The sequence below is a fragment of the Cyprinus carpio genome, chromosome A23 (assembly GCF_018340385.1).
Source record: "Cyprinus carpio isolate SPL01 chromosome A23, ASM1834038v1, whole genome shotgun sequence".
In the NCBI taxonomy this organism is placed as follows: domain Eukaryota; kingdom Metazoa; phylum Chordata; class Actinopteri; order Cypriniformes; family Cyprinidae; genus Cyprinus; species Cyprinus carpio.
The window spans coordinates 15072040-15339724 of NC_056594.1; the positions used below are offsets into that span (position 1 = coordinate 15072040).

General features: G+C 36.4%; 16 protein-coding genes across 49 annotated transcripts; 4 read left to right on the forward strand and 12 right to left on the reverse strand.

Moving 5' to 3' along the window:
- Positions 1 to 3674: 3674 nt before the first annotated feature.
- On the reverse strand, positions 3675 to 9574 carry LOC122135097 (uncharacterized protein C1orf127-like). 3 transcript variants are annotated; one of them, XR_006153328.1, is made up of 6 exons: positions 9441 to 9574; positions 7391 to 7528; positions 6919 to 7003; positions 6630 to 6819; positions 5907 to 6030; positions 3675 to 5830 (listed from the first exon to the last, which is right to left on the reverse strand). XR_006153328.1 is itself a non-coding variant. In XM_042713332.1 (6 exons), exons 1-5 carry the CDS (start codon positions 7602 to 7604, stop codon positions 5979 to 5981), a joined length of 477 nt encoding a protein of 158 aa, XP_042569266.1. In that variant the 5' UTR covers positions 7605 to 7921; the 3' UTR covers positions 3675 to 5830; positions 5907 to 5978. The 3 variants fall into 3 exon arrangements, 1 of the variants encoding a protein (XP_042569266.1); XR_006153327.1 differs by lacking the exon at positions 9441 to 9574 and adding an exon at positions 9193 to 9330; XM_042713332.1 differs by lacking the exon at positions 9441 to 9574 and adding an exon at positions 7593 to 7921.
- tardbpa (TAR DNA binding protein a) lies at positions 9509 to 13950 on the forward strand. 5 transcript variants are annotated; one of them, XR_002012829.2, is made up of 7 exons: positions 9511 to 10168; positions 10370 to 10533; positions 11052 to 11192; positions 11382 to 11567; positions 11652 to 11736; positions 12539 to 12685; positions 13400 to 13950. XR_002012829.2 is itself a non-coding variant. In XM_042713331.1 (6 exons), exons 1-5 carry the CDS (start codon positions 9928 to 9930, stop codon positions 12120 to 12122), a joined length of 1188 nt encoding a protein of 395 aa, XP_042569265.1. In that variant the 5' UTR covers positions 9509 to 9927; the 3' UTR covers positions 12123 to 12169; positions 12539 to 12681. The 5 variants fall into 5 exon arrangements, 3 of the variants coding, with proteins under 3 accessions (XP_042569265.1, XP_042569264.1, XP_018933660.2); XR_006153326.1 differs by having other exon boundaries at positions 11397 to 11567; XM_042713331.1 differs by lacking the exon at positions 13400 to 13950 and having other exon boundaries at positions 9509 to 10168; positions 11397 to 11567; positions 11652 to 12169; positions 12539 to 12681.
- Positions 13951 to 17557: 3607 nt separating this feature from the next.
- LOC109060966 (6-phosphogluconate dehydrogenase, decarboxylating) lies at positions 17558 to 23506 on the reverse strand. Its single transcript, XM_042713329.1, has 13 exons — positions 23353 to 23506; positions 22952 to 23027; positions 22673 to 22852; positions 22519 to 22584; positions 22318 to 22436; positions 22138 to 22207; positions 21920 to 22054; positions 21508 to 21697; positions 19327 to 19457; positions 19037 to 19170; positions 18649 to 18748; positions 18253 to 18375; positions 17558 to 18052 (listed from the first exon to the last, which is right to left on the reverse strand). The coding sequence occupies exons 1-13, from the start codon at positions 23442 to 23444 to the stop codon at positions 17933 to 17935; spliced, it is 1536 nt and encodes a 511-aa protein (XP_042569263.1). The 5' UTR covers positions 23445 to 23506; the 3' UTR covers positions 17558 to 17932.
- Positions 23507 to 25347: 1841 nt separating this feature from the next.
- LOC109074537 (kinesin-like protein KIF1B) lies at positions 25348 to 94732 on the reverse strand. Of its 19 annotated transcripts, none has more exons than XM_042713339.1 (50): positions 94450 to 94729; positions 91615 to 91759; positions 67718 to 67794; positions 67367 to 67546; positions 67077 to 67142; positions 66480 to 66658; positions 65377 to 65488; positions 64647 to 64724; positions 64314 to 64379; positions 64182 to 64199; positions 63909 to 63984; positions 63456 to 63534; positions 63173 to 63315; positions 62725 to 62766; positions 59777 to 59910; positions 58033 to 58112; positions 57666 to 57741; positions 56358 to 56437; positions 55841 to 55947; positions 55560 to 55643; positions 55053 to 55233; positions 54451 to 54523; positions 46311 to 46413; positions 45769 to 45917; positions 44894 to 45072; positions 44465 to 44605; positions 43527 to 43778; positions 41783 to 41901; positions 41593 to 41678; positions 41058 to 41187; positions 40250 to 40394; positions 40017 to 40107; positions 39719 to 39837; positions 38910 to 38965; positions 36981 to 37089; positions 36767 to 36833; positions 36219 to 36303; positions 35949 to 36054; positions 35421 to 35447; positions 33534 to 33648; positions 33313 to 33446; positions 32788 to 32849; positions 31306 to 31451; positions 30940 to 31182; positions 30549 to 30620; positions 30363 to 30463; positions 30122 to 30274; positions 29748 to 29940; positions 29538 to 29656; positions 25348 to 28228 (listed from the first exon to the last, which is right to left on the reverse strand). In XM_042713339.1, the coding sequence occupies exons 2-50, from the start codon at positions 91718 to 91720 to the stop codon at positions 28186 to 28188; spliced, it is 5382 nt and encodes a 1793-aa protein (XP_042569273.1). In that variant the 5' UTR covers positions 91721 to 91759; positions 94450 to 94729; the 3' UTR covers positions 25348 to 28185. The 19 variants fall into 19 exon arrangements, with proteins under 19 accessions (XP_042569273.1, XP_042569267.1, XP_042569268.1 ...); XM_042713333.1 differs by having other exon boundaries at positions 59777 to 59988; XM_042713334.1 differs by lacking the exon at positions 64182 to 64199 and having other exon boundaries at positions 59777 to 59988.
- Positions 94733 to 95656: 924 nt separating this feature from the next.
- On the reverse strand, positions 95657 to 114820 carry LOC109060938 (ubiquitination factor E4B, UFD2 homolog (S. cerevisiae)). Its single transcript, XM_042713353.1, is given in 32 exon segments — positions 95657 to 96703; positions 96834 to 97001; positions 97163 to 97337; positions 97436 to 97627; positions 98199 to 98333; positions 99738 to 99882; positions 100311 to 100437; positions 100521 to 100756; positions 100870 to 100968; positions 101066 to 101135; positions 101138 to 101171; positions 101173 to 101193; positions 101839 to 101938; positions 102533 to 102671; positions 102766 to 102964; positions 103115 to 103228; positions 103632 to 103730; positions 103819 to 103935; positions 104020 to 104076; positions 104433 to 104516; positions 105398 to 105512; positions 106030 to 106130; positions 106794 to 106935; positions 107930 to 108040; positions 108144 to 108533; positions 109338 to 109563; positions 109646 to 109737; positions 109739 to 109752; positions 110013 to 110100; positions 110480 to 110615; positions 112844 to 113063; positions 114490 to 114820. Coding segments are annotated over 32 exon segments (4032 nt in total). The 5' UTR covers positions 114514 to 114820; the 3' UTR covers positions 95657 to 96641.
- A 1327-nt stretch (positions 114821 to 116147) lies between these two features.
- LOC109060954 (retinoid-binding protein 7-like) lies at positions 116148 to 117132 on the reverse strand. The gene is made up of 4 exons (XM_019078099.2): positions 117001 to 117132; positions 116642 to 116820; positions 116397 to 116498; positions 116148 to 116289 (listed from the first exon to the last, which is right to left on the reverse strand). The coding sequence occupies exons 1-4, from the start codon at positions 117071 to 117073 to the stop codon at positions 116236 to 116238; spliced, it is 408 nt and encodes a 135-aa protein (XP_018933644.1). The 5' UTR covers positions 117074 to 117132; the 3' UTR covers positions 116148 to 116235.
- A 2006-nt stretch (positions 117133 to 119138) lies between these two features.
- LOC122135220 (nicotinamide/nicotinic acid mononucleotide adenylyltransferase 1-like) lies at positions 119139 to 122747 on the reverse strand. Its single transcript, XM_042713977.1, has 5 exons — positions 122718 to 122747; positions 121680 to 121951; positions 121331 to 121437; positions 119938 to 120117; positions 119139 to 119152 (listed from the first exon to the last, which is right to left on the reverse strand). The coding sequence occupies exons 1-5, from the start codon at positions 122745 to 122747 to the stop codon at positions 119139 to 119141; spliced, it is 603 nt and encodes a 200-aa protein (XP_042569911.1).
- Positions 122748 to 122751: 4 nt separating this feature from the next.
- On the forward strand, positions 122752 to 123641 carry LOC109060953 (protein LZIC-like). The gene is made up of 3 exons (XM_019078097.2): positions 122752 to 123126; positions 123209 to 123344; positions 123528 to 123641. The coding sequence occupies exons 1-3, from the start codon at positions 122978 to 122980 to the stop codon at positions 123639 to 123641; spliced, it is 399 nt and encodes a 132-aa protein (XP_018933642.2). The 5' UTR covers positions 122752 to 122977.
- Positions 123642 to 126300: 2659 nt separating this feature from the next.
- On the reverse strand, positions 126301 to 162331 carry LOC109113851 (calsyntenin-1-like). Of its 4 annotated transcripts, XM_042713354.1 has the most exons (19): positions 161988 to 162330; positions 148517 to 148639; positions 144576 to 144605; positions 142994 to 143189; positions 141859 to 142067; positions 141448 to 141597; positions 140564 to 140749; positions 140107 to 140355; positions 138218 to 138339; positions 137672 to 137834; positions 136549 to 136599; positions 134600 to 134757; positions 133234 to 133382; positions 132832 to 133070; positions 132111 to 132281; positions 131811 to 131956; positions 131192 to 131327; positions 130572 to 130756; positions 126301 to 129192 (listed from the first exon to the last, which is right to left on the reverse strand). In XM_042713354.1, exons 1-19 carry the CDS (start codon positions 162067 to 162069, stop codon positions 129004 to 129006), a joined length of 2934 nt encoding a protein of 977 aa, XP_042569288.1. In that variant the 5' UTR covers positions 162070 to 162330; the 3' UTR covers positions 126301 to 129003. The 4 variants fall into 4 exon arrangements, with proteins under 4 accessions (XP_042569288.1, XP_042569291.1, XP_042569290.1 ...); XM_042713357.1 differs by lacking the exon at positions 136549 to 136599 and having other exon boundaries at positions 161988 to 162331; XM_042713356.1 differs by lacking the exon at positions 144576 to 144605 and having other exon boundaries at positions 161988 to 162329.
- A 16648-nt stretch (positions 162332 to 178979) lies between these two features.
- Positions 178980 to 197408, reverse strand: LOC109065667 (beta-catenin-interacting protein 1). Of its 5 annotated transcripts, none has more exons than XM_042713362.1 (5): positions 197228 to 197408; positions 194793 to 194856; positions 191068 to 191182; positions 189376 to 189466; positions 178980 to 180885 (listed from the first exon to the last, which is right to left on the reverse strand). In XM_042713362.1, exons 3-5 carry the CDS (start codon positions 191161 to 191163, stop codon positions 180827 to 180829), a joined length of 246 nt encoding a protein of 81 aa, XP_042569296.1. In that variant the 5' UTR covers positions 191164 to 191182; positions 194793 to 194856; positions 197228 to 197408; the 3' UTR covers positions 178980 to 180826. The 5 variants fall into 5 exon arrangements, with proteins under 5 accessions (XP_042569296.1, XP_042569295.1, XP_042569294.1 ...); XM_042713361.1 differs by having other exon boundaries at positions 191068 to 191185; positions 194793 to 194853; positions 197228 to 197406; XM_042713360.1 differs by having other exon boundaries at positions 191068 to 191185; positions 197228 to 197406.
- Positions 197409 to 199649: 2241 nt separating this feature from the next.
- Positions 199650 to 220677, reverse strand: LOC109065668 (phosphatidylinositol 4,5-bisphosphate 3-kinase catalytic subunit delta isoform-like). 2 transcript variants are annotated; one of them, XM_042713366.1, is made up of 24 exons: positions 220625 to 220677; positions 219604 to 219735; positions 218119 to 218293; positions 216828 to 217056; positions 215973 to 216199; positions 214560 to 214739; positions 213711 to 213866; positions 212766 to 212855; positions 211438 to 211656; positions 209573 to 209669; positions 209112 to 209242; positions 208981 to 209025; positions 208595 to 208762; positions 207653 to 207774; positions 207202 to 207345; positions 207013 to 207112; positions 206265 to 206443; positions 205726 to 205826; positions 205532 to 205610; positions 204881 to 205048; positions 203390 to 203513; positions 202995 to 203140; positions 202565 to 202697; positions 199650 to 201327 (listed from the first exon to the last, which is right to left on the reverse strand). In XM_042713366.1, exons 3-24 carry the CDS (start codon positions 218257 to 218259, stop codon positions 201193 to 201195), a joined length of 3114 nt encoding a protein of 1037 aa, XP_042569300.1. In that variant the 5' UTR covers positions 218260 to 218293; positions 219604 to 219735; positions 220625 to 220677; the 3' UTR covers positions 199650 to 201192. The 2 variants fall into 2 exon arrangements, with proteins under 2 accessions (XP_042569300.1, XP_042569298.1); XM_042713364.1 differs by lacking the exon at positions 220625 to 220677 and having other exon boundaries at positions 218119 to 218290; positions 219604 to 219894.
- A 2004-nt stretch (positions 220678 to 222681) lies between these two features.
- LOC109065675 (forkhead box protein L2-like) lies at positions 222682 to 224124 on the reverse strand. The gene has a single exon (XM_019082675.2). It carries the CDS (start codon positions 224033 to 224035, stop codon positions 223247 to 223249), a length of 789 nt encoding a protein of 262 aa, XP_018938220.1. The 5' UTR covers positions 224036 to 224124; the 3' UTR covers positions 222682 to 223246.
- A 4734-nt stretch (positions 224125 to 228858) lies between these two features.
- On the reverse strand, positions 228859 to 241307 carry LOC109066768 (transmembrane protein 201). Its single transcript, XM_042713367.1, has 11 exons — positions 241175 to 241307; positions 239886 to 240006; positions 239334 to 239522; positions 238862 to 239041; positions 237977 to 238329; positions 237686 to 237889; positions 234179 to 234405; positions 230699 to 230761; positions 230275 to 230556; positions 229785 to 229913; positions 228859 to 229686 (listed from the first exon to the last, which is right to left on the reverse strand). Exons 1-11 carry the CDS (start codon positions 241282 to 241284, stop codon positions 229580 to 229582), a joined length of 1965 nt encoding a protein of 654 aa, XP_042569301.1. The 5' UTR covers positions 241285 to 241307; the 3' UTR covers positions 228859 to 229579.
- LOC109066748 (solute carrier family 25 member 33) lies at positions 241174 to 250141 on the reverse strand. The gene is made up of 7 exons (XM_042713368.1): positions 249963 to 250141; positions 247047 to 247220; positions 246132 to 246209; positions 245035 to 245135; positions 244823 to 244889; positions 243960 to 244240; positions 241174 to 243078 (listed from the first exon to the last, which is right to left on the reverse strand). Exons 1-7 carry the CDS (start codon positions 250001 to 250003, stop codon positions 242876 to 242878), a joined length of 945 nt encoding a protein of 314 aa, XP_042569302.1. The 5' UTR covers positions 250004 to 250141; the 3' UTR covers positions 241174 to 242875.
- A 2769-nt stretch (positions 250142 to 252910) lies between these two features.
- Positions 252911 to 256162, forward strand: LOC109082699 (aurora kinase A-interacting protein-like). 2 transcript variants are annotated; one of them, XM_019097540.2, is made up of 4 exons: positions 252911 to 253053; positions 253926 to 254021; positions 254108 to 254574; positions 255716 to 256162. In XM_019097540.2, the coding sequence occupies exons 2-4, from the start codon at positions 253970 to 253972 to the stop codon at positions 255830 to 255832; spliced, it is 636 nt and encodes a 211-aa protein (XP_018953085.1). In that variant the 5' UTR covers positions 252911 to 253053; positions 253926 to 253969; the 3' UTR covers positions 255833 to 256162. The 2 variants fall into 2 exon arrangements, with proteins under 2 accessions (XP_018953085.1, XP_042569303.1); XM_042713369.1 differs by having other exon boundaries at positions 253001 to 253048.
- Positions 256163 to 258236: 2074 nt separating this feature from the next.
- LOC109082695 (matrix remodeling-associated protein 8-like) lies at positions 258237 to 265986 on the forward strand. Its single transcript, XM_042713370.1, has 10 exons — positions 258237 to 258414; positions 260045 to 260071; positions 260182 to 260484; positions 260585 to 260686; positions 261303 to 261794; positions 263998 to 264156; positions 264341 to 264371; positions 264524 to 264594; positions 264956 to 265033; positions 265132 to 265986. Exons 1-10 carry the CDS (start codon positions 258252 to 258254, stop codon positions 265155 to 265157), a joined length of 1452 nt encoding a protein of 483 aa, XP_042569304.1. The 5' UTR covers positions 258237 to 258251; the 3' UTR covers positions 265158 to 265986.
- Positions 265987 to 267685: the final 1699 nt, after the last annotated feature.

Genomic DNA, 267685 nt, shown 5'->3' on the forward strand with positions numbered 1-267685 from the left:
ATCTTAGCAGTTTGCAGGGCTTTGTTTGCCGTTCTTTCAAGCAGGGGATAAAAGAGCAGCCTTGGCGTGCTGGCTCTGATTATGATCTAATTGTTAACATTCAGTGTGCCTTATTATCAATCTGGTGCCTTACAATGAGCAGTTAGAGCTTTGTTAGTGTTAGCAGAAGGCTCTGAGAGAGCGATTCTGCTACCGGTGGTGCATTACAGAAGTACTAGTTAGCGCTAAGGTGGCATGAGAGGAGCCCCTGCCGCCAACGACAACAACAAACAAACAGGAATTCATGGCAAGCGTTTATTATTTGGTTTAATTGCTCATCATCTGGAGGATCTGACAGTTGTGGTTAATGAGAGAGAGAGGAGAGGCGCAGGCTGTTGGCAGAGGGCTTCACGACAAAGAGGATGCTAGGAGAAGGGGAGGGAGAGTGGGGGAGTTTGACACCGAGATCTGGAGCAACTCATTCCAGTCGAACAGAAGCAGTGGATGTAAGCGAAATCATTTTCTAATCAAAATATCAGTCAGAAAAAGCCTTCGCTTTAGTTCAGCTGAGTTCTTTGTAAGTCTGATTAACCTGGATGTCATTAACGCACAATCACAAAGTGGAATCGGGCCTTGTGTGTAATCAGATGGCTAACACACACAGGATATCACAAAAACTGAACTCCTTCTTAAAGATCTCATCTGGGCTACAGGCCTGGACACAGTTCAAAAATGGGACCTCCCAGACACTTCAACTTCACGCACGTGCAAAACAAGTTCAAACTGAGAATCGCTAGAACAAGGCCTCGTCAGCTATAATGCTTCACATACTGCAAACATGGACTGCTTAATAGACTTCAATATGCAATATTTGTCAAAACTAAATCTAAATCTCCAAACTAAACCTGTCAGCTGCGTAAGTCTGTCTATCTTGCTTACTGCAGCATACCTGTCACAGTCAGCAAAGACGATGAAAAACTGTTAATAGATGAAGGATTCGCTATACAGGACTTTCAGAGCCCAACTGATCATGTGTGATTCTTTATCATTACAAAATTACACCAAAGGCTGTATTGTGTGGATATAACTTCTGACCTTTGAGAAATTACCATAGCTGACTTTGAAAAACAATTTCTTGTTCTAGTTCTTGTGGACAGAAATGTTTAAAAAGTAGGTTATTATAATAATGAAAAAAATTGTTTGTTTTATTTGATATAATTGTGGATTTGCTATAAAAAGTTTTTATTTTTTTTGGTTTTGATTATAAATGCTTTAAAAAATGTTAATGTTTTTGTTTTATTAAAAAAAAAAACATATTAAATTACCGAAATAAATCAAAAACCTATTTGAAATAAATGCATTAAATTGATCAAAAGTGACAATAAAGACATGTATATTTATAATGTTTTTTAAATGCTGTTCTTTTTAACTTTCTATTCAAAAAATCTTGAAAACAAATGTATAAATGTATAAAATTAAATAATACATTCTTGTTGAGCATAAGAGCATAAGAGACGTACCAACCCCAAACCTTTGAAAGGTAGTGTAAGTGGGGTTGAGCAGTGGAAATTTAACTAGTGAAAATGTTTGTATTTGTAATTTTTCTATTATAAATTACATAATTAGCAATTATTAACAATCTGACTGAAAATTTTAATTAAGTTCTTACATTTTTCTTATTTATTTGACATCGAAAATGTTCTTTGCTTTTAATTTTTCAAAACCCTAAAAAAAAAATTTATTTCCAGGTTTAAAATTTGATTTTCAATGTGGTCTCAGACTTTTGGAGCCCACAATTATGTTATAAAATAACAAAGTCCATTATATGTCTTGGGCTATTTTTGGAACTGCTTTGTATGATACACAAATGGGAAGCTGCAGATTAGGCCTAATGCACAAGCACAAATAGACGTTACATTAATCTTCATTTTAAAATGGTATATTTAAAATTGTTGCGAAGCAAACTAAAAACATGAAGAAAACAGCCAAAACACCACCAAACATTCATTTCAAAACATTATAATCCATGGCAAACTGAAGACATGAAGAAAACTGCCTCATCAGCATTAACTTACTAGGAGCAGCATGATGCCAATAGGGAACACCCTCCCAAAAATCACTGCTGCTAAACTCATTCATAAATATCCCATTGAAAAAACTCTGGCACTGCTGAAACACAGCTTATGCCTGCATTCTGCCCACTACTGCAGATCTGCATTCGCACACATGGGAATCATTAGGGCACACAAGTTGGCGAGTGTCCCTAGCAACCAGCTGCATCTGTTTATGTTTACCTTCACGCTCCTACCAGCTAATGCCATGAGTACATCTGCTACTGTGCAACCAAGCTGTGGTTACATGCATGGTTGACCCATGATTCTGTAATTGCCCAGCAAGTAAGATAAAGAGTCAGAGTGTAACCACCAAAGCCTTCCTTTCCCTTCCAAGAGACTCTTTTCTCTGCCAACTCTTGTCCTGTTGTGGAAAGCTCATTGCTGAATTGGTTCAACAAATTGAGCTGCAATAGTAACACTGCTTTCACAAACCAGAGCAAGAAATACACTGTATATTAAAAAAAAAAAAAAAAAAAAAAAAAAAAAAAAAAAAAGGCTCAGTTGCTGTCTTAAATGTATAATCAACTTGGTTGTACAAGTCAATTTAAATTACATTTTTTTAAAAAGTCAAGTTAAATTTCATATAACTCGAAATTGCTCAACTCATTTTGATGAGTAAATGTAAAAAACATAGGTTGCCATGATTTATTAATCTTCTCATTTTTTACAGTGTACCCTCACACACTAATGTGTATAATATATATATATATATATATATATATATATATATATATATATATATATATATATATATATATATATATATACTCATACCAAAAGTCATTTGAAACACATTTAAAGCTAACTTGTAGGTTTATATATTTAGCTGTAGAATTTTTTTATGATATATTATAAAAAATATATTTGTACAGTTAGAATTATATTTCTAAATTTGTTACACAGACACACACACACACACACACACACACACATTTCTATTTTAATCGCAGAATATTTTCTTTATTTATCTAAAGTCAAAGGGAACATTATTAATGTTTGTTACTGTTAATATTTATAAATATTTTATTGTTACAGTTATAATCAAATTAAATATTATATATATATATATATATATATATATATATATATATATATATATATATATATATATATATATATATATATATATATATATAAACACTAACACTGACTAAAGTTTCTTTGTGAATTTTGTTAGTATTATTATTATTCCAAAGGAGGGCTGTAATAATTCTATATTAAAAAAAAACACACACACTGCAAGAACAAAGTTGTGCTAATGTGTGAATGTTTAGCTCATATCGTTATCAATTATGACACTTAAAGACATCTCACAGATGTCTATGAAAAAGAAAAGGAGGGGGACATGAAAAGAATTTTTAAGCCTACACAAATAATATAATGGCTCAGAACAGCCACATGAAAGACTTGAGATGTTGGTGCACTTTGTGCTGTTATTGTGTTTCCTGTTCACAACTTCATGCAACAGATGCCAAAGAAAACTCTAGCAGCGTGGCCCCCCTCTGACCCCCTGGGTGAGAATTACACTGTGCCAGAGTGCAAAGCTCTAGAGGACACAATATCCAATGCATACAAATGTGCTCTTGTTTTGTCATTTAATATAGAACACATACTGTTAGACATTAACAAGATGAGGATGACAAAGGGTGTTCTTTAGTTTGCTCAAATATCGAGGCTGTAATCACAATAAATTTTATGAGTGTCAGTGGTCTTTCTTCCACATGTTTAGAATTTAGAAGAATATCTTGACTATGTTACATTAAAATGACCTGCCCTTTCAAAAGTCTAATTGAATTCATTCAAGCATGGGAAATTGCATAGTAAAGGCAAATTAACTAACCTCACATCTGAGGTTGTTTTCCCACTAAATCTAAGAATGTACATCAATGTCGAGTTATTTATGTCTTAACAATATATAAAAAAAAAAAAAATTAAGCACATAAAGTGTCAGTCATGCATATGCATAAAACACACATACACACACATATATATGCGTTTTGAACAAATGATACTGACCTCAAAATGCTAAGTTTTAGACACGTTTCTCACTGCCTTGGAGTGACCTGGAATCTTCTGCAAAAGCCAAACATTGAACAACACTGACCTCTTCTGGCTATTCCTCATACTGCCACTGAGAGCTAGTCCGCATCTACTGTACCTATAACTAAAGGGAACAAGATGTACACGTAATAATTACAGCTACAATTACTGTTCACATCCCTGAATAAAAAAAAATAAATAAATTAAAAAAATTCCCTCGTGTTGTAGAGTGATGCCACATGGAAGGATTTAGCAAGAAAGCATCTCTGGTTCACATTATGGCCATCCAGAACACAAACACAGCATGGGTTTTTAGTAAATAAACACTTTGTGTATTAATCCAGATCACATATCAGTCATAAGATTATCTGTCATTTGTTTTATTTTCTCACAAAGAAACCTGCACTATTTAAAATACCTATATATCTACAAACTGAACACTGCAACAATATTACAGAAATATTACTGTCATTCATCAGTCATTTTTACTAGTATCAATAATTTAGACAGAAGATAGAGCCAGTTGCATTTGTAAGAAACAAGTGAGTGAGTCCGCTGTGTGATACAAGAGACATGAAAAAATGCCAGTATGTAATTGTTAAATGTCTAAATATTTAACTAATTAAAAGAATGATTTAATTATGTTCAATCTTTTATTTTTTATTATTATTATTTATTAAAAGTATATCAAGCAAATTACAAAATGTCCAATTTGTTTTATGTACGGCAGCATACAGTAATCAATACTGTACTTTTTTTTGTATTTAGAATTATTATTAACCAACCGAACGGATATGCAGTGATATGAATGTTGTGATTGACCAATTAGAATAGAGTATCTCTGTTAGGAGAGAGCTGTGTAGTAAATAAACAATCTTTACCGCTCTGAATAAATCGAAATAATCAGACACTACAAATTATTAAAGAAATTGTACTAAAAGGCACTATAATATTACAATATGCGTAAGGAAATAAAGTAGAGAGCTAAGAATTTTGCCCCAGTTGCTAAACTGCCAGGCCCTTTCTGTCATTCAGGGAAGTGACAGGGATGAATTAACTCCAATTTTTTTAATTCTAGACACCACATTTATTCCTGGGACGTGACAGACACAGCTGAGGGAGTTCTGAGACAGTAGCTTGTATTTAAATGGCACGACCAACGCAGTCTTAGATGTAATCATTCCCCACATGTGATTCCAACGCCACTTTGCTTGTCAGCAGAGAAGATGCATGGGTCCACTTGACTGTTGTGTTGTAAATCCCAGTCTGAGTGAAAATGGTGCTTAAATGTGTAGCTGTATTTCAAACTGTGATTACAACTGTTGTGATTAATGGACTTCCAATAGTAATAGTGTTGTTTGGAAAATCACTGACACGTGTGCAGTTGGTACCTGCACCGTTCTGCATTGCAGCCCCTCACAGTCAATAATGCACAGATGAATATATTGTCACTATCTCCGTTGATGATGTACTAAGAGCATCAGATGTTTGGAGTTGCTGGATTTGTACTGAGGTTATACTGGTTTCTTCATCTGCTGTCTGTGATGCTGTAGACATCTCTGGTTGCACAGGAGAAAACTCTTTGTTGGAATCACCAGGAACTTCTGGCTTGTCTGTAATCCCCTCGGATGAAAGTGTTGCCACATTAGCTTCTTGTGGGTCATCATGCGTTAAATAGAGGTGTGATTGTAACATCTCTGAAAAACAGCAATTGTAGCAATTTGTAGTTTTAAATACCTGATTGAGGACTCAGAGAGTCGAAAAGTAAATAACCTGAACAAGGTGAGGTGTTTTCCATGGTCCAGTGCATCGTCTGAGTTGTCTCTTTAAAGGTGAGAATAGCATCTATCTTGTAGAAATTTTGTTGAAGTTTTTCACCTGCCTGATCAATGCACTCCTAAAAAATAGAATAAATATATTTTTTTAAATCACATAGTTTTAGCCAATTACAATATTTTATCAAATTATAAACTATAAAAATGTATTTCTAAATAAAATGAAATCAAAATGCAAAAATCATTATTTGAAAGCTCTAAGATGCAATATAAAATAAAATAAATTTATATATACACACACACAGTATATATGTAAAAAAAAATTATATATATATAAATAGATAACACACAAAAAAAATTATTTTATAATATAAAAATCACAGTTTTTCAATTTTAATATATGTAATTTATTCCTGTGATGGCAAAGATTAATTTTCAGCAGCCATTATTCCACTCTTCAGTGTCATGATCCTTCAGAAACTCTTATAATTTGCTGATTTGGTACTTAAGAAAACTTCTTATCAATTTTAACATTTTCTTTGATGAATATAAAGATTAAAAAGACTGCACTTGTTTGAAATAAAAAATAAAATTACATTTTAAATATCTTTACTGTCATTTTTTATCAATTTAGCCTTCATTGCTGAATAAAAGTATTGATTTTTTTCAAACAGTCCTTTGAACAGTAATGTGTATATATTTAAAGTTATAAACAGCTAACATTTTTCTGTTGAATGTGGGAATGATAAGATGCACAAAGTCAGTTGTCTCTGACCAGTTGAATGTGTCAGTCTGTTCCACAATCACAGAGCTTACTGACAGGGTCTCATTTTGATATCCACCTCTTCTGGTCAAGCCCATACGCCGTTTATAGACATGCAGCACCATGTCTTCAGACGACAAATTGTTCACTGAAAGAAACATGCAGAATGGCTATTCAAATATGTAAGATATAAAAAAAAATTAAAAATAAAGATGATAAGTGCTAAGATATGACCATAATAACTAACCGTTTGGACAGGTCGCCTCCATGCTGTAGGCGTAATGCCCACTGACCAGTTTGAGAGGTAAGAAATGTCCTTCAGATTTGAAAACCTAAAAAAAAAAAAAAAAAAGTTGACTTTTAATGAAAATAAACCTCTGTACAAACGACTGTTTAAAGCGCACAATCGATTAAATGAGGTTAACAGAAAATTCTTCAGCCAGTTTGTATATTTTTAACTCTAGCACAAATCCAAAAATATGCTATTCAATTACATACCATTAGGTGGCACAATTTAGTAAATTCTAGTTCAAACAGGGGTCAGAAAAATTATTAACAAGGGCTTTCAGCTGCAAACATGCAAGAGAAAGGGACAAAAATATTCCTCAAATAGAAAATAATGAACGCCTCCTTTCCCTTTCTGTATATAAAAGATGTATATGTGTTCTGTTGATAAATTATTTAAAATTTTCACAGCCACAAACTGACAGCAGTCTTACCTGCACAGGACTCAAGATGATGTTTCTTCTCCCCTGAACTGTTGTGTTTGGTTTGTGCATTTCAACATTTACTTGAATAAGACTGGAATCCTCCAAAGCCACCACCAGACTCCCTCTCAAGGCCAGAGACCAGACAAGCTGATTGGACAAATAATTTAAGGAACATTCCACATTACATACATTCAAATGTTCATAGCCTCACATATTGGCACATTATTCCTGTTATCCACCGGGATCTCTCTGGTAACCTTGAACACCATCACACTGGATGTATTCTCTGTTAGGAGGCGCTGACACTGCTGGACACTTCATCATTAACTTCTGAGTCCTGCCCCCAAAACGACTTACTCTCTTCAGCAGGCTTAGCACAATCACATAATTACCATGCTGAAAAATCACTACAAAATGTTAATGTTATTCTGAGATACAGTGAAAAAAAGGCTCAATGTTTATATTAGCAACACACTGCAGAAGCAAATATGTTTCAGTGACAAACAAGGACATTTTCTGACCTCTAACTAAACAAATCGTTTAGATTCTCCTTAGACACCAAACCCACTGAAAAGAGCAAGAGATTTATAAAACTTATTTTATACATCGTTTAGAGGTTATCATTTCTGTTATAAAAAAAATTTTTATCATTACTTCAACAAAAAATACATTAAATAATATTGTGTTATCATTTCTGTTATAAAAACTATTTTTATTTGTTTGTCAACATCAAAGTCATTATATAAGATGTTCAATATGCAATTTTAATCAAAATTGATGGTGCACTGTCTTTATTAAAAACTATTTCTAGAATTCCAGCAGAATAACAGTATTTCCTGAAAGGAATAACAGCACTACAATCCAATAAAATGTGTTTTACAGACAGAAAATTCTGTTATAAAGTACATAAATTGGATCTTAACCAAATAATAAAGAATAATCTGTCAGTCTTATCCTACAATTAGTATAAATGACATATCAATTATATCAAAGTGCAAAATATGAAAAATAGTGTATAATATAGTGTAACGTGGATTCTTGTAATTATGTGATACAACTGCTTTTATAATGCTAACAAGTCAGCTGTGTTTGGCCTTTTAGGTTACAAGTGAGTGTGAGAGCAAGGCTGACCCACTTCATCATTAAATTATACAACACGTATGTAACTGTGAAAAAAGCAGTGGAAGGAGGGAAACCTGCACCTGCGTGGGAATAAAAATCTCTTTCTTTCATTCACTCATTGTAACTCACATGAGGCTTTACCTTTTCCAATAAAAATGCCCTGGCCACTTCACGAGTTAACAGTTGTACTCAAGAACTATGCAAGATTACAGCATAGTAAACCTTCATTCATTTATGATTGGGATATAAAATTGCATGTTTATAGGTAGAATGATATATTGATTAGCCTACATTATGTTTGGCTGTGTCATTCTTGGCCATTACAAAACTATAAAAAACAAACAAACTGTAGGTCCTAACAACACCCATGAGATGGCCAGTCAAACCATTTCGGATTCCAAAAGTGAAACCAGACATTGTATGATAAAGCCTTTCAACTAAAATAAAATTTTACAGTATTAAAAAACAGACAAAATGATCACAATTTTTTAAGTTTTAAGCTATTAAAGTACACAATATTTTTAGGTGATTCAAGTTATTACAATTTTTATTTTATTTATTTATTGAATAGTTTTGTCATAAATAGATCGATTATTTCACTGAATCAACTCAGGTGCAGACTGGTAATATTACAGGCCTTTGTATTGTTTTCCAGTGCTTTTGTCTGTTCTAAATCTGATGTAACGTACCTGCAAGATGCGATACGAGGAGAAGCTTTCAACACTACAGTGGATTCTTGTATATTTGACATCATTTCAACCTCCTTAAATAGAAATAACCACCCCACCAGTCCAACAAGATCATGAACAGGCACGACAAAATCACACCACCTGATACAGTACACCACAAACTACGTTATGCGTTTAAAAAGTAAACATATTACGTGTACAAACCACTGATCTATATATGTTCTATATTATAGATCAGTGGTACAAACCCCTCTATGTGCTGTGATGCGACGCTCCAAACTGATGATGTCATTCCTTCAGTGACGCATCTGGTGGCCATTTTATCAGTTTAGGGGGTCGAAACGGCAACTGGATGCATTAGTCCACACGTTTTTGTTATTTTATTACTTTACGTTGCTTGTTGTAATCACAATAGGTAGATAAACAAGTACAGTCGATGACTAGGTGTTTGTACACCGTGAAAATTGGCGGGAACAGGGTGCGACGCGACGCGTCATTCATTTCTAACGTGCGAGCGGTTAGCAAGTAGCTTAGCTTAGCTAATGGCGCCCCGCATTATTTGACAAAAGTCGCACGTAAACATTAGACATCAGACTTGTTGCCAGCCAATTTGTGGTTGTGTTTACTTCTGAGGTCTTTCCGGTGTCCTAGTTTCTGTTTCAGCCCTGTTTGTTGTCTCATAGCTGAATTATTGATCTTGAAGCTGTCAGCACAGCTCGCGCTCTTGGTGTAAACATGACTGAGTGTTATATTCGCGTCGCGGAGGACGAGAACGAGGAGCCGATGGAGATCCCGTCCGAGGAAGACGGCACCGTGCTGCTCTCCACCGTCTCCGCGCAGTTTCCCGGTGCCTGCGGCCTTAGATACCGTAGCCCCGTGTCTCAGTGCATGAGAGGGGTCCGACTAGTGGAGGGGGTTCTTCATGCACCCGAATCAGACTGGGGCAATCTGGTGTACGTGGTCAACTATCCAAAAGGTAAAATCAGATCTGGTAGTATTGGGTTTATTTGATTGTAGTGACCAAATAATATGGGGCTTGTTGATGCACAAAAAATATGGTCTTATATCATTCATTCACCCAGTTTTCCCACTACTAATGCATATTGCGCTTGTAAATGAAATCTAATTAATTGTCTTAAAATAAATCAAGTAACTATAATAATAAAATACCATACAGATAACAAGAGGAAGATGGATGAAATGGATGCTGCATCGGCTGTGAAGATCAAGAGAGGTGTGCAGAAGACATCAGATTTGATTGTGCTTGGGTTGCCATGGAAAACAACAGAGCAAGACCTTAAAGATTACTTCAGCACTTTTGGAGAGGTGATCATGGTGCAGGTTAGTGTGGACACTAAATAGTTTACCCCAAACAAATACTCACCCTCTTATATGATGACCCTCTTATATAACTCACCTTTATATGATGGGTTTTCATCTGTGAAGCATAAAGGATTTGCTTTGAACAATGTTTATGTTGCTCCCTTTCATTCAATTTAAGTGAATGGGGACTGCCAAGGGCTTTTTAGTCTGTCAAGCTCCAAAAATGACAAAAAAAGCATCATGGCAGTAGGCAATAATCATTTTCTGCAATATTATAAAAGTCTTTTAGAACTGTACAATAGCTTTGTGTCGGAAAACAGACTGAAATTGTAAATTATTCCAATCTTACCTAGACCTTAGACGTTTTCAAAGTACTCTTGTGTTTGGTTTTATTTTTTATTGAAATGCTAAATACACAGAAAATTTTGGACATTGGGGGGGGGTGACAAAGAAAGGAAAGTCATACAGATTTTGAAAAGTATGAGTATTTTTGGGTGAACCATCCCTTAAATATCATGCATGTCCTGCTCCCGCAGGTGAAAAGAGATGCAAAAACTGGAAATTCCAAAGGATTTGGCTTTGTAAGATTTACAGACTACGAAACACAAATAAAAGTCATGTCCCAGCGGCATATGATTGATGGAAGATGGTGCGACTGCAAACTTCCAAACTCAAAGGTATTTCAGCAACACTAATGCCACGTAATACCACACATAGTTCACATTTTGATAATTTATACTTGCACTTATAAGTATTAAATGGTTTAAATTTGAACATATACACATTTCATGTTTCAAATGTTTTGTGATGCCCTTGCTGTTGTGAACATTGCATGAGTAGACCCTGTTTTCTATTAAATGATATAGTATTTCCTGGAACAGGCTGGCCCGGATGAGCCTATGAGAAGCAGGAAAGTATTTGTGGGCCGCTGCACCGAGGACATGACAGTCGATGAGCTTAGACAGTTTTTTATGCAGTACGGCGAAGTCACAGATGTGTTCATTCCCAAACCTTTCCGAGCCTTTGCCTTTGTCACCTTTGCTGATGATCAGGTTGGTCTTCTGGTCTTTTTCATTCTCGTTATTTGGCTTGCCCTTATTCTCTTCTCAAATCAACACATGGTTGTTTTCCTCCAGGTTGCCCAGTCCCTGTGCGGTGAGGACCTGATCATTAAAGGAACCAGTGTGCACATCTCCAACGCTGAGCCTAAGCACAATAATAGTAGGCAAATGATGGATCGTGGGCGGTTTGGGGGGTTTGGGGGGCAGGGCTTTGGTAGTAGTCGCAGTCCCAACAGCAATGTTAATTTTGGGGCCCTTAGCTTGAATCCAGCCATGATGGCAGCTGCTCAGGCAGCACTTCAGAGTAGCTGGGGCATGATGGGAATGCTGGCCAATCAGCAGAATCAGACAGCCGCTTCTGGCACCACCCCTAGCGGACAGAACAGCGGTAGTAGAGATCATAACCCGAGTTACAACCCAGGCAGCAATAACTATAACAGCTCAGCTAGTCTTGGGTGGGGGGCGGGAACCAATTCAGGCACAGGAAGTGGGTTCAACTCCGGTTTTGGATCTAGCATGGAGACAAAGTCCAGTTGGGGAATGTAGAGGGATTTCAATTGGGTCTCGAAGTATCCTTATATCTAGATTATATGGTAAGTATTTTGAAAGAAGAAAGTTTAGTCAGATATTGTGTCCCTTAAATATTTGCCTTTGATTTCGTAAAACTGAATGTTCTTTGAATACATATAATGATTCCTCTTTAAGATTAATTTAGAGTGGTTGAATTTGTTAGAAATGAAATGAACACTATAAGTTTGTTTTTTTTCCTTATAAATATAATTTATTTTGTGTCAGGCATTCATTTTGCCCACATATCTGAGCATCTCTTACCATTTCAGTGCCCTCTCAAAGTACAGTACATTTAAATGTGCTCCATGTGGAAAGCCATTTGAGTTGTGTTCTCTGCAGTTTTTTTCCCTCAACGTTTTTTATGGTCAAGCCTTCATAAATCTCTTCTACAGTTCATCACCTCTTTTCCAATTTCCCGGGAAGAAGCCCCTCGTTGGCCGCAATGTTCGAGCGATCTCAGTATCAGTTCCCTTCTTCCCATGTGTAAATGCTTTGCCATCAAAGAGCACAGCTTCACTCTGCATATACTGTGTTAGACGGTGGGTGTTGTCTTTTTTTCCCTTTTTCATGGATGAAATCTGTCCGCTTTTTTGAGAGCTGAGAGTGATATGGTGATGGATTGTTGGTGCGCCACGAGTGAGAGACTGAATGAGCGAACGCGCTGAGAGAGAGAGAGAGAACTTGAACGCAAGTGTGCGATGGCGAAAAGCGACTTGACTGTGAGAAGAACGAGTGTGAACGAAAGCAGCGAGAGTTTTTTCTGTAAGACCATCAGAAGGACATTCATTTACATTCTTCTGTCCCTCTTGTTCTGTCTACCTTCCTCCCTTTCTTATATTGCAATCATATTTAAAGAGCTGCATTTAAAAAAAAAAATAGTGAAATGTTTAAGTGACCTACTAAGTATGTGTTCTTGCTTAATAATTTGATGTGAATGCTGTGTATGGTGTGATCTCACTGTTACTGAACTCATGTGTGAACGTGATGTGATGCTGTCTGTGGGGGGGTTCTGGGAGTGTGCGGTGAATGAGGGCGAGCGTGAGCTCTGAGTGGCTTAACTGGGGTGATGTATTGATGAAAGCGAAGAATGCTTCAAGAAGAGGTTGATTTTGTTGTGTTTTGAATGCTTTTTATGTTTTGTGAATCTAAGGGAACTCAAATAAAAAAATAATTTAACTAGTTATTTTGATAGTGGCTTATTTGCTTCAAGACATTAATTGAATTGCAAACACTTATTTAATTCGCATGTATAGGGACGTTGGACTCGGCTGGCCCAGGTTTACCTCAGAGCCATGAGTGAAGTCACTAACGGGAGAGCTGAAGACTGAAGTTCACACAGTTCTTCTGTGGGAGACTGCTGCTGTATGCCTTTAACCTGAAAAGGGACTACATCACTTCACTGTAACCAGATTTCCCTGGATTTCCTTTTATTGAAATTTCAATGGACGGTTCCCAATTGGCCGGAGTGCATGACTAAAGACAGTCCATGGCAATCTAAAAGCAAAGTTAAACCAGTGTGTTTATGGATCAGTCCTATTGCAAATGACTTCATGTTCATGCTTGTGTATTTCCAGCTCTGTTTTACGCAAGAAGTCAATGCAGTCGTTAAAGTCCTTCTTTTGTTTGATTGCTTTTACATGATCTGTCACACTGTAAATATAGTGTAGTGGAAGTTGAAAAGGCCTATTTTTCATACAGTGTTCTGTTGTGGGTGAACAGATAGGATTTACATTGCTATCAATGACTTGAATCACTGGCAGGATTTCCTTTTTCCAAAACACTTAATAAACATACACAGAGGAAATGTATCTCTTTTTATTTTTACCAGAAATGTTGTGTAATTGTAAACATTTAATGTTGGTGATTTGAAGTGTGAAAAAACATGCATTGAATTTAACCTACTGATTTAGTACAATGCAGAGTACTAGTTTTTAGTATAACGCAAACATACTATTTAGTAGTTTTGCTGTTTGTCTTGTTTGTGGAATATCAGTTTAACAAGCAGAGCTGCAGATAGTTTAACCTTGAAATAAATAACTGCTGAATATGATAATAAACAATGAATTTTATTAACTTTAACGATTTAAGAATAAACTTTAAAGTCCTTGTTTTTTGGATTTAACCTGCAATGTAGACATCTTTTTTAATATCTTAAATCTTTACGTTAACATGTATTATTTGAGTTATAAAGTTTAATTGAATGAAAGCCATTTTTTGGGTGGGACTACTTTCCTGAGCGGATGAAGATTTTGTCACAGGTAAGTACTACGATTGTTACCAGTAGACTCATCTGATGTCAGGTGAAGACGTATCAAACTCAAAGGCTTTCGGACAATTAGAAATCCAGACAGATGCAAGAAGAACATTTTGTTTCCCTTCGGATTAAAATTAACGGTATGTCAAACCCTCCGTTCCAAGTATAAGAAGTCAGATCACCTCTGCGGACGTGCTTAAGTTACCCGGACTACTTGCATTAACTGCGTCTTCATGACAACGAAGTTGGCTAAAAGCGATTCTTTTTCTTTAGTCTGATGTCAACATAACATTTGTCAGCAAAACTAAACTTTCTACTGGGTCCTGTTTACTTCTATCGTAAGTGACCTTCTTTGAAAAAGTATTTAATGGGGCTAAGTTATGTTTGAATAATCAAATATGGTACAAAGTAACGCGGTCGTCTTTGATTTAACCCAGAAAATCTCTTTAAGACCGTATACCCTGTCTCAAGTTACCAAGTGCTTTTGACATATGTATCAAAATACCACAAACCAACAACAACAACACTTCACATTCAAGCCACATACACGAGGAAGAAGTTTCTTTGTTTTTCCGTTAGGTGGTGCCAAACCTTCAATTAATAACGACGACACGTCACAGTGACGGTTGTTTGATTTTCTTAAGCAAAGCTATAATGACGTAGCATAGCGGTTTTATTTATAATTTTGAAGGTAGGACTGATATGAAGGGATTTGTAGAACTTTTATTACAGTATTTTAGTCTTGGATGTCACAGTATAAAGTGTACTTGCAAACGGCCATTTTATTTTTTGGAGAATAAGTAGTTTCAAAGTCGTTAGACATAAAATACAATACTGGAACAGCAGAAGCCAAGGCATACACATTGATCTTAATACAATTTATTCAACTGCAAAGGCAGGACTGTAGATTTCAGCAGACTCATTTGTTGTCTGTTCTGTTTTCCAGTTTAACATGAGGAGAAGGTCTTCCAAAAGAAGAGCTTGCAAGGAGATTTATCTCGAGGGGTTGGTTCAAAAACAGACTTCTCTTCCAGAAAATCAGGGTCAGCTAGTTCTTTACTAGTGAGGTTCAGCTCAGCCTTATCCGTCATCATCTTCTTCAAGTCCTTCTGGTCTTTGGTCAGTATCTAGAAGACGAGACACGTCTGTGAGCTTGAGTATTAGATCACTGCTATAGATTTTTAAAGCATTAACAGTATCACAACACTGCAGTCCACTTATTCTTAGCCACTGACAAAGATCTTAGGAAATACTATAATACAAATATGAGCCCATGCACCTTTTTTCCACCTTAAAACACTTTAAATAAGAGATTCACCTCATTGGTGTGTGATTGTTTGTCTTGTACAGGTGACGCCTCACCATACCAGACCACAAGAACCAGAGGAAACTGAACATGAAGATGAACATGCTTCTCTTAACCGCTGCTCGAGGAATCCCATCTAACTCCCATCGTCATGTTTTAGAGAGGTACCTTCACAAAAGTTACGCAGTACAGCCATTAGAAAATTACCTTATTTAGTAATATTTTTTCTAGGTTATTGTTCACATTTTTGGAACTATTTAATCTTATTGTGAGGACATCCTTTCATGCACAATTTTTATAAGGGTGCTTGTAAACTTAAAAACATTCATAATAAATGTACAGTAATTAATTTCATAATTCTTGTATGGAACTGGTATTATTTCAACAAAAACAATCGCCCACATGCTCTAAAAGGCACCTAGGTCACCTTAACACTACCCTAGCCATGCATTAAGACGAAACATGCTTTATTATATACATATTTTGGCTTTTAAAGAAAGTGTTGTTCTTTGGTATTTGTTTGTTCAAACTGCAGCATCTCGTGTTTGTGTTAGACTTCATCCAGACTCCAACCCAGCCGATGCATAATTAATCAGCAGACGGGTTAAAAATAGGTTCTCCACTTCCTGTCCTGCTCTCCATGCACTGAATTGTCTTGTTCACCATGATGATTCAGCATAGTTCACTTACGACTCCTTCACTATACTATTCTAAACTGCCTAGTTCTAGTGTGTCCTCTGTTTGAAGTGGCTTTTAATCACTGAGATGTTTTTTTTTTCCTGAGTAATCAGGCCATGGGCGTACTTAAACCCACCATTTCAAACAGTTGCTTCATAGTAAATAGCATAAAAAACATATTCTACCTAAAACGTATTTAGTAAAACAATAAGGTACAGATTAACACTCCTCTCTGGAGTTCTTGTAGCATTTTAAGGCTACTCTGTAGGGTAGAGCTTTATCACAAGCTCTCTCTATGTGGCTGGACCTTTTGTAAAACTTCACAAGGGAGAGACATCGTTGGTCACACATATATCAGAGGCACCTGCTGCTCTCTTCAGCTCTTAGATCTTTAAACAGGTTGGAGGTGAATTAAGGATATTGGTGCAGTGTGTCTTAACCAAGAGGAAATCCTATTTCAACACTAAATGTACTTTACATATCAGAAAGCATCATAGTAAAAATTAATTTTCTATATTTGTGCTACGTAACTGTCAAGATTTCATGTGAACCAGTAATGTAAACCTGAACAGTGTTGTTGTTGTTAAGGAAAATGAAATGAAAACATTTTTTAAATAAAATTTAACATAACTGGGAACTACTGAAACTAAACTATATTTTATTTTCATGACTCCAAAACTAACTAAAATACAGTAAAATGTAGATGCATGATTAATATCTTTTCAAACTCATGAGAAGCAATAACACTAGACTGTGCTGAGAAACTGGTAAATGTTTTTAAATGCAACTTTGGCAGCCTTTAAACTAAAATAAAAAATAAAATAGAAATAAAATAGAAGTGGTAAAATAGAAATAAAAACTAAATTTAATTTTAAAACTATAATAACTTTGGTTACTTTACCGGGATGTTTATTTGAGCATATTACTCAAGTGTCTTGGCTTAAATGTTAAAAATGGGTTATCGTTTCACCCTGAAAGAATAATCACTCAACTGAACCCATTATTACAGTAAACAAGCTCATTGCTCCAAAAAGTCATTTCTGCCCTCTCCTGGTGACAAAGTGGAAGTACATACAGATAAACAAGTTACATATCTAGCATTACTGTTAAAAATAAGCAGGAGTAAATCCTGTTTGCAGTAGACAGCATGTGAGTGAAGAAGACAAAAGCTAATTAAAAAGGGATTGAACTCTTTATTTAGCCTAATGCAGTGCAAGAGTTACCCATAATCCAGGGTTAACGCCGTGAACTCTGGGGGCAAAGCATGACCAGTCTACATCAAGAAGAATCTCAGAAACAGCACTCAGACTCAGAAATGAGGTGTTTGCAACAGTGGACCTTAAAACTACAGGACAGAGCTTACAAATAGTGTATTCACTATGATTTAGTATAAATAGAAATATGCATTTGAACACTCTTCAGTAAGAGCTCTACTGAGGGCTGAAGTTCAGCTCTCAGCTCTTCAGGAGGAATGTGCTCAGCTGCTCTGGTCCTTCATCAAGAGGAGATGATGTTCTTTGCAGTTTAACCTAATAACACTCTTGATTTTTAGGCATTATAGGATGATGACGACACTTTTCCTCCATGGCCTGTCCAGTTAGTGTGGATGAACTTTCCAGGGTTTGATAGCAGCTCATATGTGTGGGCACCAAAGTAGTCCCTCTGTGCCTGAAGAGTGACACAGTGTTAGAGGTGATAGCCAATGATAAATACAAAGAGAGAACAACTGCTTGAGTATTCAAATAAAAAGGAGCGACTCAAAAAGAGTCTGAAGCAAGAGTACTCTTATTCTAACCAAAAAGACAAAGTAATTATTTATTCTAATTTATCTTAGAGAGAGAGGGTTTGTGTGTTGTAGAGAGTTTTACCTGCAGCAGGTTTGCTGGGAGCATCTCGTGCCTGTAACCATCATAGAAAGACAGGGCGGTGGTGAAGCACGGCATGGGGATCCCCTGCTGCACACCTGTACTTACTACCCGACGCCATGAGTCCTGCAAAACACAACCAACGTACTGCTAAATAAAACATTCTACATATATTTTCAGGTGGCAGGTGGTGTCATATCAGTTTGGACTGTGTCCATGGTGTATATATTTGGAAGGCACTAAATAAACATTACTTTATAGAGGCACCTTACATATACATTTACATAAATGCATGTAAACAGGCTGCCATTAGTGCTGCTGATTTCTCTCTGGCGTATTTAGTGGGACTATTACAGGAAACAGAGCAATTTGTGGCCACTCTTGGCTCACTTCCTGTACCTGACAATCCTGTACAGCTTTGCTGAAGAAGTTATCCAGCAGCAAACTCTGCAGCTCAGAGTTCCGGTCAAACGCTTCCTTGATCTTTCCCAAGAAAACACTGCAAATGAAAGATTCATGACATTTATTCATAGCTAAGCTACAGTTATGATATTGTAAAATCAAACAGTTTCCTTAATTCTGTGCATGTGGGATTTTTACATGAAACATTATCACCACTTCCTAGTGTTTACAGAATTGCAACATTCACTGGGAGGAGAAAAGATGAAGTTTCATATGATTTCATTCTTGAGTATTTCAGCAGACACTGCCTTAAACGATAAGCAATCTAAATATAGCATAATAATATTTTAGATTTTTTAAATCACTGTGAGCAAAGTCTGCTTACCTGCGAATAATGCAGCCTCCTCTCCACATCAGGGCAATAGCACCATAGTTAAGAGACCAACCGAACTCTACTGCAGCCTGTCGGAGCAGCATGAAGCCTTGAGCATATGAAATGATCTTTGAGGCGTACAAAGCCTGAAAAAGAAATAACAATAAATATCCATCCAGTCAAAAACAACCCATTGTTAATAAACTCCATTAAATGCTTAACATTAACTGATGCACCTTTGAACATGAATGCAGAAAACCTATGCATGGATATAATTAATCCATATTTTAAGTTCATCCCACCTTTCTGATATCTTCAAGAAACTGTTCTTTGTTTCCAGTAAACTTGACACCCTGGGGACCGGTGAGGCTCTTACTGGACTGAACCCTCTCATCCTTCAGAGAGGAGAGACATCTGGCGAAGACAGCTTCCCCTGTGAGTGAAACAGTCATCTCCAGTTACAGTCTGCATCTCTGCTCGCATAATAAGATTATAATCATAAGTCAGAGAGACCACATGAGGAAACATTAAAACATTAGATAGTCGAAGCATACACACAACGACCTGATCATATTAACAAACTAGAAAGATTGTACAATAAGCGAAAATTACTTTGGATGTCTGCTAAATGAATCTCTATGCTCTCTTTATTACTGTGTTTATGTATCAAAATAAAAAAATAAAAATACATTCTCATATTTAAAAATAAATACATTATTATTATTGTTAATGCAATCCGGTGACTTAAAACGTGTTTTATGTTATTATTATTACTAAAATACAGTTACATCTAAAATTTAAAAAAGCATGTCTGAGTTACCAAATTGCAGTTTTTAATCAAAAGAAAATTATTTAGTTTTTAACTCACATTTTTTAGAAATTGTTGTGCATTGTGACATTATTTTCATGAAATTAAGCACATTTTCCCCCAAATTCCGAATAATGTAGTGCAAATATTTTTTTAGACTGATACTCATTTTTTTTAAATCCATGAAGATTTAATTTCTCCATTAATGTTTCACAGTAATGTGAATGTTGAAAATTGTATTGGTCCTTAAAAAGTATACATTTTTATTATGCAAACTTTTTATTTTTACTTTTTGATTTTGAGGTGAAATATGACATTTCTTTGTCAGATTCATCTATGACCTCTATAGAGCAGTTGTAATATTATAGTCTTCAAGACTCCAGTCACAATGTATAATTCAGTTCATATCTGGTAGCAGACCCTGGCTCTGTTGACACTGGTAATGTAGCTCTCTTCAGTGTACAGAGTAATCAGCCAGACTATTGTGAGAGCAGATCTTACTACATCTACAAACATGAGCGGCTGGAAGCAAAACCCTGAACTCAGCATGACTTTGTAATATAAACAAGTGTGGGAAGAGGCAAGTGGAGGAAGGAAGAAAAAAAAAAAAAAGTGGAAAACAGCGAGTCATGGTGAACTCAGCACTGGAATACAACCTATTGAGAAAAGAAAACCCTCCTCTACAACCATACAATTCATAGCTGCTCTCTCACGCTTCAGTGCTGCCCTTTTGTCCATTTAACTGACACTAAATATACAAGCCCATGTCCTGATCTTACAATTGCACATCAAGTCAGGTCAAATTTATTTACATAGCACTTTTCATAATACAAATAGTTTCAAAACAGCTTTATAAAAACATATGCATCAATGTGTACAATTATTGTGTTATTAACTGATTTTTGTGATTAGAGTGATCCTAAAGTAACATCTGAAGTCACAACTACAAGTTCAAACCCTCAGTCGACCACAGATCTCAATTTCCTGCTGGACCAGGCCAATATTTCTCATTTAAAATCTTATTTATATAAAAGTTTATTTTTTTTTTTCATTAAATTTTACATTTCCTTTACCATTTTTTGTTCTTTTTTTATTTCCAAATTTAGAAATACACTTTGAAAAATTACAAAACAATACAAAACAGTGCTGATTTGTCGTTTTCAACATTTTAATGGCGATCTAAACTTGCTCACCTTTATATAAAGCGGTTTTGAAACTCTGAAAAGTGCAAATAAGTAAGAAATAAATCTGACTTGACTTTCATAAATTGTTCATGATTATTCAACAATGCCTCATCTACATTAGCCTGCTAGATAACATTATTCTGATGAGAATTTGCAAAATTACAATTACAAATATTAAAGTTAGAAAAGGCATAAAAATAAATGTGGACGATTAAGTTATGGTAAATTTTTAAATGGCAAATAATCACTGGCCCAAAACTTTCACAATAAGCCCGGGACAGCGAGCCATCCTTATTGTTGAGCCCTGCACCAAGAGCCAGAACAGAAAATCCCACTTATGTCACATCAGCTGAAGAGGTGAACAGCAAAGCTGCTTATGGAGACGCTTCATTCAACATGTTCTTCTGAGGCCAAGTGACTTTTCCCCTCTATATCTACAATAACAGAGAAACACACCCGTACCTGGCAAATTACGCAAGATTGTATCTTACCTATCAATGTAACAGGTGTACCGTATTCCAAAGCGGAGATGGCCGTCCATTTCCCTGTGCCTTTCTGCCCGGCACTGTCTCTGATTTTGGGCAGCAGGTGAGTGCCGTCTGCGTCCTTGAATTTCAGGATATTGGCAGTGATCTCAATGAGGAAAGAGTCAAGCTCTGTCTTATTCCACTGATCGAAGGCCTAAAATAAAAGGCAAACAAAGAAATTTAGTCTTAAGAGGAAGCAGACCCAGACAGTCCTTGAGAAGGAACAGGGTGAGGTGTATTTCAAAATACAAACGAAACAAGGAAGAAGGAAACAGAAAAGATTCAATACATAGGGGATTTGAAGAATTACAACATCATGGACCGTTCATCTACATTACAAAACAACAGTAATTACAGAAGTGAGTTAATGTCGAACCTGAGCCATTTCACCATGGTCCATACACAGCACATCCTTCATCAGATGATAGGCCTCACAGATCAGCTGCATGTCACCGTATTCAATACCGTTATGGACCATCTTAACAAAATGTCCTGCTCCTTCATCTCCAACCTAGACAAATATACAAAGAATTTGGAGAAGTGCATTCACAGACTATATAAATGCATACACATCTATTAATAACTAATACTCACCCAGTCGCAGCACGGCTCTCCTGTGCCCACCTTGGCGGCAATGCTCTGAAAAATATCTTTTATGTGTGGCCTGAAGGAATAAAATAAAAATTAGATTCCATAAATGTCAACCAATGCACATACATATACATATGTATGTGTACATATGATTTTTTTTTAGGTGGACTTCTAAGTCCTCACCAGGCATCCTTATGTCCTCCAGGCATCAGTGAGGGTCCATAACGAGCCCCGTCTTCTCCTCCACTCACTCCACTACCCACAAACAGAAGGTTCTTCTCCTTCAGGCTCTTACAACGTCTCTGTTTGTGATGAGCATGCACATTCAGATCAAATACTGTTATCACTTCGCATATGACCAAAAGTTTGGATTGTCAAACTCACTGTTGTATCTGTGTACTCTGAATTTCCACCATCAATGATAATGTCACCAGGTTCAAGAAGAGGAACCTACAATACACGGAAAAAAGTGGGTTATTTGATCACTTTGGCATTGTGACAAGGCAAACTAGGGCCGTCGATTCATGGTGATGTTTACCAGTTTATCAATGAAGTCATCGACAGCTTGTCCTGCTTTGACGAGGAGGATGATGCGACGGGGTTTTTTGAGTTTAGACACCATGTCTTCAAGGGACTCTGCCCCGATCACCTTAGTGCCTTTGGCTTCATTGTTTAAAAAGTCATGGACCTTGGACACTGTCCTGTTGAACGCACACACCTGAGGAATGACAACAGTTGGAACATCTTACACCTGATGTGAGCCAACAGAACTGGTTATGCAAGGAAAAGTAGAAACACAACTGCATGAGTGACTTGCCACAAATCCATGGTCATTCATGTTCAGGATCAGATTCTGACCCATTACAGCCAGACCAATGAGAGCAATATCTGCTCTGTGAAAACAAGAATAGGCAGATTATGAGAAGCAACATTCATAATATTTGATTATACAGTGCAAATTTATGGAAATCAGTGATTATGACAAATGTCAATCTGACTGGCTGACAAAGAAGGGATTTCGACACTGTTAATAAACTGTGTTTGAACAGAAAAAGTGCTTGGATAATAAGTAGATAGATCAGTATAGATAAAATAAATGCTGATAATGTGCAAGAACTCTAACTAGATTATATTTAATTTTAATTAAAACAGACAAAAAGCGTTGTAGAAATTCAATATCATATCACCAAGCATTTTAAACGCGAAATGTGTACTTACTGAGCCATGGTTGAAAGTTGGTTCCGTCCTAAAATTACACTTTGGATCAGGGTTCTCACTACAGCAGCACCGTCTTTACTGAACTTCCTCATTCACGCAGCAGCGCTACAGCAACTCCCAATGAACACCCCCGACAGATTTCACTGCTCGGGGCGTCATTCTTTTTGCCGTCTGTGATTGGCGGAGACACTCTGAGCTGAGATTGGAGGCTGTTCATTGGCTGACTGGTTTTGTCCGCCCACGTTGTCAGAAAAGACTGTACGTGCATGAAAGTAAATTAGGGAAAAAAAGTAGATTTACCACGATGAACTCTCAGGGGGCAAGGAAGTCGACCGGAAGTTGAAGTCGGCCGCGTGCCGCCAGTTGACGATTGATTTTGTAGCAGCACCGTTGCTTTGCGTTAGCATCCCATTGACTCCCATTCATTTTTGATCACATTGATTAACTTAAACAGATTAAAGACTGCATTTGTCCATTAATTTCTAAAGATTCTCCGACCAATGTATAAAAAATCACGTTCTAGTTACATTATGGGCCACGTAGAAACAGTTTTTGTTGAGAATAGGCTAACGATTTTGCAATAACCACTCGACTCTCTGTCGCACAGTAGAGAAATTACCGTACAAGACAGGAGGAGAAGCTCGCAGGCAATCGGGGTAGACGTCAAGAGATATGGCGTACTGGCGTTACATTTTTAAAATACTATACAAAATAATTAATCAGAATACTTACTCCTGCTCACTACGCCACAAAGAACTCCCCGCTCAAACTCGCCGCCTCTGCAAGTTAACGTGGCAGTTGCACGCACAGTACTAGAAGATTTACATCTGTCAGACAGGTTGCTGATCATCAAGCTTGTCTGAGTCTGCGCGTCACGGAAGTTCTAAAATCGCTAAAAAAACGGGCTTCACTTGTCTCAATTGAGTTCCAATGGGGTCGCTGTGTCCATTTCTTTTACTGTCTATGTGAACTCTGAGACTGACGATTGATTTTGTAGAGCACCGTTGCGTGTAACATGTATGACATTTCATCACATTGATTAATTAAACAGATTACTGCATTTACTCATAACCACTATTCTCCGAAATGTAAAAAAACTTCATAAGCGAGCTTTTTTTTTTAATACGGCATAAGTTTGTAATACTATCAGATAAAAATACAAAGAGTAATAAGTATTGACGTAATTATTTCCAAGAATATAATTATAATAATAACGTAATTATTTCCAAGATGATCTTTCTTCATATAGCTCAGTACTTTATTTCATTTAGTAAATTAGTTCATTAGTAAATGTTCTGGTTATTAAGAGATATTACAGGTGAGTAAAACCATTTTTTCCTTTAATAATATTAATAATAATAATAATCATAATGTGTTACTTAATCAGTTCAAAGAAATAAAATATAAAGGCATAATCGGAAACACTTTATGTTAAGGTGTCCTTGTTACACATGGTACATGTACTTACTATTATAACAATTAATTATGCATAATTACATGCAAGTAACCCTTAACCAAACCCTAATCCTATAATTACACTGTAACAAGGACATCTTAAAATAAAATGTAACCACATAATATTATACAAATGTTTGCATATTATTTTACAGCGTTTTATTTTTATAACAAATGTGATATTTTATAATCAACTCAGTGGTTAGTATTTGTTAGATGCTTTTGTCAAAAGGTTAAATCACTTAATAAAATCAACTATTACCTTTTTATATATTTCTTTAAAAAACAAATAAATAAAAAATCAACAAACAAGCTAGCTTTGTTGTGCTTTAAGACAAAGTAGCAAAAGACCAAGAAAAAAACATTATAAAGATAAAAATAAAAACACTTCTTTCACAATTACCAACCATATCAATTCAAAAAGTCAAATAATGTAATATATGAGATATAACAAACACAAAGCTCTAAAGTAGGTATAAGTAAATGTTATATGTATAATGCAAAGTGTTGTGTAAAATGAAAGAAAGAGACAAAATCAGATCTGTTCTTCGTCTAATGCACTGGCTGTAATTTTATTTTTACCTCATTCACTAAACAGGTCAATGGTGCAAGATTACCATACACAGAATTAAGATATATGCATTACACATCTAGGCTATACAGCGAATGGATTATAATTATTACAAATACAGGAGACATATTTACATTTTAATCCAAGTTCCATACAACATGAAATATTTACAAAAGTATGAAAATGAAGCCGATCTGACAAAAAAATGTACAGTGTTAATGCCATGGCTGAACCGTTTTCTGTTGTTTCATCACAATGAGAGGGAATGATGTTCATCTGATGGGGTGATACAGTAATGCCAGGGTTGCTTCAAAGGCAGCGTGGGAAAAAATGCATGAGTGAGCACAAAAAACAAAGAGGTAACTGTGTCAGGAAAAGCAAAACATGTTATATTTCTAGAAAATGTATTCCCTGATGTTAGAAATAAAAATGAACAAGCCTCATCATAACTCTGCCCTCCATAGACTAAATGTGAAAAAGTGCTCATTGTTATTAAGATATTCTTCTTCTATCATCAGATAATTCATGCATTTTTAGTGAAACGCAAGGTACATTCAAAGTCCACTTCAATGAGAAAAACACCACAACCTAAAACCATTTGAGAAACAAAACAACAAAAACATTGTTCAAGCTTTATTTGTTCTGTGGTTAGTTGTATAAACACATGTGCAAAGAGCTGCAAACTAATATATACATTGCAAAACAATAAATACAGTTAATGAAATCATTATGAATATCACAGTCAACCAAGCCACTCAACAAAGATGGTAAAAAAAAGGGCAAAAACCTTTGCTCTGGCAAAAATTTGTAACATTAACTCACACTTAAACCTTCACTAAGCTTCAGTGCTCATTACACACTCTGTGTGCCGGATCTGAATATTCAATTTGAACATTTTTTTACAGATGCCATAACAATCAAACGGCTCAGATGAAGCCTAAAGGCTGGTAGACCAAAGGACTTGACTTTCCGAGCCATTTTCATGTGTTTGTTGTGTAAATGCACTAAAGCTCTTTGATAAGAGAAAATGCAGTCTATGATGAGCAGCAAGAGTATTGACTTCATTAGGATTGACAGTGTGACAATAATTCCTGCTGGTTGTCTGGCCAGAGGACTGTTAAATGCTCAACCAAATGGCTGGAACTTCACCATCACACTGAATCACTGGTAACTTCAGCACTTGTGTCTAGACTGCATGTCTTCAAATGCACAGAGCAAAGATTTTCAAAACAAAACCATAAAAAAGCAGAACTATACCATCCCTTTTTCCTCACTGCAACTGCAGTGAACTGCATAAATGGCCCAATTTCTACTGACAGTGATCAAATTGTTTTAGTGGCCGAACTTGGTCTGTTCAAATAAGTGAGGAACAGCTGAATAAAAATGAGAAAAGTGCCCTTCTTGCCTTCCGTTGTACAATTAATGTAAAACACTGATAACATGTTAATAAAAATAAGTTAAGATAATCAGTAGAGATACATGATAAATGTTCAATAATATTAAAAAGTGATCCTGCTCATTCTAAAGGGGAATAAAGGCTGGTTTAATGATCCTGCTGACTTGAGATCTTTCCCCAAACAGCAAAAATAAACCACACCAATAATTCAATCCTTCATTTCGTAACGGTAACTAATCGCATCAGTATCTCACTCAACCGTCTGGTCTTCAGAAGAGGCAACACAATCAGATCTTTCTTGCTAAAACAGCCCCGAAAATGCTGTTTCAGGAATACGGTAACAAGGACAGAAACCCATAATGCATCATGTCTCGTCATGAGCAGCGTTAAGCACAGTAATCCTGAACGTTATGTACAAATGGATTCATTCGGTCAGTTGTTCTGTGTTAAGGTAAATCTTTTGCACCATTTTTTTTTTTACCTAATCTACGGAGGAAATTGTTTAAACTGAGCAGAATACTCCTGTAGGCTACCGAAAGAGCGATATGTGAGGGATCATCACCATCATTTTCTTTCCCTGGTATTATATGTCTTATGATTACATACTGTACTTTGCTAATGGTATGTTTTATGTCCTTGATATGTGGAATTAATTGCGACAGGCTGGGCGAGTTAACGGCTGTATGTACAGGATCAACACCTTCACTATCATGGCTTGATTTGATTCAGCAAATCCTCTAAGCCAATACTGCAATAACATTCGGTTTAAGAGTCAATTTCTGTCTTGTTTAGAAAATTAAGCATATTCAAGCTATTTGTTTTTGTTTTATATATTTTCTTTTAGAGAAAGTTGATTTTGTGTAATATTTTATTATATATATATATATATATATATATATATATGTGTGTGTGTGTGTGTGTGTGTGTGTGTGTGTGTGTGTGTGTGTGTGTATTTTTATTATTATTAATATATTTATTCATTTACTGAATGCCTTAGAGGTTTTATAGTAAACCAACTTTCTCCTGAGGGTAAGATGTTCCTGGCAGACAACACTGTAACGATGATGTTTCCAGACGAGAGTAACTCAATAAAGCAGAACCCGCTCTGAAGATTCGTGCACACACAAACAGACTATTACAACATGCTACTTAAAGGAGGTTCAGGTATGACAAAGAACAAAACTGAAGACAGAATAAATCCAATCAATAACACAATAGAGAGGGGAGGGAGGGAGGGAGAGGGTGTTTAGGAACTGAAAGTTCATTTGCTGGAGAGGAGAAGAGAGCCACAGGTCTACATACAAGCAAAACCGTCAAGAACCACAAAGATTTAGAAGTGTTAACACACTTTGTACGTTGTAAAGGTAGACGAAGAGAAATGAGCACTATCTCTGTGCGTGTGTACACTCGTTCAGTTCTTCATCAGACTGGACCGTCTCCTCGCCAGCTTTGACCTGTAGGAAAACACAGAAAGAGACAGGTGAGCAGTGAAAATTTTGAGGGGAAAAAAAAGACAGACAGACAGACAGACAGACACACACAGCAGCCCTAAAATGAATTTGGATACTTGATACAGAAAGTCTGACTGTGACTGTTAGAAACAAAACATGAAACCAAGTGGCATCTGTTAACAACAATAGACCTTTTCTAAAATCAGTTTTCTCTGTCTATCTATCTATCTATCTATCTATCTATCTATCTATCTATATATATAGATAGATATATAGATATATATATATATATATATATATATATATATATATATATAGGGCTGTCAAATGATTAATCACGATAATCACATCCAAATAAAAGTTTTGTTTACATAATATATGTGTGTATACTGTGTATATTTATATGTATATATAAATATATATATGCATGTATATTTAACATATGTTACATTTATATATAAATATATTTATATATATATAAAAATATAAGATATATATATATATATATAAAAAAATTTTCAATTATAATTTATGTGTGTATTTACATACATAATAATATACCCTGTACACATAAAATTATATGAATGAAAACTTTTATTTTATTTGATAATTGATTAATCATATACAGCCCTAATATATTTGTAATTGTGACATTTCTGTTATTAAACAGTAATATACACAAGAATTTTCATAAATATTTTAATTTGTGTTATTTTATAGTTTGTATTTTCATGTGTGTATTTGTTTAATTAAATTATAAAAGTTGATATAAACAAAAATTTTCATAATATAATATAATTTATGTTATTCAATATTTTTTATTAACATTTATTAGTTGTTTTAATTTTAATTTGTGTTTTTTATAGATTAACTATTTGAACTCGTCTATTTTTAAAAATATTTTTTAATATTATATATATTTTTTTTTAAGTACACCAAGTTAAACTTAATGAAAATGAGAACTGCTGCTTTGGCAACTAGCTAAAAAAATAAGCTTTTTAAAAATATTTTCAGTTTGTTTCATTTCAAGAAACATTTGCATGTTTTTAGTTTTAGTTAACTGTAATAACTCTAGTGTGTTTATAAATTATATAGTTAAGCATTTGTTTGTGCCAAGTTCCTTTAAAGTAAATGCCACTTAGTTTGATATTTTGTTACACAATGCAATGGCATTTCTTTTAGGGACATTGAATGTTTGCCATTTTTTTCTGGAGAGGAATAAAAAAAAATACTTCAAAGAGGTGGTCAGTTTGGTCCAGACTAGATTAGGTTAATTCTAGGTAGTCATACAAAAAAAAGTTGGGCTGTGCACCTTATTGTTCCTGCTAGCAGTGGGTTGAAAGCGTACAGCCAGTCGTTCATGTCTTTGTCATTGTTGGCCTGGAGGAGGATCCCTCTGTGCTTGGTGCACACGGCGAATGTATTAGGTGTCTGCAAGCCATCAAACAGCAAAAATCAGGCATTTGGGTGACATAAATTACAGAGAAAACAGTTGATTTCCACATAGTGGGTGAGGCTTTACCTTGAGCATGGCCTGCTGGTCTTCACTGTATTCCACCTGGGCAGTGGATAAATTCAGCACTCCCCTCTCTACTGGGTCTTTGTCATTGTTGTAGATGAACACGTATGGCCGTCGAACCACCACAAAGTGCTTCACCCAGGAGTTGGAACGCGGCTCCATGAAACTGAGGAATCCCTTCTTTGATACCACAGATCTGAGTGAACACAAGAGGCCATGTCAGACCAGCATGTTACTGTACAATAACAACATCTCTGCTGCCCCATTCGAGGAAACTGCAACACAAAACCTGAATGATTTCAGTGTTCACATTCATCTTGATTTTTGTGAGAACTGACTAAACAAACTAGATGTGTCAGCTATATCAAAACTCTCACCCAGGTCTCATTTCCTCAATATCAGGCACAAGGTTGAGGAACTCGTGTTTGCCGGCGCGGGCCAGGTAGGACGTTTCCAGAATGGGCACCATGGGGAAGTTCTCATAGTCTGAGCATGAGGGGCTGGTGGCACGAGAGTTAGCTTCAGGGGTCCTGGACAAGACAGATGGTTACAGGATACTTAACTTTTAGAAGACTGTATTTTGAGCTTATCATGTGTGCTTTTACATCCGAACCGTACCGAGAGTCTGACAAAGAGGGGCAGGTGGAGGAGGGTGTGAGAGTAGCACTGCTGAAACTGGTCACGGATGGGTCACGACCCATAGGAGAGATATCCGACAACTAAAGGAGACAGAAAATGGTTTTATTATTATTTTTTTTTATTAATTCAAGCAGATATGTTTTTCATTGTTCAAGTCCAGGTTACCTTGCAGTCACTGATGCTGTTGCACATCTGGTTGTATTCACTGTTGAAAGTGTGTGTCAGGAGCCGGAGGCACTGAAAAGGAATTAACATTGAGTCAGACTTTCAACTTAGAAATTTGACTTTCAAGAGATGCAGCTAAATAATTTCACAAACAGGGCAGCATCCGGGCAGATGTACACAGATAATGAGAAAGATTTACTTGTAAGGAAATAAAATGCGTCGATGGATTCCAAGGACTCATGTATGCCGATGAAATGCACCTTAATGGCACTGATTTCAACTAAAATGGTTATATACTATATGTTTGAAAACAAGACAAATCATATATAAATATCTCATCTGCCTATAAATGGAATGCAGTACAATTTCAAGTACTTGTACAGTCTCTTACCTTAGTGGCCAGCTCCTTCTCGCGGTCTACCAAGCTCTCGATGTCTGTGGAGTCGTATCCGCTGCTCTCACTCGGTGTGATGGCGCTCTCAAAGGTGGTGGAGGAGATCTGGGAGGAGATGCTGGTGGAGGTGCTGAGGGTGCCGCTGCTCAGACTTGGAGACAGATAGTCGCTCAGGGTTTTAGGAGGAGCCGTCTCACCCAGTTTCTCACGGAGCAGCAGCAGGTGACGTGTCTTCTCCACCTGACAAGGATAGAAATGGACATCAAGGTCTGGAGATCACCACGGCCTGTCAGATATTCTTATGCAGGTCAACACAAAGAGTGTGGCACTATTCAGTCAAGATCTTTTGTGTACTGTCCTCACCTCATGCAACTGCTCGAGTTTCTCCAGCTCCCACTGGTGCTCCAGGATCAGACTGTCTCCTCTGGGTCTCCAACCGGCCAGGTTCTCCTCTCCACGCACATACGCCACAGATGTATCCAGAACCTTCCGTCTCCGTCGCTGCATACCTGAAAATGAACAATGAAATTGATTCAATATAGCAGGCCCAATATATCAATATGCAAAATCACTAACATGACACAAAAACTGGAAAAAAAAAAATTGTTGCAAAAATAGAAGTTGAAATCAATGCTTCGAAACGTTTTATTTAATTTAAATTCCTACTGTCTATATAGACAGTAGGAAATTAAATTAAATAAAACATTTCGAAGCATTGATTTCAACTTCTATTTTTGCAATATATATATATATATATATATTTGCACTTTGAGAATTCTGCGTAATGAAAATGTGTGCCTTGAATTCATTCAGTCGCGTTCAAATGATCACTAAACGTTTGTCATGACGTCTCTGCTTATATGATTAATTTATTTTTTACAAATTAATATTTATTTTAACACAGCATATTTGTTCAGCGGTAACTATGGAAAAAAAGATAGTCATAACGGTCTTATCAAGTAACTGTACGACACCTGGTTTTATTCGAAAACAGATACTAATAATTTTGTTACTGTTACAGATACAAATACTGGCTGTTACATGAAAATTAAAATATGTGATGTCATAATTATAAAGTTTTGACAGTTAACGTATGTTATGTAATTGTTGCATTAGGCTATTAATCAATAAACATTTATTAATAAAAAACTAGTTCATGTCTATTCATTTACAGTAGCATGAACCACGAGTATTTGAGTAACTCGAGTATTTTTAAAATAAGTAATCGACTAGCAGAAATCAGTAGTCATGCAACCCCTAATATATATATATATATATATATATATATATATATATATATATATATATATATATATATATATATACTAATATATATATATATATATATATATATATAATTTGTAAAATATTTTATAAATAATTTACACTATCATTCAAAAGTTTGTGGTTGGTCATTTTTTAAAATGTTTTCAAAAGGAGTTTATTTGATCAAAATACAGTAAAACTGTAATATTACTATTTTAAATCAGTTTTCTTTTCACATTTTAAAATATAATTAATAATGTCAAATTACTCCAGTCTTCAGAAATCATTCTAATATGCTGATTTGCTGCTCAAAAAACATTTCTTATTATCATCAATGTTGAAAACAGCTGCTTAATATTTTTGTGAAAACTGTACACTGATACATTTTTAACCAAGTCTTTGATTCATATAAAGTTCAAAAGAACAGCACTTATTTGAAACAGAAATATTTTGTAACACTTAAATATCTTTACTGACACTTTTGATCAATTTAATGCATCCTTCTTAAATAAAATAACAACACATTCTAAAAAAATCTCAAATTGAACAAATCATTAGTATTTTTTAGGAAAATCTTACCTGGGCTTCCTGTGTCAGCTATTTTGCACAAGCTAAGCTCATAGATTCCAGTCACTTTATTACTGTAACAGAAACATCAGAAAACAATTTCTTACATTTTTAAACAAAAAATAAAAAATAAAATAAAAAAATTCTGGAGAAGACACACATTTTAAGACATTTAGATGCATAAGATGTCCATTACATTTTCTTTAATAAATATCACAATTTTAGCTTAAAATGTATATGAATCTGTAATGGAGTGTGTCCTGCAACTAGTCACAATATAATTTTCACAGTTTTTAATGTTGCCTTCACTAATTCATTTTAAATGGTCCTACAATATAAGAAATTAATTTAACAGTATAAATATTCCATGTAGTCTTTGGACTTACATGAGGCCAAATTTGACTTCCTAAAATGCTATTTAAAACAGTTTTTGATGGAGTATAGCATGCCACAACGCAGGATTTATGTATATTAATCTTCAGACACATTTGACCTTTTTGGTGGTAAAAGAGATACTTTTTTGTTTGTTTGTTTTACCAGTCAGGGGTTTTGGAGTAACCACTGCCGAACAGGTTCCTCAGGGAGCGTGGAGGAGAGATCTTAGCATCTCTGGAGTAGAAGACCATGCAGATGTCCTTGGTAATGATGGCAGGCTGGATGCAGTGATCAAGCTGCAGGGTAGTGGTTCACACGCATGTCAATACTATATACTCTTTAACCTCTTTCTAAAGAACTAGTCAAAACTAAAAGAGTCTGACCTCCAGATAGGCTGACAGGGTCATATAAATCTTCTCTCCGTAGGGAGTGACACGGTTCAGTAGGAGAGAGTTGTGCAGGGAGCTGTCCCAGACAGCCTCGAACCGGTAGAACGTCCTGAACAGCAAGAAATACATTAGAAACAATATGAACCCATGGAAGGATATTTGATATATTAACTGGTGCTGTAGTGATAAATTGTGCTGTATACTACTGTTTGAGCACGAGTTTGAGTGTGGATGTGCGTAAAGACAACATGAAATGACATTCACAACCTATTTTACTTCTGAAACAAGGCATTTCTGAGTATCCAACGAGAAGAAAAAATATAGGGCAGGATTTACCCACTGGGAATTGACTGAAAAGTTACACAACCGTTTAAAAAGTTTGGGGTCAATAACTTTTCTCTTTTTTTTTGGTAAAACAAACTGATACTTTTATTCAGCAAGGATGCATTAAAATAATCACGTGTGACAGGCCTTTGTTTCAAAAATATATCTTCAATAAATTGTGTTCTTTTGAACTTTCTATTAATCAAAGAATCTTAAAAAAAAAATCTAATCTTAATATTTTTCCTCAAAAATATTAAGCAGCACAACTGTTTTCAACATTGGTAATAATAAGAAATCTTTCTTAAGCAGTAAATCAGCATATCAGAATGATTTCTGAAGGATCATGTGACACTGAAGACTTGATGCTGAAAATTCAGCTTTACCATCACAGAAATAAATTACATTTTAAAATATATTACAGTAGAAAACATGATTTTAAATTGTAATAGTATTTCAAAATATTACTGTTTTTATTGCATTTCTGATCAAATCAATGCAGCCCCGGTGAGCATAAGAGACAAAAAAAAAAAAAAAATCTTACAGACCCCAAAATTTTTAAACAGTAGCATACCTGAAAGATTAGAAAAAATAGAGATTTTATTTTTACTTTATTTAGCATTTATTTAACATCCGTTATTTATCATTCACCAATTAAGTATTCACAGCAATACCAAAAATATTAATTAAGAAAGTAAATAGGTTCAATTTGGATTTCATGCTGACTTTAAACTGCAGATGGCAGTGAATATCTAGAAGCATCAGGCTACCACATTAGTTATGCTGCCTATAAACTTTCAGCTAACAGATGGTGCTACTGGACAGGCAATCTCCTCGAACACTGTGAAAAACATGAGGTGTAATGCCAGCTGCATCACGCGCTGTTGGGAGATCTCTGTGCCTAAATAGTTTGTTGACGTGCTCGAGTCACATAGCGATGAACACAACACAAGAGTGTTGTCAGGTGCTACATTATTAGTGATCTGGTGTGAGCTTGAAGCAGTGTGTGTGCGTGTGTGTGACTCAGGACTACAGCACAGTGATGGCTATAAGCAAAGGCACACGATTTACATGAACAGACACGGAGACAGACAGAAACAGAGAGAGATTGGTGCAGGTGACTCATCCTCAAATATCCGTGTATCTCTTTCTCCACTCACTCACCTCCCTCTCTTGTTCTCATTTCACTGTTTAAATGGCACATAGATGCACAAAGGCTTGCCTGCGTCTGTATCTAGACTCATCAATTCAGATTTCAGCTGCTTATAATAAGCCAAATTTAGTAATACAGTGAATGCAAAGTATAATGTACTATCAAATGTAAATGTCAGACCTACATTCATCCACTGACGTTGTTGTTTTTTTTTGTTAAAGAAATGTCATTTGCAAATTTACCAGTAATACTTCACCTTAACTCTTACTATCTTGTTGAATGAGTTCAGAGAGAAGCAGAAAAACAATGACACAGATACATCATTTTGCTACTGTTACACCTACAGATCACAAATGTCTCATAAAGCACTTTAATGGTAAAATTGCTTTATGAGGTGGTTCTGATACCTAGCAATATCGCTATCAATACAAAGGCTGAGCAAAACCAAGAGTCCAACCGCAGCAGGAAAAGGACGAGAACAAAAAGGGAGACAAAACAAGCAGAAACGGTCAGGCAACAGAAATATTTACAAATCAAAAGACAAAAAGCAGCATTCAGATTAACCAGGCAAAGGAAATAAATGAAAATAAAGCATACTGGCATCATTAAAAGAACACAACAAGCACATTTTCATAATAAGTAGAGCTGTATGGGGCACTGTGCACAGTGATGAAATTGCTGTTTCTCGTTTGGTCCACTAGATGGCTCTCTTGCTCCCTGCAGGATTTTTCTCTCTCACTGAAGGCAACAGTGACTCATATTCAACATGCTCTGCTGAATTCTAAGCACTTAGGTAGATGCATTTGTATTAGGTGAGTAGAGCATTTGCAGACCTTTTATGTCGTTTAGAAACAGACAACCTTCCAATGAATGCAGACAGATGAATCGAACTTGATTTAATAGGTTGTCCAATGTGGCGAGCGACCACAACATACCTGCTGGAGTTGTGAGAAGATTTCAAGTTTTTAGCCGAGATGATGTTGAGAGACAGGACTGCGTCTGCAGCCGAATCATCCACTTCTGGCTTATTCCTGATTCGACCTACAACAGACAACAATCGATGTCAGATGGCTGTAGCTATTGTAATACACTTTATAAAATTGATATTTCAGGCCCTAGCTTCAGATTGGACAATAGAGCAATCCAGCTGTGCTAACAGCAATTATTTCTTCTATTTAGGATTTTAGGAAAAAATTTGTACTGACCAACCACCAGCTCTCTGACATCTTTCCAATGCAGCTCACTGCCCTTCTCGTGGATCAGAGTGACTGTTATTCTGCGCTGAATGCCCTGAAAACACACGTCAACACAGGTTACTAAAAGCAATCTCAATTTGAATCATTTATATGTCCTTGACTAAGGACAGTGAACATGATCTTTAAGCTAAACTACAGCTTTACAGACTGCAACTGCAGAGAGAATTCAATATTAATAGAACAGCGAGAGAGAACAACATGATGTGCAAGACCAAAGTGCATTGCAATGCACAAATCTATGAAAATTTAATGCAATGACAACAGAATTTAATATTCAATTATAAACACTATAATGCTATTCAATATATCATGCTTTCACTGTGTTTTTATAAATTCCTAACAATTTCTGGTCAATTTTTAAATATATATATATATATATATATATATATATATATATATATATAATAAGGTAATGTTAATAATATCGATGCCATATCATTTTAAGAGCAAATATTTATACTCCTTTTAGTTAAAGCATAAATAGAAAGATTAAATACCTGGTGCAAAAGGTATGTGCCATGACAGGGAAGACCTCCCGAGTGATCTACTACGGCTGGGATATAACTACAATAAACAACACACAATTCATATAATCACAAACACATTTTATAGCAACATATGTACAATTTCTCTTCAAATGTTGATTATTGACTAAAACCCTTTTTAACCAAAATGGGCCTGTGTAGATATGTATAAATATGGTTCACTTACTCTCCAGTGGGCTCTAGTTCACTGATCTCGAACCAGGCCAGCAGGTCATACTTGCTCACACACTGACCCAGGTTAGACTTGGTAATGGTGTTCAGTTTGGTGGCTGGCACTGCAAGGAAAGTAGAATATTAACAGGGCGGGAATATGATGCACCATATGACTGATGTATTTAAAATAAGCCTAATTTCTTTACTAAAAAGCACAGGTTGTATCAATCCATAAAAAAATGCTGAACAGGACAGATAAGCAATATGAGCATGAGTCAGGTAATGTGAGGAAACACAAAGCTTAAAGGACGGTCATTATGTAGGCTTTGGAAAACTGGCCACAAGAAATTCTACACTACATTGGGAAAATCAATAAAGCCTGATTTGCTCCTAAAACTGCAGCTGAGGGTCGGCACTCCATTTCCTGCAGCCGTCTGCTGTATTTCTACAGTATGATGAGGTGGGAGACAGTGGCACTGGGGGAAAGCTGCAAGAAACCTTTTGCTCAGAGACAGAAGAAAAACGCCTGTGTAACTCGTGTCATTTGTGAAAAAAAAAAGCTTCTTGAGGGAAGCTAAAAAGAACATATGGAAAACACCTAACGTGATTTAATTAGCAGTACACTTTCAAAGTATCACATAAGGAGACACCAAGCAGCTGTCGTAGCAGTCTAGATCAACCAGCGAGGGGGACACTTAAAAACAGCAACTCAAGGAAAAGCCTTTATATCTTCAGGATCAGGAATATCTACATTTCAAAGAACGTCCACTGGGATTCTGTCATCAGGTGGGGATGAAGGGCAACACTAGTCACAGCACAGAGCCAATCACTATCCATCTTAACTACTCCGTGCCTTAGAGGCTCTGTACCAACCGTCATGTCTGGGCACTCTGAGAACGGGGCTGTTGGGTACAGGGAGAAAGGGGAAGTGGGACAGCTCATCTGCCCCTTCCTCCAGGCTGGCGACGGCCGTGGAGGCCAGTGCATTGGCGTGCTCTGAGAGCGTGTCCAACACCTGGCCGTGCATGTACCCGGTCATCAGGTATCTGATCAACTCAATCTTACGTGTATGGTCTGGGTGGGTGACACCAGGTGAGAGTGGTGAGGACGAGGATTGAAATGAAAAAGACAAAGATGGAGGTAAATGTATGCGAGCAATGGAAAAGATTAAGTATGCAGTTGCCCCAAAAACGTTTTGTGAGCTTAATGTATTAATGTCTTTGCATTATAACAAATAAAGTGGCCAAAACGGTCCAAGTATTTTTTGGCCCACTGTGTGAGAAAGGTTTTTTTAAATTATTATTTAAATTCCAGAGTGGCACTTGGAGACTCAAACCACTTTTGACACCGCTCTATGAATGAGATTTTTTTTGACAGGTGTGAAGAGTTTTTTGTTTTACACTCTGCATCTACAATCTATAAATCACAAATAGCTCTACAGCTTTTCCAATTATCTCCAACTGAGCTGTAGCACCTCTAGATTCATATTGCGATATAAAAGAGTGTCAGCTCGGGGTGAAGATCAATTCACCGTCAGGACTGATGACACTTCAAGGCTACAGCCTCGGTTTTATTTTTGTTCCCTATCAAAAAACAACAGTCTGGAGAGGAACGGCTGACAGCTGCGTCTTTCAAACTGACTTGCTGCATAAATGAAATCCAGAGCCCTTTTGAGAAGAGATAACCGTATCGAACGAAAGAGTTACAGATCACAGCATTGTGAACTGGGAGGTAGTTCCTTGTTTAATGAAAGATGTAATGAATTACATGAATAATTAGAAGGGAGATAGAGGAGCACACAAGCTCCAGGCGAGGATTATTCAAGGAATCTGCTTTATTATTACTTATGCAAATTTAAGACCCTTTAAGCTGACTTAATGAACATGTGATGTTCTTTATGAAGATTAATGAAGATGTCATTTTTGAGTAGTTGCCATCATACCTGGTTTAGACAAAGGCATAGGTGGGGGGTAGTACTTTCTGGAAGGCTGAGAAGGGCTACAAGAGAAGCAGAAAATGAATCAGAAATGTAAAAAAAAAAAATTATACTAATATTAATCAGTCTGTATGCTGATTTAATCAATCCACCAAGGGCATAACCACATAGTCAGGATTATGAGAACATTTATTTCCTGTTTTATTTATACTATATTTTTCACAACTATCAAGATATGCTGTAGAGCAACTATACAATATATAGGTTTCAGTTACTTATTTAAATGCAAAACAAGCTCCATCAACATATGAAATAATATCAACTTCATTTGCTAAAATAAAAAATAAAAAAGTAAATGAGTTGATAGAACTTGCATTGGACATTTTACATTTTAAAAGGTTTCCTGTCATCCCTTTAAATGTTGTCTTTTCATGCCATATCATCATCTAAGGCTATTTTCCTGTCAAAACTAAATAATTTAAAGTACAATGTATTGTTGTTACTGTTAACTTAAAATCTATTAACCGATTTTGATAACTGAAATAAAGCTAAATATTATATAAATATCTAAATATTAAACTTTAAAGACTTAAATGAAAATTGGAAATTTGGCAACTAACTGAATAAATGAGTACTAAAATCATTAAATCCAAGACTGAAACAAAAATAAACATTACAGCACTATACAAAACTATAAAAGATAAAATGTTTAATTTACATATTTGACAACTATAAAATTTGATAACATCAGTCACTGACAAATACCATTGACAAATCTGAATACTAGAAAAAAAAAGTAGACAGCAGGTTGTTACCTGACCACTTCCTGTCCATGGATGCGCAGTGGGTGCTGTTGGTAATGGCCAAACACTTCGAACACAACTGGCTTTGTCTTTATGTACTCAATAAAGGACTCTGTCACCTCCACTGAGATCTGTTGATAAATAAGTTGACAACACATGCGTATTTGCCTCACAATGTGTAATAATGAGGCATAATTCTGCATACGCAGCTAGCCTGATGAAATACTTTAATGAGAACAACTCTGGATCGGTTATGCCACCATAATGTTCAATTTCCTCCTTAAAAGCTCTCACTGCTTTCAACACTTACATTCTGTACGTGGTAAAAGCCCAGCGGGGCACCTCTGCCTGTGTTCTTCAGGGGCTCTGTGCTGAACGCCTCATCGTGACGATGGAGGAAACTGTTGGCAGCATGAGACAGGATTACTGAGAGAAGCGTGACTGTGCGACTGCGTGATTTATGTGGAGGTGTGTGTGTGCTCTGTCTGAATAAAGACCAATGAGACAGGAAAGAAGGGTTGCCATAGAGACAGACTGACTCACTTGAATTGGCAGAAGATGTCTGCGTACTCGGGCGGGATGCTGCTCGCCTGCAGAACGGTGACGCGGAAAGTGAAAATACTGCCCACTTCCAGATGCTCTGCCAAACTGTCACCCGGTTTTGTGTCCACGTTCCCAAGCTTCAAGTCTTTTAGACACAAAACACATTCATTAATATTAGATTTTGTTAATGGATCTCTAAACAGTTAATGTGAAATTGTTGATTTTATTGCATTCCTTCCATTTTTTGCATTTCCACTCTGCAGAACCATCTAATGCTATAAAAATTCTATATTATACAAAAACTACACTCAATCTATATGAAATGCAGAAATGTTAATCTTGTTTTTCTTGGTCAACAATTCAATTTTTTTCTATTGTGTAGAATCATCTAATTCTATTAAAAAAAACCTATATAAATCATCTAAATCAAGCACTTTATTTTATATGACAATTTTATATAGAACCTAATGCAGTTACATTTATTTTTATATTATGCTATTTATCACCACTATTAGAGGGTGTTTCTGAAAAAAGTAAACTGGAACAGGTTGATAATATTTGATGTTTTAATAACAGAGACACCATAAATCTGTTTCCATGGTCTTCTTTTATTGACCTGTTAAAACCTGCTAGAAGAATCAGTTTGGTCTCAAAGCTTTCGGGTCAGTGAGGCAGTGTATATCAAATGCAACATAGCAAAACACAACAGCATCGTCTGGATGTGTAAGCATTTCTTTTCACTCGGACTGAGTGGTTTTGTTCAGAGCTCAGGGGCTGCCAGCTGGCCTGTGTGTGCATCTACACTCACCCATGTCATTTATTCTGTTCATCTCCTCTGAAGGGGTGATGACCTCCGAACTCTGACCTTGACCTTCCACAATACGCAGCTCTTCCAAAGAGAGGCCAGAGCGGGTCATGACCACAGAGGAGAAATCACTCTGGATGGTGTAAGAGAGAGGAAGAAATAAAAAAAGGAAATAAAAAGATAAAGGCAGCGGTCACAACACAACACAAACCTTGTAGAAACTAGTACCAATGTCAAACCCGAGGAAAGATTTCTAAACTTCAAACGTTAACAATTTAGCTGTGTCTGTGCTTGTAATTAAAACTCTTTTATCAGACTAGACTTGAATAGGATTTTTGTGAAAAATGATAAATGTTTGCAAATATTTTTGCTGTAAAGTCTCATTCAACTATGCATGAACAAGCCTTAAAATGTGGCAGATAGATAGATAGATAGATAGATAGATAGATAGATAGATAGATAGATAGATAGATAGATAGATAGATAGATAGATAGATAGATAGATAGATAGATCTGGGGGGGATCGGGGGGGTCATACCTTTTTAAAATACTCATTGTCAAAAGAAATTTTAGCAGTGCCCGACTGACGCACACCAGATCCATAATCAGGAGCCTCTTCATCGGCTACAAAACCACAAATACCAAAGAATAAGGACACAAGTATCAACTCTGCTTAATTAAATCTGAGCCAAGCCTTAATTAATTCATTAATATAGAGCAGCGCTCACCAGCGATGGCTTGGACCCCCACTCGCAGGAATCCTCGCACTTCTCCCTTCTCTGTTACTATAGCGACACGGTGCACCAGAGGCACAGGATACAGAAGGTTACTCAGATACACGAAGGCTCTGGAAGAAAAAGAACGGCAATTATAGTACTGCCCTGAGAGCCATCGCCGCCTGACAGTCTCATGCACACACACACACACGTTCACAACATGTACCATATGTAATAGTATGGAGAATACAAGAGATGTTTAAAAACAGCCTAGAGCAGTGTTACACAGTGCCTTCCTTTCACTGCACGAGTTCATCTCCATAACCCTGATTAACACCATCAGAGAATAATGGATATGATGTGTCAGACACGTTCACTGAGCTGACGCAAACAAAACACAGCACTAAATAACAAAACACAGAAACAAATGTGTCAACCTTGAAACTGAACGCCAAAGAAAAAGAAGTGCAACCAAATAACTCATACATTATGATGTAGGGGCAAATAAAAAAAATGTATTAATTTATTTGCGTGAGAGATTGTATTAGAGTATTTTATATTTTCAGAGGCTAGGGGGCACACACAGTCTGGATTTCAAGAGCTGTTTGCAGTCAAAGAGCTCCTCCTCTCCCCGTAGGCAGCCTCAAGGCCAAGATGGAGGAGAGCTATCACTGTAGCGCATCAGTGAAGTCACAATGACGCAGGTCCATCTACGCCTCTGCATCGATCCAGACTATGTTGCCTCTCTCCTCATCTATCCTCCCCTCTTGTATAGCTGACTGACAAATAACAGCTCTTAAGTACACTGAATGAAAATTCATATTAAAGAAAATAAAGAACAGACAAAATTAAATTATAGACATCAAATGAACACAATTTAATATTTAAATATACAAGCACAATAAATTAATAAGTTAATAAAAATAAAGAAACTAGGGCTGTAAATCGAAGTTAATGTGTTAACAGATGGGATTAACACAACATATTGCAACAATCATATTCTAAAAACTGTCTTACATTCACAATAGTCCCTTAGCAGAGAATTTGATTCTCAGTCAATGGGGAAAGTCATTTTGTATGGGAGATTTATTTCTAAACCCAGATGGGATGTTTAGCAAAAGTCATTTGCATTCTTGTATGGTGAAATATAATTACCATTGAGGCCAAGTGCAATATCACCCATAACTGAAACACTGTCATTCATAAAAATGTTAATGTGAACTCCAGCAGAGAACAAAAGTGGCAGGCCGGTGGCTAAAACTCTGCCTATGTAACATTAAGTCCATTAAGTGCTGAGAACATGGTTTTATTATTGAATTTTATTATTACTACATTTGCATTTCTTTCCTTGTGTTAGATTTATTGTCTAAAAAGGAACTGAATGCTAACCATAACACATCTGAATCGACTGACAGCCCGATTAAAATAAATACAATGAATGAAAACAAACACAAATGCGTACTAATGTTTAGAGTACTAATGTTAAACCAAACCAGACAGATGGATGTTAAATGTAGGTTGTGGAGAACTGGAGGAGGAATCTGTTATACCCGTGTGAGCCATTTCCTAGATCAGATCTGATCTCACATTACTAGAAAATCTATTCAGTTTATTTCATTTTCAATGTATCTATCTTTACATCATTAACAGCTGCACACTGAGCCACACAACTGTCTCCATTTCTCTTTGTCACTCATTCTCTCTCTTTCCAGCCCTCATTTTTCAGGTTTCCCCCTGAGCAGTGGCTGCCACCAACCTGCCCACCAGGATGAACCATGGGGAACGGTCATAGAAGGGGTCCTGCCCATCGCTGAAGATGTCAGAGCCTTCCTCGGTCCCAGCATCTGAGCTGGTGTCGTCCACGAAAGCCTCGTCATCCATGAAGTCCTCCATCTCGCTCTGCCTTTCGTCGGCCAGCTCAGTAATCTCAGAATCGCTGGTGGAGAAGGTGGGCGAGGGAGTGCGGTCGACCAGATGCTCGTTCACACAGCCGTGAAAAATAGGTGAGCTAAAAAAAAGGTGCGTGGGTAGGATGCAGGCACAAGCAAGAGTTTACAAGATTATTTAAATTAGCCACATTTAAGGGCCATGACTTCAGACATAAAATAGAAAACAATAAACATAGCAGGTACATAATACAGTAATTAATTGCTGTTTTTTTAACCCTATTAATGCAGTAAGTTTTTACATTTAAAAAGACATCATAGAAACTGTTCTCATCTTGTTTATGGAAATAAAACATGGAGAAAAAAAAATAAAAATCACAAGAAAATTGAATAATGTGTATAATGTGCACAGAGGAACAAAAAAAAAAAAAAAACAATCTACATATGAAATGAATGTTTAAAATGACAAATGGATAAAAACATTGCATTAAAAAAAATCTACATCAGCATACAGCAAAACACAAGCACATAAACATTTAGGAAAACAATGCAAAACAAATAAACAAAAAATAAAAAAGGTGATTTGAATATGAAGAGAAAAATAAACAGTGTAAATGATTAAACAAAGATGTCATGAATGATTTATGGGCTCCCTCTGAGAGCAGCTCTTTACAAACAAATATAACACAAATTCTCACAGAATTAAACCTAATTTCACAGCATGTAAAAGCACAGGACATAATGATTTCTGTTGAACATGCTCAATCATTTCTCAAGTCATAGGAACATGTTTAAGTGATTAGCATACCTCCCAACCAGCTTGAACCAATGGAAGCGGTCATAGAACGGATCACTGCCAGTCAAAGCACCCTCCCCATCCTCACTCGGATTGGACGAGGCCATCTCGCCTGCACGGTCGTACATCTCTCGCATCTGGTCCAGCCTCTGCCTGTGAAAACATGACAAGTCAAGTCACATTTCTGATTACACATCATCGAAATCAATGTTGAAACAAGTTTTGTGTGAAGCCATGCACATTTTCTGTCATAAATGTCACCCTTAGAAACAATTACAGCTGACAAAAAACACTTTAAACACCATTTAAAGTACAAATAAAAAATCAAACATTTTAAATAGAGCTTTGGGATCTCTAAATGGATTGTTCCAAATAATAATTGCACAAAAAATAAGAGCAAAACTCTGTATATCACAGTGTGGTTGGCAGCCTGAGGCTTACTTGAGCTTCTCCAGGGACCAATAGTGAGTGGCTCCGTTCTTCAAGTCCTGAACCTCCACAGCCACCACCGTTCGAGGGAAAGACCTAGTGTCACGCTCTTTCTCTGGTTCTGGAGGCAGCAGCTCCGGAGGCAGCGGAGAGTAGAGGGTGTCCGTGAGTAAGACAAACTGGAACTGGACCTACACACAGATCATGTAAACGAGACATAAGGGCATAAACAAGGATGAATGATGTGAGCTGATGACTAAAAGATTGCAGGTTCAGACATTTTTTGGAAAACTGAAGTAATGTATCAAAGTTGAATACAGCAAAAGATTTCCACGCTAATGAAAAACGAATTCAAAATCGACTCTGGCGCCACTGAAGCTATAAATACAAAGTAAGAGCGCATGATAAATCAGAATAGAAATGTTTCTATCTCAAGGCTCCACAGGAAGGGTCTTCATGAGATTATACGCATATTAACTGAAAAAAAGAGGCATGAACAAGTAAAAGTGAAGCAAGTGACAGAAAAAGAACAGCTGAAACTGTTCGTGTGTGCTTTTTTTGACTTTAATGAGACAACCGTTGAAAGCTGACAGATGGGTAATGAGTAAAGCGACAGGGATCTGTCTGAGAATATGTAAATACAGCAGAACTTACTGGTAAACTGCCATCACAATGAAAAACTCAGTCATACACAGTTTTATATCATGTTGTGGCAGTAAAAAAAAAAACTGTCCCGTCTGTTTTAGAAGCCATTCACACAGGAAGCATTCTTTTTTTATATATATAAACATGCACAAGACTGTCATTTTTGGCCTTTTTTCAGGTTTCACACTGAGTGAAGTTAAAAACGGTTCAATGTTTTGATGACTGACAAATGTTTGCTGTACCTTTTTCTTGAGCTCCACACTGATGGCATTGGCTTCTTTGAGGTATACAGCATTGCCCCACAGCTGGTCTCTGAGGGAGGTGAACTGGTGGTACCTCCACTTCCTGAAAGCCCACTGGGCCAGATCATACTCATGCTGAGTCCAGGGCACTGCAACAATACAGGAACAAACATGGCAAGGGAGTGATGTACTGTAGATGGTTGTGATTTTTCCAAGCAGGATGACCTTATTGTTCCTAGAACATTATTCAATCGCTCAGACTATAGGGAAGGTGTAGAGGCTTATCGGCCTATTATCGGTGTTCCTCTGATTGTTGGGGTAGTTTTGGTTGGGTTAAGGTTATGGATAGGGTTAGGACAGGAATGTGATTCAAACAATGTTGATTTAGGAACATACCCCACATGTCCCAGTACACTGCACACATATTAAATTATATGAAATATGGTTCATTTAATGCCAAAGGGTAGCTTAACACTCACAAATATGAAAGAAGCCAAAATCCTGATCCTGACTATTTTGATTTTAGCGTTCAAATACACTACCTTCATCCTCCTCCTCTTCTTCTTCCTCTTCATCTGGGGTCTCTGCAGCCAGTGAGCGAGTCTCCACCTGTTTCTGCAGCTCTTGCAGTTTACTCTCATATACCTTTGAGAAGGTTTGATGAAGAGAGACGACACAATCATAGCACGATAAACACTCAGTGAACCTTGGAGATAAAACTTCAAAAGGATGGTTACACTGTAGCTTTAGCAATGGTGTGCCATTTGGCTAGTTCAAGGCAACAGAATAATAATTATACTTCATTTTTTTTAATGACTTAGACTGAAGTTAAACTAAACAGCACTAATTTTGCACATAGAAATAGACAATAAAGATAATTTTGCTATGCAGCTTCTAGGGTTGCTAGGGCATTGTGAGGTGGCTCAAGCAGAAAAAGCTCACGTCCAAGTCTCTTGTCCCTATATATGTTGCAAATCCATCCTTACATAAGTCTGTAATTGTATAGGACAAAAGATGCAGGATAAGTTACATACTGAAGTTCAATAATTTGGATTTTCGATTTAACCAAACCATAACTTTTATGTGATTAATAGTGAACACTTAAAGTACTTTTAATTTCAGTGTTCTGCCGAGACATAAAACCCTCCCTGCACCCCTACAGCATTTTTGAAAAATTAAAAACAAATCAAGGTATGTTCTCTACTGCCGCATCTACTGAAGCTGTAGAAACAATTTTCAAGGTACCAAGACATCTAGACATTTCACTACATTACATTTATAATACATTTAAATAGTAATGAAAAGTTTCAGGTAGAAAAGAGAGGTGTTTTGTGTGCGGTTTCACTAAAAATGTGGACATTTAAACACAATTCAGTTGTCCCACATAGTTGAATAACAAATGAGAATGTTCTGTCTGTAAATGCAATGTCAAAACAACTGTAAATCCACTTATACAAGATGGATAATATAATTGCTCTGGATTTGAAGTCAACTACACTGATTAATGGCTGACTGCTGTCATACCTCCTAAGAGCTGTAATATGATGAAATGATCATTCTAATCTACTAATACACATTTTTAAAATTCTTTAAATGTGATTGCTATTAAGTATTTGTTTGTATAGATAAAGACATTTGTATGAACAGTCAGTACATTTCAGGCAGGTATATTTTAGGGCAGTCGTGGGCTAATGGTTAGAGTGTTTAAGTCTCGGTTCCGACAGGGATTGTTGATGGGGGGAGTGAATAACCAGCGCTCTCTTCCACCTCAAATAAAAAAACTAAATTAAAACACTACATCAAGACACCAAACCCCCAACTGCTGTGTGTTTGTGTGTTCATTACTCACTGCTGTGTGTGTGCACTTGGATGGGTTAAACGTAGAGCACAAATTCAGAGTATGGGATACCATACTTGGCTACACGGCACTTTCACATTTTTTCACTTTCAAACTTGTCCACTTTATTTCAGTCATTGTTTGAAATTTTGATATATTCAGCATAGTTCAATGTAATAGCAATATTAGTAAACCATCAACACATCTTTGAGCATTGAAGATCATATGTTGCACAAAAACGTCTCCCTAAACAACACATTAAAATACAGGGCCTTTTGGAGGCACTTGATATCACCATTGCATATAGATAAACACTGAACAGACAAGTGACATACCTTTAAAAAGGGTAAAAATACATTGTTTGCTTGACTTTATACATTTCCTTAGCTCCTCTTGTGGTAGTTAAGAGTAGCTGGCAGCACCATGCATTAATGTTAGCATAACATTCTTTATTGGAGCCGGGAAATGGCATGTCTAGATAACAGTTCAAAATAAAGATTATCGAGGAGTGACTTATACTTTAATATCTGTGCAGCACTGAAACATGAAGTGTGTAATTTCTACTGCACTAAACAGATGTTCAAAAATAATGACAGACAGCCTTGCCCCCAAACTGACATCACTGGTTGAGCCAACAAAGTCTAAACTTATAAAAATTAAAATTATGCATTTCACCTTTAAACTTGAATCCTGCTTCTTTATTTATCCAGTTTCTTGATTTTACCTTTTGAAGGGAAAGTAATTGTGTTTTATGCACGTATGCATTACTTGCCAAAACTCAGGGGTTTCAATAGAAATAAAGCAGTATTCCTGGCAACAAAAGCATTTAAGTTCTTCATTCATATGAAGCAATGCTGAAGCATGGACTTTTGACCTATTTGGCTAACACTTAGCCAGAGGAGATGACATGAAGAGGATTTCAGAACATGTGCTTTGGTAATTCGCAACTGGTAATGGGTCACACTTGGGCGCTGAGGCACACCAGTGCATAATAATATCAAAGCTTAAGCAGGGAAATCACAGTGGCTTAAGTGTAAAGACGTACAACTACATTAACCCTATGTGAACATAATTACGGTGTCAAAAGAAAAAAAAAACAGTGGTTAATTTAATCAAGTGCTCAGTGGCATTACTTATACAGGCTGTGAATTTATGTGAGACTAAAGGAGAAAATAAAATGCAGTGCAGCATATACCTGTCCAGCAAACCTGATTTGGCTTTTAAGGGTTTTTCTTCCTTAAAAACATGCTACAGCTTTCAAAATGAGCCTTGGAAACCATGGAAACAGCCCTGTTAGAGGTCCTTTCCATGAGACGTCTCTGGTGTTTTCTTTGGGCTCACTTGCCACACAGCGGACACAAGAAAATAAATGCAATTCTAATCATGTTAAGATTTAGGAAAACAGCACAGTGTTCTAGAACGCTGACTCCATCCCGTGGGAACAGGCTGTCCCCCCTATTGAGGATCAGAGTGCAGCAGACAGTTTAGAGGAACAAAAGATGCAAAGCACGCTCTGAAGCAGTTCTTTTACTGCGCTTCACAAAAAACACTGCCTCTTTGGATATGGATGTTTAGTGCAGAGTGGTTTGTACTCAAAGTAAGGCAGAATCCAACTTAATAAAAACAAAGAGGCAGTTATTTTGATGTAAAATAAACTTCTTACCTAATTTAGGGGTGGTGTCTTTATCTTTCACATTAAAAGACTGATGCAAATTCTGTAAAAATCATTCTGTTTTCTATTACTTATTTTTAGGCGCCAAGTACAAGGAGATAAATTCAATGTTAATGACACATTAGTGAGTCAATAAGGCACTTAAAAACTTTAAAAGCACTCCTTCACAATCTTTTACTCATCTACACAAGGCAGCTAGAGAAAGGCCTTTGCTGCCACCTTTCATATTCAAATTATTTAATGGGGAATACCAACCTAAGGACCCAAAACTTCATGAAATAAAACAATTTGCATAAAATGTAACAGTAATAATGTCATTTGCATCTCTGACATGCGTTTTTAAACATTCAAAAGGATAAAGGTTTGGCTATTAACCTTCCAGCATTTACTGAACATATCAACCATGCATCTTGAATGCACAAATATGACTCAATTGTAAATTCAGAAACTCAAAATTCAAGTAATGGTTCAAGGTTCTCTCACTGGACAGTATGAAATGTTGAAGTGTAGTGGTTATGTGTTCAATTCTAAGCTCAATTCAGACCATCAAGACCAGCAGCAAAACAAAGGTAAACTGAGGCAAATCAGTGTAAAGTACTTCTCAATTACATTCTCAATTCTCATATCCCATGAATTAAAAAAGTTAATACTACAGACAAAAACAAAAGGGTGTCTTTCTTAAAACTCATAGCTCCTGGTACTTTTTTTTGCAAAAAAATGCTTATTTTATGAATCAAGGCTCAAGAACACCGTTCTGAGATCTTGTTGTGCTTTGGACACCTTTGCCCAACACATTTACTGCTAGCCTTTTTACCAATATGCATAACTAACATGGATGAAGATCAAATTGTTGATGCATGGATCTAATGTGGTATTTTTCAGGAAGATCATTGCAATTTGAATCTACAAATGACAACAAGAACATTCAATTGCTTAAAACAAGTGCCACATAACAGTTTGACTTGATAGGGACAAGCTGTCCAATGCTGTGATGAGTCTGTGATGTGTGATTTGTAGCATCAACTAGTTCTGTACATGAACCTATGCCCTGCTTACAAAGTCACACTGTGGTTTCTCGACTGCCCTTCAAATTAGGGGCAGACAATTGTCTACGCATACGGGGTGGCGTGTAAAAATTGTTGTGGTGGCTCGGCTGCTGATTGGGTGGGTACTGCTGGTAGTTGTTGATGGCATCAGTATTGTAATGGTAGAAATGCTGAATGGGAAGCAGTTGTTGTGGATAATGATGCTGATTTTGGTTGTAGCGTGGCTGGTAAAAGACCTGTTGGGGATGAGGGGGCTTCCTGTTCCCAGAATTGAGGGACTCTGTAGAGTCAGAGGCTCGCTGGCTGCTGTTGAAGGAGTTACTACGGCCTCGTTCATGAAGTTTGTTGCTTTGATTGTGTCTATGGCCCTGCTCTAAGTCTTTGCTTCTATGCTGACCCATGGGACTAGGAAGAGTAGGGTATTTGTGGACGATGGGCACCACTTGTTCTCTGGGCTCTACAGCCTCCCCTTTGCCTTCTTCCTCTTCCTGGACTGCTTCTTTGGGAACTTTCAACTCAATCACCTGTTCATCGGTGATAATGATATGAGTGCCAGGGGTCCAGGAGTTGCGATGTTTGGGGTTACTCTTAAAGGGGAAGCGTAGCTTGCGGTCTTCAGGTGGGATGAAGCGGTGAGGTCCGTTTTGCCTCCGGAGCTGCTTGGAAATCTCCTGTTGCTGGAGGTTCTTGAGGCGTACCTGCTCTTGTCGCATCCACTGCATATGTCCACGTCGGAACGATGAATCATCATCATCCATCATCTTAGACGCTTGCTCATCCGACTGTTCGCTGTTGGGTTTCTCCTCAGGAGCTTTACCCTCACTGGAACTGCGGGCCCTCGTAGGTGCACTATGAGCGTTTTTCTCCTGGGACTCGTTGGAAATTAGTGGAATCACTTGCTCCATCTTCACCATCTTATTCCGGAGAGCTCTAATCTCTTCGTCCTTCATGTTGTTCTGCTTTTTCACCTCTTGCAGGATGTCTTCCAGTTTGTCAATGTGCACTTTTAGGTCATCCATGTCAGTTACACCTCGCCCGTTGGTTATGACATCTTCAATTCGTTCATCGCCAACCCCTACAGTGTCCCAGACGTCTCGAGCCACCGCTCTCCAAGAATCTCGTTCATTCGGGTCTTTCTTGTTGTAGGTGGCACAAAGCTCTTTCATTTTTACTATGGCCAGAGCCTCAATCTCTTGACGGGTGTGACGGAAATCGTTCAGAGCCACCTCGTAGCAAATTTCTTTGACTGCCTGGATCTTCAGATCAGAGATAGTCACCCATTTGGAGTCCTTTGTAAGGCGACGACGCTGCGGGATCTGGTACATTTTGACAGGCTCCCGTCTTTTACCGCTGCTGGGTAAGCCACACTTTTTGACTATGGTTTGGAGCTTGCTGGGAGGAAGTTTCTCCCGAAGTGAAGTGATGAGTCTCCAGCTCTCCTCGCATGACCTCTTATCAGAGTCGTCACCACTATCAGAGTCTCCATCCTTGAGAGAACAAAACAGGAAACAAACCAAAGAGTGCGAAAAACAAAATGGGAAAATTAAAATGGGATATCGAAATCAAAAGGAATGTTTCTGTAAAGAATGGACAGTGTTGTGATATGCAAAATGGGAACAGCTAAATGAGATGATGCTTTGCTAAAGATATGAGATTATAATGAAAGCAGAAGCACTGGCTACTGGTTTGTTTACGATGAAAGTTAACCTTCAATTTATACATGTACATTTCTGAAGTATTTGTGTTATGACTATAAACATCAGATACACAGGATTTCCTAATTACATATGTGAAACTTTCTAGAGATTTTCTAAAACTTTGGGGAACCAATACAACATTAAACGCAGAAAAATGTACAAATTAATACATTAAGCTGAGAAAAAATGTCAACCTGCTTGACCATTTCTAACTACCTTCAGGAAAAGCAATTTTTTGTCAATTACAGACATTAACATTTTAGAGAGGATTATTTAATTTCAGATGCATTTGACAATACTCAAGCTTTCTAAGCTCTAAGCTTTCTGACTGTTTTTTAGATTTACAGTGTGTAGATATAAATTTAAATCACTGTTATTCCCAAGTTGCATATCACTATAAAAAGTAAATGCCAAGCATGACTTTCATGAATATGAGAAAAATATCAACAAAAAAGGGGACAGATGTTGCTCGATCTGCTGTTTTTGTTGTTGAGCTGGTTTCTTTTTTGTCAAGTTTAAATTCATGACATCCTCTTCAATTAGAGCTCTTGAAAGTTGCACCCCAAACATGCTTCAGTGGCATGCAACAAAGCCTGATGAGTTTTGCTTCATTCCCCCATTTGAAGTCCTTGATAGAGAAGATTTGCTTTTAGAGTTTTTCTAGCTCTAGCAGTGGGTTAGACTCTTGCGTGTTTATTACAGGTCAGTACAGAGAAGAAAAAAAGAGACAGGACAGGCTCGGAGGAGGTTAAAAGCATGATCGATTACATCCACTACAGTTAAAAGGTTAGTTGAGAGAAAATGCAGTTTCTCATTTTCCAGGTCAAGTAAAACAAGGACAATGCAAAAATCACAGTCAAATAACAAAGGAGACAGCTGGTGACCATGTAATCGTGGCTGTGTAATCAGTGCAGTGTGCAATATCTGTGTCGTTCTGTGTATGAGATTATATGAATGAGACCATCAGAGCATTGGAGAGCTTGTCATCATTAAGACCCACCAGCATGGATAGCTGTGTTATAGCATGCCCTCTGTGCCTAGCCAGACACAGATGTGTAGAACTCAAGGCTACAGATGTCAATGAGAAACCACATTGTCACTAGCCTTCATCAACTACAGCAGAAATCTTGGGTTATGGCAACAATGCATTGGAAATATCAGCAATTGCATTGAGAAAACCAACAAACTCAGATGAAACGAAATCTATTTGGGTAAATCAAATGCTGACTCAAGCTTGACTAGCTTATCAACATTGCTCAGCAACAAATACTAAATGAGGTACTAAGTATCCTGTAAATTAATATGTTAAACAAGCTACAAAAACAAACCATGCAAAAGCAGCATACAGAATAAACCAAAGAGAAGATTAAAGTCCCCATGAAAAATGGTGACGGGCATAGTTTGATGTCAACTCTACAATGTAAAAGACCTCCAAATATGATGATTTTTGCAAAAGTAAGTACATCTAAATAAATATTTGCAATGAACCATTTATACTGTGCGAAAAAAATATTAAAATTAAGTGTCATATTATGAAGACAGAATGTTGTTTGTGGCTCGTATATGGTAACTACTAAAGCAAAAAACTTTTATATCATATAAAATATTATATAAATTTTTTACTTTATATCAAATTAAGTTGATGGTGGATCTTTTTTGTTTAAATATTACCAAAATATTACATAAAAACATCTAAACCTAAAAAATTATATTTAATTTAATTGATTTCAAAAACTTTTTTTTTTTTTTTTTTTAATTATCAAATTAAAACATTAAATAAATATTTTAAGTTAAATGACAGCCCTGAAACATACAATTGTCAAATCATTTATTTTCTCTCAAAAAAGCTCCCATTTTGATTTCATGGAGTCTTTAACTGGTACATGGCAAACCAATGCCTTACACAACAATGGATTTTATAAAAACACAGATTACTAATTATAAGCCAAATTGGTATTTTTCTGCTGATGCTGTTTTGCAGTTACATCTCAAATCTATGAGAGAAAAGTGAAGATTTAAATAAGAAATTCTCGTTAAATCTTGGTGTATCAAACTGAATATGTATATCAGTCCATATCAGCGATGGGCCATCTGCTATCTCAATCCAGACAGAGTGGATTCAGTTACCATGCAAAGAGGTTCAGCCATGCACTGGGAGAAGTGTTTCTCTCTCACACACATACAGACACACAAAAGTCTCAAGTTGTCAGAGCTAAGAGTGCAGAATTAGTGCTGGTTGGACTTCAGCAGAGCAAGTAGAAAACTGGGTGCCCGTTTTACTCAGTTCATCAAATGGCACATCTCTCCCCTCACTCTAACGAAAGTTGCTAACAAAATTTGGAAGGACAATTAAGGTCTAATTGAAACGAAAAAACAGGTCCTCTGATAAACAACAGAAAAATAAGAATTATCAAAGAGATTCAGCCTTACCAGTCTCTGTTGCTCAAGCAGCTGGTCCGCTTCTTCCTTCTCTTTTTTGTACAGGATCTCCATTTCTGTAAGCCTGATATAATACAGTGCGAGACCACGGCATCAAAATGCTGCTCTTTCTTACAACTCACTGCATTTGCTTTCCGCTACATAATCCTAAAAATCCTTCTTACAATAATCCAATTCATATGTGCTCACATTCCATACCAAGAGCTTAAATTTACAAAGAGTAGATTTTGTCTTCGGCAGCTGCTGGGTGGCCCCAGCTTTGGCTGGCTATCCATCCCTAAACTATGTATTAAATGGAATCCACATTTTCTTTGAAAGAGTTTTGCAAGCTCTATTGACAGCATATATAGTATTATGTCAATTACCACAGAAAATAATTGACTCATCCTTCATTTAAAAAGAAATTACATTACCTTACACTAAGGTACCTACAAAGACAATAACTGTTCAAATGCATATACATGTTAACCCGAAACAAGTGTAAACATTTACTATAACTTACTTGCCTGAGGGATGAGTCAAAACCATATAATTCTTGTAGTGAACCTGGAGTTGTTGTTTAACAAAATCTGATGATTATTAGGGCTTCGTACCTCTTCTCCATCTCTTGCTTCATGTCGATACCCTGTTTCTCCAGAAGTTCTCTTTGGGCGAAGGTCCAGTCCACTGGTTCTACGGGGGTCTCTGCTGTTGGTGTCTTCTCACGCTCAGCGCGAGCCTGCTCAGGGTGGTTAAACCGGAACACGTGGTTCTTTCCCATGATAATGCGGTTACCTGAGGAATCAACAGGTTTGTACACACTGGAACAATATAATGGCTTATAAATGTATTGTCCAACTTGAATATGCAAGGCTTGTGATGTCAGCCACTTTCGGTTCTTTTAGCTGTACACAGTCCATTATGCTGCCTGATTCTGGCATTTGTTATCACATTAATGCATAATCGTAAATCTAAAACACACTGGTCTGTAGCACAAATAGTTATTTACCTACAGAGGCTAATGAGGCACATTCACAGGAAATATCTTACTTTCCCATTGAAAACTAAAGTGAATAGTTCCCAGAATAAAATGTTTAATGTTTAAGATGTCAGAGAGTCACCTGAGCGCAGCTGGACTGCAGAAGTCACACGTTTTCCGTTCACATATGTTTCAGATCCCTCACATGGCTCCAACATGACAATCACTGTAGAGACAAAAGACAATTCACTACCTCCAGCTGAAAGGCCTAATATCCAATGTTCATTGAGTAAAAGCTTAAAGAACAAAGAAATAATCTTTGACAGAAAAGTTGGTTCATTTGCACTGATTTATAAGTGTTTAACAGCTGACACGTGAACTGAACACAGTTAAATGGATCTAAAGATGTAAGTGAGTGCTAACCATTTCCATTGGCATTCCTTTCACTGCGGAAGATACAGTGCTCCTCTTTGATGTGCGCTCCACTTAGAACGATATCTTGTCTTCTTTCTGCATCTGCCTGGCCCACCCTGTCAAAACAAAGACATTTATTTTAATTAACACAGAGATATTCTGACATCCACATTACAGAAACGTAACCAAGCATAATGCAACAAGTTTTCAGTGACAAGCCAATTTTCTCACAGCAAGCGTAAAACTGCTATATGATGTGACACAATTACAGCCAATCAAAACATATTTTGTGTTTAATGAACATTATGAGGAGCAGGATTTTGGAACAATAAAAATTAGTCTGTAAGTTGAATATTGCACATGATAATAAGTCTATTTTATTTGAAGAAGTAGACAAATACAGGACAGAAAAATCCTTACATCAAAGCAGTAAACAACATCATGTCTTTTGTAGGACCCTTGACTGGTTGGATATGTAGCAATCATAAGATGCCTTAGTGCAACATACAGACAAATGATTTCATACCTTGTTATTCCATCTTTGATATAATAAAGCAGACATTCTGACATCAAAGGATCCTCATTCAGGTTCACCAGGTGAGGGGTCTGCAGGGAAACAGGGTCAATGATAATGTTACACAAGTCAGACAAAAGTGACTAATGTCGCTACAGTGACAGTTACATTCATAGGCCAATTAAAAATTAAATAATGAGGTTAAATGCCACTTCACTGATTTACAATGACTCACAGAAACCCATTAAATGTGGCTTCTCCAATGGCTGATAATACACTACATTAGCCTTTATCAGCTAAATAACTAGAAACTACTGCACGTCATAATCTACTACTATACCACCAACCTTTTTAGGTGAAAACACCCCATTAAAGTCAGTATAGAGTTCACAGGGCCTTTCAACGTAAAGCTATTGACAGTCAAAATGACAGAGAGATGTCATAGAGAAAAAAGGAGAGAAATTGAATGAAACCATGAATAAGTAAGCAAATAAAAACAATTAAATGAAAGGGAGGAGATGCCTTGTTTTAGAGGCAGGCTAACTGTGTTGATGTGTTTCAGTGCGGAACACTAAAAAGACAATGAAATTATGGTAAAAGTACTTTCTGGCACACAATGGACCGTGTTTTGCAAGCAAAAACAGTCCCTGATGTTTCCAGCTACTCTGTAGTTATAAATATATGTATAAATATATAAACAAAACATCATTATTTTTATTTTATTATACATTTTTTATTAAAATACAACATTACAATACAAATCTGCTGTAAAAGGTGTCTTTACATGTTGACATATAAACATCCAGTCAGATGTTAAATCAGTATCTGATGTGTTTAACTAATAATTCCACAAGGCGAACACTTTTTGTCCTATTTATTAAAAGAACTGATTGATTAAGACTAATGAGAGTCATTCGTTTTTGAATCTGTCAAAATCGGTCACGCTGCATGTCGATGCAGGAAACACTGCAGCACACTGATGGTGATGTACATTAATCTGTTTGTAAAATTAAATTAAAAGTGCTGTGTAAAAATATTAACTATTCAGTATTACACAACAATTGCTTGCTAGAGGGGAAAAACTTGAATTCTACAAACCTGATTAGAAGAATAAACACTAAAGTCCTCAATAGACAGTGACGTTGGTCTATCAGGACCAAACTAATAGGATTCCATTGCAAGAGGCAAGCAAAACAAACGATAAAAGAAAAAAAGGAATGGAAGAATAATGATGGATGATGAAATACAAAGGCATGAGAAGGAGGTGACTGATGCAGACAGAAATGGTGATTAATGAAGAGGAGTTTACATGTGTTATACCTTTTTAGGAGAGAAGACACCCAGGGTTCCCCCATCCTCCCGTATGGCCACACCCATCTCTGCCAGCAGTGCCTCTCTGAGGGGAGAGAAGGGAAACATCAGGCTCATGCTGAATGACAGTACATTCAACAACAAGTTTATGAACAGTTAGCACTAAAGACATCTGGAAAATCTTTCTTGAATATTTGAACATGCATGTTAGTGTTGAGGTCAGTGTGTTATGTGCGATTTGACAGCTGCTTAAATCTGGTACTGACTGGCACCAGCTGAGCATACAGGCACATAGCAGACACTCCTCGTGGGCATTATGGGTATGGGCACAGAAACAATAGGAAGGGAGCCAGATGGCACCTAAACCCTCACTGACCTCTCCATACGGATGGACTCAGTCTTCCTCAGCTTCTCCTCCCAGGTCTCATTCAGCTCGGCTATGATCTTCTCTGATTCCTGCAGGATGGGAGACAAAGAGGGTCAGCATATTTCAAAGGATAATTTGGAAATATATGCTTTAAGGTATAAAACAAGGACTGAAATGGATAAATATTGCTGGCACGATAATATATATATGTATATATATATATATATATATATATATATAGATATAGACTATATACATTATCTACACTAGCTTTCAAAATTTTAGAATGTAGAAGATTTTTTAATGTTTTTGAATGAAGTCTCTTATTCTCACCAAGGTTAATTTATTTGATCAAAAATACAGTGGGAAAAAAACAATATTGTGAAATATTGTTACAATTTGAAAGAACTGGTTTTGGTTTCGGTTTCCAGTCTGTGTGCAGTGGGACAACTGCCTGACGTAGGGTCAAGAGCAGTAAACTCAGTTAAATATGGGAAGCCCAACACTCATTATCCCTTATTGTATCTGGCCCTTATTGTCCCTGGCCAGGAGGAAGACCAGAACCATCTGGCCTAAGGGACAGGAAGCTCCCCCTAGATCCTTCCTAAAGGGTTAACACCCCTGCCATCTGTTGATGCAGAAAGTAACACTGTGGCTTCTTTAAACCTGTGAGCTGATCCTTCTGACAAACCCAGATAACTACAGAGGACTAGGAAAACTGGATTATCATTATATCAAATCTGTATATACATATACACTATCAATTTTGGGAATACAGGGTAATATTATTATTTTATTTAAAGTAATTTAATTTGTTTTAATATAAAAATATAATTTATTCCTTTGAAGGTAAAGCAAACCTTCAGTATAATATTTCACAATATTACTGTATTTACTTCTTTCAAAAATCCTAATTATTCCAAACTATTGATCAGTAAGAAATGGATTGTATGCAGGGCAATCACAGATGCACAGATGTATAGACTGAGTAGCATGTGAATCACACAGGACAAACTGACATCGATCTGATTATATTATTGACTGAGGTTAATGCTCTCACATTTTATTATACATCCATATTTTTGGCTGATAAAAAAGAACAGGTCTATTTCTGTCTGATTTTCTGCCGAACAGCGTCAGAGGTTGACGTCACTGGTGTGAGCCACTTGCTGTAACCATGGAAACTAATGCCTGGAAGCTCTAGCCATGTATACTTTTCCTCCTTTCCTATCTCACACATTCATAGAGAATCTCAGTGAACTGGTGGGAGGGAAAGTAGGACTTTTTTTTAAATAATGTACATATACTTAACTTAAACATTTGAAAATGTATTGTTTATATAAACATTAAACCTTTTAAATAAAACTTGGTATTAACAACCCATGTATCAACTAATGAAATTTTGTCATGACAATGTCATAATGGTCATAGGTGTTCACAGACAGCTGGTATATCAGATATCATTCATTTAGACACAATCTGTCAGAACGAGAGCATAACAGCACAGATGAAGTCCTTGAAATACTCTCAGGTTGCCATGGTGATCCAGAGTAGAGTATACATATGTATGAGAACATGCAAATCAGTATGAGTACAACATTTTGAATGTAAAAGGTCAGCAGGTGCCTGAAGCACCTCCATTATCTTCTTTGTTAGCTAATTAGTTTGGATTAATTCAAGAGGAAACCTCTGTGACGCCCGGAAATGGCTTTTCATTTAAGCCCTTGACTTTGGAAAATGCTTGTCTGTGTACCTTCAGCCTCTCGATGGCCTCTTCTCCACCCGGCGTAGACATGATGCGCTCCTGGATGCTTGAGACGGACTGGAGCCCTGCCTGGCTGCACAGAGAGCCTGAGGACGGAGAGGCTGTCAGGCAGCTCATAGGTGCTGTGGAGAAATGGCCAGGCTGTTGGTTCTCTGAGGCAAGCAAGTGTCTATGCTTATTGTTGTGTATATCTTTCAGGTCTGAGCCACAGAGGAGAGACAGGCGATGCAAGGGAGGAAGAAGCGAAAGTGGTGGAGACAGAAATGTGAGAGAGTACAGGAGACAGAAAGAAAGAAAAAGGACAAAGAGGAGGAAAGACCAATGTAAGACACACAGTTCTCATCAAAGGACTACAACAAACAGCCAGTCAGACACAGTTTTCACCTCGGGTCATTCTATAGAAAACGCATTTCTATCCATTATACTTTAAAAATCCTATTCATAATCACCTTTGTTGTCCAGCAATAACATCCTTAAAATAATGCGTCTTAAATTTAACTGTATTTTGTCTTGTTCCATTGGCAATTCTTTAACTGTAAATCTTACTAAATATAGTAAATATACTAAATAAGACAAATAAACAATTCAACATTAATTTTTGTCTTGTTGAATATTATAATTTTATTTGGAAATGCATGAGATTATGGAAATAAACTGTGATGCAGTTTCATGTTGATTGTTAATTCAAGACACAATCTCAGAAACTAAGTCTTAACATTTACAATTTTGCTTCTTATGTAAATTTGTTATGTTTTAAGAATATTAATTTCAACTACAGTATATAGTATTTAGAAATTTTGTCATTTTTAAAACACTATATACAATATTTTAATAAGTGGATAATATTTTGTACAATTTTGCTTCTTAGGTTAATTTGCCTTGTTTTAAGCAAATTGATGTAACAACAATATATCATATTTTTGAAACTGTCATTTTTAAAATAATATCTGGATGTTAATATTTTATAAAAATGCACCTTCTTAGGTTAATTTAAATTACATTTTAAGAATAAAAAATATTTGCATAATTTTTAAGAATAATATTTTTACTCAAAATGTACTAATTAAGAATAGGATTTTTGAAGCAAGCACTTATTATAAGCATTATTATGACAATAAATGGCATGCTATAAATATGCATCATATTAAATAAATTACGTAATATTCAACAACATGTGACTTACAAACAGTGCAGTGGATCTTACAAGCACTTTTAAATGTGATAAATGACTTCTTACGATGTGACAATTCAATTCGACTTGATTCTGACCTGGGTGAAAACTGACATCACTTCTCAGATGTGAAAGAAGAGATGTGGGAAGGAGGGATTGCATAAAGGTCACAAACCAGGAGAGGGAGGCTTGGGGGACTGGAAGAGCAGTATGATAACATGCTGCAGATACAAGCTATAAAAGGACTTGTCCACGCGGCACATCGCTCTTAAATCATGATGCTGTCAATGTTTGGCTGCCACAAATCGCTTCAAAACATCTTTTTGGTACAGCTACGGTGACTAGGACTAGACTGTGCTTACGAAACCTCTCCCAGGGGGCTTTATCGCAGTTCAGTCGAGCTTTCTGCTGCATATTCACTATTGAATTTTTCCCCCACTTCATTTATCTGAAGCAACTAGGCCAACATGGCGGCATAGCAGCACTGCATTACATTACTGTTCATGCGTTCAGATGATGCGATTGAGCACACAGACCATGGCAAGCAATTCGGTCAAATTAAAATGTTTGCTTTCCCAGCGCCATATGGCTGTAGCGGTAGAAAGCACAGTGTGCATTCATCTCTCAGCGCATATCAAGAATGATTCGGTTCTGCAGCTTTTAAAAAGGTACACCGACCTTGCATATTAAAAAGGATACGAAGAACAGGGAAGGAAAAGGATTCAGATGCACTTGGACTAAAGCAGCTACCTATTCTTACACTACCACTGCAACTGCTATTCTGCAAATGTAAGAAAACATGAAAACATGCACCTTTTGCCTGATAGATCATTGTTTTAACATCGTTAATAGTGTGACCTGCAATAAACAGTTAAATGGCACAATAAAACCTCGCTAGGCAGAAGAAAAAAAGAGGTAGATTCCATTAAAGGACGATAACAGCTAAATGAACAAAATATAATCAGATTAAAAAGATTGATATTAAAGGGATAGTACACCTAAAGATTATGATCATTTATCGTTGTCATTCCAAACAGTATAACTTTCATATAAGCCATACAACTATATTTTAAGTCAGTAGCTTTGTGTAATGAACAAACCAAATGGAGAACCAAATGGATCAAGACAAAATCCATGTGTATATTAATATTATATAAAAATCTGCTTCTTAACCAAACAGACATTAAGCAGAATTTTTTGAAAAAGCCCAAAACTGATTTTCTTTTTTTAATTGTAAATAACATTTTGTCCATTTGGTTTGTTCATTACACAAAGCGACTTACTGAAAATAAAATCGTATGGCTCATATGGACAACTTTTATGATACATATTATACTGTATTTAGGAAATTACCTTTCCTTGTATGGAATTGAAGCTAGGACATTCTTGTGAAATATTTAATGATAACAAAATGTTTATTTCGGGGTGAACTATCCCTTTAAGTGCTTCCAGATGCAGTCTATCAGATGTATCGTGCTGTGGGGTGGGGTTGGGCTTAGGCTTATTTGGAGAAAAGCCTGCCATTAAGACTGCACCATGCCAGACGGTCAATCAAAGGGTAAGAGCAAGCATAAAGTCTGCCAGTGGCAATCTAACCCATCCAATCCATCTCATATTAATCTGTTGTATGCCTGGGATTCCTTGCAGTAAAAAAAATAACGGAGACATGCAAAGCTGACACGTTTGAATTCCAGAAGCGATGAAAAGGCTACTGGTAACAAAAGGGGAGAGCGAGAAGATGCGGCCCCGTCAAGCGTATACACACATTTGCTTCCACTTCCAAGGTAATCATCCCCCATTGGCTTGACTGAAGGGAAGCAGGAAGAACAGGAGAAGGTTGAAAGGTCAGAGTCGAGAGGACTAGTAGAGGAATGACTGACTGAGGCAGTTAGATTTGACTAGACAAAACACTGTGAGGACAAACATGAGATGGAAACACTTGACTTGTGAAACTGGACATGAAGTAACAAGATTGGCATTTTGGAAAACAATATTGTAATTTCTAACCATCATATCCCTAATCTCCATCGCATGTTGATGAAATGGTTCAATGAAGATTTAAAAGGAACAACATGAAGACAATGTAGGCTGGGCAAGACTGCAGCATCAGAGCTGAAGAATTTGCAACTTGTGATCACAGTAAGTGACCTCCTAAATGCCTGGCAATTGGCATGTATAGAAGAAGCAACTGGGGGCACTGTGCCTCGACTTACTGTCCAGAATGTCCCCAAGGCCCTGGGCACGGAGCAGCTCCTTTAGACGCGTCACCTCGTCCTTCAGCTCCCGCACCAGTCTGTTGTTGGGGTCCTCGTTGATGACAGCATTGCACTTGATTTGCTTGGCTCTGTCTGCATATCTGTGAATGAGCAAACAATGACAATGATCCAAATAGCCACTGACATCACAAGAGTACCCTTATCACACTCAAGACCATCTAAGAATTAAAGTCTGAAACTGCTGCTTAATGGGAAGTGCGAGTTAGATGTGAATTCTTACCTGAGTGTGCTAAGAGTTTCATCGTAGTTAATGTCAGCAGGACTCAGGGCGGCCACCATAGCTGTCCTTGAGTTCCCTCCTGGTGAACAAGCACAATTATGCAAACAATTAGAAACACTAAGTAATGGAATATTGATCTAAGAAAGGCCAGTGAGTTTAAAGGATGCACCTTCCACTGACCATTAAAAAAAAAAACACAAATTAGCTTTAGTAAATTACATTGATTATTCAAATTAGTTTTGGTAAATCTCAGCAATATTTTAATGTAATATTTATTAATATTATTTCGGTAAAAATATTTTTGTTTTAAATAATGAAGTGGGTGAAATCATATTACATAGATAATTGTTTTTGTTATTTTGAAATCCATTCTATTTTTAAATGCTGGTTTATAATATCCATGTATCATAGTAGATAAAATAATTTATAATCATTATGGATCATCGTCCATACCTAAATTCTCTCTGAGCAGCCATGTCAACACGGAGTCTCGGTAAGGAATGAAGTCTGTCTTCTTTTTCTTCTTGCTCTGTTTCAAAACAGCCGGTAAACATGTTGGAATGTAGCATGTAAATACAGCCTCTGCTGTAATAATGAAGGGGGTTCAGGAAATGACTTGACGTATGAGACATCAAGACTGGAATAAGACAGGTTACATGGATAAAGGTTGATAGGTTTAGATAGAGACCGTTCAGTGGTTAGTGACCATACACCGGGAAAGATTACCTTGCTGGTACAGTTATCCTGGGTAGGGAAGCATTGCCAGGAGAGAGACAGACAGCACACAGAGTTATAGTACTGAAGACATGCAAGCAAACAGACAGAGAGAGAGACACAGGTTTTATTAATAATACTCACCACCTCAGCCAGCGCTGAAATAACCTTTCCTAGTGTAGTTAGAGATTTATTGATGTTTGCTCCCTCCTAAGAAGCACAAACAGGTGGGGGAAAAATGAATAGTCAGATTTTTGATCACATCAAATTTCATACATCTCAGCTTAATATATGTTTATAGTCAAAACAAAAAGACCTTAAAATAGCGGTGATGCATATTTTTGTTTTGAGTGTTTTATGTTCAGTCATGCATGTCACATTTTCAGAATATTTGTAGTGTGTGGAGGAGAGTGCAGTCAGTTTTACACATGGCAGGCGGTTGTGGAGTTCTAGAGAGGCTGTAAAATTACTCTGTACCTTCAGCCTGGTTCCTTTGGCCCCTGTTGAGTCAGCACGCTCACTTCCTGCCAGATCCACCAGGCTGATTTTGCTGACCTGAAACCAGACAGCAGAGATACTTTCAGGCTGATCAACACATGCTAAAATAAGACACAAAAGAAATCTCTTCAGTAAGGCATACTACGAACGTGGGAGTGTTTTCTTCTCACATGTCTATTAGGAATACAATCATATACATATTTTTGATATAGTGACACCCAAATGAATAGTTCTGATGATTCAATTGAACTGATTCAGAAAGCACTTGTAAATCCTGTTGCATTAATCATTTAACTAAATAGTTCAATCATCCAATCATTTTAGGGCACTTGTAAAATCAGTGGTGCATGCATGCAATACTAATTGTGCTAAAGGATGCTTGGGTAATCTTTTCATTTTATCGTACTAGAGCGGTGCCGCTGACAAACTGGATAAGTAATATTAGAGCGAGGGCTGAGGCGAGACCTGTGTAGTGAATCTAATGTAATAGCTCTGTACAATACCCGTTGTGTCCTTGGACCTCATAGAGAGGTCTTTGTGTCAGCAGCAATTACACAATGAGCCCCACAAACACAGGATGAGTGGGACGGGTCTCTTTCTCTCGGTTTTCCTTTCTACTTGGTACAGGATTTGCTGACTTTGGGTTGCAGGACGAATCTGAGCTTTGTGAAATGTCATAATGGCTGTGGATGGGTGTTAAATATCTAACCTTCTCTGTGGACAGGTCTGTCTCGCTGTCATACTTCTTCTGAGTGAAAACAATAGTGAAGACTGCGTGAGAGCGGCTGCTTGTCTCATTCATGTTGGTGGCTGCAACAGTTCTGAGGATACAGAGAGCAAAATGCGTGTCACAGGTGTCACATACATATAATTATTTGAGTAAAGCAAATTTATAATTTAGTACAATGTAAATCAATGGATATTACATAATGTAATAGTATCGTATTACATTTCTTGACATTATATTTAACATCTGTGTATAGCTGAATACTATAAAACCTTGAACTCACAGTAATTTTGTGAAGAATAAATAAAATATAAAATAAATAAAAATATGCATAACAAAAAAAAATAAAAATAAAGATTGAATCCGGATGTCAAAGTAAATTTATGAGGAAAAACAATAAATAAATAAAAATTAAGAAATTATGCATTAACAGTTAACAGTTGAAATTCAGTTAAATCTTCCATTGTCCCTCTCACATTAAAGTACAATTAAAACATCAAGAATGATTATTTAAATGGCTTTGCAATGTTAGAATCATAACAATATATATATATATATATATATATATATATATATATAAAAATACTTTAATATGGTATTGTATGCTATTTTACTGCAGTTCTTTTCTGTTTATCCACCAATAATCTCTTTATTTGCGTGAAAAAGTTTGACAGGCTGCTCTGGAAGTTCATAGACAGTTCTAGATGCTTATCAACAGAGTGTGAGAGAATAATCCTGGAAAGCGCTAGTAAGTGCAGTACTAAGACATCAACACAGCTCATGTGCTGGATATGCTCTCGAGAGAAACAGGCTTTACACGTCACATTCTCCACAAATAAACCCCGGGAATCAGCATGGGAGGATTAGAAGCGTGTTACTCCTTCCCAAGAGTCGCATTTATACATGACTATCAGTCAGAGTATCACTGGACGAAACACAACAACACTTCTCCATTTCCCCCTTGACAAAAAGTCAAACCAAAATCCTTCAACACCATCATCCAAAGTGAAAAAAAAACTTAATGTTCTACATTGCCCACATAAAATAGCAACTTATAAGTCATAACAATTTTTTCTCTCTCTCACCTGGCTTTGTTACCGGCATCCATGAGGTCAGCTATGTCTGTGTAAGACGTGACGGCCAGTTTCGAGAGGTCTTCAACATACGGCCCAAGTAGAGGATGTTCCCTGACACGCAGGTTCCCTTTATTCTTAGGGTTTAGCAGGTCTCTCACCCGCTCACAGTATATCTCCATATAAGCCACCTACAATGAGCATATAAAAATCAGATTTAACTTGAGATACATATAGCCTTAGAATATATAACCTGAGATTAAAGTATATATTTTATAAAAATCTATGCCACATGTTGCCAAAAATATTTACAGCATATTTAATACCATAGTCAATTTGTAACCGAACATGTTTAGCCCTCAATTACTGAACACTTTAGTGGGCTCTGAACAAACGCATCACCCACCACTGCTGAGTTTAACGCTTTGAGGTAACACAACAAAAACAGCATTTCAATAGATGGAAAGCTGTTAAGTGCATTTCAATAGATGCAAAGCTGTTAAGTGCATTTCAATAGATGCAAAGCTGTTAAGTGCATTTCAATAGATGCAAAGCTGTTAAGCGAGTCACAGGAATGGACTGAGGAGTCAAGATATGTCTGCTGCTCACCTCCACCGAGTACGAGATCTCCTCATTGCTATTGTCATTGATTTTCTCAAAGAGATCTTCACAGAGCTGGGAGGGGACAAAAAGAGCACATTAGGGAGGAGAGAGAGAGAGCGATCGATACAGAGGGCAAATAACTCTACCCCTGCTGGATGTGGTAGACGGAGCGCTAATGTCTTCTGGCAATGTCTGTTTAGAGATCAGAAACATCTCAGCCACTGCTGAGCTCTTAAGAATGTCTATTACTTTGGATACATTAAGGTGATACTTAAGCTGTGATATTACATACATACCAGAGGAATAATGCCTTCCTGTCCTTCCTCTTGCTTTCCCATCATGGTGTAGGACTTGCCAGCTCCAGTCTGGCCGTAGGCGAAAATACAGACATTATATCCCTCAAAAGCATGCTGCAACATTTCCTTCCCAATGTCATTGAACACAAGGCTCTGTGACGCAAAGCAAGGGTCGTCCGGCTAGCAGAGAAATGAAGAAAAGAGAACAAAACACGTTAATACAGATTTTGATGATTAATTACAGCTGTAAATCTGACCACATGCACATTTTATCATCCACTGAGCCAGGAGAAAAAGCAAAAAGAGCAGAAAATAGGACAGAAGGAGAAAGAGAGAGAAAATGAGACTTACTGAGGTGTGAGACCAGTATGAGTAGTCAAAGCTGAAAGATTTGGGTGGTTCCTTTGGGTTCTTGGGGTTCAAAATAGCTGCAAAAGACAGCGATAATCAGTATGTTTTTCCCCGCTAGTGACTGACCAATAAAAGTGCAAGGTGGCAAGATGGCTTTTATGCTTCTCATTTATTTAGATTATGCTTATAAATTTATCATTTAAAAAAATAAGTAATGTATACAGTATATATACAGCACCCTGTTCTCTTTGCTGTGGAGTCAAGAAATCTGTAAATATGATTAAAAGATGAATATGAGACAAAACTACAGAATGTCACATTTTATTATTGGGTGATTCAACGCAAAGATGTTTTACCAGCTAAGAAGATCAGCATTCCCTATCTGATGTGAGCATAAGTATTGGAACAGTTGCCTCACAGGTCTTTCTAAGTGTTCAGCTGTGTCCTGTTGCATTAATTCGTCAGATATTAAAAGCAGGGAATGTGTCTTATCAGTTATAGCCATTGTTTCTGCATTCTAAGTCTTGCATTCAATGATGACACACAAACCAGGATGAAGACAAGGAAGCTGACTCTGAAAGAAAAGCAAGCAATTTGGATGCTAAAAGAAAAGAGGAAGTCAATAAGAACTATAGGAAAAACAAAGGGCATGGAGAAATCAAGAGCTTGGAAACTACCGGCAACATCTGCAACCAACGACGACCTGATCGGCTGAGAAAAACAACAGTGGTTGATGTCAGACAAATCATAAAAGCTGTGAAAATGAACCCTAAAATACATGTCTGTAAAATCACCAAAAACCTCCAGAAAGCTGGGGTGATGCTCTGTCCATCTACAGTCCGCAGGAGAATTTGACACAGAATTACAGAAGCTACACAGCAAGATGCAAACCTCTGATCAGCACCAAAAATAGAAAGGCACGATTCTTCACAAATGGGAGCCAGTAGAGTTTTGGAACTGAGTTGATGGACTGATGAGACAACGATTAACCTTTATCTAAGTGATTGGAAAGCAAAAGTGTGGATGAAAAAAGGGAACTGCAAATGATCCTAAGCATTTCAACCCTCATCTGTAGAAGCTTGGTGGAGGTGGTGTCATGGCATGGGCATGCATGGCTGTCTCTAGAACATTTTAATGATGACTTAATGTATGATGGCAGTAGCAGAATGATACAAAATCATCTTGGCTACCAATATTCAAGAAAATGCCACCAAAAAATCATCTCATTAGAAAAGCACTTCATCATATGGATCAGGACAATGACCCAAAACACCCTGCCAGTTCAGTCAAGGGCTTTATCAGGGCAAAGAAATGTCTTAGATTGCCCAAATCAATCTCCAGATTTTCACTTGTTTTTTTCATTAATGTTTTTTTACAACAATACAAAGAGCAATGTGTAATATTTGACCAGATTTAGACATTCACTTTTATTTGTAAATAAAAATATTTCACTAGATTTATAAAATTATTGTGCACTCGTGATTTTTCTAGAGTATCTTTTGCTGCTGAATTATCCACTAACGTAGTTTATAATAGTTTTTTTGTCATAAATTATGATTATATATTCTTTCATTTGTTATTTTTCATTAAAATGAAGTTGTCTTTATGTAGTAGATTGTGTTTAACACAAAAGAGTGACAATCAGATCAACACAGAGAAGTATAGAAATTCTACACTGATTTACAAAAAAAACTGCGGTGGTATCGGATTGGATCGGTATCGGCAGATACTCAGAATTTTGAAAATCGGATCAGTTCTGAAAAAACACCATAAATCACCACTATAGCTAAACCAACATGTAAAATTTCCAACATTTCCATTCCTCTGATTGAATGAAATGAAAGAGTCACATGTGCATAACTGCTCCACAACCACTGTAAAGCACTTGTTTGGGGGGTATTTTTGATTTCAAAAATTGAGAGAGGACACGTTCATGACAAGGCCAGTGTAAAAAAAATTAAAATAATAAAAAACTGACTCAAAAATGTTTTTGTGTGGGATCAGCAGGTTCATCTATTGCATGTGACCTACCATAATTCTTCCCATTTTTCCAAATTTAACTCTTCCTGTTTTCACTGACAGATCTCACACATACTGTCCACCCTGCTCTCGGCAGGTCGCTACATATCCCTGCAGTCTTAATAAATAGGAATCTACAGGCTTGTCTGGTATTTGGCGTGTCCCAAACATTCAGCCCGACCCTCGTCTCACCACCATCACACCATCAGAATGATAAGCCAGGGAGTGAGCGGCCCAAAAGGCTGTGGGACCGCAGGAATCTACTGTAGGATATTTATAGGTATCAGAAAGCCAGCTGCTGCTGCAGTCCCCTCAACTGACTCGGAGTTGACTGGCAGGGCTCCTGAGTGCATTCAGGCCTTGATTCGATCCAGACGAACGCATTCCACCAGCAGAGCGCAGGGTGGTGAGGTCAGTTGGCTGGGTGGGCGGAAAAAAACAGAAAGAGACTGACGAATGGGATGCACCCGCTGCTGTCTTAGCAACAAACCAAACAACAACATAACAACTTTTCTTGTTCCCACTGCAATAAAAATGAACCATCAGCCCAGAAATAGAGAACTGTGGTGTTTTTTTCCTCTCCAAAGCATGGGTGGATGGAAGAATGAAATGAAAGAGGTGTGGATTATACATAAAAAGTCATCGGTCTAATTAAGCATGAGGCTCTCTGCAGTTGAGGACGTTTGAGCCCCCTGCAATGACTAAATCCCCCAGCAGCACCTCTGGGACACTGGCAAATCTCAAAGTATTCATCTATTATTCAGTGCAAATGAGAGGGGATGGCTGGGTACTGAGCCACTTCTTTCTGAAAGATACAAGTCGAATATGAGACTAGAAAGTATATAAGGAATATTCAATATACAGGACTATTTGAACGCTGGTGAGATAATATCATAATGATTTCATGTGTTACTCCTTAGCTGCGTCATATCACGTACTGCCAGAGTAGGTAGTACATTTGACAAAGAATTGCTAAAAGACTATTTAAAAAGTATGTTCTATACAGAATGTATGTTTGCAGTATGAATGCAATTAATTTGCATTGTCACGTGACCTATGATGTCAGCTGCACCACTTCTCCGCCACTCATGACTCACTCTCTTGTGGCCTCATGGGATAGTTAAGTGTCCATCAGATGCACACTAGGAGTATCCTCCTTTCCACGTACTGTTTTCTAAATACTGGGTGTTTAAACTTAAAAGCCTTTTTTTGTTTTTGCACAGGCATATCAATAGCCATATTTAGGCATATTAACAGACATATTTGGACATTAGGCTCGTCTCATGAGTATAACAGATATAAGACTGATTTAAACATATATAGCAAAAATTGCAATAGAGTTGGCAAGTTCAATTATTTATGTGAATCAGTTTAAACTATTTACAAAAATAGTTGTAAATAGGTTAAAAATTCTGATTAAAAGTTTCATTTGATTAAAAATCATTCTTTCTTAAGTTCAATTATGGAACAATTGTGTGAACTTGATTATTTTGAACTTGACTTCAGACAAATTTTCTTGCATTAAACTTTGAATTTAACCTTTTTTTGTTTTAGTTTTTATGAGGATTCTAGCAGTTAACATCAAAGCTAGCATAAGCCATTTCAAAGGAAATACATAAATATTGAGATATTAAATATCAAAAGGCCAACAAAAAAAATAAGATCTTATCAAGATCAAGATTTTAACTTTACTTTATACTACACAATCTAGCTTTACTAGTTTTCATGGAGAAGGCCTCTTTCTCAGAAAGCCGATTAGTTGTGTGTCTGTTTGGAAACACAACCAATACGTTCCCAGGTTTGTGAAAGCAGATCCTTTCCTCAAGTCCTGCATCCTCACATGGTCAATGTGACGGAGGACAGGCCTGTGTCATTCAGGAGAAACAGAGGCTAAATAAAGAGTGATTACACCTCTGACCTAAGGCCAAATGGAAACTGGAGCAGTGGGTAAAACACACAGGGATTTACATTACTGCAGTCATTATACCCATTTTTCCTGGAACAAAATGCATAGAGGGACTATAAAGGCCTCTCCCATCATGCACTGTGTTCACCAGTCATATCAGAACACTGATGAGATGGGAAGATCAACACGGGGGCCGAAAGACAGGTGGACAAACGGCAAGCCTTGCACATGTGTGTCACTCAGGTCTGTTTATGTATCGTTCTAGAGCTTGTACTATGCCTTATGATGCAGACAGGTTTCATTCTGCTATTTACAATTGAAAGAGTAAATGCAAAAGGATTTTGTATTCAAAGCTCATATAAGCACTTGCAGTTATGTATTAATTAAAATCCCTTAAAAAAAACTGATAAAGGAAACACACACGCATTAAAAGAAAACACAAAGAGTTCTAATTATCTTATGTTGCTGTTCTATCAATAGCCCCTTCCACACAGTAATACCAGTAAATTGCAGTAAAATTACCAGAGCAACTTTACTGTTAAATACAAAAATGCACTGTTCACACAGGACACAATTTTGCGTCTTTTTACCGGTAATGTACCGTTCACACGTCGATTTCAAATTACCGGTAAATTCTGTGAAATCATTAACCAGAAATGACCTCTAAACTGCTGCGTGTCCCGGTGTTGTGTTTGTAAACATGGATGGTCATACGCAGTCAGTATTTTTGTTGATGTTTTCATTGTGTCAAACATTCACATTCATGCAGCTGCTTTTGGCCGAGAGACATCGGCGACTTCAAACCAAAATACACAGCGCAGCGTAAATGTGTCATCTGCGTCAAAATGTTATTCACTGAATGTGAATATTGAATTTCAATGGCTCTGGATTGGCCCAGAGTAGATGTCTTAAGTCAGAGCGTTCTGAACTTGTACATGCTCGTACCAGTAAATATCTGCATTCACACAGAGCAGATCATAGTCAGACATCATCAGACATAGTCACCACTGACAAGCTACTATTAAATATATTGTAGAAACTTAATTTTCTGTAAAGCTGCTTTGCAACTATTTGTATTGTGAATAGCAGTATACAAATAAACTTGAATTTAAAACTTGTATTAAAAAAGCAGACTGTCTGTAATTTACTGGTAATATTACAACTTCTCATACCGGTAAATTGCTGTAACAAATTTACCGTTATTTTTGAAAAGGTCCTGTTCACACATGATCTCTTAACGGTAATTTACCAGTAAAGTCTGTATGTGTGAAAGGGGCTAATGTCTCCTACATCAGCACTGCTCGTGCAAGCCATAGCAAAAGTTATGTCTGTTACCATGACGACCAGAAATAAGAACCATCATCTGTGTTGTTCGATTTAATTTTGTACTGCTTCCTTAAACACATGTGCCTTGTTTTCATTTTCAGGCTTGAAATACAAAACAAAATTATGTGACAACTGTAATGCCATTAGACTGTTAAAAATTCACATATTCATGGTTTAAAATCCCTTAAATCTGGCTCAACATGTAGAAGACTCCAAATGAAAGCATAAGGATTTGTAAATTAGACATTAAACCAGACGTTAGGCCTGAGAAGATTCAATATACATCAACAGTGAGCCAAGCATAGAGGTAAGTGACACATACAGTATACAGCACATTCCCTGCATAGTGTGCAAATATCCTTTATGTATGCAATACCTAATAAGAGCTGAAACAAACAGTGTCATAAGGGAGTGTAAAATGGACTAAAAATAAATTAATATTAAATGACATATATTCAGTAAAGTCAAAGTCCACAGGAAATACGGTGTACTTAATAAGCCTAAAAATAGCCTAAACAACCCATTTTATGTTCATATCTGAAAATAAACAACATCAGCTGGCTAAGGATAGTCTAGTCATGCCAACATCCTCAAAGCTGTGAATGACAGTTAGAAGCTAACATGAGGCTAATTGGTACAGAGGTGGTTGAAATGAGTGAATAAACTCAAAACAACCTCTCAATCCATCCAATTATGTTTGGACAAAACACTTCAGCAGACCACAACCCATCAGCCAATGGAGAGCCGCTCATTATGCAAACACAAAACTAAACATGCTATTCACTCCTCCCAAACAAAGTCCTGACCCCAATCCCCGAACCTCTCCAGCTGATGCCAGCTTAAACCATGTGATTGTCAAAAACAAAGTCTGATTGGATGTTTAACTCACTTGCACGCACAAACAAAACACTGGTTCGGCAGGATATTCCAGACAGAAACAATTATGCAAATTCTTACTTTCAATTGACAAACCAGCTCAAGGGTGGATAAAGCTGGCACAGCAAAAACACAAAAACGCACATGGTGGTTTTCCTGCTAGAATGCCAGGGTACTGATGCACAAAGACTAATGGCTTTCATCACTGTAGGAAACTCAAGCAGGAGGGATTTTAAATGAGTTAGCAGACTGCGCCACCTGGCCTGCATGTGCACAGGAAAAGCTTAGATGAAAGAATGAAAAACCCATCAGGCTGCTCAAAGCATATCAACTTTCAGATGTGAGGATAAACCTGGGCTTATTTCAGATAGTGTGAGATGACCTGAGAATAGCCTGGCCTAATGCGGTGGAATATGTGTCTCTAGCTTCAGACCCCATGAGACTTTGCTCTTTAAACCACAGGCAAATCAATATCCACTGTTAACAGCCTGCAGTGGATTTAAAAAGTCAGAATTATTACCCAAACAAACAAAAACAGGCATTCAAGTATTGAAATATATCCTCCGGAGTACCATATGAGAACAAGCTGCATCACAGCAGGGAAAGGAAATTTTAGCAGCCTGCAGAAACGTTTCGGTTCAGCCCTGTTTCAGAACAGTTTCTGTACTATTGACTAACTGTTGGATTTGAAATGCAATGCAGGTTTTTACAATTAGCCAATTTATGTTGGACAAAAACGAAAATAAATTTACATTTGTAAAATTAAAAATAAAATGAATATAAAACTTACAACAAAACAATAAAAATAATTTAAAAATTTAAAAATAACAATACAAATTATTTTAAAATGTAAAAATAAACAACAAAACAATAGACTAAAAATAGAATAATTTAAAATAAAATACTTCTCCCTGCAAGTGTGTATAGAGCAGTTACTGTACAATTTATATTTTTCTAATAAATTAATACCAACACTGAGATAGCAAAATTTATTTCCACCTGCTAAGAATTACATCCAGAATGGCATCTGCAGACACTGATCTGCCCTGCTGTATCATAAAGAGGCAAGCTTAAAGAGGACAGTGTGTTCCCATCTGGAATGATCTATGAACTGCACACCCATCTGCCTGTAGAGGCAGCAGAGAGCAAAACACAGGCTTCACATTCTTCTCACAGGTGCTGAAGATCAAAAGCAACCACAATCAATCATCATCATGAATCTAGCAACTGCTAAGAGTGTACAGCAGATTCAACCACACTGGCTGTGCCCACAAACCCTTGAGTAGATTGATAATCTTCTTTAGACATTTCAAATGTGAGGAACACAATAATACATTGACCTCCGTGCCAACAAAGTGATCTGTGGCTTAAAGATTGGGATAAAGTATTTGCATATCAGTGCAATATTTCACTGAGCAATGAAAAAAAACTTGGACACAGATGTTGTGGTTCAAAAAAAAAAAAAAAGTGTGACTTCCTCATAGCACTGCAAGTTCCTCATAAACAGCATCCAACTGTATGATATCACAACAATAATATCTGCCATCCATCAGACTGTGCAATCTGAGAACGGTTTTGAGCAAGGGCATTGGAGGATACAAACAGAGCCTGTAATGTGCATTAAGCTCATCTCCTCATTTCTGAGCAGTACTGGGCTCAGTTACTGCATTTAAGAAGTCTCAGCATGCCGTACACACAGTTTTCATGACGCTTGGTGAAAGAGAATGAAAACAGGAAGGCTGAAGAACAATACTGAGCTCAAGCACCACAGCCAGAGAAAGCCAGGCCCTCTACAAAACATGAGGTCATGAGTTATCATATGAGAGAGAACCACAACATGAGAAAATACACGTAGGTAGGGTAGGAATGCTTAGGGACTATTTAATTAAAAACAATAACAACGCTTTTGCACAAATGCCAAGTTTAATCATTTGTTATGGATAATCTAATCTAATAACAAAAACCTTTTGCACAAATGCCAAGTTTAATCATTTGTTATGGATAATCTAATCTAATAACAAAAACTAAAACAAAAAATATTATTTCATGATATATATGATTACTTATTTTCAGCAATGATGCATTAATTTGATCAAAAGTGACAGTAAAGACTTAAATTGCTAGCCAAAAATTTGTTTGAAAAAAAGTTGTTGTTTTTTTAGAACTTTGTTCTTCAAATAGTCCTGAAAAAATGTATCATAGTTTCCACAAAAATATTAAGCAGCACAACTGTTTTTGATATTGATGATAAATGCAAGAGAAATGCATCTTGAGCACCAAATCAGCATGTTATGATTTCTGAAGGATCATGTGACACTGAAGACTGAAAATTCAGCTTTGCCATTGCAGGAATAAATCACTATAGAATTAAAATTTATTAAAATAGATGGTAGCAATTTTAAATGATAGTATTATTTCATAATATTCAATGTGATCAATGCGGGAAAATGTGCTCAGATGAGGACTGAATGATTATCATCATCCAGCACTGGAGAAATCACTAGAAAAGCTAAACTGTCCAACTGCCAAGAAGATGTCCGGAGTGCCCGGTCTATTTCTGTAGCACCAGATGGCAGGTGCTGCCTCATATACTGACAGCTCCTCAACGAAAGGAAGGAATGGGCAGATTTCTGATCTTAGACCTTAGAGCGTCACACTACACTCTGCAAAACAGCATGGGACACGTGCTATGTACACACACAAACACACTCCTATATATGTGGACTGTGAACTATTTATGTGATTTTCAAACTGATCTTATTCTGAATTCTTGAAGCACAGCCAAGTTCATGTCAGCACTGTACATAAAGTGTGACAATAATGTGCTTGCAAGCATACACAAACATACTTCTACACAAGAGAAAAAACCATCAGGTTCAGAGCAGCATATTATGTCAGTGTGTAAGAATGTAAGTGAGTGTACGACACCTCTTCAGTTTCAATCAGGACCAGCAGACATGTTAGAATAAATCATCATTCATGCCAGTGGAAACGGGAAAGTCCAGGAAGCTGAACTAATTTTACAGATCACCAGTTAAACATAGGCCAATGAATAAAGACTGCAGACTTTGAGAGTTTAGAAGAGTGGCGCTCGTTCTAAATGAAGTCTATGAAGCTTAGTGGAGAATCGCAAAACAGAGGGCTTATAAATTTCTGACAGCAAAATGGAAATATTTCCATGACATTCTAACATTTGCAAATGGAGAGTATACCAGTGAAATATAAAAAACACAAAAAAAAAAAACACAACATCACATAAAAAACACAAAAACAGCGAGAATAACATCCACATCCCACATCCAAAAATATGTAACGAAACAAAAAACAAAACATAATCTATCTTGAGTTTTTAAAGCCCTTAATATAAAGCTAGTCACATGTTTAGAACAAACTGGATGTAGCACTTTCTCCGCAGCAGCTCAGTCTGTGTCCTCCGCTTTATTTTTTAGATATGCTCGTATCAAACTACTGTATATCAATATATACGGTATTGCCTTGTTTTCCAGCAAATACACATTTATATCATTTAAACAAATCTTTGAATGACTAATGGATATTTAATTTCACAAACCTTGCAGACTTAGTCGAATCAAAAATAAATTACTAATATTATAAATGGCATGACCTCACAAACACAAATTCAACTCGTAGCAAAATAATGATCAATATTTAGCTCAAGATATAAAATAAAATTTGTATCAAAAATAAATATATTTATCATATAATACAATGTTATTATTACTATTAATTAGAAAAATTGTCAGTATATTTAAGAAAATCAACGCAATAACCACTATGAATTGTTTTAACCACTCACGTTGACTGCTGAATTTCAGAACACAAAACCAACTAATTTCAGAACACAAATTCAACTCGTAGCAAAATAATGATCAATATTTAGCTCAAGATAACACAACGAGGGAAGACAGAGAAACAATAACTCTTGAGTACACAAAGCTTTTGTTTATTAGGCTTTGGATATGCTTGTTTCTTTGTGTCTCCTCTACACCAACACCATAATGACTTTGGCCTATAGGCTTACAGTGTAGTTACACTGAGAAATCATTAAACTCCTCCCACCGCAGGCTCAAGACCTACAGAATAATAAAGAGAACTTTTAAAGCATTGTTCACCATTAGTGTTGCTTTCGTCAACGAAAATTATGACTAAATATCGTCGTCAACAAACCTTTATCACGTGACAGAAACGAGACGAACCGCAATTTAAATGCTGGTCATGTGACGATGACTATAATTAAATGTATAATGCAATATTGTTGACGAATAAAAATGAGACTAAATGTGGTTTACAAAATAAAAACTACGTTAAAATGTCTCTTCATTTTCGTTGACCAAAACGAAATGTTAGAACGTTATTTCGTCTCATTTAGTCGCATTATTATTATTATTTTGCAGTATTTCTGTTTCCTGTGTCTCCTTTCAGGGGCTGTATCAGGTCGCACTGTGCAGACGCAGATGACGTCACTTCCTCAAGCCCCACTTGCAGCATTATTTAGAAGATGACAACAAACAAAGTTAAGCGGGATTTATTCTTTCGTCTGGCTCCGCTGACTGCAAACGCACCTTCTCAAACGGACGAGACTTTTATATTTGTCGTGTTCACCATTGTACTATTCTTTGAAATGACAGGGGAGCGATGAGGAGTAATTGTCCTCTAAAACCGTCGGGAATCACCAGTGAGAAGCCGTCATTTGCCAGTAAAAGTCTTGTGATGAATGAGTTGATGAAATAATTTCTTTATGTACAAACTTAAAACAATCTTAAACTATTGGCTGTATTTCGCATCAAACACAAGACAACTTTAAGCAAATAGTGTATAATTAATATCTAAATGAATTCTTATTCTATTTCATACAATAAAAATAAAACATACTTCAAATAAGAAGCCTTGGACAAACCTTGGACAAAAGCGAACTTGCGGACGTGTCGAGTATAAATCACCCTTGACACAGAGAAAGGGATGGATGGCCGGCCAGGGTTAGTCTTTGGGAGAAAAATTTGTTGATTTATTTATTTTTTTTATTTTTTTATTGTTTTGTATTTAAATTTATGTGTGTGTATTTCTAACATGTTTGGTTGGTAAAATAAATGTTGTAAATTCAAATCAGAGCATCTTCCATGTCTGGAATGGATGTATTCTTGAGTCTATAAGGTAACAATAATATAATAAGATAACCTTGTTTGAAATGGGTTTGGCTAAATGAAAATTTTGGTTTCATTTATATTACTAGGTACTTGTACTATATTGACTGGGTTAAATAGAATTGCATTACTAAAAAGAGACTAAAATAATATTTTCATTGACTAAAACTAGACTAAATGTCATCGGATTTTCGTTGACTAAAACTAGACTAAAATAGTCATGGATAATTCTGACTAAAATAAGACTAAAATGCTCAGAATTTTAGTTGACTGAAACTTAACTGGACTATGAGTATGAATGTGACTAAAACTAATAAAAACTAAAATGACCACTTCACACAAAGACTAGACTAAAATTAAAACAGGCCGCCAAAAACAACACTATTCACCATCCTGCCCACTATAAACAGCCTCAGTGTTTGGACTACAAAACTGATGTAAATGCAGTTGTTTTTGATCTGTGGGATTCAATGGACTGAAATGGGCAACAAGTTTGAGTCAGCATTCTACACAGCATGAGTTACTGCTACCAAAAGACAGTTCTGACAAACACCTAATCCTAGATGACTAATAACACCATTTTAACTTCTAAGGGACTGCGGAAGTGATTAATTGAGCCCATATCTTTATCTACATGCTCATGCGTTTGTGTATACTCGAGGTTAGCTGAAGGGCATTAGCACGGCATGTGATACCGCAGTTTTCAATATAAGTGCGGACCAGGCCTCCAACTCCAGACAGAGTCCAGACCACAGGTACACCATGCCAAATGAATGGCGGCCAGGACAGACTCAATGTTTTTCTTCTAAATTCTGCTTTTCATTGCCATGAATAATACAGAATGAATAAAAGTAGTGGCCACAACTAGCCGTGCCTGGACTACAAAGCTCTGTGCTGCCACTCTCACATTCAGTTCCCAGTTCACTCGGGTTCTAAGACAGAAACCAGCACTCTGTGCAAATTAATAACACATTTGCATTAGGGCTGTGCGATATGGACAAAAAAAAACTATCACGATTTTTTGATCAATTTTGCGATTTCGATTTTAATCACGATTTTGACACACACAGACATGCTTTACAGTCATAAATGCATTCAGTATGAATTTGAAACATATTTCCAAAAGAAAACCAATGAGAGCTTTATCAAAAAGCTTAGTTAATATAGCATAAAGCTTTGTTATACATTATACAGGTTCACACGTACTCCGTCTGCAGTGCGTATACAGTATGTGTATGCGGTAGGGATCGACCGATATGCGTTTTTCAGGGCCGATGCCGATACCGATTATTACAGATCAAGGAGACCGATAACCGATATTTTGAACCGATATGTGTCTTGTGTAAAAATGAAAATTAATGTCAAAATTAAGAATAAAAAGGCCTCTGACAAAGACTCTCTTTAAATTATTTTAACACATCTTTAATTCTGAGAACTGTTCATAATAACAACATTAATATTAATAATAACAACAAACATAAAAAGTGCTGGGAGCATCCATCAGCAGCATTCTGTAAACTAAGTAAAACTTGCATCCATTAGCAGCATCCTATAAACAAAGTAAAACTTAAAGCAAATTTAAACAGCAACAAATGAACAAATAATGGAAAATAAATGTTATCTCTCTCTCTCTCTATATATATATATATATATATGTGTGTGTGTGTGTGTGTTATATTTAGCATTTTATTTGCAACCCAGAATTGCATTAAAATCACACACAACCCATATTGTAATAGTGTTTTTTTTTTTTTTTTTTGATGTGTAAAATGTTTGTTTGACTGTTTATCACGGCGATACAAACTAGGAAGTATACAGGACAGCGTCATCCAGAAACGTGCAATGTGACATTATTGACAATTTACGTTATTAGCATAGGGTTATAAGCAGGGTGCGATTTGTGAAATAAACAAAGGGGGGGATGCTTTTGAAAAATTTTATGAAATGTTTTTAATACGACGGAAATTGTATTTAGTGTGATCTCAGTTTGATAAAAAACATTGTAAGCCTACGTTAAGCCTATAATTGTAATGATTTTAATGTCCACGGTTATTCAAACAACAAATTTCATCGAGAAAGCGAGCAAAGAACACAACCGAGCTTTTTGAAACTCCGAATCAGTTAAACCATTGCGTCGCAAAATGATTCACTGTTTCGATGCGCTTCAATCGGATCGCGTATCGCGAATCATTTGATTCAGATCTGGACGTCAGAGCGGGTTTGCAAGATGTTTTTATCCCCACCGGGGATAAAAGTTTATTTAGCAGAGGCAGGGATGCATAGACCAGAAGGGGGGAAATCCCCCCATCCCCCCCGGCAAATCGCACCCTGGTTATAGTCAAATGAGAGAGCGCGGCCGCGGAGATAACTAAAATCAGGAATAAGGAGCTCGCGTCGCGTCAGGGCGTCAGAGCTCGCGCTTGATGCCCTTCCAGCTCTTCAAAATTGCATAATGGTAATATTGAAACTGTATGATAAATTATTTTGCAATCATGTTAGAATAAAGCAACATTTCTCCAAATATGCGCAATTTATTTGACTAAGAGCCCTAACGGAACGGACGCTGTTCAGTGAAGCTATGTGAACAACACAAAAAAAAAAAACCGCAGCAGACGTGAGTGAATTCATTCGTGTTGATAATCTATTCACAATATAACGTTAAGTTGGCCGAATGGTGAGAGAAGTAGGTTTTAGTTTCACTATCTCAGCACTGATGTGATGATCCGTTAAAGCATATCACTGCAATGACGGGACATTGACCGGGAATTCACGGTATAATAACTGAACGGGGCTGTCATCATAAATCGATTATATTTAGGTGTTTTGCAACTTCAGTGTAGTGATTTATTGCAACTTCAGGAACGTTTACTGCATTCTTACCTTCGAGAGATAACTTATTGATGTGTGATGATGATCACTGAAGCAGCTCCTGTGCTTTCGGTGTGAGAGCGGAACATTTTCCAGCCGCGCCAGCCGTATTGATTGGCCAGGCTCGTGACTCCCAACAAATCAGACGGACGATGTGGGCGGGGCTTAGTCTAGGCCACAGAGCGGTGCGCTCTGACTGAGGTGGCTGGATCAGTACCAGATCGCGCATTTCAAAATAAAATGGTTTTATCGGCAAATCGGTTTTGAAAATGGCCGATGCCGATAACAATAAAAATGCTTAATATCGGCGCCGATAATCGGCCACGCCGATAATCGGTCGACCCCTAGTATGCGGTGCAGCAGCGAGAGCACATTAAAATAATGCGCGAGCGCGAATCTATCCTCTCGCACGCATATTTCCTTTTCTTTGTCACAAAACCAGACAAGCGTGCTCAGATACACGCTGCTCTCGTCCGGAGAGAGTGCGCACACTTAAAACATGTCTCCTCTCACTCACAACCTTTTCTGTTCACATCTTTTACCGTGTGCAGTGTGAACGTTCTGATCCATTAACATGGGCTCGGAAAAAATACGCATCACAGACAGAGTGTGTGAACCTGGAGTTTAGGCATATGCCCAGTGTGTTCTGTTCTCGCGCTCACTTAGGTGCGCTGCATTCTGATTGGATCGGATAGCATACTGCGGGGACCGCGGAAAATTGTGCTATAAAGCGATTTAGAAATCGCGCACGCTCAAATCATGATTTTATTACGATTTCGATTAATCGCACAGCCCTAATTTGCATGTTCATGGTAAATGGTCACATGGCATGCAAATAAACAAATAAAATATTTTATCTTTTTTAGTAAGCATTTTATTTTAATTGTTTTTTTAAATAGTTTATTTAACATTTTTGATTAAATATTGAGATGTAAACTCTCAGTCATGTGATGTGGATGGAGAACTGTTTTTGTGTCCTGATTTCTTCCTCTTTGCAGTTGTCTATGCATCCATATCTTTATAGCATAAGAAAAATCCCACTATTCCAAGCACAAGGCTGTAATGCTCTCTCACGCTCTGATGCATGTGACTGAGGCTGTTCCCAGCCTCACCGCAGGATCTCTCACCCACCCCCCGGCTCATCTCATCCCTGCTCAACTCCAGCAGGAGATCAACCCAGACCTACTATACGGGTAATTACAGATCAGACTGGCACAGAAAACAGCTGGCTTCCCTGTACAAGGAAATGTCCTCAGTATAAACAGATTATCTCTGGATGACAAGAAAACTGCATTTACGTAGAAATTCATCTATAAGACTTGTGAAATCAAATTTAAAAAAAAAAACATTTTTTGCTAAAATAACATAGAAACTAATGCAGCTCTGTTTAAAAATCAGCATTTTAGGGCCTCATAGCTCCCAACACTTTTCCAAAATCAGGAGCATCACATGTATCCTTCATGGTAAAGACAATCCCAGAATTCACAGGGAAGGGAAATGGTTATAAATTAACAAAAGCTTCATTTACTGAAACAACTGATATTGTATAACAGTTAGGTATAAAACAGTTTGTGCTGCATATTTTTTTCGTTATAAAAGTACTGTAGCAGTAGAATAGTAAATTGCTAATGCTAATTGCTAATTAGAAATCACTTGCAAGACAACAGGGCTGAAATGATTTAAAAAAAAAAAAGACAAATATTTTTATGGTTGAATAGGCGTTTGATCGCGTATGACCTAGTATTAGGGCCTGCAATAATGTGATTTGACCAGTGCGGTGCTGTAGTGCAAGATGGTAATGTATCCCTACTTGACGGTGGTGACAGCAGCAGCAATCCAGCTGTCACTCAAGTGGCCACACCCTTAATTATTCAGAACTTTAAAGCTTAATATAATTTAAACAAATGGGTTATAAAAAAAATTCTTCTCACAATTGTCATGAAGGGCAAAATTAGCTATATAGACTAAAACCAGGCTGTAAACATATTTTTTTCTGCTGTAAAGTTGGGCATTTTAACAGGGGAGGGGGGGGGGTCTATGGTTATTGCATCACTATACACTATATTTGTGACCTCTATTTTGGGTTGACAGACAAGCAGGAATCATATAGAGTCTCGCCTGGTAAGGACACTATGTTACCGCATGACAGTTAATTGAATGGTGAATGAGAATGTCTCACTGTTTTTTATCTTATTTATTTGTATTTTAAAACATAACTATAACTGTAATTCTATAATAGTAATATTATTGTTTGACATTTTCAAAAGCTGAAGTGATTACCATGTTTTATTTGTTAGAATATGCATAACTCTGTATATTAACTTATTGCAAAAGCTAAGTAATCAGTCAGTCTACGGATTAATCGGTGAAATAATTGTCGATTAATCATTCAATTTTGATTATCAAAATGTGTTATTTGTTCTCAAAGTTTGTTGCAGCCCTATAAGAAAATGTACTTTAGAAATACAAGAGTACAGGAGAACCAACAAATCTGTGATGACGGTTATGAATGTGAGGTCACTTCAGTCTCTCGTCATTCACATTCCATATTTCCACATGCTGCTGTGGTCATGAAGTGTTTATGAGCCTGTTAGTTTCTACAGCTGCTCAGAGACCCAACTTATGCTATCAGTGAGGTTTTACTTTTGGCCTGCAGTAAATCACATACATTTGCTTCTCAGAACCCCTAATGAAGATGTGGTGGGACATATATTACTAAATCAGGTCACAGTACATCAGTAGAAAACATTTGGGATAATTCTATCATTAGCTTAGCTACATGCTAACATTAGAAGCAACTTATGAGGATTAGCTGTCTTGTCTTTCATGTCAAAAGCAATTTGATTTAATTGCATTTTTAATTCTTTGTATACAGACAGCAGCCTCTGATAAGAAGCAGACAGCAAGACACCTCACTATGTTTTGAGATACAGCCAGTGTTTAAGAGTTACAGACAGTGAGTGATAAAGGAGGCAAATGTAACAAGACATCAGCCAGCTACTTGACGGCTGGTAAAAGACTGAGGTGTCCTGGTGATGGTTTGCAACAGCTGTTCTACATCTAACCCTTTCTCTCTTGCAAGCATCACACAGTGAGAGCAGTACCAAAAACAGAAGCTAAATGGGAAACAGCTGACAAAAACGGCAGAAATGAGACAATACAGAAAAAGCAGAACTGGCAAGTACAAAAAGAAGGAAGCCTGAGAAGGATTCCTTGATGAAACTACTTAATCATTACAAAAAAAAAAAAACCCAAATCAAAAACCTTAAATTAGAGCAGTCACGATCATGACATGACAGCTGACTAAAAGGATTAGCATGAATAAAATATTTTAAATATTAATAAAATATTTACAACTACACCCCAGCAAATCTATATAATAATAATAATATAGAATTATAGAGACCAAATAATAATATTATTATTATTGTTATTAGTAGTAGTAAGCAGTAGTAGTGTGAATATTAGAATATCCTGCAAAAAATACATTTCCATCTTTACTTTCATTTTAAAAAGATCTGACTTGTAATGGCTAACAATATTTTACATTATGCCAATATAAAAATAGAAACTCAAATGCTATGCATTCACAATGCATGTTGAAGCCTTTTTATACTTTTTAATGTGGCTACGACACTTTGTACATTCTTCACATTTCAAAGTACATTTGGAGAGTTCACATAACACACTCTTACACCAGACTGGAAATACCAATGGCGACAGGCCTAGCTTACATAATTCCACAATCAGTAGCTGCACTATACTTAGATGATATAAATCCAAATAGTACATCCAAACATAAATCAAGTTCACTAACCAAGGTTTCTTCTGATACATGCAAAGACAACAGTAAAAAAGAAAATGCCAGAGGAAATCTGAAATGTCTGGAAAGACTATCAATGAATCTTCAAATAAAATGAAAGTAGATTTTCAAGTAAATTGAAAATTTCATTAGAATCATTACATTTCTTCATACTGAAAAATCCATCTACCGAATTGAGTGACAGGTGTAGCTATAATCTGCATGGCGAGAAGTGACATTTTGAGTGGAAGCCCATGCACCTGCAAGGGTCACTGGGATTAAGAGAGGAGTGTGGTGACCTCAGGCACGCCCACAGGATTACATCTGTAATCAGGTCAATCGTTTCTGCCTGCACTTAAAGCCCAATAGCAAGCTGACCTTCCCAGTGTCAGAAGAACCATGCAGCAATCTAAGAATTCCTATCACCTCTCTGTCTCTCAATCAATCAATAAAAGCTCTTCTGTCTCTCAATTTCAGTGTGCAAAGCTCTTCTGACTCTTCTCCTTCTGTGTGTGCGCAGGCGGTCCCCAAGGGTCTGTTTTCAGGATGACTCCATCTACATGCACAGCAGAGCTGAAACAGTCTAAAATAACAGGTCAGACTAGCATTAGCGACAGGGAGACCATTTTACATACTAACTGCAATTCCATATGCAGTTAGAACTGTTGCTATGCTGTTACTAAGGTCTTCTATGTGGTTGCTAGAGCATTATGGTCAGTTACTTATCGGTCAAATGACCCCATCCTCCAGCCTCTATGATATTCCAGTGTCTAGATTTAGCTTAGGCCCCATTTCAGTACTGGTCTATCGGATTTATTTGCTAATTTTATCATCAGCTGGGGAAATCCCAAGCTTTAAAAAGCATCAGCTCACCTCTCCTCAACAAGATGATTGAGCTGCTCTGTCAAATGATGTGAGATAAAATCTAATTCTGATGATAAGGAGTGTGTTGTATGAACTAATCATATATACAAGTCGTTTTATATCACATTTACAATATCACAATAGAGTTAATTTTGGTGCAAATTCAACCCCAAGATGTTTTATATTACATGATTTTGTAATGTCTATTTTTCAAAACTGTACAGACTTCTAACTCAAAACAGTAAAACACTATAGGCCTATATATGACTAGACTAGAAGAGCCACACTTAAAACCATTGGTAAGCTGCGGTCACATTTCGGTGCAGTTTTGCATGTAAAAAGGTGTAGTGACACGTGAAGCACAGCTCACAAAGTCACTTTCAAACCTAGGAGTTTTCTGTTGGTCAACAGGGTGAATCAGTTCCAAATTCTGCATCGGGAGATCTTTCACACTCAAATTCCCAATTGTGTTAATTCCTATTGAAATGACATGATGTTGTTGATTTTGCCAATAAAAAACAGAAATTTCTTCAAATACCTTCAGTGTTCGACAGAAGAAAGAACAGATTTGGAACGACATGAGGGTGAGTAGGGTGAGTAGGGTTGGGAACCGAGAACCGGTTCTTATTCAGAACCGGTTCTGTTTTTTGAAAAGAACCGGAACCGTGAGCAATTTCTAAGTTTCGGTTCCAAAAACGGTTTTGGTACAACACGTGACCAAGCGCTGTGAGCAGCCTTGCGCTGGTGTTCTGACGATTCGGCGTTTCCCGTAAAGGATGTCACAAACCAAATAACAGAAACGTCACCCTGCCTCTTTAATTACTGAGCACATTGTTTCTAATGACGCACACTCCACATTATTTGTAAAATAGGGTTTAAAAAATACTTATACATGGTTATAAGTATAACAGTTTATATTTCATTAATTTAGAGAAATGAACAAGTGTCTTAGCCCTCAAGGGACTATTTGGCCAACCTTATTCCTGCTTGAAAAACAAAATGTTATTGACGGTGTAAAAAACATCAACTTTGAAGCACATGCTGATTGATGGACTTGCATTACTCAACATTACTTACTACCTTCCAGCAACACTACATTCAATGAAGGTAAAATAGTAAAAAACATAATAATAGTTTATTTAAATGTAATCGGAACCAGAAAATTTGTATACTGTAATATATATGTTGAATTTTGACAACCTTTAAATTAAGTTGACAGTAAGTAATAAACAGTATTGAGCACTGATTAGTTGAGTATTGTGCATTTTTCCTTACCACTATTTTTTAATGGTTGTTTAATGATTTTAATGGAACCGGAATCGGAACCGGAACCGTTAGGCGGAACCGGAACCGGAAAATTTCTAACGATTCCCAACCCTAAGGGTGAGTAAATGACAGAATTTTCATTTCTGGGTATCTTATCCCTTTAATGAATCTGTCTACCATCAGAGAGGTTTCAAATTCTCCCCACTCAATAACCCTCGCTGATATTTGCTCATGACATCCACTGCTGAAGACGGAAAGAGAGATGAGTTTCCATTCCCTCAACAGTTTTCCTTCATAAAAGGAAAGGTCACAATAGCAATAGATTCAGTGCATTGTGGATGAGGCAAGAGGCAAAGACTCACTCTGTGAAATCTCTCAAGAGAGATCTGAGAGGTACAGTGGGCAAGGGGAACCATTTGAATGGAACTAAGCCAAATCTAGGTTTGTTAAAACCATGCCAATTAGTGATTACTGAGTAGTGATTAATATTATCTTACAATCAATAGTGACCTCAGCAACTTCAAAGTTAATGTAAAAAAAGCGCATTCACAACCCATTCTATATGCAACAAGAAAATATTCAATATTCAACCAGAAAATTCAAATAATTTGTTTCAATTCAGGGCAAAACAATTTATGACTGCAAAGAAGAATACTATGAAAACTACAAAGAAGAATACTAATTAATTGTTTCAGAAGGCGGGGCATAGAGGAGAAACAATAATGTACAGTATGTTGAAAATAATGTGTTTTTTAACCTTAAACCGCATAAACACATTTAATTACACCAAATACACAAAATAATGTTCTTTTTAGCAACATCATATGACCCCTTTAATAACTGGCTAAAGTAATACAGTTCTTTATTTACACAAACTAATCTTTCCTGTGAAATTCAGTAATTAAGTAATTTCTGTAAAAGTAGTAATACCATTGTAATATTTCCCTGCTGAAAAAAAAAAAAAAAAAAAACAATAGACCCCCCCCCCCCCCCCCCCCCAAAAAAAACACAATGGAAAATTTCATATATTTAAGGGTTATAATGGGAATTATATTGGCTTTCATGTAAATTATAATGGTGTCTACTGGTATTTGATGGATTCTATTGGTGAGATGTAATCTGGCAGATGGGAAACAATAGAACAACAGTAATTCCTATTGAAATAATGCCCAAAACACACTACAAAATTCCTTTTTGTAATTGTTTTAATGGAAACTATAATAATTTCTGTGATGGTTTCTATTGTTTTTTTGTTTTTGTTTTTTTTCAGCAGGGTAATGATACCCATACTGTGCTGCACACTATTGACAATATTAAGCTGAAGCTTGACTTTGCAAAATTAAAATCGCAAATCAAATCGCAATAGCAATTTAAAAAAAAAAAAAAAAAAAAAATCCCAATTAGATATTTTCCCCAAATCGCACAGCCCTAGCCATCACCTTGGTTACCACGTCCCAGAGCAAACGAAACCCTTCTGAGAGCAAACATTAAGGTCATTCTGATTTTTGCTGTGTGTATTTGTCACGAGCATCCTTGACGGCTCAGCACTGTAATAAGACAACATTCCCAGCATACCATCTGCAGCAGTGTCCTCTCAGGTGACCTTGTACGCCCTACGCCCCCTTTTGTTTACAATGGGGTTTGGACCAGCTATTGGTAAATGATGTGTAAGTAAATGAAGAAAATGTGTTTGGTATGACAAAAGCATCTCTCACATCCTAACCATTCATGAGATAACACCACTATTAAAAAGATGAATGTGTTATTGCTCTGGAACCTAGCAGCATTTGTGAATGGGTTTCTGACTGTCCTGAAATCGTACTAAAACATGCCAACACACCAGACTATTAAACCTTTCGGCAAAATAAGATTTGAAAGGAATGTGCAATGCATCATCCTTCACAGAGATTTGTAGAGTCAGAAAGTTACTAGGTAAAATATTGATTTTCCAATTAATCACAATCTTCATTTTATTATGATTTTAATTAATTCTTTGAAATGCCAGTGTTTACTGTACAGCAGCAACCAAATGACTCTTATGAACCAGTTCATTTAAATGAATAAAAATAAACACACCAGGCAAATAGTGCAGTCTAATTGAACAGCAGAGTATGCTCCAAATCAGAAAAGAAATAAAAGCTTGTGAAATGTAAGAATTGGGAAATATGCACTGATACCTTGCTCTAGTTAAAACCAATACAGGTCTAAAGTGACATTAAAAACCAAATGTACTGCTACATTTTAACATTTAAAAATTTTTTTTACATCTTTCCTTAGATTTAAACCCCCTAGATGTGAAGTTTATCACTGACATGCTCTCAGTCCAACTTAAAAGGTTAGGTCCACATTCTTTCCTAATGCATCTTAAGATTTAGCACACATTTCTGTGCTCAACCGACTAATGTTACCTTGTTCAGAATGGCTCGGTGAATCCCATCTCAATGAGCACAGTGACTCACCGCCAATGTTTCCTCTAAGCTGCATGCGTGCGCAGCTGTGCACTTCTTATGTCGTGACCGCGCAGAAGAAATTATGTCGCACACAGGACACACAAAGAAATGAGTTGAGAAAGCCATTTGATTTGATTTATAGTAAATGCGAAATAAGTGCAATGTTCAGGAAAACCGCTAGAGAGTTGGTGGCGCTATAGAGTCAGAACCGGTGAATGCGGTTCACAGGTTTCATAGAAAGAATGATGTGTCCCAAATAGACATGTGCCGGTATTCTGTAATGCGATATATCCCGGTAATGAATATGCACGATATTGTTATCGTGGGCACTTCTAAATACCGTGAATAATTATATATTACAAATTATTCAGAATTTGGAATGCATTTTAACAATAATTTTCCCATCAACTGGTCAAAATGCACAACACCGCTGTATGCTGCTTAAAAGACGTAAAAGACCGCCACAAGGATGCGCTGTTTTCTTTCAAATCAAAGCTAAATACACGTAGAAACAGCGCATCCTTGTGGTGCGGGTGATAAAGAGAGTGATATGGAGAGACACAGAGGAGAATGTTGACAAAGGAATTGTTGAATAAAGTCATTATTTTTGTTTTCTTCTCTTACAAAAATTGTTCCCATCGCTTCATATAACCCAGATTGCACGTCTGATGGCAGATGGAGTATTCTGATGACAACTTTCATACCTTTTATGGACCTTGACACTGTTATTTACTTGGCAGTCTATGGGACAGTCACAAGCCTCCCGGTTTTCATCCAAAATATCTTAAATTGTGTTTCGAAGATGAACAGAGCTTTTACGGGTTTGGAACGACAGTGATTAATGACAAAATTTTCATTTTACGATGGAGTATCCCTTTAAGCCTCAAATGTCAACTATATATCAAATTGGTTTCTTCTTTAAATTAGGCCTATAAAAAATTTAAATATGAATGGTATTATAATGTTATACTAAAAGTAAAATTAAAATAATAGGAAAAACCCTTACAATAACATGTAGAAAGAAAAAATGCATCTTAAGCACGCAGAATAACATAAGTGGACTTTGAACAATTACGTAATTGTGGTATCCATAATTGTAAACACGATTAGAAATTCGATTAATTGTGCAGCCCTAATGTGTGGTCACATTCCACTTCTATACTTCCTTTTTGGTCACTCCTGTCCTGTTGCAGATTTCCAATAAATCATCAATGCTATCTCACTCTGAACATCTCACACCCTAAAGCCAAAAGCATAAAATAAACCAGAGCCACCTTGTCTGGAGATCCGTGACCAAATATGAGAAGCTTACAAAACAAAGAAAGTATGAGAGCCATAGAGACAAAGTATATACTTACTGGTGGAGTTCCCTTGCATCTGTATAATGCATTTTGATTCTTTGCTGGTCTCTCTAGAGTTGAAGGGCCGCACTCTGACAGCCACTTTCACGGAGGCGCCAGACATGGTTGAAGCTGTTGTGATTCAATCCCACAGAATGTTCTCCTACAAAAAGAAACAGAATGTTTTTCTATTCCAGTGCCCCAAATATTAGGCTAAAGGTACAAGATTCCATTGAGTAAACAAGACCTCCAAAGAGATCTGAATGCAGATCTGAAACATAATTTATGCAATGACGCTAGAGGTTATGCGACATTTGAAAAGATTTTCTTAAATTACAGCACGACACTAATAAACAAAAGAAAAATCTTTTCATCAACGATATTCCATGGCTACTACATCATAATCAATATATGAAATGTCTAGGGCCTCTAAATTATCAACATGGTCAAAACCTTGCTAAGAAACAAGTTGACAATTTTCTACATGCCTTCTGCCCTCTGATTGATAGTTCATACTTTTTTTGAATTCTAATAATAAAACTCTACAAAAATGACCACCTTTAGGTTGTGGAACACATCTTTCTCCTGCAAAATCTTTTTATGAAGTAGACTTAAGGATAACTTTTAAATACTCATTTTTCAAGATTACCAGGCTTTTGAGAAACATTTATGTGTACATCTCTCAGTTATCATCGTATTGCATTGCATTATATGTTTTGCCCCAACAATAAAAACTACAGAGGTTTAAACATAAAACTAAACATTTAAATATAGAATGACTGACAATATTTATATGCATTGTTTTTGTAAGTGGTCTGTTATTACAGTCATAGAACTCTCCTTTATTTACACTGCAAACTATCAGAATTTCATCTTCCTTTTGGGCTTTATAAATACCATCTGAAACAAACTGCATATTTTTTTGCATATATTTTGCTCAAACACAAATTATGTGGGGGGGTTTTTCCTCCATGACTAGAGCTCCATGTTCTCACTATATAATACTATACGGGATACATAAGCCTGATGTATCAAATATGTTACAAAACAGAAATCACACATATGCAAACTTTTTTTTTTAGATATTCTCTTATATTTTGTGTAAAGGTTCAGTTACCAGGCTAAACAAATTCCTATTTTTTTTTAGTTTTCCATGACTGTAGGTATGTTGATTATATAATAAAAATTATTTGTCAGTAACATCAGTACAGTTTATATATTTGGGCAGGTGACGTGACATTTCAAGCAGTTTCGGCAAAATGTTTTTTTAGCAAAATTATGTACAATATAGAATATCCATACTATAAAAAAATATTTCCATCAAAGGACCATTTAAACAGAATGTTTAACTAGCAAAAGTTAAAAAAAAAGTGATTAAAATGTCAAAGAAAGAAAGAAAGATCACAAGATATACACTTTCCCTATATGTAAATGTTTAACCAATCTTAATATTTAATATAAAAATGTCCATGAACTTGTCTGTTATATGTCAACAGCCAGTTCACCTTATCAAATATCCGGTGGTCAAGATCAATAGCATAATATGTAGATAAATATCCATCACACAGTTACAGATCATCAGGGATATTAGATGGTTCTTTCACGGACTCATAAACATGGCTGCCGTGCGCCTGCAGCAGCAGGGCTGGGCCTGTTCACACGCTCACTACACTAGTAAACACATCTGATCTGACAAATGACACCCCACCGTTATTACATATCAAAACACATGCATTTGACACATTACGCCTGTCTGTTCCTGTAGAAATGCGTGTGTCACTTATGGGCGTGACATCTGTTATTATGCATTAGTTTAATCGACCGGCTTTGGATTATAACGAATCTGCCAATGCAGCAATTATTTTTGAAGTTCAAGTCTCTTGAGTGTGACAGAACAAAGAACAGTCCGCTATTCAATAACATGACACCAAAAAAAGATGATGTTTTAATCCTTGCCCTTGTGACGTTAGTCATTCATTGAATTAAAGGCATACGCCCATGAAATTCAATCTGTCGGAGAAAACATAAGTATGTCTGCTTCAGGGAGGAAAAAGAACACAATCTCTTCTATTTTTATAGAAGCTAATGATACTAAAACAATAAAACAACATAACAAAACGTTTATCTGTTTCGGTGTTTAATAACGGAGACGATATTGACAACATATCCGGCGTTGCCATAGCTGCACTGTCATCATGGTCCGCTACAGAGATAAAACTAATAAAACGTTTAATCAAGCTAAAAAACAAAACACCACCTCAAGTGTTACAGTGTAATCTTATGATGTCGCCTCCTTTATTGATCTGATGTAACGATGTCCGATTTGAGAACAAATCGTTCTTTTGAATCTCTGCTGGGAACCGGTTCTCCAACCAGTATGAACGACTCTGTCACGAGTACAATCGGTCCGGGCGGTTCTGGAGTCAAAAATCACATCACGTTACTGACTGAAACAACCCAGAATCGTTTTTTCACCTGATCCGTAGTTAGCCGAGAACGACAATCGGGTTTACGAACCACTGAATCGGCCTGAGCCGGTGCTGTTCATAAGAACCGATTCGTGGAAATGTGCCGAACTTCCCATCACTAATTCGGACGTCTTTCTATGAACTCGGTGACTTTCTTTGCATAACCCTCGTATGGTTTTGTCATTTTGAGCATTTATTTTCAATTATCAATGAAAATAATAACATTAAGCGTATAATACCACAATTAAGTTTAAGGTCAGCTGCAAAAACAATCAAAACATTTCGGTAAACATTCATTCGCATTCCCAAACACGACTCGGGCGATGTATGGTCAAACTCAAATTTTCAAATATTACAATCGTATTTCAGAAAAGACGGCACTTACTGCTATATATCCACAAGTAGAGACGACTAGAACAGCATAGAAATCCTGCACGATGCCAAAATCTTCCAATGACGTCTACAACCAGCAGCAAAAATCAAAAAAGATTGACGGTTAAGTTTCTAACAGTTCCTTTTTTGTTATATACACCCATTATAGCTGAATTTCATTCTCCAGCGCCGCGCAAGATGCTTGCGTTTCTGATATATTTAGTTAGGCTGATGCTGGTGTCGTCGGACCGTTCTTCTCGCAGGCTTGGGATATGGATGAATGCCTTGATTTACTGAAATGATTACGTCAACTGCCCTGTCAGCATCGTGAATGACAGGCCGTCTGGCCAATAAGAATGTAGTATTGTGTGAGCGATGCTTCGTGTAGCCAATGAGAATGCTGGAAAAACTAAGGTGGGCAAGGCAGCTGTGACGCAATACTGCAGGGTCGCTTACGATCCGCTGTGGCGTGGCATCGGACAACAAAAAAGTGAAGAGCGCCGCCTAGCAGAAACACGGAGAAAACAGGGCTAGCCGTCTATTTTTCAAGCGCTATGTGATCGTGAAAAATTGTGATCGTGCCAATGTTTTTAAAATGTAAATATACTAATAAACTTGTGTTCTAAAATCAAGTCGCGAGACTTGAATCCTCTCAAAATACACAACACAATATAAAATGATAATTTACTGAGAGAAGTTAATTAAAATAGAAGCTGCTTCGTCATGTACCACATTTAAAATGTTTTCTATCACTGACACATAATACATAATTGTATATTATTTTATTTTATAATGTGGCTAGATTAAATTGTGCCCAGGACTATTATAGTTTACTACTAAAAGCATATTTTTACTTGAAATAAACATTAACTGAAAAAAATAAACTGTTTTATTTTAAGTAACAATTGTTTTCAGCATTTCTCATTTGATGTACTAAATTAACTAAAGCTGAAATAAATATAAAACTAGAAACATTTAAAAAAATTAAATAAAAATGTCAAAAAATACTTTAAAATTGAAAATATTTGTTAAAAAAAACATTTAAAAACAAAATATATTGTACAATTATACAAAAACACACTCTGTCATCTATGAAATCATATAACTGTATTATTAAAAAAACTTAAATCAATCTAGACCTAATTGCTAATGTTTTGCAAAACATGTGGCTGTTGAATTTAACAAGTCAGGAAGAGCAAAAAGAAATGCAACAGCTGTCATTGTGTGTGCATTACCATTTATTACAGTTCAAAGAGCTGGGTCCAAAAGAGGTTTGTAGCAAAGATAAACCCTTTAAGTCACTGGAAAGACTCTTACGTCCAACAACTGGGGTTAATAGTAACAACAAGAGATGATGAACCTTTAGGATCCAAAAAATGTTGGAGAACAGAACAAAAAAAACAACATGATGCACTCGCATTTTTATGACAATCATGTTACAACACAGCTTCACATTCTTTGATTTGATCCTGGGATTGAGCTCCGATTCAGATTTTAGTGAAATTTTAGTCACACCGTGTACATATGAGATTTCTACGCAAACCAACAAAATTCTAATACAGTCAATCACCATCTGATGCTCCACTGGCATGTGTCCATCGATTTACACCAACATCTACTGTATTTTCTACAAGACAGTCTAGAGCTTGTTAATTTGATTATTTAAAATGTGTTGTATTCCTCCGTCTGTATAAAATAAACAGCAGGTTTTTGACTGAACAGTAAACTGCATGACTACATCCAATGTTTTGTCATTCTACTGAGTGTAAATGAAAAAAAAAAAATGGAAATACTGGTGTTACATAACAACATTCTTCACAAACATGAAATGGATCCCCTTCCTCGGTGTTTCCCTTACCATGAGAATGACTAAAATGCAAATAAAACACAATGGTAAGCAATTTCTTTATATATCCAAACGTGTTAACTTCGGGGTGTGAAACTGTGCTCTTTCATCTTGGTATGTATGTGCAGACATACAAATTCAAAATCAAAATGTTTCAAAACTCTAAACTTTATTATGCTTCAATTTCGAACCATGAGACAGTCTTTCAGACAGTGGCTCGATAAAGAGGATAAAAGGGGGGGGGGGGCAATTTGGGAACTGTCATCTTTTATTTCTCTTTCTCTCTCTCTTTCTTCAGTTCACTTCCAGCGTGGTGAAAACATTTGAACTGCAGGGCAAGCTTGGCTCACTGAGGAAACTCAAACACGGCCACTTTGCTTCCCTCTCATCCAGGCCTGGATACGCTCCTTCAGCTCTGGGACTGTGGGGGGGGGGGGGGGGGGGGGGGGGAGTATGGAGTCAGCGTTTAACACACAGTGTAACAATTAGAAAAAATAAAAAGAAGACAAGTCACAGAGTGCATTTGGCAGCAGCGCTGTTTTGGTGGGTACCTGGTTCCAGCATGCTCTCGGTGAGAGGCTGTCTGTTGAAGGGGTCAGTGGGAGAGTTCAGGAGGTGTCGCAGAATGATGGCTCGATCCATGATGTTGCCAGAGGGAAGTTGCACGGGATAAATAATAAGACAATCCAAAATCTTCCAATTAAAAATACAATTTCAATCTAAACTTCAAAAATTATATATAAGAGACTTTCAAAAACAACAAAAAAAAAAATGTATCAAATGACTGATGTAAAAACAACTGAAGACTTGTCAAACCCCAAGCTTGAGCAGTAGTGTTAATGACTGATGTAAAAACAACTGAAGACTTGATGACGCTCACCTTTAAACTCATCTGGGGCATCGTTGTAATCCATCTCAGACTGAGAATTGCGGGCTACTATCTCCTCCACCTTTTCCAACAGAAGTTTGAATTTCTCAATAGCAATGGTGGATTTTATGCCCGCTTTTCTCATTTTTGAAATGACCTCCTCAAACAGCTCCCTGCTGTATGACCGCTAAAAGTGAGAGAGGAAAAAAAAAAAGTTATCCCATATTTTTCTTGCAACAACATTTGCTGCCTAGCCACTGAAGATCTCGGTGAGCAGATACAGACCTGGTCATCTGCAATGGCTTTAGCAAACCGTGCACAGTCCAGCTGCAGATAAATGTCAGTGAGCTGATCCAGGAGCTTCTTTGGCTCAAAACCATATTTTTCTGGGTTTTCCACCTACAAGTCTCGACATTTAGGCCCACATAGCTGCTGCAGGTTATAATTCAACATGGCAGCCAGACGAGGACCCAGTTCCTGTTCAATACAACAGAATATACATGAGTCATGTTATAATTTTTGTGCATTTTCAACAGAACCTACAAATATAGTATTTGCTCTATTAATGTCATTACAAGTGCCCTTTCTCACACCTCCTCTGAATAAACTCAATGTTCTAACCCTGGCAGCAGCTCAGTTTTCCCTGAAGACTATAAATACCTGCAGAGAGCAGAGCGCAGGGGATTCATTTACTGCAAGCAGCAGATTACAGAGCTCATGCTTTTTTCCTTTTAACCAAACCTGAATTCATTAGACTTTGTTAAGCTCTATCTCTTTTGTAGGGGCTTCCTAAAGTGGATCTGTTTGTTGTCTGTTGAAATGTTCCTTAAGTTATATTTCTATGACTGTCTGCTTATATAGCTTTATTAAACAGCTTCTGCTAATATAACAACCTGTAAAGCTGTTCATACACTACTGTTCAAAAGTTTGGGGTCAGAATTATTATTATAATTTTTTTAATATTACTGTCCCCAAAATTTTGAATGTCATAATAATGTCATGGTGTGTTTTTACAGCATGCAGGAGTGTGACATGTTTCCGTACTTACAGGCCTGAGGAAGGGCTTCTGGACCTGTTTGGTGAGGATATGGAACATATCCACTGTCTCTGTGGCTAAAGCCAGGTACGATCGTGATACTCTCTCATCCTGAGTCAGCTGGGACTGTCGGCTCTGCTGCTGATCCTGAGGATCAAACCGTTTCACGTGAAATTAGATGTGATTGGAACAGGAAAACAAAAAATGTTAATGCAAGCAGAAACACTGCTTCACAAGCATTCCGTTTAAACCTTTTAAAGTCTGTGTAAATATTATATATGTGTTCAGAGAAAAATGTGTCATTAACCACCCAGCCAAATTTGAATGATAAAAAAAGTCAAGTAAATAAAATAGGTTATCAAAATCTTGAAAAAATAAGCAGTACTCGCTGCTCTCAAACACTGGGGGCATGTCCGCTGTCTGAAACCACGGTAATATGCATTTACGTAATGAAGGCATAGCTACATAGCCAACTGTAGGCTGTAGTAACTAACGGTAAAGACAGTTATGACGGTGTTGAACCACTGATGCTAATGTGCTGTAGTTATTAGGTGTGTTCGACTTGAAGCGGCACTGCACAGAACGATCAGTAGCTATATGTTTCCATCACTCTGTTTTTATGCGCATTTTGAAGTATCGCATCAGAAAAGAGTGATGGAAATGCCCAATTTCGAAAAACAATCCCTTAATTGGCAAATAAAGTTTTTACGCTCACTTGAGGTGGTTGTTGACTTGTGCCAAAAATTCCTCCATGCACAACAAAAAAGTCATGTTACTTTGTGCTATGGGACGGCATAACCTGACTAAAACCAGAGGACTGATCTCGCTGCACAGCATCTGAAATGTTGCTATGATCATTCTTGAATGCTATGTCAAAGTGTTTCAGTATAATCGCATCCCAAAACTTCCTAAACTGAAGGCACTCATCTCCGAAAAGCAATGACCACATTTATTGTGTTTTGTCTGCTCGCTCGAGATGCAAGTAATTTATTATATATGAAAATTATTATATTCAGTGGCTTCTCCTACTTTTCTTAATGATATTTAGTGGCAGTTTATCAGGAAGCAGTGACGAGTTAGTTCTCTTTGACTTGTTGGATGGAATCGGTGATTATTTGCACATTTTATGCGATATTTCAAGTTAAATTCACAACTTTGGATGGAATCCCGGCTAGTGTATTACATCAAAGACCAGCGAATGCACAAGGAGCATCTGCTCTCTTATCGCTCTTGTTGTACTTTGATGCCATACACTGACTGGTCTGCGTGGCGCCGCGTCAAGCCGAACACACCGATTATATAGTGTTAGGGGAGGGGCCATGCTCAGTGGCTCCAGTGCATCATCAAGACATGATTTCAAGCCTGCACAAAAAAAATCCTTAACACAAAAATGGTGAAAAACAATTCTCTGAATTGCCTTTACACAGACGTTAAAAGTCACTCCCCTTGCTTTTTTCCTTTTTACCCCTGGCACATTAGTGCATTATATCCATTACATTGCAGTTAAAAGGGTAGGTAATTTAATTATTGGTAAAGTTGTGATGTGCTGACCCTGGGCAGCTGGTCCCATTGCTCTTTATTCTTCATCTCCTCCTGGACCTCATGGATGCGTTTCAGAGACTCCAAACTCTCGTCCAGCAGAAAAGTTGTATCGTTAATTAGCATGTTGATGTAGCGCACAAACTGTTTACCAGAGCTGCAGAATGAATGTGAGATAGAGGAAAAAGGCATGATTAATATACATGTGTAAAATAAATATATAAACATTTAACAAAAATATTACACAAACCGTACAATAAATGTAAAAAATCAGACGATTATAAAAAAATGTATTGCTACACATTTATTTTAGGTATTTATATACATTTTGTATTTTTCAAATGAGTGTTCAATCATTATTGAGTTTTTCATTAGCTGTTATATTATGCTGATATACAACATGAGTATTTAATTTAAATGTACACAAAATTGCTGAAATAACACATTAACTTTTTTTTTTTTTTTTTTAAATTGCAAACAAAAATAGTTTTTCATTCATTATCAAATTTCTGTCACTTAATCAACCTGGGTGATACATCATCAGTCTATGACTATTTCCAATATCACTCCAAATGGTGAACTCACTTGAACTCCTCCAGGAAGGTGCCTTGGTGGTTAATGTTTTGCCACAGGCTTTTGAATATGGTGCTGATGTGGTAACGGATGGTGAACTTGTCATAGAACTCGCTTGTGGCTCCAGTGTGCTCCACATCTAACAAAACACACCCATTCAGCATAAACAAACCAAAATGGATAGAACAGACTTTAAAAACTATATTTTAGACCCCTTTTCACCGGTGTAAAACTTCATGAGAGCTGGCACAAGCTGATTGATAGACAGTGGGTGATTCTCCATCATCTCAAAGAATCGCTGAGTGCGCGGCTGCACTGCAGGATTGGTGACAAACAGCACCTCCACCAGCTTGGCGATCAAGTATGGGTTCTTTATGTAATTCTGACTGCTAATGAAGACCACCAGGAAGGTCACAATGTCTTCAGTGCACGTCTCATAGAGAACCTGTGGAAAGTACCTGAGAAACAAAGGGCAAAAGTGTCAAATTTGACTAAAACCTAAAAGTAAATGTAACTAAATTTGGATTCTAACAATATAAATGTGCAGATTTCAGCGATCTCATACACTTACTGCACAATAAATAGCAAGAACTCGGCCACATCTTCAATGTAAAACTCTGGCAGTGCTGCAAAGCATTTGGGGATTTCTGGGTTCAGAGGCAGGGTTACGCTGTAAGGTGATAAAAGACAGGAAATCAACGTCTTGACTACAATTTGGCTGAAAGAATGGAAGGGGTATCTGAAGAGGAGATGTTAAGTGAACTGACCCTGGGTAGGCAGGCTCCACCATACGCAAGATGAGCTGGATGACCATACTGAAGAACTGCAGACATCTGCGCAGCAGGTTCTCGTCCAGCAGCCCTGCGTCTGCGCAGGCTTTAGAGCGCACCAGTTTCTGACAACACAGATGTTATTTATTAAATAAATATATTCTCATATATATTCTATATATCCAATGTATGTATTTATAACAGTAAACACAACAGTAAGAATACCAAGAATAAAACAGTAAATGTACATTACCATTCAAACACTCGAGGCCATTAAGATTTTTTTTAAATGTTTTTGAAAGAAGTCTCATGCTGACCAAGGCTGAATTTATTGGATCAAAAAATATAGTAAAAAAAAAAAAAAATTCTTTACCATCACTTTTGATTAATTTACTGTGACCCTGCTGAAAAAAATATTACTTTCTTTCAAAAACAAATCTGACTGAGCGCAAACTTTTGAACGAGGGCAAGTAAATGCATTGTTCATTACTTTAAAACAGCTAATAGAGTCTCTCTGTGCACAGGGTAAAGATCTGACCAATAATCAATTATGGAATATTCATTTTTATTTATCATCTATAATTATCGGTTTAATCAATTAGGTGCTGCTAATCTTATCAATAAACAACTACAGAAATTGCTTTCTCAAGCATAGTAATAGTTAGTTGCTATTTTAAGAAATAAGAGCTGGCACACATTTTCCAGCATTTAAAAAAAATAACTTTTATAAACCAGTGATTTTTTTGTTATTAAAGGATGACAGCATTCACCTTCAGCTGTGTTTTACATCTCTTCAGCATCTCCCGATGACGACTTGCCAACGGGGAATCCTTCCACTGGTTCTCACTGTTTTTCAGCTCTTCCACAGTTCTGTAACACACACACATATTCAGCCTTGTGCAAATTACCTCTTCTGACATCTTAAATAAAAAAAAAAAAAAAAAAAAAAAAACATCCACAGAGAGTATAATTGGCCCATCTAAGTGTTATACCTGCTGTCGACAGCAGGAGTCACTGTGGTTCTGATCTGCCAGGCATCATTAGGCCAATAAACAATATGAGCTGCCTTCTATCTGAATGTGAAGGACTTGATGCAGCACTAACACATGAGCTGATAATACAGGACTAAGCTGACTTTAGAGCTCCTCTACACTGCAAGTAAATACCTTGCACAAGAGGCACTGGGACAGGACAGGATTAGCCCGTCTCATCAGAAAGAGATTAAGGGCTTTTTCACAAAGCATGACAAAAGAACATCACATCTATGATAGCCTCTGACATAAGTGATGAGGAATCCAAGATGTTCCACTTTGAGAATCACTTTAACTAGCTAATCATCAAACTTCATTACTTCTGCTGCACTATGTATCTCTTTGCACTAGTGCAGACTTCACAGTGGACTGTTACTCAACATGGTTTTGCTAACAAACTGCTTGCTTTTACGACTGAATCCGTGCAAAGCACCTGTTCAGATCCCTGATGGCCCTCAGCCTCCGTATGTAGCGCCGACAGCACGGAAGGATGGACAGATGATGTGCGTGTAGCGTTAAGAAAAAGCACTCTGTAGGGAACTTGGGCTCGGAGAACTTGGATGGGTCTTCATCTGTGGAGAAATGGGAGGAAGGGAAAATGGGTTTTCTGAGTCAAACTGAGCATCTAAAGTGATTTGTCTGTCCCAGAACAGAGCCCACACTCACGCAGCTCAGAGAGCCAGCTCTTTAGGTCCTCCATCGTGGCATTGAGCCGGGTCTCTTCCGTGCTGACATTCAGCCGACACTTGGGGTGGAAGATGTAGAGAGCATCCACTGTATCCAGCTTGATCTTCATACTGAGCTGCTGCAGCACCCACAGGAAGTTCATCATGAAGCCGTCGGTGGACACCAGCTTATCATCGGTCTAAAGAAGCAACGGAGGAGAAAATAGTCATAATACATTTTTTTAATATGCCATTTTTCTCCTGCCTGTTTTCATTCACTAAGAAATTGTCCACATTGCTACCTCGAAAAGATGGCATTGTAAAAGCAGCACATACTTGAGCAGACATACCTGCATTTGAGCCTTCTTCACATTACGATTCACCAGAGCTGCCATGTAGCTCAGAGCTGCTTCCCTTGTCTCTCCGTTCAACAAGATGTTGTGCAGGATTTTAAACAGATCTCCCTGGAGAACCCACATCAGCACATGCTCAGAATTACAAAATTCACTAAATCTCATTTCAGCATTCTATTTATTTTGGATGTTCATTTATGTCAATTTATTATATATATGTATACAATTAACATCAGACACACAGAATATGCACAAAGCACATAAGCCCAAGTTTATCTGCATGTTGCCCCATGCTACATTCTTCTCTAAATGTTGCAACTTAACAATAAATGCACATTCTTAATCCTTCCCCAATCACATGATATTATACTCTTATATAATAATATAAGAAAGACCAAAAACTGAAGCAGACAAAAAGCCTCCACTTGCACCCCTGCTCTATAAAAAGAATATTCCTTCAATATTGGAGCAGCTCATTAAAAATCTATGAGTATGTGATATGACGGCCACTCACCCTCGCGGACTCCAGATAATGCTGCAGTGACTGGCTGACCACACGGGTGTTCTCCACAGTGATGGCAGGGCCGGAGAAGAACTTGTCTCCCACTTTAGTCTACAGAATAGCAAAATAGACATAAAAATAAACCACTTTCCTCCCGTGATCACTTATCACTATTAGCATTATTTTTTAAATGACTTACGTCATCCTCTGCAAACACAGAAAGACTGAAGAATGCGCCGAGAAAGGAGAGTCTTTGAATTTCTCTTCCTGTCCCGGGACTGAGAGGGTCAGGACACCACAATGGCAGAGAGGTGATCTAAAAATACACGCAGACAGACAATATTAACATTGAACCGCATAACCTGACAGACTTGAATTCAGAAACTCCTACAAAACCTACCAAATTGCATACAGGGTGAGTCTTCCCAAACTTGATTTCACAGAGCTCAACCAAAGCCTGTAAAACAATCAAATTTCAGTCACAGACTAAACAAAAGCCTACAAAAGTCTTCCACTTATTCAGAGGAGCAATCTGTGTGAAACATGTCTGGAAGATCAGTGATACTTAACCGTGTTTATATAGAAATCAAGGGAGCTTGTTTGGTCCTAACATGCAAATTCAGATTTATTGTGCTTTTAAATGTTCCTGTGGCTCAGTGGTAGAGCATTGCATTAGCAGCGCAAAAGGTTGTGGGTTCGATTCCCAGGGAACACGTTAGGTAAAAAATGTTAGCCTGAATGCACTCTAAGTCACTTTAGATAAAAGCGTCCTCTAAATGCATAAATGATAATGTTAAATAAACAGTCCCTTACCATTAGAGGGAACTTGAAGTTGTCACTGTCAAAAGAACATTCTTTTACAGCTAAAGTGAGCCCTTGAAGAATGGGAACGAAGATCTGAAAGAAAAACAATACTGATCAAGCCAAGACAAAAGTTGCACACCTTTTCTATTAACTAACTTGACTTTCAAACACCTGACCCCAAGGTCATTTTTAGCATTACAATTTAACAATTTGAATAAAATAACTTGAATTTATTTACAAAAGTATTTCATTCCTGTGATAGCAAACCTGATTTTTCTTTAGTGTCAATTCATTCCAATAATATGGTGCTTATGCAACATTTCTTTTTATTACTAATTATGACCACTTGATATTTTGTGTGATTTTGTTTTTCAAGACACTGATGAATAGAGAATTAAAAAGAACATAATTTATTTGAAATAGAAGTCTTGTCAAATAATACTTTTTTGTATTAAAAAATGTATTCACTGTCACTTTTGATCAATTTCATGTAATCTTGCTGAATAAAAGTATTAACTGCACAGCATCTTATTGTCTTTGGAGTATCTTAATAGTTTGGTTTCATGTAGTCCTGCGTTTTCCTTCTCTTATTATTTACACTACATGCGCAAATCAGTGGGCGGAGCTAAACAGGCAGTGATGTAGAAGTAGGTGTTGATATTCTTCTGCGGAGGCAGGGTTCACCCGCTCTATTACATAATAAAGTGGCACATTCCACAAGCTGTCGTTTTGGCAGATTGGCTTCAATAAGCTGTTTTTAGACTAACGAGAAAGTTTTGAGTTCTGAAAATTACAGGATGCTTTTATACTACAATGACCTTTTATTTGTCAAAAGATCAAGGGAATTTTATTTTCTCAGTTCATGATGCTTTAATACCTCTAGGAGTTTGGTATCAATAATAAAGAACTCTTGAGCTTCAAAAGTAAACTGACGCAGCATGCAGCCTGTCTCTGTAATCTGCTGCAACTCCCACCTGTTTAAACACATCCTCCTCCTGATGAGTCATGCGCACCAACTCCTGGATGAAGCCGTACGGAAGGTTCCGGCACAGCATGTAGGGAACCAGCAGCGAGGGCTGTAGAGGGGCCCTATTTAAGGCCAAAAAAAGAGAAAGGGTGCGGCAATCTCATTCAAAACGTGGTACGCTCATGTGCATTCTAACTGATAGACCACATCATGCAACAAACTCAAACTAGCTCGGTTTTCACACTATGGGTATGAACTGGAGCTCGATTCTGCTCTCCTACCCCACAGGTCTCTTTTCACACTAGCGAGTACTAGCAGCAGTTGATGTATAATGCTGTAGCCAAGCATCGAATGTGAAGGAGAAAGCTTAACATACAGAATGAAGCTGCTTCCTGAAGCCAATTTCTGCATAGACAGGCAGCTATTAGAAATGCTTTACACTTTAAGAGACATTAATGCGGTTCACTTGCACAAACTGTGTAGGATTGCAAAATGTAATGAAGACTATGACACATTTTTTTAAAAAAGGTAAGCACTTGTTTGAACAGCAACATACTGAATTCCAAAGGTCAGAGCTCTAATGTGAAAACACTTTCAAAAAACCTTAAGAATGCGTTGAGAAAGGTTGCTGTGACTGACCTGGGCTGTGTGAGGGTACCTTGAAGCACTAGTGCAGCATGGGAAATGCACTGGGAACGAATGTTGCTAAGCAGCTGACTGACTGCTGGCTGGCTGCACATCTGAAAATAAAATAAAAAAGTATATTTAATAACACTGTGTCTGAACATTAACCAAGGTCAACAACTAAAAGTAAAACGGCTGAATAATAAGAATTTGTATTTTTTTCCTCTGTATAATAAGAATTTGTATAAATTAAAAAAAAGAACAATAAATAAAAAGAATAAAAAATAAATTAATTAAAAGTTAGTTTACCTCAAAATAAATAAAAAGAATAAAAAATAAATTAATTAAAAGTTAGTTTACTTCATTTTTACTTGAATATTTTAAGTAACTTATCTATTTCGGACAGACGGATAATAGTGTTGAAACAGAGTGAAACTGAAACAGGTTCTTCGTGAGGCAACATGCTGCAACAAATGCTTAATTATAATAGGAACAAATTACTTTTGACGCAAGTCTAGTGTAAACGTGGTGATAAATGAAAGAACAACATGAAAAACTCATGCCAAAGATGGAATTACCCTTGGCTTGACAAGACATGTTTTGTCTTTCACTTTCACCTGCTCAACACCTCCACCTCTGTTCTGACCTACTGACAAACGTCTTCTGATGAAGTAAGGAGTTATTTTCTTGCATGGCTTGTCGTACTGGAACATAATTATATTGCCTGTGTTCAGAATTAATACTGTGGAAACGTGTCTATAATGGTTATCAGCAGCTACCTTTAGGGCCTTCCTCTCTTCCATTCCCACACTGTCAAAACGCTCGATGAGGTAGTTGAGCATCTCCGTCTCTTTACAGGACTCTATGGTAAAGCGGTCGTTACCTGAGTCACCAGCCATCCCCCCTCCGGATGCACCCAGGCTAGAGAGAGAAAGAGAGAATTATGAGAGATAAAAACTCCCTCAATAAAAGAGGTTGTAGAGTGTAGATGAACTTTCTGGGGGAAAACCTAAACGGAGTAAATAAATAACCAAAACCACATAGCTTTAGCCACCGATGAATGTCTTTCATAATTAAATGTTTCCCTTTTTCTCTAACCACCAAGCTATCAAAATAATCATCTTTGGAACAGCTATGGGCATCAGATATAAATGAAGATTTATCTCCATTTCAAGCAATGGTTAGAACAAACTTTGCCCCACAACGCAAAAAGAAAAAAGATATTTCCAGGTTTTCACATGAATGTAGATATGTACAATTGTGATGTGGTAACATGCATTTCTAACTGTCTACGAGTATGATTTGAGTGATTGGAATTTAACATGTTGGAATCAGTTTACACTTGTATTTAGCACCAGCCATTTGTTACTCGATCCCGAGACAGATGTTAATACCACGTGTAAATGATGGCAAAACGCATGACGAGAGGACAACAAAAGCAGGCTCTAATACTTGCGCTCGCCCCTGTAGGTCTTTGGTCATGAGACAGCATGCGTTAGTGAACTCTAGGGTGAGAAAACACTCCACAGCAGGCTTCTGGCTCTCATTAGTTCTGTTACACAGTCTGCTAGCATTATCCGAACACCACCCGACAATCAGTCCTCCACCAGCACTGTTGTCCAGCACACACGTCCTGTGTGGGAGTTTTCAAGGTCTGCTGGCTCACATTTCTGCAAACAGCTCAAACAAACCAACAAACAATTAACAAAATAACACCATACAACAAAACACCAAAGCTCTGTCCACAGAAGAAACACTGAATTTGTCAACCTGATGAGTTCTGCAATCACATGATCAAACTCCACTATTTGGTGTCATTCTTTTTGCCCACTGAGGTGCCAACATTGGGCACAACGGGCTGTTGTTAGTGGCCAGGCAGCACGCTGAAGCATGCAACACACGTTGGCACTGATACCTGGACCCAAACTGAACCCCTGAAAAATCCTCATCTTCCTCTTCCTCCAGCTCTTCATCACTGCTGTCCTGAGGCAAGTCGGACATGCCGAAGAAGAGGAGGGAGAAAGGGCTGGTGTGGCCGCGGTGTGTGAATGGAAGCAGACAGATAGACTGAATGAAAATTTTAAGACTACAAAGATGCAACTTCACATCTAACAGGGTGAGAAAGGTACCTAGACGGCATCCGGGCAGCTAGCGCAGTCCTTCTGGCCATAGTGCTGGGGGAGCCGGGGAGGATGGGGAAAGGCACGGAGGAGTTGGTGCTACGGTGTCTGGGGGAAGGGCTGGAGGGTATACCTGAAGTTGTAGGGGGCGTAAGCATACCAGATTGAGTAGATCTGTGGCTTGGGCTTATGGGGATGGACGAGCTAAGGGAGTAGGGCCTGTATCTCTGGGAGATGGGCAGAGGGGTGGATGGAGAGGGAGGTGGAAGGCTGGCGGGAGGGCGAGAGACAGGAGGACTGGGGGGACCCGGGAGGGCGGCTGCAGGAGCCAGTGGGACTGAAGGAGCACTCATTCTGGCAGAGCTCAGAGCGAGTGGGTTTGGGCTACAACCGTAGAGACTGAAAACAACAAAGACATTGAAGAAAATGAAGGCGGAAACACAGAAGACGGAGGAAATTTAAAGAGAATTCAAGAATGTGAGACAAAGGGGTGGAGGTGGATATGCTCACTGGCAGTCAATAGTTTGGAATTATTAAGATTTTTTTATGTTTTTGAAAGAAGTCTCTTCTGCCCACCAAGGCTGAATGTTTTGTTAAAAATACAGTAAAAACCATAATATTGTGAAATATTACAACTATTTAAAATAACCGTTTTTAATATATTTTAAAATGTAATTACTTTCAGTGACGGCAAAGCTCATTTTAAGCAGCCATTACTCCTGTATTCAGTGTCATATGATCCTTCAAGAATCATTTTAATATGCAGAATATGGTGCTCAAGAAACATTTCTCATTTTCATCAAAGCTGAAAACAGTTTTTGCGGTTTAAAATTGCTATTGAAATTGTGACATTACAATTCATAAGAAAAACATAACCAATAATAACTGAGCACTAAATCTGCATATCAGAATTATTTCTGAAGGATCAACAGAAGACTGGAGTGAAGCTTGCTGGAAATTCAGCTTTCCCATCACTAGAATAAATTACATTATATTAAAAAAAAAAATTTAAACTGTAATATTATATTTTCTTCAGTTTTTACTGTCTATTTTAAAATACATTCAAATAATGCCTTGGTGAGCGTAAGAGACTACTTCTTTCAAAAACATTTAAAAATCTTAATTACTCCAAACTTTTGGCCGGCAGTGTAGGTGGCTACATAATTCCTTTTAAAAGGAGAGGTTGTCAGCTATCACACTTGCCTGGAAAGAGAGCTGGCACCGAATGAACCAGCGCAGGGCATCATGGGACTGCCGCTCTGGCTGGAGGGTGGGACTAGAGTCAGATGACAGTCCGGGGATCTGGCAGCAGTAATTGGCTGAGATGTGGCGGTCAAGCTGGCGAATGGGTTACAGTCACGCGAACGGGTGGACATCATGAGAGCCTCCATTAAAATCTGTCCAATCAGGTCTCTGAAGTCAGAGTAAACTAGAAGAAGAAAGCACAATGCAATTCAATTACAGAGAAATCAGAATACTCTTTTACACCCTCTGTTGCTTTCTGTCCATACCATCTCCAGGGTTCTTCTGGAATTCAGCAGCAAGTGAGGGGAGGAAGATGACATCACGGTCCTGCTCCTTCCAGGAAACACGCAAGATCTTAACTGGATGAGGAATCCTGCAGGTATTAGTCCAGAACATTATTGGTATCTGCCCATATTGGATATTGTAAAAATAGAAAAAAAAATTATCATGCACATATTGGATATTGTAAAAATAGAAAAAAAAATTATCATGCACTTGTAGATTACCTTTGCAATCAACTAAGACTGAAGTGCATTATTAAAAACACCAATACCAATAACATGGCACTTATAAGTTATCGGCCATAAAATGAAAATAATGATCTTTTCATTGGTGCATCTGCCATCTGGTTACCTTTTCAGCCAGGTTCCTTTTCTCGCTGCGATCACTTTCTTCCACCTCCATATTCTCAATTCCTGAGTCCACATCTACTTGGGACATGCTGAAGACCACAAAGATGAGATCTAGCTCAAGTAGCAGTTCAACTCTTTAATTATCAGACAATATAACTTTAGTACTGCATGTTATAAAAGTACATTGGAAGATACAAAAACTATGTACCTAAAGAGAGAGAGGGGTGTCATAATGTATAAACTTCCAGCTTTATGTATTTATCGTTAAATGCACTTTAGAAATTATGTGGCTGGATTACAAAAGCATTTGCGGTCCAACAGTAGAGAGATTCTGCAGTGAGATCTCTGGCCTTCAGCAAGTGAGATACAATACTTCACCTCCAGCACAATCTCAGTTTGAGCTCTTACATCATGCTCTATCTTTAATTAGGAGTTCAGAGAGGACAAAGGTTCACAGCTGTCTCTCACCTCTTCTCGCAGGAGGCTGTGTCGATGTCCATGCTCTGGGAGCGGGACAGGGATTGGGACTGTGTCTCCAGACTGTTAGATGGAGAGCTGGAGAGAGAGCTGACCCCCTCGCTGCTCTGGCTGCGGTAAGCAACCCCTACGGTAATGGAAAGCACAAAAGGAAGTACTGTGTTGGAGTACAAACCTGCTGATTGTGTCATGGAAAAAATTGGCTAAGCCTCAATGAAGCTCAAGAAAACCTTTCTAAAACTTTCATGGCTGGAAAACAAACCACATAGTTAAAGTTCAACTAAAGAACATTCATCTTGAACAATTAAACATTCCATTTCCTTCTGTTTCAGCGGTGATACATATATTGCTACTCTATTAACAATGACCTTTTTTTGGTCTGCAAATTTTTCCAAATCTGACCGCACCTTAAATGTGCCTTCCGTTCAATTAAATTTCAATACAAGAACATGCCCTGTGTAAATGGACTGACACCGATTTGTGGCGTTAATGTAAGAAAAACAAATGGTTAAAGAAATGCAAAAAGGCACAAACATAATTACATTATTAATTAGAACTGATTATCTTTTTAACAAATATTTGCATATTGAATTACTACACTACACTGACAACATTATTAATGTTTAAAATTTTGTAATTCAGCATTTATAATGCTGGAAATTATATCAAAGGGAGATTTTCAAAATTGCATTTGAGATTTCTTTAATATATGTTTACAAAACAAATCAGCCAAGACTAAAGTAACTACTTTAAGTTAGAGGTTAAAAACAAACCTAACCAGAATGTTTAAAAGATATTAATAGAGGAGTGAATACACTGGACCTGGTTTCTGCCTTATGATTGATTACATCTCAACACAGTATGTTCCAGAAAGAAGCTACAACAAAGAGCAGACTTGTGCTAGAACAGCTTTTTTATATAACTGTGGATATTATGTGTTTAAAGACCTGGAATAATGTGTCAGTGGACACAGGACATTGTTGTTTCCAATGACAACACACACCAGCTCAAAACACTTATTCAATAAATGCAGTTTTCGATTTCGCAAGACTCCAAGGTAATTAAGCATGCAGTCATAAAGACTTTAATTAAAATGAACCAAAACAGAAAAACAAGCGAAACTTGCTTTGATCTAATGTGTGATAAAAACAAAAATGAATGCACTGGAGAATAAGAAACAAATTAGCATCATCCAAAATCAACCAATAAAGCTTAATTTGAATGTGATGTTTTCTCTCTATACATAATACAGCCTGAAATTACAGATGTTTTACAGCTCATCTATGAGACAATAAAGACCAAAGGTTCTTACACTGTAAAAATGAAACTAAAGAGGAACTTTACCACAATGCACACTGACATTGAACAAAAAAGGAATACAGCACCACAAGAACAAAACAGAGTCAGCCTTGCCTGCGCATGTGGCCTTATTTAAACCAAGGCTGTGCCACCTCCATGACTGTGCAATTTCTCCACAGGAAGATGCTGCGAGCCAAAAGTCACTTACCTTGATATCAACACTGATCAAAAAATCTTTAAAACAGGCCATTGATTAAATCATTAGTGTAGTACAAACTACTAAAGCTATATAACTTGAGCATTAAAGCTTCATCCACACAGGATTACAAACAGGCCACTTAGATCCTCAATACTATTACATTGGTCATTTTATCCTCAACATTTTATACTAAGACAAGATTACAGTCATAGTCAAATGTAAGTACAATGAATCTACAATGGGCTTCAGATACAGCTCACATCTGTCAGCTCAAATGCAAAATGTGTCCATAAAATACCCAACATTTACAATTAATAATTTTATTTTAATTAATTGAAATGAATGGTGTAATGGATAACTCTGCATAAAACTGCATTTATTGATTCAGTCATGAGAAATATAAAAATCATGTTTTATGCTTTGAAAATTCCCCTGAACCGAAAGGATGTATCTGAAAGCAAACAATCTGCTTTGCATTTCTAAAAATGACAATAAGGGAAATCTGCATGTTCTGAAAGCAAGTCTATAACATTTTATTCTCTCAAATATATATTATCTTTCAAAAGTTTGGGGTCAATAATATTAATGTTTTCATGTCAGCAATAAAGCATTTTTTTTTTCATCTAAAACACATTGAAAACAGTAAAATTGTGATGCATTATTACATGGTAAATAATTGTTTTATTAAAGCTGAATTTTCACTCCAGTCATCAGTCACAAGATCCTTCAGAAATCATTCTAATATGCTGATCTGCTGCTGACATTCTGCACCAATAAATGTCTTTGCAATCACATTTAATCAATTCAATGCATCCTTGCTGAATCTTTTTGAATGATAAAGTCAGCACAGCACTTACCCGAGGCCCCCACAGGAGAGGTGGCAGGGGTGACATTTTGGGCATTTAAGCCCAGAGTGTGAGATGGAGCTGGTGGGACAGGCTGTGAAGAGGCCCCGGAGGGCCCTGGCAAGGGTCCTGGGGGAGTCTCTCTCTGTGGAGATGTCAAAGGGGTGCTGAGGGGGGTGCTGGGCTGTGACGTCTGCCCTCCAGCTAACCGGGCCAGTCGCCTTCTACGGATCTAAACAAGGCAGATTCATTACAATTTAATCTAACTGCTAATCAATAATGAGCAACAGTTTACAGTCTGATGACCTCAACTGCTCTTATTTGGCAAATACAAGGGCAGACAAAGAGGGAATTTCGATATATTATTTCACACATGCTTTTGAGGCAAACAAACAGTAGTATGTTTTTAAAGTCCTAAAGCCATCATTATCTTCAACAGCAGTGACAAATAATCTCTATACAGTGGATGGAGTCATTTGAGATGGAGCAGGCCTCAGCTTCCACAGCAAATACTGTCAGGGAAAGGCAAAACGCATGACTGACTGAATCAAATGTGCAAAAAATGGTCAAACCCAGTCTGAATTAATAAATAATAAATAATAATTATTTCAAATTAATATAAGGCAGCTGATGAAAAAAGAAGCTTGACCCAGCTTAAGATGGCTTGCTGGTCTCCCAGCCTGACCAGCTCAGAAATGACCAGACTGTGAGACCAGCAAACCTGCATAGGCTGGTTTAGGCTGTTTTTCCAGGTCAGAGCTGGGCTGAGTTTGGTCTTATTTTACAGCAGAAAAACTAAACACAAAGCCCTGCCTGTAAATGCACACCAGTGTCATACAGCAACAACCAGTGCCAAATAACGTTATCCAAAACCTGAAACCAAGAGCTTTATGGGATCAAATGCACTTGCAATAAATATTACCATAAAATACTTAATTTTGTCGCGCTGGACCAAAGGTTTTAAGCTTCAACAGCTGACCCCATGATCAATATACTGACCTGACGCCTGACAAAAGCTTGTTGCGCATGATTTCAGTTTCTAAACCAGATGCTATTTAATCAAATGCATACCCTTGGCAAAGCTAACCTTGATAATTGCACATTTTATCACGACTGTAAGTTAACTTGAGCAAACATCTGGTCCAAAATGATTTTATTTCTTCACACGACAGTCTTTCAGCCATTTTGGATCCCTAGTGAAGAAAAGCTTCACAAAAGAAATTTTAACTTGTCAACTGGTTACACGCTCCCCAGCGACTGGACACGATAAGGATGTTATTTTAATTTAAAAATAAAAAAGGCAGATGATCGAGGCTTGAGGCAGATCCAGTTTGTCTAACGTATCACTTGCTAACGAGCTGACTGGAAATAACCTCCATATTCTCATCTAATTTCGCTTCTATATCGGCATTTAAGTGGCTCAAAATGAGATTCAGAACCTAGCCTCTTATTTCTATGCGAAATCAATTTAATCTGGATGTACTGAGCTGTTGGTTAGCCGGTGTCCTGTTAGCTTATCCCAACATTACTGCGATTGAAAAAGAAGGCGACAATGACAAGCCAATAAGCATTTAACAACCCCCAAAAACATAACAGTCATGCGATCAGAGAAGCCGTTTCGACTGGAAATACATTACACTGTGTGGAAATCGCCTTACCTCTTCAGGACTGAGCTGCTCCATCGCCTTTCTTTTAATTTTCAGCTTAATTATGTTGCTAGCCAGTCAGCTAGCTTCCTTATAAACACCAAAAGTGCATAGTCTGAACCATAAAACAAATATCAATGAGCTGTGATTGTCTAATTTAAATCTTTATATTAAAACATCAAACGCGCGTGGCTGATTCTTTTTTCCCCCGATATGGTAGGGTTATAATCGGTTTCTATTAAGAATGAAACAAACACAAAAGTATTATTCGTCAAAACACCGACGCGGCCATTTTGGATCTGGAGTCACGTGACGCGAGATCGACACATTCCAGGCTGCGGCAGTTCAGGAAACTGATTTCACTGCTGAGGCGACCATAAGAGACTTGTTTTCTTCAGAACCAAGGGGCCAGTTGCATAAACATACTCACTATGTCAAGAGACTGTGCTTTAATAACTAGTTTGACTATAATCACTGTTACTTTTCTGATTCAAATTAGGCCAGTCTACCTTTTTGTAACTGAATTAAAAAAAAAGTTTTGACCAGTCTTGAAGAAAATAAATTAGATTACAAACTTTTTAAGACTAGTCTAAGCAGCCTATGCAACCATCCCCAAGTCTTATTAGGTTAAATGCATGGCTACTCATATATTCTATATAGTTATTAGATAGCTTAAAAGAGATTAATCATGACAGCAATTCTATTCACACGTAAATAAATAAATACTATATTGCATAATTTGGACTTAAGTGATATATAGCAATTGTTATTCAATCCATATCTTTATCTGTTAAATGTATTTTTTAAATAAAATGTATTATCTTTCTGATTAATTTGCTGATTGATCATCCCCAGGATAAAGAAGCCACAAACCAAGGGGTTGACAATAAGAACACAAAGTATTTATAAGATCTTTTGACTGGCTCTTTTATCATTACTCTTTACATACTCTTTTTTTTTTTTCAAAGTATATTAGTAATTTGTTTTGTATATTGGCTAAATGATTGTTTGTATTTCTTGTCGTTGTAATAAAAAGATAGATGATGATAATGCTTTGTTGATATTGATTCCTTATAAGAGACATTGCAACGCAATATTGGCAAATAAACACACAAAGTATATTATAACTTGTTTCAAATTTTATTGCACAATAAGGGACATTCAAGTAATTGAACACAGTGTTGAATTCAAGTAATTCAGTGAACACAGTGTGTATATTTAGGCGTCACATACATTAAAAAAATGTAAATCTGAACCAGATTATAAAAAACCAACAAAAAATAAAACTTAATCAACCAGTTACAAAATGTTATTTTTTTTAACATTCAAAAAGAGGCATGGTCTTTAATTAGTCATATTCTGGTGAAATAATGATTCTGGCGTGCAGAAATACAGAAGCATATTAGTAAATGTCTGTGAATGTGGTTCTTGTATTACATGTAAACATGATTGGGCAATATTGGCACAACTACGGACAACATACAGTGTTACCAGCGGATAAACTGCTGCTGACCTGAGTTCTGTTTATTCGTGGTCTCATGGCGCCCTCTAGTGGCACTATAAATCACGCTCCTAGACAGACTCCGTCCGCAAGCCTCTCACTGAATGGAGTTGATTAGTCAGGTTTTGAGGCACAAGTGGCCGCTCCTGGTTCTTCTTCTTGCCTAATATTCCACTGACTCTGAGGTGAGTTTAAAGTGTAAACAGCTTTGTTTACATCAGTACACCTTTTCTTGTAGTAAACGTCACAGAAGGGCCTCAAACAACCCGTTTGAAAACTTGTTTGCAGACTTGATCTTCACAATGCAACTCCTATAAAGGGTTGAGATGAATGATTATTAGTCAGGTGATTAATGAAATCAGTTCATTGACGCGTATCGCCGATTTTTACAGTGTAAGATGCTTAATTTCACACTTACCAAATGGAGTTTGTCGTCCTCTATCCAGTGTGCCCAACCTCTGTTCTTCTTCTCACCTTTCTGAATGCACACCAACTTGTTCCCCTCCCATGCCACCAGAGACTAGAGAAATAGATTCATGTTTAATTTTCTGTCTTTTCAGAAAATGTTTGCATTCCATTTCATTTTACCATGTCCTTGTCACATGCTACATGTACTTTACAGTAAATTATGTGTTGCAATATAATGAAATAACTTTGTAATACCTTGCAGTTTCTGTCATCCAGTCCCTTGGTGAACTCTTGAAACTCCTCACTGACTCTGAAGGAGAAAGTGTAGTTTCTGAAGGTGCTGAGAGTCTTGACGACATATCGATCCCCCACCTGCTCGATCACTTTACGATGTTTTATCTTCAGGGCGATCTTGCGGGTGTACAGACTTATCCCTGTGAGAAGACAAAGTTAAGGACCTATTACTCCTGACATACGTTAAAAACTAATTGAATGGTTTACACATAATATAATACACATACAATAAGAAAAAAATAACTATAAGCTATGTCAATTTTAGTAACAGAATTAAGAACAATTATCCATTTCAACAGGAAAAAAGAATGCACTCTTACCTAAAGCAATCATGTATCCCTCAAAGTTGACATTGCTCACCATGTCCCATGAACCACAGAGGCTTACAGGCATTTTGTTAACTGTCTCCTAATTATTCCAGTAGAAAACAAGGTGCAAGGTGTGACAGACAGAAGGATTCCCAGCACTTATATGTGTTGAGAGCTGAGTAGGCGGTCCCTCGAGTTCTACGTAGTCTAATTTGCATAATTAGGTCATTCCTTACGGAAAAAAAAAACGTGTCTGGCAGGTGTTTGTGTGCAAAAACTTTGCCAAACACACCCTTTAACATAATACTAACTGTTCAAACGATAAGTTAGTCATAAAATGCAATGTTTGATATATGATTAAAATACACGATATTACAAAGTCCTTAATGTAGTCCCATAAGATGGTCACACTCAACTTTTCTCTCATTAACTTCGTTTGCATGCCTTCCATTTTTCTGGTCTTCCTTGTAATTTGAACAAAGGTTACTTTGCAGCAGCAGCAAGAAAAAAATTCCATTGTTATCAAATGATCATCATCGACATCATCATCATCACATGAGTGCCACAAAACAAAACAATTGACCACAAAATTACTATTTCTGAGCATGCGAGGATAAATATGTGTGTGAATTAAACAAAAAAACTGAATTAAAGGGATACTCCACCCCAAAATGAAAATGGATATTAAACAAAAATGAAAATGAAACACACACCCAAATACATTACAAAACCAATAACCACAAAAAAAAATTTAATAAAACAATTAAAAAAACATTGAATCAAAACACTGACCCATTTAACTCCAACAACAACTACAAAGTACATTACACTGTCAAGGTCCAGAAAAATATGAAAGACATCGTCAGAATAGTCCATCTGCCATCAGTGGTTCAACTTTTACGTTATGATGCAACGAGAATACATTCCACAATCTAACTCCTCCGCTGGATGCAAACAGCGTATGCTCTTCTGCCTCTGTGTCTCTCCGCATCACCGTAGCGAATAAAGTCATTATTTTTGTTTTCTTCGCATACAAAAAGTATTCTCGTCACTTCATAACGTTACAGTTGAACCACTGATGACAGATGGACTATTCTGACGATGTCTTTCATACTTTTCTGGACCTTAACAGTGTAATTTACTTGGCAGTCAACGGCAGGCAACTCACAATCCTTCCAGTTTTCATCCAAAATGTCTTAAGTTGTGAAGACTAACGAAGCTTTTACGGGTTTGAAATGACATGGGGGTGACAAAATTCTCATTTTGGGGTGGACTAGCCTATCCCTTTAAGTGATACTGTCTGGATAAAATAAATCTACTTAAAGGCTATTATAGTGAATAATCTCTTTAAGCTCAAGAGCTCTTTTATAAATCACATGACTGATTAAACAAATTTGATCACAATAAAGAAAACTACAAGGTGTCAAATGTGACTTGGAAGTGAATATTACACTTGTTAAGATTTTTTTATTATATGCAAATGTTATCAATCAAGGTGAGAGACACAATCTGTGAAAGACCCATTCATTTCAATGAATGATTTAAAAAAAAAAAAAAAAAAATCAGTCATATGAGTCAGGGAAACTCACGTAAAGTTTTTTTCTTGTTACTATTTATAAATCTTTCCAGGTCACGAGAACAAGTGTCTGAGGGAGAAAGATGACGACGGATAAGACTTCCGCAGAAAACAAACTACTCCTGGGAATTCCCACTTTTATTTATTGTAGGCCTATGTGTGGTAAAACAAAGAGCTTTAGAAATTAGCACTGATCTAACAGGTCTTCAGATTATGATCATGTTGTAACGATGAAAAAGCTTGCTATGAGCAAAAATGTCAGCACTGAAAACTCAAATAAAAATCTGATGTTTAAATGCTCAGAGCAAATATTTTCACTTGTCAAATAAATGTCACCGAATTAGAACATTATCCTCTAACATTAATAAAGATTTAAGCGGGAAACTTTCCATTCAACATTGGATGTGGACTGAAATGTTTCTCAGATGTCAAATTTTGGTTGAAAGTAAAAACCCAACCTTTGTTTGATGAAGCTCCAACTTCAAAAACAGCATTACCAGCTTCACTTATTATAAACCAGATCGACTATTTCTGTCAGACATTTACAAAAGGTCTTATTGAGATTAACAGTGGTTTAGATGTTGATGTCTGTTTGAAAGTAATAGTTTTTGTCACCATTATGGTGATAAGTGTTTGCTTTAGTTGGGCAATTTGACTTGACTTTTTGATGTTTTTATCTAGCTGTTGTAGCCATGTTTGTTATGGCGAAAACAACAAGAGAACATGTGATTAAACGATGCTGGCTGATTAAGATATCATCACATAGCAGTCTGATTATCTGATTTCATTTAGTCTAATCTATGGTATTAGTTGCACATTATTTATTATGGCAACTCAATGGTTCTACAGACCGAGAAACATCATAACATTAACTGATATGAAATTAAATAATAATGGATAGAAATACAGATTATCTGATGAGAACATTGCTGCTCCTTATGCTGTTGAAACATTATTACAGTCTCTGATATGAAATTAAATGCATGGATTAGACTCTAGATGAGATCAGTAATCAGATCACTGCATGATGATAATATCTTAGTGGCTTCTTTGCTGCCCTTCTTGACACCAGACCGTTGTCCAAAAGTCTTGGCCTCACTGTGCATGCAGATGCTCTCACACCAACCTGCTGCTATTCCTGAGCAAGCTCTGCACTGCTGGCCACTTGCTGGACACTCTGGGACATCCTGAAGACTTCTTCACTGCAGTCGAAATTCTTGATGATCCGGTAAATGGTTGGTGCAATATTCTTTGTAGCAATTTCCTTGCATGTGAGGCCATTTTGATGCAAAGCAATGATGGCTGCACGTTTCTTTGGAGGTAATTTCTAACAAGAACACAATGATTGGAAATGCTTCTTCCCTCGCTTTTACGGTGTTTGTACAGAATATCAGACTGATTGATAAACTTCTCAGGATCACCGCCACATCTGGTGATGCACGTCTCACCGTAGCGACCCACTATCTCCTCAATGCCCTCTGGCTTCCAAAGGTTGGGAACACCAAATGACTCAAGCAAATCAGCCCCACACAGAAGGTTCAAATGAGGGGTGTCTAAAATATAGATTTATGACAGTAATACACACAAGTTTTGTGATTTTGAATGCTTTAATCGTGGATGTTGTTATGAAAGTCATCATTCGTTTGAAAAACATGCTCCTTTACAAAGCCAACACTATATGTTAATTACAGTATGGTTAGCAACTAAATATTATTAAAACACAAAGACAGAGTATGTAGTGTGTGTGTAAATTACATTTTAGCTTATTTAAAAAAAAGTTACACTACTGTTCAAATGTTTTGGGTCATTAAGATTTTAAGATGATACTTATTCAGCATGAATACACTATAAAAGTTTTTTTTTTTTTTTTTTTTTTTAAATAAATGCTGTTCTTTTGAACTTTATATTCATCAAAGAATCCTGAAAATGTTTTCCACAAAATATTAAGCAGTACAACTGTTTTCCACACCGATAATAAGAAATGTTTTTTGCACATCAAACATCAGCAATTAGAATGATTTCTAAAGGATCATGCAACACTGAAGCCTGGGTACATTACATTTTAAATGATATACAATTAGAAAAAAATATTTTAAATTGTAATGCAATTTTACAGTATTACTGTTTTTACTGTAGTTTTTTATCAAATACATGCAGCATTGGTGAGCATAAGAGACAAAAACATAAAAAAAATATCTTACAGACCCCAAACTTCTGACAGGTAGGGTTTTCATAATACATTTACATTTTTATATTTTTACAGTTTTCAAATTATATTTTATGTAATATTTGTATTTAACATTTTATATATTCTTTTTTAAATAAAAAATCTTTTAAAAGTTGTTAGAAAATGTATTGATGATAAATAAAAATGAAATTGTTTCAATTTAGTATATTGCTGTAAAAATTGGTGGCCACTGCAAAACCAAAATCCAGTAGAAAAACACTGGTCTGTTCTCAAAAAGCATTTCACCTGTTTCTCTTCATTAGTAGTTTCAATTTTCACTTCTTACACCTTTACATTGGCTTCAAAGTGTTCCACTAGCAAAGGAATGCTGTCAGACAGTGCTGAGAGATGTAGACTGTGCTGAACACTCATAAATATAACTCACTGTACTTTGTTTCTCTACTGTCTGGAGGGCACATCAGCCTTTCATTTTGTTGCCTGCTTTCAAGTATTGTGACAGAGTGGCATTCTAAGGTAAACACCCTTTTAAGTATTAGAATTTATCCTATGAAGGACTGCTGTGGATTATTTTACCATACCTGCTTTTGTCTTAATATAAGAAGAGCTCTGACAAATGTTTTTATTTTGTTGCAGCTTTCTCCTCTTCCCAAACCTCACTGTGTCCACATCATCATTGTTGTTCTCGCTGGAAATAGTAATATCAGAATGGTCTGATTTAATGTCAATTTTGCATAAAACTTTGATCATTTTGACATAGTAGCACATCAAATATGACGTCTGACCATGCACACAGTCAGATGTGACATGGAACTCATGCAAAAAAAAAAAAAAAAAAAAAAGGGAAAACACTACAATAGGTGCAAAACCGAATACGTGTATCAGATTTATCTTTCACTTCACCCAAAATGAAATGTTCTCTATAATCACATGATCTTAAGATGTTGCCACCGAACTACGTTGGCTGTCTCCACCCACTCCGGATGCTGACTCTCCCAGTCATCCACTGAGATCCAATCAGAGTTCTCCGTGGCTAGTCTAGCCATCTCTAACCGATGACAGGCTTCAATTAGACCTTTCTTTTTATAGTTATCTCCAGCTGGAGAGATTATGCCTTTCACCACTATGTATCTTCCTAAGTCAACAAAAAAAGTTATGCATGTTAAATATGCATGTTTGATTAGTAATATCAAAACAGAGTACTTTTATAATAATATAGATTCACATTAAAGGGATAGTTCACCCAAAAAAAGAAAAAAATTCTTACTTTTATGAGTTTATTTCTTCTGTTGTACACAAAAGAAGATTTTTTGAAGAATGTTAGCATGTAGACAACATTTTATATATAACATACATATACACAGTAATAATAATAATAATAAAGGTTTGTTATTGGATATACTATTATTATTGTTGTTGTTGTAATTCAATATAAATTTTACCTAAAATCAAAATCACAACTAAATCTCATTTCCTGCCTCCCAAGTGTAGGTATAATATTTAGCATTACTACTGTAGTTCATAAGCAAACAGTGTATGTTATCTAATAATTAACAATTCTTAATGACACAAATGGGTTTAGGAATGATATTCTATATTCAATAAAACGCCATTCAACAAAAATGCACAATAATATGTCATCAAAGCAGGACTAAACATTTACTTCTTATCGACTCATTAAACTAGTCTCGTGCTTCCTATTTATCTGACTGCAGTGGTTGAGCTTCAGTAAAACTTTACCGACTTTTTAGTCAACAGATGCAGCAAAAATATTACACTATAGTAAACAACCAGCAGGACCAACAAAATGCTAAGTTCTTAAAAATATTCGTATTTTACCCTTGTTGTATTAGCTGTAACAGTACTGTGGAACAAATGATCAATGCGCGTGTGATCATGCAATACCTAAGTCTTCTTATACGATATGACCACAATAAAACGTCTTCGCAGTGTGTTCATGATAATCACCTCTGCGCAGAGTTTACGCAGAAAAGCCATTGGAGTTCTATTGAAGATAAATATTGCTAGCAAACCATACCTTAGCAAGTGGACTTGGGAACTTTATTTCATGTATTTCATGGATGTTATACCAGACCTGTAACAATATTTCCATTGATACAGCCAACACTGTATACTAATTCTGACCAGTTCAGAAATAACTTGTATATCAGATAGATTATAACAGCTGTGACATTCCCATATGTACTAATAATGTTCTGTATGAATAGATGGTGCTAAAATGTGATTATGCTTGTTATTTATTTAAAAAGTCAACAATGGCTTCTCGAGGGGCATCAGAAACAAGCAAACTCAGACAAAACATGGACGAACAGCTGGACCGGTTAATGCAGCAGCTTCAGGATTTAGAGGAGTGCAGGTAATGACATCTCATTGCCTCTACAGCACATTAAGTTACATGCACAGAAAAATACAAAACTTTCATTATTATTCTGTTGCAGAGAAGAGCTTGAAGAGGAGGAATATGAAGAAACCAAAAAAGAGACACTAGAACAGTTGAGCGAGTTCAACGAGACTTTGAAGAAGTTGATATCTGGGAATATGACACTAGTTGATGAACTCGGGGGAATGCAACTGGTAAGAATTTACATTTTATTGTATTGAAGTTCATATATACATACACACACACACACACACACACACATATATATATATTTCTAGATTTTTTTTTTTTAAATTACTGTACAAAGACATCTAGACTTGTCTGCTAGTATAATTATGTATGCTGAGAGATCATTTATGACTGCACATATTTATCAGGCGATCCAAGCTGCCATCAGTCAGGCATTCAAGACACCTGAAGTCATTCGGCTGTTTGCAAAAAAGCAGCCAGGGCAATTGAGGACAAGACTAGCTGAGGTGATTTTTTTTTAAAATATTAACATATACATTTTCAGATATACATGCAAAGATTTAAATACGTTCATATGATACTGTGTGAATTCAGTTGGACCGCGATGTGATGGTTGGAAAGCTCCCTAGAGATGTGTACACTCAGCAAAAAGTGGAGATCCTCACAGCTCTGAGAAAACTTGGCGAGAAGGTGAGTAGGATATTATTGATGCAAATACTCTCACTTCTATTTCCAGACTCACATGTTAAAGTGTTTCTGATATCTGTAAATTGTTTGAATGCACAGCTGACAACAGAGGATGAAGCGTTTCTTGCTGCAAATGCTAGTGCCACTCTGAGCCACTTTGAGAAGGTGACTGCAAGCCTGGGTAAGATGAGAAGCAGCTACTTATTATTAATGAAGCATACTTTGCTTACTAAATATCTATTTAATAATCAAATGTATCCTCCCTTTCCAGGATCTGAATATAAGATACTGGGATTGGCCAGTTCTGGAGTTGGGAAGACCCCGACATAAAGGCTTGAGTGTGGTTTAAATGCTGTCTTTTTGTGTATTTTACAGTATTTACAGTAATTTTTTTAAATAATGGTTTAAACATTTACACACATAAGAAAAAAATTGATAAAACATCATACACACATCATTTTTTATTTTATAAAACCTATATACATTGGGATACATCAGATACATTGGGATACATCAGGATACATACAGCTGTTTGTATTGTATACATCCTATACATTTTATGTTTGATTTGGGTACAGTGGGGGGGGGGGGAGTGTTTACATGTCTCAAACATTAACACATCTTTTTAGAATAGTTCTTAACAATTTTACGGAATACAGTGAGGTAAGATTGTCTTTATTCAAAAAGGTCTCAATTCATTTTTAACCCTTTGGTTATAAAGTTATTTATTAACCTTGTCATCAAGCTGTTCGCAATAAATCTTTTGGTACTAGTAGAATAGACTGTAATTACTGTGCATTTTAATTTTGTTTGTCATTACTTTTTTTTTATAACCAGTGTGATATTACCAAATTGAAATTTGTAAATAAATATAATTTGAAAACAATATATAATCAATAAAAATTTACCAATGTTTTCCATTGTTCTCTCATTCGTCTTTCAATAGTTACAATAACTATTTTTTTGCATTGCACTGCACATTGTATTTGGTTGAAAAACAGGTCAAAAGCATGTTTAATCTCTGCAAATTCCATTGTGATTTTTGGAAAATCATTATCAATATGTAAATGTTTTTTATAAACCTAAGAAATTCCACACTACCAGGTTAACATAAAAATAACAAACAGAGTGTCAGTCTAATCATTTCATTATGACATCTGTATCTTCTCTGAACCAATGAGACGTTATGAATTAGAAAATGAATATTTTTCAGTTTTCAAGCACTAGGTGGCACTGTAGTCCTAGCAACATTACTGTGGTCTGTACTGTAATTCACATTAATCATAGACCCCAAAACAATTAGAAATCTACATATTTGTGACAGGGTTGAGCGTGATGGGGTTGTGTGTGTGTGTGTGTGTGTGTTTTTTTGTTTGTTTGTTTGTTGGCTCAAAATGAAATAAGAAAGCAGTCCATGTATGGCACATTGTATATATTTATGGATTAAAATAAAACGTTAAAAAATCATTTTCCACCTTAATTTTATATAACAGGGTTAAGTTGAGTGACATGACTTTAAAGTCTGTTTTTTAATAAAATATCGTATATCTCACAAGAAAGGAACACAAATAAATGCTAACATTATTGCCAAAAAATATAGACACTGTGCACATTTTGTTAATCATTTTCGAAGTACAAACTCAGTGAAGTGCCTCAGGGACATGAAAAAATGCTTGGTGCAAGATAGAAATTAGATGTTATTTTAGGATAAAAATTATTTAAATGAAATAAATCATTTTTATTCATTCTAATGAGCATACCAAAGTATTGTGAAAAGCTTTTAACACTTTGAAATTACCTGTGTATATAAATATGTATATAATATATAAAAATGAAATTTTTTGAAATTACATTTGTACATATTTATATCATAGTAGATATAATATTCAAATATATTCATTCCTAAAAACATGTTTGTGCTAATGTCAGGGTCACATAGACAGAAACTGTGTATCATATATAATTATCAAGTGAAATAATCAGAATGCCAACACTCCAACTTTATTCCCATCTCATCCTTTATTTTGTTCATGAGCAAGCATCGACTTCACTATAATTATTCCTCTGAATAATAGAAAAGTGAATGAGCTGGAAGGCAGCATCCAACAGTTCTACAACATCCCCGGTTTTCATTTCTAGAGCAAAAAATACAAATAATTCAAAATGTGAACAATGACCAGTGAAGGCTGCAAATCGGAGACAGATAATCTTTGATTCAGTAGTATCACCAGTCTCCTGTCCCATCTACACCGCTCCAAACCCACAGTACCATGTGCCAGTTACAGGAAATATTTATATCTTGTGTTATACATGCAAAGACAATGCCCCGTTAGACAACCACCATCTGCAGCCGTTCACATTCCGCACAGACTGCTTATTTATTAAGGAAAGTTTCTGCGCCAGTGTCTTAAAATCGTCAAAACCACATGACAAAATAAAAAATCACACCATTTATAACCTTCAGAACAATAATATCAACATTTGAATAAGAGGAAAATAGGGAAGATACAAACAATTGTGCGATTTTCAGTACAAACATTAATTATGCTAAATTTGGTCTCATTAAATGTTCTACATTGATCAAACAGTTTTTAAAAGGATTGCAAGTTGTGAGAGACTATTACATTTGTGTGAGAAATCATTATGTATCTGCTTCTTGTGAATTTCATGCTGCCCTCTATACAGCGTTATCAGGAGATACACCTTTCACTATACACATATTGTTAACTCATACCCACATATGCTGCTTATAATAATGTACATTTTTTCAAAGTGGATTTCCTCAAACATGATTTAGTACAATATTCATTGATGATACAGTATGGACCTATTTTCTCTACACATCAACATGAACACAAGACATCTAAAACATCCACTCTTGATAAAACTAGCTGTTGATCCCTAACAGAAAATTTAATAAAACAAAATTAAAATCACTTCCCCATACCTGTAAGAAAACTAATATGAAATAATTATAAAAAGAGAAAATTGCAACAACTAAAATGGCATGGATGAATGTTTGGTTAGTTGTGTTATTAATGCGCTGTGACAGGCAAAAGGCACTCCCAACTCCACCAGCTGAATTCTGGACCTCTTTTTAAAAGTCCTGTCAATTTTGAAGGGGGACCTGATGACCAAAACATAAAATGAAAACTAAAACCTACAAGAAACAGCTGATGTTTCTAAAAAAAAAAAATCTCCTGTTGCCCTTCCATGGGTCACAAAAACAGACCTTCTCGACAACTTCCCGCATTGTACCTTTTCTGACATAAAATTATATTCATACCACCAATCATAACAAAGCCTCGTAGCCTAGGCCTTAAACTGAGAAGATTCATGCATTTAACCAAAAAAAAAATCTGTACCCTAAAGCTTCACGTCCGTCTTTACTAAACAATCAAACAATGTACATAATGTACCTAAATAATTAACATTCTTTTTTTCATGCCCAAAGGCAACAGAGTATTATGTTCTCCAATAAATGACCATTTTGGAGGGGGTGCATCCCAAAATGTCCAATCACGGTAAGAAAATTAAACTATGGCATAATTCTGAAAGCGTCTACGAGGAGAAATGACCTGCAAATCTGGAGTAGATTGATAGCATCACTAAAAAGGAATAAGAGTTTACCAAATGTAAACAAATATCTTTACACAACTCTACAGTACAGTTCCATGTACAATGAAATCCAATGGCCATACTGCAAAAATACGTTATGCTTTAAAAGTTGAAATTCATTTCTTTTAATGGGCAAATTAGCCCTTTTAATGCTTTTAGGGGCCTTGACATGACAAGAATAACTTGGGTTAACCCTGAATTTGAAAATAAAATAAAAATCACTAAAAATACTACATATATATATAATAAAATCAACCCCCCACCAATAAATTTGTTTAGTACAGTTCATGTAACTGACCATATCAAGCCAGTATTTTAGTACAGTACACAAGTACACAACAGACCTTTCAATGCACACATTGTCGATAAATCACTAGCGCACCTATTTTCCACGTCATTTCAGTCATAATGTTATTCGGACTGGGTTATTAGAATGCATACTGTGATTCCAATTGGTCTCTATTTATTACAGAAAATACAAGCACTATCACTTAAGAATGGCTTAAATCACTGCAGTGTGCCTTAACTGTACAACATACAGTACCACGCGAAAAAAACAACAACAGTATATTCATCACCTGAATGTGATTATTAGTCCCCAAAACGTCACTGAAATAAAAACACTGAAGCCTTGGTGTAGCTTTTGTGCTATTGCAAGCCCAGCTAGAATTAGCATACGTAAAGCAAAAGCACTGAACCAACACTACGAAACGAAATGGAACGAAACAAAAAGATGCACACCCGCCTCCAAGAGAAAAGACAAAATGAGTGACACTTTGCCACAGAAACCTCAGCCTCTGTCATGGGTTTCTCTCTGTGAAGCGGACGTCTTTTGTACGAGCATGAGATTTACTGGAAGTTTCTGAAACATGCTAATATTCTACAGCAGGTACTGTGTCTTTTTAGATTCCGGAAACCATTGGTTAGGCTTTCACTAACACATTTGACTAATTACATGATTTTGTCTTATTTACAAAATATCAAAAAGCAGTTGTTTTCTTCCATACCCATGATTCCAAATCTTGCCATGCAATATAAAGAGGAAAAAGAAAGTGATCGGAAAGAGTTTTTCCTAAAAAATTCCTGTAGCAAATCAACTGTAAACGTCATGTGCAAGGAATATACATTAAATCATTCTCAAAGCTCAATTTGAAAAGTAAAAGTGCAGGGATGTGTCCATACAGAGCTTAAAGAAAATGCAAATGCAGGCCAGGATTCCCTCGGATAGGACAGAAAAAGATTCAATAAATTAGGAACTTGTATTGAGATAGCTGTGATACTATACTACACTGAATACCACCACAATATGTCGGTAGGGAAGCCTTGGTAGGTGGAAATGAAGCGGACTGCAACACCTGTCATGACAGACACCGGATATATTCGTATCTATATTATACATTTATTGTATAGTCGTTTAGTTTTCAGTGTTTTCCGCATTTTTACGCTTGGCTCCTTAGGTAGGGGGAACATGGGCGTCCCTATTGGCAGAGGGATGTGACTGTGCATGGGTGGATTTGTCATTGTGTGAGTTTGTGCGTGAGTGTGTGTGCGTGTGTGTGTACTGTGTGCTCAGGAGGATCAGTAGGTGGAGTCGTCCCACTCCAGCTGCTGCTGTCTGCTTGAACCCTGCTGGTCTTCCTGTTCGCCACCCTCATCCTCACTACTGTCTGACTCTGCGCTAGTGATGTCGTCTTCCTCCTCTCCATCCTCGCTCTCTTCCTCTTCCTCATCTCCTTCCTCTTCGCTGCTGTGTTGATCCTCGTAAGTCTAAGGAAGAGAGAACTGGACGTTCTTCAAACTGCATAATAGATGTCTGCAGATTTATTCAAAAGATTTGATTTATGAGCAAACAAATTCTTATTATTTTTTTTTTTAAAACAGGGCCAAAACCTTTTTGTCAACTGAACCCCTGATGTAAAATATTTACTTGAAGCACCGCATGAGATTTTACATTAATAATTCATTAATTAATTGGTTTTATTTTGATTGTTTTTATTTTAGAATAAATGTTATTTATATAGAGATTTGGCTAAAAAAATCTTTTGTGATTTTGACATTGCAATTTTGTGCAATTGCGATCTGAACTCTGGTAAATTTATAAAGTTTATATATATATATTAGTGCCGTCAAATGATTAATCATGATTAATCACATCCAAAATAAAAGTTTTTGTTTACATAATATATGTGTGTGTGTACTGTGTACATTTATTATGTAGATATATAAATAGATATATATATATATATATATATATATATATAGATATATATATATATATATATATATATATATATATATATATATATATAATATATATATGTATATATGTATATATGTATATATATGTATATATATATATATGTATATATATGTATATATATATATATATATACACACACACACATATGCATGTATATATTTAAGAAAAATATTGTTTATATACTAAATATTTATATATATTATAAATTATATGAATATAAATATATACATGCAAATACATTTAATTTTTTTCTAAATATATACTGTATGTGTGTGTATTTACATATACATAATAATATACGGTACACACATATATATTATGTAAACAAAAACTTATTTTGAATGCGTAGTGATTATATTATATCGTTATACTATATTATATAATGATTATTATATTTATATATATAATATATATATATATATATAAAAAAACTTAATATATATATATATTAGTGATTATATTATATCGTTATACTATATTATATAATGATTATTATATTTTTAAAAAAATATTAAAAAATATTTTAAAAAAAACTTACAGTTAAAATTTAAAATCAAACTAATAATTTCAAAAGTGAACCAATAATTTTATTCCAAGCCTCTATAATGGAAGTCTGTGCTTTATGAATCACATCAATTGATCTCTCTGTAAGGGCAATGTCCCTGAAATTACTTAATTTAGTACTTCTTACAGCAACCAGAATGCAAACAAAATAGCTGTTTAGTTGACTGAAAATCCATATTAGTGGACACATGAACAGGAGGAGGAGGGATGGTAATAGAGGGGCGTTTTGAGTTTTTGATGGGTTTAGGCCTCTGCTGCCTTAACTGTGCAAGAGTGCTCTAAGAGCGCCGAGCGAGCCAGCTCGGTTTCTTTTAGAACGCACCTCCATTGGGTTGACGGTGATGGTGAGGGCAGAGTCATCCCAGTCCATCTCGTTCTCTTTGCCGTTTTCCTGGTCCCTCAAGGTGCCCTGGTGGGCAGCACGGATACGGAAGACGCCAAGGATGATCATAAACACCAGGAAGCTCACGCACACAACAATAACGATGGTGGCTGCGCTAGGGACAACTGTAAGAGTGGATGGACACAGATTAACATTTGGTATTTAGGGTGATAAAAACCTAAAAGAGGTTGTCTGAGGTGCCCCTCACAGGCTGTCCAGATGTTGTAAACAGCACTTGTATATAATCCCTAAAAGTGCGCCATTAAAAACAGGCTAAGTACACGCCACTCCATAACTGCCCTACTTTTTAAACTGACTTTAAGCTCCATAAAAACTCATGGAAAGAAACTGAATTCCGTTTTGAGCTTGACATTAAACAGCTTATTCACTTGATTACAAAGTCTGGATTATCTTTAATGAGAGATTAGTGCAATAATCTAGGAGAGATACTGTGAGAGATGAAGCAGCCAATGAAACGCCTTTATCTCCAAAAGAAGCTGAACAGATGGATCAGAGGGCGGGGTGGAGAAGAAGGAAATAGAGGGATAAAGAAGAAATACCTGAGGACTGATGCATGTTGGCCAGGTTGTGTCCAGACAGGTCCACTGAAGCGTGCTGTACTTGGTTGATGAACTGAGGCTGTACCATAGCATTGTTAGCATGATCCATGGGGTTGGCTGTATGGATCACGTTGACCTAATTACATAAACAATAAAGACAGTCACACAACTGGCATCTGCATAGTACAAAAATGCATTACAGTTTGCTACAGAATCAGTCTCTTTATATCCTTATTTGGCTTATTTTGAGATAGCCTTGCATACAGCATTTTTATATTAACAGAACCCTTAAAAAACATTGATATTTAGCATTTATATATATGTAAATACATATTCATCTTTGATTGAAGAGTATTTATTTCAAAATAAATCTTCTGTAAAATTATAAATGTCTTTACTGTCACTTTTCATCTATTTAATACATTGTTGTCGTATAAAAGTATTAATTTCTTACAAAAAATCTTATTGACCCCAATCTTTTGAAAGGAGGTGTGTATATATACAGTTAACTGTTGTAAATATAACTGCAGGTATATAGCAGAAACTGCTTTTAGTGGGACATTTTAGTGAAAGCAATAAATGATTGTTTACATTGGGGACAGTGTGCGGTCAGCTATACCTCGACTTTGAATTCATTGCTGATGTAGCGGCCATTGAGTTCAGAGCAGACGAGTTTAAACTTCCTGTCAAACAGAGCCTCTGTGTGCCAGTTCCTGTAGCGGATCAGATGCAGGACCTGTTCATAGTTCGCCATGGTGTTAACCCCTGTGGACAGAGACAAACTTTAACTATTTGTCAAGATTACAGATCAGCAATTCATCAAGATGCTGGATATAAGCTGAAATGAACAAAACACAAATATAATCCAAAAAATGTGTGCAAATATATTGCAGTTTTGTTGATGTAGAAGGATGAGTACCTGTGATGACCATGCCCACGTTGGAAGAGCTCATCTCCAGAGCTCTCTGCTGGATTTGGGCCAGATCCACCTCCAAACTCTCATGATCTCCATTCAGTTCATCTCCCACCACAGTCACCTCACACGTGTCCAAGTTATGCATGATCTCCTCAGATACCACCGTCTCTTGTACTGCCAAAAAAAAAAAAAAAAAAAAAAACATCCGTCAGAACCTATACATTTGATTACATTTAATCTTGGAAAGACTTGAGTGTTCAAAAACAGTCCACCATGCAATTTTATTGAAAATAGCAATTGCAAGGAGCAAAGTAGGAGCACTAAATGCACTAAAATAAAAAACATTAGCCAAGAGAAAATATCTTAGACTTTCTTTTCCTACAGCTGTCATCCCAGAATCCATTACATAGACAACATGAGTATTTCTACCACTTATTTGAATATAAACATCCAAAATATTGCTCAAAGCCACTGTTTAACAATTTTCATTTTCATTTAATAAGCTGTTCCAAATCAATATATCATCCTCTCTTGTAAACAACACGAATGTCATGTGATGACAGAATTTCATTTCTTGGCTAACTTGTCCCTGTAAAATTCCTTGTGGCCAATGTGGAAACTACTCCTGGTCAATCTGCTTAAAACTTCCTTTCTCTTTCATGATCCATTTCCCCTCTCTCCAGCTTTCTCAGCAAAACACATGAATGTCACATTCCCTGCGTACCTGTTGGGTCATCCTCGCCTTCGGCCTCGGTCTCAGCTTCCACCTCCACCTCACGGGTGATGGTGCTGACGATGCGCAGCTCAGGGAAGAGCGTAACGCCCTCCGTACTCTCAAATTCAGCTGCTCCACGGGCAAAATGGTCAATTCCACTGAGGCTGATCTTTGGCTCCTCTGGCTGGAGAACCATCACGTAGCCTTCAGAGTCAGGCACAGAGATGCACGTCTCCTCATTGAAGCATCTAAAGAATTACAAGGGAGATAAAGCATAATACATTCATCATTATAAGTGTACTAAAAGTATGAAAAATTACTTTTGTTTCATCATTAGCTTTTCTGTGTTATTTTTAAAGTGGGTGGGACTTGCTTGCGTGATGCAGCTGAACTGAAATGATGGAAACTAACTTGACAGTGGTGGTGACACGCAGATGGCGGATTCCTGGGGTGGGGAACTGCCGGGAATTTAGGTAGGAGATGTGCTGCATGACCTTTTCAAAACTCTCAATGTCATCTCCCTCCAGAGTCAGAGAGGACTGGTTGGGGTTAAACTCCACCTAGAGAGAGACAGAGAAACATATGTCCATTTGATTACACTTGGGAACACAAATTAAGACATTTTTATTAAATCTGCTCTATGTAAATATGTCGACCTAAAGTAATTCTGCTCATCATATAAAGTGATCATATCTCTTCTCAAGACTTGGGTTAAACCATTAATTTTTATGATGCCTTTGGGAACTTTTTGGATCTTCTAAGTTTTGGTTACCTGGATTTGCAACAAATGGACAAAAACCTTCTGGGTTTCGTTGCCTTAATTTGTGTTTTAAATAGTAACCAAAGTCTTAAGGGTTTAGAACAACATGAGGTGTATAAATGATCACAGAATTTTCATTTCTGGGTGAACTATCCTTCTAAAAAATTATAAATAAAATATTTCTATCATGACAACTCTCAGAAGATTTTATCATGGTAATGGAAATGACAATGTTAATGTATTTGGTCTTGGCGGAACAGATCGGCTACACTGCTGAATTGCAGCTGCTGTTGGTTATTGCTGTATTTGTAGATTGCTGCTGCTGCAAAGCAAGTACAGGAACTTGCTACTCCCAATACATACCCTGATACAGTGTTGTGAGTATATAAGACATACTGCTGCTGCACAAATAGCATAGATAATAACCTGTAGCAGATCTATACAGGTGGAGCTGGGGAAGGTGGAGGGTTTCAGAGGAATTCTAAAAGCACGCTGCGAAATGCTAGTGAATGCTAACCAGCCATTTAAATGTTAAGCAGTAAGCTCACTGGCTGCGTATGCATCATGAATAAGCTTGTGCCAAGTTGTTTAATGCTGTGAATCAATGTGTTAACGGTCCATCAGTCTGCACCATCTAGAGTTTGGCATTTTCCCAAAATAATTTTTGGGGATTAAAATGAAAATATTAAAAATATTATATGGAAAAATTACCTAAACTAAATCTGACATAAAAATAAAGCTATTAAGCAACATTAATATAAAAACAAAAAAATGACAAAAGCACATTATCACAATTACTAAAAAATTGAACTTAAATAAAAATGAAAACTGAAAATATAAAAATAAAATCTAATTCAAAATATTGATACACACTTTAATGGTATATAAATAATAATAAAATAACACTGTAGAATACCAATGAGTCATTTCTTAGAGATCATATGTTTTGACGCTTTCGCATGGAATTATGATCATTAGTCTCTTTAAAACTTCATTTCCATAGACCACATTACTCACCTTCACAGCAGAGGCTACTTCCTCTGGAAGCTGCACATCAAGACCTTCCTTGCAGGTGTAGAGGCAGTCGATAACTTTCTTGTTCTCCAGTTTTCCAGAGCGGATCATGAGTCCAGCCAGGTTGCCTCGGAAGTACTGAGTCATGAGGGCGCTGCCACCTACACAAACCCGGGGGGAGACCGAACCTGTTAGATACCAAATATACGCTCTGCTGAGCTCAAGCATGCTCAGTGTGCACAGGCTGTGTGACTGATGTCATGCATGTTAAGTGTTCAGTGCTGGTGCCGGCCGGAGCATCACACAAGATGATGGATGACCTGATTCAGGCCTGTGGCCTCATGCAAATTTTGGTGGGACAAAAAAAGGCAAATGAATGGGAATGAACAGAAAGTGGCACATAAAACATGATTGATTGAATCTACACATAATTGCATATTTCCAAATGGTTAAGTGGGGTAATGCTATGTGTTTTTGAACTGTCTTGTTATCAACATTTAAGGAATAGGTGACCCAAAAAGGAAAATCTGGTCATTGTTTATGCCGTTCCAAATGCCGTATGGGGTTAGAATTTTTTTTTTTTTTAAATCTAATGCTGCTCCTTCTATAGCATGACTGTTAATATTGACCACATCTTCATCTTCAAGCTCCAAAAAGACATAAAACCCTGCAAAAAGCATCATAAATTCAGTCTGAAAAATGAAAAAATAAAAAAAAAAACAATCTAAAGTTCAGAGTCAGTAAAACTTTTAAATGTTTTTGAAAAAAATATCTTATGCTCATCAAGGCTTCATTTATTTGATCAAAAATACAGTAAAAAAAAAAAATAATAATATGAAATATTACTAAAATTTAAAATATCCATTTTCTATTTTAATATATTTTAAAATGTAATTTATTCCTGTGATGGCAAAGCTGATTTTTTATAAAAAAAAAATTATAAATCACACTAATTGTGCTGCTTAATATTTCTGTGGAAACATGATACATTTTTTTAGGATTCCTTGATGAATGGAAAGTTCAAAATTAAACCATTTATTTGGAATATAATTTTTTGTAATATTATAAATGTCTTTGCTGCCATTGTTGATCAGTTTCATTTGTCTTTGCTGAATAAATGTTTTAATTCAATAATAATAATAAAAAAAATCTTACTGGCCCCAATGTTTTGAACTGTAGAGGATATTAATTATTTAATTTTTTTTTATAATTTATTAGTCAAATGGACTATTTAACAATGATTTTTACTTTTTTGGAACTTGGCAGATGTTGTTTTATGGAAAAGCCCTGTGTACAAATTTTTTATACATTTCAAACAATTTTCATTTCTGGGTGAACAGTCCCTTAAAGATGAAAATGAAAGCATAGTATGTTTCTAGCTGTGTGTAATGTCCTCTCTAGAGTATGACTGTGTCTGAAGGACACAGAGAGATGCAGGAGCAGTCAGAATGACCTCATCAGTAATGTGACACTAAGTGATGCTGTAAAGTGGCTCTCAGAGGCAGCAAGGTCACACAGTGAGAAATGAGACACTGTCTGCTGCACTGATACCACTGGCATAAATAATCCTGTAAAGCACAGCAAGGAATGCAGCCATACCCACTGATTTACAATAAAAACATGCAGATCCCTAAGGTCAGTTGGACTTGTTTTGCTTCTAATATACTGTGTGCTGTATACTTCTCCAGATCTGGAAGCAAACTGAAATTAGATGAAGCTAGACTGATGAATTAAGAAAACAGAATGAAGAACAAGTCAGGCAGGGTATATGACATGGCGTCTCTCAACTCTGTCGCATCATGCTACAAATGTTATGCCATTGCAGACTGAAGCTGTGCATAAACAGTCCCCCTGCAGCCGTATGTCACGCTGCAGAAGAACTGCACATGCACAGGGCATTAATAGACGTGCTCTTTTGACATATTGGGGTGATAAGGAAAGACAAGGGCAACCTGTCAAAGTCTCTGAGAGAGTCTCAGTATCATTGTCATGTCCTGAGAGGTCTGTGGAGGCAAGACAGAAGAGCAGGGAAAGACGAGGGCTCAATATAGTCAAGGGAAATAAAGTCACTTGATACATGGTGTCATGCATTAAAGACTCCAAGAAATAATTCCAATTCTCTAGCATTTTATTGAACAAATACATATGTAAAGCACTATATAAATATTTTATACAAGTATTTAATTCAACTGATTAAATGTAATTTATTTTAAAAAATATTGAACACAACTACCAATTCTTATTAACAGTGTTGGGAAAAGTTACTTTTAAAAGTACTGTATTGCATTACAATACTGTGTTACTCTGTAAAAAAGTAACTAATCGCATTACTTAGTTACTTTTTATGGAAAGTAATGCATTACATTATTTACTTTTACTTTTTGTCACCTGAGCTGGGCTTGCTTCTTAATTTTTAATAACAAAAAAAACTAAAAAGTTCGATTTTTGGAAACTGTAAAGGCCTTTCCCCACGAAAAGTAAAATCATTAAGCCTCCCAATTTCTTTCAACATGGCGAAGGGAGACGTGTTAGTGAATAAATGAAAATAAAATAAATTAAAATAAAAATGATATTTTCTTGCAAAGTAATGTGTTACTTGACTAGTTACTTGAAAAAAGTAATCTGATTACGTAATACGCATTACTTGTAATGTGTTACCCCCAACACTGGTTATTAATAATAAAACTGTCATTTAATAATAATAACAATAAGAGTAAAAATCCCTACATAAACGATAGGGTTTCTGTTCTTTGTGCTTGTACCTTAAACAAAAATAATAAAAGTAAAATTGCATTTATTTTTTATAAAATTTTAAGAAGTACACTAGTATAAAAAATGACATGGAATAAAAGCCACAAAACATTTTTAGATTAAATGAGGTCTTTAAAAATTTGATATTACATCTATGACTGGGGTTATGAAATAAGCAACTCTACAAATTGTGAAGACAAACTTCTTACTAATACAGAGAATGCTTAAATTTCAACTGCAGCTGGCGACAAAGAGCTTTCAAGTCTAAACCTGAAGTTGCATCATTGTATGTGAAGAGAATCAATAGCTCATTAGCGAGAGTACCTTGCCAGCAGGCGCCGATGGTGAGCTGGGTTTCGATCTTAGAGGCATGCAGAGGGTAATCCTCCGTGACCAGGAAGGGCTCAAAGGTGGCACCATCCACAAACAAAGTCACTGCTGGGAACTCAATGTTCAACACATAGTGATGCCATTCTTTATCACACACCTGGGAGGAGAGATACTAGATCAGGGCCTCGGTTTAACTACAGATTGCATCAGCTAAAGCATTCAGAAAAACTCATACCTTTCTAAATGTACAATTAGGTTTGCTTAAAGCAGGTATATTAATGTTTTTAAAGCTAAGGACCCTCAGTTATGAAGATGCTCTAGCAAACAACCCCCTTGTCTAAAAATTAATTTGGCAGGCACATATGTATAAAAATGCACTTTTACTGGTAAAGAGTGTAATATGGACCATTTAGAGAATGTTTACACCATAATTCAACACATGAGGTGACCTATTCAGTGCTAGTTGCTAAAAATAGCATTTAATAACACAAATGCGTCTTTCAAAACCGAGTGCTTCTGAAGAGGCTTAAGTTGACTCACTTGATCAAGTTTCCAGTGGAATTCAGCTGGTTTGTAGTTCTCTGATTCGGTGGGTTCCTGACGCAGTAGCAGCACAAGACGACAGTTGTGTACGTACAGGGAATAGTGGTGCCTGTTCATCTCTGCAGAAGACACATATACAAGAATAAAAATCACACTTCTGTCAATGATAATTCATGTTAATACACTTGTTTATCACATGACAGATTGCATGTTACAAATTTGTGAGTTTTTCACACTCAAATGCGGATAAACAGATTTAATGTGCACTGTACACATATCCAAGTATGCATGGATTGCTGCAGCCGCACTCTCCTAGAAAACATTGAGCAGTTTCCAATAAATGGGGACATAACTGTGATGTAATCAGCCTTACATAAGGGCCAGCTGATGAGCTTTTTCTAGCACTGGGAATTTAGTTTCAATGACCAGAGAGTGAGATTCCCATTTCACAGAACTACTATAAGCAAACCTTGCATAACCTTCAAAAATATAATGAAACGCTACTCCAGTGAAATTTTTACAGCATCACTAAATATATTTTTTTATATTTTTATAAACAGTCTATGTTTTTTTTTTTTTGTAGTTAAAGGGTTACTCCACCCCAAAATGAAAATTTTGTCATTAATCACTTACCCCCATGTCGTTCCAAACACATAAAAGCTTTGTTCGTCTTTGGAACACAATTTAAGATATTTTGGATGAAAACCTGGAGGCCTGTGACTGTCCCATAGACTGCCAAGTAAATAGCAGTGTCAAGGTCCAGAAAATGTATTAAAGTCGTCGTCAGAATACTCTCTCTCCATATCACAGTATGCTCTTCTGTATCATCCGCGTCACAAGGATGCGCGGTTTTCTTTCAAATCAAAGCTAAATACATGTAGAAACAACGCATCCTTGTGAAACAGATGATACAGAAGAGCATCCGGTGATATGGAGAGACATAGAGGAGACCATTGACAAAGGAATTGTTGAATAGTCATTATTTTTGTTTCTTCGCTTACAAAAAGTGTTCCCGTCGCTTTATATAACCCAGATTGCACGTCTGATGGCAGATGTGTATTCTGACGACAACTTCCATACCTTTTATGGACCTTGACACTGCTATTTACTTGGCAGTCTATGGGACAGTCTCAAGCCTCCCGGTTTTCATCCAAAATATCTTAAATTGTGTTCGAAGACGAACAAATGGGGGAAAGTTATTAAACAAAACATTTTCAATTTATTAATGACAAAATTTTCATTTTGGGGTGGAGTATCCCTTTAATGCATTCAATTCATTTTAAAGGAAAAAAACAAAACAATACAGCAATTTGTGTAATGACACGTATTTCAGAATGTGTGTGTGTTTGAATGTAAATAACACTGGAACACTGTATATTTGGAAAAAGAGTATAAGTGATTATTTTTTGGAATATCACATCAAATTCCTGACAGACAAATTTTAAAAATAAAAATAATAAGAAATGTCTTTACTGTCACATTTGAACAATTTAATACATCCTTGCTAAAAAATGTATTAATTTCTTACAAAATTATTGACCCCACACTTCTAAACAGTTGTGTATATTAATGTATATATACATTTAGATAGAACCAACAAAAGGAATTATTAAAGTGATTATTTTTGATTGATATCATGAGATGAAACTAAAATACAACAATAATAACAGAAATAAAATAACAGATTAAAAAAATTAAAATCTGCAAGTACATCACTTTATCCATTATAGTGTTAAATTAAATATGTGTTATCAGTGTTAATAACATATTAAATTAATCACATGAAATAACATGATGATTTTGACAGCCCTACAGAAGTAAAAAGATGAAGAGGACACACAAATAACACAACCCTCTCAGTCCTGTCAGTGTGAGAATGTCATTACCAGTCTTGTCAGAGTTGCAGAGTATGGTCTCCTTCTCCCTGCTTCCAGGTCCGTGTCTCATCCACACTGAGATGGTGAAGGGCTCTTTCAGGGTGGTGCTCACCACACCCTCAGGGACCTTGATGGCCTGGGTGCCATTAAACTCAAACACCTGGTCGCTGTCGTGCCCGTTGTCAGTGGGCAAGCCAACAGTCCAGTTGGCAGAGTTGCTGGGAGCAGGCAACAGCTCCACAGTGCCAGTGCTGGCACCTGGATGGGCACACAAACAGTTATTCATTACAGTATCCCAAAACATTGTTTGCATCATGGTTCAGCATGTGCCTGTGTGATAAGGGAGGTAATACGATTATGTAAATTAGTCTAAAATAGTTTATACTTGAGTTGCTTAATGTAATAAGCACATTTAATGATCTTGATGTTAATGTAACTCGATTACAATAAGGATGTCTGGACTCACCGCACAGCTTGTGCAGGGATTTTTCGGAGTATGTGTCGCGATCACAACCCTTGCCGATGTGATTAGTCTCCAGCATGATGCTGGCCTGAATGGAGGTGATTGGCTCCTCGCAGGTCTCCAGGTGCATGCTGGGGAACAGGGCTAGACTTCCTGTACCGGGCTCATATTCAATCCTTTTATTAAATCCTATCAACATCAAAGAGAAAATGTGTCTTTCACAAAACAGACTCACAACGAGTATTTAGTAACGCTTTACAATAAGGTTGCACATGCTAATTCCAGTTAACAATGAACAATATTTAATATATGATTTACACATACTAACATTCAAAAGTTTGGCATTGGTATGATTTTGAAAAACAAAAAACTGCTTTTATTTGATCAAAAACAAAGCAAAGTATTGTTGTAAAACATTATTAATTAAATGTACTGATTTCTTGAAAAAAAAAAAATATATATAAATAAATAAATAAATATATATATATATATATATATATAATATATATATCTTATATATATATAACTGACCCCAAACATCTGAACAGTAGTGTATTATTAAATATTTTAACATTAAATGCTGTATACATTATGTATACATAACATTAGTTAACATAAAACCAACAGCAAACAACCTTGTTTTTTTGTTTTTTTCTTACTTTAACATTTCATTTTATGGATGGGCAGCCCTTACAGATAGTGTTGAACTATTAGTGCTAATGGTGGATTTGGCTTTCAAACTGTTACACAACATGTTTGAACACAAAGTTGTGCACTTGCAACCTAACTGACCTTGATGGCTGAGCTTTCCAGCTTTAAACAACAAAATAATACACCTGCGTTTGCATAAGTATATGAGGGACAAAAGATCCAGAGTTCTTGGATACCTTGCCAGCTTGGTTTGCAGGTGGGCTTGATGTTGATTTTCACAAGAACGTCCTCAGATGCACGGTTTTTACCGCAGTCATATGCGGTCACGGTGAGTTTGTACATGCGTTCCTTGCTGTAGTTCAGCTTCTCTGTGTTCTTGATGTTGCCTGTTTATAAGGAGAAATAACAAGCAATGACCTCACCAGCTAGGCAAGCCAAATGGAAATTATCATGCTTAAATTCAGGCCGCAACTAAAGGTGACAGATTGCTAATGTCAACATTAGGTATGCTACTGATCCTAAAATGGCTGTTTGTTTCCACAAATCAATTTTTATAGGCACATAAATAACAAAGACCTAGAAGTCAATATCACTGTAAGGGATATAACTTGGAGTTTTGGCAGGAGATCGGAATTGGCAGCACTTACCATCCTTGTCAACGGTAAAGGGCACATCTGGAGTGACAATCTCATAGCTGCAGATCTGACTGAACTGGAAAGAGCAGTCAGCGTCCACAGCCTCCACCTTCAGGATGCTGTCATACTTTTTGCCCTCGATCACTGTGGCTTTGTAGGACTTCTCTTTGAACACCGGTGAATACTCGTTCATGTCATTCACTTGGATGTGGACGGTAGCCCTAGGGGACATCAAAGCTTGATTAACAAACTAAAATTGGACAAGCGGGAACAAGCACGCCAGTGACGCAAGTCTTGATTGTTAACAGATGGATGATCAATTTTTATGGAAATTCATTAATTATTTGTTACACTGAAAATAAAGGCGTAGAAACTTTCCACTCAGAAATTGGGTTTATGCTGAAATCCACAAATTATTTGTTAAGACAACTGAAAATAAAAAGCATGTAGTCAAACTTTCCTACTCAGAAATTGCTAGTAAATTTCACAATTACAAATTTAAACATGTGAAATTTTGAAGCAGGAAAACTGGAGTTCGAAATTTTGAAGCAGGAAAACTGGAATAGCATTTTCTTGTAAATCGCGCTTCAATCATTTTTGTTTTATTTGCATACACATCATATAATATACCAACGTTCAAAAGTTTGGGGTCAATAAGAATTTTTTAAAAAACAAAGTTAATAATTTTAATCAGCAAAGATGCATTAAACTTATCAAAAGTGACAGTAAAGATGTTTATAATGTAACAAAAAGAGAATTTATTAAGCAGCACAACTGTTTTCAACATTGATAATAATTAAAAGAAAAATGTTTACTGAGCGCCAAATCACAAAACCCGCAAGAATTATTTCTGAAGGATGATTTGACACTGAAGACTGGAGTAATGGCTGCTGAAAATTACATTTCAAAATAAATTAAAATAGAAAACAGTTATTTTAAATGATTCTCATATTTCACAATATTTGTTGCATTTTCGATTAAATATATGCAAAAATCTTACCAACTCCGCACTTTTAATCATATTTTGACACAGTGAAGCACCTAGGATGCCTATGCTAAACATTTTGGCTCCATTCTAGTGCCATTCCCACCATTATTTCCAGTACTCTCTATTTTATCAATAAAAGCTGCCAAACCAGATACGCACTTGTGAGATTTCTTCATGTTGCCACCATCAGGTCCCTCTCCACAGTCATAGGCCTGGATGGTGAAGGTATGTTCCTTTTGCAGCTCACAATCCAGTTTATCCTTGGCCCGGATCACGCCCTCGCCAGTGGACTTATCCAACACCACCGCCTCGAACGGCACGTTCTGCCCGTGGATCCTGAAGCCGCAGATCTCCCCTGCAAACGGCACACGCGTGTTTAGTCAAGCCCCCCCATGAGTTGAAGCGCCAACTGCTGTTCATGAGATAAAAGAAACCCACAACGAAACTAATAACACGCCACACTCAAATAAGAACAGCCAAAGTTGGTTTGGCAGCCAAAAGGATTGAAACACTGAGGGGAGGTGGGAGGCGGGAGGTGAAGGTGTCTGTGGAGGAAGCCAGAAGCACTGTGGGATGGGGGTGAGTATTTGGGGAAGTGGAAGGGAGAGTTAATAAGAGGGAGACTGAGTGTCTGGTCCAAGCCATTTGATCACATTGCATCCAGTCATGCAGTAAGAAACCCAGAATGTGGACAGGCATTTCACAGGAATACTTAATATACAAGGACAGGAAGGAAATGATATGAACCAATGAACAGATATCTGTTGTATTTAATAGCATAACATATATAAAGAAGTACTTAAGGTGTTTAATGCAGATTTTTGGTTAAAAATAACACATTTAAAGAAGAAAGCAAGGTTAAAATGTTAAGTTAATCATGGGGCGATGAGAAGGATTTATGACAGAGATCCAGCATCCTATCAGAAGTTCACAAATTAAAGCAAATATACAAACAAACAAGCAAAAAACCCTCATTTGGAGTTTAATTCCCCCTTAAAACTAGATTTTGGTATGAAGGAAGTCTTCCTGTGCAATGTTGTCTCTCTCAAACCTTAAAAAACTGAAAGAATGAAACAATAAAACAACATAAAGGAGCAGAGGCAGTAAACTTAAAGGCTGGATGAGAGCTGGGGTTAGAAATATCCATTTGCTAGACATCCACATCAACCAGCAGTAGTTGCCATGCCGTGTATTTCAAATTAGTGGAGGAGAGGGTGAAGAGGCTCGAACTAGAGAGCAAACCAACACCACAGACCGGTCAGCAGAGAGTTTGCATCATTTAACAATCTCAGCAATCTGGTTTTTGAGCAGGAACTGAACTCTGAAGCGTCAGAGTCTCACAGATTTAAGATCTGTAGTGCTAAAAGTGAACCCCTTTACAAAGAGGAGGTCTCTGAAAACTAAACTTTCAGAAGACAGAATCTGGTGTACATGCATTTTTTTCCCTTTATTTTTTTCTGTTTTGGGGCTGAAGTACTGTTAGGATCTGCAAACTTCAATGGATGTCTCATGCATAGATATTTCTAGATTCTGTTATCCCCGTATCACACTTGTCATCCAGTTGATAAATTTTCGTTTCCAACAAATTCAAAAGGTGAGAGAAAACAGAAAACAAAACCAAAAAGAAGAAGAACTGGGAAGAGAATAAAAAGAGCATGACAGGAGTTTCCGTGTGAAGTGGCGATTTCTTTTGTATTTGCGTTAGTGGGTTAATAAAATGGTTACAAGGCAGTATCATCACCTTCTTTGGTGAAGGTCACCTCAAAACTCTCTACAAGAAGGGAGAAAAGATAAACCCAGGTCAGTCAGAGAAAGAACGAAATGCACAGAAACACAGAGACAAGAGAGAGAAGACAGATGACACAGAAGCAGCCGAGGACTCAAAATACTTCATTTGACTTTTTCACACTGGTAGAGCTTAGGGTTGGGCAATATATATTGAATATTTATGATCACTTTGCTGCAATATAAAATTAAACAACACTCTAAATATATAAACTGCTTTTAACTTGACCATTAAGACTCTTGAAGAGTGTGTCACAACCTCTTTATGAGAGCATAGGGACAGCTATGATTTAATAGTGCCTCTAACTTTAAAAAATGGCATTAAAGTTGGGACTCATGTCCATGAATCGGTTCGATCTGTCCATTTCAGTGAATTGATTCAAAACTCAGATTCATCAGTACATTTGCATCATCACTTTTAGCCTCTTTGCACTGCAAATGTGAGACGATATCTCACAGACAATAACATTTGTAGCATCATGCTAATTCTGAGGGTATTCTGAGCCCTATTATGACTGTATACAACATAAAACAATACAGTTTGATGAGTCCAGATTAACAGTCACAGAAACACCAAAAACAGCCTTGACCACTGGAGGAAATTGCCAAAGAGTCCCTTTTAAGGTTAAAACAATGAATGGCACAACCATGTGAAAGAATAAGAGTTAGCCAAAAATGTTTTTATAATAATATCAGCACTAAAATTAGCTGACGTTATATATATCAAAAAAAAAAAACTTCTGCTTGGCTGACTGCTAAAGGGTCCAGTTTGGCCTCTGCTGGTGGACCTGTCCACCCTGTTTTTACCATCACAATTAGAGATGGATTTTCCATTAGGATCTGCTGTTCAGAGCAAGTCATGCGGTGGAAGCTTTGTGCCTCATCAGTGCATTCTTGAGCTTTAATGACTGTACATCCCCACACTTCCCCTAAAACCCAGACTGGCGCTTCAGCCTGCATGGCAAGTGCCAACTCCAATAACCCTCCATTTCCCATCAGGCAAAACACAATGAATATTGATTCGTTCCCTCAGACTGCTATATTGCACAGAGGAATCGATGAAGATGTAACAATAGCAGAGAAGTGAGAGAAAAAAAAAGACTAGCGGAGGGACTTAATTGTTTATTTGATTTGCTGCTTCATTACTGCCTATGCATTTAAGTTTTAGAGGTCTGAAAAACTTAAGGACTTGCTCACAATGAGTCAGAGGAAATACTGAAATTGACAACGAGCTGGCACTGAATAGTCCGATAGGAACTGATAGGAATGTAAGAGCTCTCTATAGAGTACATCATGTCTGCAGTGGAAATCGATGCTTGGAGCTGGTTTATAAAAGGCCAGTAGAACATCGATCATGATGCTGCTGCATGTCTGCCTGCAACTTCTCATATACACTAAAATAAATCTAAAGGTTCAAATAAGTAAATCCATAGAGATTTCAAATTTTGGGAACAAAAATGCCTTTTCTATGAATTATATATATGTATATATATAATATACAATAAATATATACAAAACACATTTAAATAAACAAAAATACTTTTTTACCCCAAAAAACAACACACACATTTAAATAATTAAAATGATTTTTTTTCCCCAAAAAACAATACAATAAGTACATTTCTGACATTAATGAAAAGCTACTTGGATGCTTGTGTACCTCAACAATTCTCGGGTTAGCTTTAGCAACATGGTCTGGTTTAAATGAATGTAAATGGCACACCAGTTCCCTGATCAGAGTAAAGTGAGTTAGTCTGCATGGCACCAGAGATGCTAAGAATGCGGCAGTCACCCACACAGCCATGTGACACTTCAAAGTGAATTTAAGAAAGCTTGTTAATATAATCAGTGTGCCAAATGTCTGCACTCTCACTGCTGGCTCACACAAAGAAAGCTTACTGAAATGATTGCTTATGAACTATTGGAGGAATTATATATTTATGAGGGGCTGCGGCTTGAGGGGAAGATTATCAGTGAAAAATTACCTAAGTGCTTTGATACTTATACAAATAACTCAAGGTAAACCACATTAGTGCGTGTGGACCCATCTTTCTCCCAAATGTTTGCAACTATAATTCATAGCAGTGTCCCATATTCAGGGTGCACCAGGAGAATAACAAGGACTGGAACTAAAATCATGAGAACGGAGGGAGTGCGTTGACAATGGACCACTGCATAAAGAGATTTGAAACAAGGTCAAAGTAAATCTCTAAGTGATTAACAATGGCCAGAGCCAATGCTAGGGCTGCACATTCCCTCTCACAGGAAACGAGCAGAGTAAGAAGAAATGTCATTGATCTTGATATCAGAAGAGCTCCAGAAGTTCGTCGACTATCTTACTGGCGAATGAAGGGGCAAATTTATAAAATGAAAGGTTTATAGACTGCCTATCTTCATCTGTACTAATTAAATATGAGCTTAATACTCCAACATGCTTAAAAATGCCTCAATTGGATTTTCAAACGTATTATATCCAATATGTGGATAAGGGAAAAGCACACCACCAACATCCATCATAGCTCGCAGCAGGATTTTGTAGGGATCAGTGGAACCCAGCGTTTTAGAAATTCAGTTTAGTGCTACATTTACTGCTAAATGTCTAGGGACACAAGGTATAAACTCAAGAAGCTTAAAGCAGTACATGGAGAAACAAACAGCCCCATTAACCTAGAGTATTAGAGACTGCAAAAATATCTACAAACCTAATTATCAACAAGAGCTGACTTCACCAATCAGATCAGTACATTATAACAAGTTCAACAGCAAGCTGAAGATATTAGGTATTTTATTCAAAATGAAATTATGGTTTGTTATAGAGCTATGTTAAGGTTTAATACAGTTTACCAAGGATAATTGACAAAATGGAAGTAGGAAAGCTTAGTCATGTCATCAGTACATTATCAAACTAAAGAACCATGAGTCCAGAGCAAGAGAAAAATGATTCAAAACAAACTCACAAAAGACTTTAAATATGGTTCCTAGTGGACTAATTATTCAAAATAAGTTACCTTTAGAAAACTTCTGCTGACTTTTCTATGAAAACATGAATAACATCATTTCATGAATAACATCAATACACCCTCATTTGACAGCTTTAATAACTGGACACAAATCGGGTGCATATACTGCACGGTCCTCACTGCAACACACTTCTTATGATAAAAATTTAAATTCTGTCATTAGTCTCCCTCATTTTGTTTCAAAGTTGTATGAAGACTTCTGTGTAAGCAGTGGATTTTTAAAGATTCTCCTGCTTACTTGTTTTCGTGTATTGTAAGTGAATGGGCACTGAGGCTGTCAAAGTCCAATATGACAAAAAAATAAATAAATAAAAGAAAGAAACAGTTAAAAGCATCATATTGATGCATCATGTTTGCTCACATGACAAACAAGAACCATTGGAGTTTTTTAAATGAATAATGTCAAAAAAAATCTACTTTTAATTTTAGTAATTATGTTGTGTTTTTGTAATTTTTAGTATTTTTTTATTTGTCTATTGTTTTTATTAGGCTTATAAAATGAGGAAAGTTGCATTGGCAACATGCTGAAATAAAATAGCAAAGGGGAAATTTTCAACAAATAATGTCTGAAATTTTTCTGATTGTCCCACAAAGCTATTGTTTGGCTTATAAAGTCTTTGAATATAATGCTCAAACCATATGAACTGCTTTTATGACACTTTTATGGTGCTTTATTGCTATTTGGGAGCTTGACAGCCCCAGTTCCCATACATTTTCATTACACAGAAAAGCACACCTAGAAAAGAAAATCCTTTTTATGGAAGAAATGATGACAGAACTTTCATTATTAGGTGTACTATCTCTTTATGGTTTGGAAAGCATGAGGAAGCAAAATGGCTGACAGCCTCATCTGAGACCAGAAGATGGAAGATCTTACCTGCATAGCGTAACGGGGCATCTTTATCCAAGGCTATCAGCGGAGGGTCCAGGAGAACTTTGTCGTCATTTTCCGTTACAATACCATGATACGTGGTCTCAATCCATGGCTTGTGCTTATTAACTGTTGGCAGGGGAAAAAACAAAAAACAGGAAAATAGAAATTTATTTTATTGCTGAATAAAACCAAGCCCAGACAACAACCAATTATTTTGGTTTCTGTGAGGATGCACTATGTTTCAGCACAACTGTACGCCAGCTTAAAGCCAGAGCACAAAATCACACACTGACATAACGCAGAAGTAGTGCGCAGTGGCATTTTCCACCGCAGTTTGTTTGGTGCTGAGAGCAGGCAGAAGCTCAGCAGCTCATTAGTGTTGACTGGAGGCTCAGAGCTCTGAAAGCAGAGAGGACAGATACAATGTGCTTTAGCTTCAGACTGCAGAAACACTGCAGTAACTGCACTGTCCGGACGCAGGGGTTGATGTGAAGGGCAGATTGCTCTCTTCAATGGCTAATCAGTGCCTATACCAGAAATGTGAGTACATCAGCAGTTGTTGGGTGAAAGGGGATACTCCTGCAAGTGCTGATCTCATTGTGTGCGGACCTGACAGCGAGACAGTGGCAGGAAGCAGTAGGCCACAGGGAAACAAAATGAGCTCAGCAGACTGATGTCATCAACAGCAGGGTCCATCCACATGGCTGTCTGACTGAATCAGCTGTTAACAAACAAGCTAAAAGACATAGCTCTTCAGCGAGCACTTAGCTGTGCCTTAACCATAATTATAAACCGATAGTTATTGGATACTATCTGAACAATACAGAATTCCAATACAACATTTAGTATGAGCTATAATGCAGCTATAATGCAATACATGTTCACTAGTGTATATTCACTATAATTCTATTTACTTTGTATATTGCTTATTTTTCATGGTCTTAGCAGTCCCAAAGTACAGAATTAGAGTATATTTATACATTTATTACATTAAGAGATTAAGAAAATGATGAGAAACATTATTATCTAAAGGATCTAACATTATTAGCAGTACCGAAGTACAGAATTAGAGTAAATGTATACATTACATAATAAAAATGTTAAAGAGGGTGTCTAATGCTGTTTCATGCATTCTGACTTCTTTACACTGTTAAAGAGTTGGATTCTCAAGCAAAACATGGCCAAAGTTTAAAAAAACTAGTTGGACGTATGAGGGTATTTCTGTGCCAAATATAAGCTTCGGAAAGTTTTTTTTCAATTATGGCCCTGTATGATGTCATAAAGGGCGAAATTCCTTGTATGGGACTTCTCCAGGAAGAGCACGCGCACACATCAACCCGAGCGAGAGCAAGAGAACACCTTCAGTGTGCTTCATTCGGGTTACGGAAGTCATCGGCAGAGGACAGGACTTGCTCGAGAAGGATTTGTCATTATGTTTTTAGACCACGAAACCAACAAATCACCAAAGAAGTGTGCTTTTGGATGTGAGGGAACGATAACCTTGTTCAGCTTCCTAAAGAGCCCAAAGTCAAGGGATCAGTGGATGCAGTTTGTTTCCCTGGGGCAGCAACATAGTTGTGCAAGTGTATTTGTTTTTTCCCGGCATTTCGGTGATGAATGTTTTATAAACAAATTAAATAAAATTTAATTCAATGAAGTTTTTGTTACTGTTTTATTTATGTCGATGCCACAGCTTGCAGATAATTGCTACGCAAAAGCTTGATGGCCATCTGCCAAAACATTGAAAACAATGAAATCATTAAAAACATAAATTTTCCACTAGATATCTCATCAGTGAGGGAATCACGATGCCGGCTCAACATGATGGCATCGTCTATCAGCCCAACCCTACTGCAAAATGAATAAATCAGAAAATACACATTGACTGAAAAAATATCTTCACTCAAGCTAAACATATAAAAACTAAATTATGACTCTTGTGCATGACAATTCTTCAACATCCGCTGTGCTAACAGCTCCCATGCCTTTTACTGTTCAGAAAATTGCTGTCTGAAAATATCTGCGCCGTGTGCAGCAGCTGGAGCATATGCAGATGATTTATTGGCTTCAGCGTGGTTCCTATGCATTGATGTCTTACGACTCAACCTGCAGGCAGAAGCCTGATCACTGACACTAATTGACGGATATAACCGCCACAGCAATAACACCATAATGCTCACCTCCATTCATATTACACGCCAGATCCAATTTCACACCTTCTGAAAAACTGTATGCTTGACAGAACTGTCACTTCATTTTCATGTTTCTCTACCCTGTTGATTTTCAGCTGCAATACATTTGTGATTTAAAACTGTGCATGGTTCAGGAACTGACATTTGTACATGTCTATCAATGCTACACAAAGCATGATTCTAATGCTGTATCCATACAACGAGAGACTTGGTATTGTCTGTGAAATTTGTGATCTGGCTCATAAATCGTCTTAGTGAAGTGGGTTCATGTGACCTAAGGGTGCTGCTGCTGCTGTTTTTCTGTGGACAGATTGTCAGACCAGACTACCCTGATAATCTGCTTTAAAATCCAAGGTTTATAAAACCTTAAGAGCTGAGGTAAGTCACATGCTGAAAGGGCAAGTTGGGGCATAATGCTACTAATAATGAGAACAAGACCAGAACATAGCCTAGATTGTATACCCCCAAAATGTGAATTAAATGTGATTTCCTAAAGATGAACACTTTAGGGAAAAATTAAAAGCTATTTTTAAAAGCTATTTTAAACCAAGGATAAGTATCAATTTAACTAATTAGAAATGGAAGAAACTGAGTATGGTTGTTGCCCATGCAAAACTAAACGCCAAGATGCTAAAGTGTTCTAGAATGTTACTAGAGTGCTGCCATGGAGATAAGGATGGTTACTAGGATACTAGGATGTTGAAGTCTCAACAGCTAATTTTCCATAAACCAGCATTCAAAATGATGTTCTTTGGAACATTATATTTATCAAAGAATACTGAAGAATCACAAAAATATTATAAGCTGTTTTCAACCTTGATAATAATAAGAAATATTTCTTGAGCACCAAATCAGCATATTAAAATGATTTCTGAAGGATCATGCGACACTAATACTAAATTCAGTAATAAGTGAATAAATATATTACATTTCAAAATGCATCACAATGGAAAACAGTTATTTTAATTTGCAATAAAATTTCAATCACTGTTTTAGTGCATTTTTGAACAAGTAAATTCTGGTTTGGTGACCATAAGAGACTTCATTCAAAAACATCTTACTGACCCCAAACCTTTTGAACAGTAGAGTAATTTTGAAATGCAACTTTATTCACAACCATTTTTTTTGATAATTTAATTCGCAAATTGAATAGAAACACACCTTATTTTATTGTGGTGCCTAGACAATGGCTTGGGCTCCTCAGTACGGCCACTTATAAAAGCTACACTATTTGAGAATGCCTTAGAAAATAAATCAAAGCAACAACGAGGGACATTTGTAGCCAAGTGGTTAAACACTTGAGGTTAAGCTGGATTTACATCGACAAAAATCTGTTTGTACTCCCAAACCCTTCTGCTGTAGAACAATGATACTAATAACACGTTTATCGTCGCATATTAACATGAAAAGAAATACTAATCACTAAGAACCTGTTCACAAACAAGGTGTGAATTATAAAGATGCTCTATGGACAACAATTTAATGAATGAGTCTTTATTTGGAAATGTTTTGGTACATCTCAATAAGGGTCCTTGAGACCTCTTGGAGAGCTTTCAGCCATGGCAGTGATCCCAGCTAGAGAAAACCACTAAACACTGCAGCCAAACACCTGCTGAACACTGGCCACACTCCCACACACACTCATATAACATATGGAACACATATCACTCACCAAAACACATTTACCAATCAAACAGCAATTATTTTCTTCTTTAAACTTCCTTCAAGCCCTTAATGAACCATTAAAAACAGCTTATGTTTGAAAAGCCCACACTGATGTCTGGTGTGCATCATTATAAACTAAACGAGCGGGTATCAAAGCGGAAGGTTACCAGGCTGGCGGAGAATGAATCTGATTACTGAAGGAGCTCTGATGTGGTTGATATAATTTCTGACCGCCCTGCAGCTTTGGCACAAGGCAAGCGTTTGGGACGGCAGGCGGCCAGTTGGCTGTTTTTACATGCATTTTGCATAGAAACACTTTAGATCCTTGCACGGCAGCAACACAATGCAACTGTTGCGACAAAAGTAACAGATAGAATTGTTTGATAAATAGACTAAAATTGAGATCAACACACTAAAAATATGATTTCATAATGACAGCAGTCAAATAGAGTGTCGTGACAAGTGCTTAAAGGCTACAGGTCACTATATATAGATTGAAAAGCACTCAGTTTTGTTAATGTCTGAAGAGGTTGATATAGCAGAGTGTTTTATACATGAAAGCTATGCAAATCAATGTTATGTAACTTACTACAATACTAACACTTGAGCACAGTGGAGTAAATAAGTTGTTTTCATTCAAAATGATTCAACAACAGCATACTTAAAGGATAGTAATATGTTTATTTGCAGTCTGAAGGCCATTTATTTGAAGGTTTTTGAAGGCTGAAGCAGTCTGGAACAGAAAAGTAGTATAATATAATGTAATGTAATGTAATGTAATGTAATGTAATGTAATATAATATAATATAATATAATATAATATAATAGTGGTTAAAATTCATTTTTGGATGTTAAAGTTAATATTAAATCACACATTATTATTATTACATATCAATTGTTTTATAATTCCGTTGGGTGACAACACAATCCTAGCTCATAAATTACCCCCTTCACCAATCTACAGAACATGGTCAATAGAGCGAGAGGAGCTACTTTTAACAATTCCAGGCAATAATATTTGTATTTGACAAGCACAAACTGTTTGCCACCATCCATTCTCCAGATTACAGTAATTTGGATAATATCCGCAAATTAAGCCATTTAGCCGTAATCAAATCTTTTGAATGCTAGCAGGCACAAATTAGTGGCTAATGATGCAGCCGAGTGAAGAAACACAGTTGGCCTGAAACTGCCTCACCATCCCAGCAGCACCCAAGATTAGGAGATCTGAGACAAATACTAAAGAACATCAGACTAACCGGGTCCTGTGTGTGTGTGTGTGTGTGTGTGTGTGTGTGTGTGTGTGTGTGTGTGTGTGTGTGTGTGTGTGTGTGTGTGTGTGTGTGTGTGTGTGTGTGTGTGTGTTTGTGTGTGTGTGTGTGTGTGTTTTTTGCATGTCTAAAGGGATAAATAAACCCTGTCTGTCATACTAAAGCAGAGGCATCCGGAACAAGCCAGCGGCTTTTTATCCAAACACATTACATATTGGAGTTGGCAAGCAGAGCATCGCCTAGTCACAGTCTTTTACATGCTTTATCCAGCACAGCCATCCAGTCAGATTGCATCACCGTGACTGGATAGGAAGCTATTGCTACGTCATCTGATCGATGACAAATATTACTGCAGGGGCTCTGGTCAGACAGCATGCGCCGAGCACAGATGGGGGGGTCTGGGTCAGGCACTATTGTGCTATGCCTGGCAAGAAATCCTGTTAGCCAGCATGTAAACCCACTGACACCTAATCCCATAATGAGATGCTCCTGTTTCATTCACTTACAAGGTCACAGACTTGTACAACTTTACAAAGTGCTGTGGTGTATCACATATGCTCGAGTCAAAAGTTTACAATAAGGCGGTTGTAAGTACACACCGCTAAATTATGGTCACAGTAGATCATTCTCATTTCTCACTTTTCTGGAAAAAGAAAGGGAAGCCTGAATTATTGTACACACATTTTTTTTTCACATTTTTAAAGGAAGTGTACATTTAAAAAAAATACTGCAGGTAAATGTATTTAAGTATAAAAATATGTTATTTGAATTAAAAATATATCAAATTACAACTGGCAAACACATTAATTCTCATAAATTGCTTTTATCAATATTTGTCAAGAAATCTCTTCAAATGTACATAATTCAAAGACATTATTTTAAATGATGAACGCATATAATAAACATTACAAACAGTGGCTTTAAAAAAATATTGCTTACAATGATATCATTGATTGAAGACAGGCCTATAAATCTTCCATTGCAGTTGCTAAAATTTTATTCTACAGATTTTGTGGAAGATTGAGAATATCACTCGTTGGGTGGTGGCACTCCAAAGGATACCATCAAGACTTTTTCCTGCAGTTCTTCACTCGTACTCTACAGGGCTAACAACAGTCTTCATTAATGGCAAACAGAAGCAATGAATTAGCTGTTGGCTCAGTAAACCAAGAGAAATTGTTTCTACTGCAGTCGAGCATAAAGCAATTAAGCAACATACTTTGTTCAGCCTAATTTTGACCATTATTTGGGGGGGGTTGGGGACGCGCTGGTGAATGGGCATCTTAAAATGGTGAGCGAGACTGAGTGATATTTTTGGAGATCTGCATTAAACTGGCAGACCTCCAAAACAATAGCAGAGTGTGAATGCGTGTTTGTTGCATTATGATTTGATTGATGAGGGGAGGCCAAAGGTTATAGTGTCAGCCATGCTTGTTCATCCATCTGCTAGAATCCCTCTAGATCTGTAAAGACAGAACAGCCTGAACACTTATATATATGGGAACTGGGAAACAAAATCACATAAATACCTAAAATAACATCTAAAATGCTTTTTTTCTTTATCTGAAAGATCTTCACAGGGCTTCCTTTAGGTCTGGGTGATTTGGGCAAAAAAATAATATCTCCGTATATTTTGGCTGAATTGCGATATCCTGCCCAATGTTGTCCAACAAAACAATACATATTAAATGCTATGAAAAAAATATGAATGTAACCATGTAGGCTATATACATATATATGTACAAAAAAGGGTTAAAATCACATTACATTCTAACATTATAATCTAAAAACAAAAATAATGTGTCTAATGCATAAGTTAAATTCACTAAACTTAATATGAAAATAAATAAAAACAAAAGCACAGACTAATTGTGTTTGGCTATGTTGATTACCCCATAATAGTCACTTTACAGTTACTGTTATAAAAATACACTTACTTGTAGGTTTAAAATTATTTTCCAACTACAAATATTTCAGCAAACTGTATATTTTAGTAAGAATTCTTGCACTCCTATTTCATTGCGCTCTGTCTGTTTGGTGCACACATGTGGCGACGCTCGTTCAATGAAGTCTGAGAAGTTTAGCAGAGACTTGCAATGCATGCAGAAGGCTCAACCACTCCTAACAGCAGACTTTCTAACATTTACAGATGGAGAATATACCTGTGAAATGTAAGTTATGCACCGAGGAAAACAGCACGTCTCAGACATTAAACAGCGCAAGCAGTGTCTCTGTCAGCAGCACATGTATCCGTCAGAGCATCTGACAGGGCAAGCAGCTTTAAACTATGTGTGTTGAGTGTATCTTATCAAATTTTTTAAAGCTCTTAATATAAGCTTGTCTCATGTTTAGGACAAATTGGATTATGTAGTTTCCCTGCAGCAGCTCCCATTGTCTTCCACTTTATTATTCAGATGTGCTCATATACCGATAAAACGGTAGGCTATTGCCTTGCACCATATCATTTATAAAAATAAAAATCGATATATCATCAATACATCGCCCAGCCCTAGATTCCTCCAGTGTCCTGTACGCACACGGCATGTTTAAATGGTTTAACGAAGGGTGGCTATTTCCGGTCAGTATGGCCTAGAAACCTTTTCATGACAGTGATCACACCCAGAGTGCGATCTACCGCAGCCTTTGTCAATTATCACCAGAGACGCCTCCGTTCTCACCTCGAGAGCGAGCGAGCTGCGAGTTCTCACAGAGCACACAGCTGCTTCACAATTCAAGATCTATCGGTGGTAGTAAAAGATAACTACTGATCGACACCTCAGCAGACTTGAAAATGGATTGGATTTCACACCTGATGGATTTGCAGTTACTTCTGAAGGAGACTTTAAAACAGCGTCCTTTTGAAGCATCATCTGAAATTCGTTGGCTTGATTTGACGTCTTTGCTGAGCAGACCCCATTCTTGTGTGAATAATGCAGGACAATGGGCCATCATAAGATGTCAGTACAATGGCCTGCTAGGATACAAATCACTCAATGACTGAAACAACATCTATCATAATGATTCACCCAAAAATATTCATAAGCATCAACATTGTGATTTTCTGAAGGGAGAATGAAGCACCTAATAACTTTTACTACATGAATTTCATTGGTACCTGGACTTAAACAAATTTTAAGTTGGTCTAAAATTACAGCCACACTTAAATGTTTGCACACAAATTAAAAAAATGGCACTACCTGTTAACACAGGCCTCATCAGTCAGGGAATTGATTGTTCATTGAGGTTTAAGGCTCATAAGGGAAATCTCCGGGCTCTACTGCCCAATATATCTCCCAGTTGGAAGTGTTCATAGCCAAACCAAAACAGGGGGTCAGTGTGTACTCAAGGAAGTATCTGTTTGTCCACCGGAGCAGTCGTAACAGCACAACAAGGCCCAGGCGTTTTCGGGGAGGGTGGGGGCAGGGCGTGTGAATGGTGCTCAATCACAGCTCAGTATGGAGTGCACAAAGGCCCAGTGAGAGTGAAAGTGAGCCGTCGCTATAGAACACAGAGCTACTTTTCATGTCTCTAGAGGCTGGGCTGCACAGACCTCTATCCACAGGTAACACCTACTCTCTGGTTACCTGTTCCCATGGAGCTGTGGTGCTGACGCCATGAAGCAGAGGGCCACATTTATCAGGCTAAACAAAGAGCACAAACCATGACAGACACTGAATGGATGAGCTCTCTTCAGAGCACTCAGCATGTGGACTGCGTTGACCTGAAATGTAAGCATGTAATGATATTATGGGTAGGGTTACTGTCCAAATAGGCTTCAATAGGGTCTACATTAAGGTATCGGTTTTAGGGCACTGAAGAATGCTCTTTATTCTTTTGTTCGGTTTCTTCCTGAGTCATCAAGAAAAAGATTTATCTTTAAACCTTCAAAGGAAAAAAAAACACGATCAACCTGAACAACGATACCCCCCTCCCCACCCCAAAAAACACTTTCTCATCAGATCTACATGAATCTCGTAGGTGACCTATTTTGATCTCAAAATGGTGAGTTTTCACCAAAAGGTGAGGGGTTTGCATCTATGTTGATTGAATAGTATCCATAAACAGCTGAGGATATAATCCGCTGGTCATACTGAGCATCAGTAGTAAGCTTTTCATCCAGTTACAATGGTTAAATAGTTGTCAAAAGAACTTGTTTTTAAATAAATAAATCACGGTCTCCATAAAAAAAAAAAAGTTTACTTACAGACATAAATTGCATTTTTAAATATTAAAATAACAATGCACAATGCTGCATTTTAATCAAATAAAATGCAGCACTGTTGAGCATGAGAGATCCCAGACCTTTGAATGGTAGCGTATTATTAAAATTCAACAAATTATTATTATTTTTTTTTTAAATGATGTATACTTTGCACTTTAAGTTAACATCTCCTCTAAGAAACAAATCTAATTGAGGACAGATGATTTTGAAATGTACAGACTTTCAATCCAATTTACAGGCCGATAAGTTCAAAGAACTATTCATTCAAACAACTAACCTTCTAACTGATTTTGTAATACGCTGTTTAGCACATCCTTACCCAGTACTTACCATAGCACAGAAAAAGATCTTCCAATACAATATAAAAACACGCAATTTGGCTTGTATACTTCAAACACACAATGTTGTTTTACAAAGATCAGCAATAGCAGTCAAGCGGCTACCATACGAGTCAAAGAAACAGAGCTAATATTCAGTACATAATGAACTATTCTTGACAGATCACTGACTCAATTCAGCTCGCAAAGGGGCCAATGAAATTATCACTGACTGCCCAGCCACCACTATGACTAAGGGCTGATTGTCTGAAGATATTTCTGCCACACTGGCTGCACTAAAAGTGAAAATGAAAATGCAGCAATTTAAAAAAAACAGATGAGCAATGCATTGTTATCTGTTATGCTTACAAAGTCCTTGGAATTCAAGATACATTATTGCGTCTAACAGTGGGCACATTGTGACGTGCTTATTGCGGCACGCGGCTCTGAGCGCTCGGCCAAGAGACCCTTTGTTTCCCAGAGTACAAATTCCATGAATAAACAGCACAACATATGACACATATTAAACAATTGCAATTCACAGGGCAACAGACACGGAAGAGAAACTAAAATGCCCAAAAAACAACAATGTTTCCATTAGAAAACATAATAAATTCATAAATGAATGAGCCAAATGCTTTCAAAACACTTCAAATAAACACTAAAAGCTTAAAAGTAATTAAGTTCGAGCAGTGTGCATCAACAACAGTCCCTGCTTCACCATGAGGAATAATGAGTCCAATACCTCCTCCTGAGAGAAAGTCTGCTCAGCTTATTTTATCCATCCTCTATGCTTTATATATTCTCTTCCCACTGTTCCCAGAATTAATGGGCCCTACATTGAAGCAGAGAGATCCTAATAGACGTCTAGCTATCTGCAAAACCAACACATCAAAAGTGTTTTAGCTCCTATGGGAAGAATCCCGAGAGATTATCCATCAAGCCATCTGTAAGTTAAGACATTCTGCTACAGGATTCAGTTTGCTGAAACAGGCAAAACATTTGACCGGGGGCCACAGGAGTCGAACAGAGCAGCTGTTTATACAAAACCTTCTCCAATCTGAAATGCTGTGAACTGTTAAGGGATTTACAAGAAGCTATGAAATGAATATTCATCTCATTTTTTCTTAACATGAGAAATTTTGAGCAAGTCTAACCAGATAAATGTATCAAAGTTTGTATCAAACGAACATCCATCTGTCACTAGAAGCCAAATTATAGACTGTTACAGCTGCAGGGGAAAGTTAGCTTCTCTGATATACTCTGGTAACTGCTTCTCTGATATAATCTGATAACTAAGTAACTCCTTTGTGAGTAACTCCACAACTTGAATTAATGCATTAATTAACCTCACACCATTCTTCAGAAACAGAAAATATGGCAGCCTTTATAACTAAACCGTAAAATATCCACTAAACAAATGCAATATTACTTTAGAGATCCCTATGCGTGTCGTGATCGTTTGGGGTGATCACATTCAGGGTTTTCACTCAACTGATAACAGCAGGGAAGGGAGCAGGTGTGTTTAAACAAAGCTAGTCGAACTCAAAAGAGACCCTGTCAAATGCATCAAGGATAATAAAGTTATCCAAGGCTAATAAACAATGAGTGAGACATGGTTATAATTTGTGGATGTGGACATTTCAATTTGTGAATACACAGACTCTGTAAAAGAGAGAAAATGGAGGACTTTGCTCGTCTGTGAATTTTAGACAAATCTCAAGTGCTACTCTAAATAGTGACACATTTTTTGGCTGTAAAGCAATCTCAATTTTCCAGTGATGAAAAACTAGCAAAATCCACAGATCCAAAGAGTACTTTAGTATGGTAATCACAATCCTAACAAGGCATAAAATGGTTAGGGACTGCACAAAATGATTGCAATTTGGCTCCAAACTTACAAAACACACCAGACTGAAGACATTTTTGGTAAAGCAAGGAAACCTATACCAATGGTTCTTAACTGGTGGCGTGCAACCCAAAAATGGATTGGAGGTCTATTCTTTTCAGAGTTGTGTATGAATATGCTTATTCATTTAAAGAGAGAGAGAGAGCGAGAGAGAGAGAGAAGAAAATGTCTTATATGATTTGTTGTTTACATCAATGCCTCTACATCGAATCAAACTCAATGGTATTTAAATGCAGAGTAATTAGTCCCTGGTATGGATAATACAAATGCAATATTTGTTCCAGTGTGTGGTAAACCACACTTTTGTTGTTGTTTATGAATTTGCATAATTTTTCTATTCAGCTAATCTCATGTTAATCATTTTTCCTATTGCTCTGCCTATGAAGGTCAAGGTAATACTAATGCATTCAATGTTTGATTTCAAGAACAACAAGTGATGTTGGTTCATTACTTGATGTAACTGTAAAATATCTGAAAACCACAGATTAAACTATTAAAAAGGTTACATGAGTCAAGATGGTCACATACATACAAAGTTATAAATTAAGTCTCAACCCATGAATTGTGGCCTCAGGCCATGCATTCCCAGTTGCCTCACAGTCACATGGCAACAACATAATGACTGACAATTATTAGCACCCCTATTAACGAATGATGATATCCAAAATTTGATTTGTATGTGGGTCAAATACAAACAAGGATGTGGTGTCCAAAAAAAGGAGCAATATTTTAAAAATCCTGCTTTTAAATGTGACAAGACCTTAGAAATCATGTTTCATTTTTTGGTTCTATTTTCTACAAACAAATTCACCTAATGACTCCAAAAATGTCAAGTGGTGTAACCATCTAGTTTTTGTTTTTTTTACTTGCACCTTAAACTCTCAACCTACATAACTTTTGAATTTCTGACCTCTCAAAAAATTTCAAAATGACTTTTAAAAAAAATATATATATTTTTGTCTATGATAGGCTATAGAATAATTAGACAACAAAAAGACGTCACTGACCCATGTAAACAAACAAACAATGTAAATGTTTGTTAACTGCTCAATTTCTTTAATAGCATCCACATACTAAGGTTTAACGTCAGAGTAATTCACACTTGTACCTTTAAGAATAATGAACAAGGTAACTGCACGGCAGGATATTTCTGGAAAGGCAGCGTTTCACAAGCAAATGTTTGGCACATCTAGCCGTGTATGTGTGTGTGCTGTCTGCGCGTGCACCTGCAGCGATGTCCTTCAGTCATATTTAGCTGCGCGTGAGCCATTTCTAAGATGAATTTTTAAACCCAGACATAGTATTCCACAGAAGAGGATCTGCAATGCGGATCATTTTATCGCTATTTATACCAATACAAACAACTTAGTTATCGTATAAAACGTCCCACGCTGCCTTTGAGAATGGAGTAGAAATCAAGCGCACAGGTTTGATTTCCAAGCACTGTACGTTACTGATGTACAGAGAGCTGCAGGCTGAAGTCTCGGCCGCTGGGTGTTGGCACAGAAGACTCTCGTGTTAAAGAATTGACACTCAAACATAGCTGTCAAGTGAGGCGGAACCGTAAAGGAGCGTGGACATTTCCCAGCTGACAGGCCACGGCAATTATTTCATGATATCTTTTCAGTATGAGACGGGAAATTAATAGCAGAGGTTGGTTTTTAATAAACTGCGATGTGCGGCGCGCGCGAGACTGCTGGACGCAACATCCACACACTGAGATTAAGCGATTATTTCAGATCACTGTCTAGAAACCTGAACCGAGGATACTTACGGGAATATTAATAATATATATATATTTGTAAAATTGTATTAATATCTTCGCATACCGGACAAAATAAACATTTACATATAATGATATATTTTCATTATAAATAAAACTAGGTCTTGAATCTTACCTTTGGCTGCCTCCACCGCGCATAATAGTCCGAAAAGCAAACCGACTGCAGAAGCGAAAGGTTTCACCCCGCGGACCCGCATCCTGTCTTCGTAGTAAAAACAGCAAAAGATTGAAACACTCTTATTCTGTCTCCTCTCGCCCGGTAAAATCTGATTAAGCTCAGTGTTGCAAAAATATCCAGAAGATGTATATCTCAGATTAGTGCGGTAGTTTTAAGATGGCTGCCGCCACCGCCGTTCAGCTCTCTTCTCTCTCAATCACCGTTCAGTCTCTCTCTCGCCGCTCCGCGGATGCATCCAACGGGAGCGGTGACGGGCTGACGTCACGACTGGTATAGTGGGAGTGCGGGCCGCCCGCTTTGTCCTTTGCATAGTCAACCTCAGAAAGAGGGTGTGGGTTGAAAAGATGCGGTGTATAAAACAGTGTGATCTCCGTGATTATTAGAGTTAGCTTGTATGAGGGTGTCAGCTTTGGTATTTTCTAACCACATTTTGACATTTTAATATTATCATAGTGAAGCCAAACAAACTAATACCACAAAACAGCACAAAATGAATCAAATCCATAATACTTGCTCGTGTTTGTGGTGGTTTTTACCCAGAGAAATGATGTAACCTCCTGTTGGTTACTGATGCAGCCATATCAGGATTATCATAAATAGGTCCAATGGCTGCACTTGAGATCATAAGGTAGTTTCCTTTAGTCTTGTACCCAAAAATCTACAATTACAACTAGTATTTTCAGACAATCACATAAAGGCAGCATAAGGACCTGGCTTTTGTTGGTTGAAGGGATAATACACAAGGCTTTGGATAGAAAATGAAGTTGAAGTGCAGAAAAGCCTATAAAATATTATCAAATTTGCAGGGAAACATGTTTTGTTTGAAACGTTTTGTATAAGGGAATCAGCATGCTAACAACTGGAGATAAAAAAAAAAAAAAAATGACAACATCTACTCGACCCAAAGTAGTCAAATTATTTATTCAGCCCCATGCTGATTTCTTGTGATGTTGATAAAAGAAAGCTAACTAATATGATGTTCATCTTTAAAATTGTGAGTAGGCCTACTGTGAATGATCCAGCTAGCCTACTTGGCTGAATAGATTTTGATGAATGTGCCATTCAGAAGACATTACAAGATTTAGAAGACAAGAGAGTGATGTAAAATATGATTTTTAAAGCTCAAAGCAGCTGACAAAAGCTGAATTTCATCCAGTTTGTTTAATTTTTTTTCTGCAAGTCAAGTGAATGTTTTTCCTCTCCAAGACTGAGATACAGCATGTTTTTTTTTTAATTATTATTCAGATCATTTCTGTATAAAAAATTGAAATGTGTTCAATTTGGTTGCATTTCAAAGATGTTTTTAGCAACAGCATATGATTAGATGTTTTGAGTTGCTTTTTGGTTTATTTTGAAGGACATTTTAAAAGAACATTAAATCTCAGCACACAGACAAAATCATGGGGTGGAAAAGTAAAGGCAGAAGGTGGGGGACGGATGAAGTACAGGTCTGGATATGCATTTTCTCAAATGAGAGGTGAGAGGTCAGACATCTTTGAGGAAGTTCTGGTTATTGACATTTCCTTTCAGAAGCTGTTGGCTGTGTCATTACGTCTTTATTTTATATTATAACTACCAACCTTCTTATTATAGTTGTTATTTTTTATGATATTATGTTTACTGTTGTTGTCTTAATGGCAGTGGCCCACCGTCTTCTATTGATATTTTTGATTTATGAGCATTTCAGGATACACACAGCATCCGCCATTTCATACTGACTGCAATGCTATAATCTTCACTTATTTAATTTCTAATTTAAACTAAAAATGTTCTTAATTTTGCCCCATACTCTGTGGGAACATTAATACTAAAGTTTTAGTTGGTCTCTTATGGTAAATTAATTCATCCACCCCCAATAGTATATATACACATACACACGTATTTATTGAATTTATTCACCATGCGAGAGAGAGAGAGAGAGAGAGAGAGAGAGAGAGAGAGAGAGAGAGAGAGAGAGAGAGAGATGCAAATGATATAAGCTTTTCTGCATTCTTTAGAATCAAGTAAGGTAATTTCATGTTCATCAATGCAAAATAAAACAGGGAACAAAGGGCACAAGGTCTGATAGTTTATACTTCCTGAAACATATTCTGATGAAGCACTGAAATTGATGTCATAAAAAGAACACTAAAGACATTGATTATAGCATGAGTCATCATCAGGCCCACAAAGAATCTGTTCAGTGTTTGATTACTATATATTTTAGCTAACTTGATTATATTTACCCCCAAAATTAGCAATGAAAACTAATTCTGCAGACTGAGATTCCCTCAAAAGAGACATACACACAAAACAACAGGTTTGCAAAATTAAAAGCAGAGAAATCTCTTTCAGCTATACAAATTTAACACAAATGTCTGATGTTGTAGTGATATAATGGGAATTTTTCCTCAATATCTAGAGCTGTGTTTGCCTGCTGAGCCCACCCGTGGCTGTGATTACGTGCTGATCCATTGTGGTTTTTTTCTTTAGTTTTTCATCTTTCTCCGCCATTTCACCAGTGAGTCATCACACATGAGAGTACAAGGAATCACAATACTTCTCAAAAAACATCTCAAGACATCAAAAAACATCAAAGACACCATACTCAGACTGAAATCATTCAAACTTGATTCAGCATCCCTGCCTCAAAGCTCCTCATGTCAAGCCTTACCTTCAGAGACAATGGGATTTAGGACTAGAGTTTATCACTTCAGAAAAGTGATGATACGCCACTGTTCTTCTTTTATACCAAGCTTCAGGTTTTTTCCTGTTTCCAATAGTAACAGACTGCATAGGCAGTCATAGTGATCTGAGTTCTTTTGTGATGGAGGATGTTTGTAAAAAAAACAACAACAACAACATAAAGACCTGTGGAGAAAACCTCAAGTCCTCTTACTGTACATCTCAAATGTAAGGCTACTTGTCATTTCCTTGGTTTGACAACGACAATATTTCAGTCCTTGAATGTCTTTACTCTCTCTGTCTCTTTCAGTCTTTATGAAAGATCACAGTTTCTGCCTACCAGTGCATGAAAAGCCTGGTGAATGTCCTACAACACAAACTAACCTCCAATTGTAGTTTATGGTGAGGCCGTTTTTACCTACAGAATAAGCATTACGAAACATTACGAAAATCTTACTAACCCAAACATTTGAATGGTAATGTATATGGAATCATTTCTAAATAATATGAATCAGGTAGATCAACTGACCATCTTGCTTCTTCATGAAAGTTGAATAAATTTTTCCACAAACCTGTCACATAAGTAGATGTTATTATGAAAGTTCCATTGGTCTAATTGGAAATAGCTCTGAATGCATTATTAGCTTTGTCAGTGCTATATTGTGCACTCTCATCCTTTGTGCCATTTCTAATTCTCCTTTGTGCAGTGATTCTCTTTGGATTATAATAAAGGTCCAATTTTCCTCCCTAACTCTTTGTAAGCCATAGACTTTCTTTGTTTTTGAAATCCAGTGTGAGAATTTGTTAGTTCTTGAATCTGCCCTGATTTTGAATCCACAAAAGATGAGAAACACTCAGTTGTGGGTGTCTTTAAAACTAGCTTTGAGACATGAAAACAGATAACAGTACCCCGCAGAAAGTGTTCGTAGATAATAGGCTTTCAGCTCTCTGGCTCTTGTGTGTGGTCCTGTGAGAGGCGCGAACAAAAGAGAGAGGAAGAACTGGAGTGAGACATCTCAAATGACACGTTAAAAAAGATCGATGCACTTATTCAGTCATATAAGGGGGCCAGACGACTGTTCACACCGCTAAAGTCTGACAATAACCTCCTGATTCCATCTTAATATAATTTAACTGTAGTGTGACATTCTGTTCTTTTCTATTCTATAGAGTATGATTCTTTAATCCAGAGTAAATCTGTGATAATTTGTGATAAAATGTTGGTTCTTAAAATGAGTCCATAAATTGTGGAGGATCATCCTATTAGCTTTGCCTCAAGTCTATTTCATACATATTGAACGGAGTGTATTCAAAGCATCAGTATTATGATTCATTCATTCCAATCTTCACACCAAATGCAAATCAGCTTGGTTCGAGATGAAGATGACATGGTTAGTTTCTCCCATAAAGCTATCAAAATACTTATTCATAAAGTATATAATCATGTGGACCAATTGATTGTATGGAAAATAGTGACTAGCGCAGTCTTTAAAACATCTCCGTATGTGTTCCATGGAAGAAAAATGTCATATGGTTTTGAGACAGCATGAAGGTGAATAAATTATGACAGAATTTTTTTTTTTTTTGGGTGAACTATCGCTTTAAGAGAGAGCATGAACTTTAGGATATCTTCTTTTTCAGGAAGCTTTCCTGGCATTGAGAAAAGAGACTACAGAGATCAAAACTGTATATATAGCCTAGCTACAATTGATTGCTGATTTATATTCTCATGCTCAAATGATAGGCCAATATCATATTTTAGATTAGCATTTCAAAGTATTTTAAGCAGCTGAAGAGATCTTCTTGCACAAACATGTCACACACTCACAAACTGTGTGAGACAGAGCTGTCAGAGGCCTGTCATTTATTGAGATTTTCTCTTCTGAGGTGTTGCTGCTCTGCTGTGGAGAACATTTTCATCTGTTGCCTGGCAAAGGTGTCCTTAAAAACGAAACAGAGTGCGTCAGAGTCAAAAGGAACTGAAGACAGGAGCTGTATTCTTTAAAACCACAAGGACTTATTAGGACGAAGCTCAGTGTCTGGTGCTTAAATCTGGAAGGAAAAAAAGAGTGCTTCCCCTGGAGAAAAGACTAACTGGAATATGACCTACATTAGGCCTGCCCTAATATCTTGTAATTAAACATAACTATATTTTTCATTCTTTTAAAATAGAATTTCTTTGAAAATTATGTTATCATCATGAGATTTTGAATAAGAACTTCACATGAATTTCTTCAGTACATTCAAAATAAGGTAGCTAGCAGTTTTGTTTTGAAATCTGTATTCTTCATGTGACTCTAATTTAGGGTTGGGAACCCTGAAAACTACACACTTACAGACTTAAATTCAAAGTGGATTTTAATGCTGGTTCCAAAAACAAATGTAAATATTGATAATTGAGTTCAAGCACAACTGTTTTAAGTTAAAATAGTGTTGGTTTGAAATGCTGTGGTAAAAATCATCCATTCACAAATTTAAAGGGGTCATATGACATTGCTAAAAAAGAACACTATTTTGTGTATTTGGTGTAATGAAATGTGTTTATGTGGTTTAATGTTCAAAAAACACATTATTTTCCCATCATCATACTGTACATTATTGTTGCTCCTCTATGCCCCGCCTTTCTGAAATGCATCGATTTTTACAAGGCTTATCTTTCTGAAAAGCGAGGTGTATGCTGATTGGCCAGCTATCCAGTGCGTTGTGATTGGCCGAATGCCTCAAGTGTGTGATGGAAATGTTACGCCCCTTACCATACTGTGATGCTGTGTCCCGGTGCGACAAGACAAACCAATATAACACATTACAAACGAGGGATTTTTTGCATCCAGTGGGGACATAATTACTGATTATAATGACTCATACTGTCTTTTTACACTTTGTTTTGCGTTGTGTTGCATATTTCGCCGCGTAAACATAAAACCATGTCTGCATTTGTGATTGGAGAAACAACAAAAAACAAGTGCTATTCTACACTGCTCAAAACTCACGTTTGATTCATCAGTGAAAAATTCTTTAAATATGAAAATGTACTTACAGTCTGTGAGTCAAAACAGCCGGCACTGTACTGTCCCAGGTTCTGGAAACAGTCCTCCGTAAAATGTGTTACACACATCTGAATATTTTGGTTGAACTGTTCTGGAACAGTGTTGTAAATACAACTTAACCACTGATTTCTAGTTGTGTCCTCTTTTGGAAGGCCAAACAAAGTATTTTTGTTTTCACAATCGTCTCCACGACAAGGCGGTACTACAATACTACAGCGGGAATCAAAGTTATGACTTCTTTCTTTGCGTGAACATTTGGGCGGTGTTATGCAAATATTCCCACACAGTGATGTAGACATGTGGGGGCATGTTAGAAAGAGCTGTTTTAGGAGGGCATGGACGAGTCTTAACTTTTAAATAGAATATATCTTTGGGTTTGAGACTTTAGTCTTTGCAACTTTACAGATCTTCTTTATGCACCAAGAACTTGTAACACTCCAAAGAGAAAGGAAAACTCGCATCATATGACTCCTTTAAATTTGGTCATTTGAAAATTCTGTCACCCATGCAAAAATAACATTTTTAAATATCAAAGCTTCTCTTTTCCATTCAATGAAAATGAAAAAGCTCAGATGCAATTAAAAAAAAAAAAAATTAGGATTTGAACCAAAGTCCTTTGCAAGCTGAATAAAAACTGTACAAATGACCAAGATTTCCTCTGTTATAAAAATTTATAAGAAATATATGAGAAAACCTGCTGCACAGACACAGGAAGCTGTGGATATATACCTCTGTCATATTGCAGCCTTACTTGGGGGTGGATGGATCTGTTACAGTTTCCTGTGGAAGCAATATGGGACTTCTCCCCTGATGGCGAGGAGATCATAATGTGACTGAAGTAAGATTTATCCAGAGTTTTATCAGTAAAGATGGTCACAGTATAATCAGGTGAGACGCTCAGCCTCTAGATATATCAGCTGCAGGTCTGAACACTCACTGAAAGATCTGACTCTGTTAAAAAGCTTTAGTGATGCAAAGGCTGGTTTCTTCTTCAAAGTCTTTCATGTAGGCGCTGATGAAAACGTTGCTTTGAAGAGGCACAATCCAATGAATAACACTATAACTTGGGTGGAGAGCTGAAAATAGTGAGACTAGTTTGAGAAAGTGATCGCACTGAGGAGATGCTAACCAAACAGAAAGTGTTAGAAAATAAACAAAATGAAAATGTACAAAAATATCCAAATACTGTTTGGGGTTGGTTAAGATGTTTTAATATTTTTTGAAAGAAGTGACTTATGATTGCTCACCAACAATAAAAACAGTAATATTGTAAAATATTACTACAATTTAGGATAACAGATTTCTATTTTAATACATTTTAAGATTTATTTATTTCTGTCACAGATATACTGAATTTTCAACATCATTACCCAAGTCTTCAGTGTCACATGATCAAATTTTATCTGTGTCACCATGCTGCATGCAGAAACCACACACACACACACACACACACACACACACACACACACACACACACACAAACACACACACACACACACACACACACACACACAATGAGCTCCTCCTATAGCTCACATACAGCAGTTCAGCCACTGTGTGACCTTTCAGTTATTGATCCTCTCCAGCACCCGTAGTTCTTCTCTCCCACAGCTGCATATTAAATTCCTGGCTCTCCTATAGCTGCAGCATCAGCAGAATAAACAAGGGCAATTCATCTGAGGCTGCCAGCACAGTGCAAGCTGAGAGGATATTTCCCTACCTGAAAAACAGAAACATTAGCACACACTGAAGAGCAGCAGAGATGTGCACATATGTAATAATCATTCTTGCTTAATCATATCCAGACAGCTGAAACTACTGCCTACTGCCTGCGCTTCAACTTGTATGTTGCAGGAATTGACATTTTTTTAAAACTAACAGATTTCAGTATATATATAAATGGAGACAACATTAAAACTTGAAAACATTTTATAGTTTCTTCATCATTTTTTATCACTTTAAAACTGCTTTCTACAGTATATGTGTAGATTTGATCGTTTTAACCCAGCCCTAGACCCAGACATACCATTTTAAATATATGATAATCCCTTATTAATATATTAATTTCTGCATTTTTAAACTGATGTTATAAGAAGAGTGACATAAACATGAACCATTTAAATATGTATTGTGTGAAAATTATTTAAATGTACACACATTATTATCGCTAACTAATATTAAAACCATAAAAAAAAAACATTTTTATCAAAAGAAACAGTACTGAAGTCTGAAAATATTTTTCTAATTTGTGTATTTAGATGTTTAAATATGAAATGAGCCTTTTCGAGATAAATGTGTCCAAAATGTCTAAAATGTGAACATGGAATATGTAATAAAAATGGCATTGTGATGGAAAGGTGAATGATCTTTCAGAAAAATGACAAAATTAATTTCATTAGTTAACCCACAGTCTTAATTATTATAAAATTACACAAAAGCCAGAGGCATAAAATGGCCTCATCTGCAGATTCATATAGCCTTCTGCCTTCTGTTGACATTACTGAGTTCTGATGTCACTCCCACACCCACAGGAAACTATTACTGCGCTTCCTATTTGGATCTTCCAGTAATCACCATAAATAGTCCACTCCCTCAAAAATGTCATCATTTCAGATTCCCTTAGAGTCACAGTCACACCATGTGAAGAGGACATTCATGTCCAGAATAGCCCAGTCTCAAAAAGTCTGTAGTTACACTCTTGAACCAAGCACAGAAGTATTTTAGGAATCTGTATCTGTAGGATAAGATAGCCTGAGAACAGCTGCTGGTTAATTTTAAGTTTAGTGTCTGTGGATCTGGGTGCTATGAAAACGATCCACAATCCAATGGTGGTACACAGTGTTGAAATAGCGTAGAATAGAACAACATAACATACCAGGTTCAAAATTAACCCCGGAGTTATTTGCTAGCAGGTATCAGACTACAGGAAGTGGAAAACATCATTTGAGACTGAGATTTCATTGAAAGGGCAGTTCATCCAAAAATGAAAATTTTGTCATCATTTGCTCACCCTCAAGTTATTCCAAACCTGTATGAATTTCTTTCTTCTGCTGAACACAAAAGAAAATATTTTGATGAATGTGGGTGAGAAAACTAATCCGTAAAATATACGGTAAATAACTGGCAGCTGTGGTTGCCAGAATTATACCGAAAAAAATACGGTAACACCATTTTAGCCATCCACAGTATTTTTTTTCTCCATACAATTGAATGAAACCTTTTCAGTATAACAGTTAAATGTGTTTTTAGCTCAACTTTGCATTGTGCTAACAATGCGAAGGTCATTTGTTTGATTCTCAGGAGATGCACATTTTGATCTTTAACTAGGTCACTTTGGATAAAAGCACCTGCATAAATATAAATGTTAACATCAGTGTGAACTGCAATTCTCAACCCATTTTACTTCATGATGTGATGTATTTCCGAGTGAATAGGAAAATGACCAACAACCTGTGCAGCGTATTGTACTGATGTATGTATAAACATCAGCATATTTTGTTTAAAGATTACAAAAATGAATTTTTCTTTCTTTGGAATAACATGCAATAAATTAATCGTTCACAAAGAAATGTGCAAACAAGTAGGTGAATAGAGTGCATTTTTATTTTATGTCAACTTTATTGTCTAAAACACCACTATTCGAAAGTGTGTGGGTCAGTAAGATTATTTTGAAATAAAGAAAATAATACTTTTACTCAGTAAGGATGCATTGAACAAAAATGACAGTATAACATTACAAAATGTTTCTAATAAAAAGTTTTTTTTTTTTTTTAAAAATGCTGGTCTTCATCATACAACCCTGGATTAAAAATGTATTAAAAATGCTGGGACATATTAAAACCCCCCGAAGGTGATACAGTAAAAAAATCCGGCTCTTTCACTTCCTTCAACACAGACTCTTTAGACTTTGATTCATAATGCTAGGTCATGGTCGACAGGCAGAGCCGCACCTTTATTTACTCAGGAGAAGGCACACGTGGCTGGATGAATTATTTACTCATCTTTTTCAGCTCCTGATTCTAAACCCACGCTACAAGGATTCAAAGAGGCTGCGTTCCTCCTAGGCCAAAAACATCTGGAATGCAACAAGAAAGCGTTTTGAAGGAAGCTGTCAGATTGAGTTCAGCAGCACTGTGGCTGTGCCCAGCAGGAGATCATCAGCCAAGAGTCAAAAGAACAGCAGGTTCCTCAGCGCTGGCTGCCTGTGGAGTGATAGATGCTTTGCCAGGCTATGCTGAGTCTGCTGAGTCACTGCATGCCCACCCAGCCCTCACCAGAATCGCTCTAGAGACCTAATTATCTGTCTCGCACAAAAGCATCAGCTGAGTTAGGGCCAGGTCTACCTCTTAGACAAATGTGATGTATAACAGATTGAGAACGGAGTTGCTGATTCCAGTTCAGTCGACTCAAGTCCATGTCACAATCAATCTTTCAGAGGTAGAGGCGTTCTTGTATTCATCGTTTTTATTTTATTGGTCTGTGTACAAATGCATGAGCCCTGCATTTTTAAGATGCTGTGTCAAATTAAAAGTAGTTAGAGCTAGAAATACATGTTTTGTGTGTTTTAAGCATTAAATCAATTAGAAACTCCAGCACTGTCGGCAGATTCCGGAACACTTGCAAGTCACTGTCTGTGCCTCAGCACAACTGTCTGGAGAAACTTTGTGAAAATGTGGTGTAGAAACAATTTCACTAAAGTAATTTTTTTTCTGGTAAATTTGACAAATAATTACAAACAAAAAGGCAGGTAACACATTGAATTAAACTACATTTTTAAGTAGAAAGCTTTAAAGGCTTAAGTTTCTCTTAAAAACAGTTTCCAGACTCATCCCTCAAGGAGCCACAAAGTAGAGATGAGATCCAAAAGGGATCAAGATCTCACCTCTCAAATCAAGACAAAAAAATGTTCCACGGATTAAGAAAGGTTTCTAAATGCTGGTATGGTCATCATGACTGAATATTATAATCCTTAAAAAAGCACCTTTAGTCATCTTGACAGACACTGATGGCATCACACGATCTTCTTAGGTGCCTGAAGCTCCAAATGTTCAAGGCTATATAAAGATTGCCTAGTAACGCACACACTGGATCTTATAATAGCAGTAAATATGTGTGAGCTAACATATACTGCTATCAGCTCTAATTAATGAGCATATCTCATGTTATCTTTACACAACTGATTGAGCAAAAGCGTGTCTCTGTGGAGTTCCTGGAACAAAAATTCAGGTTAATAAAAGACTCAGACCTTCGGCTCCAGCCTGACCGCTGCATAATTAGCATGCAATGTGCTGTATCTATGGCAACCACAGGACAAGCTAAATGAGATGTTGCTGGCCCTGACATTATCAACACATTCTTTTCTATTAGTGCTCACATAAGCCATAGAACTGATACTGGTGAAAAGCTTTTAAAGGAAACTTTGTTTTATATGGCCATATGGGCAATAGCCTCAGCTATATATCTTCTATCCACTGTTTTTCTATTTTTTAATGATATGCTTATTTTCCCATGCTCGTTTCAAACATCCGGTGGAGGTGGGAGGACATCCTGATGGCAAAAGCAGGAGACAGATGGGTGTATGAGAAGGCCATAGGTGGACAAGACTCATAATGAAAACACCAGGAATGATGGACACCATGAATGCTTCATATAATTGCTTATAATATAGTCTGTAGTGCTAAAATAAACCTGAAACAGCATCAGTTCATGTGTGCATTGCTTCTGTGACAATTTCTAAAATGGTCACTGTCAAAAAAAAACATTGGAAAGCTGGAAAATGTCTTTATATCATGTGCACAGTTCCTGCTGAATGATGATCAATGAACTGAGTAAAATAATTTAAATAACATAAAATATATTAACATAAAAGATACCATATAAACTGTAAAAAAAAAAAAAAAAAGGACATATTCCTGAAATATTCCTGTAATTACCCCTTGAATTTCAGGATATTTTACTGTTTAAGGCAAGACACCACGTTACTACGTAAAAAAAAAAAAAAAAAAAAAAACTCTTTATCAAAGATATTATATCACCGTACATCCCCAGCTGATTAATCACCGTTCATTAAGACAATTGTTTTTTTTCTTAAATGTTATGCAAATACAGTATTGTCAAAAAGGCACTGTCTAAATAAATATGCACTTATTTGCATACATTTCCAGAACAGTAAAATGTTATGATATAAATAATTTCAATGATAGGCTATATGAACAAACCCCTCTGTAAAACAAACAAAAAAAAACCTTTATGTAAGTGCTGAAGAGGAAAAAATTTTTTTAAGGTTTTTTTTTTTTTTTTGAGAAAATGGCTATTAAAGAATGCAACTGACATTTACAGACACAAATAATAAAACATATGTGTATTTTGGATGTTTTCTTTCCACTAGTCTGAAATAAGACAAGTTATGGAAGCAAAATAACCCCAAAATATCAAAATAAGCCAATGCATGAAAAAAACAAAGCCTGCAGGGTCTTGGCTTAAAACATTTTACCATTTAAAAAAAGGAAAGTAAGTGGCACAAATATATATATTGTGAAAGTATCCTTTCTCATTTCATTGGTTGAAATATGCTTGTTGACCAACAAATTGTCTATTGTGATGTCACGATTTCCACCTGTGGCTATTATTGATCCAATTTATGCCTGTTGTCCATTTGATGAAAGTGTACAAATGTCAGCAGATAAATAATTCTAATTCTATAACTGTAAGTGGATTCTAACTAGACTAGAACGACAAAAAGAAAACTGGTAACTTAAATTTAATAGAATCAAAATTAAATGCAGCATAGTGATTATGTAAAATCTATTAAGTTATCCTTTTAATTATTGAAGAAAAGAACTTATGCAGCAGATGGTCAGACTAATGTGCTCTTTGTGATCAGGCACAAGTGAATGCAGACATCTCTGGTTGAGTGCGATGAGACACACCCAGGATTAATTAGTATGGGTTGAATTCTGGCTACTCATTTAAACAGAGAGCAGTTTGAGGACAGGAGACTCAGAGTGAATAAAAACAGTGGCTCTCCTCCCACATATGACTCATTAATATCAGCCAAATCCATAAAGTATATGGCTGAAAACAATGAAGAGGCGTGCAGGAAGAGGATGGAGTGAAAGCAGCAATGTTTAACTCATCACAGAAAGCTTCAGATGTGATTTACCTTGAGAATTTACAACTGTGAGCGTGATATTGCTTGAATATCATCGCTGGATATGAGTGGAAACATAAGAGCTGAGGTGTGGAGTAGTCTGAGCATGTCAGCGTTTTCAGCTCGTTTGAAAGTGTCTTTGAATTAAGCGGTGAAATTATTGCCAGAAGGAGACAGTTCAGCTAACATGTTGAGTCCTGCTTTCCACGCAAGCTTATGAAATGAGCTCAACCCGCGGGCAAATATTCACCTGGCTCTAATAATATGAGATTTTGCAGTGACTTAGCTACCTTTATTTTGCAATGTGCAAGTAGCCTAAATGTTTTTCTTTGAATGTGCGTGACTTCCGATTCATTAGCCGCTATAGTTAAATAACTAGAACAACAATACAATAATAAATAATGAGCGGTAAATGGTATTTGCACTACAAACAATTCCTCTGTTTATAATTATGATGATTAATTAAAATAATATAATAATAAAAAATACCAGTTCAAGCAGCATAACAAACTTTTCATACAGGTAAAATAACTAGGCAAATGTCACCGGAAATGGGCACGCCTGTACTTACATCACAAATAAGGTGGAAATTTTCATTATAATGCTTTTCAGAAGATGAACACTTTTTCTTTAGGCTTCTGGTTAGTTTATAATTTGGAATTAACTATTAACTAGTTAACTAATTAACTATTTTCAAGCAAGATGTCTCAGCACAAGAAAGGTTCTAGCGCCTGTTGCATGTGGCATTTACTGTTTGAAAAGGATACTCACGAGCACTGTCTGGTGTGTTTTGGTATTGTCCGTGCTAAGTTGGGTCTCTCCAACCACTGAGCGTGTGTGCATTGCTGGCTGTTCTGTCATTCCATGCTTGAACGGCATTTGGCGTTTGTGGAGCGTTTGCTCGGTGGGGCAGTGGCCAGACACAGTCTGCTTTTGTCCTCAGAGGCTGATCCAGATGCGGCTCTAGCCGTTTTGGAGGAAGCCGAGGAGGACAGGGGTCTTCCTCTGATTGCTTCTGAGTTTCATCAGGATTTTGGGTGTCGTTTGATGCGGGCGAAGAGTTCTCTGACAACATTTTTCAACCAGGGTAAATCCCAGCTTCTCCCTCGCCCTCCAAGGCGATGGGTGGAAGTGAGACAGTACAGGATCTCTTCATTGATCTATAATGGAGAATGGCAGGTACAGAAAAGCTTGCAGTTCGGTGAGTTCTTTTTGTCTCTGGTGTCTTTGAGGACACGCTTGCCGCTTAATATAGATTCTGTGTCGGAGCTCACATCTTCGTGGCTGAAGCCCATGTCACCCCCTCCTCTGGTGCCGGGTCCAAAAAGTTTATGGAGTTCGAAGGAGTGGGGGAAGCAGGGATGGTCTCGAATCCCCAGTAGAACATTCTCTTGCTGCATTCCCTGGCACCCACGCAAAATAGTGGTATCCCAGGTACCCACTCTCCCAATGGGACCTTGCCGGTTCTCGTACAAACAGCTCGGCAGGATTTATACTGATCAAGCCTGCACAGCTAGAGCGTTGAGCTCTATGTCCTTGCTGCAGACTTACCAAGACATTACCCAGATTCTGCATCCTCGACTGGAGCTGTGGACTGAGAGGGAGAATCTGATGGCAGCAGGGCTCGCTATCAATGTAGTGGCTGCAATTCAGAGCACTAGGGCTACATCAACAAGGGGGCTTTACGAGTTCAAATGGCGCATATTTGAAGATTGGTGCGGACGAAAATCTTTACCATCGTATCAATGCCAGATTACGCATTTTTTTAGTTTTGTTGAACATATTGAAGATAGCGAGATAATGGTCATTAGGGCATATATGGTGCTGTGCCAAGTGTGCACCCGCTTGCCATTCAGTTTCTTAAAGAGACGGGGTTTCTGAGGCCCATTACAAAACAGTGCAGGTGGTGTTGCACCCAAATGCGGCGTATATGCCTAAAGTCTTATTAGGGGCATATAGTGCACTCCCATTTGATCTGCCCACCCTGTCAAACCTCTCTATTGACTCTGAGGAAAACAGGAAGCTTCATGCATTGTGTCCTGTATGAGTTCCACACCGATATATAGCGCAGACGCAGACTGTACATTCAGCTGTTTGTATGTTTTGCCAACCCAGTTCCAGGGAAGCCACTGTCTAAGCACTTCTTTCAAATTGGATTGTTGAAGCAATTTCAATTGCATATAAGAGTAAAGGGTTGACTGACTACAGGGGTGTGTGCGCACTCAACAAGGGGCATGGCGACGTCATGGGCATTGTTTAGAGGAGTGTCTGTGGAGGACATCTGTGCAGTAGTTATATGCACAACTTAATGTTAACCTTTCACTGAGTTCGTATTGTCCAACTCAAAATGAGCCAAGAACCAGAAATAATATTATCCTCAAGATGAATTATAGTAATTCCTAATAATACCGAGTGTTAACCTATTACAACCATTTAAAAAAGAATAAAAGTTAGTTATTGATATCTAAACACACTCAAAAATAAATAGTTTTGTACTTTTATAACAGTATAGAAATCTAAAATAAGTATTTATAGAAATTTTTCATCAGGGTATCTGTAGTTTAATTCAGGAATTGTGTACTTCATCCAGCTCTGCTTATGTGTCTCATTTTGTTTGTTTCTCAGTGAACTACACTTTGTAAAGATCCTTAAAAGGTTCAAAGATGGTTATAGTCTCTGTTGTGCTGCTATAACACATCATGGCCTTCATTTTGCACTCATATCTCCCCAGACAGTATCAGAACAGCTTTTTAAGTCAGCCAAAAGGCTGGGCTCCATTCCGAGCTTACAGTATGCCTTCAAACAATTAGCCAACTTTCTCTAAACAGACATCATGAATATTCAAGCTATGTTTTAGGGCAAGTGCCTCCATATTGCACAGATCTGAGATGAACGTATGGTTTCAGGCAGAAGGAAAGGGACGGAGGGCTAAACACTTTGTATCTAATGGATCTGGGATGGGTGCACATTCATCTAGTCAGGTGACAGAGCTGTGTGTCAGTGTCATGCTCTGAAAATGGTGATCCAGTTGAGGATGATGCATACCCATTTAAATTCCACAGCAGCTGCTGCTTCGTTCCCATAGCCAGCCTCCTCTAAATCACAAGAGTTGACCATCTGTGGAAGAAGGCAGGAGAAGCACTGAACAGATGTTGATTATTATATGGGGAATTCATATAATCAGAATGGGCAAACAGATCACAGTCTGCGGTTAGCACAAGCCTGTATACTGTACCCTCACTTTTGGCTTCAAAATACTATACAGTTATATAAACTCAAGGACAAAGTCACTGCTGGTATTATTGTGAATGATAGTGATTAAGAGCACCAAATCACAAATGGTTATTTTCACTTTGAAACGAGAGTCCCAATCTCATTTCCCCCAAATTATGGATTTTGATTGAATAAATGTTTACTGAAAAAATAAATAAAAATAAATACATTTTAATTTTAGCAGCTACAATGTATTGTTCCTGTCAAAATTAAAAATTCAATTAATGCATATTTCAATACTGGCAATATTAAAATGAAAGGGAAAATGTTAAAATAAAATTGAACATTTTTAGATTTCAATTTTTCATAATTTAATTTTATTTGGCATAAACCACTTTTCAATAATTGCTGGTCTGTAAATATGGTTTGGATTTAACATCGACCTCTAAATAGTTAAAAAAGGCCTATTCGAGTGGATATCATGCAGCATAAGGTTAATTTAGTAAATTAGCTTCGAGTTTTATTGAACGTTTCATTTGTTTGCTTTAAAACTCTAACAGGAAACATACAACATGACTTACCAAACTGTATGATGATCTGCATGTGTATTTATGTTTAAAACATTTGATAACCTATTGTGTCCTTGCTTATGGTTTTCTTATGCTGGGATCTTATCAGAACTTGAGCAGATTCCAGACACTCCCATAAAGAGATAAGAATATGCTCTTATTATCTTCCTCCAGCTTACAGTAGTTCTTATCTCACACGCAGAAGATTCAAAACACACCGCAGTCCTTCATACTTCATGAATTCAGAATAAATGCCAATGGAAACAAAAACGTTCAATACAACAGGCAGTTTTCAACTCCTTTTATTGTTCAGTTTGTATAGATTTCAGACGCGTTTAAGTCCAGGGACGAGTTCGACAGCCATACGGCATAAAACAACCATTCAACTGAATTTAAAACAATAAAAAAGCAATTCACATTAAATAGTTTAACAGCTCAAGCGAGTACGGACAACATGCAGTGAAGTCAATGAATTAAACAAGAATCCAGAGTGACATTCAATGGAGGCAAAGCTCAAAGGCCGCAAACCCAACCTGAAATGAGTGTGTGTAAGACACGATTGTGTGGTTCTGATGTAAAAAACAAAAAAACAATGCATAGACAAAATAAAGATTTAGTTAAAAAGAAATCAGATTCATGTTCCTGTCATAATGCAGCTGTCACATGGACAAGTAATCTTGATGACTGAAGACATTCAATCAAATACTTATTGCTGATATTAGCGAGAAATATAAAAGCCATTTTCATAAAAGGACTTACATCCACAGATTGAAAAGAGGTGTACACTGATGTTTAATGCAGCAAGGCTCTTGTGACCATTACAGAGCTACTTGAACATACACCAGAGACCACAATGCAGGCATGCGTCATTTCAAAACACTACGATACAATAATTATGTTTAGCAAGTTAACAAAACATGAATACGCATTAAATACTGAACATGAAATAATGTTACCAAAAAGGTCAGAGGCCAAAACACAAAATCGATTTAGTTGAACTCCTAACAGAAAAAAGGTTTGGTTTTCATTAAGTTATCGCAAGACGTTTAGCGTCCTCTGAATTCACACAAGATTATATTCATCTTTGACTTCAATTAGAATAACTAAAAACATATTTCGCTAGCACCACTCAATCAGACAGTCAAATATATGCTGACACATACTCACATCCGAGTATGGCACGTCCTGTTACACCGCTTCTGCCCGAGGCTTTCCATTTGACATGTAAATTGGTTGTTATTAAAGTTTCTAAAGTCATTTGTATTAAAACTTGGTTACAAATCAGAATTGTAGTTTAAAAGGGGTCTATGTATGTCTACATTTTAAGACATTAAAAAAATAAATAAGGACCTAAGACATTCATTAGATACCTTTAGAAATATTTTACATAAAAACACAGTTGGCACGACTCGGTCACTTTTCTACTTTTTTCTCACGTTGTGTACAAAAAAGGCTAGGAAATTTCACATTAATCCAAACATCGAAAAAAGAGATCATGAAACATCAGGTCATTTGTGTACTTCGTTCTGTGAGTGTGTACGGGCCTCGTCCATTTTGACAATTCAGTATCCTCCACAACAACATTAATGTTTTTTTGATGAAATTATGATGCGAACGATTACTAAACAATCAAAAACCCTGAAAATAATAAGGTAAAAAAAAAAAAAAAAAATAATAATTTACCTGCAGGATCATGTGGACAATAAAAACAAGAAACTACATACACTGGAAAAGAAAAAGAAAATCGTCTGTAATAACATAACCCATAAGGTGATTTATATACTTTTTGACCAGACAAATGAAGCTCTTGGTCCATTAAGTCTCTCATGGGAACAATTATAAAACACCATTTACAGAAGGAGGATGCAAAAATTTTACTTAATACCCAAATCTAATATTAACCCGCCAGGACTCTTTCTGACTTGTTTGCTGTAAGTCATCAGGTAGTGCGGCCGCGGGGCCCGATAGTGTAACAGTTAATGTGAGGAAGAAGAGGAGAATGGGGAAGAGAAGGGAAGTGGGGCAACTGGCATGCAGCAGAGCCCCGCCCCTCTCTCATCTCAGGCTCCGCCCTCTCCATCAGTCAACAGTGTTGTGTTGGGTTCAGCTGTAGTGACTCGGCATGGCGAGAGGTCACTGTCTCCTGTCCTCGGTCTCTGATCTCGAGAAGGCCATCACCACATCCTCAGCTCCTGCGGGAAAAAACCCCAATAAATCTAGTGATTATATATAGGAATATGTTATGAATTTTTTACATATTTGTAAAAATATTAACATAATATTACAGATAATAATAACAATTTATATATATATATATATATATATAATATATATATATATATATATATATATATATTATATATATATATATATATAAACTACAAAAATAAATTTTCAGTCAAAAATGAAATCCTGCTCTGAGAAGATTAAAATAAATACAGCCACTCTCCAGGCTAGTATCCTAACAGCTTTATTAGGCAAGGTAAATGTAATCTTCACAACAGAGCAAATTACATGAGCTCGTCCAATGGCAGCACACATTGTTATAATGGCTGAAGAGCAAGCAGGCTGTGTGGTGTGTAATTAAACTCAGACAGTGCCTTACAATTATCTGCCTTACAAACACTCCAGTCAGAAAAATTACAGTAACACTGGGATAAATAAAAAAACTATAATAATATAGGGCTATTTTCTGAATGGAGGCATACTGCACAGTATACAGTGAATACTTCATTTTTTTTTTTTTTTTTAAATAGTATGTAAAACATGCACACAATATGAAATGGTAAACATTTAGAAAAGTACGATGTAGCACATCTGTTGTTCACTTAATTCTAAAATCACTGCATCGGATTTATTTAGTATTTTTTACTCAAAGTAAAAATATCTTAATTACTGACATTCTGATTAAATAATAAAGCTAAGGGCATTAAAGCAAGTCACTAGCAACTCATGAGTTCAAGTCATACTGAATGCATGAACAGCTGAAATGCATAAATTTAAAAGTATGTAAAAGTATTATGGAAAATTGTTGCTCAGTGTAGGTATTCAGTACATACAGTACATAAGCAGTATGCTATTTCGAACATTGCCAAGGTATCTAAAGTCTGTTGTAAAGATGAGCCTTCTTTAAACAGCACTGACCCCGCAGACTCCTCAAATTATTATTTCACACATTCATACTCCCGCTGCCCTGATCTCTGATCTGGAGAACTGTGGGGATGGGTGTTCACAGTCTATCATAATGAGTCCATACATAAGAGTCAAACTAGATCATATTAATAATGAATACAGAGCAGATACCTATAGCCCTCAGTTTGTTCACATAAACATGTCAGGGTCAAATCAGCATGAGACTCAACACCCCCAGTACCAACAACTGCTTGAGGTTTTCTGTGCCACACTGATAAGAAATGCATCTAAAAGCCTCTATAAACCAAATATACTAGTGTCCGTATCTGCAAGAGACGTCCTCTAAAGACATGAAAATGTCACCGGCGGATTGCAGGAAGTCTGCGGGATGTTTAAAGAAGGAACGAGAGTGTTTGTGATTTCAGTCAGGTTCGGGACAGATTCTCAGCGAGGGAAGGTGCTAATCAATTCCAATCCTGAATTAACGATGCCACTAGGGGAAGGAAAACAAACCCCTGCAAACCAGGTAAACAGGATTTGTAGATCAAGCTGTCCTAAGATGACGAAGGATTAATAACAATCCCACAAATGTGCAAACACAACACACACACCAAAACCTTGAGCTCTGGGTGGATTATTTTGAAAGTCATGTAGGAATTGCTGCACAGGAAGTGCTAGTGTGGAGTCGCCAATGACAATTAAAATTATATTATAACCAAAACATTTCGACTGAAAAATAGAATTGAAAATATCTCAGTACATGAACATCTTAGTATTTATTATGCTGCCATTTGACCTTAATGCAATTTTATTTTTATTTTAAAATATTCAATATTCTAGAAATTTTCCCAGACTTTTGGATTACAAAAATATTTAATCGTAAGTAAATAAATAAAATACACTTATGCATAAATAATTTTTTTAACTAGGCATTATAAGACAACAACATCTCTTATGTTTATTTGCTTATAATATTAACACACAAAAGAACAGTGTTTATTATAATCTTTATTACTCCTTTCTGTGGAAGACACCTTTCTGATTAAAAGTAAACAGAAACATTAGCATACAGAGATAGTGAAGTTCACTGAAGTTCAGCTTCAGATGAGCATGTTAGCACCTCACTGAAAACACTTAAGGCGCAAACCCTGTTCACAAGCTTATTGTACTGAAAATGGGTCTAACTTCAGTCTTTCTGATGATTTAGCTTACAGCAGAATAAAATAAAAGCGTCATTGCATTACATTTTGTAACTTTTTAGGAAATATCTCTGAATAATAACCTGAAAAAAAAAAAAAAAAAAAAAAAATCAAAATTAAACTTCACTGTATAGACAGTAAACATGACGCCAGTGTGTGAAGTGGGTATACTCTTAATTCATGCCCCCATTTTTTTTAAGCAGCCCAGCAAAGGATGAACGCCCTGTGTTATAAAGAGTGACATTTAAAACTAGTTCACCCCAAAATGGGCCAGTAGTATTTACACACTTAACATCTGCTGCTTGACTTCACTTCACTTCAGGATCATTATGAAATTAATATTAGCCACAGAAGAGGTGCAGATTTAGCAATAAATAATTCAAATAAAAATAAATAAATAAATAGACTGCAGCAATTAACATTTAGTCAGAACCTCTAGTAAATTACATACTATTTTTTACGTTTAGCTGTCTGTTCAGAATCATGGGAGAATCATGAGGAAAACCCCCCCAAAAAACAAACTGTGATGATGAAAATGAAACTGCAGCTACTAAACCATCAACAGCATGTCTTTGATCCTGCATCATCTTAGGGTTGCATAATGCTTGCGTAACAGCCCAATCATGGTAAGGAGGGGACAAAGACAAGGACAAGGCTTTATATCCACAGACAGGCTGCTCTCAAAATCCTGTGTGAAAGAGAGGATGGAGAGACTGTGGACGAAAATGTCCCTCTCCATCTTCCGGCTGCCTTCGTTATGGTGGAGCCACTCCCTGCGATGCATGCTGTGTCACAGGAGCACAAGCCAATGCGCCGCAGACGTCAGAGCCCTCATGAGCCGTCGCCTAGCAACAGCTCAGAATCAGAGTGCATCACAATCCGGCAGGCAGCAAACACCTATGAACAAACAGCAGCTGTCTGCCTCTCCGTATCACTGCCCTGTTCAACCTCTAACAACAATACACTCATCGCAATACATAATCATATCGCAAAACACCTGTGGACTATTATACTGAAGTGACAGCAGTTTTAATTGTGAATGTGAGCTCTCTGATATTTACTTTATTAGACTAAATGATTGCATGTAAAATACACTCTAATTTCATGAACATGCCATAAAGACACAATCAGTCATTTTTTTATTTTATGATTTACTAATACATTAATAAAATCAAAAGTTGTATCTGTTAATATTATTAAATGTTAATTTCACATTACTTCACATGTAATGTGGTAGCAGTAAGTTAAACTAAACAATAAATGTAACTAACTAAACTAAATTTAAATAAAAAGGAATTAAATAAATAATAATCACTCAGGAAAAATTAAACAAAAAGGAAAACTGAAAAGAAAAATATATAAAAATGTATTTCTACAGTGTCATTAAACACTGACATTAAAAAAAGTGCAGCTTTAAATCAAAATCCCTCACAGTTTGATTTGAGGTTCTCTTTTACAATTTTTTCTGTTTAACAGCTATAGTTAAACAGACTGTTTAACCCACACATACAAATCATCTGATAATAGCAATAATATACTGTAATAATGGAGCAGACGGGGCACACTTAAAAAGATAATTGCAGGTAGATCACGGCTGAGGTATTGAGATCGCAGATATGGTATTAGTGGGTTATTTCAGGAAGTGTGGTTTAAACATGTCCAGCAGTGATAGATCATGAGCAGTGAGCCACACATACACCCCCACACCCTTCTGTGTGCATCACGCAAGACACTTTTACATCGACAAAGACTCCAACTAGCCAAAATATGACTCATGATCCCAGATATTTCTTTCATAACTGTCTAAATATAAAATTCTCTTTTAATAACTTGTATTTAAAAAAATCAGTAATAGATTGAACACAGTGGGTATAGAAAAGAATCATCCCCTTTTAATTAATCACATTTATCTTTCAACTGTGATCAGCTGTGATCATTTTGATTAGCTCCGAATGAAAAGAGTTTTCCTGGAGCGTTTAAGTCATTGGTGGTGCAGCTGAAGCAAATGGTCAACTATGGGTGGCAAGACACTTTTAAAAATTCTCAGGGATAAAGTTGTGGACAGGCACAAGTCAGGAGATGGATACAAAAACATTTCAAAAGCTTCATCAGCACCTAGAAGCACTGTATAGCAAACATCAGAACCTCAGTGTTACTTTCCCCTTTCCACGTGCCAGTGAAATTTCTTTAAAGCAGGCTCTGTGGCTCATTAATTTGTTTATCGGGGGAAATAGACTTTTATACCATACTACTGCAATTAGAAACGGGTCACAATCTGCTCCAGCAGAAGAGGATGATGATGTGAACAGCAGGACGGTGACAGGGCTGTTTTATAACATCTACTGCATTATTATGCTGTGCCAGTCGACCACCTAAAAGCACGCTGTTCACAGCTGGCTAACAAAACAATTGTTTTTACAATGAACACAAAAACTGGACATATTTGGGCTAGGCTTAAAATACCAGAGCCTGGAAGGAAATTAATCATGTAAAGCGTTATATGGTTTTTTTTTTACGCTCTTTAATTTTAGCCACGTAGCAAAAGTAATTTATTCAAGCCATCATGAGGTCTATTTATAGAAGTTAAAAATAGCTTGTAGTTTGCACACACTAATTGAAATTGATGTTTTCTGTGTTTTAGGCAATGAGTCATTGATTTAGTGATGAAGGGTCTTAAGTGCGCTCTCTGTGTCACATCGGTCCACTGATGGAGTGCAGTCTGGGACTATACCGTCTGAGGATTACACCAGCAGACACAAGACAAAAGACTGTTGACTCAGCCGCGCCAGTCTAAAAGATGGATAATACACAACTAACTAATGCATCGCTTTGAACTCTTCTTTAAAAGAGCAGGCACTTATACAACAAAGACAATAAAAGCTTGTAAGAGGGACGTAAAAGAGCAGCGTCCTTTCAAACGCTGTGTCACACAGACAGGGCCAAAATGAGCGTGTGTGTTGTTCTCACACCGACTGTAATTATCAATCCGGTTTGACTGAAGGTCCTCTAATGAGGCCTGTTCTTCTCCCTCATTCACACACCAGCATGAAGCCCTTGTCCACCTCGCTCGTCACCCATTCCATCACCATGGAAACTGTCTACTGTACTTCCTCTGATGTTCAGTCCCCAAGGCCTCCACAAAAGGGGCGGTATACTCTCTCACAGCCTCATTGTCGGCTTTCATCCAATGATGAGGATCAGAGTTCGGCCAGAGACCGGCCTACCACTCACACTTCTTTTGGATACAAAAAAAATAAAATAATAATAATAGAATTCAAATTTCAATAAAATTTATAATAAAATCCAGATTTTTTTTATTTATTAGATTTTAATAAGCCTTAAAATATAAATAAAAAAACACAAACCCCTGTTATTTACACTGAACAAAATTATAAAACGCAACACTTTTGTTTTTGCCCCATTTTTCATGAGCTGAACTCTAAGATCTAAGACTTTTTCTTTTGCACCCAGGCCTATTTCTCTCAAATATTGTTCACAAAATCTGTCTAAATCTGTGTTAGTGAGCACTTCTCCTTTGCCGACATATTCCATCCACCTCACAGGTGTGGCATATCAAGATGCTGATTAGACAAAAAGATTATTGCACAGGTGTGCCTTAGGAAACACAGAAAAAGTCTTAGATCTTTGAGTTCAGCTCATGAAAAATGGGTGCAAAAACAAGTTTATAATTTTGTTCAGTGTATATAATTTCTCTTTTTCTGAATTATTTATGATCATTATTATTATTATTATTATTATTATTTCAGAAATAACATGTAAAGATTACATCAATAATTAAAAAAAATTATTAATAAAAAATTAATAATTAATTAATAATAATAATAATAATCATAATAATAATAATAATAATAAATGTATACTTTTATGTTATTGGTTTTATATGTATTATTTTATAATCAATTTTACATAGAATTATTTATTTTTTCCCCCACAAACATATTCACCTAATTACTGTATAAAAAAAAGTTGCCCGATCATTTCGTTTTAGCTGCAGCTATTTCTTCAGGCCTATTAATGAGTTAATGATTTTGCTTGGCATGGTATGAAGCTCTGAGCTGCCTGAACTCACAAAGTTCTCCTACGCTCACCGTCCCCCCCCGACACCACCATCCAGTTTCATCCTCTAAACTTCAAGGCCTTAGATATGATTAAAATTGCATTACAAAATTTAGAATATGTGTCTATGCTAATTAGCCAATTAGATGGTCCTGAATGCAAATTTGTTTAATCCATAGACAAGTAAACAGGGAAAGTGGCAGGTTTGGAGCTTCTGAAGGAGTAAACATAACATATTTGTACACTTATGAAGAAAATCGGAGTGGTGGTTGCATGTGAAAAATTCTCAATGCTTGGGAGTTGTGGATGGTTGCCAGGCTGTTGCTAAGGTGTTCTGAGTAGTCAAAGAGCCCATTCACCAATAATGTGTTATATATGATCATGTGTAAACCACCTTCAAATATCAGAAACCAATCAAACCTGTCCAGCTTGGAAAAAAAACTAAAAAAAGTTTATTCACACGAGAGAGTGAATATAGACCATTCATACCTTTAAATATAAAGCCATAGCATGAATCTTTTTTGTAAGAATTATGAGAAACAAATATAGCCACATCTGCAGATTTACTAGTCTGAAGAGGTGACTCATTTTCCAAGGTGTTGGACGCAAACACAGGCAGCCCTCTGAGACAACTTGATATGTAAATGATTCATCCAACTGCATTATAGTCCCCTGAGATGTGGCACTATTTTGCCTGATGTGAGAGAGAAAGCATTAGCATGTGTAGATATGAAGTGCCATCCATTTGCTCCAATATTACATTAGCTAAATCCTCAGATAGCTGTAACGTGATCCTACATTATCCCTTTAATTTGAACTAAAATAAGTGAGTACTACTAAACACATTCCAGTTCACCTCAGCAGACCTCTAGCATTTTTAGCACATGCTTTATTTAAGGGTTCACACAGATCATACGCCAGAGAATGAGATGTCAGTTACTCCTAATAGAAACGGACTAATCTTTGTGATACAACTCTAACATATTCCTGATGGCCCTCCTCGTCTGTGCATTAAACAAAGGTTATTGTACTTCATCGTGTGTTGCTCATTAAGTGTGTTCTCCCTTTCATCTCAACCTCATTATACTGCAGGAGACCACAAGCGTCTACTGATTGCTTTCATCTAAGGGCTGCCATTTACATTTCTTATTCTAGAAGCATCACAACATCTTAAAAATCACTCATCAAAATGTTGGCTCCTCAACGATGGAATACTTCCTAATGTTGGAGCAAACACACACAAAGCTCTGCACAAGAAGTCATTTGAGCTGGAAAAATCCCAGGAGCACAATACACACTGACATCTACATCCATTTTTCTTCTGCTACTGCATTATTTATGAAGATTATTACAAAAAGAGGAGCGAGGAAGAGAGAGCATTGGTATCCTTGCCTAACAACCAGGCTCATATGCATATTTAATGAAAACAAAACGTGTGCTCCATTCTTCTATACACCTAGAGTTATTCACAACATTAATACTTCTTTTTTCCAGTCGAAGAAAAAAAATTACATTTCAAAGAGCATGTTGTCTATGACAAGGTGCTCAGTTAATGCATCATAGTAAGCCTGAGCATTACATTTTCATTCTTACTATGGTATACGATGCAACTAAGTGAAGTTATTTCACTTTAGACCTACAGATCAGCTGATCATCTCAGTTAAAATCAGAGGAAATGACCCTACAATACACAATATGTAGCATTTAAATTGCTTACCTGAAACATTTATATTGTGCTAGCGCCCCCCTGTGGAACAAGCTACAGCACAACTTTGTCCAAAATATAAAGAAATACTGTATAAAGTATTGAAGTGTTGAGTTTAAAGTATATACATATTATAAACCTTTTCTCTCTCGCCTTCTCTCTCTCTACAAATATAAATTAAAACTTTTTTTTTTTACATTGTTTAAATATGCTAATAATATAATACAAATGTGTTATATTATACAATAGAATATTCCCTTGGCAACAGCCATGTAAATAACTATGTCAGTTGTTTATCACATGGCAGCTTTTACAAAATCCCTATTTCACCTTTGTCACAAGTTCAAATCCAATTTATACATGATCTAGAGTCAACTTATGGTATCATGCATGAGTAGCACCTCAGTAAATAAGAGTGCTCATGGTAAAGGGAGGAGGTTTGACCTGTGGTCCTTCTAATATTCCAGTGTGCAGTGTGATCTGAACAGTAGCACCTCAGTAAATAAGAGTGCTCATGGTAAAGGGAGGAGGTTTGACCTGTGGTGTTCAGGCTGTAAATGATGACTTACCCTGGTCAATAGGGTGCTGTGGCAACTGACTCATCTGGCTGTGCACAACGCCTGCATAATTCCGCAGAAACGCTTCCTCGTTTGGTGTCAGCTGTAACAGTGGGAACAAAAAAAAAAACTACTTCACATTTGGCAATGAAAATCCATGCTAGTGTCCAGTTAAGAATCACCTAAAACGCTACTGAACTGTCAAACGCTTGATCAGTTTCAACGAACAATGAAGGGGTCACCAAATTCATGACAACGACTGGTTTCTATATTTTAAAGAAAATATAAAAATGCAAGCAATTTGCTTTCTAAAGTTTCCCTGTCTTATTTCCATTATTATTAAAGAAAATGCAGGTTATTCTAAAAAAAACACAAGTAGTAAATCTTTCAATAAAATGTAACCAAGGTTGTGCAGCTGTGAGGAAATAATCCTGACAGAAAAATTAATGTCCTGCTGCTCATGAATTTGAGCATATCTCACAGAACACTAAAAATGTGACATTCAATATCTCAGGTAAGAAATAAGGTAGGGGAAAATTTTTATTCTTTTTTTGGTGATGTTCCCTGACATGTTAGCTGTATCGGATTCAAATGTTATGGTGATAGAATAAAGTATCCAAAAGTTACAGCATTTTGGAACAAAAGAAGCCTTTTTGTTTAGCCCTTGACACCCTGAAGGTTTTTTAAAAACTGTTTCTGAGTGACATACACAAAAATATAGACTCTAACTCCAAAACCATAGCAAGGAGAGTCAAAAGGCCGGTACGGTTTCAATGAGGAATATCTTTAGATCTAAATTACAGATTATGGTGAGCTCTTTTTAATCCAAGAGAATTTTCTAAAAAGAATGATGTGCCATTTTCCACAATCTATGCATGTTTCATGAAATTATGAATGAAAATGTCACATGAAAATTACCTTTGATTTTATTGAGTGGTTGTATGTGTTACAACAAACATAAGGAATATCTTTTGATCTAATGGCCAATTTATGGTGAGTTTGGACTCTTTTTTAATCAAAAGAATTTTCTGAAAATAATCTAGTGTAATTTTCCACAATCTATGCATGTTTCATGAAGTTATGAACAAAAACACCACGTGAAAGGCGCAGGTGTTTTTTTTTTTTTGGATTTTATGTGTTATAGCTCTATGAGGAATATCTTTGCATCTAATCGACAAATTATGGTAAATTTCTTTTTAATCGGGAGAATTTTCTGAAAATAATGATGTGGCAAGTTACGAGCAAAAATGCCACATGAAAGCTACCTTTGATTTTTTTTTGCCAAGCTACATCTGCCTCTGCAGTTTAATGTGTGTTATAAATTCATGAGAAAAATCTTTAGATATAAATGGATTGAAATGCTCATTTTAATCAGGAGAATCTGCTCTAAATGATGTGTATTTTTCCACAATCTGAGCATGCTTTATTAAGTTGCAAGCAATAAAGTGACATAAATAATATAATCCATATATTATTTTCATATGGGTCCGGGGGTGACTTCTCGTACAACAACTTGCACAAATTTAGTCAAAGCCCCAAACAATTATGCTTGTTTTATTCTACTCAGTGAGACATTTCAAATGACATATGACACATGATTATCTGAACTGCATTATTTTTCTGACATATTACAGTACATAGTACAAAAAGTGGTTGCTTAGTAATTTCATTATGAATTTCTTCATGGGGCTCACTGACACTTACATTTGATCCCATTTTCTTGAGCATGAGCAGCACCCGCACCTTCTGCTGGATGTACATCTCCTCAGGAGACTTTCCAGGGGCTTCCTCTCGGTTCATCCCCTCTGCTCCTGATGCACTGCTGAGCAACCGCACACAGAGCAAAGAGAGCATTCAATTATTCATATCCCAAATTTTATTTCAAGAACTCATGAGTTGTATACAGTCCTACTAGGGTTTTATACAAAAGGAATAAATTGCATGAGGGCCTGGAAATGTGAATCAGACCTAAATTTAACGTCAGTGAACATTTCCATTATATTTATATAAACTGAACAAAGTTATACAGAAGAAAAACCATTACAAACTAGCTTTATGCAATCAGGCAACATAGCTTAAAAAAAATGAAACCTATCGTAACCTTTGCCAAATGCAGAAAGCTTCTAATTAAGCAGAATGACAGTGTGTGAAGTCTGAATACACTTCAGATCATGGAGCAGGGTGACAGCATCATAAATGGCCCTCATGCATATTTAATGGCAGATCTAAGCATGCTCCCAGCTTTCCCTCGTCTTGCTCACTTCCTAACGACCTATTTTCAGACTTACACTCAGTGTGAAAGTGTAAAACATTTTTAAGGATCTTGAGGAGCAAAAAAGAACATAATCACTGAAGAAAGCCACAATACAGTCAATTTGCAAAACCATCTGATGCCTCAAATGTTATTTTCCAGAAAATAGCATCACGACACAAACAAAGAGACAGACTGCAATAATACCATCTAATCCGTGCAATGATGCATCTCAAAACAAACCACAAAACAAAGCAAAAAAAAAAAAAAAAAGATCACTAGCCTACATCACCCACAGAACGAAGCACTGACAATCAAGCAAAATGAATGGCATCAAATACATTCTGGGAGTTGTTAATAATGTGTCAGAATGAATCCTTTGGCGACATCCAGCCTGTGATGTCTCATGCCCTCTTATCTGCACAAAGAGCCTCTAATACATGTTGACAGATTGTTTGATGTGGGGTTAGCCTATATTTAATAGAAAAGCTGGTTCAACCCTTTATTTCACGACAGATACATTTGTCTGGCCTTGATTTTAAGAATGACAGTACCTCATCGTGGCCAATCTTGTGTGTTAACAGCTTTCATTCCTGAAGGCACTTAAGCCAGGAAGGCGTTTAAGACAGAAAGCAGTATAGAAACTCTGGCAAAATAACTAACCCAGATTTCCTCTACAGTCACAGACTCATCAGTCACCAAAGGGCCGTGGCATCAAAAGAGCTTCATATTAAATAAAGCATGCACTTTATTCTGCTGCGTCTCGCTGGCAGCCGTGGGGGGATGAGGAGTGCTCGCAGATGAAAGACACAAGAGGGACTGGAGCGTCAGCTCGGCAGCTCTGTGACACCAGGCACACCTTCAGGGGGGAGACGACTCACTCTCCCTCATTCGCTTTTGATCATGACTGTCCTTCCTGCTGGAGACGAGACAGGCCAGACTGCAGGCAGACTCACTGCAGCTCAACTCTGCCACAAACACCCAAGAAAAGCCTGTGCATAACAGCACACCTACTTCATCCTTCCGAGACTATGGGTATGAAGGTCTAAAAAATGCCCCATAATCTCTCAGGGCTTTAGATGTGTAGCACACTGCAGCTCAGGAGCAGGTGTTTTGTTTGAGCAAGTCTGCAGATTTTAGAATATATGTGGATGATAGACTGTAAAAATGGAGCAAATCATTATTAAAATCATTTGTATATTCTCATAGTTCAAAGATGTGTCTATCGTGAAAGAAATGCTCACTGAATATTGTAAAATAAACACCTTTGAGTTTAATCATACAATGACAATACATAGTGATACAAAACAATATATTTTTATTGCAGTTGGACAAAACAAACCATGTCACAACAAAAGATGACTTCAAAATAAACATTTTTACATTTAGAAAAATCTAACTTGGAAAAGAAGAGGTTATGGATGACTTACACCAGAAATCTGGATTTATAAATACCTACTATAATTAGGTCATGGCAAAATAACCAATATTATGGATAAAAACAAAATGTAAAAAAAAAAATGCATTTTACAACATTTTTATTTTAATAAACCTAAAAATATTAAAAATAACTATATTGTAACATACATAAAATAAATAAAAAACTAATTAAATAAATAAAATTATATTTATTTATGTCTTTCAGGGATATACTATAGAATTTCCTGTACAATTACTATATTTATTCTGTTTTAAATTCTATCAGATTTTTAACCAGGTTTAACCTTGTTTTCTATGTATCATGGTTTTACATATAGCAGCTTGTCACCTAAAACTAAGGAAAAACTAAATCTAAGTGTGGTTGCCACTAGATGTCATTTTAGACTTTTCCTGATTTCACAGTGGAAGATGTCAAATCATGTGGCGATGGGCTAAATATAGAGCACTTACCCTCTGGTTCAGTCATGACCCAGGCTGCACTGAGGATCAAGTTAGTCTAATTTGGTTTCCCATAGTTTAATTGGAGCTTAATTCAAATTACAACATAGAGCTCCTGTTTTAAAAGCAGATAAAGCCAAAATGTTTTAGTCTTGGTTTGGTCACTGACTGGATGTTATCTCACTGCTGCAAGGTCATAACATTGAGTCAAAGAAACGATACTGCAAAAGATCAGTTTATCAGTGACTCCTGCCACTATCCATGTAGGGAAGGTGCAGAAGCTCTGGAAGGAGATCCACAATCCAGATAGCAGTTCTATTTATAGGCTCATCAAGTCATTTGAATCCTCACAAACAGCTTGCTGAGAAAGATTCCTCAATTGTTTGAATGTGACAGAAATCATGCATCAGAAAGTATTTATCTTCAATTAAAGAAACATCTTTTGCATGAGTTCAGTAAGAAACATCTGAATATGTGCACTTCCCTTCTATTTAGCATGCAAAAAGCAGTCTGTCAGACATCACTGATGCTTGTGTTGGAATGGGAGCAGATCCCTGCAACCATGATCTAGTAAAAAGCTTTCAGAGAAGAGTGGAAGATAGAGGACCAACTCCTTTAGAAATGCACATGGTTTAGAAATTATGACGTGTTGTTTGGGTCTCTGCATATTTTTTTAAGCAGTGTATGAAAAGCAATCAAAATCCTTCTATTGACAAGAACTAATCAAGCTCATCAAAAAAGATGCCCTCAAAAGACAAACATTTCAACTCCATACTTGCTTCAATATGAGAATAAATAAACAACTTACTGTATTTGCAGCCAGAATGTTAACCAATCACCATCTAAAACATAATTGGCACAAATGGTTTTCCATAATTCCCAAGACATTGGATTTTGATTTGGATCATAGCATAGGATTTTACACAACCTTTGCCTATCAGTGGAAACAGACAATTCTGACTTGAAGAATTACTGGATGGGACTAACTTCTAAACCCCAAAACTAGGCTAATTGTACAGCCAAAGTAATTCAGTCAGCGAGCAAGTCATCCTGCCCAACAACATCACGTCCCCTCCATGAGCAGCTCGAGTGAATGAGTAACAAATAAACTAATAATAAAGGGGATGAAAGGAGTTCCATCTGAGGGAATGGTGATTCAGCAAGAGGGCGCTGTATTAGTGAGATCTGTTTTATGTGCCTCAACCACCAACCCTTGACCAAACTGAAATCCATTCACATGATCAAAAACTGGATCTAGTGGGTTATAATCAAATTATAATTACAACCAGAAATCACCTACCGCAAACAACAAGCCGGTTTGACTGTCCTTATTCCCCTTCTCTCTGTCTCCACTTTTCTGTCTTCTTTGAATGAAACAATAAAATAAAAGACACACAAATGTGATTTCAGCAGAAAATATGGTGCAATTACAAAGTTTAGCCACTATAAAGCCCAAGAATCACTTGCCAGCAGATTTTATGGTAAACTAGCCATATACAGTGTGGAAACAATAGTTAGCGTATTTGACAACAATAGAGATGAGGCAGCCAGAGCCGGTATGACTGATAACTAGGTCATGACTCGTTAGCAATGCATGAAGCATGACCCAGCAATGCAATCCACATGAATTCAAAAACAGTCAATACAAAAATAAGTTGAATTTGACAAACTATAAAAAAAAAAAGTCTACGTAGTTCAAAAGCAGATCAGAACATTCAAAGAATGATACTTTGGAATTTCAGCAGTTTAAATAAAAAAATAATAATTTCACCATAAGTTTAATCGCAACAAATTTTTTTATGACAGGGTGTGAAGCGGTTCAAACATTACTGAAGTTTTCTAAGGCTTATTTTGTCAATGCATCGCCTCGGTATTCAAATCCATCTAGTATGTGTTTCACAAGATGGTTGTCATGCACCAGAGCGCTTGTCATGAATCACAATACAAAACCCACTGCAGTGGGAAGCTCCCTTTGGGATCACTGCTGCACCGGCTGTCAGAGATATACAGCTATATAAAATGATGACAAGACAATCCCCTCCATAATACCATTTAAGAAAACTTCAACTAAATAGGCTCAAACACTATATTTCAAGACAGGAAGTCAGGCCTTTCCTGCGAAGTTGTGGCTAATCTGTCTGAGATTTAAAAACCAGGTAAAAAAAAAAAATTCTAATAAAATATATAAATAATATAAATTATATAATAATATAAAAATATAAAATGAAAAATAAATTATATATAATATTTTAATTTATATATATATATATATATATATATATATATATATATATATATATATATTTTATAATCATATATATATATTCATATTTTTTAATCATATTTAGTAAAATTATTGAGATCATTAATAGTGTGCAAGCAAAATTCTTCAAAGTCAAAGGACACCGATTCGCTAATTGCCACAGAAAGAAGTCACATTTGCAGCCAGCGAGGATGATTTAAGCCTGAATCCCGGCCTTGATCATGTAGGAGCAGGCCTGTAAGACATAAACCCAGCCTGTGTTATGTCTGACGGACTGAAAAGAGGAGGTGGGGTGATGCCAAGCGACACCAGGGGGGCTCCCCACAACAACAACAAAAAAAAATTGTGATAAAGCTTGGCTTGGCAGGAGGTCTTAGTCCATGCCTAAACTTGCAGCTCAAAGGCAGCTGATGATCTCCCTTCGGGACGCAGAGGTTGAGCAGTCCATGAGCCGCACCTGCCCCCCTGCCATAAAGGAGAACCGTCTTTCTTGGATTCGAAGAGTCAGAGTCCCTCAGGAGAATGCGAAGACTGAAGAAAAAACAGTTTCACTTCCAAGTTCACAAGTAGCTGGCCCTGCCCTGTCCCATCAGCTCTCGAAGCCCAGCGCGGTTCAAGTGCCCACTACAGGCAGACTGCCAGTTTCATAGCCGAATGTGAGCCAAACAGATGTATTCTGTATTCACAATGAGTTTAGGGTGTGGAGAGACTAAAAATAGCCTATCATTGCCACTAAGACATGATAATGTGGCACAAGTGACTGAGATTCTTTATGAACTGGGAGTCTAAGAAGATCAAATTAACCTCTAAATATTAAATTGATGCAAGCAAACACAAAAACTCATCATAAAAGTGCTACATTTATAGAATCAGGTGGGGAAATCATTTTTTTTCTTTAAAAGCAAATTAATGCAACCGCAATGACCATTTAAACATATCTGTGCATTCACAGCCGCAGATTCATGTGCTGAAAGCGGTCGACAGTAAAAGCCAAGAAGGTAAACAGTACAGCGTGTATAGAGCATAAACGACGTCATTAATATGCAAATTAGATTACAATTACATTTTAAGCGTACAAAGTATCTGTCTAATACTGAACTAGTACAGCAGTCAGTTAGTGGACAGGAATCACTCCAGTCCGATCTTCTCTCTTTCTGTGACAAAACGCGCGCGTGTATCTCTCATTTATCTTTAAAATGAAGAATGTCAGTAAAACAGACTGCCTATTATTTACGACTATAGTGTTTAAAGGAGAAAAGCAAGTGTGCGTAAGATACAGGGGGTGTTTAAACAGGAAAACTGGACAGTGGGGCTGTAACAAAGCCCTGAATGAAGTTCCCACAATTCCCATTCACATACACACACATTAGCTCGCTAGCAACAGAAAAACAGCCAAACCGCTTCAATTCGCGCCTCGTTCTGGGGCGTAATTTTCATATGCTGCCTCAAACACCTCCGCTTTGACGCCTTACCTCTCCTGGTCCAGGATTCTGTCGTTTTTTTGTTGTATTTGAGAGCTGTTGTGTTTAAGGAGGCGTCCTGTTCCGGGGTCACATCCCGACAGTCGGCAGCGCTGGAGTGACTCAAGAGCGTAAACGCGCCGCTGCTGAATCAGTTCCTGCCGCTGCGACGCGCGACCGTCGCCATCAGAGGGCGCTGTGACGCTGCCGCATACTGGGTTTATTGCCAGTATCTAACTAATGATCAGTGAGCAAGCAAAGAGGGGGTTTGGTTTATATTTATTTCTTTTAATATATTAAGGAATGCAAAGTCATACCATACTGAGAATAAATGTTAAAAAAAACTGATCTAATACTGATCTGATCTTCTTTTTATTTTATAAAATAAAATGTTTATTATACTTTATCATTATATGATATTATGAAATATTTGTAATATAACGAGGAATAAAAAGTCTACATTACATTCTAAAAAAGTACCTAAGCATTAAACTGACAGATCAGTAGCAATAAATAATTGAATGAATAAATAAATAATCTATTAAAATAAAATGTTTGATACTTTATTCTTATATATTATATTATATTACATACATTTTTAAATATAATATGACAAGAGAAATGAAAAGTCATATACCATTCCCGAGAAGTGCCTAAGCATTAACTGACAGATTAGTAACAATAAATGTAAAAAATGTTGTTTTTTTTGGAGCACTGAATATACACAATATACACTTTTTCATATACACCAATGTTTTTCTCCTGTCTTAAATAGCTTGATATCCTGTCTTAAATAGCTTGATATTTTCTGTGGTCTCTCTAAACAATCTAAAAATGAAACATTGTGGGCTTTTGTGGCCATCTTAATGTGTACTCTTAATTTCTTTTGATTGCAATTGATCAGTTTTCTGACATATAATAAATTCAATCCTTTTCTCTAAATACTGTAGAAAGGAGACATTTAATGGGATTTTACAGTTTCACCATATATTCCTATGATTGACATAAACCTTACAGAGTATATCACCTCCTTGATGATATAATAATAAAGTACCGCCATTCAATAACTTGTAGTTTGCAGTTGTTTAGACAGCATGAACCCATTTCAATTCCACAGAGTATAGAAATTGTATTGAAGCTTTTTTTAATATGTATAATAAGCTTTTACAATAAGCCATTAAAGTACCTGAGTGGGATTCATGTTTCTCAGGATTAAATACTGATTGCCGTATTACAGAAAATCCTTCAGCGCAACTAAAACAGAAATCATTGTTCTTACTGTTATCACCACTATTTCTAAGCCCTAGTCTCAGAGCATATGTTACTGAGGGTTTCCCAGCAGTCTCATTTACTGTACTCCTCGCTCCCTCGTTTATCATTCATTACACAATAGAGATTGAGCTCTCATGCAGCTTCCACTTCCCCTTTTCACATTGTATATTTCTCCAACACACGCAATAATAATATTCAAATGCTGATCAGGCATATTTAACTTCCTGTCCCACACTAATTTGAATCTGGGTGAATTCGGGTAAATCAGCCACATTGTGACTGGCATCTTAAAGGGATAGTTTGCTCAAAAATGAAAATTTGCTGAAAATGTACTCAACCTCAGGTTATCAAGATGTAGACGATTTTGTTTCTTCATCGGAACAGATTTGGAGAAATTTAGCAGTACATCACTTGCTCACCAATGGATCCTCTGCAGTGAATGGGTGCCGTCAGAATGAGCGTTCAAACAGCTTATAAAAACATCACAATAGTCCACACGACTCCAGTCTGGTAATTAACCTCTTGTAAAGTGAAAAACCTGTTTGTAAAAAACAAATCCATCAAGGAATTTTATGCCTTAAACGCTGCTTTAGGCCAAAATGCAAATAATCTATAACAACGCTCCCAAAAGTGAAAAATCCATTGCATGGACAAAATCCACTTGCTCTGTCATATTTCTCTCTTAATTCAGACAAAATTACTTTATGTATTATTAATGTACTTTATGACTCATATTTTAGTTGGAAGCAACAATTTAAGTTAAAAATGTCTCAATGATGAATTCGTTTCTTACAAACACAGCTTTTTCCAATTCACAAGCTGTTAATTGATGGACTGGAGTCATGTGGATTATGAATTATTGTGATTTTTTCTCAGCTGTTTGGACTCTCATTCTACCGGCACCCATTCACTCTATCCATTGGTGGGCAAGTGATATGATGCTAAATGTCTCCAAATCTGTTCAGACCAAGAAACAAACTACATCTACATCTAAGATGGCCTGCGGGTGAGCAAATATTCATTTTTGGGCGAACTATTCATTTAATTTCAGAAAAACAGATGGCAGATACATAAACAGCCAAAGGTGCAGTTCCTTTCGCAGTGCCTCTGTGTTACTTTCAAAAACCATTCAATTCAAATAAATAAATAAATACCCCACAAATCAATTTCATAATCAATAATTTATGGCAAAAAAAGAAAATGAACATCACACTTCCATAACATCTCTGAAAACTTCATAAAGCAGTCGTTTAAAAACTGAAACAATCAAGATCCTGGCGTTTCACACTGTGAAGTGACTAAAGATCATGGTACACAATCAAAAACAAAATAACGATGGCTTGAACAAAACCACAGCATGAGAGGTACTCTGCAAGTAGTCCAATAGACGGTAATCAATACCTGAATCAATGCTAAAATCCATTCATTATGTGAAAGTTATTCCTCTGTCCACTAATCTTCCTTACATGCGGTGGGTGTTTATAGGACTTTCACATATAAAGATTAAATGGATTTAACTTTAAATCTCTTTTTAAAAAAAATCACATTCTAGAGGACATTTAAAGATTCAAAAAAGAAACAGCATTTAAGCATCTGTTGAGAAAAAGTATCTTCATGAATCAAGTAGCAGTGGATTCAGTCAGACAATACTGTGGTGACACATTCTGGAATTGATTAAGGTTTACCGGAAGAGGAAACACAAGCTTGACTGACTCTATATTCAAAATAGGCACACAATTAACAGCGCAATGTTCTACAGAGCAATAATATTCCACTTTTGCCCTGATTTATAGTACAGTAGTACACAGCATACATCCTTTGAACACATTTCACTAAACAAAATGCAAACTCTTTGGACACGACTTCAAGATGGCTTGTGTCTCATCCCAAAGGCACAGAATACCCCACAAATACAAAATATTTAAGGCTCATTTCTACACTGACATAAAAAAAATGTCTTCTCATGTACACCACTATACAAAGGCTTTCCTGATGAACAATTTTCCTAGTATACAAATAATTCAAATTAAAAAATACTGTTTTAAGGAATGTAAATATATGTATGATACACTAAAGAATATGTACAACCAAACACATTCATGTAACAAAACAAAAATGTAAACCGTATGAAAACACAAAGTGCTTTCTTCTTCAGAACCAAAGACAATTATTTATGCTGTACAGTTACAAATTATAAATACATTAATCTCGCCTGCTCAGTGCTGTTCTCTGTGCAGGTACACAAGTGTGACAGATACAAACCAGAGATGCTAGTTAAATTAGTGGCACGCCAATATAGTTTGTTAAATTAGTAGCTTCGATTTCCAGTGCAGTGTGTTGCAAATACAACATGTATCTGAAATTACTCTCATTTCAAGCAGTAGGTCTCACTAAACCAAATGTATACATTTATTTAATATTACGTCACAGATGTAAACATTCGCTAAACAGCTGTTGATGTATATACTGCCCTGCAAAGGAAAAACGCAGGAACTTTTTTGACTGAATTTCTGGATTTTAAACACCAAATCTAGACGCATTTGAACTATGATATTGGTCATGACTTTTTTTTGCCTTTGCATGGAAGTATAATGCCATAAATGCCTGACAGCAGTGCAACATTTATTGTGTTTAAAGCTGCATTGGTTTAAATCAAAACTCAGCATCAAGAGGGTTTCAGTGGGTCTCCTGTGATCAAGTGCCATTTATCTGTTATCTTTGGCAAAAGTGTGCATCATCCAGTTCACCTTGGTCTTCCAGCTCTCTCTTAGAGCTTCATTAAATTTCACTTTAAAGTTCTTCAGTGCTTCCTCTTCAGATTTCCCCAGTGCCAAAGAGTCCTGTGAGAAAAAGAACAATCCGTCATGATGGAGGTGGAATGTCACCACTGAACATATTCTATATCCACCTGATCATGACATTCATTATTCCTCTAATGAATGACTCTTAAAGGAATAGTTCACCCAAAGATAAAAATTTGCTTACTTTTTTCACCATCAAGCCACCCAACATCTAGATGAGTTTATTTCTTCATCATGGCAAATTTAGAATTACATCACTTGCTCACCAATGGATCCTCTGCAGTGAATGGGTGCTGTCAGAATAAGTCCAAATAACTGATAAAAACATCACAATAATCCACAAGTAGTCCACACTTCCTTCAATTAAAATCTTGTGAAGCGAAAAACCGTGTTTATAAGAAACAGATTCTTCATTAAGGGGTTTTAACTTCAAACCATTGCTGCTGGCCAAAATACATGTCCATAATTCATATATAATCCTATCCACTGTTGTCCTCTCACATCAAAATCCACCAACATATTTGTTTAGAACTTTTTTGGACTATTTACATGGTACTTGTAAATAGTGTTTGATCTATGCATACTGTATTTCTCTCCTGATTCAGACAACACATTATTATGGATAGAGGACAATTTTAGAGTATTTTAGCTAGAAGTTAAAAACATTTTGATGAATTTGTTTCTTACAAACACAGCTTTTCACTTCACAAGATATTAATTGATAGTCTGAAGTCGTGTGGATTACTGTCATGTTTTTATCAGATGTCTGGACTCTCATCCTGACGGCACCCATTCATTGCAGAGGATCCATTGGTGAGCAAGTGATGTAATACTAAATTTCGTTAAAACTGTTTAGATGAAGAAAACTTTCAGCAAAGATTCATTTTTGGGTGATCAATATTTCTAAAGGGACAGTTAACCTAAAAATCTAAATTATGTAATCATTTACTAAATTAACATTCATGTTATTGCATGAATTGCTGTCTTCTGTAATAAATAAATTTTTCTCCATACTATATTTCAAATTATCTTTTTTTGTGTGTTCCACAAAAAAAGAAAGTTATAGAGGTTTGACAATTATGATAACAATCTTATACTCTATAATGAAAAATTATAGGTTACCCTATTGTTTTAGCCTTGTTCTAAAAACAAATTTGATACATAACAGTGTCTTTAGATGTCATCCATTTAGATTTGATATTCCATGCTTGCAAAGCACTAGAGAATATCAGCCATCTCTTTGGTACTAAATAATTCCTGTCTGTGCAGTTCTTACCTTGAGATATTGGATGTCTTTGGAAGAACTGAGCTCAGGGAGTCCTGCAGCTTTCATCAAGGCAAAAAGATTCACAAAAAGAGTCCCATTCCTGCAGAGGATTTTGTAGGCTTGTTCGCAGCACTCACGAAACCTGGCGAAGATAAGAACACATGCACTCTTATTCAACCATGAATTTTACATATTCTCTTTCCCAACTAAAACCTTCCATTTCTTAGCAGGTTACATATAAATGTAGTCTGGTTATAAGCAGTCAGCAGTTTCCATACATTACAGAGGAAATGTAAAAAATGCTTTCTGTTGGAAAGCATAGAAACTTAGTCGCTTCTTTTTGTGCTGACATTTTTACACAGGTGTTGAACTTTTGACAAACGCAGCTGATAAAAATGGAAGTAAACTACAGAACAAGACTAGTTTAGAATGTACTGACCTTTCAAATTTCTCGCTGTTGTTGGTCCGTCCCTCCTGAATTACATGGACAAAGTCATATGTCAGAATGAAAGGCACACGTTCTCTGTTGATCCCAAATTTGCTCTTGAAGTTCCCCAAAAAGTGCCCGAAATCTATATGGAATAACTGCAGACAATACAGAGAAAATCTCAATCATGCCTTCAATTATTTACAAAACTCAAACTTTAAAGACAATTATAAAATTTACATTTAATCATTTGGCAGACGCTTTTATCCAAAGCGACTTACAGTTGAGGAATACACGAGTATGTGAAATAGGATAAGTGCAAACCATTCTCATATGGATGGCTGGTGCCATCTTGTGATACAAGTTATGATTACACAGCACTGCTGGGGCACTGAGTTCACTCTCACCTGACCCGTTTCACTGATCATTATATTGTCACTGTGACGGTCCCCTATTCCCAGAACATATGTGGCTACACAGTAGCCTGCGCAGGAAAGGGTGAATTCCTCAATTGCTTGATCCAGTTTATCCCTAAAAAAAAGAAAATAATGTTTTAATTCATAACCCATTGCCATTTCTCATTTCATTTTTCTTGATCTTGTCAAATCTGAATGGTCAAAAGGCATTCAATTGACTGTACAAAATGAACACATGGCAAATGCCAAATCAGGGTAAAATCTGTTGAGTGAACGAATCCCTCATGTTAGGCCATAAAACTAAAAAATGAGGATTTTTTTTTTTTTTTTTTTTGACAGTTGCAGTGAAATCTTTTCTTGTGTATTATGCTGTTTAACACAATTACTGCACTGTTTGTCACAAATGTGCAAGAAAATAATGCACTAAATTAAAATAAATACAAAATAATACAAAATGGCAAAAAAAAAAAAAACACACATATATATATATATATATAGGCAAATTGGGCAAAAAGTTACATCTGTATCTTAGACACAGATACAGTAAACTGCTCAGCAAATAATGCACTTCTTTATGTATTCCCTCATCTCTTAAAGACCAAAATGCAACATGAAAACATTAGACCTATTACGAGTGTCCCATACTCCTTACGATATAGCATAACATTTACAGTAAATGGACAACCAGCACAGAACTGGATATGTCCACAGGGGGCATATATCTGTTTCAGACAAGACATCATTGTCTTCAGTTTACTGCACTCTAGTTTCAAGAGTATAAACAGGATACTTGAGGAAAAATCATGCATGCATCATAGTGAGTAGCAGTTTTTTTTTTTTTGGTTAGCCACATACGCTTAACCAAAGTAGCTTTGTAAGTTGCCTTAATGCTAAAACATCACACTTAAATGATGTTAAGATCAGTCATGTCCGCAAGTACACTGTAAACAAGTGCTGATGCTGAATGTTCGTTTGTACCCAAAAAGACCCCAAGACTTCTCTAAAGCAGTGCATTTTGGAAAAGATCGTTTTTTTCCCCCATTCTGACAGGATCGACAACTTGCAAAAGGAGACTGTTACACAATGCAACACACGTTGTGGTTTCATCTTAGTGCTCAGCATTTATACTTAGCTGTTATCACAAAAAACAATATGCACATGAAGCCACTTTGGCAGAAAACACCTGCCAAGAACAAATGAAATTGTAAACGCAGCATAACAAAGGGGACATTTACTCCACTGCTGCAACTTCTGCAACCAAAGTGCATTTGATGTTACAGTATAGTTTCATATAAACCAAAAGGTCAAATGAGCCAAGAGAGTTTTAACCCTGTGAGTGAGGTTTGAAAGTAGAAAATGCATTGCATGTCTCATGCAAAATCTTCAAGTGATTCTAAATTTGTCGGCTATGTTACGCTTGCTTGCAGCATTCACACCACACGGGCTGTGGCGCGGTGTAAGGTTAGAGAGTGTGATGCTCACCCTGGGTTTTTGGATTTAAGCCAGTTGAGAAGAGCATCCTTGTTGAAGGCAGCGGTGGCTGCACTGTTGCTGTTGTTTCTCTGAATGTTGGCGATAGTGTCTGAGTTTTTCACCACCTCGATAAGACCCGTTTTATTTCCAGTTGACAGGCATCCGTAGGGCAGCATTCTGGGACCCAACAAATAAACATAATTTAAAAAAAATTACTCATTTTGAAATGCTTTTTTTTCTTCACAGGATCTAATATTTCTTACAAGAGAAATAAAATAAAATAAATAAAACAATAAACAATTAATATATAAATCATATGTATATATATATATATATATATATATATATATATATATATATATATAAAAATATGTGTGTGTGTGTGTGTGTGAGAAATATTACATGCATGTAAATAAGATTTTTATTTATAACATTCTATATTAAAAATAAATATTAAATATTATAAAAAAATATTACATATATAAAATATTTATAGTTTAAAATATGAATGAAAAATTATTTTTCCCCTTTTTTTGTTTATAATCTATATACAATCTATAAAATCTATATCCACAAGTGCTAATATTTAGGTGCTTATTCACTATACACATTTTCTGCAAATTGATCATCTTGACGGATAACAAAGTGTACTATACAAACCTGAGGTCAAGACCTTCTGTTTTCCATAAAACATCCATTAGCTGAATCATCTGAAGGGTTAGCATATCCTGCCTCAAATCTAAAAAACAGAGAAAAGGGTCAGTCTTTTTTTTTTCAATCAAAAACTGAGCGGGAAAAAAGATCTTCAGTGCAAGGCAAGCAAAAAATGTGTTAGCATGACTTTGTGTCCATACCGTCTCCATTCTTGAAGATAATGCCCACATTATCATATTTGTTCTTGTACATCAGCCACAGAGGTTTCATCTTTGAGTCCATGAACTTACACTTGTCTGCACTGAAACAAAAAAGATTAGCATTAAGAACACACATACACAAATGGTTGCAAAACAGGCTTTTTGCTTTCTGGTAAATATTTGTATGCGTAACTTGTACAGTATGCTATGCACCTAATCATTTAGCGGGATTACTGAAAAAAAAAATGCTTATGTAATATATCATTATGCCACTGATTCAGTTTAAGCAAAAAAACTTAAAACAACCCATAAAACCTTTAAAAAATTCATAATGAGAGATTACTTAAGTGTTTTGCGCAATCATTCCAGTTATCACAAAATCTACATTGCTAAGTAACACCATCTGTAGGATGTTAACCAAATAAATATTTGTAAACAAGAGCTGATACAACAACCTCTAAAATCTATTATAGATATTATATTATCTGACTTGAGACTTTACTATAAATATCCTTTATTAACATGCATTTGAAGGGTACCATAGTTCACACAGCACGATGCTTGGGTTGAGAGGAGAAACGACATCCGAAAGCGCTTCCATGTAAGTGTCCTGTTTGATGCACACTTTCATGTCCTCTGTAGTCTGTATCCTGGTTGCTTTCTGACTGCCTGATTTCACAAAGTCATTGAGAGCTTTCATTTTATTCAGAGCCTCATTCTGTAGGAGACAGAGATAATAATAAGTATATACTGTGTATAAGTGTTTACAAATCTATATACACACACATTACATTTGGTGACAATCACAAAACAGAATTGAAACTGTAGGCATTTAACATGCGTGTGATAATCAATATCTGAGAAGGCATGTAAAAACAGCTGCAAACTTTAAGCAGCAGAGTGCAGTTCCCCTTCCTTCCAGTGGTTTGGCTATTATTAACATTCAAAAGAAGACGAGTTCTGAGCACAGTCACTGTGGAACTGCTGCTAAAACAAAAAACATATTCCAGCACCCTTGTGCATACTTACTATATTTATACATGTACATATATGTGCCTGAACGAACAGGCGTTGTTTCATACAAGAAAAGTGACAATTACCAGAACCAGTAACCGAGAAAACAAGTCAAGTGCTAAGTTGGGCGCCAAGTGTCAAAAAGGGCCCCAGAAAGCAAAATACAAGAAAATAAAAGTAGTTCACATCAGGTCATAAAAAACAAGTTAATAAAAATGCCTCACAGTGCATGCAAAAAAAAAAAAAAATTCTCACATAAGGAATGCAACAAACCTGCTTTATCAAGCTCTTGATGTGAAAGATGCTCCCACGACAGTACGCCTCCAGAATAAGTCCAAATCTCAAGCTGACTGAGGGCACATGCATTTCTGACCTTTAGAGGAAGCAAAAACAAAGCCTAAATGACACTGAAAGGAATAGGTGCGCATCCATGCAGTGCACTATAAGAAGATGAATTTATACCTGAGGTGCCAAAACAAGAAGTGACCTATTTTCTTGTTGGCCAGGGCTCTCTCAAGCAAGAAACAGGTCAAGTCACAATCCAGGTAGGATTCATACTTCAGAACCTGCACCAGTTGCAAGAGGTACTGAAAAAGCTCATCGTCACTGTTGAGAAAAAAACGCATTTGATGAGCCAACCTGAGTATAAATAAGTCTGAATATAAATCCCTCATAAATATCCAGTTCAGACAAGGCTCTCTTGACATGCAAATTAAATTAAACTTTAATAAAATTAATGATTTAAATGATTAATAAAATACCTGCAAGTGCTTATTTGAATGTCTTTACAAATGTTAAAAGCAATAAGAATTAAGGTATTTTTTTGATAGAGCATGTGCTGACTGACATTCCTGCTATTTTTTTTTTTTTTTTAAAGCTCTCAGGTGTTGATTATAGAGGCAGTGCCACCCACCTCAACTTCCTGAGGCAGCGGATGGTGAAGGAGCGGGCATGAGGGTCAGGGAAACTGTAGTCCAGAAGCTCTAGAGCATGTATAGCAGGCAATTCTGGCCATTTTCGTAACAAACTAACCATCTGAGAAAAGAAAAAAAAATGCACTGAATAGGAGTGTACAACAACTTCTCAAACCCTAAAGTTAAAAAGAAAAGCACCTTGGGTGGTGGTAAAGGTGTGTGAGAGATATGGTATAATGAGCAAATCAATTTTAAATTATTATTATTTTTTTTGTTTTGCATTTTTGACACTTCCAAAACCCTTTGTAACTTCAAAAAAGGAAAATAAATTCATATAAAAATGTAAATGACAGAAGGAATTATATTCCAATTTATTTTAAATGTGCCTTTTATATGGTATTCCTGGAATAATTAACCCTTGTATTGAGTTCCAGACATTTTGACCTTCTTTATCCTGAAAATGATAGTAACTGTAATTTTATCACATTGCACTAAAACCTACTGACTTTGCTCACACAGGGGATAACAACTCATTTTAATACTTTTTTTGTTTGTTTTCACCTCCTCGTTACACTTGTGGTGCTCCCAGTTAAATATCTTCTAATTCTCCTTATGCTATATTATTACCAAATATTGGATGCAATCTTTTTATTAACTCGTTTTGTTTCAATTAGTACAAGTTTTATATTTCTCTGATTGTAGTCCTCATTGATCTGAGTTTATTTACCTCATTGTTTTGAGTGAACTGTCAAAACTGCCACTGACAAACAGACTGAATCAAAGATTTGGTGATAATATAGCATAATTAGAGAATTATAAGTGATTTTAAAAGGCCCCCCAAGAACATCAGCTTAGATAAAGGATTTTTAGCAAAGCAAAAGGGTTACATTTTTCAATGTCTAAAAATAATCATATCCCGAGGAACTAGTGGTTCAACATACCTGAGCCACGTCCTCGTGTTTGTTCCACTTAGTGATGAGGAGGAGTTTGGGGAGGCTCTCTGGGTATCGCTGCCTCACCTCCTCACGTAATTTCCACAGAAGCTCCTTCTCATCCTCAAAGAACTCTGTGTAGTTTTTATTGTCCACAATCTCTCTCAGTTTCATGTGCTGAAAGAAAACAGTCCCATCTGTTAAGATTAAAGTCTACTAAAGTAGTTTTAGCACTTTCAGTGATATGAATCAATCATTGGAAAACTTTCAATGCTTCAGCTAACCACAACTCTTAACAGTGCTGTTTAAAAAAAAAAAAGTGCAACCATTTCCATTTCATGGCTGGTGTATCTGCATGTTTCTCCTCTAACAGATCGATGCATGTTATTTCTTACCTCTTCTTTTGTAGTTTTTTCACCATTCATTCCCAGATCATTTAGCTGAAAAATAATATGAAGATAATTTCCATAAAATGTACAGACATTATGAGAAGCATACAAACATTAAGGAGAACCACAAAATTCACCTTTTCAATTGGAGGATAATACAGGGGGTGTGGTCTGATGTTGGGAAAGCGAATCAGAAGACCAGCCGTGCTGTCAATGTTTGGATTTTTCTCCACAGTGCCCATAGGATTCAACAAATCTCCTTTATCATCTAAAAATAAAGCGATTGAGCTGTTAAAACCTAAACTGATGCCTTTAATCCTGATATGAAATAACTAAAAATAACTATTCTAAATAAAGCCATTTAATCACAAGACTCAGCAATTCTCTAAAATCACTCTTACAACTATATACTGCAGAATCCCTAAAATAACTCGACCAAGGGTCAAACCAAAAGAAGTAGCTGTAAACAGCATGAGCTACTGTTCACTTTACATGTCCATTTATTCATTTGGCAGATGCTTTTATCCAAAGTGACTTACAGTTGAGGAATACAACAAGCAATTTATCATAATTAAACAAGTTCTACAAGTAAAAGCACCTGGGACTGATGGCCATGTGGACATGGAAAATTCTCCAGTTTTTAGCTGGTCCTTGTAGTCAAACACCATCGTGTTAACCCAGGCTAAAGGGCAGTCCTGTGAAAAGAGGAATCATTTGGAGGTTTATTAACCATCTTGGGATTACACTTTACACAACTGTCATTTTATGTGGGAGAGGTGACACTGTCATCTAAACAACGCTGTACACTAATGCCTGAGTTGTGGGAGGTGACGATTCAACTGACTAACCAAATATTCCAGTCACAACAGCAGTGATTACAACTATACCCGAAAAACAGATCTAATACTTCCTGTGTATGATTGAAAATGTAGTCCAGTTGTCAAATTAAAGTGCTGCTATTTGTGCAGACAGACATTAATCAACAGCAATCAATAGTATTTTCAGAAGCGCTTGTTTGTGAAAAGAGATTGAGTCAAATATAAAAGGTGAAAGTAATACATAAACAAACTGAAAGCTTGCTGCAAATAGCTGCCCATTTTAACAATATTAAACTAAAAAAAAAAAGTTTAATTTCTAATCCAATTCCACATACTGTACCATGCCAATGTTGCCTAAATCTACATAGTAACAGTATATAGAAATTGACTGTATATATTTATACATGTTTTTAAATCTTAGATTAGATTCAGAAGAAATCATTTATACACTATTTTAATAAATTAATACATTTAAATATTATTGTAAATGAAATGTCATAATGTATAATTCATAATAAATTATAAAATAATTAAGACAGATTTTTTTATAAATATTTTTAAATAAGGATCATTTATAAATTTAAAATCCTACATTTAAATGTGAAAATCAAAGAAAAATTCTATTCCACTTTATATTAATTCAGTATTGACAAAATCGACATTGTAACTGTATATAGAAATACATATTTTAAAATCTTAAAAGTAATTCAGAAATTATTTTATAATCAATTTATAATGAATTATAAACATTTTAACACAATTTTATTAAATAATTTATAATTCATAAAGAATTTCTGAATATAGAATCATTTACAGAACACTGCAGAATAATTAAAAATATAATTTTATAGATATTATAGGTTTTTTGCATTGTTTACATAATTGTTTAAAAGAAACATGGCACATTATTTCTGAACACGGCACCCTGCTTCTACAGTAAGTGTGAATTATTTAAGTCAGAATACTAATACAATGCACAGAAAAAACTCACTAAGTAAAAAATGAAAAGACAATAACATTATAAGATGGTGAAATATGGGGTTCAATCAGATCTAATACAATGCACAGTATATGCTCAGTATGTAAACAATGCACTGAGTATAACAGGAGAAGACACTTTTTTTCTCTTCATGTCCCACACCCATGTGGACTTCTCTAGTTTGCTGAAAGAGAAGTAACACTGAAAGCAGAAGTGGATGTGTCGGCGTTGCCAACAGCAGTCCACCATATACACACAAACACACACACACATACTTTGACACCTGGGAATTTCAACACTGCGCCTTCAGTTGACACTGCACGCTATATGACAGAGACAGGGCCATGAAGAGGCGGGCTGGTGAGTTCTGATTTGACATCAACTAGCTGCTCTGTCCTAACATTTAATTTGGGTTACCTGCATTGAGCAGAAAATGGACCACAACATCCTGTTGTCAGGGTTTAAATAATATTGCATCATGCTGACTATACTACCGATGATGTGTTATGTGTATTTGACTTGGAAACAACATTCACTGTGAACATGTTCAGCAGCCATGCATGTCAAACACTCCAAGTATAGCATCTGTTATGTGTCTCATCTCTCATCAGTCAGTCTGTTGGTTGTTAAGGGACTTGTTTGCTGTTGAAATGAACTGAAACATACCGCTCTTTTGTTTTTCTTCTTGGTAGGACGCTTCTTGGTCTTCTCAATGACGCCGTAGAGGGCAAAGCAGAGGCGGCTCATACGAGGCAGGTCACTCACGCTGATGTCAAACACTAGTTTCTGGTCCCATACGGGTTCAGAGCAAACACTGACCTCATTACTGATCACCACTTTGCACAGGAGCTCACTGCCATGGAAGAGGCCAGCCTGAACCACCAGCTGAGAGAAAGATAATGATTGCAGAGCTGAAAATTAGTCTCAAATCCCCCTTAAAGTCTACAGTTTTAAGAAGAGGGAATTTACTTTCAGTCTTCTGAAAATAAAAGAATGTATGAATGAATGAAGTGAGTAAAGTATGAGGAAGTAAATGAGTTTCTGGCATAAAAAGCATGTGGAGTAACTTGTTACACGGAACAGTTGTCACAAGAAATAAATGTGTTTTTCTCTAGCTGTGGTTTCAGTGCAAAAATGTTCAAAACCTTCTCAAATTAAAATAACTATATTCTTATCATTTACAATGTTCGTGAACTCTATAATCCAAGCTTAAGCTTACATTATAATCATATTTTTAATTTTATTAAGATATCATTAAGAAGAATCAGCCAGAGAACGAGACTTCGATTCAGAGCTCTGTGGCAAGAGACGAGCAAAACTTGCAATAAAGAATAATCACTGAAAATAAAGCAAACAGAACACTATGAACAATGAAATACAATGAAATGAAAATGTGATCAGAGAATTGTTCACACAAATCGTCAAAATATCATTCTGACATTGCTAGTTCCTTTTTGAAAGCCGGAAATTATTTATTTCTTAAAAAAAAAAAAAGCAGTGAGGAAAAATGACATGAAAGTGTTTGCATGATAAAATGCTTTGTCATGTAAACATATTTAACATTGTCCACCACTGCAGTGACTGTTCCTCAGGCTGGATGAAGAAAAAAAAATCTGACTGGTCTACATGTGTTTCTCATGAATTTTTTTTTAAATAGAAACAACCGTTCAATGACTGTTGACTTCTCCGACAAGCAAAAAAGGAGATGCAAGTGGTGAACATAAGCAACAGTGCCGGCCTTTTCTAAGAATCTAGGCCCAAGAGAGAGCCGTAAAGCCAGATAGTCACTCCCCACTTCCTGTTTTGATGTTTCACTTAACCGCTTCTGATGAATTATGGGAAATATGTGGTCAGGGTCACATGACCACAGTGTTCATGATTTCACCCCTCACTACCTGCCACACTTGAGATGCTAAATAACACAACTTGCATCCTACTAACAATATACAGATGAAGATAAACAAACAAACAAGTAAACAAAAAAGCAGTTTTACCTTCATGCCTTCATCTGCATTTACTCGGCTGCCCTGTAGAAGGTATATATAGAAAGGCTCATGGATAGACCACAGCGAAGACGTGTTTTGCTGTTAAAAAAGAAAAAAGTAATTTAACATTTTAAACATTTTCTTTATCATCAAATGCTTGTATTTTCACTGCAAGCTAAAAATGTAATGTGCAAGCATGCTTGACAGTTACAGAGAAACCAAAACCAAACAACAGAATGAGGAACTAACACGAGTGTGAATCTAATGTTGTGAAGGTAAACCAAGCAGTTCTTTTTGGTTCAGTATCATTCTTTCATCGAATAGTATATCAGGTACATCAGACAACCACAGAAGAAACGTACATGCTCAGTAGCGATGGGGAAGTTGATTTGAAATGGCTACTTTAAAATTGTAGTTAGCTACACTACAAGCTGCTAATGAAATAGATTATACTAAAGCTACTTTAACGGGGGACCTATCTTTATAAATGCATGACTCTAATAATACAGGCTACAATTTATTTTTACAACCAGAAACATATGATTTTTAGAAAAAAAAAATATATAAGCATGAAAGTCCACCCCTAAGAGATTATACAAAAACACAAGATCATACAAATTAGCCACCAATTCGCTAAAGCGTAAAATTGCCATGACGGTGTGTTCGAAAATGTAGCTTGTTGAGGCTGAGATATTGTCATACTAATTAAAACCAGCTAGAGTTGCTACAATTAATTATCTACATTTTTTAAAGCCCATCTCATTAATTCAAAGCACTTCCATGAAGGGGTTACACATGATCAAAAAGTCACCACGGGTAAATGATTGCAAGTATGTTGCATTGCAAATCGAGTTCAGAGAGGTTGAAGTTTACAACACAAGCTACAAGAGAAACATGACGAGTAGTTCCTCTGTTAATAACAGATCGTGTTCCGGTGTAAAAGTGCTTTCTCACCCTTTTCAGAGGCAGCGGTGGTGGTTTGGACTGAGCACGACTCCTGGACACCTGGTTACTGAGGCCACCCTGTTCCTCCTGGTACTTTATGATGACTGAATGATGCACCATGGTCAGGTGTGGGGTGATACCTCCATGCAAACACGTAAAAATATACTGCAAGAGTGGAAAAAAAAATTAGCTCATATGTTCAAGATACATTGAGTTATGGTGCTCAAATCATGTCCTGGATTCATTTTCTTCGCATAATTTCTTGTCATCCATCCACTAAAAAAATGACAAAAGCCCCCAAAATTCTTAAATAAAAAATGAATTAGGTAGAGCATTTTTTTTTTGTTTTTTCGTAAACAGACACACAGAGACAGACAGTGAGGAATGGAAACAGTCGCAGAGGTACAGATGGTTTTATCAGTTCCTGTTTTCCAAAATGTACACTATAAAGACCGGACCAGATCCAGTACTCCTGGACTAATCATCATCAGATCCTGCGGCTTGTTCATTTAGGTAGCGTAATGCAACTGAAATCACATTATCCTCAATGTAGTTGATGTTTTGAAGGCTTGTAGAAATGTATGACTCATCTTTGCAGGTACAAGCAGTTTCTAAATCAACAACTCTTTCAGAGCCGTGAAGTCCTACGATGAATTCAAATCAAGGCCTCTGAAGAGCTTGGCAAACTTTACATTGCAGCAAAATGGAGTATATATATATAAAAAAAAAATGAACAAAACGATAGGACAGGATATAAAAAGACATGCAGCCTGGAGTCTGAAAGTGTGATGCTTTCATATGAATTTTAAAGAAAATGTAGCTGTGAAGTCGAGAAGATGTTGTGATTTTTAGACTTACTTTAAATTGGCAAAGTGGATATTTTCCATAGATGAACTCCCATCTCCCGTTAATCTGAAGGCTGTAGTCCTCTGGCTTCTCCTGCTTTGCCGATCGGAACACGGTGGACTTCTTTCTCAAGGCGTTCTGTTTCAGAACCATCGGCAGGTCATGTGGATCTTGCTGGAGAACAAAGGTCTCCTACAAAGTCAAAATGTGAAATGCATAACCAGGGGGTCTAAAACAAATTCACGTAAAAAAACAAGAAAAGAGATTCAAGTGACCGTCTGTTGCTGCAGTTTGGGTTACATTTTTTCATTAGAAAAAAAGAGTAAGCCTACAATATAGGCTGAAACTATTGATAAGTCGTGACTATAATATAAAAACATAATATAATAAATACTTAAAATATTTTTTTTAGAATATATTCAAACAGAAAACAATTGTAATAAAATTTAAATTGTAATATTATTTCACAGTATTAATTTTTTACTTATTTTTATTCATGTAAATCCTCCCTTGTTGAGCATAAGAGATTTCTCTCAAAAACATAAAAATATCTTAAAACCCCAAACATTTGAATGGTACTGTATAATAAAAAAATCTAGAAATTTTGCATCTGAATATAAACAAAAACTGAGAATGCAGGACTGCCAAGTTGATTGAGAGTGTGGGGAGACTATGCTTTATGGGAGTGGGTGGTCATGGTTGCCATGATTCTCATTTCCATGGTAACAGAAACTTCTCTGGGGCCTTTGAACAGTTTGTGTTTTGAAAGGGGTCCTTTGCTCAAAAAAGTTAGAGAAAACATGCTCTAGTTATAGTAAAAAAAAAAAAAGAAAGAAAGAAGAAAACTCCCTCATAATCACTGATATGCACAGGGTCAGAGTTCACTGACGACAGTATGATTACTTACTCATAATGTGATTGTTTTTCTCTGCAAATGCGGTGTCGAAACAGTCTGGCTTTAGATCCATGTCATGCATTATAAAAACAAGTGTCGCCGGAGTTTTTTTTTTTTTTTTTTTTGCAGACATCAGACTCATTACAGGGTTAAAGATCATAGGTAAATAACATTTGTGTTGAGTGGGTGGGGGATTGACAGGCAACACAACACATATAAATACTATCAAAGGCTTCACTCTGGAAAAGTGGGTCAGTGAGAGCCATGTGTGCCTGCAGATGTTGCAGTGACATCATCACCGTGTAGACGTCTCCTGACTGTTACGATTTGTGATATCAAAGGCAGAAAATGTGTCAGTCTAAAATTAGACTTTTGCATGAGAGGATTAAATGGTCAGTGACTACACTACATGCTCATTTCTCATTATCAGCACAAACAGAAAGCAGACACATAGCATAGTAAAGTAATTAATTCCCAGCAAGTTGAATTGTAGCATAAAAGAATTGTATATTAATATGAACTTTACTCACCTCACTGCCCTCAAACTTCACATTGACAAAAATCTTTTTGCCACTGCATAATTTCCTAGACTGTGCCACTACAGAGCACGGCTCCAAGTCACATGGGAAGTTGTACTCCATCCATTTATCCCATGGCAACATCTGTCGCACCTGAGCACGCTCTTCACAAAATGTCCGCATTTTCGTTCGGAATTCATTCACCTCATGGTTTTTTTGGGATTCAAATTCATGGTGACCTATGGAGAAGGTTTTGTGCCATTTAGAACGAAGTCAGAACGCTAAAACTGTGCTGTCAACATTCATTATGAAAATACTACAAATACTAAAACTACCAACAATAAAACTCTCTGAGACACAAAAAATGGGCTGCAAGTCTGTTCTGGTAATATTGTACAAAAATTAGCACAATGTGAAAAAAAAGCTAATAATAAAATCCAATTAATCATACGTTTTTAGGGACAGCAAAATAAAAAAGCCTTAACTGAAGAAAATACCTCCCATTTTTTGTTGACCAAAATCTAGGGTATTTTGTTGCAAATTCATCAACACTTGGTAGAAGCTAGTCGAATTAGGCAGAAGGTAACATGAACAGATTGTGTGACCATCCTCAAAAAACATTAACAAATCTACCCAAGGTAAGAAATGACTCTCAAAAAGGGGAAATGATCAACATCAGGCGACATTTATAAACCAGATATTCTGAATCAGCCTGTCATTTTCATATTTTTTAAGTTTAAATAAGCACTGCTGAACAGCTGCCAAAACCATAACATTCTGATGCAGTGGTGAGTACACGCTAAACTGCTTCCATTGTGAACCACCCAAACAGCTCTGAGGTCAGCTGAGGATGTGTGTGACACAAACCTTTTCCTATAAGAAGACTGATCTGGGTGGTGATGAGCTTCTCGACTCGGTCTCCTTCCCGGGCCACCAGCCTGAGAATTGGTAAGAACAGCCGAACGTCACTCATGCGACGCTGCTCATCTTCCAGCTCCTCCCGCTCCGCGGTCATATTAATGCAGGTGAAGACGTAGGCATCCGGGTCACTCAGAGCACTGAACAAAGGCTCGTTCCTGGCATTCATCCACACCATCTAAGCCAAAAGCCACAAAATCAAGATTTTCATGTGGTCAATGGGTTTGACTACAGTTGATTTATATAATTTTGTGCAAACAATCTAATACCACTGTTTTAAATGATGTTACGCAGCAGACGGTGCTTCCTGACTAGTTCAACCAGTAAGACTTCCTTAGTCAACCAGCTTCACTAGAAAAACCATGCATTTTGTGCTAGCGAACATCAAGCCTATAGTGGCTTACCAGCACAGAAATAGTCTTCATAGGAAGGAAGTTTAAAATTTGTTCATTATCATCAGTTGTCACTGATGTTTTACAAAGTATATTTTGTTTGTTTTATTGTGTGACAACTTATCCGATCAATCAAACAATTTATTGAGAACCAAGCATATTGTACAAACAGGAGAACATATAACAAAACTTGTCAGGGGTATATTGAAAGTAAAAAGGGGAAAGCAGTATATAATTTTTTTTTGTTTACTTCTTAAACAACTGCGTTGCTTTCAAGTTTTTACTTTTAGATATAATTTCCAAATACATTTTAACGTCAGTTTTAAATTGTTTAAATATAGGGATTTTTTTAAAAACCATCTGACTTATGAATATAATAACCAGCAAATTTAATCATGAAATAAAAAATAAACAACAGATTTTTTTGATCACCAACCATCAATCAAATAATTTTGTGTACTCAAAATGAGTATTTAAACAGCATTATGTTCTTTTATTATTATTATTATTATTATTTGTTATTTTAATTATTACAGATGCAGTTTTATAACCTCATATTAAAGCAGTGGTTTCTTAACCTTTACTCACCCTCATGAACAAATCGTTCAGACCAAATCAATCGATTACAAATTGGACTTTTAACACTTCTCTCCATAAACAAGGAGCTTTAAGATATGATTAAATTTTGTTATCTAAGATGTATTAAGACTTTCAAAGTTGTATTGACCTTATTTGTGGTGCTTTTTTGTGCTTTTTAACCTAAAATGTTGATGCTCAACTATCTACATTTTCCAATGTCTGCAAATTAGTATGTTTGGTGTTTCCATGTGATCAGAGGGTCTCCTCACCTTCTTGATGGTACTAATGGTTTCACTGCATGCTACGGGAAAGTTGAGGTAGATCCCCGTGGGGAGGAGGAACTCCATGTTGACCTGTTGCCGACCCTCCCTCTCCCACACATCCTGCATGCCGTAGACCCCCGGCGGCATGGTGCAGGATACTCATCTACAGCTGACCCCACTGCTGAACACATACAGATCATGTCATACAATACTGAACATGCATGAAGTGTTTACTAGCTGTTACAACCCACTGAACCAATTACAGAGGCAGGGAGTGACCTCAAGACGCTCAATTAATATTCAGAGAGAAGAGAGAGCATGTAACATATGCTGTATAATAAATAATTATTAAGACACTTTGCTTGTAAATGTGCAGCACATGCTCTTTAAAAAATATATAATTCATATTATAATTAATATCACTTTATCATGGATAGTAGCAATCGAATGCGTAAGTAAAAGTGTGATAAATGTTATTGAATAATTACAAAAATAATTGTATCTATGATCACTACGATTTAAAAAACAAGTTTATGCAATTAAATGACCATTTAATTCATTATATGATAATGTAGAAAACAGCAAACCTCAATTAATACACTGTTAAAAGAAAAACAGAAATATACTGCAAGTTATTATAAACTTCAAATGTTGCACATGAGCTTCAAAATTAATATAGAATATATTATTTAATTACTATTTCTTTTGTATAAAATACACTTCTTTTTCATGTGGTAAATATTTAGCATGTCTTATTATGCAGTATGTTTATACTTCTCTTCTCACAATATATTTTTATACAATATGTCTATGCAATATTAGCACTGTACAATGGTTTGTATCAACCCAGTGACCTGCTAAAGAAAATGAAAGCAGTGCATACTAGGGTGTATACTAAATACAGTCAAAATAAACTAATATTAATCTCTTGTAAAGGCAGACAGGTCATTTAATTGCATAAACCTGTTAATATGCACACTACGATACAGTTATACTTTACATTATCAATGAAAAATGACAAATGAAAAATCCTTTTAAAGCAGATTTCATTTGTACTTAATCATAACCAGAAGTATGGTGTTCCTGACATTAGATTTTACATTGTATCATATTAATCGATATCTAATATCATATGCTATGCATGTGTTTGCAGCACACACTGCAGCTCTGTGATGAATTGTCGGACTGTATAGGGTTACAAAGCCGGCCGAAGGGCCAATATCCGAGAAACGTGGCGCACATCATCTCTCATCAGCAGCACAGCAATTTCACAGATATTATACTATATTTTAAACTGTGCGTCTGTCGAAAATATACGGCGTATATAAAGTCGTAGCGATTAAAAAAATCACATTGTTTATGATGCATTTTTAAAAAGGCAGGTGTCAACACAGTTTTGCGTAAGCCACCATGAATAAGCCTCTGCATGTTTCATATTCTCGTAATGGGAAACATGAAACAAAATATGACAATGTGACAGCGCCAACTTACCTTCAAGCCTCACCGGTGGTTCATTTCTCCATCTTTAGAATCAGCGATGCTCCTTTACTTTGACATTGAAAACTGATATCTTCCTGGTGCGTGAATTTCGGTCCCCGATCAAGACGCCAGTATTTGAACGGTCTGAAATGACAGAAGTGTTGATAATCCTTTAGTGACTGGAGGTGTTAAAGTGGCTGTCTGCAGTGCGCGTTGAGCACCGTGTTCCTAACTCGTAGGGATCATCGACATAGTTGTGTACGTTAGTCTCGCTCTCTCTCTTCCTCTTTCTCGCGCTCACTTACTTCCTCCTCCTTTCTCTCTCTCTCTCTCTCTCTCTCTCTCTTTGTCCCTTGTTGTCATTCATGCACGGCATAATACTGACAATAAAAAAATGTCTGCGTGTCATGTCCTTCATTCAGAGAGAAATGGGCTGAATATGTTTGGAGAAAGCGTTACAGTAACAGTTATAACATCAAAGGTATTTGATGTTTTGATGACTTAATCTGACGCCATTTTCTCCATTACATAAAAATGTTATGATTTTAACTTTCATACACATGTAATGAATGTTTGCATTTTTCATAACGTTTGAAACAATAGTAACGGTCCCTAACTCTTCCTCTGCACATCACCGTCTGGCTGCTTCCTCTTGCCTTTATAGGTCCGTTTCCACGCGTGCGACATGCTGCATTCGTTTGAAAACCATCTCTGTGGTTACTTCATTCTGGTCAATCACATTTATGCATCATGAGCTATATATTAACAAAAAATGATCAAACAAATAAAATATGAATCATATATGTGGCTTCTGGTTCATTCCAGTGACTCGAATATTTTAAATCTGTTCACCAAGATCCAGTTTACGCTTGTAGCGTGATGACGAGTGTTATGAGTCAGTCACTGAATCATTTACTCAACCGATTCGCCTAAGACGCCGAGTCGTTCACATTTCAATTAACTTAAACTGCGTATGGTCGTTTTATACAATCATATTTCTTCGGCGGCTATGAATAAGACTGACTTAAATTACCATTTTCGTTCACATAGGAGCTCTGGTTCAGGGCCGAGTTTTGTTTAGACTGAAAAAGCGACTGTAGGGGGCGTATTCGTTTAGTAGGTTCAACCAATGAAATGCTCAGTCAAAGCCCGTACTCGAATACTATTGGCTCATGTTATAGTCAGTCTTTCAAGGCAGGTAATGGACTCATTAAATTATTTGTTTAAAAACACCGAACTGTGGTGCAGAGCATGTTTACTAGTATTATCCGAAACCAGTTATCACGTGATACCAGTAAACGCTGTACATAACACGCTGAAATACTGAACTTATTATTTCCTCATTTTTAAATGAAACCGGTCAGACGTGTTTTCCTGTGAGAGAGTAAGGAAGCTCTATTTCTGGATGCCACTGACAGCGAATAACGATTATGGCTCCTTGGGGAAGTCACTTAAAAGCACCAGTCATTCAGTCAAACAGGCTAATGCTGTCTGCTTTCAGCAAGGAAACGTCTAGTAAAAGGCTATTATTTTATTGCTGAGGAAAAAAAATGCTCGCATAAAACGAAGCTTAAAAGCTGTGCCCTAACAAAACCCCTCAAATTACAAAGATTTGCAATGCATTTATAAATATATATATATATATATATATATATATATATATATATATATATATATATATATATATATATATATAAATAATCCAAACGGAGTACAATATCTGGCCCATTTATGAAAACACTACTAAATCCAAATCCTGAAACTGCATGTAATTAGCCACATGCTGTTTAATCATCTGCACAGACATTTATAGGTCTTCTTTTCAGCCATATAAAAGACTATAGTGGTGTTGTGATGATAACAAGCTTCTAAAATGCAATGCACCATTGAAAGCTCACAGCTTGTGAAAACAGGAAGTGTATGTGCAGAACAGAAACTCAGAGTGAAATAAAGCCAAAGACCCCTGCGCCCACATCCACCCACCTTAACCCCTGCCCACCAGTCATTGCAGGCCAAAGTGCACCACTCTGCCAGACAGCCGATCACCGCAGGGAAGTTACTGGAGGTGATGGGGAAAACCAAACACATGCAATGTCTAATTACAGTCCCTGAGCTAATCAAATCTAGCTGTAGAAAGAGACCTAGGACAGCCCTGCATCTGAGACTGTGGTCTAATAGTAATATTGCACTTACGATGCATAAAACACAAATTTAGCTGTTAACATAACAGTCTTACTCACCATGGCAACAGTTTCAGAGCCTCGGGATTCTGACACTATGTCTTTCATTACAAAAGATCTTTTGTTTGTTCAACCAGCAGCTTGTGTTTGAATATGGGCTGGTTTTTATGTCAAGAAAAAAACTTATTATGATATTATTTTTCTCTGTTCAAAGGCATTTTCGGTCAGGAAATAGCCAGTTTAAGCTGTAGCCAGTGTTTTGCACATCACATGCCTAACTTAACCCCGGGGTCAGTGGACTAAGATGTGCATAATCACATGGATGGACACATCTCATGTCAACTACTACAATAATATTATGCCTTTTTCTGTAAACCCAATAAATGGATTCACTGAAACATGTTAAAGGATGGTGGCCGCCACGTATCAACATATGGAAATTATTTTATTTAATAAAATATGTTTAGATTAATTATATAAGCAGTGGTGGTCAATCAACATGTTCTGTCTATAAACCGTTTAAATGAAAAATGAAACGTAACATCTTTTTACATATAATGTGTCAAAAAGCCACAAGGAGGCGCCATTTAGCTACAAAGTGTATTATGGAGTTCATCGAATTACTTATTCCCATGCTCTTACTCCATATTTTGGACTAATTGGATTCATGAATTTTCATTATAATTCATTATTTGCATTGCACATATCATTTACACAAACACTAGATAGATTAGATATTGAAGAACCAGTGATTTTCAGTGGCATTTCGTGCGTTTTTCAATGATTTAGTAATGCTTTTTTGCTACAATTTTTTTAATTATATACCAAAATATTTTTATTATAATTAAGTTTGACCAAATAGTAATATAGAAAATAAATAGTCAAATAACTGAGACTTGCATGACCAGTTATCAGAATTTTATCAGAGAAAAATTCCAAAAGATTATGAACATTTACATATAAAAATATTTTCAAACTCCAGAAATACAAACACTGAACATGTCCATTCAATAGGCTATACAAAATATTTTTAAAGAACATACACTTTTGCATGTGTAGAGAACTCTTGTAAACAACTTGTGCAAAGAGTTTCCAAATAAGCAAACACGCTTTTCTCAATATATGTTAAAAATAAATATGTTTATGTATCTTGATGCTTTCTTTAAACATTTGCTGAAATATATGGAAACTAATAACTTGCACAACCAAGTGCGTTTGAACAGTTCTTCGTCTCTTTACTAGAACTTTAATAGTTAAGCAATGTAACAATGTTTCATTCTTGAGAATCCACAAAACACAACTGTAAACCTGTAACTGTATATATATACAGTAATCAAACTAATGCAGCTAATGCAACATTAAATTTCAACCAGCCAGTTTGACTTGAAAAAGCCTAATTTAACAACGAAAAAAACAAATCTAGATCCAAATGAAACTGTTTGCCTACTTATATTCAGTTTTCACATGTCTGTCCGTCAGTCAAACGGATGATGTACCAGTTCAGGGTGACTGTTCTGCGGCGGGTAGCTGCAGGGGGAGATGGAGCTTCCGCCCGGGCTCACCGGTGGAGTCATGCCGCTCAGAGGCACCAGAGCGTTCGGATGCCGGTGGTACGGTCTGTAGGACGGGAGAAGGTGATGGTGTTGACCGTGGTAATAACTCACGGGAGAGTTAGCGTAATCGTTTGGAGACAGAGGGCGCGCGTTACCAAGCATGGGCTGCAGGTAGCTGGAGATGTGCGTCGGTGAGCTGGACTGGTGACTCCAGGAGCTGGTGCTGACGAACGGGGTTTGCCAGTAAACGGGCTCCTGTTGCAGGCAGTACGAGTCGGTGAAGTTAAATCCAGACGGTAAGGGTGGTGGTCGGTAGGCTCTCTTGACGCGCCTCCTGCGCCTGTAATTACCCTTTTCAAACATGTCGTGAAACGCAGGATCTAGCGACCAGAAGTTCCCCTTCCTCTCCCCGCCATTCTCCCGGGGAATCTTCACGAAACACTCGTTGAGGCTCAGATTGTGTCTGATGCTGTTCTGCCACCCCTTTTTGTTCTTCTCGTAGTATGGGAACTTGGATATAATGAAGCTGTAGATGTCATTCAGGGTCAGCTTCTTTTCTTCGCTTTCTCTAATGGCCATTGCGATGAGAGCCACATACGAATAAGGAGGCTTTTCGGGTGCTGGAGCGGCTCCTCCATCCCCAGCGGTACCCGGACCGTCCTCTGCTGTATCACGGGATTGCAGGTTTCCAGACTCCTCTCTGCGGTCCATGAGGTGGGCTTGAGCTGGAGGAATAAAAGCGAGATTCTCTGTAGGGCACAGCACAGGTGGAAAATTAAAAATTTCCAGGTGTGCTTCGGATTTGCTTTAGTCTCCACCTACCTGCCCTGCCTCGTGTCGGTATCCTGAAATAGAGGTCAAAAGTTCGCGAATTCAACATGAAAGAGACGCGGGAGGGTCGCAGACGTATTTTGACTGCTTGGTAAATGTTACAGTAAACATCTCTTTGATGTCGCCGGCATTAAAAACACAACGCCAACATCTATAGAATAAAAATATGATTTCTTTTTATTATTATTGTTAGTTTTGTGGATGATTGTGTAATTTAATTAAAAATATTAGATTAAATATAAAAAAGTATACTTTAACTTAGTTTATTTATGTTTATGCGCTCCGTTTTAATTGCAGGCCTATGATTCAAATAATCAAGATAGGTTAAATAATATCAGCAAATCATATAACTTCAGACACATTTAACTATAGTGCATTTAGGATATTGTGGACTGCGTATGTCTCATGAAACAAAGAGCATCTGGTTTGTAAACTAAACTTCATCTCCACCACTGCTCCGTCCAATCAAATATATGAAGTTCGCCATCAAAGGTACCGCCTTATTAAGACCTTATTTGATGAGGCGATATTCTCAACATAATGCCATTTACGTCTAGCTATGCAACATATTTATTACTTTATATCTGTTGATGTGAAGTTAATTTTTTTTAATATAGATAATTATGGGCAACCTAAAAGCGAGGCCATTTTTTAAAGTCATTTAAACGTATAGTATTTTTTCTGATAGTGATTATGGACTGGAATTAACATATATGAAATTATAGCAATATTTAGACTGAAAATTAAAGTCTTGTGGATTATAGTAGTGCGAATTCGGTTTGCATGACCTGTATGCATAGTGAGTTTAAAATGAGCAGGAATTAACATCATTTTGGTAACACTTTACAGTAAGGTCTCATTTGTTAACCTTATGCAATAACTAAAACTGACTAACAATAGGCAATACATTTGTTTCAATATTTATTAATGTTTGTTGATAATAGTTCATTGCTATTTCATGTTAGCTTGTGTCCATTAAATAATATGAACAGATACAACTTTTGTTTTAATAATGTATTAGTGAATTTTCATATTGACGAACTAAGGTTAATAGATGTTTTAGAAATATTTTAAGAACTAAGGTTAATAGATGTTTTAGAAATATTTTAATATAATTGTTAGTTCATGCATTATTATTATTATTATATACAAGTCATAGCTCCGTAGTTTACAGATGTTATCAAATGGAAATGTATTGCAAAGTGTTGCATATAATAGCATATTATATACTATTATAATACCATGTTCTGCATATTGTCACTGGATTAATCTTGAGCTCAGAGACATTGCTTTCCAATCAAGCAATCAATCAATCAATTAATGTATTTTTGGGAAATTGTTAATTTTATTTTATCATCTTTTCTGAACTTTATCAACAGGTTTGATCTACTAAAAAAATACATCTACAAAAAACTTTGTTTTTTGAAGCATGAAAATTTTTGGTCTGCTCTTTTAGTAAGTAAATTTAATTTCGCGAACGAATCAATGTAAACCGGAGCACCCATTTCACCAAAACGAAACAGAATCGTTGGAAACTTACACATAATCACCAATGTGCTGTACAAAACAATATTTTTTACTCCAACAGTACACTGACTGACAACCGAGCCAGATAACGAACGAGTAAATTGATAGTTATACAGTCACGGTTTTCGGAATCTCGGTATACACCAGTATCACCTGTGAACCCCGAGCCGAGATACGAACGCAACATTGACTCGTTCGGGCGAGTTCTCGACCGGTGGCATGCTGGTTGTTCGGATCAACCGGGTAGGGATAATGGCAAGTTCTGTTCTTCTCCGCACCGTTCTACAGTTTGAAAATAAAAAAACGGAATCACCAGAATGACTTCATTGGCGATGATTGCCCTTGATGCCCCCCTGGTTCAATAAAAATTCCGAACCGCGCTGTCAAAGGCTAACTGTTTTTGATATTTTTGGACTAATGCCCTAAACATTCATAATTGAAGATGTAAGCCTACAGAGGAAACTCTCGGATCTAAATCTAAATATCTTAAACTGTCTAGGAGGTCTTACGGGTTGGAAATACATGAGGGTGAGTATCTGAGGTACTTAGGCACTCATTGTCAGATGGCAACTGATTCCATAACCATAGAGCAGCAACTGGAAAGGCTCTGTCACCTTTCAATTTAAGTTGTGACCGTGGGACATATAAAATAACTTTATTGGCAGATCTGAGGGACTTAGGAGCTGAATTAAAAAAAAGAAAAAGATCAGAGATGTAAGATGGGGCTTGTCCATTAATGGCTTTAAAAACAATCAGCAAAAGTTTGAACTGAATTTGAAAAAAGACAGGAAGTAAAGGGAAGCTAAAATTGGAGTGATATTATCACGTGTTTTTGCACTAGTTAACAGTCTGGCCACTGCATTCTGAACCATATGCAAACATGCAGATGAAGACTGGGGAAGATCAAAATTTAAAGAATTAAAATAGTCCAGCCGTGATGTGATAAATGCATGAATAGTTTTTTTCCAAGTCTTAAAAGGAAAGTGTCGATTTAAATCTGATTCTCAATTGATAGTAGCCTTTTTAATTTGCTTTTAAAGACATTGCTCAGAGTCAAAAAAGAACACCTGATTTTGTTTTGCATGTGACTATAGATTCTTGTTTTGGAGGGACCAAAGATAATCACCTCAAGTTTTTTCATTGTTAAGCTAGAGGAAATTATTTTCCATCCAGCATTTAATATCCTCAAGACAGTCCATGAGAGGCTGCAGAGAACGTCTAGACTGAACGTACAGCTGAGGATCATCATTCAGCATAGAAATTAAATGCAATATTTCCTAATTATATTACCAAGTGGAAGAATGTACAGAGTGTAATGGCCCCAAAATGGAGCCTTGATGAACCCCACAGGAGAGAGAAACAGATGATGAGAAAAACTGGCCAATTGCTATTGATAATGTCCTGGATTTAAGATATGACTCAAACCACAGTAATGCATACCCAGTGTTCAAGACGTGACAAAAGGATCATGTCATGATGCTTTTTAAGTAACAGCTGGACAACTGCATGCTTTAAAAATGCAGGGGCAGTGCTTGAGACTAGGCAGGAATTAATAATTGCTTGAATGCTAGAACCAATTGTATCAAAAGAACCTTAAATGATGTCAGAAGGAACAACATTGTGGGGTGAAGTTGAAGAGATCAGAGAAAGACACTGCCTAAGTAGCTGCATTAACTGAACAGTCAAGCAGAGTATTAGAGTAAGAAGGAATGAGGGATGATTGAATGCCATCAATCTTTTCAATAAAAAACTTCAAAAATCTCTCACAAATATCAACAGATGGTTCTACTTCATTAGAGATGCGAGGATTCATTATTGAATTTATAGTGCTAAACAAAATTTAAGGAGTATGAGTATATTTACTGATAATATCAGAGAAGTATTTAGTAGCTCTTGCTTTTTTAGATTTCGAAAGAAACAGTAAAGATGAGCTTTTTTTTCCAGCTCCTCTTTGGTTTCTGACAAATCTGCACTGGAGTCATCCAATCATGGCTCTGATTTAAATTTTAGGGATTTGCATTTAAGCAGAGTCCAAAACATCTGAACAAGAATAATTAAAGAGAGAAATTAGATTTTCTTTGTACATTAATGTAACATATTTAAGTTTTCCTGAAAATCTATCAAATTCGCTGTGATATCACAATGATTTATGGGATGTACAGTATATATAATTGACCACAGGCTAACGTCCTTAGTCTGAATGTGTCTTAAGATAACATAAAACATTCTTACTTCAAGATGCATGTAATAACTTGCCCTTTTTTTCGGGGGGTGGGGGGATTTCCCACTCTGCCAGATTCATCTTTATGTGCATGCATTGCTAACTTAACTAGTGCCTCAGATCTTCAGTTACCTCCATTAAAATCAGCACACATCACAACACTGTAAGAGTAAATATATCATAGAAATTAGAACGAAATCATAGAAATTTATCTGAATTTGCTAGCTTCTGAATGCTAAACTTACATTTGCAAAACACATTAATGGCTTGAAATTAAATTGATTTTGCATTCTTTTCTTTATTTTTTGGAAACAAAACATTCACAACCTCGTCATTTCTTAAATAACCACCAATTTTGAGCTGTATAACGTCCTATACTGAGAGAATCCAGATTGGTATCATTCTTTCATGAGACAGACTGTCTATGCTCAGCCAGTGATGGAGAAAGATAAACTCTGGTACTCTGGAAAACTTTTTATAATTTACTTTCAGTTCCCATTGCATATTTTTCCTTACACCTTTTTAAAATGTAAATTATTGCATTGTTTTCTAATAACACAATTCAAAAGGGCAACATGCAAGAACAAGTGAATTCTTCAAGTACATCATGATATGGGAACTGCAACACAAAATGTAACTTATCGAGAAGATCAAGGAAAACCCTTCAAAACTACCTTCACTGTTGACCTGTTCAGTTAGCAACTGACTTTACAAATACATGCTCAGAATTTCTGAATATTGAAAGGTTTACATTTATGCATTTAGCAGATGCTTTTATCCAAAACGACGAGCATAAGCAATTTGTCAAGGAGCCAATATTTATAACATATACAGTGCCAGAGAATAGGAAGATTAGCAAGCAATCTAGAGAAAAGGAGCAATGCAGAGAAGATATTTTATTTGTTAATTTTTTTTTTATGTGTGAAAAAATACAGAAGACACCAAAACCAATAACTATTACAATGGAGATTTTATTTCAATCTGGTAATTGAAACACTTTTATTTTATGTACAAAATATTCATGTTATCCTGTTTCCCTTGACATTATGAGTCAAATCATAAAACAGAGACAGAGGCTCAATGGGCACAGTAACAGACATTTGCTAAACCAAATCTTTCAGTGTCACAATGTTGACAAAAGTAGATCAACACAAACATATTGCACCTTATAATATCACATCATCAGGATAATGACATGACACAGAATAATCCTTTGAGGAAGTAGGATAAACAGTAACACTTAAATGTACAGCTATGTCGCAAAGCTGTCAAATTAAGTTTTTATAAAGTTATGTTTTTATATGCCCAACAGACATCATTCTGTTAAACTAAACTGCACAATAATTCATCTAAAACATGTCCAGTGTTTAAAAACACAAAGAAATTATTAAACACGCACAAGAACATGTTTTACAAAGCTCACATCATACTTTGAGGCATAATGTAGAATCGCAGCTGCATTTAACAGAGCTCAAGTTAAGGGAACACGGTCGTTTCATTTATGTGAGAATACAATTATTCTCCTTTTTTAACTCCACAATTGTTCAGCAGCAAGAATAAAGTTGTAGTTGTCACCCAAGGGAAATGCTATCCACATATTTCCTGTAAAGATCCCAGATTTACCGAGCACACAGGTGACAAAGACCAGTCAAACTGCTGAACTCCAGAGGTCTGATCTATATCCTCATCTCCAAATTGTAATAGAGATAGACGCAGATAAAGGTGAAGTTAATGGTCAGGCTGGTAAACAGTATACCAGGCCAAAGCTTCAACCCCCAAAAACCTGTGAAGACGACAAAAACATACAAACAAATTATTATGCGGAACAGTGTAACCTAGTTAGTTTAAACGCTACTACTGTAATGAACTGCCTATTCGCACCCTTCCATCCAGGCTTGCTGTCCATTCCATTTCCTGTGGTCGTGTCTACATGGCAGTCTGACGATGCAGAGGAGCTGTCCATTCGCTTCTCCACATGCTCAAACACACTGCCCTCATCGATCAGTGAACCTGAATCCCAAACAAAATCATTAAAATTAAAAATTTGAGAACAGAACATATAAACAAGATTTGCCTCGTTTATGTGTTAAACTGAGGTTTCTTAAGTTATTAGTAGTACAATATAATTTTCAAGTAATACTTGTAAATAAATAGACTGAAGATTGTTCCTCAAAAATAGCAACAGCCTCCAAAAAGCATTTTTGGCCACTTAAAATAAATAAATAAAAGCTGACAAATAAAACGACAACAACAAAGTCACAATCACACATAAAAAAAAAAATGATAAAATTGTGAGTGCACTCTATAATGCTATCATTCAGCTCAAATTATTAACACAATATTAAAAACTACATCCAAAAGTTTCCTATACCATGATTCTGTGAATGGACGTGTGGAACATCAGGCAAGAATCCTCCGCTGTGCACGTGGCTTTGCTCCGAAAGAAAGGGAGGAGGTGGGGCCAAACTAAAAGACTCCAGAGGAGAGCTAAAGAGCTGCAGCTTTTGCCCACTGATGTTGAGTCTGGCTGGGCTGATGAGTGGCCGGCGCTGCCTGGCAGAGCTAGAGGTGGAAGTGACGGATCCTGCCACAGAAGGGGTTGGGGACGGTCCAGGAGAAGAGGGTCGGCTTCCAGATTTTAGGGAGTAGTAATCTATTGAAAAATGAAAGAAATTGCACAGTGTTTATTAAATGGTGATATGACTGGTTAAGTAATTGACTATATCATGTATGATTTATCAGGTTTTAAGTTCTTAAAGATATATGCAACAATTCCTTCACTTCTTTTGAGTTACCTGAAGGTGGAGAGTCTTTACACTGTGAAGATGGTCTACTCCCACTGAAGAGGAATCCTGAATCTATAAATAGAAGACCAGGTTCTTTTTATTAATCTTTTATTTGATCAAAAACACAGTAAAAGTGGTAATATTGTGAAGTAGTATTATTACAATTTTTAATAACTTTCTTATTATTATCAAAATTAAAATTTTCAAAACATCAAAGCCAAAATCATCAAACCAACCTTCAGTGTCACATGATCCTTCAGAAATCATTATATTATGATATAGTGCTTATTATTATCATCATCAATGTTGAAAATAGTTCTGCTGCTTAATATTTCTGTGAAAACTTTTTTTTTTTTTTTTTTCAAGATTCACTGAAAAATGTAAAGTTCACAAGAACAGCACTTATTTTCTTTACTGTCACTTTTGATCAATTTAAAGCATATTAAATAAAACAATTTCTTAAAATAACCCCAAATTTTTGAATGGTAGTACAACTACAGTTTCTTGTTTGAAACATTTGCATGGCTACTTTTACAAAAAGTGAAAAGGAGCTATCGCACAAAAGACTGATAGAAATTCCTAGCAATTTTTTTCTGACACAACACAAGCATCCAACTGCAAAGCAGAGTCATTTAACGCTCTCATACTGTCATTCCAGGAATGTCTCCATATGTGGAGCCAACACAGCTGCAGCCGTAGAGAGAAGCAACACCATTACTGAACATGATAAAGCAGAGGGGTGAAGGTACATGATGGAGCAGGTACAGGCCCTGCTCACACAAAAGCCTTTTCAAGACTTCCTGTAGAAGTGTGACGGGGAGATGAGTGATACTCTAATGCTTCTGTAAAAACGAGCTGTGAGAGATCTCACTAGACTCTCAGTGATATTTCTTAAAACTAAATATTTGTTAGCTGTTAAAGATCACAATTACATACCCATCTCTATATAAAACAATGAGGTGGAAAATGAATCAAACACTGAGATTTCTCAGACAAGTGTGTGTGATTAAATCAAGAGAGTAAAGATCAAGCTCTGGCCCTTTTTTATCACACCTGCCGAGCCACTGCATCTGATTACAGGAGGCTGACGTTTGCCATCTCATCTGGTCTCGTCTGAAGATCCACACATGAAACGAACCATGATTCTTCTACCGTCTCACAACAGTCATTTAAACACCACTCCCGACATCACCCTGATCCCAGGCTTTAAAAGCCTGTGTGTATTACAAAGTCCCGTTTACTAAGGGGTCAAAGTTAAAAGCTCTGGCAAACCAAGCTGTTGCCCCGGAATCCCTTTTGATATATAGTGCGAACAATATGTTGGAGGCTATGCCATGTCAAAACTGTGAGCCAATTATGCAAACAATAATTTTTTTTCTTTTTCACAGCCGTTACCGGGGAAACCGATATTTTGCTCCTAAAGCGGCACCTGGAGGCAAAGAATGAATTCGCATTTTCATTCAGACCGACGGGAAAATCAAGTTTTTCCAGATCTGCACTTGCAACAAGTTGTGGGCAATATGCTAATGTTTCATGTTGACATCAACATGTAATGACTTGGGATTTGTTTTAAAAACGACTCGTTTCAATGATTCAGAGTTGACTCTTTCTTTTGAGAGACAATAACTTTATACAGGGTGCACTTTCAGATTTAAAACTTTGCAGGATGTTTTCATTCACTTAGAGCCGTGTTACACACTGCATCAAATGTAATAATAAAAAAAAAAAAAACTATAATAGGGGCACTTTAACCCTTTAGGTGCCACCCCCCATTTTTCAATATAGATGTGAAAGTGCACTATTCAAACTTAAATTGTTATAATTCATGGACGCTTTGGAATACAGACCTAAGGTTGGACTCTTTTAAAGAAGACAATCTGCAGATTATTGCAGAAGTGAAATCATTCCAAAATATTAAAGTATCAAAAAGTTAAAGAAGTTTAAATTTCCTGTTAAGAAAATGCACTATACCATTTTTATTTTATTTTACATAACATAAATATTTTTCAAAATATTTTTGAATCCAAAATTGCTATAAAATGAAAGCCTTATGTCTAATTAAGTTATGTTCCAAATTTGAAGTTGATATAAAAAATTGAGGTTCCTGAGAGATTTTATTTATGGCGTTATACCACAAACAGCCACCGGGTACCATCAAAACTCCATTAAATTTTTAAATGCATTTTTCTGTCACAAAACAAAAAATATATCCCACAAAATAAAAATTATAACAAAATAACCCACTAAATATGGACTCTTGAGACTCAGACCTTTCAGACGATATTTATTTTGTCAAGATTATAAAAAGTTGTCCGATGTCCGATTTCAAAATGGTTTTCACAGGATGAATTTTGAAATATGTGACAGACAAAAAATAAAACCATAATAATAAAGTAAGAAGCACAAAAGAAAGCAAAATAAAAAAAAAAGAACTAAAACTTTCCAACAGACTCCAATTAAGACCACAATAAACCAACGTAAATTAGTCCCTTCCTATTACTGAAAACTCATCAGTGGTGGGAAAATCCATGTAGCGTGCAGGTAGCTGGAGACATCGAACAGACTATTTCTCAATCACACTTTTGCAGTTTTCTTTGGCAGCTGGCAAAATTCCCCTGCTAGGTGCGGCACCGTCTGGGGTGAAGAGTGAGCAGAGTTCCTCGTAACATGCATTAAGTCAATCAGTGACCCATATCTTTCCCATCATGCACTACTGAAGTGGTTCCACAAAACAGCACCTGGGGCCTCTCACTATAGCAGCACAGCTCTTAACTTCACAAACAAACCAAAGGCTTTTCTACATTATATAACGGTTACAATTATTTAAAAAAAAGCCCATTTCATTGCACAGCCCATTCATTTTTATTGTGATTTATTTCATTATAATTAGCTTTATTTAAAATTATTTTAATATTTATATCAGCAGGCTATAGCCATTTTTTTGATCAATGATACAGTTAAAACAGTAATATCGTAAAATATTACAAAATTGCAGTTTAAAATAAATGTTTTCTATTTGAATATATTTTAAAGTGTAATTATTTCTGTGATGGCAAAGCTGAATTTTCAGTATCCATTACTTAAGTCTTCAGTGTCATCTTTACAAATTATAGAAATATGCTGATTTGATGCTCAGTTATTATCAATTATTACTGCCGTTCAATTATTAACAATAGTTCTTATTATAAATGTTGAAACTGCTCAATATTTTTGTGGAAACCATGATGCAATTCTCAGGATTATCAGATTATAACAGAAATTTCAAAAGAACAGCATTTACTTTTAAAATAAATATTTTATAACACAATTAATGTATTCATTTTTGATCAATTTTAGTTGTCCTTGCTCAATAAAGCTTTTCTTTAGATCTTACTTGTCCCAAAGTTTTGAATAGTAGTGTATCATGGTTTCCACAAAAATAATTTCATTAAACTTCTTAGAAAATTACAATGACTTTAGATGATAATGTGCATCTATCTTACGCTTTACCTGCTCGTGCTAGGGAGGGGATAGTTCCCAGAGAGAGGGCCCTGTTGAGTCGCCCAGGGAGCGAGGAGGGTGAGGCTTTGCGCGTTCTGTGGCTTTGCTGGCGGATGAGCAGCTGTGACAGGTTGGGGGGAGGCGTTGGGATGAAGGTGGAGGATCCAGACACAGGTGCAGACAGCGGGGGACAGTGATTACTGTAGTACGGCCCAGGCGAACTGCCAGACAAATACCTGCAACAGACAGAAGAGAATCGGTCCACTGCTGAGTTTAATGCATCTCTTCAGTTACTGTTATGGACTATATTCTGTTTCACCTCAAGCAGGTAACTGCAGAAAACCCTGCAGACTTCCATAGAATTCAAAAGCCTGAAGATGCAGAAAATAAATGAAAAAAGTATGTTGATTCTGTCAAATGGTCTGATCTGATCATCGCTCCTCATTTGAATGAACTAAAGATGAAGTAGATTTCAGTGATGTAAAGATTTAATAGCAGATAATAAATAGAAGTAATTTAAGGTAGCATATCTGCAAATGTATGAAATTATACATCAGTAATATCCCAGTCCATATCCACTTTTCAAACACATAAATTTCAATCTAACTCAAAAAAACAAAACAACAAAAAACCACAAACACAATCTTTAATGTAATCTAAATCGAAATAAATAAATGGCAAACAGACAGTTCGCATATTATCAGCATTTTATTTCACTTTCATAATACAATAGGGTAAAAAAAGATGCAATACAACCCAAGTATAATACAGCGATTGCTCCAACACACTGCTTCAACATTACTACAACAAATATGAGCTTAAGTTTGTGGACGGAAACGGTTTCACACTATTCAACAATGCAGTTGTTCATTTCACATTATATCTCTGGGGTCATTCCATGTCAGGGTGGACAAATAAAATGATATGCAATGTGCACTCGTCAGTAAAGCCGGTATAATGATTAGCGGTAAATCCCCATCACCTGCTTTCAAATGGACTGCAGTTAATACACACAGCCGTAGTTTACTGACAAGCTACGCTATATCGAGTTCATTATCAAAGTAGATTCATCTTCAATAATGAACTCGATATAGCGTAGCTTCTCAGTGAACTACGGCTTTGTGTATTAACTGCAGCTCCATTTGAAAGCAGGTGATGGGGATTTACCGCTAATCATGGACCACTGAGCAGGTGTTGATGAGATATCAGAAAAAGCACAGCAATGCCAAAAAACAAAATTCCATGTCAAAAACACTAGAAACCACTGAGCAGGTGTTGATGAGATATCAGAAAAAGCACAGCAATGCCAAAAAACAATAATATCAGTTGAAGTTTTCTCAAAATCAGACACCTATTTCCAGCCTGCGGGCAAAGAAGTATCAAAAAGCTCCAGACTGATTTTTAGATTTGTAGTGGTTAGAGGCCACAACACATTCAGGTCCATTTAAGTTTCTAGTTGAAAGTTTTATGGTAATTTAACTGCTTATAAGATCTAAGCTGGTCCAAATCAAAGTCTTCACTTAGTAAGAAACTGGATTTGACAAGATACAGCAGCACTAATATCAAAATGGGCAAAACCCAATTACTTTGCTTCCAATAATCAATCTCTGACATCATCATGCACCTTCTGGTAAAACATGAACAAACAGATCTGTGAGTTTACCTTCTTGACAGGTCCTACCACAATAAATCCTCAGTGCTTAATACAGTTTTACTCATTTACTCACATTTGAAATCATATGAAATTAGGAGGGCATCATACTTCCGGACAATCTAAACCTGTCTAGTAATGAAATAGTCAATGAAGGATCAAGGATACAAATACACAATGCTGTGCTAAACAAATGTTACACATCATTTTGAGATACTTGTATCAACGTCAAGTCTAAATGCACACTATTATTAGTATTTACCAACCATCAGAATTGGCAAGCAAAACTATGATAACAAGGATACATCAAACTAAATATTCAACGACAGACTGATGTCTACAGTCAAATACTCAAACAAGTGAAATGTGCCACAAATCATCATAAAAAAAGTTAATGAAGCTTTACAATAGGAATACTTCACCTAATACAAAATTCAATTGGTAATACAAAATTATAAATGTTAAAGCTCGTCGGAGGTGGACAGGTACCATAAGATCTGTATAAGTTGATACACATCTAATGGAAATGAAAATAATTGATTTAAATAGCAGACAAGTTGCAGACAGTAAGTGTCTAAGTCACATTAGTAATTACTCTGATCACAGCAAAAAAAAAAAAAAAAAAACCTTCACAGCCACATGCGTACAGTAACTTGGGAAATACAGTGATGCAAACCTACAAAAACATACAATGTATAGTCATACTGTCACACATTTCTAGACCACAGCCAAAATACAGTGTGCAAGAGACAATTAAAATACGTTTAGTGTTCTATACAATCCCTACAAAGCTTTGTTTGTAGAAGTTTTGAAAATGTGTTTCTTTTTGTTAGAGACACTCAAAAGAGATGGCTTCATGTTACAGAGCTTTAGTGTGGTTAGTAGTATTCAAACTAAAATGGCATCATGTAATACAATGTAGTGCACTCATAACACTTCACAGTAAAGAAAATATAATGTTCATAATATAACAAGCATAGTGCTATGCAAAGTCAGCTAATTTTCTGTGTCTTTAAACACAAATTATTGCATAAATTCATTACTGATGTAATGATTACAAAATCAACCCGGCGGTGGAGACAGACTTGAGATTCAGAATAAACACAAAGAGAGGCACAAATATTTTGAGACTCTCTCAATGTAGTTTAACCTTAAAACTGAACGCTGAGTACTTGAGCTAAAATATAACAAAAGGACATATTTGTATGTTAGCAACTAAATACTGATGATATCACATTTGTTATGAGAGTGCAAATATGAGATTGGAGCAGTATTGGCATAATACAGTATTTTTGTTACAGTTGGGTATAGTTTATGGCTTTAAGTTAAATATGTTTTGTAAATTTTAAGTTTACATTCTATGCTGCCTAAGCACCATTATGATTTCTTGGTGAACAATGCATTTTCTATTTCAATGCAAAAGCATTATTACACCGCAAGATACATAAAAACAGTTACTCATGAACTAGACTATCTTTACAAGCTACTCCAAACCTGTGAATTCAACCAAATGTAAAACTGACATGTTCTACCTACCTCAAATTAGGGGCACGGTGGTAATGTCAAGAGCTAGATTACAAAAATGCAATAAACAATCCTTTTCTAGTACTTTCAGCAAGCTCCTCCACACAGACTATATTTTTATATTTGAGCACGGTGTTTAAAAGGCCTATTTAGCAAGTATCTTGGCCATGGAGGTTTATAATGAGTGCATTAGTTAGTGTAAATTGAAGACAGTTGGGAGGAAAATGGTCCCAATCTGAGAAAAAACAAAATCAAAGCCTTGATTCTACATGTCCCAAAAGTATCCTTGATTACAGATCCCATTAAATATCTTATTTTAGTGTCACTGCTCAGATTCTGACCTGCGAGCTCTGGCTCTTCTCTGACTCGTGGATTTGTGTGTTGCCACAGCGGCAGCGAATCCCACCAGACAACACACAGAAGTGATGCCCAACTTGACCATTTCCAACCAATCAGGGATGTCCGTCTTGAGATAACACTCTGCCAGATAAAAACATATCACCAGAAGCCAAAGCACAGAGGCCACAGCGTCAATCCTCCTCAACCTTGAGAAGAAAAGAATATATATTTAGCTGAGATTTATAATTAAAATAAATTCATGAAATAAATTATGTATATTTTATTTGGTTCACCTGACAGGTCCTGCCATTAAGACACCTGTGATGCAAGTTAGGAGACCAACGGAGGCCACGGCCATCTGATGGTCGCTTCCGGACTGCCAGACGAGTCGAGCGTTCTCCACAGCCTTTTCTGGCAGAAGACCCACCAGATCATCCCACATCATGCTGCCCTCCTCAGCATTGCTTTCACTGTCATTTTGGAGGGGGCGTTTAGGTGAGGTGACTCCTCCGCTTAAGGTCTGCATGACGGAGGAGGCCACATCTCCAGATCCAGACAAAGCCACAGCTACAAGGAAGGCACAGGCGAGAAACGCAAAGACTCTGAGCAAGATCAACCATGCAGGAGTGGTGAGTGAGTAGTTGTTCTGTAGAAAAGGATAGAAAAAAATGAAAGATCACTTGATATGGGAATAGCAATTGATACTTGCAGCATGCCATTTTTGATAATTGTTATTATTGATGACTGAAGGGTGCCACAGATGCAAAAAAAAAAAATTCTGAAAGGACAATAAACTAGACTAACTAACTAAAAACTAAACAACAGTAGCTGCACAATAAAATACTCAGGACACAAAAGAAGCAAGACAGAACAGGTCTTTCCTTATCTCTGGCAATCAATTCCACACATCTATCTGCGGTTTAAGAAAACACTAGTAACAGGCTTGTCATTAATTACACTTGAAACACGTTACAAACGATACCCATGTTGTAGTAAAATTGCAGTTTTATCTGGGCAACATCTAAATTCAGTGCAATTTCCTGCCCTTGGAACCTAATCAAACTCTTAGCATTCTAGAACATACACTTCAGAGTGCTATAAACATGGAATCTTCTGTATTTTTCATGTCAAGTCTTGTGGCTTGATTTGAAACCATATAAATATACAGAGATCAGCACCTTAATAAAGGCTTTATCAGCATCCCGACTGCGTCTGAGCTGGTGGTTGAAGAGCAGAGCCCGCAGCTGTCGGTTCTGGTGTTTGATGTAGTACTCCACTGCTGTCTGGCACGGCCGGCACAACTTGAAGGTCTGCTCAAGGTGGTGCTTATAAACCTCGATCTCCTCATCATAGTTTTCCTGTCATTATGGGTAAAATATTACTTTAAAATTTGCAATTGCTTGCATTTAACTTGTTTTTGAGCTGATGATTTTCACATTTTAAAAACAAAGGCACATAAAAATAATTTAAAATGTTTATTCTAGCTCGACTTTGAAGTATAGAAATGTTTAGATGCCTACTGAATGCCATATTTAATACATAACTTTTTTTGCCTTAAAACTGTATAAAAAGCATAAAAGCAAATCTAACAAGCTTTAGACATTGGTCATCTTGAAATTAAGAGATTAAACAGGTGAATTATAAACCTACATCATCCCTGGGGATGAACGAGGCCAGCTGCTTAATCTTCAGTGTCTGGTTGTTGTTGCACTTCTTGCACAGAAGCATTTGACAGTTGACCCACTGCAGAGTCTTCGGTGTCTCCGGGACACCGGCCGAAACACCATGGTTGAGATGCTCCATGTGTTGAGCAGGAATGGGTTTGTTGTAGTCCCCGTTCTACAGATCAAACACAAGCACAAACAAAAACTCATTTATAGCATATCCAAAAGCTGCATCAGCAACAGCAATACATTTTTAAATTATAATAGAAAACACACAAACACAAAAATACACGTATAATGCAAGTTATTATAAAACTTAATTGTACAATATTACTGTTTTTACTGTATTTTTGATCAAATAAATGCATGCATGGTCAGCATAAGAGACATCTTTTAAAAACATTGAAAAAATCTTACCAACCATAAACTTTAAAAGGTAGTGTATAAATAAACACACGTAAAATGTAATATTTTTTTGTCTTTTCAAAACATTTACCTTTAGACAGAACAAAAAAAATCTTCTAAATTAAGTCAATACCTCCTGAAAGCCATTATACTGTTCACAGTATGGACAATCCCAGCAGTTTCTGTTCCCATAGGGGACAATTGTGTCCTGATTGCAGAACCAACAATTCACTTTGACATGAGTTGGTTTTTTCCTGTGGAATAAGAAGGGTCGGATTTAGGAGAACTGCTGCAAATTACCATGCATTAATAACAGAAAACAACTGTAATACAGTACTCGCATTAATATTGACCTGACAGAACACCACAGTGGTTTTCAATTAACAGGTCACAGGACTGTTTTGCAGACAGACAATAATTAGGACTATAGCGGTCCAGTGTTTTTGGTTGTATCAAATTCCATGGGACATGCAAGACATTCAGTGGAAACTAATGCAAAGCCTGAGTGTTAAATCTAAAACTGGAATTTTGTTTTCCTAAACAACACAATCAGTATCTCGGGACCTGAGACCGATTACCTAACAGTAGCATGAATAAAGTTTCTATTTACAAGCTGATAGAGGCTTGATTACTCTAACAAATTCAGCCTGTGACATTATAAAAGATTAGAACGTCGCCAACATTAAGACAAGTGATAACATGTTTAACATTAGGCAGACATTTGAAGGAATTCAAATCCGGGAAATGAATCACATATCTTATTAATAAATACTTTGGACTAGAAAAAAATATTACACATCATTTATTACTCAATACTAATATGACAGATTCATTTAACATCACAGCAGAGCATTTGTGCAATACCAATAAAAGAAAGATTAATGTTGGGATCTTCCACTATTGCTTTCAGTCTTGCTAGCATTATACGCATCATTTTTGACAGTTTGATATAAAAGGTTTTTTCCAAATAAGTTGCTCTTACCATGGTAACTAGTTTTCCGTAAAAAAATAACATAATTAACAGTTACTTGGAATAGGTAACGTTATCAGTAACTTAAGCATCACTGCCTTCAGAAAAAAAAAAGGAGTCAGTGCCTTAATTAATCACTGAATTACATATTAACGATAACTGTAGTACTTATTTACTTAGTAGATATTTGTGGTGGAAAATACTAATGTAACGGTCAATTTTAGTCTGTTTAAGTACCACAGACTTGCCATTTTATGAAATCTCGCGCGCTTGTTTGTGTAGCGCGTGCACAAGTATTTTTCATGGCCGAACTGTTGAAAATACTACTGCCAATGCATGTTAATTATATAGGAAACCGTGAAGAAAAACTGCAGTGTAGTTCGCTGCCCAAGCTAAATATTGATGTGTGTTATACGAGGCCCAGCGGCATCTCACGCGCAGGGACACAATACCTGGTTGCAATTCTATAGATTAGCGTTCCTCCTGCAGCAATCGCCGTTGCTCCGACACCTCCAACTAAAAATGGCGGGTACTGTAGTAATATTTGGTTAAAGGACTCCATTGCGAAACGGGATATTGACTGTAGTGTTATTCACAAGAATCCGCACGCTGGAGTAGTGCATGCGGCAACAGAAGCGCGCGTCAATCTAGCGCGGCCGCGGTCATATCCAGGTCATGAGTGCGGTATCAAGACATGTCAAAATAAAGGTCGGACTTCTAAACGGGATTAAGTAATAATAATAATAATGTTAAATTATTATGTTAATTACATAATTAGAATATAAATAATCGATGCAATAACAGACATAAGTTATCAGTTCTTAAATAAAAAAAAATGTTTTTGTACAATATTGTTTTGTACACTCCATACCTATGCTGCACAGGTAAGTTTTGCACGGTTTCCTTATTTACATTTTGAATTTTTTAATGTTTTTAAAATTAAACCAATTTGCTTTATCTGTTCTATTTCATCACTTATTTGAAATTTGCAGAAATTACATTAGCTGTAAGAAAGTGAACTGAAGCAGGTTTATATGGTATAAACCTGCCCTCTTGAGGCAACAGATGTAACAGCCATGCACAAGCTTTACAAAGGCCTTACAACTTTTGTTTTTCTAGAAGGTAAATTCTCACCTTTCACCTTAAAGTTTTGTGTATAAAATAAGTATTGTATCAGTAATCAAGTTGAATCTTAATTAACACAAGATAACATGCTTAGACGCACATATGTTGACTACTTGATCATTATCTTCAACATAAATGATTCCTACATGCCTCTCACTTTGTACAGCATTGTGGCACAAGAGATATGACATCTACTACTAGAAGGCTCAAAGATCATGTTCTTTGTTCATGTTTTGGAAGTAAACAGTTGGGATCCTGGGATCATTGACTCTACCCTTTTGTTTTCAAAGCCTTGTTAACAGACATAAATTCATCCAAACAGTCTTAAAAAGGTACGTTTATTTACGTGGTTCATTTTATCTGTGCATTCCCAACAACAACAAATAATTTTCCTTATTTAATTTATCAAACCAACAGCAGCATATGCATCAAGGTCCTCCTTTTCTGTAAAAGATTAACAACTATAACATATAGTAAACAGATGAAAGGTTTCTAGTAAAGAGGTGAATGGAATTGATTGGTCAGATTCCAGTGCTACTAGTTGTCATGAAGCAATATTGCAATGTGAGCTTGTCGGCTCCTAACAAGCTATTCTAAGCCCCCATTACAGTATCATTTGCATTCCTTCCAAGAACATAATAATAAAACTCGGATCCAATAATGATTAACTCCAAACCATAACATAACCATATCATAGATCCAAAGACTTCAATGGCCTGCAACAAAACGCTACTTATAATAAGAATAATTTAGTTAACTTAAAAGCACTATTTTTATATTCAGATGAACTTTTGCTGTACACTGATACAGTATACACAAACATCGTGGAGTAGCTATGCAATATGCTCCATTTACATAACACACAAACAAGCAAAACAGTTCTGATAACATATGCAGTCAACTTAAAATAAAAAAAAGCTATTTAAAGTCTTTGGGTAATTCAAATAAACATCCCTTTCCACAATGGATTCTTTTCTGTCCACTTTAGCTGCAGGTCAAAAGTATCTTTGTGCTTAGTGTGTGCAGCTTTATTTGGAGGGTTCACCCAGCAGATGGACAATGAGCTCATAGGTGGACAGCACTATGGCCGTGTTGGGGATCTGTCTGATGAGCTGTGGAATGAGTCCTCTGTAAAAAGCTGCATATCCCTCTTCCACCGCCACAAGGCGCGCCGTCTGAAAGAAGTACTTGTATTTGCTTCCCTCTTCTCTTAGTCTTGTCCGAATTACCTCTGGAAAACACACCAAGAGAGGTTGGTTATTAAAAACGAGGAGTCATAGATGTTTCTGCAAATCCTTACTCTTAAATTCTTACCAAATTTCCTGAATTTTCTTTATTAGTATTTTGTAAAATTAACTTTTGTAAAATTTATTTTCCAATCACTCTTGATCAATTTCATGCATCCTTGCTGAATGAAACATGATTTATTTTTTATTTTTTTAATCTTCTGACTCCCAACTTTTCATTGGTAGCATATAAGATTAAAATAAATAAATGAATCTTTTTTTTTTTTTTTTTTTTTTTAATAAAAGCGTTGAAGTAGTTATATACTACCATTCAAAAGTTTGGGGATGATAAGATTTTTTAAATGTTTTTGAAAGAATCTCTTATGCTCACCAAAGCTGCATTTATTTGATCAAAAAATATATATCAACATTATTAATATTGTGAAATATTATTACAATTTAAAATAACTGTTTTCAATTTCAATATTGGTTGTTTTAATAAGTGGTTGCTTGGTAAGTGTTGCTTAATTTTTTTTTTTTTATGAACTTTGCAACAAAAGTCTTTACTGTCATGTTTAATTAAATCAATTACTTTTTTTTTTATTAGAGTTAATTATAACCTGGGCATGTTCTTCACAGGGTTTTTTTAGCGATTCAACCTATTAGGAATAATTGCATGTTGTTGTAATGACCAATAAAACTTGCCTAAATTCATATTTGTTTTTTATCCATCAAAACATTATTTTATTTCAATGTATTTTTCATGCACTCAAAGTCCTGTTGTAAAAGTGCAAGTCTTCCTGCCAAAGAGGAACCAATCTGTGTTTATTTTTAGACAGACTTGCTGATGCTGGTTTACGCTGGCTGACAGGTAATAACAACCTACCGTGTGGATAGGCTATGCAGGAGGCGCAACCCTTGGCAAATGCAGCAGCAACCATGAGGCCCAAGAAATCTGAAGCCCCTTTTTCTGTGTCAGTGTCAGGTGTGGTGAATCGACTCTGCGCTAGGTACTTCTTCAGCGTCTCATAAATAAGGAAGCAGATCATGGTCTCGGAGATGCCGGCGTACGATGCTGTCAGCCCCCGGTAAAAACCTCGCATACCTTCAGTCTTGTACACGTACCGCGCGCATTGTAACGCGTTCATTTTCTTCTCCCCACGTGCCCTGGAGGACATAGAGACAGTCGGTCAGGTGATCATGAACAGATGGATTACAAAGGTCAAGAATTTAGCACGATTAACTCTGAGGTAACAGTTCTGGCTTCAATACCTAGTTTAGGCACTGTATACTAAAATCAAGGTCAAAGACTCTGAAAGGTCCATTTGCAACTTTAATTTGCAATGCACAAATGTAGTTTGCGTGCAGAGTGGGAGGGAGAATTAAATGCCAGACTATTTTCATACTGTACCATCTGACATACTTTTCTCATCTGACTCTAGCAGTTTACTGCCGGCTCTCTTTATAGTGCAAATATAGAACATGCCTGCTAAGCCCCAATGGCTGTGTCAAGGTGGATATTTGCACTGCAGCAGACTGGATCACATGCAAATCATCATGACATTTGCGTAACAGAGAGATGGTGCTAATAGTTTCTATGTCCCCCATCCTAAAAAACTCATTACCCTCACGGTATCTGGGGATGCATTACATCTCACACGCAAAAGGGTCTGATACAGATATGTCATGCCCTCATGCAAGTTCCCTGTTGAGAGTAAAGCAGGGTGAAAGTCTACAGCATTAACATACTTCCTCTCAAGCTGCATTCTCGTTTTGACCATCCAGACGGGATTCATCAGGGAGTTTGTGACAAATGCTGTAAGAAAAACAATGCAATTAGGGAATCAAACACCCACTTTTCTTTGAAAGCATGAAACAGTTGCATAAATTTCACTCAAGTTCTGGGAAACGTTATCAGCAATGTTGCATAAGTGTTGTTTCTAACAACCATAAGGCATCACCTGCAAAGCCAGCTGAGGACATGTGGACAATTCCACTGTTTGGGACAAAGATGCCATTGAAAGTCTCTTTTGACTTTGAATAAGCTGCAAAGTAGATCGCCCTGAAGAAAAACAGAAGGAGAACAGAATATCAGTGCCTTAACTCTGTTGAACTCAACACCCCCTGCTTCCTCTCTCTACACATGACAGTGCAGAGTTCATGAAAAAGGGCTGTTCGCACGAAAGGCTGCCAATGTTTTATCAAGCCAAACAGCTCGCATTGAGAGTTCCTGACAGTGCTGTCCGTTCTCTTTGCTGAATGTCTGGAACAGACTGCACAAAGAGCTGACTAAACACCCAGATCTAATGCCATGATGACTGTGGGAAAAAACGACTACATTTGCAGAGAACAACTACAGCCTAGAGGAGTGAAAAAAAGGTTTCTAGGTTGCTTACAAGTAATTTTATTTTTAATGTAATTAATAAATAATACTTATTACTACTATTAAGAATTTCATCACTTTTATACCTTATCTAAACATCAACTACTTTTCCTAATACAAATGAATTTTACAATAAAAGGTACAATTATGTTACGGAAAAATTTAGTATAACATTATATTGCAGTTTTATTATTACAGTATTATAATTGTGTGTATATGGAGAAAAAGTGACAAAACTTTCACCAACTTTTTTTCCCATATTTCCCAATTTAAAATTAAAGCTACAAGGAAAGGAATTGTTACTGTTAGGTAAAAATATATATTTTTAAATAATAACAACAACAATTATTATTGGACTGTATCCAAGTAAATGTCCGCTCTTGGTCATAAATGATCTTTATTGTTTTACACCTTGTCAATATTCATGTCACTAGTTTGAGGAATGATGCAAACACAGTACTGACAATTTAACGTGTCCATTTTACTACTGGAAAAAGTTTGTAACAGGAAATAGAACTCAATATTTAAAACGACAGACCTCTGAGGTTGATTAAAAAAAAGTATGTATGTATATATTATGTACATATGCATACATATTTGTACAACAAATCGTCCTGTAGAGTGAGTAATTTATAACCTAACCTTGATTTGCACAAAACTGAACTGAACCATTACCTTGAGGGTGCAACACCAACAAGATTTGGACCCAATCCTCTGAATAGAGATTTTGGTCCCTCTTTCTCTAGAATTGACCTGATGAGGACAGAGAGAGATGAGATTTAAACAGATGTAACATTACTGTGTGGCTTCTTATTTCAGTCAGATTGCACGAAACCGGTTTATAATCCACTTACACAGTTTATTTTGAACAATGCCATTGTGTTGCAAAACTAGGGACACATTTACACATATTCATTTCCTTTTTAATCCACCCATTTGAAACAAAGCCCTCTTTGTCAGATAAATACTGAACATTGACAGTAATGAATCATGCTTCTCCAGAAGTTCTTTTTGTCATTACAGTTTGATAATATATCACTTCCTGAAAGAAAAAGCCATTCAAACATCTACTTCAACACAAAAAATGAGTCACAGGGCAAATGCTTCCTCAAGATGAATAAAGGTCAGACATGGTGTCATTTTTCCAATATAGATATTGAACAATTTGACTAAATTGAAATGTCTCTCTTGAGGTTTTGGAAGTCACGTAGACCCACTCCCACAGAGATGCTTAGTTAGGGACACCTTATGTTTGCTGCTAGTAATCCGAGCACAACAAGGCGGCATCATATGACGGTGATGGTTCCTGAGAGCAATGCTATGATGAGCCCAGTTACCCAAAATAGATATTCACAGGGAACACTTATAAACTCTTTTGCCTTTACATAAGGCTAACCCTGCCCCTTATCATAATCAACTGCAGCAGTTAACAGCAGGATAAGAGCAGCTTTATTCTGCGTTCATTTAGAAGATAAAATCCATTTGTTAAATGCATCCACATAACAGACTTCAGACGTCAAACGGTGCTGTCCCACAGAGGTTCCGGATCTACGCTCAGGCACATTAACATTCAGGGTACTTCCTGCTTACCGTAACACCTGTAGCAAGCCAGGGGTGACGGGTCCTGGTCTAATGACGCCAGCACCATTGAATGCGCCCAGCTGGACCTGGAAAACAGGTCTGAGGGTGAGGCCAGATGACTGTAGTCTGGTTTTTAATACCTCCAGGGGGCAGGTCATGATGGCACCTACAGTTCCACCACACCTGAGGAGAGAATAAATACTTTTATTCAGCAACTATTCATTAAATTGATCATTTGGAACAATGAATATTTATAATGCTATAAAAGATTATTTTAAATAATAAATGCTGGAACAAGAATAATACAAGAATAATGCAACCTAAAAATTGGGCTGTGACCAAAAAAGGTTGAGGACCTTCAGATTAAATAAACAGACAAAATCTGGTGATTACAAAATTTGATGAAGGCTGCCGTTACACTTGCTGTTTGAGGTAACACTAAAATCTACTTCAAACTAAACTTTAGACGCAAATATATGTGTGCGCGTCAGCAATGCTTGTGGACAACCTTTCTGGCTGTTGTATGAGTCCAGAGTATGAGAGTGAGGTCAAGGAAAACAAACTGAACTTTATCAAAAGGACACGATGTGACGCAGGTGACATTGATCGTGATTCATATTACAAAATAAAATGATTAGAGCGCTGCACTGGTTTAATCTAATCAAACTGAGATGAAGAGCCTGACCATGTAAATAAATTAGAAATTAAAATAAGTTAACCGATGAAGTGGGAAAAATCCAGCCCAACCTGCAAGTTATTATTTAGAACCCTTAATCACCTGTTATGTATCAACTTCTAGTGAGACTTGAGGCAAATAAACTGCAAGAGCTCAAATCACAGATCATGTTTCACAGAAGTTAAAACATGTTGACACAGGTCACGGGTGGTGTTAGAGAAGTACAAGACATGGGAAGAGCACAATGCCTCTGACCTCAGGACAGCAAAGGGACAGATTAATCACAAATCTGTCTGAGAAGCACAATCAGTTACAAGGGCAGAAGTACCTCAACAAAAGCCTTAAGCCCAACACTGATGCAAGTCTCCTCTTGACTTACTTCACGCAGCTTGCCTTCTCATTCTCAGCTCACAGAGCACCAAGGGTAATGTTTTTATAATAAACCAGTTTGTAACAGACAAACAATGCTTGGGGCATGATTACATAATGCCCATGTTTGAATAAAACAAACATGCACATGTCTGTGGGCTTCACAAGAAGTCACCTGAATCTAACTAATGTTTAATTGAGCTCAAACCTTTGTTAGATCGTTAACAATCTGGCACTGAAATTATTAACTTATAACTTCAGTTATATAACCAACAAAATAACTGGCAACATGCAAAAACCTGACGTGGTAACATCCTTCTATGCCTATAGCTTTCCCATTATGTCATACTGGATCACATCCATGATCAAAGTTTTTTTTCGGACTGGTATTTTAGTGTGTATTTAAACCCATTAAAAATGTTGCAGTTTTTTTCTTCTCAAAATTGTCAGGGGATCCATTAAAAAATTAAAAAGAAGATGGTGAGGAAATGGTATATTAGCAGTATTTAACATTTTAAAAGTTATGTTTTAGATTATTATATATTTTAAATAACCATATATATATATATATATATATATATATATATTTTTTTTTTTTTTTTTATATTATTTTTTTTTTTCTTCCTGCAAATCTGCTGTATTTTTTTTCATAATAAATTCGATTATGAGCTATACAAATACATTTTAATTGAAAAAAAAAAAAAATTTAATAGCCTAATATTAAGAATAAAAAAAACACTCCAAGTTTTACAAACTAAAATACTTTGAATAAAAACTCACTCATATGTCTTGCCTTTAGTACAATAAATAGAAGGCAGCAATGTAATTCTGGTGCAACATTTTGACTTTATAATATCATTTCACAAACCTATTAAGGAGTCAGTAAAAATGCATATGAAATCTTTAGCCAGCAAACACGTGCACTTCAATTGTCCTTTTAAATAACAGTCACACCTTAACCTCCATTCATTACTCTCAAGCACACGGGCTCGACATGAGTATGAAGCTCTCTGTCCTTGAAAGAAGCAAGCACTTCTCCAGTCACATTTTATTAAGGGCATGTGGCATTGAAATGCGCACAAAACAGGCGCGTTCTCATACTATTGAGGAATTGCGACATACGCGAGTGCAAAATGACAAGAATTAATCAATATCACTCTTTAAGGTAGTAGTAGATATGCACTGATCTCAAAATATCAGTGACAGGACGTAAATAACTGCGGGACGACCTTGGATGTATTTAAGTAAAACAAGCGGCTTCTATTTAAATATTCAAAGGGTGCTAAAGCAAACTAACTTAACTCTGCGTAGACGATTATTTAGTAATATCATAAATCCACACTTCAGACGCATATGCACATATTTCACATTTTCATAGCAGCACATGAGGAGCTCGCGAGAGAGGTGAGCCTCGTCTTGTGGCTCACACACTGCTGTGTCTTTGACAAGCTAGACCAAAATAAAGATTTTACGCTCCTGGCACTATTTTACAACAGTTAAAAAAGGTGTTATTTATTTCTCTTTATATAAGTGTGATTTGAGCACTAAACCTGCTCGCGTATTTAAATGATAACGTTACGTAAAACGCTTCGGTCGCTTGACTGATGTTGCCCTGGCTAGTTTCACCGCTAACATTAGCTAAATGCTAACAAGAGCTGCCTTCATTTAAACTCCTAGTCGAAATATCACAGAGGGGATATTAGTAACAGAAAATCGGTCTTAAAAATGCTATCTTGTCTAAGATGAGTGTAACATTCAGTAAAAGTCACTGCAGTGCGTTTAAAGCTGCTATCGACCTTCCTTCTAGCCCGGAACCGTCAACCGCGGCTTCTTATAGATATAGATATATTTAAATATATATTGAAATGATTTCCACTCACCCCCCTGCGAAGAGATGTAACAGAGTGTCTTTCTGCGCCATTTCAAAGAGCCATCGTACCTCACAAAAACGTTAAACTTTAAATAAAAACCAAACCGTAGTCACTAGGCCGGCGGCCTGATGATGCCCGACAACCGGCTTCTCTAGCTTTACACCCGGATAACGCCGAACCTGAGAAGTACCCTCTTGACCCACGTCATAGGGGCTGGACGGGGGTGTTGTCCATGACGTCACGCCATCGGTTCATCCACTGACAAAACGGTAAAATTAAACTTTTTTTGTGTGTGTGTCATTGTATGTCAATGCAGTGCTATTTTGTATTTCTTTTGTCTTGCAATAAAAAATGTAAAAATAAATAAATAAATAAATATAAAAAAACTGTAAAATTAAACTGCTGCAGAATATCATGTGCAACATTCTGCAATGCATAATTTGTATTTAATAAATCTATTTTTATTTCATGAATTTATTTAATACATTCTTTAATCCCAAATTACTTCAAAATTCAAATGTATTAATCTTTGCCTATATTCTATGTATCCTATAATTATGAACACTCACCAAACTTGGGGAGTCAATTAACCCTATAAGTTTTAAACTTTCTGCATTGATTTGAAATTATAATGGATATTTGGAGGTACATGAAGCTTTAGTATCTTTAGCTATTTAATAGCTTACGTAACATTTTACAGTATATAAAAGGTTAAATAGCTACAGAAAAACAAACAGTCAAGAATTTTTATTTAGTAAATGCATTTATTTTATTTTTATTTCATTTATCGGTACAGTGCCATGTGCTGGTAATTATTATTATTATTATTATTATTTTTGCAAATGCAAAATGTAATTATTCTTTATATAGAGCACCGTTATGCATAATCTTGGCAAAATAAACAAGCAAAAATGGTGGAGACTCCTGCAGTGTATCTGTTGTTAATTGTGGAGTGAATATAAAACCATATCCAGCACTTAGGCATGTAAAAAAGTAATTGGACAGACAAGCTGTGGTGCAACACAGCCTATGAGAAGAGGGGGTGTGTGAGGGGAGGGAGGTACAAAATTCTAACTGCAAACTTATTAATATGAACTGGTAAGTGGGTCATTGCGAGTTGTTGACACTGTATTGTGTTTGCTATTATGCTGGATGGAGAGGGAAAAAAAAAACTAAACATCATCATATAATCATCTTGTTGAAGATATCCACTTTTAATAATACCCCCCCCCCCCCCAACACACACACACACACACACACACACACACACGGGAAAACAACTAAAGTTCTCTTTTGTTTTCATTTTAAGGCTGGAGAGTAGGCCTATATTTATGGTTGACTAATATAGACATTCTGTAAGACTAGTTATTCCAGATGTTTGTTCACCTTGCAAAACTATTACCTGCTCTTTTCATCTCTTTTTTTTTCTTTTCAGTTCTGATAAATTATCTGTCCTAAATTTAAACTCCTAAATCTAAGACCAAAAATAATAAGAGTTAAGTATAGTTACAGTGATGACAGTTCTGTGGGTGTTTCTGGACACATGCCTTTTTTTGGCCACATGAATTTTAATGACAGGCAAAACTGTCTTGGCAAAACAGTTTACTTACATAACATGACTTGACAAGTGATATTACGGTCATACAGGAAGCATGGATCTAATATTAGCTATATTTTAACCAGCTGCTTATCTCTCCAGGGGAATATCAAAAATAAAATGACTGAGATGTCCTGGTCTTTGATTCTGTTCCAATTTCCTGCAGATTTGGTAGTGAGTTCCAACACTTCATGACATTCATGGTCAGAGTTTTGCCTTTTGGATCAACCAAAGGTACACGACAGGCAACAGGCCACTTTTATTGCATAAGCAGGGGAGGTGCAATGGTGCTACCAGCTAAAGCAATACAGGATGTGAGTTTCATGGTTACATGACACAAGTGGCAATATTTATTCAAAACACATGTAATTAAGTAAATTGAATGTTGATTGATATATTCTTGAAAATATTTTAATAAATATTGTATGTCATTTTAAATATATTGCAATATTGTATAAATAAATATGTTTCTCCCCATTTGTCCATTTAGAATGAGACAAGCCTTGATATTCTAAATTAACCTAATTTTCTTTTCAGAAACAAAAGGATCACATAGACTATTTACTGTATTAGTACAAAAGTAGTTAATACAGATAATACCAATAAATGCATATACAAGGCGTCATTGACATACGCAACATAATAACAGATCAAAAATAAATAAAAGGACTAAAGAAAGGAGAAAAAACTTGCACAGTAAATTGTAATCATTGTTGGAAAGTTCTTAGTCACTATTGTATAACAAATAAAACTAAAGAAGTATCATTTAGAATTGCTCACAGAATATATCATGTGAAAAACACATTAGAGCGTTTTCATTTGAATAAAGATTACACATTTTCTTTTCATAACTGTGAAAGAGAGTCTGTTGTGCATTTATTTTTTGAATGCCTCTGTTCATATCTATTTTGGTATGAGATGTCACAATTTCTAAGTGTTAAACTGAATTGCAAACTAGTCCTAAATATGTCATCAGTTTTACTTCATTCAAATGAATGAATATGAGTTTTCCAGAAGAAAAATAGTATATAAAAAATTGTGATCAGTTATACGTTTTCAGATGGTTGGAAAACTGCGACATCTTTAGGAGAAACAGGTGACATAGCAAGACGTGAAAAAGAAACCCGTTCTGTTTTAAATGTTAGATTGTATAAGAAGCATGATTTTAAAAAAAAAAATTATAAAACAATTCTATTTTTGTATTTTTAAAGATTTTTGAGATATCAGGATACTTAATTTGTTTTTATCTACAATGACATTGATCATTTTCCGTTCATATCTGACCATATTTTGATTTGGTGTTGTTTACACTTCCCAAAACAACCGGACTGATCCGTAAAACATTCAGAGTTCAGTCTGATTCGACTCAGGCATACAGAACAACAGCTATTTGTACCAGACATATCTGGCTCGGAACCCCTGATGGTTAAATTCGTTGTTAGGGGAACCTCCATATTTCATGGACCGGAAGTAGACAGATTCACATTGAACATTTTTGGCAAGGTAACGTTATGTAATCTGATTGGTATTTGTAAAAAGAGCATAAGAGTTGTCTACTTGTTTACAGATGTATTCAAGTCTGTATACTTATCAGGCGATACTAACAATTATCATTTTAAGTTATGAAGCCTGCTAACAGTTGCTGCGGGTTTGAATAAAAATTGAATGAAAGACTCTTCCAGCGTGAACTGCATAGTATAAAGTCTAACGTTAGTATATATACCGTGACATTCATATCAGTACATCGGTTTTGACCCTGTTTTTATACAGTCTGTGGTTTTGACACTTGTGACAAGGCGTTTAGTGATTTTACTAGTTGTACCCTGATTACAGAGTTGCTAAGGCTAACGTAATACCTAATAATATTTTCATACTTTTTTCATTTTTACATTTTCTTCACAAGTTTCAGATTTCATCTAAAGAATGCTGTTTATTTACGGACATTTCTCCTTGGTTAAATATACACTACCTTTGGAAAAACCTTTGGAGTTTTTGGTCGTGATGGAAACCATTTCCATAATTTCTGTAAAAGTGCAAAAAAAAAAAAGAAAAAAAAAGAAGCTTATTTTACTTTTTGTGTGTACAATTCTGGGTCTGGAACAAGGGTGAAACAACAGTAAAATATATAATTTTAAAGGCATTTTATGTTTTTATGCTAGCAACCAACCAATAAATAAATAATTTAAATAATTAATTAATTAATTAATTAATTTTTTTTTTTTTTTTTTTTTTTTTTTTTTTGTATTGTTTCCAATACAGCTTTAATGTGACCTTCATATAACTAAGAAAATCTGTAAAAATCAACCCCTGGGACATAAAATTGATGTGGTTAAAGAAACACCCGTACACAACTGTGTATTTTGTATATTTTTCAGTCCATGATGCTCTTGAGGGTGCAACGGCTATAGTACTGTAAACCATGTTTCTTCCAAGGGTGGTTTCACGGCTGAACCTGCTTTCCAAAGTGTCTGGTAAGCTTATTCAGTTTAGTGCTAGTAATGCATTTTATTTTTTAAAAATAGACATTGTACAATGTCCCATACTTTTTTCTTTTCAGTTCTAGGTACATTGCAGAACCAGAGCCAGGCGTTATGCAGTGCTGTGCAACATCATACCCGTTTCAGAGCTCTTCAGTATTCAAACAGATGCTTCACTTCAGCTGCTGACAACAAACTTCCACCCAAACTATGGACACCTCTTGAGCCAGAGTTAGAGGAGGTTCTTGTGCCCCGTAAGCTATCAGTTTCACCCTTGGAAAGCTGGCTTTCTCTGCGCTACTCTCTGCCCCCATTGCTGGAGGCTTCACCGCGTCTGGAGGAAGGTGAGATTGTGGGAAAATCCATGGTGCTGCCTCCGTTTGCGGTGCCATTACTGGAGGATGGGGAAAGCTCAACACCACTGAACTGCAAGAATGTGCTTCAGATCCGAAGAAGGAAGATGAACAGGCACAAATACAAGAAGCTGCTAAAACGGACAAAGTTCCTGAGGAGGAGAGTGAAAGATGTCAGGCGGAAGAAAAAGCAGGTCAGTTATGTTAGTCATCTAGACAGCAAGAGTAAATAATGTGTTTTTTTTTTTTAAAAAGTGATTTAAAATATAACTTTTTTTAAAATAAATTTATGTCTAAAAAGGTCATAAATCAGAAGGTCTTAAATCCATAAAGTCATGGTATTAAATGTTGCATACACTGCAAAAAATGCCTGTCTTCCTCTGTATTTTTGTTTTGCCTTCCATTGCAAATATCTTAAATCCTTAAATCAAGATACATTTATCTGGTATGCAAATTTAACATAAGAAGGTGTGTTTTCTGAGAAATCTAGCAAAATTAAGTCAGCTTATGCTTAAAACAAGAACAAATATCTGTCATTGAGGAATGAAAACTTGTTTTTCTTTTGAATTATGATTTTCTGAGCCCATTGGCAGACATTTGTTCTTTTAATCATGACCTCACTTTCTCACTTTCTAATCATAAACTCAATTTCTCAAAAAACAAGACATCTTATTTTTTGTCATTTTGCTTCTGAAGTGAATGTATCTCGATTTAAGATCCTTAAGACATTCGCACTTAAAAATAAGACAGAAATACTGGGAAAGAGCATTACATTTTTGCAGTGTGATCAGAAGGTACGGTAAAAGTTATTTCTTTATTCTAGTGGTTGGGAGCAGAGGTATTCATGTCACTAGCTGTGTTAAGGTTTTTTTTTTTTTTTTTTTTTTTTGGTAAAGAGTATTGCAAAGTAATGGAGATCTGATGGAAGTTGTATTTTCAATCTCCGAAGCATGAACACACGTGATTTACATTTAGAGACCATACTGAAAAATAAGACTGGGGAAGTCATGGCCTAGTGGTTAGAGAGTTTGAATTCTAATCCTAAGGTTGTGGGTTCGAGTCTCGGGCCGGCAGTACCATGACTGAGGTGCCCTTGAGCAAAGCACTGAACCCCCAACTGCTCCCCAGGCACCGCAGCATAAATGGCTGCCCACTGCTCCAGGTGTGTGTTCATGGTGTGTGTGTTCACTCCTGTGTGTGTGTGCACTTTGGATGGGTTAAATGCAGAGCACAAATTCTGAGTCACCATACTTGGCTGTTTGTCACGTCACTCACTCACTCACTCACTTATACTGATGTATTGTGTTCCATTCAATTTATTTCTTATATTTTCAGGCTAAGTTTGAGAGAGATCTTGCCCGAATCGTTAGGAGAGCTGGACTGAAGAGAGCCACAGATGGATGGACAGCACCCCAAGTCTATGTCAGAACGAGTCAGAATAAAAGAGATTAATTAAAGGATTAGTTCACTTCCAGAATGAAAATTCTGTCATCATTTACTGGGTACCAGTATCGGATACCAACATTTTTCAAATTATCTTCTTTTGTGTTCAACAGAAGAAAGAAACTCATACAGGAGGGTATGTGGAGGGTGAGTAGATGATGACAGGATTTTCATTCTGGAAGTGAACTAATCCTTTAACATCTGTGTTATTTAAATGTTTTTTTTTTTCTCATAATACCATTAACTCTAGTGTTACTGCATCTGGAGCAAAGCAGTGACATGAAATCCATATGTACTGCATATGTGCGTATTACTGTAATAAAAAGACCTCATCTCCCACCTCTTTGTGATGTGCATTGTTTTAAGAGCCGATATCACCCGTGTGAATGACACAAACAAAACCCATCTCCATTTTTATTTGAAGACACTATATTCTCTAGTCACCACTAGGGTGAAGCAAATCACCTCCATGCCTACAGTACTGTAGTTAAGCCTTTTTTGAGGCTCAGGACAGGCCTCATTCCAAACTGGTATTGAAGAATTTAAGGTCTATAATGCTTTTGAATCACTTTTTTTCTTAAATGTCAGGTACATTTTATTTTAATTAATTTTATTTGTTTATTTTAGCTAATTCTATTTATTACTAATGTGTTATATATAAGTTCAGCATACCTTTTTAGATGTTCATTAAATATACTTTTAAATGAATGTTAAAGTGCAAATATTCCATGTAATTAATGTGTTTAGAAATACTGCGCATATAATTAAATGTTTAAAATAGCGTTTATATGCGTATCAAAAATAGTATATATATATATATATATATATATATATATATATATATATATATATATATATACAGAGCTGGGTAGATTACTTATGAATTGTAATCAGTTACTGATTACAGATTACATGACAAAATTTGTAGTCAGTAATATAATCTCTTAGATTACACATTTCTGGTAACGTAATTCTGATTACTTTTGGATTACATTTAGATTACATTTGTGCTAACCCTTATTTGATATCATATATATTGAATTAGTCTAATCTTGTACTATTTGTATTATATATATATATATATATATATATATATATATATATATATATATATATATATATATATATATATATATTCACAAAATATATTTAATTCACCAACAAGGTAGCTTATTTTTCAAATGCAATGTATAATATTATAAAAAAAATACTATGTACCTTGCTGTTAGTGTTTGCTATATGAATAAAACAAAATCACATCTTATGATTTTAAAGCATATTCAATGAAAAACTAAATTTAGAAAACAACTACATTAGAAAAAAACAATATTGAAAAACATGAAATTCACAGCAATATTACTGCCAGGTCAAATATTTAATCTAATAAAACACTAGAAGTGTATATGAATGTATCAATGAAAAACTAAAAAAAAAATAGCTACATTGCAAACATGAATTTTGAAAAAGACTAAATTCACACAGCAATGGAATTTCTATCCATCTCAAAACATTTTAAGTGCATAGTAACAATGAGGAAAAGACAAACAATATTATATAAAATGAATATTAAAGAACATGAAACTCACAACAATAACATTGCTATATATATATATATATATATATATATATATATATATATATATATATATATATATATATATATATTAAGTATCTAGGTTATATTTCATCTCAAAACACTTGATATATAGTATAAAGAAAAATCAACATTACAAAAAATATATTAAAGAACATATTAAAGTGTGTTCCCCTCCATTTTCCATTATCTTGTTACTGATTTGTTCTGAGCACGATTCTGACATCCCTCCCCCTCTCCGCAGGAAAAACTTGAAGAATCACGAACGTATATATGTGGCAGGTTTAATAGGAAAAATTATAAACGTTAAAAAAAAAGGAAATTTAGTAGAATCATAATTGTGAGCAACTATACCATTGTGTAAATTAAATGTAATCATGTAATCCATAAAAAAGTAACTGTATTCTGATTACGAGTATTTTAAAAAAGTAGTTTACTCTAATTACAAGTACTTGAGTTTTGGAATCTGATTACGTAATCCAGATTACATGTAATCCGTTACTACCCAGCTCTGTGTATGTATATATATATATATATATATATATATATATATATATATATATATATATATATATATATGTGTGTTTGTATTTAATTGAATTACAGATGGGAAACGCAGTCACTTTTGCTGTCTTGCATTCTATTCTTTATATATATATATGTTGTGTGTGGTGTTATATATATATATATATATATATATATATATATATATATATATTTATACATTTATATTATTTAGAGTATGCTGCTGCGTTCACATTAACCTGGTATAATTCGAGAAATATTTGCAGTTAGTTTAGTATTTGATGATGTTTAATATTCTGGAGGAGGGGCATGTCAGTGGTCCAGACCAGCAGACGGCAAATATTTTGTTTTCTGTCGCTGGTCGACGAAACGTTTGAGGTGAGGGAGCAGTTCTCTGAAAAAACAGTTTCATCGCGCACCAGAATCAACAAATATCTTCACCACTTTTCGGACATGTTTCTTGTGCTATACAGTAAGTAGCCAAATCGTGTTTTAACGAATTCTCATATACCTTTAACTTATTTTTGCTGTTTTGACATTTTCACCTACACAACACATGGAATATTCTTCTGTGTTGCATGCTTCTCAGTGAATATGGAATCGTGCACTAACTTTTATCTGTAAGTCTCGTGCTGGCCTCCTTCAAAGCGTTGTTTATTTTTTTTATTTTATTTTTTTTGAGTCAAATCTGTCTATATAAATTGTCTTTATATTTGGCAGAAGGATTTAGGTTAAACGTCTTTTCTGCTGCTTTGTTTTTCTCTTTCTGTAAACCCCCTTCTTCCCCTCCCTATCTCTTTAAATTGTACAGCTTGGTCTGATTTAAACAGTGTGTTTTGCTGCACTAAGTTAGGGCTAAACTCTCACTAAAGTCTGTTCTATTTATTAGTTCTGAAAGAGTCAGTGCATCACCGTTTTTCTGCAGCATCAGCAATAGTAAATAATAATGTTGTGCTTTACTTCAACATGTGCTGCTTCTCAAGTTTGTCAGGGAAAGCAGTTTTCTTCATGATTTCAATTTTATTTCTTGTATTCTCTTTTTATTTTTTTATTTCTCTTTTTATTTCTGAGTGTAAAACTTGGTCTGAGAATATATATCAAGTTGAAAGAGAAGATAGGTGGATTTTCGCTCGCCTTGCATTCTGATTTTTTTTTTTCCTCTGAACTTTTTTTCTGAGTTAATTGTAGTCTTTTGTGTGGAAAGACACGTCAGTGTTTACTAGTCTTCTTGTTTAGAAACTGTCATGTGTGTAAAGACAATTACAGGGTTTTTGTGGTCATATTTTGCTCTCCAGCTCAGTCACAACACTGCCTTACTAAACACAATCTCTCTTTTGTTCATACCAAGTTAGTTTTTACTTGACTTTTAATAGAATTTTAGCATTTAGCATTTTTCTTTCTTTCCATTATAACAAATAATATGTCCATAACCTTTTACCTTTTATGTTTCCTGACCTCAATAATGAATTGAATTACAGATGGGAAACACAGTCAGTTTTTGCTGGTCTTGCATTCTATTCTTCATATATATGCATTCATTAGTAAATAAATATGTTTTATAGATTTAGTTTAATGTGGCATGTCAATGTTTAATGCTACCTGAATCTTGTTTAGACAAGAAAAAAAAAAACCTAGCAATTCACAAATTGACCCCTTGGATTCCTCACATGATCACACATCTGGTGTTGGATTGTGGTAGCTGACTGTCCTTGACCTTTTCTATTTCTTGACCATAGAGAGATCAATTTTTTTTCTTCTTGGATAACTTTTTCTGTACGGTTGTGGAAAGGCCTGACTTTCTGTCAGTATTCATTTTCTGGATTACAGGTCTGACTGCTGAGAGGGAATGAATGGATCCTCTGTGCTGCAAATTTCTTTGTGTTGGCATAGCAGCAAATACAAGTCTTCTGCAGATTTGAACTAAGTTTTATTGTGTCAGCATTAACAATATGAATGCTGATTGATGCAAACAGTGATTTCGGTGTTTGAAACATCTACAGGACAGATGCCAAATTTCCATATTCAGATGATGTAATTAAATATGACTTAAATATAACTTAATTTCAGTAATTCTAACGCTTGGATTCTTGTTCTCATTTCAGTCTGGTCTGCCTTGATCTTACCATGTGGTGAGTGAGTAACAAAATAGTTATTTTTTCTTTTTAGCAGTTTCCCAATATTTTTCATACAGTATAAACCCAAATGAATATGTAATGTAATGTATGTGTATGTCTTTTAGCCTGGGCACAAAACGACCAGCCAAGTGTGGTTGTGGAGGCGAAGAACATTACTGTTCCAGCCGGGACAGATGTTCTTCTGCCGTGTCATAACCAGCGGATGGTTTGGAGGCAGGATCGCCTGCGGGACCGTCAGCGTGTCGTGCACTGGGACCTGATCCGGAAACAACCAGATTACACTGTGGAGCGCATTTTAGATATGTCCTCAGGGGGAACAGAGCGCTTGTACAACGACTACAACAGGGGCCGAATTACTATTTCAAAAGACGCCTTCAGTGATGGAAATTTCTCACTTGTTATTAATAGTAAGTTCATCCCGTAGACCATGTCCATGTCACTCTTTTGATTCTTTCATTTGTGATATGTAATACCTGCCATTCTGGTGTTGCTGTTTTGTTTGCACAGATGTGGACATGAATGATAAAGGTTTCTATACCTGCAACCTACATCACCACTATTGCAAGGTCCACCAGTCCATTCAAATCCAGCTCAATGTCACTAAATCACGTAAGAGAAGAAGCTTGACATCTATAGTTTACCTAGCCTTTTTCCACCTCAGAGTAAAAATTAAGAAATAAAAAACTGATTGCGACTTTTTACAGATCTCAAAACTGTGACTAAATCTTGGAATGTGTCTTTATATTTCACAAAATGACTCACGACTATGACTATTATATATCATTTTGACTTTTAATCTCACAGAACGATTTTATATCTCTCAGTGTGACAATGTGTATTTCACGGTGTGATTTTTTTAATCTCACAATTTGGATTTATTTCACCTTTTTAATTTTTTTTTTTGATGTGGCAATGGGCTTCCGTAATTCCAGGCCTCCGTGGTTTCAGGCATATTTACGTAAAGCTGTGTAAAGTATGTCATACTGCTCTACTAGCCCCACAAAGTGGAGTATATAAACACAACAGAGCCACAGTGTTAATGATTTCAGGGGAAGTTAATCTGATAATGTTTTTGTTGTAGCTGTCCATGCATGAACTGGAAAAAATGACACAGTATAGTTTTTAATCATTGATATCCAACCTTACTCTTTGAAAAAGCACTATATAAATGAAATGTTATTATTTATATAGTTAAACTTCTTTATAAAAATTTCAATATCTGCAGCTCGAAAGGAAAAGCGTGTCTGGGTTGGCAATAAATCCGTGCTTGTGGTTCTGGTGGGGAAGAGTGTGGTGCTTCCCTGTATGAACCGCAGACAATTGTGGACAGACAGTCAGAGGGACGAGGGCCAGCAGCAGGTGGTCCACTGGGACTGGCAGGCACCTGGGGTCACCCGTGACCGAGCAGACCGCCTCATCGATATGTATGCCTCTGGAGAGAACCGGCAGTATGGGCCGCTCTTCCTCCGGAATAAGATGAACATCTCAACTGATGCCTTCTCCATGGGAGATTTCTCCCTGAGTGTCCACAACATTCAGCCCTCTGATAAAGGCTTGTATTCCTGCCACCTTCACCATCACTACTGTGGCTTGCATGAAAGACGAATCTTCAGGGTGATCGTCGGCCCTTCTGTCCAGCCTTCGCCTCCAGCGCGCTCCTCTACTGATGCACCAAAAACTCATTCTTCTTATTCTGTCCCACCTGCTGATGACCCAAGTAAGATAATTTTTTTATGCGATTTAAGTCTTTTATTTGTTGCACCTTTGATTTTTTTGTTCTAGTCCTGTAAGGCTTAATTTATTTGAATTTATTAGGCTAGTTTTTGAATAACTGTAATTGTATTGACAGCTATTAAAGTGACAAAGGAATGTCAAGAGCCAATTAAATCACCATAAAAATGGTCCGTACAACTTATGTTCTATATTCCAAGTTTTCTGAAGTCACACAATAGCTTCGAACCAATGCTGTTTGGTGTTTGTGATGTTGAAGTGCCATTTTTGACTTTTGAGGTGATTGTAAGTGAATAAAGACTTCAATTTTGGGTTGTTTCCAATACAAAGCTATTATATGGCTTTGGAAGACTTGGAATATAGTGCACAAGTTGTATGGATCACTTTTATGGTGCTTTTTTTTGTTCTTTTTGGCCATTATGACCAGAAGTTTTATGGCCTTTTTTTATTTTTTTCAATGCCACATAGACTTCGATAAATTCGAAACTGTGAACTTTTCTTTTTCCTAGCTTGTTTTAAACATGTATTTCTGTGTTTTCCTATTCAGCTGCTTTGCTCCTCCCTTTACATGCATACAGTATTTGGGTTTGGGGGAGGAATGTTGCCTGAGAACTATCTTTACTTCCTGCCTTTTTCTCTCTGTTTACTTTTCTGCTCCATCTTCTCCAGTCTGCAGGGGGAATTTTACAGCAGTCTTTCCATCTCTCTCTTTGTTTTTCATTTTTGAGCTGTCTAAAATGCATTTGTCTTTTACTCTTTGTTCAGATTGACTCAACTCCAGTCATTTTGGCTCTGTCATTACCGTCTCTGTGTTACAAAACACTTGTAAAGATGAGTTTGTACGAGTGAATGTTTTCAACAGAAATGTAGTGAATAGGTCATAAGGAGGTGGGGGAGGATTTATTGGAAGAGTGCTTCATATTTCCTCTGCTTAGCAATCGCTGAGCTCACAAAAGGTCACAACAGATTTTACCATCATTGCGCAGACAATATTCCCCATCTTGCGTTGGCAATAGGCTGTTTTTTGACATGAAAAGCCACATCTGTACAACATCTGGCCCGCTGTAACATGAAAGCGCAAAGCAGGAATGGTCCATGTTAGATTCACATCTTCACATGTCTGTAAACATTTTGCCCCACTCCACTGTAAGTAAAAAAAAAACAAAAAAAACAAAAAAAAAATAATGTGGCGTGTCAGTCAGCTTATAGATTTAATGTATTGTCTGAATATAAACTTCTTTTAATTTTTTTTTAATGGGAAGACAAACTAGCAATTTTTATTTAGAAATATTTCTAAATGTTTATTTTTAATTCTTTATTAATTTAAAAATTTTTATTTCACCCAAGATTTGTGATATACATGTAAATATTTATTTCAGAATTGTAAATAATATATATTATAAAATTTTTTGAATTAAATATTAAGTATCCCAATCCCACTTCCTACTTTTGTTCTCTCCAGCTGTCCTATAAATAATGAACAAAAATTGCATTATAAATAATACCCAAAATTTGTGTTTGTGTTTTATTCCAATATATTTTGCATTGTTAAACATTAAACACCTCAGTATTACACAAATATGACCAGTCTTAGCATGTGTGACTCATTTGATTCTTCATTGTTCATTGCAATGAGACACACTGACTCATGAAGTAATCATAATGTCTGTTAGTTTTAGAATGAAGAAGTCGTTTTTGTGTTGTTATGCCAAGAACAAGGTTTATAATACTGTAAAACACACAAACAGCAGCATTCAGTGAGTTTGTTTGGTTTATTTGGTCTTATAAGAACTACTGACATGCAATCCCTGAAATTCTCCCTTTTATTATGGGGCACTAAATAAGTGGAAAATGTCTCCAGACAGACTGACCATGAAGTGGTGGTATTTTTCTCCGCCTGCACTATCGCTTCCAGTTCTGGTGGTTTGTGTTTTTATTCTCCATTGCTGTGGCATGATGTCAGGTCTGGAACTCATTACGCCTGTTTTGGCCATTCTGACATGAAACCTTGTCCCTCTCCCCTCTCGCCTGGCAAGCCTGGATGAAATGGGAAAAACAAACTAGTAATTTGGGCTTTTTTGCTTTGTTTCTTGCCTTTCAGTACACCATAAAGTAATTCAATGTTTTATTCAATCATATATTTAAGAGTTCTCATTCATCTGGTTTTCTTTTTTCTGTTTGGTGAGCAGATACAAACATAGTTGAAGTGCCTCGCATCCTCAATGTCATCTTGCCTGAGAATCAAACTCACCTCTTGCATCAAGTAGGCTACATCCTGGCAATCTTCCTGCTGCTTCTGTTAATGCTCATTGGCATCATTATGACCACGAGGCACTGCAGAAAAAAAGGTAGGATCATGTGGATTAGATAAAGTGATGATTTTATAAACAGGAAAAGAAATATGTTTGGCTTTTTAGTCAAACTGCATGTTGGTCAACTGAACCATTTACATATAAAATTAATACTTTTTAGATTATTGCCTTGTATCTCACTGAACTTTCATATTAACTTTTTATATTATTTCTGATTCAGGGCCTGAGTTTGAGGTTCGAAGGTCTGAGCGGTAAGGTTTAAAAATGGACTATTAACATTTTTCAGTTTTGTCATTTCTGCCTTACGGTATCATATTCATTGTTTCTGAATCAATTAAGATCCACAATAATCATTTTACACTCGCTTATACTTAAAAAGCATAAGGTTTGCTTTACTTGGCAGGGGGAGGGGGACATCCATTGAGCTTGATGCCACAGAACTGCAAACCTACAATCAAGAAGACTTGCAACTGGGTAAGCACAACCACATTTTTCCATGATTTCTCTTAAAGCTGAAATAGGTCATTTAAAAATCAAGACTTTCTGAAAATAAAGAGAAAAGGCACACTGTAACTAGTGCTGTAAAGTCTAAAGAAGATTGATTTGGTTTGCAAGAATCATGTTTTTTCCCCCAAATATTATCAAGTACAATAACACCTGGATTACATTACCACAGTTTTTTTTTTAATTGGTTGGTTATTGTTTTTAAACAAGGAATTTTCCAGTAAAATCTATAAATTTTTTGAAAGCTGAGTGTCTGGCGATTTACCATAATTTTTCATGTTTTCATATTTATATCAGCATTTATTGAAGAAATCCTTGAATTTTTATTTAGACTACAGGAACAACATAATAAAAGAAAGGGCAGCGGCAAACAACTATCCCTCTCCAAAAGTTATTGATCTAAACAGAGGTAATGTGGACTCAATTAGTGAAATTCGTTCTGGACAATGAGATGCATTGTGATGTATTTACACACTCTCTCTCTGTCTTCCTCTCCCTCACCTAAAGAAATGGAGAGAATGTCATGGAAGTGATTCACAGTGAGCTGCTGGCTGGTCCAGAGCGTGCTGAACGAGAAGAGATTCAAGGACTTTACATTTACATTGAGAACAGGAATGGAAGTACTGACTTTCTACAGCATAATTACCACTTACATGATCTTATAATACTCAAATTCAATACAGTAAGTCAATTTAATTGAAATCTGTTTATCATAATAGCAGTGTACCATAATGGTAATCTATTGAATTCAAGTTACACATATGTAAAATGTGGGAGAGCAATTTGCTGAATTCAATTTAGTACTCTTCTGTGTTAAATTTCTAAATTTAAAAAATTCTAAGTTAAATTCCTAAAATTCTGTGTGGTAGAAACCACTGTAAATGTCTGAATCTGAATGGAAATTTCTTTTAAAGCTCAGGAAGCAAACAAATAGCTGTGGCTTCAGGTCTAAATAGTCAAAGATGGTACACAAGTGAACCTCTAAGGCAATTAAATGTACTGTTTCTGCTATTCTAACGTGTGTTTATCTATATGTTACGTTTTGTTTGAATCTTGAGTCCTATTGACCAGGACTTCTTTGGTCCATTGTCTTTTTACAGTGTTTTGCAGAATTATGTAGATGGTACAGTTACAGTTTAATTGCTTTTGCAATATGAGCAAGTCCCATTTATCTCTTTTGCATCATCATCATTTTTTTCAGCAATTTCCTTGGTCAGTGATGTTTATTTACATAGGTTACTAAGCATTCATGCAGTAGTTTTTATTTGCTCTGGAGTGTACATTTATCTTTAGAGAGGCAATACATGATCATGTCAGTATAGAGGACCAATGTACAAATATAATAAAGTTTATTCTGAAATATTTTGTGTAATTAAGATTCATTCTTTCTATATGTAAGACATTGTACCTCAATTATATCCCTCTCTACTTGACTAAGTGGCAAATGTTCAGATCCACTATGACCAGATTCTGATCACAGTGTCTTAACTGATATTATATGTCCCACAGAGAGTGTATACTATGTGACCTATCACAACTTCTCCAAGTTATTTAAAAGTGAAAGTGAAAGTCGTGACATTTGCCAAGTATGGTAACCCATACTCGGAATTGGTGTTCTGCATTTAACCCATCCAAGTGCACACACACAGCAGTGAGAAGTGAACACACCCTGAACACACACCCGGAGCAGTGGGCAGCTATATATTCAGTGCCCAGGGAGCATCTGGGGGTTCAGTGCCTTGCTCAAGGGTACTTCAGCCATGGGTATTGAGGGTGGAAGAGAGCACTGTTCATACACTCCCCCCACCTACAACTCCTGCCAGCACCGAGACTCAAACCTGCGACCTGCAAACTGTTTTTAAGTACAAAAAGTTGTTTTGATTGACTAAATCCATGAGCCAGTGGTATCCTTCAGAATACTAAACTCCAACGAGTTTAATACATACAGTAAGTTCACTTGTTGTGTACAGTGAGGCAGAGTGTGAAATGTAGATTGTGAGCATTAAGTTTAGCTGGATTTTTTGATTCTAAATAACTCTGACTGGGACCTGGAGTTTGCATTACTTTTGGAAGGCTCGTCTTGTATGTGTTTTCTAAACAACCATCCACCACCTTCGGGAATGCAGGAAGAATAGAGAAGAACAATGCTGCCCTCTGCTGTTAGAAAATATATACTGTAATGATCCAAAATGTTTAAGGGTGCTCATGCTTGCACAACTTCAGAACGTTGTAGCCTACTTTTGTGTATTTTATTACACTTTGTGTTTAGTGAGCATGTTCTTTATATGGATATGCTATAAGGTGGTGGTTGCAACAAGATGCATTAAACACGACGGAGGGGAATGACTACTAGCTCTAGTTACTTTACCTCCCATTAAAGCTATTGGTTACAAACTACTTTTTCCTGTATTATGTGTGAAGCCTACATAACTTTATGAAATGATTGTAGAAGTTAAACATTTTATATTATTTTCTTTAATTTTATTGTCAATTTATGTTCTATTCAAATTCAGCATGAAAAACTTTTAGAATTTTGCAATATAGCAATAACATTTAAATGTTATTTGTAAAAAATGCACCTGAGATGATTTATTTTGGGAATGTACATAACTGATGTAAATTTTGTAGAGGCTGATGTGTTTCTCATTGGATTGTGAAACAAATCCAGCATTTATATTTTTTCATTGAATTATTATAATTGTTTATTATATTCATAAAGTCAAATGAAAAAGAAAAATGCCTAGGATCTTAAAGCAATACAAACAATGCAACTGTTTCATGTGTACAACTTTGTACATATTAAACAATTGTATTGTTATGTATTTTTTTCCCTATATATCCCTGTCATGTTTGGTTATGTATTCTTGTTTGTGCAATTTGCTTTGTAAATAAATAAATAAATAGCTTTTTGGAGCCTCTAGTGCAAGACAAACGATTTTTGTGATACATTTATAATGTAAATCTATAACAACAATGATAGTAGGTCTGTGTTTTGTCATCATATAATCATATACTTAGTTGTATAAAAATATATAGAGTACTCTTTACTATTTACACCCCC

Coding starts and splice junctions, on each gene's coding strand:
- LOC122135097 (XM_042713332.1), bottom strand. Junction 7,004..7,390: donor TCATCTTGAGTCCTGTGCAG/GTAAGACTGCTG, acceptor TTTTTTTTTTAG/GTTTTCAAATCTGAAGGACA. Junction 6,820..6,918: donor GGAGGCGACCTGTCCAAACG/GTTAGTTATTAT, acceptor TGTTTCTTTCAG/TGAACAATTTGTCGTCTGAA.
- LOC109065668 (XM_042713366.1), bottom strand. CDS start 218,259: ATGCCGCCGGGGGTCTACGGCATGCAGGATGTGTGGGAGAGGGAGGGT. Junction 214,740..215,972: donor TGAAGTTTGAGGGCAGTGAG/GTGAGTAAAGTT, acceptor TTGACTTTGTAG/GAGACCTTTGTTCTCCAGCA. Junction 211,657..212,765: donor ATGCAGATGAAGGCATGAAG/GTAAAACTGCTT, acceptor TCTTTCTCTCAG/CTGGTGGTTCAGGCTGGCCT.
- LOC109113851 (XM_042713354.1), bottom strand. CDS start 162,069: ATGCGGGTCCGCGGGGTGAAACCTTTCGCTTCTGCAGTCGGTTTGCTT. Junction 143,190..144,575: donor GGTGACCTTCACCAAAGAAG/GTGATGATACTG, acceptor TGCCGTTTGCAG/GGGAGATCTGCGGCTTCAGG. Junction 141,598..141,858: donor CTTTACCGTTGACAAGGATG/GTAAGTGCTGCC, acceptor CCTTATAAACAG/GCAACATCAAGAACACAGAG.
- LOC122135220 (XM_042713977.1), bottom strand. CDS start 122,747: ATGGCTTTTCTGCGTAAACTCTGCGCAGAG. Junction 121,952..122,717: donor TGCGTAAACTCTGCGCAGAG/GTGATTATCATG, acceptor TTATTATAAAAG/TACTCTGTTTTGATATTACT. Junction 121,438..121,679: donor TGGCAACATCTTAAGATCAT/GTGATTATAGAG, acceptor TACTATTTCCAG/CGAGAACAACAATGATGATG.
- LOC109060953 (XM_019078097.2), top strand. CDS start 122,978: ATGGTGCTAAAATGTGATTATGCTTGTTATTTATTTAAAAAGTCAACA. Junction 123,127..123,208: donor CAGGATTTAGAGGAGTGCAG/GTAATGACATCT, acceptor ATTCTGTTGCAG/AGAAGAGCTTGAAGAGGAGG. Junction 123,345..123,527: donor AACTCGGGGGAATGCAACTG/GTAAGAATTTAC, acceptor CATATTTATCAG/GCGATCCAAGCTGCCATCAG.
- LOC109065667 (XM_042713363.1), bottom strand. CDS start 191,163: ATGAACCGAGAGGAAGCCCCTGGAAAGTCTCCTGAGGAGATGTACATC. Junction 189,467..191,067: donor TCAAGAAAATGGGATCAAAT/GTAAGTGTCAGT, acceptor CCACTGTTACAG/CTGACACCAAACGAGGAAGC. Junction 180,886..189,375: donor ACAGCACCCTATTGACCAGG/GTAAGTCATCAT, acceptor TTTTTCCCGCAG/GAGCTGAGGATGTGGTGATG.
- LOC109066768 (XM_042713367.1), bottom strand. CDS start 241,284: ATGGAGTCCTTTAACCAAATATTACTACAGTACCCGCCATTTTTAGTT. Junction 237,890..237,976: donor TTAATGGCAGGACCTGTCAG/GTGAACCAAATA, acceptor TTTCTTCTCAAG/GTTGAGGAGGATTGACGCTG. Junction 229,914..230,274: donor CGTCCATTCACAGAATCATG/GTATAGGAAACT, acceptor TTTGGGATTCAG/GTTCACTGATCGATGAGGGC.
- LOC109065675 (XM_019082675.2), bottom strand. CDS start 224,035: ATGGACCGCAGAGAGGAGTCTGGAAACCTGCAATCCCGTGATACAGCA.
- LOC109066748 (XM_042713368.1), bottom strand. CDS start 250,003: ATGGCGCAGAAAGACACTCTGTTACATCTCTTCGCAGGGGG. Junction 245,136..246,131: donor GTTGGTGTTGCACCCTCAAG/GTAATGGTTCAG, acceptor GTTTTTCTTCAG/GGCGATCTACTTTGCAGCTT. Junction 243,079..243,959: donor CTGCATAGCCTATCCACACG/GTAGGTTGTTAT, acceptor TGTGTTTTCCAG/AGGTAATTCGGACAAGACTA.
- LOC109074537 (XM_042713333.1), bottom strand. CDS start 91,720: ATGTCTGGCGCCTCCGTGAAAGTGGCTGTCAGAGTGCGGCCCTTCAAC. Junction 39,838..40,016: donor GCTTTTACCACGTACAGAAT/GTAAGTGTTGAA, acceptor ATTTATCAACAG/ATCTCAGTGGAGGTGACAGA. Junction 36,304..36,766: donor GCACATACCTTTTGCACCAG/GTATTTAATCTT, acceptor GTGTGTTTTCAG/GGCATTCAGCGCAGAATAAC.
- LOC109060954 (XM_019078099.2), bottom strand. CDS start 117,073: ATGCCTGTAAGCCTCTGTGGTTCATGGGACATGGTGAGCAATGTCAAC. Junction 116,499..116,641: donor TGGATGACAGAAACTGCAAG/GTATTACAAAGT, acceptor CTATTTCTCTAG/TCTCTGGTGGCATGGGAGGG. Junction 116,290..116,396: donor AGGACGACAAACTCCATTTG/GTAAGTGTGAAA, acceptor AACCCTTTATAG/GAGTTGCATTGTGAAGATCA.
- LOC109060966 (XM_042713329.1), bottom strand. CDS start 23,444: ATGAGGAAGTTCAGTAAAGACGGTGCTGCTGTAGTGAGAACCCTGATC. Junction 22,055..22,137: donor GAGAGCCGTGCTGCGACTGG/GTGAGTATTAGT, acceptor ATATTTGTCTAG/GTTGGAGATGAAGGAGCAGG. Junction 21,698..21,919: donor ACCATGGTGAAATGGCTCAG/GTTCGACATTAA, acceptor CTTTTATTTTAG/GCCTTCGATCAGTGGAATAA.
- LOC109082695 (XM_042713370.1), top strand. CDS start 258,252: ATGTCAGTGGTCCAGACCAGCAGACGGCAAATATTTTGTTTTCTGTCG. Junction 261,795..263,997: donor CCCACCTGCTGATGACCCAA/GTAAGATAATTT, acceptor TTTGGTGAGCAG/ATACAAACATAGTTGAAGTG. Junction 264,372..264,523: donor GAGGTTCGAAGGTCTGAGCG/GTAAGGTTTAAA, acceptor TTTACTTGGCAG/GGGGAGGGGGACATCCATTG.
- tardbpa (XM_042713330.1), top strand. CDS start 9,928: ATGACTGAGTGTTATATTCGCGTCGCGGAGGACGAGAACGAGGAGCCG. Junction 10,169..10,369: donor CGTGGTCAACTATCCAAAAG/GTAAAATCAGAT, acceptor AATACCATACAG/ATAACAAGAGGAAGATGGAT. Junction 11,193..11,381: donor GCAAACTTCCAAACTCAAAG/GTATTTCAGCAA, acceptor TAAATGATATAG/TATTTCCTGGAACAGGCTGG.
- LOC109082699 (XM_019097540.2), top strand. CDS start 253,970: ATGTTTCTTCCAAGGGTGGTTTCACGGCTGAACCTGCTTTCCAAAGTG. Junction 254,022..254,107: donor CCTGCTTTCCAAAGTGTCTG/GTAAGCTTATTC, acceptor TTTTCTTTTCAG/TTCTAGGTACATTGCAGAAC. Junction 254,575..255,715: donor TCAGGCGGAAGAAAAAGCAG/GTCAGTTATGTT, acceptor TTATATTTTCAG/GCTAAGTTTGAGAGAGATCT.